Source organism: Mesoplodon bidens, assembly GCF_964165515.1.
Source record: "Mesoplodon bidens genome assembly, chromosome: 4".
Lineage (NCBI taxonomy): Eukaryota > Metazoa > Chordata > Mammalia > Artiodactyla > Ziphiidae > Mesoplodon > Mesoplodon bidens.
Window position 1 is genome coordinate 39,453,136 of NC_138160.1, and position 247,247 is coordinate 39,700,382.

The window sequence follows — 247,247 nt, forward strand, 5'->3', positions numbered from 1 at the left end:
TCACGTTAAGGAGTAACATCTTGTTAAAGTGTTCAACACAATTCCTGGCACATAGAAAGCAACAATAAACATTGGCTGGTATTACAAGGATGCTTACCTCCTTCTAATACACTCTCTAGGATCTTGAGTGAAACGTGGATGCAGAGCAAGAGTAGAATGTCACCTTGGTGATCTCAGTGTATTCACATTTCAAAAATTTTAAAATATTTTGCTGGCAAAACAAAAGACACCTTCTGTCTTTATTGGTCACTGACCCTGTCTTTAAACTCTAGAGGCAAACAGTATAAAGTGAGAACATCAGCAACCCCCTCCAAAAAAAAACCCCAAAATAAAGCAAAACAAAGTGAAGCAAAACAAACAGAAAAACACATAAATGCAAATCTTAATAGTGAGTTCATGGCATTCTTACTGGTGAGATGGTAGTGTTTTGAAGATTGAAATTTCTTCATAAATGAATAGGTCTCCCCTGTGAAACCATATCATCAACTCATGCATCCACTCACTGTTCCTCTTTCCAGTATTTTACATCTTTGCTATTTGTCTCTGTAAATTCACTCATTCTTACCAATCTTCTATTCTTATACTTTGAATTGTTTTATCAGCTTATAGTAACCTTTATCGAATGGTGGTTTGCATTTGCTTACCCTTGGCTAATTCAAAGCACTTGGTATAATTTCCTGTAAATCATGTTCCTCCATCTCAAAACACTGCATTATTTTCAATTAATTTCCAATGAACTTTTAGTTGTCCATGCTCTGTTAGAGCTAACAGAGTGAATCCCTGTTTAAGCTAATGGGTTCAACTTCTTCAACAAATAAATCTTTCATGAAAGCTGCTGACAAGCCAGAGATTAACTGAATCTAGTTTCATTACTTCTCACTTTCCTTGATCTTTCTCTTACTCTCTGAGAAATAGTCCTAACATCCTGGTGCTGATAATAATATGAAAAGCAGAGAATACAGTCCAAGGATCCAGAATATTTTTCTTAAATCTGGTATGATACTTCTTGAGCACCAACATTCAGCAACAAAAAATGTTAAATTCGTATACTCTACAGCAATTTCACTGACAGGAATTTATCACATAGATAATCTTGCAAAGGTACATAAACCAAGATTGGTTATTAATGTTGTTGGTAGCAGAGGGTTTAAATGAAGTGTTCATACAATGCAATTGTTAAAAGTAAGAATATCTTGAAGATAAATTATTAAATAAAAACACAAAGCCTAGGTAATCATTTTCCAATGTATACGTATATCAAATCATCTTACTGTACATCTTAAACTTACATAATGTCAATTCTATCTCAGTAAAGCTGGGGAAAAAGCACAAAGCCTAGGTTCTGAGCATCTTTTTGTGTAATTCTGAAAGATAGTTATATTTTCTATAACTTATTTAAGATATATATTCTATACTGGGGGATATGTGTTAAAATCATTTTTAGAAAGGCAAGAAATTGTCAACAATTATCTTCAGGGAAAGTTCTAGATGTATGGTGGTGGAAGACTAGAGAAGAAGAATTTTATATTTTATTTTTACCTTTAATTCTTGGATTTTCTTATCTGGTGCATGAATTATATTTTTATGTCAGCATGAGTTATCAGGTACATGAAATTATGGCCATTTTTCTGTTTTCTCCCATTTATTTTTGTGTATAAATAAAGAAAAATGTCTTTTTAAAATTTGATAATTTTTAAACCATGATTTTTAGGAAAGTACGCTGCTATCTTCCTAACTTTCCTTTCACAAAGTCTGTTTATGTTGTGCGATAATTATTTTTTCAGGACGAAGGTCTTATAAAGTAGATACAAAAAGTGGCATATATCTCTTGGGTCAAACTAATTTCATGTTATGCGCAAAATTGTGTAATGTCATTTTTAAAGACCTTTCTCTGATCTATCAATCTACAAAGTTAAATAGCTGAAATCACTTCCCAAACAAATTCTTTTGCAGTCAGCAAAATGAAGCAATTACATGAATAAGTTTTTCCACTTGGCCTATTTTTCTGCCCATGGTTATTAATCAGTCTCACTGACTACATTTTCCGTTTTACATCCACTTTCAGGCACTGCTCCAGGTGGCCAAACATTTCACATTACGTAAATAAAATAAAACAGAATGTTTGCCCATTTAACAAATGGATGTACTTCATATCTATCTAACACTTCCAGCCTCTTTCAAAGCACTCAAAAAAGCACAATATTGTTTCTATAAAAGGACACTCAATATTTTCATTCTATTTGGCGAACTGGAATTTAAGTGAAATTTTACTCCAGCAATCTTAACCAAATAACTGAATTAATTTAAATTGACACCCTATTATCTATTAGCTTTTCGAGACCTTTGGCTTGATTGTTTTATTGCTTGCCTTGTCTCCTCTGAATTCAAGGTCTGGAAAGTAGCTCTTCTGAAACAGGTGTTTCACATAATGATTGTTTTGAATGCTGGTTCTTAACCCTGGCTGTGCATCAGAATCACTATTTCTTTATACTAATACTCTGGACACAATCAGGTAGAGATTTGGATTTAATTGGGACAGTGTGAGGCCAGGGCCCTTTTTTAAAGCTCTAAGCATGATTCTATTATGCCCACACATATGCCTTAGGCCTCAAACAGGACCAAACACCACTCTTACATTAATGATACTTCTCTCAAATTTGACTCAAGTCCTTACCACTGATAGATTCCTATAGACTGATCTGGCCTAGTGATAACACGGTTGTAACAAATCTACGTACAATATCTGTGTTCTTCCTAGGAATTGCACTGTTATAAGATTAATGGTTCTTAGGTCTGAAAGCTTTAAAAAATAATGATGCTTATCCTACTCCCAAAGTCTAAAGTGTGACTGGGCATTGGGATATTTAAAAATTTTCCCAAATGATACTAATGTGCAGCCAAGGTTGAGAACCACCCTATAGGACGGAGATACTTAAGAAAATCCAAGTCCTATCTTGTCAAATATAATGTCCCTTTTTCCCAAAGAGATCCCAAGTATATACCTAACCACAGGATAATGACAGACAAAGGGAAGTAAGCAACTATATGGACACATATTCTGCTTTTTGAAACTTGGTTTGAAAATTTCTGTTAGAGTTCATTACTAGAAGTCTACCTCTAGAAAACATATTTTCACTCTGCAACATAGGGTCTAGGAAAATTAGTGAGATTAGAAAAATTTTTCCATGGCCTCCTCTCAATTTCTTTTATCAACTTCCCCTTTTTCTCTATCTAGGAACCATTCTTATGTCACAATCTCCAAGAGCTTTGCTCTCAGCCAATTAACTAAGACATTATCTTTCAAGGTATAAGATATTTTCTCACAAGGATACAGAGTATCAATATTTAATAGGGCAGGTAATGGGAAGATTTCAATTGTCTTTCCAGAGATATTACATCTTCTTACTCTATTCATCAGAACAGTCAGGTCTCTAGACCAAGATAAAAAAATTCACAGTTGAAAAGTGAATTCCTGTGTCCAGTACTGTCTTGATTTTAGCATTTTTAGCAACAGAGGTTCCATATCCAGAAAACACCTCATTCCAGAGCAAATTGGGAGATTTATTGCCCCCCTTTCTACCTGTGTCTCTCCCTTTCATGATTGGCTTATAAACATTGCTGCTATGGTCTGAATGTTTGTATCTTCCAAAACTTACGTGTTGAAATCGTAACCCCCAAGGTGATGGTATAGGGAGATGGGGCTTTGGGAGATGATTAGGGAATGAAGACAGAGCCCTCAGGAATGGGATCAGTGCCCTTATGAAAGAGACCCCAGGGAGATCCCTCCCCCTTTCTGCCATGTAAGGATATGTGAAAAGACAGCTGGCCGTAAACCAGCAAGTGGACTCTCATCAGATACCAAATATACCGGTGCCTTGATCTTGTATTTCTAGAGCTGTGAGAACTGTGAGAAACAAATTTCTGTGTTTATAAACCACCCAGTCTGTGGTAATTTGTTATAGCAGCCCAGCAGACTAAGACAATGACAAAGGTCATAATTTTTTTTAATTATTGTAGTGCATTACTCATTGCTTTTTTTGTATTTTTAAAATACTATATACTCATTAAGAAACATTAGAAATATATAGAAAATAGTAAAGAGTAAAACAAAAACCACTGACAGAAATAGTCACTATTAAAATCTTAGCACACTCCCTTTCAGTATTTTTTTCTCTGATTTATATTATACCTATTAATGTCAAAAGAAAACAAATCAGAGATTCACTCCTGTCAACCAACTGTCCTTTGCCTCTAGATAATTTTGGACAAATACATAACTTAATTCTATCCAAGCTTCCCTTTTACAGACTCCATGCAGATTAACCCTCTTCTGTTAAGACATCATTTCCTGTGGCAGAATAAATATGGTTACTAAATATATAAGCTTTCTGAGTTAAGCCATAGTTCAGTTATGCTTCCCTAAGTTTGTAGCAGTTGGCCACAGAACATTTCTTGGACAGCTTCTAAGAATGAGTGATATTTTCTTTTGCAAGTTGCTTCTTTTTTTTTTTTTTTTTGCGGTACGCGGGCCTCTCACTGTTGTGGCCTCTCCCGTTGCAGAGCACAGGCTCCGGACGCGCAGGCCCAGCGGCCATGGCTCACGGGTGCAGCCGCTCCGCGGCATGCGGGATCTTCCCAGACCAGGGCACGAACCCGTGTCCCCCACATCAGCAGGCGGACTCTCAACCACTGCGCCCCCAGGGAAGCCCCTTCTTCTTTCTTTTTAAATTCAATTCTCGTAACATAACTATAACGTGGGGTACATTTTTGTCTCATGTTCATATTCTCACTTTCAAAGTTCATGTATATTTCCATATTTATGTATTTAAATACTATTATGTAAAAGTATGTGCAACAATAATGGGATTATACTGTACATCCAAATTTGTATACTGCTGTTTTGAAAAGTAATTAAATACTGAACATATATAAAATAATATTTATAAAATAGGTATAAGATATTCACATACATAGTAAAACAATAATGTATCCACCTCTGAGTTTCAAAACTAGGACATTGAAATACCATTGAAACCACCTGCTTTGACTAGTCCCTCTCTTCCCTGCACTACTCAACCATTTATTAGGTCCCAAACTAGTTTGTTCTCAGATTGCTTCCTATCTACTCTCCTACTCTGTTTTGTATTTCAGGAAATTACATTTCCAGGCATCTGTGAGAGGCAGTTGAAGAAGCCAGGGTATCAGCTCTCTGTCTCCTATGGTATCTCCTGCAAAACTCGTCTCTTTCCTGGGGGCCCAACTCCTGACAGATGGCCCCTACTTTCATGGAGCCAACTACAGTAGACAGTGCTGATCTCAGCTCTAGCACCTGCCTGAGATTCTGGTCTCCCCTCTCTGATAATGATACCTCCTGAGGCAGGAGACAGATGGGCCCCCAGGGCAAACGGTTTGAGTTCGTTCCTTGTGGACCACTACTCAGAGATGGGAATAACAGGACAATTGAGAGAGGAGGCTGGGCCCTTCCCAGATAGAAGGTAAGAGACCATATATTCCTCATTCTCGAAGTCAGGAGACCTCCCCGACTACACATGTGCAGAAGGGCTCCTTAGAGGTCAAAAGGGGAGTGATGCCAACTAACGCTCACTTACCCATAGGCTTCTTCAGTAGAATCCATCTTGGCTAAGAGATGTGCACAAACACATGGGAAAATCTTGAGAGATACCAAATACGGACTTTGAACCAGGCAAATCAAAATGATTGGTCAAAGGAAACCCAGAAGAAATGCCCCATAAAAGTGATTCAAACTGCCACGAGGGCACGACTCTCTCTCTGAGCCCGCCTGTGTGTCTATCCACATGTACTGTACTTATTTTTTCTCCTAAATACTTTACTTGTTTCACTACTTTCCGTCTTTGTGAGAATTCCTTTTCTGCAAAGCCATAGGGCCAGGACCTTGTCACTGACCACTGGTCTACTGGCTACGATTCGGTGCTCTCACTGCCGTGACCTGACCTCAGTCACTGGCCGGGAACCAAAACAATGCTACAAGCCGCTGCAGGCTGAGGCCACCAGAGATCACTCTTACCATTATCCTTCTACCCCTAGGGGAACTGCTGGTTTCCTGCTCTTAAGTAGCTAACTCACCATGCCTGGTTTGGCTTCCATCATCTGCGTAATTAATTATCTCCATTAACTCACCTCTACTTGAAAGACCAAGATGAGTTTCTGATTTATAAGTGGACACTAAAAGCTCTTCTAGTTCTAGTGTGCTAGAAAGATTCATCAAACGTAATTATTTAATTTTATTGAATTTACTTTCTGCATCTCCTGAAATGATGATTTGCTTTTCCTCATTTCACTTGTTAATGTGATGAATTACATTTATAGATTTTTTCTATTGTTAAAAGTCCTTGCATTCATAGAATAAACCCAGTTTTCACACTATGTTATCTTTCTTCATAGATTGCTAGACTTCATTTGCTAATTTCTAATTTACAATTTTTGCCTTTAGTTTCATGAGGGAAATTGATTATAATATTCCTTTATAGTACATTTCTTGTATAATGTTGGTATCAAGATTGTAGTGGCCTCATTAAATGAAGTGTTCCTTCTTTTTCCATTCTGGAATACTTTTTGCTTTTTGTATGATAAAAATAATACATTTCTTGAAAACATTTGTTAGAACTCACCAGTAAAAATGTCTGGACATGTTGGTTCTCTTTTTGTGGGAAGAATTTTTAGCTTCTAATTAAATATGTTTAATAGGCTAGGGAATTTTTCAAGTGTTTTATTTCATCTTGAACACTGACAAATTTGAATTATGAAAAGTCCTCAGATATTATTTCCATGAATATAATCTTTCCCTAATTCTATTTTTCTTTTGTTGATCATATTAGATATTGACCCTATTTCTCTCTGTTTCAGTTCAATCTCTGTTTCACATACATTTTCCTTTCCTCCCTTTGCTATATCCAGTATAATTTTTTCATATCTAACTTCTAATTCACTTATTTTATCTTTGGCTGTTTCTAATCTAGTATTTAATCTGTCCTTTAAGTTTTTGATTTCTATGATATTTTTTATGTCTAAAGGTTCTCTTAAATTTAGTTCCCAATCTGCTTGATATAATATATATTTTTTCTAATTTATATTCCTAGAACACTTCTTTGATTTCTTTAAACATCTTAAATATAGCTTTTATGGTTATATAATAGTTCTAATATCTGAAATCCTTATCATTCTATTCTATGTTTCTGCTCATGATGCCTATTTCCTCATGAGTTTTGTGATAGTCTTGTTTTTAATCTCATATTTAATGGAATTTTGTCAGTGGTAATTCTTTGAGACCTGCGATTCAAATGGATTTCTCCAAAGTTGCTTTGTTTTTGTTTTGGCTAGGTTCTTGGAGATAACACCAACAAGGGACAGCTATAAAATAAATTTTCAATTGAGTTTTTAAAAATTATATAGGTAGTAAGATTTTAAAGTACAAATTCATGTGAAGATGGACTTGTGATTTTTCCTTCTCAACCTAGCATTAAGTTTGGGGCAGAAAATTTTTCTAGTTGGCCCCCACTGAGAGGCAGGTTTTTTCCTAATTTTCCCTTTCACTGAAATTATCGTCCTTTGGAGTTCTGGCTTTAAGCAGAAGTCTCTGGTTGTGGTGGTTGCATATCTCTCTGGATTCATATATTCTCCTCATGTTTAGCCTATCAGATTTACCTTAATTCCTTTACAGGTTAGCAGTACTCATTTTAAAACGACATGTACATTTTATCTGGTATGAGTACATGTTATATAGCAGATTGGGGGTTCAGCAAATCCAGTCTACCATATTCTTGGTAGAAAAATATCTCCTGCTTTTTGAAAACATTATATCAACCATTTTTATTGCCATTAATATTTTTTATAAATGTGCTTCCAAATAACTTTACAGCCTTTTTTAATATCTGTTTGTTATCCTATATTTAATCTGCCCCCTCCTCTCTGTTTTTTGGAAGTGAAGGTTGTACTCAACTCTGTTTTAAGTTAAATTATTCTCATATTTATATCCTGTGAAATTTGTTGGCATTATATATTAATTATGAATAATTGATCATACATAATGTCTTTAATAGAATATTTTTTCTATAAATATAAATTTCATAAATCTTCCTTTAAATAGCTTTATAGAATTTCCTCTTGTTTAAATAATTGAAGATAAACCTCTTTCTTCCATTTCCTATTGCTTCTGGTCAGTTGCTCTCTCTTTTTTCTTCCATAAGATAAATAAAAAAGTTTTAGTACCAGACTCTATGATGTAGTATTTCTTACTCCAAGCCTCCCACAGCATTTTAAGGATTCAAATTGACCTTTTCTTCTATTCTTCTTATTTCAAGTTGCCAGTGTGCCAATACCTGGGAAATCTCATCAAGGGTTTAACAGTCCATACCCTACTGACTCATTCTTTACTTCAATTTGATCTTCCTTATTCTCATTCAATTCTATTTTTTTTTAGTAATATAAGTTCTTCAAGCTCTTTATTCTCTAATGCATTTTTCCAGGTTAGCAGCTGTAACCCTTACTTGCCCTCATTCAGCAAAAAATAAATGCACTAAGCTTCTTGATAGCAGATTATTATAGCAATTTGAGAACAAGAAAATTGATGCACTAATAAACAAATGAGAACCTTAAGGTCATGTTCCTCACAAATGGAACAGAGCTGGGAATCCCTGGGACCCTCCTTGGTTTTATTCTGAACAGGCTAAACATATCACTACTTAAAATTAAGTTTTTCTACAGTTCTCTGATACTTGTTTACATTTGTTCATGTTTACACTTGTCCAGTGTCTAATTCTCTAGACCTTGCTGCTCACAAAGGGGTCCTGGGATAAGCTTCACTTGGGGCTTGTTAAGAAGGCAGCATTTCAGGCCCCTCCCAGAACCGTTAAATCAAAATCAGCAATTTATCAGGACCTCCAGGTAACCTGTATGTGCAATTCAGTTCAGAAGCACTGATCTGGCAGACTGGAAGATACTTCTACCTGCCTCATAAGTTTTAAGTGACATAATTAGTTAATCAAGCAAAAAGATCACATTTCTTAATGAGAAGGAATAGTCACTGGCTATACTTTGAGGGGCAAAATGATACAAAACAATATGGTACTAACAAAAAAACAGAACTATAGATCAATGGAACAGGATGGAACACCCAAAAATAAATCCACACACCTATGGTCAATTAATCTATGACAAAGCAGGCAAGGCTATACAATGGAGAAAAGACAGTCTCTTCAATAAATGGTGCTGGGAAAACTGGACTGCTACATGTAAAAAAGATGAAACTAGAACATTCTTTAAAACCATACACAAAAATAAACTCAAAATGGATTAAAGACCTAAATATAAGACTGGATACTATAAAACTCTTAGAGGAAAACGTAGGCAGAACACTCTTTGACATAAATTGCAATATCTTTTTTTGATCCATCTCCCAGAGTAATGGAAATAAAAACAAAAATAAACAAATGGGACCTAATTAAACTCAAAAGCTTTTGCACAGCAAAGGAAATCACAAATAAAATGAAAAGACAACCCACAGAATGGGAGAAAATATTCACAAATGATGCAGCTGACAAGGGATTAGTCTCCAAAATTTACAAACAACTTGTGTGCTCAATATCCAGAAAACAAACCCAATCAAAAAATAGGCAGAAGACCTAAACAGACATTTCTCCAAAGAAGATATACAAATGACCAAAGGCACATGACGAATTGCTCAACATCACTAATTATTCAAGAAATGCAAATCAAACCTGCCATGAGGTATCACCTCACACTAGTCAGAATGACTATTATCAAAAAATATACAAACAATAAGTGCTGGAGAGGATGTGGAGAAAAGGGAACCCTTCTACACTGTTGGTGGGAATGTAAATTGGTACGGCCACTATGGAGAACAGTATTGAGTTTCCTTAAAAAAACTAAAGCTAGAGCTACCATATGACCCAGCAATCCCACTCTTAGGCATATATCTGGAGAAAAACATGGTTCAAAAGTATACATGCACCCCAATGTTCATTGTAGCACTGTTTACAATAGCCAAGACTTGGAAGCAACCTAAATGTCCATCGACAGATAAATGGATAAAGAAGATGTGGTACATATATATTGTGTTGTGGTACAATACAATGCAATATTACTCAGCCATTAAAAAGAATGAAATAATGCCATTTGCAGCAACATGGATGGACCTGGAGATTATACTAAGTGAAGTAAGTCAGACAGAGAAAGACAGATATCATATGATATCACTTATATGTGGAATCTAAAAAAAAAAAAAAGATACAAATGAACTTATTTACAAAACAGAAACAGACTCACAGACATAGAGAATGAACTTGATAAATAGAATATTTATAAATGGAATATTTCCTGCCATATCAATACACAAAGGATGTCACAGTCATCAACGATTGCAACCCTCCAACATGAGCGGGTGAGCCCTGAGGAAACTCAGGGCTGAAAAGAATATCTGCCATCTAGCAGCCATCAGACTGCAGCCACTCCCTGCAGTGAGCCCTGAGGAAACCCAGGATGTGAAAATACAGGATACTGGCCCCAAGTGGCTGAGGTGCATATCAAAGGAACTATTTCAGTGAGCCCAGACTCTTGCATCCTCCCATACATAGAAAAGCGCTGAATTCCTTAAGTTGAGATGTCTGGTTTTCTTTAATTAACAATAATCTTTTGATGTTCCCAACTACCTGCCCTTTATCGCAAAACCCCTGCATATCCTGGCTCCCCCCAACCCTCGCCTCCTCGGAGCAGTTTCTCAGAGTTATCTGAAACACTGTCTTCCAGGCTGCAGTCCTCATTTTCCCCAAATAAAACTTAACTTGCAACTCTCACATTGTGCATTTTTTTAAGTCAACAAACTTAGGTTTACCAGGGGGGAAAGGTGGTGGGGAGGGATAGATTGGGAGTTTGGGATTGACATGTACACACTGCTATATTTAAAATAGATAACCAACAGGGACCTACTGTAAAAAAATAAAACAGTAAACTTACCAACAACAAAAAAAGAAAAATGAATAGAATCTTAAGAATCTGTGGAACAATATCAAAAGTTCTCATCTATGTGCACTTGGATACCCAGCCAGAGAAAGAGATAGGGGGATAGATTAAAAGTGGACATGAGAAAAATTTTGGAAATTTTTCATTAACTTGATTGTGCTAATGACTTACACAAATGTGGAAACTCATTCAATTATACACCTTAAATTTAAATATAAAAATTTAATGTCAATTGTACTTCAATGAAATTGTTTTAAAATTTTTAAATTACATATGCACACAAAAAAAGAAGAAAAATAAATGTCCTTACACCCCCCAAAAAAAACCCCAGAGATGATAGAGACCCAGACGAAGATTTTTGACTTAAGACATGCCTATGATGCAAACTGCTTAAACAATTCGATCCACACTTCATCTTTCTTTGAGACAAAGGGAGGAAACAATAGGCTTACAGAACTCTAGGAACTAGAAGTCAGCTAGCAAAAACATACTATCCAACCTACTCCATCTCATCATATTGCTTTCTTGAAAACATTGTACAGAGCCAGTTAGCATTCAAAAAGCCAACTCTTCTAATTCTAAAAAAATTAAAAGACACACTGTAATTTTATTTCAAACGTCTTATAGAATACTACTTAAAATTATTTTCTTCTTGCTTCATTAAAATCTGATTAGCAATATGTAAAAACTTCCACTTTATTAGCAATCAGTAACCTCTCTTCTTCTGATCAGCATTATTTTTTTTCTATTAAGTATAGAAAATGAGATTCTGGGAAGTATATCTAAACTTTGGGATCCTGAGATTTTGTATTTTCAAATTGAAGTTACTATCCTCTTGTTTCACAAAAAAAAGTACTTAAGATGGTTTAGATTATATTTAAATATTGTTGGATGAAATGTACTTAGTGGCTAAAACCAATTATATTACAAACCATGTGTTTTTCAGTACCAAATTAAATGAAATGGAAAAAAAGATGACAGTTCTATCTATTATCCCTGCTTCAATATTGCACAAATCAGGATCATACATATTCTGTTATATATATATAAGTTCTGGGACTTCTCTTTTACTTAGAAATAAAATAATTGATAAGTAAAGAAATTGTGTGTTTATGTGTATAATAACAAAATAATGGATAGATCTAGAGACCCAAATTGCCTGAATAGCCAGCTGAGTACTTTAAGCAGTATGTATTTTTACTCCAACAATTTTTGTATTAAACTTCAGTGATAAGTAAGCAGTGTATACTGAACATCATGAATACTTTCCTTGGTGAGTCAGGGTTATCTCAACACAATACCAATATATAGATTAGAGTTAAAAAGTGACTGCTCTTGGGACCTTGAGGTATTTGAGTGATGTTGATAGCATATGAAGAGAAAAACATGCCAGTAGAATTTAGCCTGCCACCTGCATGAACATGCTCTTGCTATTTCTGAATGTTAAGGATCCCCTTAGCTTTTGAACCACTTCCACTCATGTATGGATTTACCTGTAATCATGGGGCTTGACAGGCTCTACCTTTCTGGTCCACATTGCACAATGAATACCTATTTTCTGTTTCTTCCTAATCTGACCCATTTTGATTTCTTCACCTCTAAATCTTATTTGTATTTTACAGTAAACGTACATAACACATATGCCAATAAGTAGAGTGGAGGATGGAAAAATTGCCAGACAACTTTGTTTAATATTGTTCTTTTTATAAACTAGACACCATAACACAGAAAAAAATTTAAGAATGTGTGCATGTTCAGTAGCCTTCAGTGCTTACACTGGTTATTAAAAAATTTGCAGGAATCAAAATTTGTTGAAGATTCACTAGGTCTGTGCTGATTAATTTTGTCTGTCAACTTGATGGAAATCACAGGGTGCCTAAATATTTGGTCAAACATTGCCTTGGGTGTTTCTGTGAGGGTGTTTTTGGATGCGATGGATACTTAAACCAGTGGACTAAGTGAAGCAGATTACCCTCCCTAATGTGAGTGGGTCTCATCTAATCAGTTGAAGGTCTGAATGGAATAAAAAAGCTGACCCCCCCCCTTGATTAAGGGATTCCCTGCTTGACTGCTTTTGAATTGGGCCATCAGCTTTTTTCTGCCTTCACATTTGAACTGAAGCATCAGCTCTTCCTGGTTCTTGAGCCTGCCCATCTTTGAACTGAAACTATACCATTGGTTCTCCTGGGTGTCCAGCTTGTGGACTCACCCTGCAAATCTTGGACTTGCCAGCCTTCATAATCATGTGAACCATTTCCTTATAATGTATATATTATATAATATACAATATCCTTTTAGTTCTAGTTCTTCGGAGAACCCTAATACAAGGTCCCTCACATAATTTCAGAATTTTGACTGAGAAATAATAATGAAAATGCATTTCTTACAGTGTTCTTTAACCTACTATTTCCTCTACATGTGATGTTCTTATTTGTGTGCATGGTTATTGTTATAAGATCAGAGGCTAGTGGAGGTATTTGTCATGACCTGTTAACTTTTTCTTCTATACTCCATTTCCTGACCAATTCATGCTTTCCTTTTGCCCACCTCTGCCAGATGTGGGGACAAGTAATAGATTAGCTCATGGTGGCTATATTAAAGATGAATTTACCTTCAATCAGTCCGATTTTTAGAAAAGAGACTAGTGAAATTATTTCAGATTATAACTTCAAAATCATTAAGTGGGTTATAGAGCTAGAGAACAGGGTTGACCCTCTCCATTCTCAGATGGTTATAAGGAAAACTGTATCCACAAAAAATATAATGGAAGCAGAATCTCTTGTTGCATATTCAACAGCTATTTCCCATTCCTCCTTTTTTTAAATTTTTGGTAGCCTTTCAGAAACGTGAGTAGGCCAATGTCAAAGTGTGTGTTAGTACTCAGAAGCAGGCTATTTATTAGTTACCAAGCAAATGTATGTTTACTGGAATCATCTGTTCTTTTTATTTTATTTATTATTTATTTATTTTTGGCTGAGTTGGGTCTTCATTGCTGCACGTGGGCTTTCTCTAGTTGTGGCGAACGGGGGCTACTCTTCATTGCAGTGCATGGGCTTCTCATTGCCATGGCTTCTCTTGTTGTGGAGCATGGGTTCAGGGTGTGTGGGCTTCAGTAGTTGTGGCACGCAGCTTCAGTAGTTGTGGCTTGCGGACTTTAGAGCGCAGGCTCAGTAGTTGTGGCGCACAGGCTTAGTTGCTCCAAGGCACATGGGATCTTCCTGGACCAGGGCTCGAACCCGTGTCCCCTGCATTGGCAGGCGGATTCTTAAACTGCACCACCAGGGAAGACCCCCATTCCTCCTTGATAACAGATCCCTATTATCATTTAGGACCCTGGTCTCAGTTGATGAACCATGAAGGAGTCTGAGTCAACAAGGCAATATTTTCTCTTTGCTTGTGATTGTTTTAGAGGCAGGTCTGTGATCTATTTCTGACCTCTGAGATATAAGAAGAAATACGTTGAAGACTTCTGGGAAAGATTTCACCTCTAATAAAAAAAAAAAAGAGGGCCTTTTTTGCCCCTTTCTCTATTTTCCTACTTTGGAAACTTCCAAATAAGTAGAGCTGCAAAGCTATTTACAACTTTGAGGTGATGAGCCTGCTGGTGACATTCGATACCCTGAGGAAGGCAGAGTGAAAGGATAGAAAGAAACTAGTTTTTTAAGATACCACTGAGCCACCAAACCAACCCTGGGACCAAATACCTTAAGACTTCTTGTTAAGTAAAAATCAAATGTTGCTGTGTTAATTAAGTTTTCTATTGCTTTAAACCAAACACAACCTAACTGGGATAATCTAACATGATTAATTATGTATTACAGTGCATGAATTTGTCTTTATTTTTCAATGGTTCTTTCTGGTTATGTTGGCTCCATACTAAGTAGCCTATCTTTTCTTGCATTATACGTAATTGCATTATGTTAATTTCTGTTATGATGTTTTCTGTTGACATTCTCATTAGTGTAATACCATATGGTTGTTTTTGCTTGCACAATGTAATCCGCAAACATACATTATTAGAAATACAAATAAAGTATTTTCTTTATACTAATGGTCTAAGGTACCCCTCAGAAGTTCACAGAGTTTAGAGCAAAATGCTTTTTTTTGGCAAAATAACATTTTTGTTCTTTAAAGAAACAACTCTTGATTTGATTCCAGGCCATTGTAGAGACTGAAGTCCTATCAATGGAACAAATATGACAACATGAACTGCTTATCCTGAAATGAGTGCTACCCAATTAACTAGTCTTCTCCATTAGCAGGTGGGAACAATATATGTGGACTTGAGCCAAAACAGATTCCAAAGACACAGTAAGTTGCATGAGCTTACTGTCTGCACTGCTGCCCCTCCTTAATGCTCACCTATGTCTTCATGGGAAGTTCCCTCTGGCCAGTTGACCAATGAGGGAAAAACTGAGCCTAATTTACAGAAGTCACTGCACAATATATCAGCACCAGAGAAAAGTAGATTGCTTAGGCATTATGGTCCACTTGAGTGTAATCTTAAGAGAACTTCAGGCTATATATTTGCTTGTTCACTATTCCTGTAAAGAGAGATAGTATTGATTTATATGTGGTGGCTAATGATTGGCTAAGTGTGTAGGGACTTGGAAGGAGCAAGACTGGAGGTTGGTAACAGTGAGTTTGGGGGAAGAGATATGGGGATGAATCACTGAGAATGAACCAGAGTATAAGAACATTTGTGCTTAATGTGAATGCTCACCAAACTACTGTCAAGAAGATTATCAATCAGATATTCACTTCAGGTGTGATACAACCTCTTTCACCAGGCACTACATTACTTGTCAGAAGGCTAGTGACCAAAGCAACCTTGGTGGAGGCAGTAGAGAATATGCATAGGCTCAGCAACATGCCCCATTCCTCTCCAAAGCCACTTTATCTGCAGTACTATTAGGTGTCCAACATGCAAGTGACAGGAATCAAGGCTAAGCACCCAATAATATGTCATTGGTGAAAAAACCACTCGCTTTTTAGCAGGCTCATTGATAATCCTGGCAATCTTCTGTCACAGTGGCAACAGGGAATTTTATAACTGGATTAGATGTTCATTCTAGGATTACATTGTCTCCATTACTGCACACCGTGCTTCTCTGATTACCACTCTCCATGAGCATATCAAATACCTTATATGCTGCTGCAGTATCCAATTCTACATTGCTCCTATGCATGGAACCTGCTTTATGACAAGAGAGCATTCATTAGACTTGCCTGTCTCACCATTTACCCTATCATCCCCAAATAACTGTTATTACAGAATGGTGAATATTCTATTAAAGACTCAATTGCAATGCCACGTGAGAGACAATGGCTTGTAAGTGTGGGCTGATACTAGAGGATGAGGTGTGTGTTCTGAACTAGTAACCAAGCATGAGCTTGTATGGTGTCTCCCACAGAGCAAATACAAGAATCTTTGATCTGGGTTATGGATGTCAGAATGACACCGTTCACTGTTACAACTACTGATCCTTTCCAACTTTTTGTCTCCTATCCCTGAGATTCTAGGCTTTGCTGAATTAGTACCCAAGGGGAAGATCCACAGCAATATTCCATTGAATTTGAGGATGAGACAGCTATGTGGCCTTTAGGGGTCCTCATGCCTCTGGGCAAACAGTAAAAAATTTAAGAGTGGATCCATTGTTGGCTGGGTTAATAAACCTTGACCCTAGAGAGGAACTAAAATTGCAATTTCTGAGAAAAGTAGAAAGGACCCAGGGGATACCCTTGGATAGCTCCTAATTCTGCCAAGTCCTGTGGTAAAAATTAATGAAGACTAATTGCCAAAACCTGGAAGCAACCAAGATAGCCTTCAATAGGTGGATGGATAAATAAGCAGTGGTACATCCACACAATGGAATACTATTCAGTGATTTTTTAGAATGAGCTATCAAGCCATGAAAAGACATGGAGAAAATAGATGTATTTTGCTAACTGACAGAGGCTAGTCTAAAAAGGCTGGATACTGTAGTATTCCAACTATATGACATTCTGGAAGCCACATAAAGACAGTAAAAATATCAGTGGTTGCCAGGAGTTGGTGGGGAGGGGGATGAGTACATGGAGCATGGGATTTTAGGGCACTGAAACTATTCTGAATGACACTATAATGGTCAATACATGATATTATACATTTGGCAAAATCCATAGATCTGTGCAACACGAAGACTGAACCCTAATGTAAACTATGGGTTTTAGTTAATAATAATAATGTATCAATCTTGATTCCTCAGTTTTAACAAAAGTACCACACCAATACAAGATTCTAAACTTTCTTGGAACTCTGTACTTTCTAACTCAATTTTTCTGTAAACCTATAACCACTCTAAAAAGTGAAGTCTATTAAGTTTTAAAAATAAACTAAGAATGACTACAGCAAGCTCATACAAATAAATTACGAAGGACATTTCTGTCAGGAATGAAGATTTGGTCACTTTACAATGTAAAACCTCAACTAGCAGAGATGTTAGCTGGGGGCACATGGTCATGGATACCTGGTCACCAGTAATGACCTGGTGACCATCCACAGAAACAAGGACCTTAACTTCCACCCACATTTTCTTTCCTGGATTGTCTTGTATATATTTATATATCTTAACAGTTTTTCCATCTTCTTTCTTTTCCATTTCTCCTTCTTTTTTTTATGTAGGGTATGTTGAAGGTTAATTTTGAAGCCGTACTTGACAAAATATCAAGATAGTATAGTGATGGACTTAGAAGAGGAATGGACATCACCCAGAACTCTTGGACTTAAAGTAGATGCTGTGACTGGTGAGATTTTCGGCTTATTCCCTTGTTGTAGAGATGTAGGTTAAGTGTTCACTTGTGGAAGAAATCGTTGTATTATGTTAGGAGGAAGCATGGGTCTTTTGTGATTAATTGAAAAAAATAAAAGTTTACGTTAATATTGAGCAAACCAAAAGATGGGTAATTATTATAATTTGAAGTTTGTTCCTATTTTTGAGGAATTCCCTAGCCTATCAGTCTTGATGGGAGCAAGAAACTATCTCTTGCTTTAGAAGCTAATATGCCAAATGCATGCTTTCTCCACCTCCTTTGCAGCTAGGGTACCAGCATATGATTTCGGTTCTGCCAACCTGTTTGCCGGTGCTGAATTTTGACTTAGGAATTCATAGAAAAGAAACAGATTCAGTTAAACTTTCTCTGTTTCTAGTGGAGGCAATGCAGCAGCTGCTAAAGTGTCTGCTGTGTGGTGCACGGTGGGTGTGATAATACTGGTTTAACAGTTGGCCTTGGATTGTGCAACAGGCACGGTTGCTGCCTTCTGCGAGCTGCAGCATTAGTTCTTAGCAATGGTGGCAGTGGTTTCCTCTCTGGACCAGTTCTACAACATGGTTTGGGGCACGTTTCCTGGCAATTTAACTTTAAATCTGGTTTTCCAGCCTTTCAACAGTTCCACAAGCTCCCCAATATTTCTGTGATAAGCTTATTTACTGTTAAAATCAGGCATATTAGGTGCCTGTAATTTATATTTTAAAAAATCCAAGATATACAGTTATAAGAGAGGCACAGCAAATCTATATAATCTATGTCACTTCAGGTAAAATGAACAAAATTCAGCAAGTTGAATTGAGGTAAAGACCAAAGATATCTTAAGCCCGGCTGGTCTTAGAAATGTAACTGGATAGGCCTTAGGTTTTTGACTAAGTAGAAAAAAGGTTACATATATGTATATAAATATATATATACATATATATGTATATATATATTTATATATGTATATATATGTATACATATACATATTTATAAACTAACATTTTAAAAGGCTTGGAGTGTTTGGGTCCAAATGTTCTGGCTAAAAATGTTGATTCTAATCTTGTGGGAAAAGTGGAATGTGAAAATATACTGATAATCTGAAATCAGTATTTTTCAATTCTAGGAAACAACTTTTTTATAGATTTTCAATGGGTATTACATGGGAAAGGAAATATTTGGTTAATTAATATGAAAACTGTAGGTGTAATCATAATTAGAATTTTTAATTTTTTACTTCTTGAAATGTTTAATATGTCTTGTGCTTTGTGAATCTCTAAAAGTGTGAAAAATACAGCTTGATATTTTCTAAATGTATTTGAACATGGACTATTTTACTTATTAAGTTAGCAAGCAAATACTCCCCTAAACACTCTGGCAAATCTGGTATAGATCAATTGTGAGCTAACATTTTATCACGAATCTATTTGAATGGTTTTGGCTGCAAGTAACAAAAAGCATAATTCAAACTGGCTTTTATAATAAAGAGAATTAGGATAACAAAGAATTAAGGGTAGTTTAATGCAAAGGTTTAGCAATGACACAAAATAAACGCTTCTTGCCTCTCTGTATCTCCTTTCTACATTATTAGGTGTCCGTTTTATGTCATCACAAGATAACTCCCTCATGCTTCCTCTGCTGCCATCAGAGAGAGGCTATTTTCCCCTCAATCATTGAATTAAAAAGCTGTGCTCCCTTCTGATTTGATTAGCTGAAAGCATATGCTCCTTCCCACACCAGTGATCATGACCAAGAGTGCTTGGCATGGGGGTAATCCCACTCAGATGTTGTCATGGCTGGGAAATTCACTGTCTGGTCAGGACTATGTGTGGGCAGGGAATACTGAATGCTTAGGAGGCCACTGCATGTATTTCCATTTCAGTAGACTTTGCCGTTAAGATACTGCTACAACAACAATCGGAAGAGCAGAGCCTGGAGTGCCCAACTTTGTTGATCTGACAAAATGAGGTTGTTTTCAACTGGATAGTTTTAAATCTCACCTATGCCCATATGTCCTAGTCCAAATTTATTTTAAACAATTTTCAGACCCATATGTTTAGGATATTCCATTTGTTTGTTTATGCATGAGTGCATTGTGTATTATACATATGTATGTTATATGTATAAATATTTACAATATATGTGCATACACACTCCTACATACATTAAACTGTTTTCCCTAAAGAGTGAAGAAAAAAGATGGGTGCCAGAGTTGAAAAGAAAACTTTTACTTTATTTACATTTGTAGAATATGCATCTAAATATTTTACGTTGTGGATGTATTAATATTTTCACAGTTTTATTTATTATTTATTTATTTTGACTTAAAATGACAGAAATTTATTTTCTCACAGTTCTGGAGGATAGGAGCCTGAAATCAAGGTGTCAGCAGGGCCACACTTCCTCTGACACCTGTAGGGAAGACTCCTTCATGCTTCTTCTAGCTTCTGGTGTCTGCTAGTGATCCTTTAAATTTCTTGACTTATAGATGCGCCATTTCAATCTCTGGCTCCATCATCACATAGACTTCTTCTCCCTTTGTCCTTGTCTTCACTTGGTTATCTCCCGTAATTTTAAACACTACTTTAAAACCAGCAGATGAGTTCCCTTAAACAAATTTGGCTCTCACCTAAAAGATATCAAAGTATATGGTAGAGGCACTTTGCTTCAGTCTCCTCTATAGAAATTTAGAAGGCCCCTACATTTCAGAAGGGTCTAACATATGTAATTACACACAGGCACCAAGGTCTACAATTGTCAACCAAATACTGACAGAAAGCTACAGGATGTGACATAGAGGTGGCAGCTCCAGGGTTTGCATTAGCTTCTACTAGTTCTTTGCACTGTGTCTGCCATGTTTCATGTTACTGTTATTTAGATACTGAGCTAATGTGCTTATATTTATAAAGGGTCTCATGTGAACCTGTAAATAATTAAAGACACATTAGCTCCCTGAAGGGCCAACATGAATTCCCGAACAAGCCAAAACACCTAGGGACCTAATCATGCAATTTCCCTAAAAAGCCTAGCTTTGAGGAAGAAGTCACATCACTCAGCAATGAGTAATATAATTAGTCACAGCAGTTTGCCTGGTGCTCTATAACATTCAATTTTCAGAATTAAAGGTAATGCAATTCAAAAGAAAAATAGCTGCTTTTAACGAATGGATGGCCACATCAACTATTGAAAGTGTCTTTGGGTTAGAGCCTCCATATTAGGGTTTCGCAAGGTTTATACTTTTAATTAACATCCTATTTAGCTTGCTGGAACTTCCATTAAGCATCTCCAGGACAAAACAAATCAGAAATTGATTTTTGATTATAAGCCAAAAAGCAAAAAGCAAAAGAACTGAGAAAAATTTTGAAGAAAGAGGTTAATCAGGACTAACCTTTCCAAAAGGATAAAGACAAATCAGATAAAAAAAGAAGTAGGGCTTCCCTGGTGGCGCAGTGGTTGAGCGTCCGCCTGCCGATGCAGGAGACACGGGTTCGTGCCCTGGTCCGTGAAGATCCCACATGCCATGGAGCGGCTGGGCCCGTGAGCCGTGGCTGCTGGGCCTGCGCATCCGGAGCCTGTGCTCCTCAACGGGAGAGGCCACAACAGTGAGAGGCCTGCATACCGCCAAAAAAAAAAAAAGAAGAAGAAGCAGATATAATACAAAAACCCTATGAAATGCGCCTAGAAAAAAATAATTTATTTTTTTAAGAAAAAAGGTTTAACCTGCCAGAGGGAAGAGTTAGCATTTTGGACAGGAAAACAGCCAAATACCAAAGAATTACTTGAAGTCTAGAAGATGAAGCTTTAAATTTTCTCAGAAAGAATTGGGTTGCTAAAGGATGTAGTTTAGTTAAAAGTTGTGACATAAGTTTCTTATAGTCTAATCTCAACTCAATGATTTCTAACTTTTTAGAATTGTATTATGTTTAATTTATTCATAAAAATTGTGTTTCATTGTTTATTCATTTTATCATAAACATAACAAATGCAATGACATTAGATTTAAATAACTCATTGGATTTAAAATGAGAAATAAATGTGCCCCTCTTCCCTACCTACACTATTGCACAGAGGAAGGTGCTGTTAATAATTTCTTTGTCCTTGTATGTTACATTTCCTTTTCCAAAAATGTAGTGTACAGGGAGACCTTCAAGATGGAGGAGTGAGACGCGATCACCTTCCTCCCCACAAATACATCAGAAATACATCTACACATGGAACAACTCCTACAGAACATCTACTGAACGCTGGCAGAAGACCTCAGACCTCCCAAAGGCAAGAAACTCCACACGTACCTGGGTAGGGCAAAAGAAAAAAGAATAAAGAGAGACAAAAGGATAGGGACGGGACCTGCACCAGTGGGAGGGAGCTGTGAAGAAGGGAAGGTTTCCACACACTAGAAGCCCCTTCGCGGGCGGAGACTGCGGGTGGCGGAGGGGGAAGCTTCAGAGCCACAGAGGAGAGCACAGCAGCAGGGGTGCGGAGGGCAAAGCGGAGAGATTCCCGCAAAGAGGATCAGTGTCGACCAGCACTCACCAGCCCGAGAGGCTTGTCTGCTCACCCACCAGAGCGGATGGGGGCTGGGAACTGAGGCTCGGGCTTCGGTTGGATCGCAGGGAGAGGACTGGCAGAAGGGGGCTAGTGCACCACAGCTAGCCGGGAGGGAGTCCGGGAAAAAGTCTGGAGCTGCCTAAGAGGCAAGAGACCATTGTTACGGGGTGCACGAGGAGAGGGAATTCAGAGCACCGCCTAAACGAGCTCCAGAGATGGGCATGAGACGCTAAGGCTGCTGCTGTATTAGTGGAATACCTGAATAGACAACGAATCATCCCAAAACTGAGACAGTGGACGTTAGGAGCAACTTTAGACTTACGGTTTGCTGTATGAGACTGACTGGTTTCTGATTTTATGTTTATCTTAGTTTACAGTTTATTTACATTGGTAGATTTGTTTATTAATTTGGTTGCTCTCTTCCTTTTTTTTATATATTTAGATTTTTTTCCTTTTTCTCTCTTTTTGAGTGTGTATGTTTATGCTTCTTTGTGTGATTTTGTCTGTATAGCTTTGCTTTTACCATTTATCCTAGGGTTCAGTCTGTCTGTTTTCCGGTTTTGTTTTGTTTTTTAAGTATAGTTTTTAGAGCTTGTTAGCATTCATGGATTTGCTTTTTGGTTTGGTGGCTCTCTTCTCTCTTTCCTTCTTTTTTCTTTTTTTTTAAATACTTTTTAATTTTTGAATTTTTAATAATTTTTAAAATTTTTATTTTAATAACTTTATTTCTTTTTATTCTATTTTTTTTCTTTCTTTCTTTTTTCTCCATTTTCTTCTGGACCATGTAGGTGACAGGGTCTTGGTGCTCCGACCAGGTGTCAGGCCTGTGCCTCTGAGGTGGGAGAGCTGAGTTCAGGACACTGGTCCACCAGAGACCTCCCAACTCCATATAATATCAAATGGTGAAAGTTCTCCCAGAGATCTCCATCTCAACACTAAGACCCAGCTCCACTCAACGACCAGCAAGCTACAATGCTGGACACCCAATGCCAAACAACTAGCAAAACAGGAACACAACCCCACGCATTAGCAGAGAGGCTGCCTAAAATCATCATAATCATAATCATAATAAAATCATAACACCCCAAAACACACCACTGGGCCTGGTCCTGCCCACCAGAAAGACAAGATCCAGCCTCATCCACCAGAACACAGGCAATAGTACCCTCCCAGGAAGCCTACACAACCCACTGAACCAACCTTACCCACTGGGGGCAGACACCAAAATCAACAGAAATTACAAACCTGCAGCCTGTGAAAAGGAGACCCCAAACACAGTAAGATAAGCAAAATGAGAAAACAGAGAAACACAAAGCAGATGAAGGATCAAGGTAAAAACCTACCAGACCAAACAAATAAAGAGGAAATAGGCAGTGTACCTGAAAAAGAATTCAAAGTAATGATAGTAAAGATGATACCAAATCTTGGAAATAGAATGGAGAAAATACAAGAAACGTTTAACAAGGACCTAGAAGAACTAGAGAGCAAACAATGATGAACAGCACAGTAAATGAAATTTTAAATTCTCTAGAAGAAATCAGTAGCAGAATAACTGAGGCAGAAGAATGGAGAAGTTACCTGGAAGATAACATAGTGGAAATAACTACTGCAGAGCAGAATAAAGAAAAAAGAATGAAAAGAACTAGGACAGTCTCAGAGACCTCTGGGACAATATTAAACACACCAACATTCAAATTATAGGGGTCCCAGAAGAAGAAGAGAAAAAGAAGGGGACTGACAAAATATTTGAAGAGATTATAGTTGAAAACATCCCTAATAGGAGAAAGGAAATAGTCAATCAAGTCCAGGAAGCATAGAGAGTCCCATACAGCATAAATCCAAGGAGAAACACGCCAGGACACATATTAATCAAACTATCAAAAATTAAATACAAAGAAAAAATATTAAAAGCAGCAAGGGAAAAACAACAAATAACATACAAGGGAATCCCCATAAGGTCAACAGCTGATCTTTCAGCAGAACTCTGCAAGCCAAAAGTGAGGGGCAAGACATATTTAAAGTGATGAAAGGGAGAAACCTGCAACCAAGATTACTCTACCCAGCAAGGATCTCATTCAGATTCGATGGAGAAATTAAAACCTTTACAGACAAGCAAAAGCTGAGAGAATTCGGCACCACCAAACCAGCTTTACAACAAATGCTAAAGAAACTTCTCTAGGCAGAAAACACAAGACAAGAAAAAGTCCTACAATAACAAACCCCAAACAATTAAGAAAATGGTAATAGGAACACACATATTGATAACTACCTTAACTGCAAATGGATTAAGTACTCCAACCAAAATATATAGACTGGCTGAATGGATACAAAAAGAAGACCTGGGGCTTCCCTGGTGGCGCAGTGATTGAGAGTACGCCTGCCGATGCAGGGGACAGGGGTTCATGCCCCGGTCTGGGAGGATCCCACATGCTGCAGAGCAGCTGGGCCCGTGAGCCATGACTGCTGAGCCTGCACATCCGGAGCCTGTGCTCCGCAACGGGAGAGGCCACAACAGTGAGAGGCCCATGTACCACAAAAAAAAAAAACAACAACAACAAGACCTGTATATATGCTGTCTACAAGAGACCCACTTCATACCTAGGGACACATACAGACTGAAAGTGAGAGCATGGAAAAAGATATTCCATGCAAATGGAAATCAAAAGAAAGCTGGAGTAGCAATTCTCATATCAGACAAAATAGACTTCTTTAAAATAAAGACTATTACAAGAGACAAAGAAGGACACTATATAATGATCAAGGGATCAATCCAAGAGAAAGATATAACAATTGTAAATATTTATGCACCCAACATAGGAGCACCTCAATACATAAGGCAAATGCTAACAGTCATAAAGGGGAAATTGACAGTAACACAGTCATAGTGGGGAATTTATCACCCCACTTTCACCAATGGACAGATCATCCAAAATGAAAATAAATAAGGAAACACAAGCTTTAAATGACACATTAAACAAATGGACTTTATTGATATTTATAGGACATTCCATCCAAAAACAACAGAATACACTTTCTTCTCAAGTGTTCATGGAACATTCTCCAGGATAGATCATATCTTGGTTCACAAATCAAGCCGTGGTAAATTTAAGAAAATTGAAATGGTATCTAGTATCTTTTCCAACCACAATGCTATGAGACTAGATATCAATTACAGGAAGAAGTCTGTAAAAAATAAAAAACACATGGAGGTTAAACAATATGCTACTAAATAACCAAGAGATCACTGAAGAAATCAAAGAGGAAATCAAAAAATACCTAGAAACAAACGACAATGAAAACATGACAACCCAAAACCTATGGGATGCAACAAAAGAAGTTCTAAGAGGGAAGTTTATAGCAGTACAATCCTACCTCAGGAAACAGGAAACATCTCAAATAAACAACCTAACCTTACACCTAAAGCAATTAGAGAAAGAACAACAAAAAAAACCCAAAGTTAGCAGAAGGAAAGAAATCATAAAGATCAGATCAGAAATAAATTAAAAAGAAATGAAGGAAATGATAGCAAAGATCAATGAAATTAAAAGCTGGTTCTTTGAGAAGATAAACAAAATTGATAAACCACTAGCCATACTCATCAAGAAAAAAGGGAGAAGACTCAAATCAATAGAATTAGAAATGAAAAAGGAGAAGTTACAACTGACACTGCAGAAATACAAAGGATCATGAGAGATTACCACAAGCAACAATATGCCAATAAGATGGACAACCTGGAAGAAACAGACAAATTCTTAGAAAAGCACAACCTTTTTAGACTGAACCAGGGAGAAACCGAAAATATAAACAGACTGATCACAAGTACTGAAATTGAGACTGTGATTAAAAATCTTCCAACAAACAAAAGCCCAGGACCAGATGGCTTCACAGGCAAATTGTATCAAACATTTAGAGAAGAGCTAACACCTATCCTTCTCAAACTCTTCCGAAATATAGCAGAGAGGAATACTCCCAAACTCATTCTATGAGGCCACCATCACCCTGATACCAAAACCAGACAAAGATGTCACAAAGAAAGAAAACTACAGGCCAGTATCACTGATGAATGTAGATGCAAAAATCCTCAACAGAATACTAGCAAGCAGAGTCTAACAGAGTATTAAAAGGATCATACACCATGATCAAATGGGATTTATCCCAGGAATGCAAGGATTATTCAATATACGCATATCAATCAATGTGATACACCATATTAACAAATTGAAGGAGAAAAACCATATGATAATCTCAATAGATGCAGAAAAAGCTTTTGACAAAATTCAACACCCATTCATGATAAAAACCCTCCAGAAAGTAGGCATAGAGGGAACTTGCCTCAACATAACAAAGGCCATATATGACAAACCCAAAGCCAACATTGTTCTCAATGGTGAAAAACTGAAACCATTTCCTCTAAGATCAGGAGCAAAACAAAGTTGTCCACTCTCACCACTATTATTCAACATAGTTTTGGAAGTTTTAGCCAGAGCAATCAGAGAAGTAAAAGAAATAAAATGTATCCAAATTGGAAAAGAAGAAGTAAAGCTGTTATTATTTCAACATATTTTTCAAAATAGTTTATTATTCAACATAGTTTTGGAAGTTTTAGCCAGAGCAATCAGAGAAGTAAAAGAAATAAAAGGTATCCAAATTGGAAAAGAAGAAGTAAAGCTGTCACTGTTTGCACATGACATGATACTATACATAGAGAATCCTAAAGATGCTACCAGAAAACTACTAGAGCTAATCAATGAATCTGGTAAAGTATTAGGATACAAAATTAATGCACAGAAATCTCTCACATTCCTATGCACTAATGATGAGAAATCTGAGAGGCAAATTAAGGAAACACTCCCATTTACCATTGCAACAAAAAGAATAAAATACCTAGGAGTAAACCTACCTAAGGAGACAAAAGACCTGTATGCAGAAAACTATAAGACACTGATGAAAGAAATTAAAGATGATACAAACAGATGGAGAGATATACCATGTCCTCGGATTGGAAGAATCAACATTGTGAAAATGACTATACTACCCAAAGCAATCTACAGATTCAATGCAATCCCTATCAAACTACCAATGGCATTTTTCACAGAACTACAATGAAAAATTTCACAATGTGTATGGAAACACAAAAGACCCCGAACAGCCAAAGCAATCTTGAGCTGGAGGACTCAGGCTCTCAGACTACAGACTATACTACAAAGCTACAGTAATCAAGACAGTATGGTACGGGCACAAAAACAGAAATATAGATCAATGGAACAGGATAGAAAGCCCAGAGATAAACACACACACATATGGTCACCTTATCTTTGATAAAGGAGGCAAGAATATACAGTGGAGAAAAGACAGCCTCTTCAATAAGTGGTGCTGGGAAAGCTGGACAGCTACATGTAAAAGTATGAAATTAGAACACTCCCTAACACCATACACATAAATAAACTCAAAATGAATTAAAGACCTAAAGGTAAGGCCAGACATTATAAAACTATTAGACAAAAACATAGGTAGAACATTCTATGACATAAATCACAGGAAGATCCTTTAACACCCACCTCCTAGGGAAATGGGAATAAAAACAAAAATACAAAAATGGGACCTAATGAAACTTCAAAGCTTTTGCACAGCAAAGGAAACCATAAACAAGATGAAAAGACAACCCTCAGAATGGGAGAAAATATTTGCAAATGAAGCAACTGACAAAGGATTAATCTCCAAAATTTACAAGCAGCTCATGTAGCTCAATATCAAAAAAACAAACAATCCAATCTAAAAATGAGCAGAAGACCTAAATAGACATTTCGCCAAAGAAGATATACAGATTGCCAACAAACACATTTAAATGATGCTCAACATCACTAATCTTTAGAGAAGTGCAAATCAAAGCTACAATGAGGTATCACCTCACACCAGTTAGAATGGGCATCATCAGAAAATCTAGAAACAACAAATGCTGGAGAGGGTGTGGAGAAAAGGGAACCCTCTTGCACTGCTGGTGGGAATGTAAATTGCTACAGCCACTATGGAGAACAGTATGGAGGTTCCTTAAAAAACTAAAAATAAAACTACCATACGACCGAGCAATCCCACTACCAGGCATATACCCTGAGAAAACCATAATTCAAAAGGAGTCATGTACCAAAATGTTCATTGCAGCTCTATTTACAGTACCCAGGACATGCAAGCAACCTAACCTGTCCATTGACAGATGAATGGATAAAGAAGATGTGGCACATATGTACAATGTAGTATTTCTCAGCCATAAAAGGAATGAAATTGAGTTATTTGTAGTGAGGTGGATGGACCTAGAGTGTGTCATGCAGAGTGAACTAAGTCAGAAAGAGAAAAGCAAATTCCGTATGCTAGCACATATATATGGAATCTAAAAAAAAAAAATGGTTCTGAAGAACCTAGGGGCAGGACAGGAATAAAGATGCAGACGTAGAGAATGGACTTGAGGACACGGGGAGGGGGAAGGGTAAGCTGGGACGAAGTGATAGAGTGGCATGGACATATATACACTACGAAATGTAAAATAGATAGCTAGTGGGAAGCAGCCACATAGCACAGGGAGATCTGCTTGGTGCTTTGTGACCCCCTAGCGGGGTGGGATAGGGAGGGTGTGAGGGAGACACGAGGGAGGGGATATGGGGATATATGTATATGTATAGCTGATTCACTTTGTTATAAAGCAGAAACTAACACACCGTTGTAAAGCAATTATACTCCAATAAAGATGTTAAAAAAAAAAGTAGTGTACTATACTAGTATATGTACTGTCTATTCATGAACTTTGATTTTATCATTTAATATGTCTTAGATCCCTTTTCATAACAGCATATATCTCTACCCATGATTTTAGTTATTGCATAATGCATCATTCAGATGTACAATTATTTATTTACCCAATCTCTTATCAGTGGTTATTTAGATTATTTCCAGTTTGTCCTTGCAAAAAACACTGCAATGAACAATCCTTACACATATATTATTGTACGTATATCACAGGGTTTGCTCTACCAAAGAGAATATACATTGCTAATTTTGGTTGATGCCACTAAATTGCACACCAAAAAGATTTAATCAGTATACACACTCTCTAAGATTATGTGTGAGCATAGCCCTGGTTCCCAACCAGGTAGTTGACAACCTAGATATTACCAGATATAAGCTTTGCCAATTTATTAGTTGATAACTGGCAGTCAAATGCTATTTGGATTTGAATACCTTGAGTTATCAATGAGGCTGAGCATCTTTTCACACATTCATTGGTAATTTGCTTCTCTTTCTCTGTTGTCTCTCTTTTTCTATGTTATACGGGTTTCCCAAGCTTTCCAAAAATAAAATGAAACCTTTCCTAAGCCAAAATGGCATAAAGCAATGCAATTACCTTAAGACAGATCTTGCTAATGGACACACAAAGTAAATCGAGGTAAAGCACAGATGCTCACTGACAAAGTTTGAAGCTATTGGCGGCTTGATGCTGAGATGTTGAGTATGGAAGGAGCTTAATGATACCAGTCTCGCTGATGGGCTGCGCTATGCCTCTATAACGGCTCCCAGCAAAACCAACGCTGAAGCCTATTTTTTCTTTTTGCCTTTTTTTTTTTTTTTTACAAAAGTGAAAATCCTCTTTAGATTTCTTCCAGTTAGTGAAAAAGCAGGTAGTACTGTAAATCTTTTGTAAAAGAGAAGTGGCAAGAAGTGAACTTTAGAAAAGTGGGGGATATGTGTGCTTATTCATACCATCTACCCTTCTGCATATTGGCCTCTTCACTGTTTTCTTAATCATTTGTAAGTTTAAAAAGTGACCTATTTATCGGCTGCATATTAGTCTAATAATTTTTTTCAATTGTTTATCTTTTATCAATGATTATGGAATTTCTTGCTATTTAGAAAAATTGTTTAAAATATTTTATTTAAACTAATTTTATTCTTTGCCATTAATATTGCTGGGTTTGAAATCTTCCAGACCTCCCTGCAAACCACCTACAGGAAATTTTCCTCAGAGATAAATCGCCTTTTTCCCATTTTATTGTTGAGAAAGAATAACATTGGCAATGTGAGGCAGTGAGGAAATTTAATCTGTGCATAATTGCTTTTAACCCTCATAATAATCCTATGAGATAAGTATTATTTATTATCCCTGTCTTAAGGATGAGGAAACTGGTTTAAAGAATTTAAGAACTTTGCTTAAACTCATAAAAGAAGTAAGTGGTGAGACCAGAATTCAAATCTAGGCAACGTGAATCTGAGCTTGAGCACTTTGCCTCTACATTAACTATTTCCTTTTGAGATTTCTATTAGTGTCTGCAACATTTACAAAACTTATTTTTTACATCTCTTTCCAAGAAATCCTTTTTAGGGTAGGGAATGCATTAATCTCTGCATTCCCCAGAGTATACCACAGGGCCTGGAAATCAGAAAATGATGGAAAATATTTACTGAAAGAATTATTAATCTGTGATAGTTGTTATAAACATTCAATTAGTTGTGCATGCTTACCAATTGCTATAAGGGAGTCAAAAGAAAGAAATTACAGACCTTTTCTCAGAGAATTTATAGTTTACTACTGGAAAGTTAAACTATATATACTTGTGAAAGACTGAAGGATATTTACAAAAGAATATTTACTTAATCCCCAAGAGGCTGTATTAATAATGAAGCAAACAAGTTTGTTCACAAACAACTGAATAAATGAATGAATGAATGGTTTTGCTTTGCCTTGCCAGTTATTTTTTCCCCCAAGATCTCTACTCTTATCTTATTATTTTAAAAAAAGTATCGAGTTGACCTTCTAAAAAGAAAAAGAATGAGTGTGTGGCTCAGTTTGCAAACAATGTATTACAGAGTAGAAATTCAGGATTAAGGTCAGATTCTATGCAACCCTGCTGAAACAGAAAAGCCTGATTTTTAGCTCAGTTCTCCAACTGAGTGCTAGGTGAGTGCTGGAGGTATGAGAAGGTGAGCCAGTATAATTGGCTTTGAAATACACCTTTGAAAAATTCTGTCTCATTATGGCATGCCACATATGCTAACATTTGACCCCTGAAAAAAAGGATGGTATCACACCGAAATCTTGACTTTGAATTTTTTCATATTGCTGCCTAAATGGATTTCTCTCTATTTCATTCGTATGTTAAGGGCAGACAGAATTCTTACTCGTACAAAAGGGATAGTCACCTGAAGCTTTTCCTTCAATTATCACTAGAGTGAGAAAGTTAATCAAGGGATTATGTATATTTATGTATATCAGATAAATAATATGGATAGGTTGTAGGATATACAGGGTATGTTACAGGCTGGATTATGCCCCTCCTCCCCAATTCATGTGTTGAAATGCTAACCCCCAGAACCCCAGAATGTGACTGTATTTGGAGATAGGGACTTTAAAGATGTAATTAAAGATGTAATTAAGGAAAATGAGCTCATATGGGTGGTACCTAAACTAATAGAACCGATGTTCCTATTTGAAGAGGAAAGTTGGACACAGCTATGCCTGCACCCAGAGAAAAGACCCCATGAGGACAAAGGGAGAAGATGGTCATCTACAAGTCAAGGAGAGAGGCCTCAGAATGAAATCAATCCTGCTGATGCATTGATCTCGGACTTCTAGCCTCCAGAACTGTGAGAAAATAAATTCTGTTGTTTAAGCTGGCCAGTCTGTGGTATTTGTTTTAGTAAACTTAAAGAACTAATACGGGGTATAGATAGATAGATAGATAGATAGATTTTTATATTTATATATATATAAACATTCTTTCCTGGTATGTAGAGAACAAGAGGGAAAAGAATCTTACATCTCTCATCCTTTCTGCTCTTTTTGGATTGCAGACTCTCCTCATAAACACAAAAAGTAATAATGCTAACAAAGTAAACAGAAAGGAAAATAATACTATTTTTGACCCTGTCCAATCTTTTCTAAAATTACTGCAATTTTTAAAATTTACATTGAGAAGTTGATGTTTAAAGTTTTATTAATGTGGAAGAACCCACTACTATTCCAAACATACAGAAATAATAGATAAAGTATGATAGAGGATTCTTTTAAAATACACAGCTGAATTAGAATAATAGAAAGTAATTCCCTGCCCCCACCAAGCACAGAGCCAAGCATCACATTGCAGGTTGCTATAAGACCTAGGTCTAAGGACTGAAAGTTAGGATATATATTGATAGAAAGAAAAAATGATAATGCAAATTTCGTAAAATAATAACAATATTAACAATCAGGGTAAAGGGTGTGTGGGTATTATGGGTGCTACTGTTTTTTTCATTTGCTCAATTTCAAACTTAAGTTTGAATTGTTTCCATAAAAAATCTTTAAGTTAAGAAACAGAAAGGTATTTTGGGGTAACATTTTCACACCTAGGCTTTTCAGATACAGGAAGTACTCCAAGCACTGAGCAAACTCCATAAGAATAAACGCATACCTACGTACACCACAGTGAAATTGCAAGATACTAAAGACACAAAGAATATCTTGGAATCCACCAGAGAGGAAAAGCACATAACCTGCAATGAAAGGCAACTAGATTATTGCAGACTTTTCTTCATCTGCCGTGAGAACAGGCAGTAGAGAAATAACATCTTCCAAGCTGACAACCCTCAAACTAGAATTCTACAGCCTAATAAACCATCATTCAATGGACAGGGATTAAAAATATTACCAGGACTTCCTTGGTGGTGCAGTGATTAAGAGTGTGCCTGCCAATGCAGGGGAAACGGGTTCGATCCCTGGTCGGGGAAGATCCCACATGCAGCAGAGCAACTAAGCCTGTGCACCACAACTACTGAGTCTGCGCTCCACAACTACTGAAGCCCATGTGCCTAGAGCCCGTGCTCCACAACAAGAGAAGCCACCGCAGTGAGAAGCCCGCACACTGCAACAAAGAGTAGCCCACGCTCAACGCAACTAGAGAAAGCCCGTGTGCAGCAACGAAGACCCGACGCAGCCAAAAATTAATTAATTAATTAATTTTTTTAAAAAGATATTACCAGATGTATATAGAGAAATTTAACTCACAGATGTTACTGTAAGTTTGCTTGCTGAGATGGCGGTAAATGGGCATGTGATAAGCTTACTGATGATGAACGAAGAGCTCTTCAAAGCTTAGGTCATGTGTACACACTGAACACATGGAGCTTTGCCCTTGCTGTGGAAGGTCCTCCTGCTTCCACTCCAAAGAAATTGCTGCAATTTCACCACCCCAAATGTAAGAACTTCTCTTTCAGTTTGATTCTTGGTCTTTATTCCCTGCTTACGTATACACATACTTGTATGACACAAGTATTTCTCTTTTAGTTGTTTAATTCCAGAGACCATCTCTTTCAAAATTCATTATATTCACCCCAAGCATATAGAGTTATGCTAAGTGACCTTGGTTAACTGTATTGACTACATGGCCAGTATTTTGTTGGCACATTTCTTTATAAAATATTTTATGCTAGATGGAGAACTCTAGATGAATTCAACTAGGAAAATATTTTCTTTGGCAGTTATTGGACACTTAGAGATGTACTGTTAATTCCTCCTTCAGCAAACAAGCCCAAATAAAAGTATTCATAAATGTAACTATTTTGATCATGCTTTCAAATGGTATATGATGAAGCCCACAAAAGACAAACAATATTCCAGGGAAAAATGATTACTTCTTAAAAATTGGTGCTGAGAAAAAGAGATGTGTGAAGTGTGAGGAAGTATGTAACAAAAGCTTGAACATAGGTACATCTTTTTTTTTTTTTTTTTGGTAATTATATGACCATTTCTCTTTTTCTTTTGCTTTTTTTTAAAACTTATTTATTTATTTTTGCTGTGTTGGGTCTTCGTTTCTGTGCGAGGGCTTTCTCTAGCTGTGGCAAGCGGGGGCCACTCTTCATCGCGGTACGCGGGCCTCTCACTATCGTGGCCTCTCCTGTTGCAGAGCACAGGCTCCAGACGCGCAGGCTCACTAGTCGTGGCCCACGGGCCCAGTCGCTCCGCGGCATGTGGGATACTCCCAGACCAGGGCTCGAACCCATGTCCCCTGCATTAGCAGGCAGACCCTCAACCACTGCACTAGGGAAGCCCCCATAGGTACATCTTATATTCAAATCTGTTTGTTAAGAATTTCTGACTGGGGTCTTGCCTGGTGGCGCAGTGGTTGAGAATCCACCTGCCAATATAGGGGACACGGTTTTGAGCCCTGGTCCGGGAAGATCCCACATGCCGCAGAGCAACAAAGCCCATGCACCACAACTACTGAGCCTGTGCTCTAGAGCCCGCGAGCCACAACTGCTGAAGCCCGTGCGTCTAGAGCCTGTGCTCTGCAACGAGAAACCACCGCAATGAGAAACCCACGCACCGCAATGAAGAGTAGCCCCCGCTCACCACCACCAGAGAAAAAGCCCGCCTGCAGCAACGAAGACCCAACGCAGCCATAAATAAATAAATAAATAAGGAAGGAAGGAAGGAAGGAAGGAAATTTATTTATTTTATTTTTTTTAATTAATTAATTTATTTATTTATTTTTATTTTTTATTTTTTGCTTTATAACAAATTTAATCAGTTATACATATACATATGTTCCCATATCCCCTCCCTTTTGCGTCTCCCTCCCACCCTCCCTATCCCGCCCCTCCAGGCGGTCACAAAGCACCGAGCTGATCTCCCTGTGCTATGCGGCTGCTTCCCACTAGCTATCTGCCTTACGTTTGGTAGTGTATATATGTCCATGCCGCTCTTTCACTTTGTCACAGCTTACCCTTCCCCCTCCCCATATCCTCAAGTCCATTCTCTAGTAGGTCTGTGTCTTTATTGGAAGGAAATCTATTAAAAAAAAAAAGACTGGGTAATGGGTAGGACATCATAAGGTTTTCTTTTCCTTAGAGTGTCTGACACAGTTGCAATAATTTATTAAATAAAAGTAAAAGTCACATTATATGAAGAGACAGAACAAGTCAAAGAAACTGGGCTTTCTAGATGAGTGTTAATCAATGTGGATCTAAAAGCAACAGGAAAAGCAAAAGGATTTGGGCTTGGAGTGTGAGGAGATTTTTAGGTGCTGCAGAAAGGCTGTGGTGTCTTTCCAGGAAAGCTGGAATTGGGTTAAAATAAGATAAGATAATATCAGTGAAGAGATAAGTCCTTTTCCACTGAAGGTCTCTTTCAGTGAAAAAATTAAAGTAAAAGGGGATTTCTTTATCAGAGAAAGGGGAGAGGGAGGCCACTGTTACAGAGGGAGGAGAGTTGTAAGAGGAGGGATCTGGAAAGAAAACCTGTGAATCATGAAGAAAGGATAGTACACAAGAAGGTGGATGCTTTGATCAGTTAAGGCTGCAGTAAAAGCTAAGGGTGTGAGGCTTGATGGAATGTGTTGGCTGCATGTTTTCTAAAATAGTTAATTCCAGCAGTCCCTTGACCCTTCCTGGCTGAGGAAATAGCAGCCTAGTGGATGAAGTTTAGACCTTTCTAGAAGAAGAAAGCAAAACACTGTCTTTTAAAAACTAGTCCAGAAAAATAATAATTATGAGGGGATAATATGCCCATTAATTTATTAAATGTAGAGAGATAGCACTATCTGCTTCTCTACCTATAGCACCATTAATTTATTTTACTTTTTTCCTCTCTCTTTCCCACCCAACATTTTCAAGTATTTTTTAGACCACTGAGTGTGCATTGTCTCTGGGGAGGGATGTGAAAAGATAAAGCAGAGGAAAATGTTTTTCTGGCTTTGGTTTCTAAGGTTCTAAGCCTTAGGGAACTAGAGAGGATTCTAGACTTACCAAGGTATTTCAAGCCAGAGCAGAATTTTCCCCCACCTTCTCATTAAACCAGAACCAAAAGCAAAATGAGACAAAATCCAAAATACTTTGGGTTCAGAGTAGAAGAGAGAGAAGAGAGGATGATGAACTTGGGAAGAAGTAAGACCTGGAGAGAGAGCCACCCTTAGAGTCACCCTGAAAGGAAGGAGGAAGGTTGCAACAGCAAAGACCTGCAGCCACAGGTGTAATTGGGGGTCCAAGGAGCTGGACCTGAGTGAGCTGACAAGCTTGCACTTGTATAAGCAGAATGTGCTGCCTCATCACAGGGGTAATGCTAACTGAACTTCCCCTCTGTAACCTTGGGTAGATTCCTTCTCCATAGCATTGTGCCTGAGGATCACAAGTGACCCCTGTCAGTGCCCACAGGGGTAGATAACAACAGCCCTAAAATACCATTGGATGAAAGGGGGTGGGGAGTTTTATATGGATGAGAAAGTCCTTGTTCCTGAACCCTGGTAATGTTACCGAACCAAACTTATGTCCCTTCACGTGACTCACAGCAGAAACAATTTATTGACACCAGGTTGTGGTGAAGGAAAGTATAGTGTTTATTGTAGGGCCAAGCAAGGATAATAGGCAGCTCATGCTCAAAAGATCTGAACTCCCTGATGGATTTCAGGGAAGGGTTTTTAAAGGTAAGATGAGGGAGAGGGTGGCAGGGTGCCTGATCAGCTTGTGAACACTCTTCAGATTGGTTGGTGGTGAGGTAATCGGGAGTCAACATCATCAACTTTCTGGTTCCAACCAGTCTGGGGTCTACATGCTGGTGGTCAGTAGTTAACTTCTTCCACCTGATGGGGGCTTTCATATCTGCAAAACAACTGAAAGATATGGCTCTGGATATTATCTATAGCCCTTGAGGAGGAACTAAATGTCTTTTGACTTTGTTTTATGGATAAACTATTATTATTTTATGTTACTTGACTGCTTTCCTTTGTTTCTTCATTTTCTCACTTTTTAAATTAAATTTGCTCTTTGGAACTCGGGAAAGGCCTAGGAGGCTACAACTTTTCTATAAATAAGATGTGGGGGGGGGCTTCCCTGGTGGCGCAGTGGTTGAGAGTCTGCCTGCTGATGCAGGGGACACGGGTTCATGCCCCGGTCTGGGAAGATCCCACATGCCATGGAACGGCTGGGCCCGTGAGCCATGGCCGCTGAGCCTGCGTGTCCGGAGCCTGTGCTCCGCAACGGGAGAGGCCACAACAGTGAGAGGACCGCGTACCACAAAAAAAAAAAAAAAAAGAAAGAGGTGGGGGATTTTGTGTGGGGGGGTGGGCTGTCCCTGGGAAGGCCCCAAAGGGTCCTGCTCAGTTTTAGTAAGGTATACCCCTACTACAGAGCCTTCCACCAATGTCAGATAAGCGGTATCTAAATGGCCCCTAGAAGTAGGGTTTACTGAAGAAGTTCATTTTAAAAAGAAATCTTTTCTTTTAGAGTTGAGAAAAGTAGAGTAAAAGTAAAATAAACACCTCATTTATGGAAGTGTAACAATGTTTGCTTTCCATCTTTTTGTTGTTGTTAGTTCTGGACTTTCCACGGGAAAACAAATGATCACTTCAAAATCTGTAATTTGAACATCAGGCTAAATTTGTTTAAAATAAACTAAAATGTTTTAAAATGCCAATAATCCTCATAATGATTGAAAATTTAAAAATAAGGAGAAAAAACTTAAAACATTCATAATACCAACATTCAGAGATAAATACTTTTAACATTTTGGTATAATTTCCAAGACACTATGAGACGTAACCATTCAGATGTAAAGAATCTTACTTTGTAAAAGTTTGATTTCACACTGTTTTTTCATCTTACAAGGCATATGTTGAGCGTGACAAAATGGGAGCTACCATGAGGGCATGAAGGCATCTTTGTAGGTATAAAGTTTGTGACTTTTGTAGTAAGTTTTCTTTTCAAGAAACTCACAGTTTTCTAGTGTATACCAGCAATGGTCTGGTGGACTGTTTGCATTGTCTTTATTGATTTATTTTTCCTTTACTGTTTGTGTCGGTCAACAATTACCACAACAATGTTGAGTAACAAATCCATTCCAAACTCTGTGGCTTAAAGCAGCAATCATTTATTCTTATTAATGTGTCTGTGCCTGATCTAAGCTGGAGTAGACTGGGCTTGGCCCCAAGTTGCAAACTGAATCCAGATCTGCCTTACATGTCTGTCATCCTTCTGGGAACCAACAGATTACCTAAGTTATGCTCTTCTCATGGTGATGGCAGAGGTGCAAGAGAGCAAGTCTAACCACACTCACACATTTCAAGCTTCTACTTGTTTCACACCTGTGAACAACCTATGGGCCAGAACAAGTCGATGGACCAGCCCAAAGGCAAGGGCAGCAATGTACACTATACCTGGCAGGAGACAGAAGAGAGTCACACGTCCAGCAACAACTAGTAGACTTTGCTCATGCAGAATAGAGGGAAGGAAAATTATTGAGTAATAATGGAATCTATTCCATTAAATTTCAATACAAACATTGAGTATCATAAGTTTGCTTTATCAATTCTTGAAGTGATTGTATACCGTTAAGGTCAATGGTACTTACATTTTTGTTTTCTTTTGTTTTCTTTTGTTTTTGCAGTACATGGGCCTCTCACTGTTGTGGACTCTCCCGTTGCGGAGCACAAGCTCCGGACGCACAGGCTCAGTGGCCATGACGCACAGGCCCAGCCGCTCCGCGGCATGTGGGATCTTCCCAGACCGGGGCACGAACCCGTGTCCCCTGCATTGGCAGGCGGACTCTCAACCACTGTGCCACCAGGGAAGCCCGGTACTTACATTTTGATTTACAAAAATTTCCCTTATGACAACTTTCCATGGATGACTCACTTTAATAAGATAGAAGAAGAAACATACATTTTTATTGACTTTATCATTACTAGGTTGTTTTGTAACCACTTTTCCATGACAGTAACCAGTAATAGCAATATTAATTCTAATTCCTGATTCTATTTTAAATTTCTCTTGTTAAACTAGAAGTTTAAACAGGTCGAACAATTTTTTTTTTTTTTTTTTTTTTTTTTTTTGGCGATACGCGGGCCTCTCACTGTTGTGGCCTCTTCCGTTGCAGAGCACAGGCTCCGGATGCGCAGGCTCAGTGGCCATGGCTCACGGGCCCAGCCGCTCTGCGGCACGTGGGATCTTCCCGGACCGGGGCATGAACTCGTGTCCCCTGCATCGGCAGGCGGACTCTCAACTACTGCGCCACCAGGGAAGCCCAGAACAATCATTTTAAACACAAAGTATTCCCTACACAGGGCAGTTAGAAAGGCTAAAGACCCCAAGAGAAGAGAGGGTCAGATTTAGGAACTAAGACCCTATAAACTGCTTTTAGGGATCAGAAAGTAGGGGAAAGGGAAGAAGGCTCTTTGACTGCCGTGAAATCAAGTAAGTTTTTGAGAGCCTGTCCACTGATGACATCTCATGCTTTCATAAAAGCAAAACCCTAAATGAAAACCAACAAAGTGACTCTGAAAAGAATGCTCCAAGGTAGCTCCTCCTTTCATCCAAATCCCACGTGCAGCTGCTGCTTTCACTATAAGTTTCCATCTCAACAGCCCTGGAAAGAACACGACTCTATTCCTTTTTCTTCCTCCCTCCCTCCTTGCCTTCCTTCCTTCCTTTCTTCCTCTCTCTCTCCCCCCAGCCCCCGCTCTCAGTCTCTTTCTCTCTTAAATAAACTTTTTTCTATACATATTCATAAAGTTGAAAGCAACGTGAAAACCCATTTAGTGTATACCTCTACTATTAGACTGGACCACACCTAAAATAATCTGGACAGAAAAGAAAAACTTGGTGAGAGTTGGCAACCTTTTAGTTGGAAGTTTGCTAATGTCAACATTTCAGGAGGCTGGTGTGCCAGGTGGCAGGAGGAAATAGACTTGTATTATATGGGAGATATGAGCTACTGGCACTGACAAAGTAGTGCTGCTATTGTGGCTTGGTCTTGATGGAATCAAGCTTAGGTTGGGCCTGACGTAGCTCTAGGCTAAACTGTTGGCTAAGATGGATTTGCTAGGACAGGCAGTAACTTCCCTAGAACTGCAAGCATTTATATAGGGCGACTGTTTATGTTACCTTCTGCCCAGTTGGCCATACAACGCTATTGTTGAAGAACTCTAGCCAGCAGATACTGAGCAAGTCATGTCATATGTTTTCCCTTTCAAAATCTTTCAGTGGCTAAGAAATTCAGATGTCTGCGCTTCACACATAAGTTCCTTCATGATTTGATTTTTGAGTAGCTTTCTAGCTTCATCTGTAGTAATATTCTGTCCTCATGCTTCATGCAGTGGCATGGTAAATGTTTAACAGTCAGCTCTCTGGAGAAGAAAGTTGAGGCTCTGCTTTGCAGTGATTCTGATTTCTGTGGTAAATATTCCCATTTTAGCTGATCTCAAGCTACCAGTGTGAAATCAGTGAAGGGGGAGTGGGGAAGAGCTGTGTACAGTTGGTCTTGCAACCTTATGGGAGCCAGCCTGGGCACACCACTGACTCCAGACCTTCCCACAGCTGAGAATGTTCTTCACTATCTTTACTCCTACTCTGCCTTCAATACTCAGCATCACTGATACCCGCTTCCCCCCCAGCTCATCTGAGTTATGTGCCCAATGTGCCCAATGAGTGTTTCACACTCTCCTTCCTTCTTTAAACAAGCATTTATTGTTTTCTGTGTTTCACATGTTAGCTTAAGTATAAGAGAAATACTGTTGAACAGAGCAAATTACTCAGGCTCTGGGCACATTTGCTCAGCCTTGTAAGAGAGGGGGACAAACAATATGTGTGGTACGTGCTGTTACTGGGGTAAGCGCAGAGGAGGGGCACCAATATGGAGCATAGCATGCAAGTATTCTCACTACTTCACTGTAAGAATAAAATGAGAAGAAATCCAAACTGAGAGGAATAAAATAATACATTTTTTGAGATATTTCAACCCCCCAAATATTAGTGAACACCCCAGACCCAGTCCAGAGAAATGCAATAAACTGGTGATGTAGTAAATGATTTTTTATCAGACCAGTAAGAGACCAGTAAGAGGTATTGCCTTCATTCTTTCTCACATGCTGCCCCTAAACGTGGAATGAGTAAGTGACTTGGGCCTAACAAATCAGAATACTTCATGCACTTGGCCACAGTGATTATCCAGAGATAGACCCTTGACTGGAGGTGGGTGGCTAATCTTATTATTTTTATCCTGGGATTCATATAGAGTTCCTGGGGAAAAGAAGCTATCTTTTCCCCCCTGCCTGGGCTTAATAAGCTGGAATGTTATAGGGGATTACCAGAGGGCCATTTTCTCTGGTATTTGAAAGTATGAAAATGCCACGCAGAAATGGAAATGGGAAGAGAGAGACAATGGGTTGAGTTGAGTCCTCAGTTCAATTGCCTGAGCTGCTAGGTCTACCGGCTCTTGCTTTGGTCTGCTACGCCACCCAAACATCCTTTCCAGTTGTCAGAGCCAACAAATCAAGTGTTGCTTTTGTTGGTTTGAGTTAGAGTTCTGTGATACAACAAAACATTTCCTGACAAATATAGTGACCGTGGATGTGACCTCAAGGGGGCAAGACTGGGTTATAAAAACTGCACCTCCAGGGAGGCACTTGTTCCACGTTCCTCGAGCTCCTTCCTCTACCTAGAATCTGTATGGGCTCCCAGATGGCACCAAGTACGTGGGCAGGGCCTACAAATATGAATAAGAGGAAGTCCCTGTGCAGGGACTTACCACTTATAACAAATGCATCCAGGCAATATGACAGAAACCTACCAAACTGAGGAAGCCAAGAAGGAATTAGTCAATTGTAGATAGGGGTGAGGGAGAGAATTTTTTAAAAGCGGTTCCTTAATAACAATTAATTCTTACTAAGCAACGCCTATATTTCTCTTTACATGGGCTTATCTCATTTAAACCTCTTCAACTGTTAATGGCTAAGGGCCATTGTTCTTCCCATTTTTCAGATAAGAAAACTGAGATTTTATGTAATGACAAATTGATATTAGATACCTTGCCCAAGTTTCCAATTCTAGTAAGTTGGAGAGTCAGAATTTGATCCTGGCTCTTTTACTCCAAAGCCCAGTGGGATGAGGGTTAAAGTTGTTCCACAGTTAATATCATAAAGAAGAAAAAGAACATATAATGGAAGTTTTTACCTGAATTAAGAAAATATTGAAATTACATGGAACACAATTCATTGCCAACAAACAAACGCAAACCCCAAGTGTTCAGTCATCTAAAGCTGTTTAAATATGCCACATATCCCTCTTAACTAGGTGTATTACAGGCTCAACGTTAATTAGAGAGAAGCTTATTTAACTTTACTTAATCCACTTTCCCTCAAACTTACTTGAATCTGGAACCACTTTGGGGGGAAATCTCATTATATAATATAAAATTAATATCCCATGGGATGCTCTTGGGGAAATGCTTCTCTTTTTCAGAAGAAAGCATGAAATGTCGAAGGTCATAACAAAGTGAAATCAATTAATCAATACATATGTACTGAGTACCTCCAATATACTCAGCAATGTGCCAGGAGCTATTTATGGTCAGTGGAAACAGTAAGTAACCAGGAAATCTAAATTTCAAGGAATTTAAAGCAAAGCAATAAAAGACAATAATTAAGGCTTCAAGTCAATCCAACAATTATCTATTAAACTACTGTGCATTATGTTAAAACAGGCTCTTTTGTAAGTTCTGCGGTGGTTACTGAAGTGAGTAAAACTAGTTCCCTCCTTCAGGGAACTTACAGTCTAGAAATGGGGAGTTTGGAGAAGAGGAGATATTAGTGAGTTGGAAAAACCAGGACAGATTTTTTTGAAGAAAATAGTATGTGGTCTAAAGGAGTTAGTTTAAATTTTTTAATTATTATTTTTAATAAAGACAAAACTTCTATCTGACTAGAGTATCTATGAAAGAAAAGGTATTGCTATCCAGAAGATATAAAACCTCCTAGGAAAAAATAATAAAAATCCAGAAGAACCAATAGGAAAACAGAGAAAGCCTATGACAGGCTGTCATACTCAATTATACTTGTATACTCAAAAGACTACAAATTGCCAATAAACACTTGAAAAAATGCCCAACCCCACTAACAATCAGGGAAGTACAAATAAAAACAAGGCAAATATTTTTCATCCAACCAATTAGAAAAAGATTTAAAGATTGATAGTGCCTATTGTTGGAAATGTTGCAGAGAATTAAGTATTCGCAAAAAACACTTGGCAGAGTATAAAATAATTTTGAGAGCAATTTGCTTGTACCTATCAAATTTTTAAATTGCCAGTTCCCTGTAATTCAGACAATCCACTTCTAACAATCTACCCAAAGAAACAGCTGAAACTTTGCATAAAGTGTGCATTTATTGTAAATTGTTTTAATCACAAAACATTTTGAAAAGCCCATCATGACTGCAGAGGCATGGTTAAAATATATTCAATAAAATATATTTTATTTCATTCAATAAAATTCTCTGCAGTAGCTAAAAGAAATGCGCTAGATCTCTTTGTACTGACTGAGAAAGTTCTCCAAGACAGTGGAAAAATCAAATTGCAAAACAATGTGTAGTACGTGGTTCCTTTTAAATTAGAATGTATATGTATAAACCTATGAATATATGTACATTTGTGTGTGGGTAGATGAGTGCAAGAACCAAGAACGGGAGGATTCTCTTATAATTATTAATATCAGTTACCTTTGGAAGTAGGAGTGGAATTAGCGGTTCTGATAGAAGGGAATTTTCACATTTTACTCTCTGTACAAATACATGTCTTAAATGGTTTGCACTGAGAATATATTCATGCAGTATTTATGCACTTTAAAAAATAAACAAAGGAGAGGTATTTAAAAGAAAGTAGAATTAATATGATTGAGTGCAAGCTGAGAAATTTAATGAGTTTGTTTGCATGGGATGGTGACCCATCTCATCTAACTAGGGCCGAGGATGCATCTATGGTAAAAACGAGAATTAAAGTTTAATGAGAGACAAATGGGACTAAATTAAAGAGAAACTTGGAACTAGAAAGAGCAGTTGAGGTTTCACACTATAGCTCTGATATTAGTTAAGTTCATTAAGATTGCTAGAAAGTGCCATAAAACCTCCACACGACCACTGGGCTGCCCCATCTGACCTTAGGTTAGGGGTGTGGTAAGGATCAAATTCAGATGAATTTCATATCAAACCACCTAAAATTCTCCATTTTCAAGGTTGACTTTGGTTTGCCCCTACTTTGATTGCTAGGCCAATCAGATGAGGTCAAGATAGCAGGATTATTATCTCTCAAAGCAAAACTACTAGCTGCTTTATGACAAACTGCCCAAATCCACTTGTTTTAGAAGAGGCCAGCTGGGGCTAGCAGAGATTTTGAATTGTGTGGATTCCTTTCCATTATAGAACAACTGCAAGAAGAAGTTATATAAATCTAATAATTGACAAGAGCTTTGAGATTGCCTTCCTTCCAGTGGCTTCCCATTTCTCTCAAATTAAATTTCACTTCCCCACTCTGGCTTAAAGGCCCTTGGTGACCCCTTCCCATAGCGACCCCTCCGACACAACCTCTCCCTTTTTCACTCTGATTCTACCACAAATTATCACAGCGCTGTTTCCAAGTTCGGCCAAGCCTTCTGGGCATTCCCATGGCATTTGCTACTGATAACATTGTCATGTATTTGGGAAAGAGGGCTGCTCTCTTTGCTAATCCTGTCTCCCACCCTCTTTTCTTAATCCCCATGGAATTTTTACTGAGGGCTGGGATTCATTTGGGAAAGGAAGTTCAATGCAGGAAAGAGAAATATAACTGCAACTAGAAGAGGCTATTTTGAGAGCCCATAGGCTCCAGGCGTCCCTCAGAATCCATTATGGGGCTTCTTGTTGGCTTGGGTCCTGGGCTGCTGCCATTAGTGGGGCCAGTTTACTCAGCAGTGAGACTTCCGAACATTTATCTTCCTTAAAGTTCAGTTCAACTGCTGAAAGGTTTGAAGAGAGGAAAAGGTTCATTGCCATCTAGTCCCACCTTAGACAAGCTAATTAACCCTTTTGTGCCTCAGTCTCCTCTTTTGTAAAATGTGAAGAATAATAGGACAGCTTCCATATAGGGTTATTGTGAATTAAATGAGTTAATATATGTAAAGCATTTAGAGCAGTGTCAGGCTGCACTACTAAGTTCTGGATAAGTGTGAGTTATTAATACCCACATCACACTGTTGAACTTAAGGCCACATTTCCATTACCTTACACTTCTGCAGTTGAGTCTTTTAGCATAGGTGAGGAATTTACATTTTTTTTTCTAGTAAATCCTCTCTGTTGGCTTGGGATCATTTTTCTAAACCAGTGGGACTTTTTTTGGCTAGACTCTATCATCCAACACATAGAGTATTATTTCCAATTACTACGGCATACCACAGAGGTTCTCTCTCATCAAGAATAATGATTTTTTTTTTTTTTTTTTTTACTGTATGTGGGCCTCTCACTGTTGTGGCCTCTCCCGTTGCAGAGCACAGGCTCCGGACGCGCAGGCTCAGTGGCCATGGCTCACGGGTCCAGCCGCTCCGCGGCATGTGGGATCTTCCCGGACCGGGGCTTGAACCCATGTCCGCTGTATCGGCAGGAGGACTCTCAACCACTGCGCCACCAGGGAAGCCCTGATTTTTTTGTTTTTAACAAAGTGATTAAGGGCCTGGTATGCACTATGTTCCTGAATGCATGCGAGTGTGTGTGTTTGCACAGAAGTGTTTAAGGCAGTGATATAACCTCCTCCTCATCTCAAAGGTACATATAGTTTTTAATAAGACCACGAATAATCTAAATGTTTAAATAAGAGTCTGAGATGAGTCAGGGTAAATGGGATGCTGGCTATGAGCAGAGTTTGAAAGCATCATGCCATAAAGATCTAGCATAGGAACATTGATGCCTTGGTAGTTTTTATGAGAGAAACTTACCTTGTAGAAATGCATACTAGAAAGAAAAGTTAGTTTTTAATTTTTTTCTTATCCCTTAAAATTTAAAAATATTTAAATATATCACACCTTAAGGGCATGAACAGAGTGAGGTTAGCTTTATTTAACCAAAACAGGGGAGCCTGTGAAGCTTGAAGAAAAAAATCAAATGTAGGACAAATCACAAGGCCTATTTTACGGAGTGAGTGGTAAACCAGGAGGTGAGCCAGACCAAAAACATTTGGTACCTTTAAAACTATTTCAAATTTACTTTGGGAATGCAAGCTTGATGGATAGACAACTATAAAATAAATTCTTGTGAGTTAACAGATTTTAAGTTTTAGAGACATTAGGGCACAGAATGGAAGGAGGAAGTACGCATGATACCCAGTGTTATGTGGAAGAGAAGAAATGTTTTTGGTAGCCAGGGGGCCTACACAGAGTAGCATATTCAGGAAGGACTTGAACCCGTCCTGCCCTAGTCAGGAAGCATTTCAGGAAGGATGTGAGCAGATGTACCGTGACTGTGCCTCTACTACATCAAAGACTGCAGTGGTCCAGGTAATGCAGAGGAATATTTCCTCCTACAATGCACAAGGAATGTGATGTATTCCAGGGCGTACCACAAATCATTTCGTGTTTTCTTTCTGCAAGATAGAGGAGTTAGAGCATATGATTACTCATTGCTTTTGTCTCTCTAGAATCTTAAGAACCCATCAGGGATCACAGTCATTCCTAATTCTCCTAAAGACATCGTCACTGTCAGTATTAGAACTGCACAGATTAAGGGTCTGAGCCAGTTTGACAACTCTTGGGTACTTATACTGATAAGGAAGCAGGCTGAAGCTGGAGTATCCATAAAGAGGTTGAAGGGACGACCATTCATGCATTCAGCCAGCATTTCAACCTCACTCCTATATTCCAGGCACTGCACTAGGCACTGGGGATGCAGAACCAAGTGAGACGTGGTCTGCTCAGGGAAGCAGTCTCAGTGGAGAAAAGATCAACAAGCAAAGCGCTGTTAGAGGCCTGTCCTAGGGCATATGGCAATATACAGGCAGGGCAGCTACATCAGCCCAAGGTGTCCTTAGGCAGAACAGAAAGTGAGGCTCAGAGCAGTATCTCATTTCTAAACAAAACAACAGGATTGTAGAAGCTTTCCCTTGATTGGCGAAAAAGTGGCTTTTTAAAACAAGCCCAACAGATATCCATCCTTTAGGGAGACCCTGGCATGTGCCAGATGATTCTGCCAATTTTTCATGGATGGAAACACCGAGGAGGGAAGAACTGGTGAGTCTCTGCAAGTAGAAGAAGTCCCTCAAAAGGGGCTGTGTTTCCTAAACGGCGCTCCAAAGGGGCTGAACTACTTCCATCCGGGAGAAAAGACTCTGGCAGTCAGGGCACGGGAGGGTGTACGTCTGGAGGCATTTCAAGGCTTTTTCCATCTTGCCTGATGTGGCAACAAGGAAAGATTTGTTCGTTTTATTTATTTATTTTCCATTTTGAACGCTTTTGCTTTCCCCTTCTTCCCCCCTCCCAGCCACTCGGGTTTGGGTTTTCCATATGACTCATAATTCCTTACGAAAGTGGATTCGAATTCATAAAAGTGGTGGTGCGCGGGGCGGGGGGGGGGGTGGGACGGGCTGGGAGCCCCAGGGAGTCTTCACTACCGACATTCCCAGCCCCCGGCGCGAGCGGCGGCCAGGCTGGGGAATCCAGCCAGCGCTCGGATGGCGGATACTATCAGAGCCCCGGCGGCCGGGACCGGGTGACTGCGCGGCGGGCGCGGCGGGCGCGGGAGGGTCTGCGGCGGGCGGCGCTGCAGCAGCCTCGGCACGGTCGCCGCGCCCCCGGGCGCGAGTGTGCGCGGGTGTGGAAGGCCGGCGTGCGGGCCGCGAGGGGTGTGCGCGCGTGAGGCGGAGCGGGGCTCGCCCCTCGCCGGCGCCCGCCGCCCCGCGGGCGATCGCTCTCCGGCCGTCTCCGGGAACCCCGGACCCCCACGGCCTTTGGTCCGGGCGGGGGAGGGAGAAAGTGAGACTCGGTGTCATCAGCATCCATTGTCAGGAGGGGAAGAAATTGGAATCCAGCAGCGGCGAGCAGCAGCTGGGCGGTCACATCTGGGAATGCAAAGCCGACCTCCCCCCCGCCCCTCCTCCTCCACCACCTCCTCCTCTCTCACCCAGGATCACTTCCGAAACCACTTCGCCTTCAGCCCCTGCCTCGGCCAGAGGTTTCATTTTTAACTGAATATTTACGAAAGCTGGAAGCGTGCGAGAGGGTGGGGTGGGGTGGAAATAGCGGCTGCTTCTTTTCCAGGGATTTATTTAATGGGGATGTGTTCAAGGCAAGAGCGAATTCAGAAGGATATCGACGTCGTGATCCAGAAGTCCAGAGCTGAGAAGGACTGCCTGTTTGCAGGTGAGTTCTCGCCTTTCCAGAGCCTCGGACCCAGCGCCAGCTTCCTCTGCCTGCCCGTCACCCCCTTTCCCAGTTTTCTGGCCGCGACGTGTGTGGCTGGGGATAGGGGGTGGGTTGCACGTCCCCATTCCCGGGTTCATTTGGCAACAGCTGCTGCAGCGGGAGCGGGAGCCAAAAGGGGGAGGGGGTGCCAGCCTCTCCCTTTCTCCCCTCCCCCCGTCTGGGGCGGCCACTAGCTTTGGGGGCAGAACCCTGATGGCCCGAGCGGGGGGTCTAGGCGGGGGAGCCTTGCATTGTATTTTTAGTTCCCGGTGAACGACCGGAGCGTCTGAGCCCGCCTCCAGGGTTTCAGCAGCAGCGACCGAGGCGGCGGGTTGGACCCGCCGGGTTTGCGCAATGGGCAGAGCAGCGGCGGCGGCGGCCGAGAATGGAGCCCGCTGCGCTGCGCGGCGCTGGCCGGCTGCGCCCGGCACCGAGGCCCCCCGGGGGGCAGCGCTGGGCCGATCTCCCGCCCCTTCTGCTCCCTCTAGTACCTTCGACTGGCAATGCGATGCCCCGGAAAGAGTAAGGGATTCCCGAGGTTCCGAGGCGCGCGCCGCCCCTACCTGGGGGTCGCTTTTCGTCCATTTTGCTACCCCGGGAGAGGGACTGGATTTTGCTTTCGCAGCCGCGACCTCGGCTGGGGCTGCTAACGGCTGCCCGGACCGGGTAATTCCCGCCGTTGCCATGGCACCCAGCACTTGTTGCGGGGGGCGGCCTCCCGCGGCACCCGGCACGGGGTGCACGGCATCCCCTCCCGCACCGCTCGGAGAGCGGACCTCGGGGCTCTCCAGCCCTGGCCTCCCGTCCCGCCCCGCCCCGCCCCGCCCCGCCAGGCTTCCCTTCGGCTCCATCAAATAGGGGGCCCGAGCCATGACCAGGGTTAAAAATTCACTCCAGGGGTAGCTTTTAACAAGACTTTTCGTTTCAGATTTCAGATACTCAGACTCCACCTTTACTTTCACCTACGTTGGCGGCCCCAAAAGGTACTATATGTGTATAGAGTTGCTTCATTTCCTGTTCACAGGCTTGTGTTTCCTTTGTTCTTAGCGTGTTCCGGTATTTTTTTTTTCTTCTTCTTCTTCTTCTTTCGTTGTTGTCTTTTAGCCACGTCCCAAGCCTGAGGCCCCTCGATTTTAAATAGCAGAGGGGAACGAAATATGTTTGATTCAAGTGTTTCTAAGATCACGCCACGGGCCATGAACAGAGCTCTCACACTCTTCGTGTTAAAGCTGTTCTACAGTAGTAGCTAGCTCTTGAGGCTTTAGGGGTTGACATAGGTGAGTGCAAAATCTGAATACTGGGCATAAGACATAACGTCACAGAATAGTTTGATTACATGTGGTGATTCTTCTGGTGAGCTGGGGCTGCATGTTTCCATGTTTTCTGAAGGTTGACATAAACATGCAGTGTGCTAATTCTCCATGCTTTTTTTTTTTTTTTTTTTTTTTAAGGAGTCCTATTTTGGTGTTCATAGTTGGAAAGAATTTGGGAGTTATATGTAGCTGGAGTGTATAACTTCGTTCTTGAAGAGGAAGAATGAGAGGCACATGTATTAATACTAAGTTGTTAACAGTATGAAAGGAGTCCAAATCCAATTTTGTGTTTAAAGAGTTAGAGATGAAATGAAAAGTAATCATTAAAATATGCTTCGCTGTCTTCACTTGTTGAGGTAGAATTTTCTCCCTGTTAGCCCTCTGGGGACACAGTGGTTTAAAAGGGCAGTGGCCACATATGAGAACTGTCAGAGTTTTAGCCTTGCTGTTCGGACTTGACATTCACTACCATTTGATCATATTCCAAAATATGTCTTAGCTAATGGAAACATTTATGAACATATAAATTGCAAAAGAAGCTTTCTTCTGTAAATACATTTTTTACAAGCTTGGAATTGTTACGAATCTTAAAAATGCTTAGGATCTGTGTTGCAATGTACATCTCAAAAAAGCTTTCATTGAAATAGTTATTCAGGTTTCCCATATGCACAGTATACCTAAGTGTCAGGATTGGTATATTGATTAGATTTACTGGTTGAAAATATAACATATGTAATATGGACTTATTGGGGGAGAATCAAATTACAGTATTTCTCAATTCCCTATAATACCATCATTTTTGAATAAAAAGAATCAATTAGAAGAGATTCAACTAAATTAACGCTGCTCCTACACTTGCTATCCAGAGAATGTTGGTGTATGACTAATAACATCTAGAGTTGTTTTAATAGTTAAAATATGCTGTGTGGCCCACTGAAAACATTCCCCATGCAGTCAGGTTGATACCTGCTTGAGTTGTCTGTTTCACAATTGTGGTTCATCTCATGAGAGGTGCGGACTGGGAAGGCCCTGGGTAGGCTTTTTAACTAACTAGCTTTACTATTTCCAATAAGATAGTGGAGTTGTTTTGGCCTCAGTTTACTTATCTGTACAAGGGAAAGCCCTGGGTAGGCTTTTTAACTAACTAGCTTTACTATTTCCAATAAGATAGTAGAGTTGTTTTGGCCACAGTTTACTTATCTGTACAAGGAGGGGGTGAACCTTACACTTAATCTCTAAGATCTGTTAGATACTGCACTAAGATTGTTATCAGCAAATTACTGAACTAGTGTCAACACAGCAAGAGGTGAAGGTATGAACGCCTCCAGGACCAAGGCCTGGAGGTTGGGATGAATAATTAACAATTGAGATAACGTCAGTTTTCACTGTAGGAACAAACACCATGGCTGCTCTTAAAGTAAGAGGAGTTTCCTCTTCTATGTTATCCTACTAAGAGATAGGTTTTTCCTTCGGCTCCTGATTTAAATAATGGGGAACTTGCATATCTAATGTGGAACAGCCTGCTTTTTAAAGATGCGTTGTGAATTGTTGATGTGATTGCTTTGTCTTCCCAAAAGCTTGTTCTATAAACCAATATATAAATTGTTTTAGTACAGTAATAATAGTACCCTTAATGATTATCCCTTTATGGGTTTGTAGCTAATGGCAGAAAATAAATTTTCTGAAAGAAAAAATATTGTTTTCATGAACTACATTATCTACATTAGAATCTGATATTTATTATGTATTTCTCATTGCTGTGTGTCAGTCGGGCATTTAAAAATAAAATAATCTTCCTCTGTTTTGATTTAATATGCTTATCAACTTGTAATATTCAATTAATAGTGTCATGTCGGGAAAACTAGACTTATTTCCTGATTAAAGGAAGGTGGGGATCTTATGGAGAGATAGTACATGTTTATCTTGAATTATATTGTACTATCATTTCATCTAAACCATTGAAAAAATTTGTTTTCGAGAAATGATTTCAAGAATAATTTTCAATTCAAGTTGTAGATAAAACAATCTGCTAGTTTGTCTCTGACATTCTCCAAAAACAACTACACTTTGTTCTAGGACAAAAGTTGATCTTACATGTTACCCTTCAAAAAAAGAAATAATATTGAGAATTTTTTTTACATGTAAATTTTTTTGTGTTTCTGTGGATAAGAGGAAATGCCAAGAGGCCACTGTGTCAGGACTGGCTGCTGTCCTAGTAATTGGCCTGTCATTCAGAGGTCGTGAGAGGGACAGAGTTCCCTTTACCATTTGCTCTCCTGCCTGGGTGGACTTCAGGTGAGGATTGGGGGGGAGCAGACGGTCAGCTGGAAGACTGGGTTCACTGAGTTCTCCCTCATGGGAAGGTTCATGGAATTATTATTATCCTCAACTTTGGACTGGATTTGCAAACTGAAGCTCAGAGAGTTCAGAAAACATGCTCAAATTTACTCAGTTACTGATGAAGCTGCCATATGAACCCTGTTATGTCACACTTCTGAGACCTGTGCTCCTTCCTCTACACTAGTGTTCCCAACCTCTTTGAGACTTCTTTGAGACACTCAAACATCAAAAAAATTATGCAGATGTTTACTTGAGAGTTGTAGTGTTAGTGTCATTTGATTGAGAAATAATGAGAAAAGTGTTGATGGGCTTCCCTGGTGGCGCAGTGGTTGAGAGTCCGCCTGCCGATGCAGGGGACACGGGTTCGTGCCCCGGTCCGGGAGGATCCCACATGCTGCGGAGCGGCTGGGCCCGTGAGCCATGGCCGCTGAGCCTGCGCGTCCGGAGCCTGTGCTCCACAACAGGAGAGGCCACAACAGTGAGAGGCCCACGTACCGAAAAAAAAAAAAAAAGAATTGATAATACCATCTACATATGCTTGAAAACTTGTGTTATATATAGGGCAAGATTGACTCATTGTAGCAATGGCCCTTATAATGCTTCTGACTCCTGGGCTTCTTGGAAGAACTCCACAGTCATCAGTGATCCAGGGCCTGCTGTAGGCTCCTACCGAATTCTGCCCCCCATTTCAGGGGTGTGCTAAGAACTATAAAACTGGAAGCCTCAACTGTATACAATTTGTAAGTTTATGCAAATGTCATTCCTTCCTTGTACTTTGTCATGCTGTGATCTCCTGCCTCTTTCTTTCTCCTTTTTTGGTTGGCAGTAAACTCCTTTAAGACCACTAGGGTTTGGGGTTATGGTCCTTCATCTCACTTGCAGTCAGTTGTGCAGTTAGTGGTAGAAGAAACAGAAGGGATAAAGTGGGTGGTGACAGCTACTGAGAAGCTGGGGAAGCAGGCTGAGTGTCTGGAGCCAGAAGTTAAAGACAAAGAGAGAGCAGGGAGGGAGCCCCATATGAGCCTCGCCATGGACCCCTGTGGAATTCCCTGATTGTGAGCTTTTAGCAAGAAAAGTATTGTGAAGATATAATCGAAGTTTTAAGTGTTGATTGTTAAAAAAAAAAAAAGGAAAAAAAGATAAGCCAAAAAGAAGAAAATAAAAAAAAACATGATTTCTCCATCTTCTATTAACATATTAGAATTTATTCTTTCAGAATTTTTATGTCTATATGCATATAAAATGTATGCATCCAAAGACTGTATTATACTCTTGAGACCTCAAGAGTTTTTCACCGAAGAATATGACATTAGTGTCTTTCCTTTAGAAAGAATATGAAAATAAAGAAATGTTTATTGAATTAGGAGTTTTCCAGTCAAGGAGTGTGCATGGTAAGATATCTAAAATTTATATTAGAAATTATTAATAAATTAGAAATTTAATATTTAGTGGAATATTCTGAGTTGCCTGTAAATGTACAACCTGTATTGTATGAATAGACACTTTTTCATGTGGTTATGGGTAGACTGACATCTTTGAAGTGCACTCTTCTCTTTTAGGAGTTTCTGTCCACATAACTGTTTTGGAGCATTCTGTGTGACACTAACAGTAGTACTCCACAATCTCTCAAATCATGTGCTACCTCCTCTTTCTCCCATCCACATCCTACCCTCCCACCTCTCCCACCTCTCAACCCTAAACAGCTTTCCTTGTCGAGATCTTTGCTAACCCAAATTCCCCTCTGAGAAGCCTTTCGTGGCATCCTCTACCCTGTTTGATTTTGTGAGGTGTTTCTAAAATCACGTCACATTGTATTGTTAGCTCCTGTTTACTTGATCATCTGTCTGGCCATAAGCCTCTCTGAGGCAGGGTCTGTCTTATTCATTGCAATTTGCCCAGCCCCTCGTGCACTGCCTAGTACTATATATTTTCTCAGTAAGTAGATGTTGAATGAATCACTAAATGAATGCTAAAAGGGCTTCTGGCAGGTGAAAAACAATTTCCTAACCCAAATGACCAGGTGTAGAGATACTCAAATAGTTCAAAAAGCCCCCAATCTGGTGACGTCACTTGGAATGGAATTTCTTATGAACCCAGAAGTTGCTTACCCAAGTTATAAGCCCCGTTCTCTGCCCTGTTCAAATGCTTTCAGGAGACAGATAATGCAATTGCTTAGGATAATAGAGAGTTATAAGGACTGTGGTACACTAGAGAGTTTGGTTTCTAAAAGTATTTAATTCAGTTAAAAAAATCAACACCACTCTGGTGATCAAGCACATCTTCTGGGGACCCTAACCCACCTGGACTTCCAGTGTATAATTCCTTACTCATGGGATGCTATGGAAAGAGACAATCTACTTGATTGCCAAAGTGCATTTGTTTTCTTTTGATTTTCTTAGGAGGCATGTATGTGCATGCAGGAGTTGGGGAACTGGGAGGGTGGAGAAGTAATTCCATCATCTCCAAAAGATTCATCAGTTTTCATTATGAAAGAAGTACATGCTCATTCTAAAATCTTGAAATATGTAATTATTTTGAAACCATCAAGTGCCCCTGAAGGTGTCAGAAGGAAAAGAATGATCTTTTTTTTTAAAAAAAAAAATAATAATTAGAATGCTCCTGTTAGAAATGGGGACTTGTTTTCCATAGTTTTTGGTTATACCAATTATTATCCAAAATGATTATTTTTTTTTTTTAAGTGTGTGCCCTGGAGCCCTGGGAACCTGCCTTAGAAGTTTGGGGTGACCGGTGGAAGGGAGTGTGAAGGAAGCTGAATGTGTGAGAGCCAGGCTTTCACATCCCTTTGTAAATCACAGCTGCTCTAGCTCTTTTCTGTTCCGTATAACATTTTCTTTGAAAAACGTTTCATTGGTAAATGAGTTTTAAAATCATTGACCTAAAATAACCACCAATTTAATACAAGTTTAACGTTATTGAAGCTTATATATTAAAAACATATTTAAACTCCATTTATTTCATGGATTAAAATAATACTACTAATCATATTTATGGGCATAGCCTCTGCTATGCTTTTTGCCTACCCTACATCCTGTATTTGCAACAAAGAAGACCAGTAGGTATTTTGTCAGCTGTTTTACATTTTATAGCTAAAGAAACTGAGGCTTGGGTAGTTTGAATAACAGAGTTAGTAAGAAGCAGAGTAGGGATATATTGCAGAGTAAGTCAGTGTTTTTGTGAGGTTTTAAGGGGCATTGATTGAACTGGCAGCAAGACTAGAATGGTAGGGAATGTTTGAGCCTGGGAAGGGGTTGCTATTGCTAGTGGAATGTCTGCCAGGGGCAGTACTGAAAATCTACTGTTTGGCAGGGGAAGTGCTCAAGCTCAGTGCTGAGCATTAGTAGTAGGAAACATGTACATTGGCTGTGGAATCCTTATGCAGATATCTGGCCGACCCATTTAAATTCCCCATCATTTCTTTCTGCAGCATTGGGTGAAAAAAATGAATAAAAGTGAAATTTCATCAGCCTTAAAGATATTTTGTAATTCTCTGCACACGTTGGCTTTTGGATGGATATTGTGCTATAGTAGATAAGTATTGCTTTAAGACAGCTGCCACTGACTTTGTATGGAATTTTAATCAAGTTATTGATATATAATCTTTCTTTTTTTCATTCTCTAAATTTCTGCAATCCTGTCTTCCATGTACCCCCAGGAAAGACTAATCAGGAATATGTTTTTATTAATAAGCCTTGTCATTCCTATTTTATTGTGTCATACTTTAGGTTTTCTGTTCAGTCATCTCACTTAAATGCTGGGTACTTCAACCCAACACATGAAACAAATCATCATTTCCTCCTTAAAAGAAGCTTCTCTTCCCAGCCCTTCCCTGGGCGGTATCACATCAGTTGAGCCTGGCGTGGGGAACCACAGTCTCAGGTTTCATGTATCCCACCGTCCTCTTTGCCTCCTAAGCTCCACCAGCTCTTCCTTTGCAATCATGGTTGGCACCTTCATCCTCCCCATGTTTACACTTGGTCTGGGCCCTGATCACCTTGACTTAGGTCAATCACTTTAACCAAGTGCTTTAAAATACTTGATTAACAGCTACTCACCAATCCAGTTCATTTATACTTGAATTCTTTAAGCATGAATTTAATCATAGCATTTACATGCTCAGAAGCTTTCAAATGCAACCAAAGTTTATTCCGTATCAAATTTCATCCGCCTTCTTGGCTTTCAAGAGCCAGCTTCCCCATCCATTCATATGTTCCTCAGCCTTCTAAACACTGACTCACTACTATTTGTTTATTGACCTCATCTCTCCACTCAACAGCAGTTTGTATTAACTTAGTGCATTAAGCATATACAGCAGCTGTTCAAGGTTTATCGATTGTAACGTGTCGCCTAATATTCTTGGTTTGGCTATCAAGATCATGTTTTTTATTATCACGAAGACTGGCTCATTTAATCTTTCTTTGACCCCAAGTAGCAACTCCGTGAAAATGTATAATGTATTCACGTACAAGAGAATAGAGTGAGGCCCTGAGTGGAACAAGGTGAGACTGAAAAGACAAAATGAAATCTGAGGAGGGTGGGATGAGACTATAAACAGATTAGTCCCAATCCCTTACATAATAACAATAACAGCAGGTCTCAAGTGTAGTTTATTTGCATATCGGTGACACCCTGTTTGTGGCTGACACCTTCTTAGTATTAAATGGAGGATGCAAATTTTCCAGTGTTAAATTTAAAAGGGAGACAACCACTTAAGTCTTTGTGCAGTCAGATCAATTTTCCTTATACCGAAATTAGCAACCAAGATGGTTTCTTTCTGAACATTTTGAAATGTAGGTTGGAAAGACCTTCCCAATGGCCTGAAAATGTTCTTGGGATTTGTCAACCAACTCTGAAGTGCTGTAGTTATTTGGATTTTCATCCTTGTTTTGTTTAAAAAGCAAATACAGGTTGTTATTATCCAAGAATCGTTTGTAGAATATTTACTGTATTTGAAGTATAGAATTGAGCCAGAGACTGATAGAATTACTTTACGTTTGTTAGGCTTTCACATCTGTGCAGAAAAAAGTTCAGGCAAAATTGGAAAACAACAAACCAAAAATACTATTAAGGATAGAGCTGTGGAAAAGAAACAATGCTAAGTCAAATAAAATGTCACACACAAAAAATCAATACTCTGTTTAAAGACTACAACTATTTTAGCAGAGTGCCCGGAATATAGTATTTCCCAATATTTCTTAAATGATAGTAATATTGTTCCTATGTGATAGCATTTCCCAGACTGTTTAATTAGATGTTAGATATGTGGCCAAATAATGCCTGGGAAATGCTTAGTTAAATAATATTAAACAATTTTAATGGCTGTCTTTTTAGAGACTTTTATATGTTTAGTGTGCATTATGCATACCCAAGAGGTGAATGAAGTATTCAGGGTTTTTCAGACTTATTTGATTACAGATCTGGAACATCTTGAGAGAGTCATTTTGTGGAAAACACTTTGGTAAACTCTGTCTTATTCATTAAAAATAGTTTTTGAGTAAACAACAGTATAATATAAATGGAAATTGCCGATGCACACTGAGCCCCGAATAATTTATTTTCAGTAATTTTTACAGACCTTGCTTTATGACAGTTAAAGGCACTTGGCATTTCACGCCACCATTTCTACATGAGGATTTATCTTTCTGGGTCTCTCACTCCTCAGTTGTATTGAAGTCACTTATGATGAGGGTTCTCAACTATTCTTCTTTATCAAAGCACTCAAGTTAGCAGGACCCTGTTTGGCACATGATTAGAAGTCAGCTTCATACGGAAGTATTAGAGAGAATGATTCTGTGTAGCAGAAGGATTCATTATGTCCTCTTAAATTCTGCCACTGTAACTGCAGTAGAGCTTCTTAGTGAGCCATCTTTGTTGGAGTATATACTTCGGGAGAAGTTGGTGGCGAGAGAAATCTAGAATTTATCTAAATGTTTCATTTCTTTGACAAATTACATTTAAAAAATCAATGAGGTTATCTATTTTGTAAACTCATTTTCCCCCCAGTGACCACATGAGAAAATTACTTGAAGGAGTTTTACAGCATTTCTCAGAATGTTTTCAACATCAGTCAGGAAGCAAACTCCCTCTTTAGACAGTGTCAGTCGTTAAACTTTTAGGCAGCCACACGTTTCTTTTTGTAACACATGAATAGAGGATGAATCATCTGCTTTACAGCACACTCCTGGGGGCACAGGGCCAGGTCTGTATTTAAAAGGATTCACGTTAACAGTTGATGTTTTTGTCTATACGAACATTTTTGTGATTCAGGGGAACCAGTGGAACCTCACACATACCGAGATCTGCTTAGTTCTAGGTTTCTCATTTGGAAGTCAGTGTGCAAAATCTTAACAGTGAATTTGTGATTGTGAGAATACATTTGTCCATCTACATGTATTCGTGTCATTGATCTTCTTCAGAACAAAGTCTTCGATATTGGCATGCGGGAGACCTAAGCAGAAGGCTAAAATCTGCTTCATGGATAAAAGCTGATGCAGTCATCTTTTCTCATTAAAATGCACCACAGCTAGATAGGCAGCAGCAAAAATAAAGGCCCTCCAGCTGAAAAGCAGTCATTGCTTTATTACTACTACAGAATTTGATATGATTTCTCTAGTGATTGGTCATATTCATTTTTAGCTAACTAAGAAAGAAGTTTGAATAATTCACTGCAAGCCACATTCTTTCTTGATTCTTTTTGGATCAGTCCATCCTTATGGGAAAACCAGCCTAGAATGGTGATTTCAGTGAATTTCGAATAAGCGATTTCAATCAGAGTTGCATATTCTTGGCTGAATTTGACCCCCCATTGATGAAACTTTGGTCAAGAAAGATTTTAAACTTAATTTTTTGAAATTATACTAGTTTGATTTCATATGAGCTTTCTGTGTTGACTTCCTATGTCATTAATTTAAAATTTCCAGTATTCTCAATTCTTTTTTTTTTATTTTTATAAATTTATCTCTTTATTTTTGGCCGCGTTGGGTCTTCGTTGCTGCGTGCGGGCTTTCTCGAGTTGCGGCGAGAGGGGGCTACTCTTCCTTGCGGTGCTCGGGCTTCTCACTGCAGTGGCTTCTCGTTGCGGAGCACGGGGCTCTAGGCGTGCGGGCTTCAGTAGTCATGGCAGGCAGGGTCAGTAGCTGTGGCTCGCAGGCTCTAGAGCTCAGGCTCAGTAGTTGTGGCACATGGGCTTAGTTGCTCCGCGGCATGTGGGATCTTCCCGGACCAGGGCTCGAACCCATGTCCCCTGCATTGGCAGGCGGATTCTTAACCACTGCGCCACCAGGGAAGTCCAGTATTCTCAATTCTTGATGTCCAATATGTACAAAATTCTTTCTAGCCAAAAGTAATTGGTGGGGAAAAATCTACTTAGGGCAATAGTTTCCTAAAGGGTTTTTTTTTTTTTTCAAAACAGCGAAATGTTGACATTTGCAGCCTTTGAGTTATATTCTGGGAAATGTTACATTTCAAAGGTACTTTGAAATCAGAATTCAGGTGCTTAACACCACACAGCTATTAGAATGGCCAGATTCCAGAACACAGGAAGCACCAGATGCTGGCGGGGATGTGGAGCAACAGGAGTTCCTGGCGGGAAGGCAAGGTGTAGGTCCGGTCACTTTGGAAGACAGTTTGGACCCTTTCCGATAAAACTAAACCTACTCTTACCTGTGATCCAGCAGTCACACTCCTTGGTAGTTACACAAAAGAGTTGAAAACTGAATGTCCACACAGAAACCTGCACATGATGTTTATAGCAGTTTTACTCAAAATTGCCCAAACCTGGATGCCACCAACATGTCCTTCAGGTTGGTGGATGGATAAATCAACTGTGGTACAACCAGACAATAGTGGAATATTTTTCAGCGCTAAAAAGGAACTAGCTATCAGGCCATGAAAAGACATGGAGGAACCTTAAATACATGTTACTAAGTAAAAGAAGCCAATCTGAAAGGCTACACACTCTATGGTTCCAACTATATGAATTCTGGAAATGGCACAACTTCGGAGACTGTGAAAAGATCAGTGGTTGCCAGGGGTTAACAGGGGAGGAAGGGTAAATAGGCAGAACAGAGAATTTTTGGGGTATTGAAACTGTTCTGTGTGATACTATAATGGTAGATACATGTCATTTTACATTTGTGTAAATCCATAAAATGTACAACACCAAGAGTGAACCTTACAGTAAACTACAGACTCTGGGTGATAATGATGTGTTGGTGTAGGTTCATCATTAGTAATAAATGTACCACTCTGGTGGAGAAAGTTGGTGATAGGGGAGCCTATGCTTGTGGTGAGGGTAGAGGGAACAAACAGGAAATCTCTATATTCTGCTCGATTTTGCTGTGAGCCTAAAATCACTCTAAAAGATAAAGTCCATTTAAAAATTTAGCCAGAAAAAAAAGGCAGGTGCTTGCCAAGGCTTTTCCAACTTAAGATTCATATCTATAGAAAGTTTCAGGATTTCTTTTCACAGGCATATAAATTTAAATCAGGAAAGTATAACATTAGCTATTTTGTTTCATTAAATAAAAGTGTCTTGGCACAAAACTAAAATGGGTAATCTGTATTATGGTTTTAGCATTTAGCTAATTATGTAAAAGAAAAATCACAATTTTAAATTAGAAATTTATAAATTTTATTCAAATACAGATCATAAAACTGTACTAAACAATAAGTATTTCATATTCCAAGAAACATCAGTAACTATACAAAAATTCTATGCCTCCAGAATTTTAGTCACCACGGAAACACAATATTTAGTAATGCCAGTGCACTTCTCAAATAAAACCAAGTAGGACTTCGTGCTATCAGATATTTCTGTGGCTGAATACTGAACTTAAACATAAAATATATTTGAAATATTTCTCTCTTGTACACACACATACACGCATATGCACAAACCTGCAAAACATTGAAATGACAGTGCATTTTAAGCTTTCCCCCCTCAACATACAAAGATAACGTTCTAAAGTACATTTGTACATGTTAAGAAAATAATGTATCTATTTCTTTCCCTCACACATACACATCCCCATATGGTTTTCAAAGACGGGAAGCACTGAGAATTACCCTGAAAAAATTTTTTTAGGGTGGAGGGATAGGTAGGCAAGGAACATCATATAATTTTTTAAAGTGCTGGTACCATATTACTGCTTTTAGAACTACCACAGACATACATAAAATTCTTAGTGAATGTAAGTTGGACAGTGTTTACAAATTAATTATAGTCTAAATATTTTTCAAGGATTATGAAATTGTATTTTATATTTTCCAAAGAAAATATTGCAAATGTAGGTTAACTTATAAGATTATTTTAAGTTCTTTATACCCCGTAACATTACAGCATGGTATAGCAGAATTGATTCAGATTCTTTTCACCAACCAGTCAAATGACTTAACCTCTCTGAGTCTGGATTCTGTCGTCTGTGAAATGGCAGTAGTTATATTGCAGGGTTTTCAGGATTGAACTAGATAGCATGTTTGGAAGGGGTCTTGAAGACTGAAGGAATCACAGGACTCAGAAAGATGTTAAACTCACTGTTATATTTTATCATAACAAAAAATACAGATTAAAATCAGCAAAGGGCAGAGGCTCATTGGGCAAAGTCCAGGAGACACTAGCACAAGTTTCCGAGTGTCTGGTCAGTAGAGTCACATGGACACACTTCATTTTCCCTTCAGTGATTGGTGATAACACATGCAGAGTGTTGCCAACCTGGGAAGCTCCCCAGAGCCTTGGTGTCCAGGGCTTTCATTAGGTGTCAGTCACAGCCATACTGCACCTTTATGGCTGACCTCAGCTACTCAGACTCCAGCCACAGAACAGAAAAACAGGTGTTTACCATAAATCACAGTTGTTAGCACAACTATCTGAGCAAATCCAAGACCATAGGCCTAAAAAAACACCCTTATCAGGCAGAATATTCCAAGGGCTCAGAGCTCATTTCCTAGGAACTGGCCAAGGGCCTGTCTTAAAGACAGACCTTTCTTGGGAATGTGCAGGGTTTGAACATCCAAGGCCTGAGTTAATCCTTTTCTGCAGTGTCCTGCACAGGACAATACTTGTGCTGGCAATAGAGAAGACAATACTTGATATAATTATTCATAGCACTAGCCTGACTAATTCCTGGAGTCTGGGCCCCAGGAGCAAGCAGAATAAGGGCAGAAAATGCCCTTTTTTGGGTAGGACACTTGCTCTGATTGATTTGGAAATGCTAAGTGTTCTCGATTTAAAAAGGCATTAATTTGCAAGATGCACTGTCATTGAATAACAACTTCTAATAAAAACTATAGTAAGAGTACACAAACGTTAAAAAGATAGCAATAGCATATGTTCATTTGTATAATTGCACGCTATTCTTTTCTTTTTCTCAGTGTCACGAAGTCCAGGTCTAAACCTTCGTCATTTTTAGAGTCTAAAGATCCTTCAGACTCACTTTTGGCCACTATCAGGTCACCACAACATTCCACTGATACTAATTTTCCTTCCCCACGTTCTGGGTTCCTGATCTTCACCTATAACTTTAGAATAGTTAGGCTTCCTTTTTTAAAAAAAATTTTTGAACAATTATAGGTTTTTGTCTACATTTCTTATTTGCTTAACCTTGTAGTTTTTCCCTTTCTTTCACTGAATTATGTATTAGTGAAAATTAAGTAGTTTCTCTGGAAAATCAGTTAAAATGTGTTTTAAGGTCACCATAAGAGCCCTTCTCTTGGCAGGTCCCTCCTATTGTACCAGCCTCCCCCCATCCTTAGAAAGTCTTCATATTATTCTGGCACATTTGGCAGTTTCTCCTGACATTTCTTGCGTTGTCTGACATGTAACGACCCTCTCCGTAGGAAAAAGAAATCTTTTATTTCAGGGTTGTATCATAGCTTTATGCAACAGACAAGTGGTGATTCCAATGCAGATGATAATCAAATGAGATGAAATACTCTGTTGAGGTTAAGCTATCACTTTTGCTAACACTGGTAGGTAAATGTCACAACTTTTAAGAAGTTTCTTTTGATATATATTTTAGAGATAACAAGTTAAAAACATGAGTTTTATAATCAAGAAAATTCAATAACCAAGCAAAGGCTTACTGAGCAAGTGATATGAGATAGGCAAATAATTCCTAATTTCTGCTTCTAAATTACCCCTCACATTTTGGTCCCAAGCAGATTTCTCATTTATTCCATGTCCTTTACATGCTAGAGAATCTGTTGGAACAAGTGACTGGAATAACTTTATACATTCTGATAGCCTGGATTGCCTCAACATTTACATGTTTAATTAAAGTATCTGATAATTTAAATTAATTTGAAACAATATAATGAAGGGAAAGCTCTTTAGATTTTGTGAGGGAGGCTATTTTTGGACCAGATATTTATCGCTAGGCTTACTACTTCTGCCTCGTCCATTACCGTGGATCAGTGCCCCTCGTTCTTATTTTTCACAGTGCCCTCCCTCCTGCTTCTCATACCCTATGCGTTTTCTTTTTTGACAGTGACTCTCAAGGCTATTGGAGCTGCTACACCAGGCAAGGTGGGAAGCAGGAAGGGTGAATGAACATAGAGGTCACTTGCAAACCATCTGTGTTCTTACTGCTCCTCCATTCACTCTGTCTCTCTGCCTCTGTCTGTGTGCATGTCTATTACAATATGTATTTTTCATGCACACATCTACAGTTTTTAAAGAGCAACTATTATCACAGTTAAAACCAGGGGAAATTAATTTTTTTAAAGGAAATACCAATAGGCAAATAAATCAATTGATTTTTTCCCCCTGAAACTTGCTTAAGTGTATTGATGAAACACACTCAGTAAAGAAAAGCATCACTGTCTCATAAAGTATGTTTCATTTTCATATGCCTTCCATATTCCAGTAACTCAGACTTCCCCTTTCTAAGGGTTAGTTTCTAAGTGATGTTGGAAGCCATGTATGTGGTAAGAAGACAGAATTACAAAATCATATTTAAATAAAAAAGTAAAATCTTGATATATTTGGCACAAATCCATCAGTCCCATGTCCTTTGTTAGGACCTGAGGGCATGCCTGATTTTCATAAAAGCCATGCATTGCCATTCAAATAAACAAGCAAAAATTATTTTTGATACCCTACTGAAAAGCACATGAATAACTTAAGTGTATTAGAAATTTTGCAAATGGTTGAAATTTTATAAAATGCTGAGTTTTATCTTTTTTCATGAATCCAAAAGGTAGACCCTAGTTTTCTGAAAAAAAAATTAATTCACATAGATAATATCTATGTAATTATAGATAGTAATTAATTAATTAGCATAGGTAATTTCCCTACTAATAGGGCATGAGTGAGTTTTAGTTCCAACTTAAAAGAATATATATTACCGGAGATATAAGAACAGAAGACTCAAATATATCCGATCCCATTAGAAAATATTACTTTTTCTTGAAATTTTAAATTACAGGAATTTAATGACATACATGAGTCACCTCTTGTTTCATTTTAAAAAAATGGTTTCAGTAAAATACAGTTGAGCAATTGAGATTTGTTTTCCCAATACCTGTGATATTTTTTGGCTAAAAATTAAGTGAGTTTGGCTTTGAATCCAGTTCATTTATTCTTTAAGGGCTGTTGGATCACTGACCTATGAGGCAAAAGTCATTTAATCATCCTGGATGTGGGTAGTCACTTATAAGCACTTTTTAGATCCTGTTTACTTAAAATGAGAGGGATTAGCATTGGGCGCCTGAAAAGGAGGGTGAATATTCTTCTTTGATACCTAGAGCAGCAAGTTTACAGATTCATTATTCTCACAGGTCAGATTGAGAGCTTCATATAAAATTTAATTCCAGTTTCAGCTACTTGTGAAGCAGTTTATTTAAAGTAAAATTAAAGTCCTTGTTTTGAAGTTATGGAGGAGACACAAGAATCAGAACAGAGTTTCTTTCAACCTGAAGTTGGAAGTCTGTGAGCTCAAGGACTAATAAGTAAAAAAGCAAACTATGTAGTGTGATTATTAAGGGGGAGCTATTCCTGTAGTTACTGTGACCCGGTTGAGGAACATTCCAGTCTTGAATCTCCCACTTTCTGTCCTCTGTCTCCCCACACCCCATTCTTTTTCAATTTACTTGTAATATAATGTGATTGGAAACCAAATAACCATGCTTGTTAGAATTGTGTCAAAAATGGCACAGACTTTGTGCAGGGACCAGAGGGAACATAAGGACACAGCCTTGTGACATATTTTTTGATGGTTTAAAACCATTTTGTATGTTTTGTTTTCTTCTGTGCTTAATTTCATGGCTATTATTGTTTCATATCCTCTGACTTAGAGCTTTGGCTACAAAGCAGTGTAAACGTTGCACATATTACCTTTTGTCACATTGGCAGATGGCAGTGTATAGATAGGTGGTTGGAATTTTGCTGTTTGAGCAAGGCTGTGCCATTAAAAACTTGTTTTCCCAAGTATCAGTACATTCTCTACTTCTCTGAGTGGAGAAACCCAGATCTGAACTAAGCGTAATTGAATACATACCAAGCAAGAGCAGGGAATAACATTCGATGCCACTTCCTTTGCTTATATATTGTTCATTGCATTTGAATATGAATGGAAAGGTTTTCTACCAAGAATATGAAAGTAACATTTTGCTAAGCTTAATTTTAATGAAATCATTTGGGCTTATTTATAGTCACTTAACATTTTCAGTTCATGTGTTCATATTAATTCTACTTGCTGGAGAGAAAGTACAGAAATGGTACTCAGTGTGATGACCACCTCGTTACTGCAGACGTCTAGAAATTTGGCATTTTTAATATCAGATGTTTTAAGGTAAAGAAAACTCGCCAGTGTCCCACAGCATAATCTATGCTTGCTTATGTCCCTTTAATCTTTCCGTTCTAAAATTAAGCCTAGAGGCCTTATACGATTTAAAATTTTCAAAATTAGGTCACGTAAATGTTGTGTCAGACTTCTAATTCATAAGTAATATCCTCATGAATAGTGAAGATAGGATATATTTATATCCTACTACTTGCTTAGCTGTGGATCAGCAGAGGTGAATAGAGAACACTAATGGTACTTTCAAATGTTGGTAAACTGTTTTTCTTGATCTCTTATATACAAGTGTGATGACTTTTTTTTTTCGTTCCTGAACACTGGAACATATGGTCTGGTAAGTGTGAGTACATTTGGGGAAGGCAAGAGAGAATGCTTCAAATTAGGGCTGACCTGGAAATTTGTGGATTAGGAGGGGGAGGTAGTGAAAAGGAACTTTAAAAGTAACTGAATGAATGGTAAAGAGAATGGATTAGCAGCATTCTCGGGGATCCCAAGGATTTATCCTGAAGACACTGAGGAGAGTTCCTGTGACTAATGCAGCAGGGGAACAAGTTGAAAGCCTTCCACCTAGGAAATGATTTAAATACCCTGGTCCTATCCAGAGTGAGAATACTTTATTTACTTTGAGGAAGATGTTTTGACCCTTCTTATAGATTCCATCAATTTCAGATGTAATGCAAATACATTTTCCCTTTGGCTGTTTTACAAGGATGTTGAGGATTAATTAAATTTAAAAGAAAGTAGTGCCTTGAACTCCCAGGAGACAGAGGAGCTATTTATTATCTTCCCATCATTCATTTTACAAATATTTGTTGAATATCAATTAAAATGAAGACACTATACCAGGTGCTCTAACTCGGAATACAAAGATGAATAATTAGGGTGACTTCTGCCCTCATTATGTATTGTGTTCATATTTTATTTTAAATTTTTCCATTATAATATGAGTAATTGTGCAGGGATATAACGTTGCCAGTGTCAGCAGTAGTTGATCTTTGACTAACATCACTGACACATATTTTTACTTTGTAAATTCATTTTTTTCTGTAAGTTCATTTTTCTCTTCTAAATTTAGAACTGCTCTACCTTCTACTGTAAGAGAGGCACAACATAACTTCATTTTGTTTTATATTATAATCAGCGCTATATGAACTATTTTTTCTTACTAAAAAAATAAACACAAATTATAATAGGAAACCAAAATAAACCCCTTACACATTACTTCTTCCATTAAAGTACATAGGTATTATTTTAGATGCCACACTGAAAATGATTTTAATCTTGCGTTCTTATTTGTGAAAATATTAAGTAGAATTAAAAAAAAGGTCTCTAATATTCATATTCTTTAATTAGCATTAAAGAAGCATAAATTAATCCACAGTTTGAGTTAAAATATATGTTAATTATTGAAGACATAAACTTAGACATTTCCAATAAGCATTTGTAATCTATTGTAGTAGAAAAATGCACACTATTTTCCAAAGAGGCTGGCGAAGGTTTCCTAGCTTAGATGACTTTTATAGCTCGTTGGTTCTTGAAGTTCATTGAATAATGAGTGAACAGTTTTGACTACCAGCCTGAAAATGTTAATCGTTCATTTCAGTCTGAGCAAGTGAAAGTAGATACATTTGTAATGTGTGCCTGGTTCTCTCCTTTGCATTTGAGAAGAAATAAAGACTCTCCTTCCTAAATTAGTATAGAAAAGAGGAGAATTTCTCTCCTTGATTATTCCTCAGTTTAGGTTTATGTTTTTGGGGAAGGAAAATAGTGCTGGAATCAGTAGCCTTTGTCACTGCCAAATAACAGAGATGTGTCGCTGTCCTGGACCGGGCTGAAAAAATACTGGATTAAGAATAATGATAAGTGACAGCTAAAGTTTTATATATATTCATATACTCTATCTCTCTTCATCTTATGTAGTGTTATAAAAATGATAAAATGCCTAAATGTAGTCCTGATAGAGCACCAACATCCAACTTCTGCTTAAATTACATGAACCTATCAGAAACCTTATGATGATATTTTGGGGCTAACCTAATGTTATTTGGAACCAGTGTCAGGAGTGATTTCCAGGACTCATTTGACTTCCGTATTTATAACATGGATTTTTAAAAACGATCTTTTCAGTTTGGCAACTTTGAAAGCAGGGAGTTTAGTAAGTGTCACAAATGGCATATTTTCCCATTCCTGCCTCCTGTTCCTTTCCCAGAAGCGGGATATGGGTGAAGTCTCTTTGTAGGTGGTGTGCTTGCAGGGCAATCAGGGGACCTGTGGTTCTACTGCAGTTCCATTCCCATGAAGATCAAATCATTCAACATCTCTGTGGCTTCAGCTGTCCGACTTATAACAATTGCTCTCGACTGTAAGCTCCTTTTATAGAAGTGCAGATTTTACAGTATTTCTAATTTTTTTTTGCATTTAGTTTAAAGTGTTATTTGTAGTTGATTAGAGAATGCGGAGAAGCAGTCAGGATTTCTGGAATGTGCAGATCATTCTCAGAGCATGGAACACACACAAGCTGTGTGTCCTGACATTTGTGTATGTCAGGATGACTTCATTTGAGAATGACGGAATACCCAACTCAATTGGCTGGAATAAAAGAGGGTTTTCTTAGTTATCTAATTCTGGATTCGGTGATAAATTGAGTTTCTGGGTTGATGAGTTCAGAGTTTAACAATGTCTTCAACTACTTGGTTTCTTTCCAAAAGTAGGCTCTTGCCTTCCATGTCAGCGAGCATGTATCACTTTCTCCAGGGACTGCAAGATAGCTACAGACAGTTCCAGTGGTTTTTCCTTTGCCATATCCAAACAGGGGAGATGCTTTCAGAAGCTGATTATTTTAGGCCTACATTCCATGTCCCATTGCTAGAGTCGGGGGTAAAATTAGATGTCCTCAAATTAGCTACCCTGTGGAAGATATGATATAGTCATGGACAGTAGGAACATTTCTAAGAAAAAGGGAATAGATGATGTTGGCGTGACAACCACAAAGTCCACCAGAGAGAGAGTTTTTCCATTTCCATTACATAGTGTATTTTTCTGTTTGGCCTTGGAAAAGCTACAGAACAATTGGATTTATCTTAAGCAAATAACTGTACTGTGCCATGTGAGAGTAGTTCACTCTGACACACAGCTCTAACAAACATAATACACTCCTTGGTTTGAGTGTGCTCGGGTCATGACTTCTATAACCATTATCATAATTTTTGCCACGAACCTCAGAGATCCCTGGTGAGTAGGCATTGCAGAAGAAGAGACTTCACAGGAAATAGAGATTCATCAGGAAATAGGTCAGAATATGTCATCATGAACCATGCCCTTCCAGTGCAGATGGTGGAGATAATGATTGGTAAATATTTTATTGTTTGGGATAATATTCTACAGTTCGTTTGAATTGATATTATTGATGTAGTTTCAAACTCACATGTGTGACATAAATTATGTATTAATACTTTAATAACGATGGGACATAAAAATCAGATAATTCTCATTTCTGTATAAAATCTCATTATGAAAGTTCTAAGTTAATATTTATATAGTGCCTAGAAGTTAATTCTAGCTTGACTCTTCAAGTGTTCTTCAAGTAGCATTTAAATTCTTTACTGAAAAAAAATATGAGATGAGTCATTATGTTATTTTACTCCTTTTATTATATAGCTTTGTCAATTCAGAAAATTAAGAACATCTTGATATATTATGGGTTGAGCTGTGGCTCAAGGCACTCAAACAGGAAAATGATCGCTTTGGTGATTTTGGACAGATATCATCATTCACAACGACTTCCTTGTTTGTGCCAAAGGAATGGGGTAGGGTGGGGGAAGGTGTTTAAATATGAATAATTTTTCTTGCTGAGTTCTCCAGGGGATGCTACATTGTTCCTGGGGGCTCTTAAACTGCCACTTGACCCTCTGGCCTTCCGAGGAAGAGACACTTTAGTCCACCAATTATCGGAGATGTGATTTTCCAGGAGGCTGGGCTGCCTGAACCTTTAAACCAACTTCTCTGTAATTTTTTCCACACCATCCACTCTTGTCAGCGATCACAGCTTTTGATTTTCTTGGCCAGTATGGACGTTTTCTATGTTTAGTGAGTATAGCCTAGTTATGCTGCAGTAACCAAGTAACTCTGAAATCCAAGCCACTTCATTCTACTGATACTAAGGCTTAGTTCTCTCTTACTGTCTGCATCCATCTTTGGCTGGTGGGGGGCTCCATATAATCACTCAAGGAGTATGATTGAAGAGCCTCTACCTTGTATGCTCATTATCTGGAAACACACCCTGCTCAGTCTCTATTTCAGGGAAAGAAAGAAGCTAGAGAATTCTACATGGGCCTTTCATTACTTCAGTCCAGACGTGACACACAGCACTTCCTCTCCCGTATCACAGGCTCACATCAGTCATGTAGACCAGGGGTCCCCAACCCCAGGCCGCGGACCGGTACCGGGCCACGGCCTGTTAGGAACCGGGCTGCACAGCAGAAGGTGAGCGGCGAGCGCACGGAGCTTCGTCTGCCGCTCCCCCATCGCTGGCATTACCGCCTGAACTGTCCCCCCAACCACCAGTCCGTGGAAAAATTGTCTTCCACGAAACCAGTCCCTGGTGCCAAAAAGGTTGGGGACCGCTGATGTAGACCTGCCCAACTATGAGGGTTACAGTGAAACGGGACAAAAGGAATGTCGGTGAACAGTGTTACACCTGCTATACTTCTCTGTCCTGGAAAAGGTTGCAATTTCTGAACACTTGGGGAGGTCCCAGGGGACTAACTCATTCCCTCACCTACCTTACTTGGTAGAATGATCTCTTGGAATTCATAGATCTAGACAGTTCCTAAATGAGGCATATGTCTCACCTCATACCTGGATTATTGCAGGCACTTTCTATTGGAAGATTATTTTGGAAACATTATTTATCCTTCTAGCTGCTATCACACTGAGGCTTGTCGGTTTCTAGCCTTAGGTGGAGATTGGGCCTTCCCTGAGGTCATCTTCCTGCAACTCTCTTAAGAAAGCTGCTCTTAGGTAAGATGGCAAGTAGACAAAAGGATTCCCATTTGATGGCTTTCATTTCTTTCTTAAGGAAGGTAGACTAATAGATTAAGAAGGTTGGAATAGCCACTGTGAAGAGATGTAGAGTAGGGAGGAGAGATCCCCAGTACTTTCTTTTCCATCCTATGCAAAATCCTCTGCTGTTGTAAAGCTCAGACTATTTTACTGTACCTCCTGCCCTTCCCTCTTGCTGTCTGTATCAAACTCCTGGTCATTCTCCCTCACTGACTGAGGACTTTGACACCCGGTTTGTGGTTTTCCAATCAACCCTGCATCCAGCCGCATCGATGACTTGCTTGTTATGCGAAGGCCTTTAATTCTTTGGCTAAATGTCTTTAGCATTTTCCCAGTCTAGCCATTTTAACCACTCATCTCATAGTCACACTCTGGAACTTACCGTCTCCTGGAACTGCTTAAACTCTGGCATATTAAGCCCATATAACCTCACTCTCTGACACTGTCAATGTGCCATCTTTCCAGTTCTCACATTATTATTACCACCTCATTGAGACCTTTGATCTCATGGCCCATTTACTTTCTTTGTTAACTTCTTCCTAATTTTTCTCCTTCCCCTTTTAGCCTGTTCTATCGTCTCAGAGACCCATTTGGTATTATCCTCCAAACTTGTCCTTTTAGATTTCTGTTGGACCCATTTAGCTAAACTACATTTTAGACTTATCTACCTACCTACTCCACTCCTAGGCTGATTCACATTTCTGCAGGTAGAAACTCAGAAGTGACAATTAATGTTCCTAAGTGTATGATCTCCAGCCTCAACTGGGCCCTCACATACCAGGTACTACATCAGCTGTTGAAAGAATACTGAATAGTGAGACACCAGTACAGTCTGCTTCCCTGTTCAGCTCTCTCTCCTGCTTTCCACAGTAGTTGCTCTTTCTCTACCTCCCTTCTCCACCCTCCTCAAACCTCTTATTCCTCCACCTTCTTCCAGATGACATTCCATCAAATTCTCATTAAATAAAATCAGTAACCAAAAGGTAGCAACTCTTCACTTTTTGCCAGGTACCCACAACTCTGTTTTTTTTTTTTTTGCTTTTTTGCGGTACGCCGGCCTCTTTTGTGGCCTCCCCCGTTGCGGAGCACAGGCTCCGGACGCGCAGGCCCAGCAGGCACGGCTCACGGGCCCAGCCGCTCCGCAGCATGTGGGATCTTCCCGGACCGGGGCACAGACCTGCGTCCCCTGCATCGGCAGGCGGACCCTCAACCACTGCGCCACCAGGGAAGCCCCTGTTTTTGATGATCCTTTCTTCCGTCATTCAATCTCGTTGGAAAGGAGCCCGTGGCTAATGTGTTAACATCCCGCTCTGTGCTCTGGAACACAACTATTCCATGATTTATTCCCCTTTCACACACCTTCTTCTCACTAGTCCCTTTGTCTTAAAAAAAAAAAAAAAAAAAGCAAACAAGCTTACAAATAAAAACTCCCTTGTTTCCTCATTCTTTTGTTCCTGCTTTACTCCCCTCCAAATCCAAATTCTGTGACAGAAGTATTTGTGTTCTTTTCTTTACATCCTCAAGCTTTTCTCTTCAGCTGAACAGCAATCCTGTCCAGTAGTTGCCCCCTGTGCTCCATTGACACAGCTCTTATCTTGCTTGACTTGCTTGATTGTAGCCTTTGACAGGATTAATCAGGCTTTCTTTTGGAAATGCTCTTCTCCCTTGGCCTCTGTGATGGACTCCTGGTTCTGCCCACATCTCTGACTGTTACATCCTTTTTATGGACTCCACTCCCTTTTCCAGTCTTGGAAATGTCAGTGTAACTTAACATTTTCTTCTGTTCCCTCATTTTTACCTACTCCAAACATCCGGGGAAATCTCCGTCAACTCCCTTGTGTTGAGTTAATTTCCTTATTGTCATGTCCCAGATCTCCCCACTTCCTGACCCCCTTGTTTTCTTCAGCCCCGATCGATGTTCTGTATGTCTGCCCATCTACTAGGCATCCCAACTTGGACATTTAAAGAATCTTCAAACTAAATAACGTCAAAAATGAAACTCAGCTTTTGTGCCCTCCCAAGTTCCTGTGCCATTGAATGACTCCACTGCTTACCCATATTTACCCATGTGAAAAACTTGGGTGGCATCCAAGATGCCTTTGTCTCCCACACTCCCTATTTATAATTAACCACCGCATTCTTCTTGATTGTTTAACTCCTTAATATCAGTCAAATGACTGATATTGAATGGTGGCCAGTTTCCATCCCAACTCCCTTTACCTTAGTTCTGACCACCACCACCATTTCTTTCTTTGATTATTCTAATTTTCCAAATTGGTCTTTCTTCTTCCCGTCTTGCTTCATTCCATTCCATTCCACCATAGCAAAATAATCTTAAGTATAAATCTGATCATACTACTTCCTCCTCTTAAAGCCCATTCTAGTTTACCCACTGACTAAAGAGTGAATCTAAAAATCTTCATTGTGTTATTCAAAAGCTGCCTTGTGATCAGGCATCTCTTGATCTTCCTAGCTAATCATTAATCCTCACCACTTTATTTACTTTTGATATTTTATTTTTATTTTGCATTTTATTTTATTACTGTTTGTTTGATTTCAGTTTAGATGTCATTTCCTCTAAGTTTTCCCTGAAACCCTCAAGGTTAGAGTATATGTCTCTCTCAGGTGCTACTGTGGCCCCTAATACTTAGCTATATGTATAGTAACCTCATAATTAAAATTCCCTATTTATGACTCTGTCTTTTACACTCCTTAAAAGCAAAAAAAGTTTCTTTTTCACTTAGCATGGTGCCTGTGTGAAAGTAGATAATCAGAACTTTTGAATGAAGGAGTGAATGCTATTGGGACCTAATTAGACAGGCCTATTGATGAGAAGTTCTCTTTGTCCCCAGGACTGTGTTTTCTTACATCCATAGGATGGTAAAAATTAATACCCTTTACCTCTCTAATCCATTTGACTAGATCTTACTATCAACATCTAAGATTCAGCTTAAGTAGTCACACTTGGTCAGTCATTACCTTGTCTTAGAGGCACTTAATTTGCACTCCCATGACACCTCATGCTTGTTTGTTGTTATAGCACTTAAAGCAATGATTTATAATTATTGGCTTTCCTGCTTGTGTTTACTTCTTGACTTCAAATTCTTCAAAGCAAGAATGTATATTGTTCTTATCTGTATCTCTAGATGACTGACCCAGGAAAAGAGGGGCTCTTAAAATTTTTATTATAAGGATGTTGGAGACTGCCCTTAGGAATTCTTTATATACCTTAAACACAGGAGTTCTCCAGATGATTACCAAACTCAAATGCCATTGGTAGATTTCAAGCAAAATTATCAGTTGACAGTAAATGAAAGGGATATTTTAAATGCTGTTTTCCCTTACTTTTCAGTATTTATTATAACTGACCATAGGTTTCCCCCACTGATTTTTAAATGGCCTGTCTCAAATAAAATTTGAATAAGCATGGGAAGTAGCTATCTTGGCCTGGTGTTTTCTTACCCTTTATTCATTCATTTAACACTACAGTTGAAAGCATCCCCGGGCATAGGATGGATTACATTTAGCCAGCATTTTGAATCTGAACCATGTTCTGCAGCCATTAGGAAATTAAGCCTGTCCAGGTGTTGCTGATTGTGTTGATTTTCTTAGGAGGTCAGAACCTACCTCAGGATAGAACATAACTACTTTATAGAAGAACATGTTCAGAGTCTAGGGTAGCATTATAGAATTCTAAGCTTTTTTGGTTTGTTATATTCACATCTACACTGCCCATGACTTTAGAGTTATGCATACTTGTTGTTATAATCCTGACAATGCAGAAGGGTATGAAGAAGAAAGAAAGCTGCTTATATTTCAGCACCCAAAGATAATGGATTAACTGTTTGATATCTTCAGTGTATTTTTCTATACACACACACATTTGTACTCTATCTCTTGCTCTTTCATATTTTTTTATTATGTGTAAAGTAAGATAATCCTAAATTCCTAAATGGTGTTTTGTAAGTAGCCTTTTTTTCACATAACAATAGCAATAAATAATTGTCTACAGTACCATACTTTATGCTTGAAGCAACTATTTGTGAATATTTTTGTTGCTTTCAATATCCTGCAGTGAACAAGGATCCTTGCACTTATATTTTATTGCACTTGTCTATTAACTCATAATATATTCCTAGAGTGAAAATTCTGAGTCTTTTGACACACGTTGTGAAATTGCCCTTATGAAAGTGACACCGATTTACTTACACTCCTGCCAGCACTCTCATGACCTAGCTCATGCAGGATGTTAGAATTCTTCTAAATTTTTGCCAGTTCCATGCACACAAAGTTGAATCTCATTATAGTTTTAATTTGCATTTATTTAATTGGTAGTCAGTTTGAATATGCTTTCATGTTTATTTTATTCTCCTAGATTCGGTCAAAATCCTCTTGGAGGGTTTTGGTACCACATTTCCTGCAGAGCGGGTTTCATCTCTGCTTACATAAATTTGGTGTCCTTGAGGCACTTTTTTACGGTGGCTTCAGGAACCTTGATTTTAAGTATCAGCCTGACAGTACAGCTTCTAGAAACTGGGGCCATGTGTACCTGGCTTTATATTCTCTATGGAATAATCTGCTCCCAAGTATAGAAATGGAGTGCCTTGACAATCATGCTGAATTGTCAGTGCTCAGGTAGCACTGAGCTTTAGGTGGGACCATGACCTGATGCAGCACCCAGGATGCTTAGAAAATGAAAAAAGTAACAGCCTAATCCAGGTTCCTGCTTAGTCACCCAGACTTCCTAAAGCAGTGAGCTAGGTTGTTAATGATTGTTGGAGTCTGAGCAGTTTAGTTAATTGAATATTTATTAGACACACTTCATAAAAGCAGATGGGTAGTTTCTGTAATCTGCACTAATAATGTGTACCAATTAATTAATTATTATTATTGTCAATAAAAGATCAAAATATTTTTATGTCTTTCTTTTATGGCTCTTTTTAAAAATAAATGTGATTCATTTTTTTCTTTTGGTTAGTGTTCAGTTTTCTTCTTTTTAATATCTATATCCTTGCTTCATTATATAATACAGTAATGGATTATTTCTAAACTTTTCCCCCAATAATACATTATTTTGATTTAAAAATAACTCAGTAGATAAGGAATTATTACTTCCAGAGGCACTACAAGTTGATTTACTTTTGAATATGCAAAATATAAGCTTTAGTGTACTTGAGCAATGTTTTTGTGATTTAGAGTTGCTGTGGGATTTATAAATTTCAAAATTTTTCACCTGGGTGGTGAATTCAGAATCATTCTCCACTATGGTATCTTGATATATTTCAGTTGAATTTACTGTTTATTTTTGAACAAAGGCATGATTTAGTTGAAAGAAATACTTGTTCTTCATTATCAGGGATTATGTAAATCTTATAAATTAAACCTGTACATCAGCACTTAGAGGACATAATTTAATGCTTATACAGGAGAGATAAAAGATTTTGTTTTAAATGAGGAAAAGAAAAACAATTACTTCAAATTAGTTTCAAATAGACAATGTAGCAAAAGATTGAGGAGAATCAAACTATGACTTAGCTGCTTCTGTGGGTTAATCTATAGTCACTTTTTAGAGTGTTTGGGCTGCCTCACAGAAATAATTATTTTTTAAAATTTATTTATTTATTTATTATTTTTGGCTGCGTTGGGTCTTTGTTGCTGCGTGCAGGCTTTCTCTAGTTGTGGCAAACAGGGGCTGCTCTTTGTTGTGGTGTATGGGCTTCTCATTGCAGTGGCTTCTCTTGTTGCAGCGCATGGGCTCTAGGCACGCAGGCTTCAGTAGTTGTGGCACGTGGGCTCAGTAGTTGTGGCTCCCTGGCTCTACAGCACAGGCTCAGTAGTTGTGGTGCACGGGCTTAATTCCTCTGTGGCATGTGGGATCTTCTTCCTGGACCAAGGCTCGAACCCATGTCCCCTGCACTGGCAGGAGGATTCTTAACCACTGCGCCACCAGGGAAGTCCTGATTTTTTTAAAAAGTAGAATTTTTTTAAACTTTCTGGGTGAAAGCTAGAAGTTTTAAGATTAGCTTAAACTTGGGTAACTGAAAAATTGTCCCAAATTTTAAATTAAATTTGGGCATCCAAGGTACCATATTTTCATGTATGTGGAAAACATCCATTAAATTTCTTGAATAATTAGCCCATAATCTTCAATATGAAAGGATGAAAACTGTAAGGCAGCCAGGATTATATTATCTAAAAACAAAGTAGCAGTCCTGTTTTACTCATCAGCTACTTCCCTTTCTCTTTCTCCCTTCAACAATGTTCTACGCTCTTTATTTTCCATTTACTGATTACCTGCTATGTGCCCTCTGCCCTCGCTGTTCTGATTGATCACCTTCTACTTGGTGTCTTCTTTCTGTGAAGTCTTTTTCCCTTTGACTTTACTAACATCACTCCTAGTTTTGTTTGTTTGTTTTGTTTTGTTTCTCTTTTCCTTTCTCTCATCGCTTCTCAGGCTTTGACATTTCCACATTTCTACTTTTTTATCTGCCTGCTTGCCCCTTAATCTCCTTGACCCTTTCTTAATTGACTCTGTAGCTTTTGGAATTTCTTATGCTTTTGCATACTTAGCTCTGGCTGTCAGACCCTGAGGAATCACCTGTCTTCTCTCTCTCTGTGCCCTTGGACTTATTGCACTTGCCTTGGGTGTTCTTATTCTCACTGAGGATAGTGAGACCCAGGCTTGCTGCCACATCTGTCACTCAGGACATTAAAAGAAATGGGTCTGGGGCTTCCCTGGTGGCGCAGTGGTTGAGAGTCCGCCTGCCAATGCAGGGGACACGGGTTCGTGCCCCAGTCCGGGAAGATCCCACACGCCGCAGAGCGGCTGGGCCCGTGAGCCATGGCCGCTGAGCCTGCGCGTCCGGAGCCTGTGCTCCGCAATGGGAGAGGCCACAACAGTGAGAGGCCCATGTACCGCAAAAAAAAAAAAAAAAAAGGGTCTGAAAACATGCTCATACCCTTCTGAGTCAAAAACTCTAGGGTTTCAGAAAATTATTGAACAGGCTGCCAGAATCTTATCTGGAAATCCTGTCTCTTTTATTTGAAATCCTGGCCAACAGTGTTTGAAAGAAGAAAATTGGTACTTAAATCAAGACGTAAATTAAAAATACATTGATTCTATAAAAAATAATAAGACAATTATTTGTATCATCTTCTTGATAAATGTGTTGGTGGTAACGGATAGATGTTGGCAAAGCTGTATCTTTTAAGTAAATAATATTCTCATGTGTCATCCATAATGTAATTTAGCACGTGGCTTATAAACTATTTGTTTACTATAACTAATTTCACTAATAATGACAATAATCATTGTGTTGGATCAGTAACACTACTTCCCTTTTGTACCTCCTTTGTAGCTTTCACCGCTGAAGTGTCACAGGAAAGCCTCTCTTTCATTAGGTTAAATCCTCCCATTAGATATCTCTCCTAGCATTGCAACTGAAATGTTACACATTCATATATGATTACTTGATCAAAGTTTAATTTCTCTCTGGACTATGAACTCCACGAGGGCTTTTGGTGTTATGTTGTCCAGGGCCTAGCACAATGCCTGGTACACAATAGGTGCTCAGTGACTATTTCTCAGTTGAGTGCATAAGTAAGTAAATGAATGAGCTGGTGCTTCGTGATTAAATTAAAGGTATAGATAAGAAAACCACTGAGAACAAAATTTGTAAAATATTTACTAATTGGTTTACTCACCTATCATTCCAGCAGACTTAGGCATCAGGGAAACAAAGATGAATTCGATGTGACCCCTCGCACTGCAGGTGTCCATATTAATCCAAAACTTCCCCTATTCCCAGGGCTTCCTGAGAATCCTAGAACATCTATGAGTGTTGTAATTGAAATATTCTCAAATGATACCTTCTAGCAGGTTCTTCATATGCCCCTCTTATTCCTTAGCATCTTTTCACTTCTTATCACTTTGTCAAATGCCTTATATGAAGCCAGAAATTATACCTGAGTTTGATAGGCAGCAGAATCTCAATGGAAATGAGAACCCCACCCCTACCCCTGCCCCCAGCACATTGAAGAGCAGGAAAAAGGCCGGAGACCATTCTCAGTCAAAGAATAATCAATCTCTTATCCTGATGAGATTTTTGCTTTACCCCGTCTCAGAATGGAAGGAAAAACCATTGAAGGAAATAAATGGGAAACCAAAAAAAAATCTGAAAAGAGGCTCTGGTGCCAGGGGTTCCTTGAAAAAGTTTCAGGGAAGGAAAATGATTAGAAGATTAGGTGTTATATAAGATGTGCTGGCCAAGATGATCTGTAGCTTCTAACCGGTAAGTTAAAAATGTACCAAGTAAATCTATTCAAGACATGTCATTCCCCCACTGGGAAGACTTAGAACAGGATTTTGCTTAGTTTCATAGGAAAAAAATTCTTTGGAAAAAGTTCAACTTTGCCTCCTTGGAACTATAGTGGAAAGATACTTTTCCACATGCCTGTGTTCAGGAAATGAGGGCACTGTGGTGTCATTGGATCTTGGGTGTCTGGTTGGAAGAGGATGATACCTAGAACCGTGATATTGTCGTTCCCATACGGACAGAGTTGTGTCTGTTTTACTCTCCACTGACTGTAATTCTTATCCTTAACATGGCAGGACACAGGTAATGTTGTGTGAGTAAGTGCTAAATGACAGACCAAGTGAGTGAAAGATTGTGAAGGGCCTCCCACCCTGGAACATGGAAAGGATTGCTGGGTTTGTTGACCCTTTAAATTCCTCCCTTGCCAAGTCCATGATCTAAAGAACATGGATCTTTGGCAGAATTGGGATCTTCAGAAAAAGATCACAGGACCAACGGTTATTTAAGACCTTACCGGTTACAAAGTGTTTTGTACATACATTTCCATGTAATCATATTTCCATGTAATCTTATTTCCAGAGCTGCCTCAGTTTCTCAGTCATCTTGAGAGCACATCTTTGTGTAGAGGTAGTTGGATCAGAGGAAATGTACGTTTACTCAGCCATCTTCAGTAAGCCATCATCACCTGCTTAGGATTCCCACCAAAATGCTCCTAGAAAGACTCTTGTGAATCAGCCAAATTATTTATAGCGCCCTCTCTATTATTCAATATGATGAAAAAAACAAGCATGCTGAATGTCAGCCTTGAATGTAATGGGGATCACTTGAGCATCTGTTGAAATGTAGATTCAGATTCAGTGGGTCTGAGATGGGCCAAGTTGTACTATTTCTAATAAGCTCCTAGATAAGCTGATGCTGCTGGACTGTGGACCATATTCTGAGTAGTAGCAAGTTGCTAGGAATTAGAGGTCTTTGGGTATAGCTAAGGTCTCCCATTGTTTTTCTCTGGCTGATACATTGTTGATAGGATAACATCACCCATTGGTTAGATAAAAGTCCCATTAACAGGCAAAAGGACAGGCAGCATGACTCATGGAACCTGTCTTCACTGAAAATTAGTGAATTAAGCCAGACTAAATACATATCCATTTTTAAAAGGCCAACTGGAGGCATTCTGGTGAGAAAAATGAGGCTTTCAGGTGGTGTTACTGGTTTAAGGTCAAGAAAATATTGGACTTAAGTCTTAAATCATCAACATTTGTCCTTCTCCTACTATACCAAGGGCCAGATGTGCCAGAATCAGCTTCTAGAAAAAAGAACTGCACTGGTTTAGGGGTGAAAGGAGCTGGTATTTTTAACCTGTTGCCACTTTGCCGAAAAAAGAACTTATCTTTGTATGGTTTTCCTCTTTAAAGTTCTCTGAGAGGATAAAGCTCTGCAGAGAAAACTAAGTTCCAACTAACTTGATTATTCTGTAGATAACTGCATTCACAGTTGGGAGAAAAAATAATAAGTTTGCACATAAAAACTTCTTAAGTAGCCTGTGGTTTCCATCATAAATTTTTGTTTTGCTTTTCTGTAATGAACTGAAATGGAGACTTAATTTGATCAACTACAAGGAAATAAACATAATATGACCTAAATTTACCAAACAATGCTTTAAGGCAAGTATTTAAATTCTTGGAATATATGTTTGGTTTTCTCTTAACTATTTTATTTTAGTCTCTTTAGACTTATTTTAGTCTCTTGACTATTGCTTATACTTAATAACTGAATGTTTGTGTCTGGCATCATTTCTCAAAATTATGTTTTCCCCCTGTGGATGCAATGTTAAATTATTGTGGTCATGTGGTAATGCTAATTCAGCTACTGTTCCATAAACTTCCATGTCTTTTTTTTTTTAATCTGGCAAAAGCTTTCTCTCAAGATAATCATTATACTTAGTAATCTTCACTCTCACACTTGATGTAGTTACTAGATAGATAATCTTCCAAGTAGTACTCCTGATCTATCTGCATACTCATTAAAATATTTATTGTTGGTATCGGAGTTTCTGAATTTCTGTATCTCTGAGACAATAGCAATTCCCCAGGTTAGGCTATGGAGAATTTTTTATATTAGAATTTATATTTAAGTCTCACATTGTTTGAATACTCAACTTCTAATTTTAAACGTGATTTATTTTTAATGACTGACATGAATTCAATCAATTAAATCAATGAATTAAATCAATACAGATTTTAATTTTTGGAGTTTAGTTAACTTAACACAGATTAAAGATTTGACAGCCTAAGTCATTGTCCCCCTTCTCACTCATTTTTTCTTAGTAGAGTGATAAAATGAAAGTGTTGTATATAATTATCTTTAATAAGAGGAGACTTATAGTATGGCTATAAGGATGGGGTAAGTGGATAAATTGATATTAAAGGGCAGAATTTGGTGTTGATTGGATGTGTAGGCTGGGGTGTGTTGATTGCAGATGTAGGGTATGAATTGGGGGGGGGGAATTCATTAAAACGAAGTTCAAATTTCAAAGCATAGTGAATTTGTTTACCTGGGGATAAAGCCTTTATTTAATTCTTCTAATGAAAAGAATATGCTTTTTACCTGAATCCTTTTTATAAATATCAGTTTGCTCTCCGCATAATTTTCAAAAGTAGCATATAATATATGACACTCAAATTAAGTAATTACCTTTCCATTTTGAATAGTCATGTTTGAGGTGACTTTGGTTAACAAGATTGGCTCTTTTGAAATCTGTATAAGTGGTTAAAGAGATAAAGTTTGCTTGAAAAGACCATTTAAAGCATGTGTTGATTAATGATTCCAAAATAAATTGTTACTCTTCTGCTTAGATAATAACCACACACATCCAAGGAAGATCTTGCCTTGCTCAAGGGGCTACAGAGAGGGTACACTTTGATAATTTTTTTTGTTTTTGTTCAGCAACACAGTGATACACAGCATTTAGAACTTCTTCCTTTATTATTTAGAAACTTGGAACCTTTTATGTCATAATTTTATTTTTAAAAAATTCAAGAATTTGACCTCATTCTTCCAGCTCTGACTCATGAAAATAATGGGTGTAATTGTGGTGTTGTGACTGTTTTAGCTTGTAAACATAAATGAATACTTTTTTCTTGTTTTTATAGCTGACCTTTTAAATAAAACAGCATTCAGTTTTCCTGCTTTTGTGGACTAATTTGCAGAACATATAATTTAAAACCTGATGAAAATGTATTCATCTTTAGTTGTACAATTTATGTAAGTGTTCTTAAATTTGGTTCTTTTAGAAACAAAACGAGCATCTTCCCTTAACTTCTAATTAGATCTTATTTAATTTCCCTAAGCAAGAATATTGTTTTTTTTTAAAGGTAGATATTATACTACCCTTAATCATACAGTTGCCATAATTAGACCTAGTCTTGTGTGATCATAAATAACTTGATCTTGGTCACTGATAAAGTATGAAAGTAAAATTATCTTTTAAGGAGATAAATAAATTCCAACTTTATTGGTGGCCTCTAGAACAATACCAACTTTAAAATTCACACCTTCCTATCGAAGTGAAAGTATTCTGAAATGACAGTTTTCAAGTCTTGTCACTTTGTTATATGATTTTCTAACACATTTTTATTGTCTATGAAGTATTTAAAATTCATTCTAAGTCAAAAAACCCTAGTTCATTCCAAACTAAGAATCTAGTAGATGACACCCTTGCTTTTGACTTCTCACTCTTACCTCTATTTTAAAAATGCATAAAATTCCAAATCCCATTGCTACGGCACTGTTCTTTTTCTCCACCCAGTTTTCCTCTCCACTGTATTCAACAACAGTAGTGGGAATTGTTTCTTTTATTAATGTATGTCTTTAATCCTCCTGTAGAAGTAATTGAGGCACCCAGTAATGTTAAGTGCAAAAACAAGGATTAGGTGAATCCATCAATTACACAGAAGAGGAAACAATAAGGAAAATATAGGCCTTTCCTCCATGTCATTGTTCCATGAGTGCTTCCTCTCTCTGTGCCAGGCACAGCAGATATAGTAGTGACAGCACTGACCTACTGACTGGGACCCTGACCTCCTGGGCAGACAGACAAATGTACATATAAATAAACCAGATAATTACAGATGATAGGATGTTTTTCAAAAGCAAATTAACAGGATGATGTGATAATCCCTGGGAAATGCTATTTCTGATTAAGGAAAAAATTTCTTTTTAAAATTATTTCCTCTATGTAGAGACGAGGTAAGATACTCGAACTGTCCAACGAAGTTAGTTCATTTCTCCAGAGGTTTACTTGGGGGTTTGATTTGGCCCTTGAAGGAGTCATGATATTATCACCACCACTGCTTATGCGTCAAGCCACCAATGTTGATTGAGTGCCTGTTGTATTTCAGGCCCTGGTCTGGCCTTTGGGAACAAAACTGTCAAATTCCCTGATCTCAATGAGCTTGCCATTTGTTCTCTGCTTTGATATAACCCACCTTGGGAACAACTGGAAGTCTCTTTCCTCTCCGAAGAAAGCTTCAAGGGGAAGCTTTGGCCACCAGGGAACTTGCTTTTCCATTTGTACCCTCCATTAAGCTCAGGAAAGTGAAACAGATGTACTCAGTTGGAATTAGTCATGCTTGTCTTACCTCTTTCCTTTTAGTGGTAGTTGTTGTCATAGCACCTGACATACTGCTCTTCACAGGTGAGATGCTGGTGAATATTAATGACTGACTTCCTGTGTGTTCACACCACTGATCTAGTAGTGTATGTGGATGTGTATGTGTTCCAGACTTCTGAGGGCCTTTATCTATGTGCCGGACACTAGGGTTTGAACAATAGAGCCTTCTTCAACAAGTCCCTCTTCATTAAAGAGAGACTCATCTGGAGACCTTATGGAATTTTCTTTTGAAGATTTTATGTCAAATATGGAAGGCCATTAATAAATTTCTGTTTTTACATTTGCCTAATTAATTTATATTTGCCTTGAGACTTTTTCATGCTTTAAAAAAGTGCTTTTATTTATTTTTAGTCTTAAGAGCTTGTACTTTCAAAATATTCTTAAAATGTAGGGATGGAGGTTTGTTTTAAATTTACTTTTTAGGTAAGAAAAATGTCATTTGGGGGAGCTTACTAGAAAAGAATAATGGACTACAAAGTGTATTGACTCTATAAGTTTTTATTAGGACCCACTATATGGCAGGCACTTTGCTGGCTGCTGGGAATATGATGACGAGCACAGTGAATGTGCTTGATTTCATTATGCAATCAGGCAAAAATACTCAATGAAATATTTTCAGTACTGTTGTACAAAATGTGATGTGATAATCATTTAGCAAGATCCCTGTTTTCAAGAAAACTGTAATGGGGCAGAGTTCATAAAATTTAATTTGGTGAAGAAATTTTATTAAAGTAAGGTGAGTGTCATATGATACTGACTACACACCTTTATATGGTTGTAGTTCAAAGGAAGGAGAAACTGCATTGCTTTGAGTGAGGCACTGGGTTCTTAAAGATAAGTATAATTCAAAAGAGTATCAAGAAAGATAACAGTGACATTAAAACTGGTTTACATTTATTGGGCACTCACATCATACATACAGTTTTACACACACACACGAACACACAATCTCTCATATACTTTGAATTGACATTTTCAGTTTTGGGGGTTTAACTTCTTTAAATAAATTGTTATTGTTTAAGTACTGAAAACTTTGTAGGGAATATTTTCTTCCTTTATTTTATCACCTCAGTTATATCAGAAATGTAATGAAAATGAGAGAGGAAAATATATGACATAAATATGACAAAACCTTGATGTAGGAAATTTTTGTGTAATTAGTGTAATACAAGGACATTCCAATTTAATAGCGGTTAGTAAAGAGAAAATGACTTTAGAAGAATGAACTTTTTTTTTTTTTTTTTTTTTTTTTGCGGTACGCGGGCCTCTCACTGTTGTGGCCTCTCCCGTTGCGGAGCACAGGCTCCGGACGTGCAGGCTCAGTGGCCATGGCTCACGGGCCCAGCCGCTCCACGGCACGTGGGATCCTCCCGGAACGGGGCACGAACCCGTGTCCCCTGCATCGGCAGGCGGACTCCCAACCACTGTGCCACCAGGGAAGCCCTAGAAGAATGAACTTTTAAAAAAACTTTTGGTAGATTTTTCTTCTTTTTTTGGCTGTGTTGGGTCTTTGTTGCCATGCGTGGGCATTCTCAAGATGTGGCGAGCGGGGGCTACTCTTCTTGCGGTGCGCAGGCTTCTCATTGCAGTGGCTTCTGTTGCGGAGCAAGGGCTCTAGGCGCACAGGCTTTAGTAGTTGGGGTTCGCAGGCTCTAGAGCACAGGCTCAGTAGTTGTGGTGCACGAGCTTAGTTGCTCCGAGGCATGTGGGATCTTCCCGGACGAGAGCTCGAACCCATGTCCCCTGCATTGGCAGGCGGATTCTTAACCACTGTGCCACCAGGGAAGTACCCCTAGTAGATATTTCAAGATCGTTGACTTTTCATGTTAGATAACGCTAAATTATTAATTCTTCCAAGTGTTGCTTTGACTTTTCATTTCTCCTTGAAAGTTTGCAGTGCTAAGGAAGTGAGGCATTTATTGCCTTTTTCATTTCAGTTTTTATTCTTAAGGAGAAGGCAGAAATCTCCTAGATTCAGCATTTGACCTGGAACAGTCCTCTGTGTTAGACGGTGAGGAACCTGAGATTGAGCAAGAGAATGACTACTTCCAGGTCACACAGCCATCCCAGCATGGCCTGCAAAGACACACTTTCTTACTTCAGGAATTTTTCCACAACACGTGACTTTTCTTGGAGAAAACAAACAAATCTAAAAATCGAGCCCTCCTCTCCCCTCTTTTAAGTTTTAGAAACCAAGCTGTTTGCTTATTGTAAGAAAACAACTCTGAATACATGAATACAACTCTGAATACATGAACTTAGGTTCCATAATTAATCTTTCATCTTGGAGACCATTAAAAGGTGGGAGTCAACTAAAATTGTAGTCTGCTTTCTCATATTGGTGAACTTGGTGAAGGTAGAACTCACACTGTGGCAAGATTGCGCAGAGGGCTTAGGCTTTGCTTAAGGGACCACTTGACAAGTAAAATAAGGAAGAGCTTGTATTTGGTTTTTTATTTCAGCTCAGAATATTTCTTCCCAGTTAATATTGTACTTGGTTTCAGGTTCCCCAGATTTCATCTTGAAGTTCAAAGCCTATGAACTGCCCTAACCTTATATTTATAGCTTCTCTTCCATGGCTCTCCCAGTTGCACATACTGTTGCCTTTGACATCGTCTTTGGAATTCTGTGTTTTTCAGCACCATTTGTCTATTTAGAGAGTCTGACCTTGTCCATGGCATTGTCTTGATTCTGCCTGCACACATACTCCCCAGTTTTTTTAAAAAAATGAGTAGTTTTATTATGATTCTTATTTTTTCTCTCCATATCTTACTCAGACCTATTAAAATACTAACATTTGAGAAAAATCTAGGTCAAGCCATTTGAATTAGTTTAGTTTTTGAGTAAAATGAGAGTACTGAAGAAGAGGAAAGAAGGTATCATATCCACAGATAAAAAGGGTCACATTTGCAATGCTCTCCAGCAGTGGGTATGTTAACTTTTAGGTACTTAGCCTGTTTGGTTGGGTGGATGTTGCCATGTACGTTACAGTGCTCACTATAATGATGTATACCTGAAGGTGGGCATGGTGACAGCACTCAAGCTTTTCAGACCCTGCCTCAGTGCCAGGGATGTAGCTCTGTGAGAAACAAGAATCCAGTCACGATAGGAGTAAATTTGCAGTACATTTGCAATGAATTTGCAACAAATAACAGCTTTGCAGTACGTCTGTTGATGTCCATGGGTTAATGCCTCAATATCTCACAACTTATGCTTTTCTTATATGAAAGTTTCTGTATTAGATACTTAAGGGTCCTCCAGGCCCCTCAGTTTTATAACAGTCTGAACATTCATTCTTTGAACATTAATTTTCCATATTTAGACATGAATTATAGGGGAAAGTATCTGCTGTATAAAGCAAAATTTAAGATTTAATTGATAACATTGAAATGATTGACTTTGCTGTTGTTGCTGTTATTTTTGAGCTGTATTTAACATTTGTTTAGCTTGCCCTCTTATTAAATCTTTTCCTGTAGTTAGAAGTTGTCTTCTCTGTGCGTTCTATAGGGAATCTGGTGCCAAATCTGCCTCAGGCTGGAGAATCTGGCCTCCTTTTCCTACTTTTAGCCTTTGAGACTCGCGGTGCCTCAAAGTCCTTATCATTCTGGGTATCCTGATAATTCTCCTTGGCGTGTGTAGATCCTGATCACCAACTGACCATCAAAAGGCCATTTATCTGTCTTCTTTTCAAGTCATAATTGGAAAATGTTGCTTATTTTTCTACCATCTTTGAAAAACTACCCTGACCAATGTGTAATTACCTGGGTAAGTACATGGTCATTTATTTAATTTGAGGCTTTACTCCCTAAATGCTCACCTCTAAAGACTTGCAGTAGTTATTCCTTTAAATCTCTCCTCTCCTGTATAGCAGCCACTAGCTGAAAGTGGCTATTGAGTACTAGAGATGTAGCTGAATTGAGATGTGCTGCAAGCTACACACTGGATTTCAAAGATTTAGTATAATAAAAAGAATGTAAAGTATCTCAATAATTTTTACATTGGTCACATATTGGAATGATACTATTTTGGATATATTGGGTTAAATAAAATATATTTAAAAATGATTTCATCTATTTCTTTTTACCTTTTCAGTATAACAATTTAAAATTACATCTGTGGCTTGTGGTATATTTCATTTGGACAGTGCTGCTTTAAAATAGGAATGCATGAAGAATGTTTCAAAATGGTTTTGGAAAGCTGTATTCGTTAATCTATTTGCAGAGATGCAAAATCAGTCTAGAGCAGTGTAATTTTTAAATTTAGAATCACTTCATGGTCAATAATTTGCTTCCTTGTAAAGCTAGTGAGAGCTTTAATGTTGCATATGGGATGGATGTGACATTTACAAACGGACAGACTACAAACTGCCACAGCAGTGTCTTCGTTGCCATCTTGACTCTCTTCTCAATATAGATTGAGACTCATGTACACAAGGAAAAATGTTTTGGTGGAAATTGTTGTTTCAGATTTTTAAAGTGTATTATTTTAAAATTGAGATTATTGACCTGAGGAGTACTATAGGCAGTACTAGTCAGAGTTTGGCTTTGGGTTTGTGTTATGCTTTGTTGAGTTTCCAGACACCAAGGTAAATCAAGGTGTTTTCTTCATGTGAGTTTTATGTGCATCACTTGATTATAGGAGAACAACCACAGTAGCTAATTAGCTTGCTTCTTTTTTAATTGCCACTTCCTAATGTGTCACAGAGGTGAGGAAAGAAAAATACTAATTTGATAAAGATGTCTGACTTATTTTTAGTTAACTGGGCTCATTTTCTTTTTAAAATCAGAAGGCTGCAATATAGGATATAAAAATTGGAAATGTAATTACTTGTATGAGATAAATTATTGAAAACGAAGTTTTTAAAGCCAGTTACTTTTATTACTTTCAAAAATAGTTCACTGATTCAGACAGTTACTCTATCTGAGGCATCATGGCTCAGGAGAATGTGTGATTTCAGAAGTAAAAGATGAAAAGAACATTGGTGATGCCTTTTGGTCACATATCTAGGAACTATTTTCTATAATATCTGCTTAACTCTGAAGGGTAGAGAATGGAATAATAAGGCTTATTATGGAATAATAAGGTATATTATTTCAAAGCAGCAAGGTCCAACTGAAAAACTAAAAATAATAGCAGAGTTCAATGTAGATACAATGTAAACATTGTAAAGGAGGTAAAATAAGTTATAAGTAACATGGAGATAACCAGTCTAGGAATTAAAAATTCATATGTTTAAAAGGACTTGGTGGGATGGGGCTAGGACGTGATTTTCATCATAAGCTCGCTGCATGTACCATTTAATTTGTTGCCATTTGTCTGCATTTCTTTAATATATATTTTTAATTTGGTCTTGGGCAGTATTTCTTGAAATGTGGTTCAGAATTCTGCATCAGAATTATTGGAGTGCATGTAAAATACAGATTCCTAAGTCCCAGAATAATTATATCAGTTTTTCTGGGTGTGATGCCTGGAAATCTGTGTTTTAACTTGAATCTCAGTGGAATCTTTTAAATTGAAGTTTAATTGGTTTACAAAATTATGTTAGTATCAGGTGTACAACATAGTGATTCAGTATTTTTGCAGATTATTCTCCATTGTAGGTTATTACAAGTTAATGGGTATAATTAATTCCCTGTGCTCTACAGTATATCCTTGTTGCTTATCTAGCAGTTTGTATCTGTTAATCCCATACCCCTAGTTTGTCCCTCCTCCCTTTCTACTCTCATTTGGTAAAGATAACTTTGTTTTCTATATCTGTTGGTCTGTTTTTGTTTTGCATATACATTCATTTGTATTGTTTTGTAGAATCCACATATAAGTGATATTGTTCAGTATTTGTCTTTTCCTGCCTGACTTATTTCACCAAGCATAATATTTTCTAGTTCAATCCAGGTTGCTGCAAATAGTGGCATTTTATTCTTTATGGCTGAGTAATATTTCATTGTATATATATACCCCCAGTGGAATCTTGAGCACATTAAAGTGTGAGAATCTCTTTGAGATGTCAGAGTATATGTGGTGAAAATTTTCATGTCTTGAAGTATCTCAGCAGTAACTAAAACAAATGTGCACTATAAATTCATTGGTATTGATATGATATACAATTCTAGCCAGCCCTGAACAGCATAATATTGGGCTTTACAAAGTGCTTTTTGATAGTGGTGGTTGGGGACCAGCCATTTCTGTATTAGTAGTAAGATGTCAGTGATCTTATTTTGCAATTCTTGGGGGGCGGGGGGAAGCAAGTCCTTTGTTGGCATTTTATAATTGCAACATTGTGGACAGCACATAGGGGATTAACCGTAAACAAAGTGTGCTTTTTAGTGGGGGGCAGTGTTGTTCTGCTGTGATTACATCAGGGATGGTATCCTTGTCTCAGCCAAGCACCTATGTTATAAACACCATAAACACTACTTCTACTTTGGTTATGGTATTTTGACAGCAAATAACAAAATGCCTAGACTCAAATTGGCTTAAATATGAAGGAAATTTATTATCTCAAATGACTGAAAGACCAGAGCTATAGAAAGATGAAGTCAGGGCATACATCAGGGACTAAGTTATGTCATTAAGGAACTGGTTATTTAGGCTTCATCCTAAGGCTGGTTTTCCTCCTGTTTCCAAGATGGCTGCCATTAATAATCAGCACTTTGCTTACTTCCTTGTTCAGATTCAACAGAAAGAGTGAGGGGATTACCTTATATCAATTTCATTGTAGTGGAATTATCATACTACACTATGTGGTGGTTTCAAGGTAGTGTAGGTACTAATTTTACTGAGCATCTTTGTATATCTCTTTATTTACTTGAACTAGATTCTCTCCTGGATATATTTTAAAAGTGGAATTGTTGGATTAAGATAGGCTCATGCTCAGAAATTACTTTCTGAATTGGTTGTATCAATTTATACTGCAGGCAGAAATGCATGAAAGTCACCATTTCCCCCCATTCTTGGCTGTAATTGATGTTACATTTTAAAATTTGTATCAATATTAGGGTGTTAAATCATATCCCATCATTATTTTAATTTGCATCTACTGATTTAGCGAGTTGGAGTATTTTTTGAGTTTCTTGAAAGTTTGGAACTTTATTTCTGTGAGGTTTTATATTCTTTTGCATATATTTTATTGGGTCTTAAATACTTTTCTTAGTTACTTTTAGACATTCTTTATATATTCTGAATAGTTGGTTTATGGGAGGCAAAACTTTTAATGTGTTATCAATTTTCTTTTATCTGAAAAATCATGTAATCCTCTTCTTGTCCCATTTGACTGTATCTGGCACCTTTTGATTGTAAACTTCCTGTGACGGTTAATTTCAGAAGCAAGCCTACTTAACAGTAATTTTAGTAGTTAAGATCAGGGTTTTGAATCCAGAAGCTTCAGTTTGAATCCAGGCTCTTCATGATCTTGGGTAGTTACTTCATCTCTCTAATTTCTACATAGGAATAATAACTTGCTATAATAAACACACACAAACACAAATGTTTAACTCAGAGCTCAAAACTATACCCACAATAAATAGAAGGAATGATACTATTGTTATTATTATTAATAAGGAAAAGAATAGCACTGACCATTTTCATTTCACCAAATAGCTTATGCTTTCAGAGTGCTTTTACTTAAATAAAACTTGGTTATCTGAGCATTTCCTAATTCATATTTTAATAGTCCATTGTGATGCTGGTAGCATCAAGTGATTGATTTCTGCAATTTTCATATACTGAGACACATATATCTTGCTTATGAAATCACCACTCAAGGGCTTCATAATTTACACAAAAATCTATATAGCTACTTTTTTATTGGACAGTCTTGTCTAAGTAAGTGTCAGATTTGCATATAAGTATGTAGTTCATTAAATCAATATGTTCTTTGTAAACTGACGTAAAATCTTTTTATACAGTTAAAGAGCATGTATTGATTTAATAAATCAGACACTTGTCAACCATGCATCAGTGTAAATTGTTGTTTGTATATAGTGTGAGCATAGTTCTTTAGACAGAGTACATAATTCATCATTCAATTAACATAAATATATGATCAGTCAGTATTTACCTCCCATGGCCCAAATCCTGCAGGAAGGGAACTTTCTTAGATACATAGAAGTTATAATTGTTTCTCATTTGATGATTCTACTAGGGTGCTTTTGTGTTTTGCAGATATTTTAAATTTAGATTTTTTTTTGAAAACTCATTTCACAACAAAAATTAAATAGACTTGACAGGTATAGAATGAATAATCTTTTTCTCAAAAACAATATGGTAAATTCTAAAGGTTTGATTAAAATCCTTAGGCCATTAAGACTAACCTCTTAATATTTGAATATAATGTTTGATTTTGAGGCAAAATAAAAAATCTAAAGAGATACTCCAGAGAGTATCTGAGAGAGATTCACTCATTCATTCATTAGGGGACATGTTCTGCTACTTTTCAGGGAACAGTAGCCAGGTGTAGAGACCATACTACTTGCCAACATTGTCTTTTAAAAGTTGATGATATTGACTGCTTCTTTTGGATTTGAATGCCTGCTGGTATTTTCCTGCTTCTACTTGCTGTGATCTCCTCTTGTTATCAATGGAGAGTTAAAAAAAATTATATATTCATGACATAAACATATATATAAGTGCAAAATCAGACAGTATGGGCTTATATCAACTGTATTTACTGTAATTTAGAATAATATGCTTTAACTGCTCTTTATTGATTTGTCAATTTTAGACAGCTTCTACTGAATGCCTGTTATAGTAGTATTTATCCCCTCTTGCATCTCCTTATCCCATAATATCTCCATATAGACATTTCAATGCATTGATGCATTTTTGGTTGCATCAGTAAATCAGCATTACATTTACATTATATCATTGTATTTTAACTATATATTTTTTCTTATATAATTTTCCTAGGATTAAAGATTGTCTATGAATTTTTTTCATTAGCTTTTATTTGACTATATATCTATTTATTTCAATTATTTCAGAACATTTGCCATGGCTCTCAATAATTTTCCCAAATGGTCAAACACATCAAAATAAATTATCAGTGACCCATCTCTCTCCACTCCTTACCCATCCTGGTGACCTTCCCTGAGTTCATTTTTTTTTCCTTGAGTCGGACCCATTTTCTGTGTACGTCTGATACACATGTGTTATCCTTCAATATAGCCTTATGTTGTATCCTCTGTTTACTAGATGCCATGCTTTCCCTTTTTTGTTGAAAAATGTACTCTTTTAGCTGTGAAAGAAAAGTTGTGTCGGAAGTCATTTTTTTGAGTCTGGGTATGTCTAAAATATTTTGATTTAACCCTCATTTTAATTGACAAATTGAGAAGGTATGGAAATCTGGGTTAGCACTCATTGTCCCTCATAATTTTGAAGACATTGCTTGACAGTCTTCTACTATCCGGAGCTATTGAGTATACAGTACCTTGCTGATTCTGATTCCTATATACTTAACCTGTCTTTGTATCTCTCTGGAAGCTTGATTTTAGAGCTTTCTTTATCCTTGAAGTTTTGACATTTCACAATGAAATGTCAAAGTAGATTTAGAGTAGATTTTTAGGTTTAGAGTAGATTTTTTTTAGAAGTCTACTAGACTTGACATTCACAGGAAGGCCTTCTGATATAGAGGCTTCTGTCCTTCTAAGAAATTTTCTTGTACTATATCTTTGGTAATATTTCTTCACCTCCTTCAACTCCTTCTTTTTTAATTTTTTTGAGTCTATCGTTGAACTTCCTAAAATGATCCTCTATGTTTCTTATGTTTATTTTCATATTTTCTGTGTCTTTATCTTTATCCTGCTTTTTCAAGATTTCTTCAATTTTATCTTCCAATCCTTTCTGTTGAATTTTTAATTGTCAGTGTGTGTATATATATATATATACTTTATTTCCAGGGCTCTTTCTTCATTCTTTTATTTTTTTTCCTAATTTTTTTCCTTTTGAAAATAGTTTCTTAAAACGTTTTGTTTTATTTTATGTACTTAATATCTTCTGGCTATCTGTGTCTCTGTATCAACTTAAGTTCCTTCTACTTTTTTCATTATTTCTGTTTTCTCCAAGTTTCCTTTTCTGTTTATTTTGGTCTCTCACATTCATGTTGGAGGCTTTTCTCAAATGTCTAGTGATCGTTCACTGCCTATTTATGTTCAAGAGTAAGGCAGTGGGTAAAATTTAGTAATAATACGTGTAAGCATTATAGTAGGAGGCAGTAATCAATGAAACTCTAGAGTGCAGTAGCCATGTGGTTTAGAGGACTGTTTCATTTCAGGATTCATCCAGAAATTTACTCCTCCCACAAAAAGTACCCAGTGTCATTAAAACCTACTACTGTTGCAAAGCATAAAAGAAAGGGGAAAATGAGAACAATGGAAAGACCCAGAGCCCCAGAGAAAGAAAGACAGACAGAGAGACAGAGTTGTAGACGGACTAAGAGTCAGAGATGGGTAGATGGATTGATAAGGGTGAATGCAGGAGGAAGGGAGAAGGGAGAAAGAAGAGAGAATAAATGATAGTGAGAATATATATTCAGAGATGTTTGTGAAGTGAACTTAATGACCCTTCAATAGAGAGAAACCTTGTGTTAATTTTGGACAGAAAAAAAAGACAAGAGAAAATTCACATTAATAATTTTCTGGGGTTAATCATTATGTTTTTATTTTATTACACGATTACTCCTGAAATAGTCCTTTCTCAGTTAACTAAAGGTGATAAAGTGAGCACCTTCCATCAGCTTATTATTTATTCAGATCTATTTGCATGTCCGATTCAACCTGAAGTATAAATTGAGTTTTTTTTTAATTTCATGGGTCTTTACTTAGGTGCTGTCTTCTAATGATTTTTATCTTTATTTTGGGATGATTTATGAGGCAGTGATTGCTGTTGCCTTAGAACTTTATCAGCAATAGTAATAGAGAAGTACTCACATGCTTCTTATCTATATCCTTTTCAAAAGGAAATCTTTCTATTTAGAAGAATCAGAGACTAGAATGGCTTGAACACCCAGTGGTACCCAATCTCACTGAATCCTGCTAATTCTCATTTCTGTACCACTCCTTTGTTCTGGTAGGAACCTTTTAGAGAAAGATAAAGAACAGTGTGTGTGTGTGTGTGTGTGTGTGTTTCCACCTTCATAGTGCAGATTTTCTTGAATTTCATTCTTTTTTAAAATATAAATATGTAAGTGTGACAGATTAGCAGTGTAACTCTACTACTGACTTTTGAAAAAGAACATAATTTTGTTTCCATGTCTGCAACCTACATATATGATGAAAAATTATTACATCTAAGAGGTTCTGGTTTGAATGACTTAACCTAGCCTCAGTGTATCTATCTCTGTCTCTATCTCTATTTCTATCTATATATTATATATTCATACACACAGATGGGCATGTCTCAAATATCTTGATATGATCCTCATTTTAATTGACAGATTGAGAAGGTATAGAAGGTGGGTATGTGTACCTACATACATGTGTATGTATATGCACTCAAATATATATATATTTGAATGCTTTCCTAGCCTTAGCATATAGTAGTATGTTTAAGTACTTTTTAGAAAGTGAATGGTTTCTTGTTACTGGCCATCTGTAAAATGGCATCTTGATTCCTCCTCTGGTAAACGGAACCTCCCTCCCTCATCCTGCATCCTCGGAACTTGGCAGTTTGGCCTGTTGTAGAGCTAACTCTTACGACACCATTCATTTCCCAAGTTTCAAACATTATCATATATCAGACATCAGTTCCTACCTTTTTCTCTGCAAGGGGAAAACCTGCTTCATTCAGGAAATCACCCATAGTGAAAATGAGTGACCTTCTCTCCAGTCAGGGGTAAAAGGGAGGTAGTTTAATCCAGTCATGTGCCTGGCCTCTCTTGCCCACCTTCCCACCCTGATTGATTCAAGGCTGTGGCTATAGGACTCACATCTGGCCTCTCAGATATGAGGAGTTCCCTACTGTGAAGCTTCTGGACCTGACTCCTGTTAGAGTTGCTCTTAAGAAGGAAATACACACAGGAAGCCTCTTCTGCTCTGGACATGCTCATGTCTGGGTGTGATGTTGGGACTGTAGCAACCATCTTTTTGGCCACATAGGAAGTTAACCCAAAGGTGAAATGATAAACTGAGACAGAAAGAAAAGATGGAAGAAACTTGAGTCCTTGATGGCATTGTTGAACTGCTGAGTTAAACAATTAAACAACCATGGAGTACCCCCTGCCCCTCCCACACACATACTCCAACATACATTTCTTTGCTTTTTCTTATATGAGATAATCGAGGTCTTTTTGAAAGTCAAGTCAGCTTGAGCCAAAAACATCATGAGTGAAACATATCACTGCTTTACCTTTTACTTCCATTTTCCATGATGATTATTAATACACCTGTTGACCCTCTTTTTGTTTTTAAGCCAGTAGAGTAAATGATAGGACAGGTTATTTGTCTGGTATTATTGCAATAATGATAAGCCTTCAGAGAAACAAAAATCTAAAGGATTTTCCTGCAAGATTGATTTACCTGTTTCCCAAAGGATCTTATTACTTCTTCCATCTCTGAGAAATATTTATGGTACAATGTGGTTTTCTTCTTTATCAATTTAAAGTTTTATTAATCTTCACTTTATTCAAGATGGTTTGAAATAGATTACAAAGTGGAATGACACTTATTATGTCCAAAATAATAACAAACAGTGTATGCTGACCTTTGGCTATTGATTACCATTTTTTATATTTCTCCCAGGGCTATATGTTTAGAAATAGGTATTTAGCATTTTATTAAAAAAAAAAAAAAAAGAAACTTCTGGAAAAGGTTTTCTGTTTCTCCACAGTGAATATATACTGTTTTGTGAAGCATCTATAAAGCTACAGAATGTTCATGGTTTTTATGTTTGAATCACTGTATTGTTGATTGCAGAAACAAAAGAAACAGGAACATTTTAGAATCTATTCAGTTTCATATTGATTTTATGTTAATATAAGGAGATGTTTTATTCTAAGAAAGATAAAAAATGGTAGCAATTGGTAAAGATTCTTGGCAAAACAACCTACCAGGTTTTTAAATTACTGTAGTTTATTACTTCTGCACTCATTCATTCAGTAAGCACAGAGGACCAGCCTCTACAGGCCACCCTGAGTATAGAAAAGTCCCTGTCCTCATGACACTCACAGGTCAGGGGACAGACATAAAGTCAGACATTACAGTACATTCTAATATTGTAAGTGACAGTACAGACAAGTGCAGTGAGCTATGGGAGCATAATAGGATGGGAACCAAATACAGATCTGTAGGGAGGAGAAGAGAGGTGGTTTGGTATAAGGAGTATTTAATGTAGGGAAGTGGGAGGCACTTAAAATGTTTTTAATTTTAAAAAGTTCTAAATGCTAATACTGGACTTGATCTTTATCATGTTTTTATGTTTGTGGCATTAGATTTATATAATAAACTCAATGCAGAGATATAATAATAACTAAATATAATATAACAGCTAAATATAATAATAATAACTAAAATTTACTCAGTGTTTACCCCGGTGGTTAAGGAGTGGAGAGGAGATTTTTAATCCCCCTTCTGTCAAGTACTTGCTGTGTGACTTCAGGCATAGTTATTGAGCTATATTTTCCTCATCTGTAAAATGGGGATGATAGTGGTCTGTATATCACAGGGCTACTGTGAGGTTTCAGTGAGTTAAATCTCCAAGGGATTTAGAAGAGTGCTTGGCATATATAGTGATCAATAAGCTTCAGCTGTTATTGTTCTTCTTTTGATAATATCACATCATCTTTTTCATAGTCTGACAAGGTAAGGTGGGAGACAATAAGGGCACCGCAGTGTCCACATTCTAATCCCAGAGCCTGTGAATATGTTCCCTTGAACGACACAGGAGTTTTCAGATGGGGTTAAGTTAGCATTTTACGATGGGGAGATTATCCTAGATTATCATAGTGAGCCCAGTGTAATGACAGGGATCCTTAGAGCAGTAGAGTCAGAGTGGGAGACGTAATGAAGGCAGCAGAGGGTTGGAATCAGGGATTTGCAGATACTGTGCTGTTGGCTATGAAGATGGAGAGAAGAAAGCGCCAGGGGCCAAGGAATGTCGTAGGCAGACTCTAGAAGCTGGAAATGCCCCAAAGAGATTTTCCCCTCAGGCTTTGGGGTAGGGGTTGGTGGGGCGAACGGGACAGGGTCCTGCTGACAACTTGATTTTGACCTGGTCAAGTCTATTTTGGAATTGTGACTTCCAGAATTGTAAGATAATCCATTTGTGTAAATTTAAGCCACTGAGTTTGTGGCAGTTGGTTAGAGCAGCAATAGAAAACAAACACAGATAGGCATTATTCCCCTTTCTCAAATGAGGAAATGAGCTCTGGGAAGTTAAATCACTAGTAAGGTTACTGGAAGCTCTGAGATGTGAGCAGGGCTTGTAGGCCATGTGAGGGGATAGTCACCGGGTGGACCCGGGGCCTACAACCCTGTGCAAGGCCTGCAGTTAAGCCTTCCTGTAGGTCCTGAGCCTCTCCAGCTCTTAAGGTAGCAAAGTGCCTCTCTTCTCCCTGAGATACATTCTTGAAGGTAGCCCACCACTGGCTTTTCCACTCTGTTAAATCACTTACCACTTTTCTAGCCCCTTCTCTTTTTCCAAAAGTGTTAGACATCTCTTTTCCATGGTTGGCTCTCTCATCCTTCCTGTCCTTGTGAATTTATGCCCCTTCCGCCCCTTTTCCCTGCTTTTAGTCTCATTTTAGTAAGAGTTCATCAGGAAACAGAAATCCGTGGTCAGCCAGCCACGCTCGCCCCAAGCAGCATATTAATTTCTGACCTGTAGTAGTGCCTCCTGTCACTTCAGTACTCTCAAAAGACTGCAAACAGTAGCATATATTCAGCCAGATGACCACAGTGAAAAAATGTCTCACATGGTCATCATGAAAGCACCCGAGGTTTTTGCACTCTTTAGTAATCTTTCCATACAATCTTAGTGGTAGACCAGTAGGTGGTAGGCAGTGCTTTTTCACAGCCTGCCAAAATACTCACAATGGATACATTTCATATTTGGGGACAGATTTATATGAATTCACTTATATTTTTTACAGATATTCTGGGCGTTTACTCATGCTTTCATGAACTCCTTCCCCATATTGGGGGAGGAAAGAGACTTGCAATGCATACTTTTTAGATGTGTGTGGGTCAGAGTGTCCTGGTATTCATAAAGACCTTTAGTAAAAATGAAGTACTGCCAAAGAGATGACCAAAATTGGTCATTTAATAAGGAAAAGGCAATATGATTAATCAGAATTTTAAAATGTTCATTTTTAAACAATTATTCAGACCACCATATCATAGGCAGTAGTAACAAGGGGAGTAAGTAAATATTAATTAAAAGAATATTTTTTTAAAACCCTAGTGTTTACATTGTAATACATGGTATGTTTACCTTATAACTTAGGCTAGCAAATTTTTGTGTCTCTATATAATTGGAAGTTATAAGTCTTAGGTCTTTACAGAACAGATATGTAGAGCTGCTTTTTCATTCTTGTGTAGTGTACAAGAATAATTCAAAGTTTTTCATTTGTTCTTTAAAGATGAACATTGTTTTAGAGCTTTATTTTCAGTTTTCAGTTCCCAAATTTCTAATTGTAATTCCATTTCTCTTCCACTCTCACATCCAACTGGATGAAACTGACTTTGTAACAAGAATCTCAAATTTATTATGCCTTGTTGAAATGAGTAATTCTTTCCAAAATTTTGCTGTGCTTCAAAATGGTCATCTGAGACTCTTGTGCTCTCACATGGAGGCCAAGAATTGCTAACTTGGAGCCTCCTGTAAAGAAAGGAAGATGCTGTTATTCCTTACACTAGAATTCTGTTAAATTACAAAGGAAGATGACTTGATGATGTGGCACAGAGCTTTATAAATGAGGCAATAACTATATGATACAGGATAGTTCTGATTTAATAGTTGTGTCAATATAGTGAATATCATTTTTTTTTTTTACTTGCTCATCAAAGGGTTTGATGCTTAAATGAGCCTAATGCCTGGATAACATTGAGATTCTCAGATTAAAGGAATTTGGTAAAATTTTCTTGCTACTAGTGAATGTAAATTGTGTTTGAACAAACGTACTGTAAGTTTACTATGTTTTTAATATTTATTCCATTCATTCATTCATTCAACAAATAGCAAATACACACCTACTATGTATCAGCAACTGTTCTTAGAGCCGTGTTAACAGTGAACAAAGTGGAGTAGGCAGAGGAAGATCATGTAGGTAGGGCATTTTAAGAAATTGGATTTTTATTTTAACTACAAGGGGGGCCATTGGATGATTTTGTGGAAAGTTACATAATTTTCAAATATGTAAGTTATATAATTTATAAATATTGGGTTAGCCAAAAAGTTCTTTCAGATTTCTCTGTAACGCGATAGATCACCGTGGCTTCTCTGCACAAAGTGGATTATTTGGAGAAACAAAGAGGGAGTTGGAAGACTGGGTGCATGCATTAAAGTAGTTCAGGGGAAGGATGATGGTGGCTTGCCTTGGGGTTAAAGAAGAGGAGATGCAGAGCAGCGGATAGCTTCAGAAGGTGGTGTCAGTAAGACTTTTGATGCAGTAGACAGATGTGAAGGGGTGGGTGAGGGAAGGAAAGGAATTAATCATGATGCCATAGTTTTGGGCCTGAGCAGGTATTTAGATAGTCAAGATAGAGAAGTTTGGGGAAGAGCAGGTAGAGGAGAGGAGAGAGAAGGAGTTGTAAGACTGAGTCCTGGAACATTCCATAATTTAGTGGTCAAGCAAGAAGATGGGTTCAGCAGTTGAAACTAAGGAGGGACCATAGACAAGAAACTCAGAGAGAGGATGGTGTCATGGAAGCTAAGAAAAAGAAGTGTTGCAAGAAAGAGAACACGTTTAATTGTCCAGTGCTAATGAGAGTTCAGCTCTCGTAGGGAGAGAAAACTGACCATCGGATTGGGGAACAAAGGAGTTGCTGATTATATTAACAAGACAAGCCCAAAATTTGATTGGGTTAAAGGAAAAACAAGAGCTAGGAAAATAGCAAAAATAGTGCGTATTGGCAACTATTTCAAGAAATGTTCGTATGAAGTGGAACAGAGAAATAGGGTGGTAGCCTGGAAAAATTATACTAGATTATACTAGAGTATGTTTGGATGCTGATGGAAAGAGGTAAAAAGAGGTAAGGAGAATCTGACGATGACAAACAGGCTAATTTTATGCGTGAGGTTGTTGAGAAGTTGAGAGTATAAGCATCAAGGAATTGTACAGTTGTGACCAATTGAAATTCACATTAAATTTTGGGAATCTGACCATTGGTAAGAACTTTGATAAAACTTAATGAATCTTTGTACACCAAATTTTGAAAGTGATACCCAGGTAAATTGATCTTAAAAACTCCTTTCTCTCGAAGAAGGAATCTTGTATGTCTTCTTGATAAAAATTGTAAACATACTATTGAATAAATAGGAAGCGCTTTTAAAACCATGGAGAAAGCATATGTATATCTTATCTCTGAAGGTGTGCTAACAGGGATTTGGCCAGAGAATATTATCAGTATTTTGGTCCTTTATTGTAGGTTTTAAGAAGAATCATATTAAAATTTGTGTCTTTCTGCCCTCTCAGAAGTTAAGTGGTTTAAATAATAAAGAGGGAAATTATAAAAAATATTTTCACAGAGTCCCCAGAGAAAGAACACCCCTTGGAAACAAAACATACAGTACATTTTCAGAAATCATTTTCATCATGGAAAGTCAAAGTCTACTCTAGATCAGTTTCATGCCAATAATTGAAACCTAAGAGGCTTAACAGAACCTGTAGTGTCTTGTTAGGTATAGCTGTTATAAGCCATACAATCCTCAGGCAAATTATTTGAAAATATTTGACCTAGTTCTGTCCTTGTTATGGATCCCATCAGCAGTCATATATTATCATTAATGGAGAACCTTTCAAAAATAGTGTTTTATAAATCTTCCTATTATTGCTCCAAAAGTGTACTTTGCATTGCTTACATTGTAAGAGACGTTGACTCCTCCACTGTCAAGGTCCGGCTCAGGCAGCAGTTTACATTCAGTAGGGATCTAGACTATATGTCAAGGGAAGGTGTGTGTTTCAGACCCCTCTTCTCCCCTCTTGTCCCTCTTGTGTGTTCTCAGCTCCAGCGTCTTCCCATAGCACTTTGGCTGCAGTTAACAAAAAACCATAATAACTATGGCTTAAATGAGAAGTTTTTTTCCTTCTCATGTTGGTCTTTCGAGGCGGGTCTGGTCTCTGTGCTCAGGGACCCAGGCCCTTCCAGCTCGTCCCTTCCTTGTGGGCCAGGATGGTATGTGTGTCCTAGCAAGAAGGAAGAATGGAGGAGGAAGAAGGCAAAGGGACATTTACCAGCTGCCTCTTAGAGGAGGCTCCCAGAAGCTGCCGCAGGATAGCTCTGTGTGAACCATATTGGCCAGGATGTGATCCTATCCTAATTCCTGGGCGCAGTGGAGGTTGGGGAATATAGTCTTGATTCGGGGCAGCAATGTTCCAGGGTCAACATCCGGTTTCCATAGCAAAAGGCGTGACTACATATTGGGGTCAAGGAGCTGTGTCACTGCATCCAGCCCCTGACATCACAGAGGTCTGCATTTCCTTGAAATATATGTGCTCTTGATCATCTTTCTTCTTCCCTTCCATGGGTCTTTGACGATGAGAAAATGGCATCCCTTCCTCCCAGGCATGCTGCCCTAGGGTTCAAGTCTTACTGAGCAGAGTGAAGGCTGGATAGCATTCTCTTGAGAGCTCTCAGCCTGGAGCCCTTGCGTGGTGCACACTTTGCACAGCTGTACATGGCAGCGCTGTTTCCCTGCTCTAAGATCTTTTTCTCCTGTGTCCTCTCCTACTTTGGGGGAGAAGAGCAATCTAATTATCTAATTAAAGTGATTCACAGAAGGTAAAAATAATTTTTTTTACCTTCCAACAGGGGTTATTATGAAATATTTTTGAGTTGGGATAAAACCCTTTCAGCCTTTTAATATCCCTCTGTGCAAAACTTTCCAATAGCAGTCTCCCTGTTCTGAAGAGAAGTCTGTCTCACTTAGTATAGGAGTTAAGAGGTTGCAGCAGTGGCTGCCCCCTGTGTTTCAGAAAGCACGCAATTTAAACAACAGTGCGTACAGGAGACTCTAAGTTGTTTGTTTTCTAGAGGTAGCATTAGCTTTTGTAATGCAGTCCTACCCATGTAGATGACTTACTGGAAGATGAAAATTGGCCAGTTGTTTAAGAAACATGAAACTAATTCTGCTTGTGTTTTAGTCCACCAATTCAGTAATTTATCTCAGAATACAGAGCTGACATTCTTGAGACAGAATATTCAATTCACTGGATCTCTCCTCCCATCTTCTCTGAATTCCAAGTACTTGCGACTTAAATAACCAGTTGTATTGTTCCGTGCTTACCACTGACTGTGGTTGATTAGTTCACATGGGTGGATTATAGCTGAAATAGTCAGTACTAATTTGGGAATGAGTTTAATAAATATTGTGTGGCTGAAACTATCTTCTTCTCCTGTAAATTTTAGATGGTTTTTTGAACACAAGGGTGTCTTATTTAGCACGAAAGTGTGAGTTCATAGAAATGTTTTCTCCTTAGTGAAAAACAAAAAGTTCTTCTTGGTTGGTAAGAAATCATGTCTTTGTATGCAACATGAAATGAGTTAAAAAAACTACTAGAACTGTATTCTGATTTTTTTTCATATAGTTTTTATAATATAGTCTTTTCTTTTTTAGGTATTTTGTTTTCTGTGTATCTATACATGCTCTAAAAATGTAGCTTTGTAAGAGTATTAAGAACGTGACTGAGTAGATGAATCAGATTTTATTTTTCATGCCCAAGCTGTTTTTCAATGTGTCCTTTTTCAATGTGTCTAATTAAAATATGTTACAGTTTTCATAGTGAATGTTTCAGTGTAATATTTGAAGGATGAGGGACAGCTGGACTGAAACAGTTGTTTTTTTTTGTGAAAGTTTTGGGGGACTACTAAAATCTGCTTTAAAATTACCTATATTTGTTTTTCCCTGCTGTTAATTTCTAACTAAGGGCACTGGAAAACTGAAGTTCTTTAGTTAATGAAAGAGTTTCAAATTTATTAAATTTTACAGTAAGCCAAATGTATTAATAATGGTAAAAGATGCTGTGGTACAAACTTCTGTGTATTCACCAGCTCCCTTTCTTCCTGAGCACACAACCAGACTACATTTTCCAGCCTCCCTGGCAGTTCATCATGATCATGCATTTGAGTTCCAGGGAATGGAGTATGGATGGAAATGATGGAAATGATGTATATCATTTCAAGTCTTTGCCCGTGAAACTCTTTTCCATGGCTTCCGTGTTTTGTTTCCTGAGCATGTGATTTAATGCTGAGGTGGATGAAGCCTTAGCAGATGGTTGGACATGACAGACAATAAGCCTGGAGCCTTCAATGACTGTGTGGGGCAGAATTACCCCCTCTTATCCACATACTGTGATATGGATGAGAAGTCAACGTTTGCAGTGTTAAACTGCTGAAAACACAAGTAAAATTTGATACCAAAAAGTATATGCTTCTCACTCCTCTTGGGAGCATGGAATCGAGCTGTGTACTCTGGAGGAAATAGGATTTAGTGAAGACAAGACATTGTCTCTGCCACAGATAACTTGCCAAAATTTTCAGGCATGGATGTTTTATGTGCTTAAAGATTCTATGCATCTTACATTATCTCAGATGTTCCCTAACCTTGCAAAGTGATATGAGTTGTATACTCACTAGGAATGTTTGGGATAGTCTAGCATCAAGAAGGCATTTCAGTTCAGTCTAAATCATGAATATTTCTGCAGCAAATAATTAACATTGGTAATTGCACCTTTTCATAGCCAGCTTACAAGAATGATCTGTAATGCAACTTGGCAACTGTCAACAGCTATCAGAAGCCATTTGAAATAATTTACTGATTAGAGATAAGTTCTTAATTCGTGCCCAGCTTTTCTACTCGATGAATGCTAAGGCAGATTTTTGCCTCTTAAATACTGTAATAGTTTTTCCTTGACATGCAAATAATTGTTATAAACTAAAAATTCCTTTCCCTTGAGAATCAACTTTCAGATGCTTTTAATGGTTGATACTTTTTCAAAAATGTTATCATTTGGTTCACAGATGTTTGTTTTAGAGTCAGATTTGTTTTAAAAACTCACTCACGAACCCTGTCCTGTCTGAGTGAAGAACAGACGCCCTCCGGGGACCTACACGGATCGGTGGGGCCAAATGCAAAGCTGAGACCCGGGAGCTGTGAGAACAAAGAAGAGAAAGGGAAATCTCTCCCAGCAGCCTCAGAAGCAGCAGATTAAAGCTCCACAATCAACTTGATGTACTCTGCATCTGTGGAATACATGAATAGACAACGAATCATCCCAAATTGAGGAGCCGTGTGGATGAAAGGTTCTTGGCACTGCAGCCAGGAGTCAGTGCTGTGCTTCTCAGGTGGGAGAGCCAACTTCAGGACACTGGTCCACAAGAGACCTCCCAGCTCCACATAATACCAAACGGCGAAAATCTTCCAGAGATCTCCATCTCAACACCAGCACCCAGCTTCACTCAACGACCAGCAAGCTACAGACACCCTATGCCAAACAACTAGCAAGACAGGAACACAATGCCACCCACTAGCAGAGAGGCTGCCTAAAATCATAAAAATCATAAAATCATAAAAAGTCCACAGACACCCCAAAACACACCACCAGACGTGGACCTGCCCACCAGAAAGACAAGATCCAGCCTCATCCACCAGAACACAGGCACTAGTCCCCTCCACCAGGAAGCCTACACAACCCACTGAAACAACCTTAGCCACTGGGGACAGACACCAAAAACAACGGGAACTACGAACCTGCAGCCTGCAAAAAGGAGACCCCAAACACAGTAAGATAAGCAAAATGAGAAGATAGAAAGACACACAGCAGGTGAAGGAGCAGATAAAAACCCACCAGACCCAACAAATGAAGAGGACATAGGTAGTCTACCTGAAAAAGAATTCAGAATAATGATAGTAAAGATGATCCAAAATCTTGGAAATAGAATAGACAAAATGCAAGAAACAGTTAACAAGGACCTAGAAGAACTAAAGATGAATCAAGCAATGATTAAAAACACAATAAATGAAAGGAAAAATACTCTAGATGGGATCAATAGCAGAATAACTGAGGCAGAAGAACGGATAAATGACGTGGAAGATAAAATAGTGTAAATAACTACTGCAGAGCAGAAGAAAGAAAAAGGAATGAAAAGAACTGAGGACAGTCTCAGAGACCTCTGGGACAACATTAAACGCACCAACATTCGAATTATAGGGGTTCCAGAAGAAGAATAGAAAAAGAAAGGGACTGAGAAAATATTTGAAGAGATTATAGTTGAAAACTTCCCTAATATGGGAAAGGAAATAGTCAGTCAATACAGGAGGCACAGAGAGTCCCATACAGAATAAATCCAAGGAGAAATACGCCAAGACACATATTAATCAAACTGTCAAAAATTAAACACAAAGAAAACATATTAAAAGCAGCAAGGGAAAAACAACAAATAACACACAAGGGAATCCCCATAAGGTTAACAGCTGATCTCTCAGCAGAAACTATGCAAGCCAGAAGGGACTGGCAGGACATATTTAAAGTGATGAAGGAGAGAAACCTGCAACCAAGATTACTCTACCCAGCAAGGATCTCATTCAGATTTGATGGAGAAATTAAAACGTTTACAGACAAGCAAAAGCTGAGAGAGTTCAGCACCACCAAACCAGCTTTACAACAAATGCTAAAGGAACTTCTCTAGGCAAGAAACACAACAGAAGGAAAAGACCTACAATAACAAACCCAAAACAATTAAGAAAATGGGAATAGGAACATACATATCAATAATTACCTTAAATGTAAATGGACTAAATGCTCCCACCAAAAGGCACAGATTGGCTAAATGGATACAAAAACAAGACCCACATATATGCTGTCTACAAGAGGCCCACTTCAGACCTAGAGACACATACAGACTGAAAGTAGGGGGATGGAAAAAGATATTCCATGCAAATGGAAACCAAAAGAAAACTGGAGTAGCAATTCTCATATCAGACAAAATAGACTTTAAAATAAGGACTGCTAGAAGAGACAAAGAAGGACACTACATAATGATCAAGGGATCGATCCAAGAAGAAGATATAACAATTGTAAATATTTATGCACCCAACATAGGAGCACCTCAATACATAAGGCAAATACTAACAGCCATAAAAGGGGAAATCGACAGTAACACACTCATAGTAGGGGACTTTAACACCCCACTTTCACCAATGGACAGATCATCCAAAATGAAAATAAATAAGGAAACACAAGCTTTAAATGATACATTAAACAAGATGGACTTAATTGATATTTATAGGACATTCCATCCAAAAAGAACAGAATACACATTTTTCTCAAGTGCTCATGGAACATTCTCCAGGATAGATCATATCTGCGGTCACAAATCAAGGCTCACAAATTCTTAAATTTCTTGGTAAATTTAAGAAAATTGAAATTGTATCAAGTATCTTTTCCAACCACAATGCTATGAGACTAGATATCAATTACAGGAAAAGAGCTGTAAAAAATACAAACACATGGAGGCTAAACAATACACTACTTAATAATGAAGTGATCACTGAAGAAATCAAAGAGGAAATTAAAAAATACCTAGAAACAAATGACAATGGAGACACGATGACCCAAAACCTATGGGACGCAGCAAAAGCAGTTCTAAGAGGGAAGTTTATAGCAATACAATCCCACCTTAAGAAACAGGAAGCATTTCGAATAAACAACCTAACCTTGCACCTAAAGCAATTAGAGAAAGAAGAACAAAAACATCCCAAAGTTAGCAGAAGGAAAGAAATCATAAAAATCAGATCAGAAATAAATGAAAAAGAAATGAAGGAAACGATAGCAAAGATCAATAATACTAAAAGCTGGTTCTTTGAGAAGATAAACAAAATTGATAAACCATTAGCCAGACTCATCAGGAAAAAAAGGGAGAAGACTCAAATCAATAGAGTTAGAAATGAAAACGGAGAAGTAACAACTGACACTGCAGAAATACAAAAGATCATGAGAGATTACTACAAGCAACTCTATGCCAACAAAATGGACAATGTGGAAGAAATGGACAAATTCTTAGAAATGCACAACCTGCCAAGACCGAATCAGGAAGAAATAGAAAATATGAACAGACCAATCACAAGCACTGAAATTGAAACTGTGATTAAAAATCTTCCAACAAACAAAAACCCAGGACCAGATGGCTTCACAGGCGAATTCTATCAAACATTTAGAGAAGAGCTAACACCTATCCTTCTCAAACTCTTCCAAAATATAGCAGAGGGAGGAACACTCCCAAACTCATTCTATGAGACCACCATCACCTTGATACCAAAACCAGACAAGGATGTCACAAAGAAAGAAAACTACAGGCCAATATCACTGATGAACACAGATGCAAAAATCCTCAACAAAGTACTAGCAAACAGAATCCAACAGCACATTAAAAGGATCATACACCATGATCAAGTGGGATTTATTCCAGGAATGCAAGGATTCTTCAATATATGCAAATCAATCAACGTGATACACCATATTAACAAATTGAAGGAGAAAAACCATATGATCATCTCAATAGATGCAGAGAAAGCTTTTGACAAAATTCAACACCCATTTATGATAAAAACCCTGCAGAAAGTAGGCATAGAGGGAACTTTCCTCAACATAATAAAGGCCATATATGACAAACCCACAGCCAACATCATCCTCAATGGTGAAAAACTGAAACCATTTCCACTAAGATCACAAACAAGACAAGGCTGCCCACTTTCACCACTCTTATTCAACATAGTTTTGGAAGTATTAGCCACAGTAATCAGAGAAGAAAAGGAAATAGAAGGAATCCAAATCGGAAAAGAAGAAGTAAAGCTGTCACTGTTTGCAGATGACATGATACTATACACAGAGAATCCTAAAGATGCTACCAGAAAACTACTAGAGCTAATCAATGAATTTGGTAAAGTAGTAGGATACAAAATTAATGCACAGAAATCTCTGGCATCCCTATATACTAAGGATGAAAAATCTGAAAGTGAAATCAAGAAAACACTCCCATTTACCATTGCAACAAAAAGAATAAAAAAAAAAAAAAAAAAAAACACAAAAACTCACTCACTTCCCCTGGAGTGAAGTTCTGTCTTTGCGGTCTCAGGAAGCAATGGAAGGACATGACATTTCTCCTTCTTATACTCTTGACCAAGTGTTTAACTAGTACATTTTCTACTGGAATAGATCATTCTTTTTCAGTTCCTAGATGAAACAGTTGCCTTCTTAGGACTTTGGTGAAGATGATGATAATATGATTACGTGTTTGGATATCAAAGGCCAGTGGCCTATCTTTTTTTTTTTTTTTTTAAATGCTGGGCGTAGGAGTTTATTAATTAATTTATTTATTTTTGCTGTGTTGGGTCTTCGCTTCTGTGCGAGGGCCCTCTCTAGCTGTGGCAAGTGGGGGCCACTCCTCATCGCGGTGCGCGGGCCTCTCACCATCGCGGCCTTCCTTGTTGCGTAGCACAGGCTCCAGACGCGCAGGCTCAGTAGTTGTGGCTCACGGGCCTAGCTGCTCCGCGGTATGTGGGATCCTCCCAGACCAGGGCTCGAACCCGTGTCCCCCACACCAGCAGGCGGACTCTCAACCACTGCACCACCAGGGAAGCCCGCCTATCTTTTCTGAAAGAATTGGTTTTTTGGTTTTGGCTGGTTTACATTTAGTTTCATTTAGGTGGTTTGGGTTTGCTTGAATACCAGATTCTGGGCCTAATTCTATAACTTTCTTGCTATACATTATCAATGCTTTCTCATTCATTCATTTGTTCGTACCTATAACAGGAATAGTTAGGAAGCCCTTTAAAGCTCTGTGATAGTGTGATCCATTGAATTTATGAGTTACATATGGCAGGTAGTAAAATTATCCTTGGTGAATGTAATCCTAGAGGTAAGAATAAGTTCTTGAAGAAGGATAATAACAAAAGAGAAAACTGAATGAGAAAAATAAAAAATATAGGTACATCAGTGAGGAATATTTTCAGATTTCCCCAAAGAGGTTCATTTCTATTCCTTATTAGATTGAAAAAAAAAATCTTTCAGGAAATGTGGAGGGAGATTTTTAAAAAGTTCTTCTCAAAGTGTTATGTCCTAGAAACATTGCAACTTTTCTAACATTTATTTATGAGAAATTTAGTTTTGTTTTACAGTTTAAGTACAGAATTTGAAATCCTCCAGGAGAAATTATTCTGTTTGGGTCCACGTACATCTGTGCAGTGACATTTATATAAATATTCTTCGGGATCAGCTGTAGAAATTCTTAAAAATATGATTGTCTATTCAGATTACATGCCTTTCCTTTCTGCTTTTGGAATGGACAGGCAAATATATAGCTCGGTGAAATTATATTATGCGTGGAAATTGATTATTTACTCTTACCTACCTTATTAAGCATGCAAATTGCTGACGTTTCAGTAGATGCATTTAAAATACATCATAGCTAATCAAATGTGTCGCTTTGTTTCCTTCTAAATGACACAGTGTATGTGCCAGCACAGCAAAGGAAAGAAATCAGCTTGGTTATCCTTAACTGGAGACAGAAGTTGATTGGTTTAGAAATGAATTTGCAGCTCCATGAATTGATATTTATGAATTGCTGTGTAGATGAGTAGGAATCAGTTTTTCAAAAACAAATGATTGCTCATGAATATATGGTGAAATGTTAGATAATTCTTCCCTCTTCTACCCATCTGTGTGTAGTTTATTAGTGGAAAATAATGTAATTATGTTATTTGTTTTAAAAATTTTTTGTGAAAGCAATACATAATACAATTTTGGCTGTATATGATACTCTTTTACTTTATATTTTTATTTGTATAATTGGAGTTAAAATGTCTGAACTTTTTAAATTGGAGTAGTAGTCTAATACCAGTTAAATGAATTTAGTTGTTTTCCTAAAGCGTTTTACTTAATGCCTGTGTACATGTCTATTACCTAGAAGTGAATGTTGACTAACGTCTAAAGTAAGAAAAACAATTAGTAAATTATTTACCTGTTTATACTTTTAATAAAACATTTATACATAGGTTCAAATAAAAATCTTGTATTTGGGGACTTCTCTGGTGGCACAGTGGTTAAGAATCCGCCTGCCAATGCAGGGAACATGGGTTCGATCCCTGGTCCGGGAAGATCCCACATGCCGCGAAACAACTAAGACTGTGTGCCACAACTACTGAGCCTGCACTCTAGACCCGTGAGCCACAACTACTGAGCCTGCATGCCCTAGAGCCCACGTGCCACAACTACTCAAGCCCACGTGCCACAACTACTCAAGCCCACGTGCCTAGAGCCCATGCTCTGCAACAAGAGAAGCCACTGCAATGAGAAGCCCATGCACCACAACGAAGAGTAGCCCCTGCTCGCCACAACTAGAGAAAGCCCGTGTGCAGCACTGAAGACCCAACACAGCCAAAAAAAAAAAAAAAACACAACTTACATTTGATTTCACTGTTAATCATTACAGTAAATCCGAGAAAGTATTGACTAACTATTGCTTCCTAACAAGTACATGTTCAATCAGGGCGTGTCTGTGAAATTCAAACATAATTTCCTGAGTTTACTGCTAGTAATGGCTGTTAACTAAAGCAAAATGAGTGGGCTAAATAACATAAATTAAAGGGTAATGCATCAATTTAGTAGTTGTTTTTTCCATGGCAGACATTTTCAATTGTTTATGAAGTACACCACACTGGTGCTAAAAGAAGTATTTACAGTTTAGTTATGTTGCCATAGCAGTAGAAGATCTGTTAGGTCCTAAGCCAGTCTTTCTAAAATATGATCAGTATGTTCTTTTCTATTGGTGTTTGTATTTCACTATGGCAGTGCTAATGTTGGCCTTATCAGTTTGTAAGCAATTCTGCTTAGTTTTTCTAATTCTGTTCATGTAAGTGAGATTTCCTTCAAATCATGACTGTAGAAGCCTCCCTTAGAGCCTGAGCTGTTTATGGCTGTGACACCTACTCCTCTGGTATTTCCATGCCTCTTTTAAGAAAGCTGACTATTTGTTTGCTTTATATGTGGTTATTCCACAGTTATACCATGTTGATTCAAGTTGTCCTCTTCCCAACTTAAAAAAAAAAATTCCGTTACTTAGCTGTGTGTTAGACAGATCTGGGTTTGAAGCTTCACTTTCTCCCTTAATAGGATGTGACTTTGGAAGTTTGTGTGTGTGTATACACACACACATACACACACACACACACACATATATTTATTTATTTGGTTGCACTGGGTCTTAGTTGTGGCACGCAGGATTTGCGTTGCAGCATGCGGGCTCTTTGAGTTGCTGCATGCGGACTCTTAGTTGTGGCATGCAGGATCTAGTTCCCTGACCAGGGATCGAACCCAGGCCCCTGCATTGGGGACGTGGAGTCTTAGCCATTGGACCACCAGGGAAGTCCCTGGTAATGTTTTTATGTTTTTTTAAAAAATTTATTTATTTTTGGCTGCGTTGGGTCTTCGTTGCTGCACGTGGGCTTTATCTAGTTGTGGTGAGCGGGGGCTACTTTTTGTTGTGGTGCACAGGCTTCTCATTGTGGTGGCTTCTCTTGTTGTGGAGCACAGGCCCTAGGCATGCGGGCTTCATTAGTTGCGGCACGCAAGCTCAATAGTTGTGGCTTGTGGGCTCTAGAGCACAGGCTCAGTAGCTGTGGCTCACGGGCTTAGTTGCTCCGCGGCATGTGGGATCTTCCCAGACCAGGGCATGAACCCATGTCCCCTGCATTAGCAGACAGATTCTTAACTACTGCACCACCAGCAAAGCCCCCTTGGGAATGTTTTTAAACTTGGGAGTCTAAACTGTACAATAACACTGAATTTAGGGTGTTTTATTAAATGACATATTTAAGTGCTTGGCATATAAAACATATTCAGTGAAAATACATTGAATGAAAGAAGTATGTGTAAACTGTTTCATTAGCTGTCTTCCAAGCTTTCTTTCTTTCTTTTTTTTTTTCTAACATCTTTATTGGAGTATAATTGCTTTACAATGGTGTGTTAGTTTCTGCTTCCTAACAAAGGGAATCAGCTATACATATACATATATCCCCATATCTCCTCCCTGTTGCATCTCCCACCAACCCTCCCTCTCCCACCCCTCTAGGTGGTCACAAAGCACCAAGCTGAGCTGATCTCCCTGTGCTATGCGGCTGCTTCCCACTAGCTGTCTGTTTTACATTTGGTACTGTATATAATTCCATGCCACTCTCTCACTTCGTCCCAGCTTACCCTTCCCCCTCCCCGTGTCCTCAATCCATTCTCTACGTCTGCATCTTTATTCCTGTAATGCCGCTAGGTTCTTCAGAAACTATTTTTTTTCTTAGATTCCATATATGTGTGTTAGCATACGGTATTTGTTTTTCTCTTTCTGGCTTGCTTCACTCTCTATAACAGACTCTAGGTCCCTCCACCTCACTACAAAAAACTCAATTTCATTTCTTTTTATGGCTGAGTAATATTCCATTGTATATATGTGCCACATCTTCTTTATCCATTCATCTGTCGATGGACACTTAAGTTGCTTCCATGTCCTGGCTATTGTAAATAGACCTGCAATGAACATTGTGGTTCATGACTCTTTTTGAATTATGGTTTTCTCAGGGTACATACCAAGTAGTGGGATTGATGGGTCATATGGTAGTTCTATTTTTAGTTTTTTTTTTTTTTAAGAACTTTTTCCTTTTATTTATTTATTTATTTATTTATATTTATTTTTTTGCGGTATGCGGGCCTCTCGCTGTTGTGGCCTCTCCCGTTGCGGAGCACAGGCTCCGGACGCGCAGGCTCAGTGGCCATGGCTCACGGGCCCAGCCGCTCCGCGGCATGTGGGATCATCCCAGACCAGGGCACGAACCCGTGTCCCCTGCATAGGCAGGCGGACTCTCAACCACTGCGCCACCAGGGAAGCCCCTATTTTTAGTTTTTTTAGGAACCTCCATACTGTTCTCCATAGTGGCTGTATCAACTTACATTCCCACCAACAGTACAAGAGGGTTCCCTTTTCTCCACTCCCTCTCCAGCATTTATTGTTTATAGATTTTTTGATGATGGCCATTCTGACTGGTGTTAGATGATATCTCATTGTAGTTTTGACTTGCATTTCTCTAATGATTAGTGATGTTGAGCATCCTTTCATGTGATTGTTTGCCATCTGTACATCTTCTTTGGAGAAATGTCTATTTAGGTCTTCTGCCCATTTTTGGATTGGGTATTTGTTTTTTTGATATTGAGCTGCATGAGCTGCTTGTAAATTTTGGAGATTAATCCTTCGTCAGTTGCTTCATTTGCAAATATTTTCTCCCATTCTGAGGGTTGTCTGTTTGTCTTGTTTATGGTTTCCTTTGCTGTGCAAAAGTTTTTAAGTTTCATTAAGACCCATTTGTTTATTTCTTTTTTATTTCCATTTCTCTAGGAGGTGGGTCAAACAGGATCTTGCTGTGATTGCTGTCATAGAGTGTTCTGCCTATGTTTTCCTCTAAGCATTTGGTAGTGTCTGGCCTTACATTTAGGTCTTTAATCCATTTTGAGTTTATTTTTGTGTATGGAGTAAGGGAGTGTTCTAATTTCATTCCTTTCCTTGTAGCTGTCCAGTATTCCCAGCACCACTTATTGAAGAGGCTGTCTTTTCTCCATTGTATATTCCTGCCTCCTTTATAAAAAATAAGGTGACCATATGTGCATTGGTTTATCTCTGGGCTTTCTATCCTGTTCCATTGATCTATATTTCTGTTTTTGTGCCAGGACCATACTGTTTTGATTACTTTAGCTTTATAGTATAGTCTGAAGTCTAGGAGCCTGATTCCTCCAGCTCCGTTTTTCTTTCTCAAGATTGCTTTGGCTATACGGGATCTTTTGTGTTTCACAATACAAATTGTGAAATTTTTCATTCTAGTTCTGTGAAAAATGACATTGATAGTTTGATATGGATTGCATTGAATCTGTAGATTACTTTGTGTAATAGAGTCATTTTCACAATGTTGATTCTTCCAATCCAAGAACATGGTATATCTCTCCATCTGTTTGTATCATCTTTAATTTCTTTCATCAGTGTCTTATAGTTTTCTGCATACAGGTGTTTTGTCTCCTTAGGTAGGTTTATTCCTAGGTATTTTATTGCAATCGTAAATGTTTCCATTATGGAGTGTTTCCTTAATTTGTCTCTCAGATTTTTCATCATTAGTATATAGGAATGCTAGAGATTTCTGTGCATTAATTTTGTATCCTGCTACCTTACCCAATTTGTTGATTAGCTCTAGTAGTTTTCTGGTAGCATCTTTAGGATTCTCTGTGTACAGTATCATGTCATCTGCAAACAGTGACAGCTGTACTTCTTCCTTTATGATTTGGATTCCTTTTATTTATTTTTCTTCTCTGATTGCTGTGGCTAAAACTTCCAATACTGTGTTGAATAACAGTGTTGCGAGTGGGCAACCTTGTCCTGTTCCTGATCTTAGTGGACATGGTTTCATGGTTTCTGATTTTCACCGTTGAGAACGATGTTGGCTGTGGGTTTGTCATATACGACCTTTATTATGTTGAGGTTAGTTCCCTCTATGCCTACTTTCTGGAGGGTTTTTATCATAAATGGGCGTTGAATTTTGTCAAAAGCTTTTTCTGCATCTATTGAGGTGATCATATGGTTTTTCTCATTCAGTTTGTTAATATGGTGTATCACATTGATTGATTTGTGTATATTGAAGAATCCTTGCATTCCTGGGATAAACTCCACTTGATCAGGGTGTATGATCCTTTTAATGTGCTGTTGGATTCTGTTTGCTAGTATTTTGTTGAGGATTTTTGCATCTATGTTCATCAGTGACATTGGCCTGTAGTTTTCTTTTTTGGTGACATCTTCATCTGGTTTTGGTATCAGGGTGATGGTGGCCTCGTAGAATGAGTTGTGGAGTATTCCTCCCTCTGCTATATTTTGGAAGAGTTTGAGAAGGATAGGTGTTATCTCTTCTGTAAATGTTTGATAGAATTTGCCTGTGAAGCCATCTGGTCATGGGCTTTTGTTTGTTGGAAGATCTTTAATCACAGTCTCAATTTCAGTGCTTGTGATCTGTCTGTTTAAATTTTCTATTTCTTCCTGGTTCAGTCTTGGAAGGTTGTGCTTTTCTAAGAATTTGTCCATTTCTTCCCAGTTGTCCATTTTATTGGCATATAGTTGCTTCTGGTAATCTCTCTTAATCCTTTGTATTTCTGCAGTGTCAGTTGTTCTTCTCCTTTTTCATTTGTAATTCTGTTGATTTGTTTTCTCCCTTTTTTCTTGATGAGTCTGGCTAATGGTTTATCAATTTTTTTTATCTTCTCAAAGAACCAGCTTTTAGTTTTATTACTCTTTGCTATTGTTTCCTTCACTTCGTTTTCATTTTTTTCTGATGTGATCTTTATGATTCCTTTCCTTCTGCTACCTTGGTTTTTTTTTTGTTGTTCTTTCTCTAATTGCTTTAAGTGTTAGGTTAGGTTGTTTATTTGAGATGTTTCTTGTTTCTTGAGGTAGGATTGTATTGCTATACACTTCCCTCTTAGAACTGCTTTTGGGTCTTTTTTGTCTTTCTAGTGGGAAGGACTGCATCCCGTGTTGTGTTTTTGGGTGTCTATGACCTTATTATGATTTTAGGCAGCCTCTCTGTTAATGGGTGGGTTTGTGTTCCTGTCTTGCTAGTTGTTTGGCATAGGGTGTTCAGCGCTGTAGCTTGCTGATCGTTGAGTGGGGCTGGGTCTTAACATAGAGATGGTGTTATCTGGGAGAGTTTTTCCTGTTTGACATTTTGTGGAGCTGGGAGGTCTCTGGTGGACCAATGTCCAGAAGTTGGCTCTCCCACCTCAGAGGCCTGACACCTGGCCAGAGCCACAAGACCCTGTCAGCCACACAGCTCAGAAGAAAAGGGAGAAAAAAAAAAAAGAAAGAAAAATAAAATAAAGTTATTAAAATAAAGTTTTTTAATTATTAAAAATAAAAAAAAATTAAAAATAGTAAAAAAAAGAAAGAAGAGAGCAACCAAACCAAAAAACAAATCCACCAATGATGACACACATTAAAAACTATACTAAAAAAAAAAATAATGGACAGAACCCTAGGACAAATGGTCAAAGCAAAGCTATACAGACAAAATCACACAAAGAAGCATACACATACACACTCACAAAAAGAGAAAATGGAAAAAATATATATATTTCTATATTTAATAAAAAGGAAGAGAGCAACCAAATCAATAAACAAATCTACCATTGATAATAAACTCTAAATACTAAACTAGGATAAACATAAAACCAGAAACAAATTAGATGCAGAAAGGAAACCCCAAGTCTACAGTTGCTCCCAAAGTCCACCGCCTCAATTTGGGATGATTCGTTTGTCTATTCAGGTATTCCACTGATGCAGGGTACATCAAGTTGATTGTGCAGATTTTTTCCGCTGCCCCTGAGGCTGCTGGGAGAGATTTCCCTTTCTCTTTTTTGTTCTAACAGCTCCTGGGGTTCAGCTTTGGATTGGCCCTGCCTCTGCATGTAGGTCACCTGAGGGAGTCTGTTCTTCGCTCAGATAGGACTGGGTTAAAGGAGCAGCTGACTGGGGGGCTCTGGCTCACTCAGGCCGGGGGGAGGGAGGGGTACAGATGCGGGGCAAGCCTGCGGCGGCAGAGGCCGGCGTGACGTTGCAACAGCCCGAGGCGCTTCGTGCGTCCTCCTGGGGAAGTTGTCCCTGGATCTCGGGACCCTGGCAGTGGCGGGCTGCACAGGCTCCCGGGAGGGGAGGTGTGGATAGTGACCTGTGCTCGCACACAGGCTTCTTGGTGGCGGCAGCAGCAGCCTTAGCATCTCATGCCCGTCTCTGGTGTCCGCGCTGATAGCCGCAGCTCACGCCTGTCTCTGGAGCTCGTTTAGGTGGTGCTCTGAATCCCCTCTCCTCACGCACCCTGAAACAATGGTCTCTTGCCTCTTTGGCAGCTCCACACCTTTTCCCGGACTCCTTCCCGACCAGCCGTGGTGCACTAACCCCTTCAGGCTGTGTTCACGCAGCCAACCCCAGTCCTCTCCCTGGGATCCGACCAAAGCCCGAGCCTCAGCTCCCAGCCCCCGCCCGCCCCGACGGGTGAGCAGACAAGCCTCTCGGGCTGCTGAGTGCTGGTAGGCACAGATCCTCTGTGCGGAAATCTCTCCGCTTTGCCCTCCGCACCCCTGTTGCTGCGCTCTCCTCCGCGGCTCCGAAGCTTCCCCACTCTGCCCCCTGCAGTCTCCACCCGCGAAGGGGCTTTCTAGTGTGTCGAAACCTTTCCTCCTTCACAGCTCCCTTGCAGAGGTGCAGGTCCCGTCCCTATTCTTTTGTCTCTGTTTTTTCTTTTTCCTTTTACCCTACGCAGGTACGTGGGGAGTTTCTTGCCTTTTGGGGGTCTGAGGTCTTCTGCCAGCGTTCAGTAGGTGTTCTGTAGGAGTTGTTCCACGTGTAGATGTATTTCTGATGTATTTGTGGGGAGGAAGGTGATCTCCACGTCTTACTCCTCTGCCATCTTGAAGGTCTCTCCCCAAGCTTTATTTCTTTTCCCATTTAATAAATAAGTTTTTCCTGATATGAGTACCTCAGATTTGATGTCAAAGTCTGAGAGGGCAGGCTGCTTTTTCTCATTTAAGCACATTAATTAGCATCACTGACCACTATAGAGCACATTTTATATTGCCAATGATGTCCCAATTAAAAAATCCCCTGGGAACAAAGCTCCATTTAATAAAGTTGGCTTGGGCACAGCGATGGTTGAGAAAGTTCCCTTTGCCCCGGGTAGGACAACCCACAGGGGAGCTGTTTGCATGCTGGTCTCTTGGAGACTTGCTGGCTCCTGCATGTTCTCCGAGAAGGGCAGTTCAGGCCGGTCACAGGCAAATGCAAGAGGCACTGATCCGCACTTGGATCATCTCTGTCCCCATGCTGTAGACCTGTCCCAAAGGGCAGAAGCCAAGCCACTCTACTTGCCCAAAGGGCAAGACTCCTTTATTTAGAGGGAAAGGGTGGAGGTGCACTGGGGAGGGAATTCACATCTTAGAATAAATACATTCCTGTTTCCTTTATTATTTCTTCTTGTGGAAGCAAACAGAAGAGTGTGCCATTGGAAACTACTTTCCTATGGGTAGTTTAAGGACAAGGTAATCCCCAAAGGGGAAAAGTTGTTGGGGGGGGGGATAAATTCGGAATTTGGGACTAACGTATACACAGTACTCATGTAAAATAGATAACCAACAAGGACCTACTCTATAGCACAGGGAGCTCTACTCAATATTCTGTAATAACCTATATTGGAAAATAATCTGGAAAAGAATGTGGACATATGTTCATGTGGAAAAAAAAAAAGGACGGGGTAATCCCATGCTATGGTGATGTTTATAGTCATAAATCAAAACCATCTCAGATTTCTCAGGGCCTTTGATGTTTGTAAGAGAAACACAGGCACTTCCTTTGTGGTAGTGTTTTGTGAGTGACAGGGCATTGCCCTGTTAATGGTTTTGGTAATCCTTTTATCCTTAGCTCCCTATCAGCAGGGCTCTAGTATTTCTATGACCACTTCCCCCTTTTGTAATGAATGTTTGAGCTACTTCCTTGCACAAAGAGCTGTAGGCCCATTTGGACACGATGTGAGCCAGCCCTGGCTCTCACGTGCCAAATACCCGCTTCTGCTGAAGTCTGCCCAGTTCCTGCGCCTACTGCTTCTGTTTCTCCCCGGGCTTGGCTTCCTCGGGAAAAGGTGGACACTGATCCACTCAAGCTGTGTCTCTCTTTTTGTGTTGTTTTTTTTTTTTTGTGTGTGTAGATACTGTGTCAAGTGCTTTGATCAAATGTATTGCAGTGGTAGATGTGGACAATATTTTTAAAAAGTAAAATATATCAGGTAATCTACATTACTTGTAGGCTTGCGTGCAGTTCTTTTCAACAAAATGTTTTAAGGTTGATTATGATTTGCACCTTCTGCTGTGCTGCGGGCTATAGGTACTACAGGTACACAGAGGAATAAAATGCAGTGTCTGCCCATGAAGAGGTCTGGGTTCTACACTTAGTTTGGAAGATAAAGGCTAGAAAATGAAAAATTTGAAGAATGAAGATGGTGCATTTAAACTCCTCCAGTCTTTTTCCTTTGCTCATCTGCAAATTTCTGCCCAATTATCACTTTATCTGGGAAACTTTCCTTCCCCCGCACCGTGGGAAAGTCACATGCCCTTGTTTTATGCTCCAGTTTATGGTGTATTCTTTCCTTCAGAGCATTTGTCGTAACTGTAATTTTCATTTATTTGGGTGATATTTTCATTGTGTTTTCCTTCGATGGACTAGAAAGTTCCTGAGTTCAGGGGTCCTATCTATTTTAATTCAACTCTTGGCACAGAGTAGGTCTTCAACAATCATTTACTCCATACTTGGTTGAATGAATACTGAGTTCTGACTATTAAGGACTGGTGAGAACTGATTGTTGGATTCAGTTTCTTGTTACATTCTTTTCACTCTGAATGTGAATGTCATTTCTCTCAAGGGCTTAATATTTGTAGTGTGTTGGTAAAGATTCTCATATGTGCTTTTAAAAGTTCTCTTTTGTTTTGTAGTATTTTTAGTCATAATGGGATAATCAGTTTGAATTGCTTCCTCAGAGTCATGTTTGCGATTGGTGGAGTGTGTTAAGATATTTGAGTGCATTATATTTAAGTGGGTGCATATTTGAGAAGGAAAGTTTTGGGACTGGAGCTGGGTAGACATGATCATCGCCTGCATTCATTAGTTCTGTGCCATTTTTCTACGTGGAAGGAAGTTAAGGCTTAAGTATTTTCCTTTAAATTCTAATGAGTATTTCTAAGCCATTATTTTGTTTCCTTTGTTAAATGACAACATCCAGTGAAGACACTTCATTGATACTTGCAATTTTAGAAAACAGAGTGGGTGTAGGTGATGAGTGGATGCTGTTGAATTAGGCTGACATAAAAGAGTGATCAGAATGTTGAATTATCTGGGAACCAACTCATTTAAAATGGTAAAAGTGATTTTATTGATCTTAACATTTTGAGTTCTGATCAACTTTTGTCATTTTGATATTTTTTTCATACAATCTTTAAATTGACCTTATTCTTGTATTCTTTTTCCTCTCTGTTATTCTGAGTGAAATTTAATTGGTGGTTATCTCAGCTTCGCTTTTGTTATTTGTCAAACTATCTGTTTTTATGTTAGGCCCTTGTTTTCTTAGGAATCACACTTTCAGAGTTAAGGTCCTATGGTTTCCTCAGTTTTTAAAGAACTACACAGATTGATTTGTTTTTTATTTTTCTTTCTTTTATTTTTTTTGGCACCCATATGGGACTTTTGGTTACACCCCTTCCATTATTGGTTGCCTTTTCTTTCCTGAGAATGCCTGATATAGAAATAGTTCTAAAAAAGAAGTAAAACTAATATTTTAATATTTTTAATAATTTAATATCAAGGAATTGAAATATTTTTGAATTGATAACTTCTCCAGCAAAGTTTAAAATGTGTTAATTTATAAGATACGATTTTGATATCAGTCAAAATGAAATTTTGCATGAAGTATTTTAGAGTTTTTCCATATCCTTTCATATCAGAGACACCTATATGTTAACTTTGAAAAATATTTAATGTGATGAGACAAATCAAAGTTCTTCACTGATGTAGAAAAAAGTAACCAATAGCTCATTTTCTATTCAAACTGACTGAAGACTTAAACTTTTTTTTTCTCGTAAGTGTACTTAGCTGTGTGGTAATTTTATGGTTTAATCTTGTGGTACACATATAAATGTGCAGTTGTTGAAAATTACCCCTCTTCTAAAGTGAAAATCTCATTCATTAAAAAAAATAGACAAACTTTTGCTCTCATTGCTTTGGCAACTATGAACTAAGTAAAAGTTTTCAGCAGTCACCTCATCATCTTAGGAACTTTCCTTTGATAACTACTATACAAAGATTTGGAAAATTGATGCCAAATAGCATTGTACATATCTTCATTCACAAAGATTGCTTTGCTAAGGAAACCATATACAGAGGAACGGTAACCTTCTCTTCACATTTGGCTGTTAAATACATTTTATGATTGATTTAAAATGAATGACTTCTGACTTGGAGCAAGAGCTGGTGTCTGGTACATATAAATGTTAATAAATATGCTATACAGATTAAATTAAATAATTGTGAAAAATGATACAATTTAATGAAAGGCATCAGTATCAAAGAAGACCTAAGTTTTGGATCAAGTGCTGTGTAACTAAGGGCACATTGATAGACCTCTCTGGGCCTTAATTCCCTGACCTGTCAAATGAGAGGCCCAGAGAGATGGTCTGTTTTTATGACTATAATTCTGTGAGTGTTATGAGAGTAATTTTATTTCTCTTTGCAGTTCAGAAAGTTTACTCTTTTTGAATTATTTATTTTCAGTTAGATATGCATATCTCCTGCAGGCATCTTCCATCCATCTCTTCCAGATTAGCTGTCTCAAATGTTTTTCCTTCCTTTTCTTACCAATAAATTTGGACTCTATCTTGACACTGATGACAACGTCAGTATCCTTCTTGTCACCTGACAGACTTTAAACATAAAAATCCTCATTTTAATAGTATGCATTAGGACTATGAAGCCTGGCCTTGAAAATTTCCTGCCTTTTAAAAAAATATTCATTACCTGAACAGAATTTATTTTAGAATGTAAAATGTGAGAAGAAAGGAGCTAGATGCATTTGAGAATGCACTTATAGTAAAATAAACATTTCAAATACTTTCGTAAAACGAACACATATGGAAATGTATTAACTAAGGTATGAAGAAGTGTTTTAGCTTGTCTCCTCCTAATTAGGGCAAGCACCTGGCTATATTTCCTCTTTTAAGATTGGAATAGGTTTTTTTTTTTTTTTTGCGGTACGTGGGCCTCTCACTGCTGTGGCCTCTCCCGTTGCAGAGCACAGGCTCCGGACGCGCAGGCTCAGCGGCCATGGCTCACAGGCCCAGCCGCTCCGCGGCATGTGGAATCTTCCCGGACCGGGGCACAAACCCGTGTTCCCTGCATCGGCAGGCGAACTCCCAACCACTGCGCCACCAGGGAAGCCTTGGAATAGGTTTTTAAAAAACATAAGAGTCATCAGCATAGATTGTAGATGGATTTTAGCTGGATTTTGTTTAGTCTTAGTTTTATCAATTTTTTCTTTGTTAGTCTCTGTCATTTTATAAATGTCAAACCTACTTTTATGTCTTGAAAAAGCTGATATGACAGAACTGAGTTATGTGTGGATTATTAACCAGTACATTAGCTGTTGAAATATTTATTCATTGCCAAAAATCATTGAGATTTTTTTGTTATATTTTAAGTGATTTCCTTTGGAAATAATTTATACTTCTAGAATATGAATAAGTTCTTTTGTTATGATGATCAAAGGTGAAATATAACAGATGAAGAAATAACTGCATAAACTTAGGCATGTTGATTAGAAGCCAAGGTGTAACCTGTGAGGGAAAGGGTACCTGGTGGGGTTGGGCTTACTTTGAGACAGAAACTTTATTCTTTTGACTCTATGTTCAGAAATACTTTGAGGAAGAAGAAGATTAGGTCTTGTCACAAAATAATCAGAAGTTTCTTGCCATAACAAAGCTCAGTGTGCAAAATTCACAAGAGGCCAAAAGACTTAGAGGAAAATGTCAGAAAACCTAGCTCTGCTTCTGGTTCCACATGGAATTGAATGAATCCCTTTAAATTTATGTTTCTTCATCTGTAAAATGAGGGTGTGCATGAGGTGATTACTGACTTCTGTTGTAGTTGAACACACTGTGAAATCCAGATCATATTGTGAACACTTTTTTTTCCATTTCCAAAACCTTTTTTATCCTTTGGTTGGCCTTCAGAGAGTGAAATCAATACAACCTCTCTCCATTTTGAATTTCTTTGTTCAATTGATTTCTCTTTCGCTCTTCTGTCCAAAAGAATGAGCATGTTCGTCTGTTGGACTTGAGTCAAATGAAAATGTAAAATAGGAAATTCATAGCATTGTGCATTTGCTTGTACAGGTCTGGCTCATGTAAATCTGGTAAGTCTGGTAGATATCTTAAATTTATCTATATGCTAAAGAAGAAAGATGTACTTGTTGAACTTTGAATAAAGGACTGCTAGACAGCTTTTTGTCCTTTCCATTGTGAAGATATATTCATCTTGATCTTACTGTGAAGGGAAATGTTCATTATCTCTTTCAGATATTTTTCTTTTTTTTTTTTTGATACAGTTATTGGGAAAGCATAAGGTATAGGACTCAGTGCTTAGGTGTTTATGTGTAGATTTCTTATTATAATCAGTTATGTATTTGCTTAATTATAGAATGTGGCCTACGAATCATCCTTTTAAATATTAAAAGTTGAAATATTTCAATTACCCAAATTCATTATCCAGAATTTCTAAATCTAAAATGCTCTGAGAATTGAAGCAGAATTATTTTGTAAATTTGGCCCATGTTTAGTGGCAAACTGACCTGAACTGACATGAGATTATTTATAGTAGCAACATTCATGCACCTCCCTCCATATATATTATTGTTTTTGATGGTAAGGTGTAAAATATGCACTCTGTTACCTTTCTAAAATATGAAAAACTCTGAATTTCAAAACACATTTGGCCACTGGGGATTCAGATAAGAGGCTGATATCTTTATCAGTATTAATTTTCCCAAAAGATTAGCATGTGAGCATAAGAATATTGGTTTCTTACTCATTATTTCTGGTAGTGGAAATACAATTCAATAATTTAGTGCTTGCGCCTAAGAAAGGTTGGAATTAGAATCTGGAAAAATAAAATACATACAATATGCGGGAGAATCTTAAAGAACACAGAACATATGATAGTACTTATGTATAAAAATTGTGATTTTTAAAACCAGTGTTGTTTGCTATAAATGTAAATAGTGTTTTGTACAGATTTGCTAAATGGTTAAAAGAAATTCTGAATAGAAATAGTTGATATGCAGACTGATATTTGCATAAAAGCTAATTAATGGACTGCTTTGGAAACATTCAATATTTTGTTGAGTAATTTGGCTTTGAAAACAAAATAGTAAATTTTTTTTTCTTAAATGACAAATGCAAATGACACACAATAGTTTTGACTCAGCAGATTGTATTTTTTTCAGTAACTATAGGAATGAACTTGTGAATAATTTTCACATAACAATGCTTTTAAATTTCTGATCTGTGCTCATAGACAACATTCAAAATTGATAAAAAACTTGCTCCTGACATAACAGATGGTGTCTGTTGGGCTGTCTGATAGGCAACTTGACTTTAAAAAAAAAATTGAAAATTCAATTGCTAGTACCAACATTTTTTTTAAATTGAAGTATAGTTGATGTATAATGTTACATAACTTACAGGTGTACAGTATAGTGATTCACAATTTTTAAGGGTTATACTCCATTTAAAGTTATTATAAAATATTGGCTGCCATATTGTACAATACATCCTTGTAGATTGTTTTATACCTAATAGTTTATACCTTTTAATCCCCTACCTCTTTGTTGCCCCTCCCACCTCACTTTCCCTCCTGGTAACCACTAGTTTTTTCTCTACATCTGTGAGTCTGCTTCTTTTTCGTTATGTTCACCAGTTTGTTGTGGTACCAATACTTTTTGAAAATTTTGCTTAAAAAGCTTTATATTTTAAAATTCTTTATGAAATAGTGTTTAAAAAGCTTTAAAATGTTTCCCTGATTGATTGACTTTAACTTAATATTCTTATTTTATGACTTTTTGGAAAAATTATATTAAGCTGTAATAGCTACATATATATATGTTTAGATTTCAATTAAACTATACTCAGGGTCAGAAAAGGTAGTTGTAAAATAATTTAGGAAATGGCTTATCAATTATTGACTCACTACCTCACAATTTGTTATACATAAAAAGGGGCTTTTTGTCAATACAGTAGAATCTAATGCCTTTATTATCTTTTTCAATCTCTTATCATGTGAGGCTTCATTTTAATTTCAGTGTGATTACTTATTTTCCTACTAAGTCAGATTCTCTACAATTCCCTACATATCTAGTTCTCACACTTGTTCATCTTTTCCTTAAATATGTAGGACTCATCAATTTCCGGTGTATTCTCAGGTATTATACTTACCTCCAAAAGTCTTCCATAAGTGGCCTTGTGCCATATAGAGCATGTCCTTACTTTGCTCACACTCTGTACAGTAACTGGTAACTTTTCTAATGAGGAAGGGGAACTTAAGTGACATACTTTTTATGAAAAATAATGTTGGAAAACCTTGTGGGAGTCTATGATCTAATGATGTTAAATGAAAAAATATGGATAAGAGTGGTACAGAAATTTTTAACATTGAACTTTATCTTTCTCTTTTATGGAAGCTTTATTTCAGATCCCATATGGACATTTATCTTTTTTTCTATTATGTGAACTTTGTAATAATTTATGAAGGATCTCTTGAGGGTAGAGTTGGGGCTTGGGAAATCTCATAGAGGAAATTTCATCATTTTCCTTTTTTCTGGCCCTATTAAGAAAAGGAAAGGAAAGAAAGAGAAGAAAAGACCTTTGTGATGGTGCAGAAGTAGAGCATGCAGTTCTTCATTTGCTTTGGGCTGTCACTGGATGAGTAAAGTAATCATAATAATCATAATTATACATAGTCAGTTCTACGTGATAACAGAGGGAGGCATATAGGTGAACTGTTTGCAGAAATAATCACAATCATTTCAAACAAGTCAATTTGTCACTAATGTATTTACTGTTATATAACATTGATTCTCCTTTCTTATTTCATGTCCTTAGAACTATATGTTTCCCAACCAAATCGCAAATGTCCCCAGGATGGCTAGTGTACATTTTCTATCTCAAATTGACTGAACAAAGACAGTTAATGTGCTTTCTCTTATTCTCTCTCCCTCTCTGCTTTGCTTTTCTCTGCATTCTTTGCCCTGAGAAATTTCTTCATTGGCTTATCTGGGGTTAAGAGGTTTATCAGCTTTTATAAATAGAGAAGTGACTTTCCATGGGTGCTGGAGTTTTCCCAGTTTCTTCAGTGAATTCACAGTGCTAAAATCAAGGATGCCAAGACACGGATTTATTCTGTAACCATGCATTGCCTAGAAAGGGAAGTTAAGAGATTGGGGTCTTTTTGCCCACCCTAAATTCAAACCCTAAGAAGGTTAGGTATGCAGAACCACATATTAGACAAACTATATTCTAGAGTCTCAATATCATTACTATTACTATAATAGAAATCCATCATGAGCAGAAGGGTTTGTAGTGATTGGAAGAACATTTTTATAAGTCAGATTGATGGTTGCTTCTCTCATCTGGTAGTGCTATAATAGGATTCCAGTGTACATTTGTATGGCTCCTGGGGAGCTAGCCGAACAGAATAGTTTCTATAATTTATTTAAACATATTTGCATGGCTTGCAGATACTGAAATTTCAAGACCTTCAAGTGCCTTTTGCTGTTTGTTCAGATTTTATCATCAATATTGCAAATATCAGGTTTAATGTTTTCATGATTTTGAGCATGTTGAATTATAGATGAATGTACTTGAACCCTCTGCACATAATATATAAACACAGGCAATGTGACTCCTGTCTTCTCTCATTCAGAACATTATACAGTACAATAAAATTCCATCACAATGATTTGTTTCATGCAGACACATTATAGGCCAAATTATATCCCTTAAAATATTTCATATGTAAAAAAAAATCTGTTCCATGAGTGAAAGACAGCGTTATTCATCTCTCCTAAAATTAGACTTATTAACAGACTTAATTTAATTGGATTTAGGTTGTTTATCTTTGATAAGACATAAAATACTTATTCTACCATATTTTAAGAGTCATTCAGTGTACATGGGCAGAGAGCTATACGTATATTTTGAGTGCCTCTTAGGATACAATATGCATAATATTGAGCTTCTGGGACACAACAGTGAATGAGCTACATAGACATCTAGTACAATAAGATACATTAGATCTAGTGTGGGAAAGAAGCATTGATCTGATTTTCACCCAAATTATAGCTGTGAAAGTTTTAGGAGGTGTTAGGATAGGACCCTATGAAAGTGTTTATTAAAGGGACAATCCGGTCTGGGTCAGGTTGGACAGATTGGGGTGGAGCCCGAGAGGGAGGACCTGAGAAAGTAAAAATGTAAACTAATTCCTAAAGGATGCATAGGATCTAACCAGGAGATATAGAGGAGTTTGCCCCATTTTATTAATGAATATATCTCACAAGTATTTGATTTGTGAAATATAATTTTTAAATGAATTCTAGTAGTTTTTCCCTATAAATATACTTGATTACTATTATAAAGTTTATTCCAGCCGGGCGCGGTGGCGTGCACTTGTAGTCCCAGCTACTCGGGAGGCTGAGGCAGGAGGATCGCTTGAGCCCAGGAGTTCTGGGCTGTAGTGCGCTATGCCGATCGGGTGTCCGCACTAAGTTCGACATCAATATGGTGACCTCCCAGGAGCGGGGGACCACCAGGTTGCCTAAGGAGGGGTGAACCGGCCCAGGTCGGAAACGGAGCAGGTCAAAACTCCCGTGCTGATCAGTAGTGGGATCGCGCCTGTGAATAGACACTGCACTCCAGCCTGGGCAACATAGCGAGACCCCGTCTCTAAAAAAAAAAAAAAAAAAAAAAAAAAGTTTATTCCAGAAAAGTTAGGAAGAAGAGAAAAGCAGACATCATCAGCAATAACAACAATCAATGATTCAGAAAACCTTCTCCCAAAAAGGATACCTTAGATCCTTCTTCCCCACCAAAATGCCCTATACAACTATAAATTGATATTTTAATAAGTATATATATAAAATTGAAATTTTTAACAAAAATGGAGTCACAGCATCACTAGATTACAGTTTTACATCCTTTTATTGTCTGCACCATCCTTGTAATAGATGCACCATTATTTATTTAACCATTCCCTATTTGTGAACTTTTTAGTTACTTCTAACTTTTCAACAACCCAAAAGTATTTTAGACAAAGTGTTCAGTATTTATGAAGTTGACTTTATCATTTTAGCACCTAAATTAATCTGAAATAAAGAAGCATTCATTTATAAATTCCAAAGCTTCTTTATTTATGTTTGCATGATTCAAATGAGAATTGGAATACAGATATTTAACTTACTGAGATACACATTCTTTATCAGAAAAAACTCATTTGTAATGCCATGAACAGAAATCATTTGCATTATGATCAGTTTTTTTTTTACAACTTAGCTTTTATCCTTATAGAGTATAAAAATAGCTGAGGTGATCAGAAATCCCTTTAGAATCAGATACTCATTTGCGGGGGCCCATTGTTCCCATGGAAAACCCTCAGAATCCTTTTTGCCCATTTTCATGTTTTTGACAGTTTTTCCTTGTAGTCTTCCTCCTGTGATCATAAGTAATTTCCAAAGGTAATTCTTCATCACAAAAAGCTTCAGCAAGAGTGTTAATTGGCTATAGAGGCCTCCTTGAGTTTGCAAGTCTAGAATCATGACCTATTGAGGTGATAGAGTTTAACTTCTCTCCAGAATTTTTCATTAGAAATCTCAGATTGGAGTTTTAAAAGCCTCTATTATTTGCTTCTCTGAGGCTAGGAAAACAAAGCCAAGACACACTCTACAACTGATTTCACCTTGAGTACCTAAGTGATTGGATGAATAGCTGTTTGGTTGAGTCCTGCCAGAATGCAACCTTTCTCACCTGCTGTAACTCTGGGAACCTATCAGCCCAACAATTTTCCTGGCAGAGATTTGTAGGCATTAGTTGCACATAAAAGTCAATTCTTGTTTCCTAATAGTTGCTCGTCATTTCTTTCTTTCTTTCTTTCTTTCTTTTTTTTTTTGCTGTATACGGGCCTCTCACTGCTGTGTCCCTTCCCGTTGCGGAGCACAGGCTCCGGACGCGCAGGCTCAGCGGCCATGGCTTATGGGCCCAGCCGCTCTGCGGCATGTGGGATCCTCCCGGACCGGGGCACGAACCCGTATCCCCTGCATCAGCAGGCGGACTCTCAACCACTGTGCCACCAGGGAAGCCCTCATCATTTCTGATTAAATGAAAATCATTTTGAAATATATTCTAAGGATAGCTTTGGTTACACAATTGATTTGTCCAATAATATACTGGTAAATAAGAGAGGGCAGATTCTTACTGAACCTGTGAAAATAACGATAGGGCCATAAAACATAAGGAGTCTCATTAGGAGTTTCTGAATTCTGGAGGGATCAGTGAGAATTTGATGCTCTTTCTAAATGTTTCATTTTAGTTTATAAAAGCAGTGTCTACAAAATTGAAGTTAGTTACAGCTCAAAAATAAAGAAAAAGATGAAAGTCTTCCTTGTCTGTCTGTTAGAAAATAGAATATTAAAACAGGAACAATAATATCTCAACAAATAGCTGATCTGTTAACTCAATTATATGTAATTCTTTTTTTTTTTTTAAACATCTGTTTTGGAGTATAATTGCTTTACAGTGATGTGTTAGTCTCTGCTTTTATAACAAAGTGAATCAACTATACATATACATATATCCCCATATCTCCTCTCTGTTGCATCTCCCTCCCACCCTCCCTATGCCACCCCTCTAGGTGATCACAAAGCGCAGAGCTGATCTCCCTGTGCTATGCGGCTGCTTCCCACTAGCTATCTGTTTTACATTTGGTAGTGTATATATGTCCATGCCACTCTCTCACTTCGTTCCAGCTTCCCCTTCCCCCTCCCCGTGTCCTCAAGTACATTCTCTATGTCTGCGTCTTTATTTCTGTCCTGCCCCTAGGTTCTTCAGAACCTTTTTTTTTTCTTTTTTTAGATTCCATATATATGTGTTAGCATACCATTAAACTTCCACCTTTCCTTGGTTAAACCATCCACATGGCTCTCTTTGTGTTAAATATTTGTTACTTTGAGGCTGTCTTTTAGTTACATATTCACCGGCTTAAGAATGAATTGCATTTGCTAATTGAATATCTAGTAATCAATTAACTTTGTGGTCAAAATATGTCAGATTTAAGTACATTACCCTTGTTTTCAAATAATTATACTTTCCACATTAATCTTGTGAGAACAAATCAGTTTTCAAAAGCTTAATGAAGAGTGAAAGGCTAATTGATTTTAGTAAGCACTAGGAAATATTATCCTACAGTCTGAAAGTCTCCTGTTTCATTGCAGACCTCCCAAAAGGCTGTAGTCCAGAAAGAAAGAATCAAGAAAATCAGCAGATAGGACTACAGCTTTCCAAATCCAATTTTACATACATACAGTATTGAAATAAAATGGTAAATCGAATGCCCATGAAGGACTAACAAAAATCATTTCACCACAAGGAAAAAATGTTATACCCTAAAGAAAATGACCTTATCTTACAAACAGAAAAATAATAAATAACTTGCCACTTTTATTGTATAATATCTAATGTATCACAATTGCTTTTAGGTAATAAGTTCTGTAAAAGTTATGAATAGTACTTAAAACCCCAAATCACTAGTGTATTCTCTACTTTCAAATAATTAGGCAAAAATCATGAAATTAAACAATGGGTAAATGTCTATTAATTTTTTGTTTGTTTTTTTAACATCTTTATTGGAGTATAATTGCTTTACAATGGTGCATTAGTTTCTGCTTTATAACAAAGTGAATCAGCTATACATATACATATATCCCCATATCTCCTCCCTCTTGCGTCTCCCTCCCACTCTCCCTATCCCACCCCTCTAGGTGGTCACAAAGCACCAAGCTGATCTCCCTATGCTATGCGGCTGCTTCCCACTAGCTGTCTATTTTACATTTGGTAGCGTATATATGTCCATGCCACTCTCTCACTTCATCCCAGCTTACCCTTCCCATGCCCCGTGTCCTCAAGTCCATTCTCTACGTCTGCATCTTTATTCCTGTCCTGCTCCTAGGCTCTTCAAAACCATTTTCTTTTTTAGATTCCATATATATGTGTTAGCATGTGATATTTGTTCTTCTCTTTCTCCCTTCACACTCTGTATGACAGACTCTAGGTCCATCCACCTCACTACAAATAACTCAATTTATTTTCTTTTTATGGCTGAGAAATATTCCATTGTATATATGTGCCACGTCTTCTTTATCCATTCATCTGTCAATGGACAGGTTAGGTTGCTTCCATGTCCTGGCTATTGTAAATAGAGCTGCAATGAACATTGTGGTACATGACTCTTTTTGAATTATGGTTTTCTCAGGGTATATGCCCAGTAGTGGGATTGCTGAGTCATATGGTAGTCCTAGTTTTATTTTTTTAAGGAACCTCCATACTGTTCTCCATAGTGGCTGTATCAATTTACATTCCCACCAACAGTGCAAGAGGGTTCCCTTTTCTCCACACCCTCTCCAGCATTTATTGTTTGTTGTCTATTAGTTTTTAATTTAAATAGCTTGTAGATGTTTATGTTAAAATAACTCAAGCAGTTTAATAGGTCCGTGTCCAAATTAGGATGATTTTGGTTCTAAGAAACAAAAATATTTTATGCTGACCTAAACTGTAAAAGCAAAGTTATTTATTCCTGACATGAAAACTTCATTGATAAAGAGATGTAGGTTTATTTTGGTCAGGGCTCTGCCTCTGTCTCTTTGTCTGAAATTGTCTGAGTTCCGCCTTTCTCTGCTCACCATGGGTCTTAGAAGGCTACCAGCAGAAACTGTGGCTGTATACTTTCTCATCCACACACAGAAGGAGCAAGTGTCATTTCCCAAAACCATTAAATAAAAGTTCCAAGCTTTACTCTGAACGAACTACTCTGAACCAACTACCGATGCCGAGGTATAGGCTAGGTGACTTCTCTTTCCTACTTTAGGAGAGGCAATTCTGATTGGCTTATGTCTCCACCTGAGAGAAGGGATTCTCCTCCCACAAATTCAAGGGCTTCTTCCTGCTGCAGGGAGGGGAAGGAGGGGAATGGAGAGTGAAGAGGGCTTGTGAATGTCCATTACAGAATTATTTTACACCTTCTCATGCTTGAATATTTGGGGAGGGGAGAAAGTTGAGAAATCATTTTCATTGATCATTGCCTCCCATTCCACAAGCTGCTTTCTTCCACATGACATCTTACATGTAATACTCTCTACAAGAGGAGGAAGTAGATGTTATCTCACCTAACAAATAAGCAGGAGAAAGTTAGCCAATTTAATGTTCTCAGGTTCACGTGGTTCATAAAAGCATATCCTAAAGTCCATGCTCTTTCTTCTGCACTCTTCAGGTTGTAGGCTAAATCATATTTGATAAGTAATTTTGTGAGGAAGGTTATTCCAAGTTGGAAGGTCAAAGGATGTATACATTTTAAATAAACATTCATTCTGCAAATAACGACAATGTTCCTACCATGTGCTGAGTATATGGTAGGTGCTGGCATACTGTGGTGAAGAAAATAGGTGGCTTCTAACCTCACAGATTTCGTGGGAGAAGCAAATGTGAATGTCATGCAGTTAAGTTTAAAATTACAAACTGTGTGACTACTCTGTCATAAGATCTGTCCAAGCCTGGGAAGGTTGATCGGAAAGCTTTTTCCTGGAAGGTGACATTTGAGTTGAGATCTGAAGGATGAGAATGATTCACAAGACAAAAAGGAGAGGGCTTCCCTGGTGGCGCAGTGGTTGAGAGTCCACCTGCCAATGCAGGGGACACGGGTTCGAGCCCTGGTCTGGGAGGATCCCGCATGCCGCGGAGCAACTGGGCCTGTGAGCCACAACTACTAAGCCTGCACGTCTGGAGACTGTGCTCTGCAACAAGAGAGGCCGCGACAGTGAGAGGCCCACACACCGCGATGAAGAGTGGCCCCTGCTTGCCACAACTAGAGAAAGCCCTCGCACAGAAACAAAGACCCAACACAGCCAAATTAATTAATTAATTAATTAATTAATTTAAAAAATAATAAAAAAATAAATACAATATATCATTAAAAGAAAAAAAAGGAGGAGGAGCAGAGTGTTCCAGGCAGCGGGAATAAGGCATGGCGAAGAACTGAAAGCGTGCTTTTTGTCCGAGCATAGAGAGTGAAGCAAGAGGATGAGCCGAGGCGATAGGCTGGATTCTGCAGAGTCTTCGGGTAGTATTAATTGTGCTTCGTATTCCACAAGAAATTGTACCTTAACTCTTGGAGAAAGTTGGTGAGATAATATCTTAGTATTTATTGCAGTTATCTCTCTGAATATTTATAATGTTTTCTTAATACATGTTTTCTTGCCTCTACAAAGCCTTACTTCAGTTACAGAATTATTCCATCATGTCTGGCATTTCAGCCTTGACATGCTGTGCAAATCATTTGTAGTAGCTTTAGACTTTTTAAAACCACTTACAGCTTGAACTTAGATGTAAAATGGTGAAGGCAAAGGCCTCTACATTTTAGTGAATATTTACCAAAAGAGTACTGAATTAGATATAGTTGCAAACTGTGCAGAAAACTCCAGACATTAAACTTAGAGGGAAGAAATATGGAAATTATATATATATTATACATATTTATATATCTATAAATTTAATGTAGGTTTCAGGTAATATTTATATATAATTAACTTAATGGTGGTGACTTGGCCTGTTGTCCACTGTTCATGCCTTGTTGGGGTTGCGCTTGTGACCTCCTCTTATTTCTGGCTATGATTAAAGAAAGAGAGAGAAGCAGAACTTTATTTAAATATACTGTTGGCTTTTGCATTTGACTAAGTCAGTATAAAAGAATGATTTTGCTCATACCATATGGTATATTAATACCATAAATAAAGCATGCATCTAGGTTACTAATTAAAGTTGGGCTGAGGTTTTTAGAGTTCATCCTTGTTGAGAGGATGGTTTACTTAGAAGTCTAAACATTCGACCTATGGTGTAATATTTAAGCATAGAAAGTTGCTGACTCAGCCACTTCCCTAAAATCAAACAAAAGAACACCATGGCTTTTGATTCCATTACTTCACACGCTGCAAGTATAACTTTAAAAATTATCAAAATAAGCTTTGAAAATGGGAACATGTATATTATTGAGAAACGTGTTTATTGGGCAAGTGTCTTCACCCTTTACCTTTGTCAAGGGTGGTATAAATTGCCTTGTGTCAACAATTTATTTCCTTGGTGGAAAAGATGAGCCTTCTGTTCTGGAGTGAGAGCTTCCTGCTCTTGTCTTCATGTTGAGAGGAGCAGAGGAAGGGAGGCAGATACATGCGCAGGCTTTTCACTGGAGGCCTTGAGTAAAACATGCTTATTCCTTGCATGGAATATATGACGTTGCAACAAATTCCTGCTCAAACATTTTGCATACCACTGCCTCTTCTGTCTAGGAGAACTGACATTCTTTCTTCTATACTTTCAGGATAGGAGTAGATTAAATAAAGACTTCCATGTGTACTGCTCTCCTGACAAGTAAATTAATTAAACTACTGATCAGTTTGAAACGCTAACATGTCTATTTTTTTGTGAAAATAACTGGTGCTTCCATTTTTTAGAGCATCTCAGAGATCTTCCTCTATATCGTGTCGTTGAATTTCAGCTCATGCTATCAGGTCTTGTAGTAATTCAAGTATCATCCTCATTATGTTGATTTAAAATGAAAAAGAGAACACACATGACCTGGGTGTTCAGAACCAATTCTACTTCTGTATATCACAGAAAGCCTGTGAAGAGAATGTGATGAAAGGGAATGTGATGACACTCACGTGAACAGTGGTGTGTACCCACAGGGAGAACTGCTGGGTACCTGCATTTGCTGACTTTTATCCAATGTTTGAGCACTTGCCTACTACTTGGTAGTTATTCTGTCCAGGACTGTCATGGTATATCTTCAGGTAATTTAGGAAAAACATATGATCTGTTCATTTATTCAGAAGTTATTTTATTGATAAGTTACTCTGTTAGAGCCCTGGGAATTTGAAGATGAAAATGTTTGGTCTAAGGACAGTTAAGGTCAAGGTGAAGTGGGACATGAAGGAAAAAACACCCGAGTCTGCCTGGGTTATTGAAGTTTCCTAGGAAGTTGTTCTTCAGACTGAATCTTGAGGGTGGAGGGGCATGTGTTCTAGGAAAGTAAGTCTACGTGCAGAAGTAATAGTCAATTAGTAATATTATTAATGAAGCAGCTAATGTTTATTGACTACTTCGGTGTCATTTTTTTCTTCTCAGTGCTTTACCTGTATTAACTTGTTTACTCCTCACAACAACCCCAAAAGATAGGTACTACAGATGAGGAAACTGAGGCAGAGAACAGTTAGTTATCTAGCCCTCGGTCGCACAGTTAATAATGGCAGAGCCAACTTCAAAGCCCAACAGTCTGATGCCGCCACGTTCCTTTGTGTAAAAAAGCTGACCTGTTTCGGGAATGGTAGAACCTGAAATGATTGGAAGTTAAGGTCTGTGGGTATTTATCAGGGTTTTGGCTGGTCAGGTACTTAAGGGTCAGATCGTGAAGAGCCTTGGGAGACATGCTAAAGAGTTAGAATTTTATTCTACAGGATCAGTATTTATATGTTTTTGAAAACAAGATCCAGAGCTTACCTTCATCGGTATCACTTGGGGTGCTTTTTAGAGATGCACACTCTCCCAGGTTCCGCTTCAGATCTACTATATCAGAATTTCCCTGCTCCAGAAAGTGGCCAAGGGGCTTGTGCCCTTACTGGTCAAGTGGTAAGTTGATCCCTAGCTCCTAAGAGCAGCCGCTGCTTTTATTTTTACCAAGTTTCTTGGTATTTAATTTTCTGAGTTGAAAATTAACGTAAAGAAGGCTATAAGTTCTGTTTTGTATGTGTTGGGTTTAATATGCTTTCAGAATATCCTATGGGAAATGTGAGGAAAAAAAGAAGCTGCCTGCTTGATTTAGAGATAGGGAATTTTTGAGTCTTCTGCTTATAGCTGGTTGGAGACACTTATGGATGTAGTTGAGATTACTCATGTGAAAAAATAGAGCAGTCAGCATGGCTGGAAAGCACTGAAATATGAAAACAACATGAAACGTGAAATATTGAAAGAGATTAAGAAGACATCAAAAGCAAGCGGGACCCAGGGAGAGGTGGAGTTCAGGAACCAAGGAAGGAGGGTTTCATGACATCTTCGTTTTTATTAAATGCATTTGAGAACTTGTGTAAGAAAGGAACTAGAAAAATTAAAAAGGTCAGTGGTGACCTGAAGAAGCAGAATTTTGGGGGAGTAATAGTACTAGGAGTGGAAACCGGATTGTAATGTGCATGTAAAGTGGGTGGCTAGTGAGAACAGGTGAGATTATTCTTTGTAAAAACTGAACTTTAAGAAGAAAAGTATGGTGACAAAAAAGGCTGCAAGGTAAAGGGAGGGCTTAAACATTACTAGCTTTTTTACTTTTTACACAGTTCACATTTATTATAAGGATTGAAACAATACAGATATAAACAAAGAATAGAGTTCCCTTTCATCCAATAACCAAAAGATAGCAACTGTTGAAGTTTGTCATTATTTTTCAAGCCATGTTTCTATCTGTATATGTTTGTAGTAGATATGCATTTACACATTTTAAATGAAAATATGTTACAGCAGTCTACATTTTTGTATGTACCTTATTGTATTAGAAACACTTATCTCTTTCTTTTTTTAAAAAATAAATTTATTTAATTAGTTAATTTATTTTTGGCTGTGTTGAGTCTTTGTTGCTGCCCGCGGGCTTTCTCTAGTTGCGGCGAGCGGGGGCTACTCTTCGTTCCGGTGCACAGGCTTCTCCATGCGGTGGCTTCTCTTGTTGTAGAGCACAAGCTCTAGGTGCGCGGACTTCAGTAGTTGTGGCACATGGGCTCAGTAGTTGTGGCTCGCGGGCTCTAGAGTGCAGGCTCCGTAGTTGTGGCACACGGACTTAGTTGCTCCGAGGCATGTGGGAACTTCCCGGACCAGGGCTCAAACCCGTGTCCCCTGCATTGGCAGGAGGATTCTTAACCACTGCGCCAGCAGGGAAGCCCAGTTATCTCTTTCATTACGTATTATTTTACACCATTACTTTTTCACAGTTGCCTAATCACATTGTGTGTATATAATAGTTTGTATAATCCTATTATTGGCACTTTTGGTTTTGGGGGGAGTACTTTTTCATTTTAAATAGTGCTACCATTAATATCTTTGTGGGCAAATCTTTCTCATTTGCATAATAGCACATTTTTTCATTAATTTCAAATGGTGACATTGTTAGATTAAATTAATAGAAAAAGGTACCAAATGGAGTGTGGGTTTATGGGATCTATTAATCGAGATGATATTAGTCTTAGATAAAAAGATAGACATTTCCTTCTTTCTGGATGCAAGGAGGGTGGAGGACTGCTTGCCATTACCTGCAATTTTGTGTTAGTTTCTGCATTTTGCTTTCTCTCATGTAAATTCTAAAAGTGATCTAACTGGGAGAGAAAAGATAGGAAAAGATTTGGTTTATCGAAGAAATTGCTTTAGATTTTAGAGAATAAGGTAAAAGGTATTACTCAATAAAATTCTGGATTTTGCTTGCTCTGTCAAAACCCCTGGGTGAAGTATGAGTTCAGGATCTGGGAGTTTTGAGTTAGAGATGGCAGAAAGCCACAGCATTTGGGGGCCCACTTGTAGAATACAGATATTGAATTCAGTACCACTGACAGGTGTTCTTGGTCTAAAACTCTTTCAAGTCTGAGTTCCCGTCTCTGTTGTGTTAAAACTGCCATCTTCCTTTAGCTCCTTCCTGTTCTTAAAGAATTTTCTTAGATCTGTGAGCTTGAGAACTAGATCTAAACTTGATCTACTTTCAGCTCTCTGCAGACATTTCAAAAGGAAGAGGATGGTAATGGGGCAAATGGTGAATTGATACAAGAATGACCTTATGAATGATTTTAATGACCTTATGAAATATTTTTTAAAAATATATAAACAAAATACAAGATTAGGCAGATACTGAACATCTAAGGACTCTCCCAGGAACTTCTCCAGAGGCTCTTGGCTATCGGGAGGTACCTTTAACTGGGATAGATGCTTTCAGAGGAATAAGAGGTGGAAGCGACCATTTTATCTAAAAAATTATTGAGGTTATGAAATAACTTACAGATTCTAGTTTTAAACTTGTGATATTAAGAACCTAGTACAGTGCAGTGCTTACAGTATATGCCAAACACACATAGACGGACCTTAATTTCTCTGGCAAAGCACCTCAATGTAATTGTAATTTAGCAGATGCCAAATATCTGAAGGCATTTTTTTTATCAGAATTTTAGAGTTTGCTCCAGGTTTTTCGTCCTTCTCATGTTCACCCTCTTTCACTTTCACTTCTCAGTATTTTTGCCTGCTTTAGTATTTATCATGTACAGCATATGCTGCCCTTACTCTCATATCTATTTAAGCTTGTTCCTTTGCTCTTTTTTTGGTCCTACCTTTTAGGTCCTTTAGCTTAATCATGCATGTCTGCTTCTATTGATACTAGATTGTTTCCCTAAGGACTCTGTTAGTGAAACTGATTTGGATTTTACAGCTCTGATGATTTTCCTTCTGGTGTACACCAAGAAGATGCTATATATCACAGGGGCTGATGAATTCTTTTGTAGGGCTCTTGTTTTCTATTTTGTATTTGAAAAATTAGGTGTGATCATGAGCATGGGAATGTCTCTTAATATCATGAGGATAATAAAATCATAAAATAAAATCATCCATGTTAGCTTTGGTCTCTGAAAAATGTAATATATTGTGATTTTGAGCAAATCGAGTTCCCCAGAGAACATTCATTCATGTAAAATTTCACCTCTGTAAATTTTCATTGCTTGTACTGGAAGCTGACTAAAATTACTTGGCACCTGCTGCTATGTGTCTGGCGTTGTCCTGGGGACTTTACAGCTGTTAAGCCATTAAATCATCACAGCACACTTGTAAGGTAGGTCTGGATTCCCCCATTTTACTGAAAAGGGATGGAAGCTGAGTGTATAGAAATGACTTTTCTTATGCCACCCAGCTCAAAGCTGGAATTTGATCCTATTTCTTTGGCCCTAATCACAGCAATCTTCCTAATTGGAGTTAGACATGGGAATGTATTAAGGCTTCACTTTGGATTTAAACATTGATTCGGATGAAAAATGAAACCACATGCTGTTGGTTGAGATGGTTAAGCTATTGAGAATTAACCCAATTTAGTGCTGAGTATAATCTCTGGCAAGGTCCCAGGTTTGTCACATAGTACTGCCAGATAAAGGGTTGCCTTGATCATCAGTGATTTCATTTCTGCATAGTACAGTTCCATTGTAGAAGGGAATGAATTGTGGGAAAATAAATTCACATGGGATCATGGTGTATATTTCCCCCATCTTGTTTGAGGCTCCACTGGCATGGTTATTTTATCTTCTAAGTTTTTGGCATTTGATTCAGGGCCCAAAGCTGGGCTCTTGGCTGGGGTTCAACATCTGCCATTTGTTCCTCCTTCTCCTTTCCAACAGGCACCTCCTCACTGATATTTGCTCATATTTTATTACTTAATTCAATGTCTCTCCTTTTCAGTCTATCCTAAATGTTTCCAATCACAGTAATTTTTTCAAGACACTTATTTTGTCTTAAAATTCTATTATGCTTCACAGTCTGATTTCACTTATATGATACTCTTGAAATGACAGAATTACAGAGGTGGAGAATTGATGAGTGGCTGCCTGGGTTTAGGAATGCTGGGGTGAAGGGAGACAGCCTTGACCCTGAAGAGGGCAGCATGAGGGAACTCTCTGAGTGATCAGATAGTTCTGTATCTGGATTTGTGATAGTGGACACAGGAAACAAATGTGAACAAATGACATAGATAGAACTGTACCCAGATTTTATACCAATGTTGACTTCCTGCTTTTTTTCTTTTTAGATGTTGGGGGTAGGAGTTAATTAATTAATTAATTAATTAATTAATTTTTTGTTGTGTTGGGTCTTCATTTCTGTACGAGGGCCCTCTCTAGTTGTGGCAAGCGGGGGCTGCTCTTCATCGTGGTGTGCGGGTCTCTCACTATTGTGGCCTCTCCTGTTGCAGAGCACAGGCTCCAGACGCGCAGGCTCAGTAGTTGTGGCTCACGGGCCCAGCCGCTCCGTGGCATGTGGGATCCTCCCAGACCAGGGCTCGAACCCACGTCCCCTGCACTAGCAGGCAGATTCTCAACCACTGAGCCACCAGGGAAGCCCTGATTTCCTGCTTTTGCTGTTGTGCTGTAGGAACAGAAGATATAATCAGTGGGGGAAACGTGGTGAAGATCCATGAGACCTCTCTGCACTATCCGTGTAGCTTCGTGTGAATCTATAATTATTAAGAAAAAAAAGGACTGTTGTGATTTAAAATATTCAAGTTCCTTTGTCTAGCATATTCATTATGTTTCATATTCTTTGCTTCCCTCTGAATTAATCATTCAGTTATCTCCTGATTTTTTTCTTACCTAAATCTTATTTGGCATTAACACAGTGTTTGGCTTCTACCAGGTTACCAAAAAATGCCTCTTGAATTAATTGAACAGTTAAATATGCTTTATGAAAGAACAGTGTATCAGTACTTGGTCTTATTACTAACCATCTTTCTTCCCTACTCTTTTCTTTATTTAGTCTTTCTTGTCTCTGCCTACTCTCTTTCCAAGGACTAAGCAACATGCCAGGGATTTGGCTGGTGGAGTCTGGAGATGTGGGATTGCCTGGGAGGGTTGCATCGCCTGTGGCCACAGTCACAAAGCCCAGTCACAAATTCTAAAAGGCAGTGGCTTCTTGAGGGCTTATGACTTAGTGTCGTAGGACAAGATGAGCCAGGAAACCCAGGATATAAACTACTGAACCCTGATCATCCATCCATTCAAATTTATTAAGACTAGTTTTACAGACCAGTATATGAGTTATCTTGGTGAATATTGTATCCATGTGTACCTGAAAAGAAAAAGATATTCTTTTGAATATCTTTTGTGGTTGTAGTTTTCAGTGAAAATCTAGTTTAGATCATCTGTGTCTTTAATGAGTTTTTTTGGGGGAGGGGGGTTGGTTCTGTCAGTTTCTCGTATCATGACTGTGGAGTTGTCTGTTATTCCCTTTAATTCTGTCAGGTTTTGTCTCATAGTTTTTGAAGCTGTGTTATTAGGTACATGCACATTCATGATTATTGTGCCTTCATCCTGATGAATTGACCCTTTTATATTATGAATGATCTCTTTGTAACTTTGTCTTGAGGTCTTTGTTAAACACTTCAGTCTTCTTATGCTTACCTTTGCATGATATATCTTTTCCATTTAAAAATTTTCAAACTACCTGTGTCTTTTTATTTAATGTGGATCTCTTAAAGACAGCATAGAATTGGATCTAGCTTTTTTTTAATCCATCTGTCCACCTTTGCCTTTTGTTCAATGTGTTTAGTCCATTAGCATTTAAGGCAATTCTTGCTATGGTAGGATTCAGGCACCATTTATTATTTTGTTCTCTATGTGTCCCTTGTTTTTTGTTCCTCTGTTCCTGCTTTCTTTTGGATTAAAGGTTCCAAAATGCTTTTAGAATTCCATTTAATTTATTATTGTTTTTAATCTTATTTTATGCTTGCTCTAGGAATTACAATATATATTCTAAGTTTTCTTAGAGTTATTATTTAGGGTAAATATTATACCATTTCCCATAAGATTAAGGACCTTGAAACAGTATGTGACCGTTTAACCCCTCCCTGGCATTATGCTGTAACTGTCATGTGTACTACATTTACATATGTTATAAATCACACAATGAAGTGTTAGAATTTTTACTTTAAACAGCTATATATATTTTAAAAACACTAAGAGATAAATAGTCTTTTATGTTTACAATTTTTGGTGCTCATCATTCCTTCTGGGTATTTGAATTTCTGATATCATTCAGCTTGAAGAACTTCGTTTGGGATTTCTTGTACTTTAGGTCTGCTGGGACATGTTTCCACAATTTCCTCATATCTGAAATCTTCTTTATTTGCCTTCATTCTTGACATATATATAGTTTGGATAAAGAATTCTGGTTTCATAGTTGTTTGTTTACCCTCCTGTTCCCCTCCCACCCCAGGTCTTTACTGTTCAGCTGTCCTGTGTCCTCCAGAGTTTCTTATGAAAACTTAACACTGATTCTTGTTTCCCTATATGTACTGTGCCATTTTTTTCTCTTCTTTAATTTTTTTTCTTTATATTTGGTTTTCAGCAGTTTGACTATGTGTACCTAGAATTAATTTTCTTTGCACTTATCCTGTGTGGGATTTTCTGAGCTTCTTCAATCTATACATCTATGTCATTCACCCAAAGTAGGAGATTTTCAGCTTTTATCCCCCTGCATTATTCTCTCTCTTTTCACCTTCTAAAACTCTAATTATATAAAATATTTGCTGTTTTGCTAGTGTCCCACAAGACCCTGATGATGTCTTTGTGTTTGTTTGTTTCTTCTTGAGATTGGATTTTCCTTTACATCCTTAACCATACTTATTAACTGTTTTAACATCATTGAGGGCTAATCCCAACACTTGGGTCAAATTTTCTCTTGAATGTTGGTTCAAGGTTCCTGTTTGTTCATGTCAAGTAATTTGGACTGTTCTCACTTTGTGAATGATATGTTACATAGACTCTGTATTCCGTACGTTTCTTCAAAGAGAATTGATATTTCTTTGGTCTTAACAGGCAGTTATTTTGGCTGAACTCGAACTCAATTTTGACTTTTCTGTGACAGGTGGCAGCTCCACTGATCCATCCAAAAAGCTAATATTGAATATGTGCTGTGTGTCATGCTTATGTGTTTACCATAGGTAATTGTGCTGAAAATACAAATAGACGTGGACCTTAACCTCAGGAGACTTGCAATCTACTTGACACAGAGAGGAGAGTAAACAAAGTATGACAAATCCCCATATGTCATATGAGATAGGTACACAGAGACAGTGGAGTTACTGAAAAAGGAGTTGTTAAAAATGATTTTTCAAAGAACTCAATCCTTCTGAGAACAGGAGGTAGTTTATTTATTATATATAGTAATGATGAAAGATTGGCTGATGAATAGCTATTAGTTACACTGTCATAATTTTGTTAATTCTTTGAAGAAAAGGAAGTGTTTCAAAAGCACAGCATATTGTGAGGAAGCAATATTAAAAATAAATGTTTAAATTTATAAATGTTTAAATTCTTGAGTGCCATACTAAACAGGAGAAATACTTCTCTTTTGGTAAGAAAAGATTATTTGATAAAACCTGAGTAAACAATGCACATGATCATAAATTACTGAATGTTAGACGTTGCTGAGATAAAAGACCCAGCTATACTAAAAAAAGTATCACAAAAGATATATATTACTATGTCATATATCTTAAAAATCTGTAAGTTTCCTGTGTCAAATATCAAAGATGTTTTCTAATCCATTTTAGTGTCTATACTTATATCTATATAAAGTAATGGGTAACACGGGGTTGGTTTTCATTGTGTAAAAGCATGTTTGCCTGAGCAGTAACTTGAGCCTTTCTTTTCTCTCTCTCTCTCTTTTTTTTTTCCTTTTTTAACAGTGTATCCTATTCAGTACATGTATCTGAAGATTACCCAGGTATGTTTTTCTTTTTCTTTTTATTACAAATATTCATGCCATGATTCTTTGAATAGTTTTTTCTTCTGGAGATGTAAAATGTATATATATATATCTAGGGGTGGGTGAAGGGTTGGCAGGGGAAGACTTAATATAAAAGAATTCTGTTGATTGCCTGTGAGTTACAAATCTCACCCTGAGACACAGTACAGAATCAAAATAGTTCTCCCATGAAACTATTTTCCTTGAGTCCATATGATAGCTTCATCCTGTATATTCATCTCATTACAATTAAAATGAAGATTCTCTAAACTGGTTTAGTTGTTGGCTTTGGAACATTATTTAGCTTTTCATACTCTAAAAATGATGGGTAGGAGTAACAGCTAAAATAATAGCTAAAAATAATAGTAATATTTGAAAATAATAGGCCTTTCTTAATTTCTCTAAATTTATATACAATTGAACACATCTCACAACAACTCTCTCAGGTTACTATAATATCCTCATTTTACAGATGAATGATGACACTACTAGTAAGAGGAAGAACTGCAATTTGAACCCAATAGTCCAGCGCCCGTGGACCATACCGCTAGACTGTACTAGGCTTCTAGCATATGCACAGCTGTCCTCACTGTGTGTCCTGAAATAGATTACTAGATCCACACACATTTGTCCATAGAAAACTGAATGTAAGGTCACTACAGATCTATTTTTCTATAGATCAAACCAATATCTTTCTTCTAGGCCATGTTCAGTCTTACTTTCTAGACTCACTGTAATCTCACCAGAGCCCAGGATGTGTATGCCAATATTTAAGTCATGATAATTTGGACTTTATCTTTATTATTTTTCTCACTAATGAGTCTGTAATTTTATCTTGAGTAAGAGCATGAGCACTGTAGACTTAGTGTAGATCAAATATGACTTGAGGGCTTCCCTGGTGGCACAGTAGTTGACAGTCCGCCTGCCGATGCAGGGAACACAGGTTCATGCCCCGGTCCGGGAAGATCCCACATGCCGCGGAGAGGCTGGTCCCGTGAGCCATGGCCGCTGAGCCTGCACGTCCGGAGCCTGTGCTCCGCAAAGGGAGAGGCCACAACAGTGAAAGGCCCATGTACTGCCAAAAAAAAAAAGACTTGATTAGTTTACCCCAAAGAAAAAAGTATAATGCAAGAATCTATGTTTTATCATATTCTGTGGCAAAGATTAGCAAATTTTAACTGCCTATGTTTCATATATATATTTTTTACTCCAACATTCTTATTAATAAAATCTGATGGTTACCAAACTAACTGTCCTGATCTGTCAGGGTCATAAATTGAAATCATAATTCCAATTCCTATTCAAATCTAGCCATTTTATTCACTTACTATACATAATTGGGATCATAATTTTTGTATAAAATGAGTAGATTGCTATAAGTAACTTTGATTACGTATACTTTGAGTATTTTTTAAAAAATAATTAGTTAATAATGTGGTATGAGGATATCGTAAAATATTTTTTTAGCCTTTAAGCTAAGTATTTCCAGTGGCAATTTGCATTATGCATTTAACCTTTTTGTAAGATCAAGTGTTACATTTTAAAATAATTTTCACATATCATAAGTTCCCTTACAGTTGTTTTGCTATGATTTCCATATGTTTTAAGCATAGCATTCTATAAAACTGTTGTGCAATTTTATAAGGAGAGTTATTCATTATTAAAAATATGCCTATTTTTAATAGTAGTACAAAAAGTATTCTAGGCAGATATTATTGGAAGAACCAAGACGTGAAATGTATAAAGCAAACAAATTTCTTAGCTTGTTTTGCAATCAGCCTTCTCCCTTATTATGATATAGTATGTTTTTGATGCTGAATGTTTGCTTAAGTATGTTAGGAAAATAAAAGCCCTACTATTTTTTGTAAATATTATGATTATTATGCTTCTCATCTGAGGCAGCTCCTAGAGATGTCAGCCAAGAGAGATGCAGGACGTTTAAGTCAGGGTGATAGAAATAATGCCACAAATGAAAGCCTCCTGAAGACAGTAAGTGAATTATTCTGTAGTGCAAGAAATATGGTAGATGCCTTTAATAAACCAAGTGAACCAAATATTTAGCTCCCTCTTGTGGCCAAGAAGTATTACTCTGGTTTTTCTCACCATACGGGAGCCCCACTGGAACTACAGTATACAAAAATTGAAATTAAAACATAAAGTATTGGTTATCATTGGTGCTTTTTAAAATTGAGTTTATATCATGAAGCAAGCTCGTAGTGAATTGCCAATATAATTTAATTTATAAAGAAGAAGTGTAAATAAAACACAAAGATGGAGAGAGAGATTAGTGCATTTGGGGATAGAGTTTTGAATTGGTTGATGCCAAGTATTTTCTTATACATGATTGAATTGATTCTAAATACCAGTCTGTGTCTAGACAGAACAAGTGCTATCATGACATTTTATACTTGAAGAAATGTGCTGAGGGAAGTTAAATATTCCCCAAGGATGTGTAGTTTGGTGGTAACCAAGTCTATAATTGAGTTCTGATTCCTATCACTTCTGTGGAAGAAGCAGTAGTAGTATTTTTATGGAGCTTTCTTCAAGGTGAATATTACTATGATAATATTGTCCCCATTATTAAATTTTAATCCACAGTTATTTGTACTAGGAGTTCAGTTAATACGCTTGATTTCTCATATAGATAATATTATATAAAAATTATATGTTTGCTCTTCCTTTCCAGTATCATACCTGTACTTTTTTTTTTCCTCTTGTACTGGCTAGAACTTCCAGAATGATTTTTAATAATAGATATGAAAATTGGCAGCTTTGTTCCTTTTCTCAAAATTAGTGAGCTTGCTTCTAGTCACTTTCAGAAAAGCAAGTATCATTCCTTTTCTCATTTACTAAGCTTTTTTTTTTTTTTAAAGAATGAGTATTAAGTCTTTATCGAATTCTTGTTTGGCATCTAATGAGGTATCGTATATGTTTTCTCCTTTGAATAGAAGGTGACAAGTTATATTAGCAGATATCTTAAGGCTGCTCTATAAGAACTACATGTATTTTGTCATGTACTCTGTTATTAAATAATTCAAATTGATGATGGAATTAAACTGTTCTTTGGCATTTGATAGAACTTGCTAGCAAATCTATCTGAGCCTGGTATCTTTTTAGGGATGGTTCTAGAGCAGTTGTCATGTTTTTCTGCCATGATTGATGAATCTGTTCTTTGTTTCTATTTCTTAGTCATTTTTTAACATGTGTTCTTCTTGAAAGCCCACTATGTTGCAGGAATGTCCAAATTTTTCAGCAAAAATTGTTTTTAATAGTATTCAGTCTGTAAGTCTAAAAATCTTCTGCATCGCTGTGGTTATTTCTCCTTTCTCATTTCTGTTATTTTATATTTATTCTTGTCTTTTTCTCCCCTTGATTTTCCTTCCAAAAAGTTTGCCTATTTTAAAAATTATTTCAAACAAATGCTCTCTTTTATGTTGCTTTTAATTTCTAAATGCAGTAATCTTGACAATACTTTTATTAATTCCTTCTGCTAATGTTCCTCAGGATTTTTCTCCTACTTTTTGTGGATAATACGGTTCAGTACTTATCTCATCATCTAAGTTTGAAAATACAGTATGGAATTTTTTTTGCCCTATGAACATGTATTAGCATAATCCTCCAAATTCAGGATTATGCCATCCTATTTATTCCTTAGCAGATTTGCCATTTTATAGTTTTAATCTATTAAGTTACCTGTGCCATCTATTGGAACTCACTTCATAGTTTGTTTTGTGAAAATGAAAATTGAGAGGGTCTTCAGTTTTAGATATACATAATAACATGTATATAAATGAAATACTAAAGATATATTGGCTCTTCAAATAAAATGAAGAAATAAAACAGCCTTCTAGTTTACCTGTGGAGTTTCTACTGTAGACAGTTTTCTGTTTTTTAAAGGTAAGTATATTACAAATCACAGATAATTGACTCTGTTGTGACAGGCCAGCAAAACTCTCATCAGTTACCACCTTTAATTGGGAGGCTTACCTACTGGAGGGTATGAATTCTCTCATTTCTCTTACATGTTTTACAAGATACTGCAATTGTGGAGTGACAATATTTTGATATTAAAAAACATGCAAAGCATTGCTGTTTGGATTCAGACAGTTTTACCACTTACTATGCTATGTGTAATTACTTTAGTTACTTAAATAATTTGGGTGAATTAATTTTTCTGAGGCTTGGTTTCCTCATCTTTAAAATAGGGATAATAATTGGTTGGCTTGGTGGTTGACATCAATAGCATATGTAGGGGAAATATGCAGATTGTATTATAAAACCAGTATAGTTATTATTTATAATTATTTCTATTAAGTTACATAGTAATGAATAATGGAATGATGGCTTAAATTAGAAATAGAATAAAAGCAGTAATTTAAGAGATGCGTTTCCGTAGCTCTCTACTCATCTCTCCCTTGTTCACAGAAGTTCCAATAATGCTTGCATAGTCTGGTAGGGAAGGGAAGAGAAAATATTCATACTGTTAACAGCCTTTAACAAAAATCTACAAGTTCTCTACAAAACATACATATTAAAGAACCTAATTGTCCCCGGAAGCTTTCAGAAAAAAATCTTGTCAGCCTTAGACTCTAGTGGGAGACTTCCCGTGAAGGAATTTGAGTTTGAAAGCATTCTGTTCTGTCACTGACTCATTCTGTTACCTTAAATGCATTCTTTATCCTTTTTGTGTCCTACTTTCCTATGTCTAAACAAAGACAATGTATTATTACAGATATCAAAATAGGTTGAGGAAGATTTAGAAATAATTAGTTAAACAACAACAAAAGAAAACATAGAATCAATTCAGACAACTGGGATGCTCCTCAAAGATCATCAGCAAACGTCTACATTTTATAACTAAGCAGACAGTGGCTTAGATTTAAAGGGATCAACAGCTAATTGGTAGCAGAGTCTAGATTTGAAGTGCTTTGTCTACTCTTACATTTCTGTTCTTGACTTGAATACACCTCTGTGATCTGGCCTATTGTATCGTAATGGTTTTTTAATGGATACTGTCCTGCAAACTGAAAACATTTTGGTTTGGGTAAGTTAAGCCAAAAGCAGAAATTAAAAGTGTTCTAATGCTTAAATACTAATCAAAATACAGACTGGTAGAAAATCTCTTAGAAAATGATATGTCGAATGCCTAATCCTGTCTTTCGGTGTTATGCAACAATTATTTACTAAATTATATATTGTCTTGAATCACACCTCACTGCCTTCCAGTGTCAACACTTTGTGTAAGCCATTTGATCCTTTAAATTGTTATTCATTTCCCTGTTTTCTTAAACAGAAAGTTCTAATTTACTTGCCTCTTGATGCTTTAGTAGAATCCTCCTCATTCCATGACACTGAGATAGTCCATGATATGGAGTCCACTGTACAGATTTTTCTGAATCTTCCCTTCTAGTTGGTGGTCAGCTATTGCTTCCATTGCTCTTTTTCTTCTCAAGTTTGTGTCAAGGAATCCATTGTACATAGGGAAAACCTAACTATGCACAATGAATCAGTAAGGCTCTGAATGAGGGTTTAAGAAGTTTAAAAGTGGACTGAACCCTCTGAATGAGGGTTAAGAAATTTAAAAACTCTGTTTCAACAGAGCAGCTGTTGATCCTCACCTGAAGGTATGAGTTTACTGACAGAAGAGACCCCAGATAAGCAGTCAAAGGCTCACCTAATATGATGAGACAGTAATTAAAAAGTTATATTAAATCTGTTTCTTAATCTGGGGTCTCACTTGATAAACACAAAAATCCTCACACCCTCCTAGATGCTACTTGAAAAGGAAATAAGGCAAAATTTGTAATTAGAAAAAATCAAAGTAATGGGGCAAACCTGTTTTGTTTCAAGTCTAATCCACCTCCATCTCCTCTCAGATTCCTGAATAACTTAAAGCCTTGTGACTTTGAGAGTCTTTTGTGGCTACGTTGTGAATACATATCACTGTCACTACTCAAGGTCTAAAAACAGTACAGATGTTTCTTTGGAAATAAAGTAATGACTTAGCTATCTATCAGTTAAAAATCATGTTCTCATTGTACTGACACAATATTATGAAAACTGGGCTCAAGATCTTTTATCATGTGTTCAGTAAGTCATCTGAACACTCATTTCTCCTAGCAGAAATTGATACAGGCTTCTATTGTTGGTTAGGTATTTTTTATATATATTTTTACATTTTTTATACATCATTGATGAGTGTATTATAGGACCATTATTTAAAAATTGGTTAAATATTTGTTGAATAGCTGTGTCACAGATGCCCTGTAATCATCAATGAACAAAAAAAAATAACAGTCATGTGTCATATTACCATATACTTGATACCAATATTGGGAAGGATGCTCTTCAGTGAGTTGAGGCAACCAGTTGCATCCAAATGATCCATTACTGCATGGGATGTTAGAGATGTGTTTGGATAGTCTCTATCCAAAGTCCATATTTCTCTAGGAGATGCAAACATCTTTAAAGAAGCCATTTACAATTAATTCGCACATAAACCTGCAATTTACTTCATTTTTTTTCTGAGATTAATCAGAACAGTAGTGTGTGCCTTATGAGTGTTGGAAGTGATGTGGCTATACCTTATTTTTTTTTAATAAAGGTTGTACTTTTTCAAGTTACTATGCCTTTAGTTGTCTATATTTCTTTTGCAGATAATACATATGTGTCAAGTTCAGAAAATGATGAAGATGTATTAGTTACTACAGAGCCAATTCCAGTAATTTTTCATCGAATAGCAACAGGTAATAGGAATACACTGTTTTCTTAAATTCCAGGTTAATATTTTCTTGATTGTAGGTAGCTTTGTTTTTTGGTTTCTTTTAACCCATATAGTATTTATCTTTGGCATCTATAAATCTGGTTTTCCATACAGATTTTCTATTTAAAGTCATTAATTTGTTTTTCAACAGTTTTTAAAATGCATAACTTAGTACTTTTAAAAAGTCACATTTAAATGCCTTATGCAGATATTTGCTTTTGTGAAAATATTTTCATTCATAATGATACTGCCAGACAAACTGAATATTTAAAAAACATACTGAAGGCAATGTAGATCCCATGAAATATATAGTGAGAACTGAAGGAATTTGTACGGTGGCCACTTCAGCTTGAGCACATTTTTATGGGCAATGAAAAATCAGAATAGTTTGTATGTAATATAATTCTCCAACATAATATAATTTCAAAATATCCCTTAATTTCTCTTGCAAAGGAAAGAATCATCTATGGGGTGTTTTTATACTGAAACTTATAAATATTTGGTAAATAGTATACTGAAAACTAAAATGATTCTTTAATTATAACTTTCAGAATTAAGAAAGACAAATGACATTAACTGTTGCTTATCCATAAAATCCAAATTACAGAAGGAAAATGGGGAGGTATGTAAATTACATTTTATGTTTTATTATATTTCTTCAAACAGTATAGATATATTTGAAATTTACTGTGTATTTGTAGTTAATATCATCATTATTTAGGTTAAAATTGCATATAGTGAATGAAGTACATGCTCCTGGCTTAGGGACTTATGTATGGGAAAGATGGTGGCCTAAAATTAGCTACCTTTAAAACAACAGAAAGAACATCTGGTTTAAATCTAAATAAAGTGCATACAAAACCTAACTTCTTCTCTGTGTTTTCATCAAATAATGTAGTTGATTGAAGAGCACTTATGTAACATATTTAGAATAACCGTATGTTATTCTAAACTGTATGTTTAGATTAACTGTATGTAGTATACATAGTTTTGATCAGACCCTTAAAATTTCATCTGTAAAAGATGATCTTTCTAGCTAAAGGAACACAGAGCTTGGGTATAGTCTTATTATTTTTGGCCAATGTTAAAACAACAAACTTATCCCCTTTCCTCACCTTCAAGAAATTTACTTCCATCTCTAAGTAAATACTGGGACATTAAACAAACAAAATGAATTTGGTGGGACCCGACAATTCTTTGGTTTTAAAACTATGCACTGAATGCAACCCTGCCTTCCTCTCAGTGCTGTACCACTCATCCTGCTCTTCAGTAGCCAAACTGAGAATCACTGATTTAGCATCATTGCTGCTAAAACCAAAAACTGTTTGTATTTTATAAAACCCAAATTCCCTTTTCTAGGTTTTTTGTTTGCCTTAGTAATTTGAAATTTGATCTAGAAATTTAGGGATAATTACAAAACATTGAATTAATAGATTCCTGTGTCTAAAAGCAGCTACCTTTCTCTTAATTATTTTAAAAGGGTCAGGAATAGGAATAGTTACTTCAGATGAATTTTTGTTGTTTGTACTTTAGACACATAACAAATACGGTTCAGTTAATTAGAAACTCAAACTTCAAGTTCAAGCATATTTAATTAAATATCCTTTTGAAATCTGAAATCTAAAATAATTTTTACAAAGTTCTCTTCATAATGTGATTTGTATTTATTTTCATAATTTGAGTTGTATATTATTAGATTCAAAGTGCCTTTTCTTTCATACCGTTATGTGGAGTTGGCAGTGGGAGTGAGAACAGTCTGGGATAAATAACGCTGAGGAATTTTTTTTTTTTTTTTCTTTTTTTTTTTTTGCGGTACGCGGGCCTCTCACTGCTGCGGCCTCTCCCGTCGCGGAGCACAGGCTCCGGACGCGCAGGCCCAGCGGCCATGGCTCACGGGCCCAGCCGCTCCGCGGCATATGGGATCCTCCCAGACCGGGGCACGAACCCGCATCCCCTGCATCGGCAGGCGGACTCTCAACCACTGCGCCACCAGGGAGGCCCAACGCTGAGGAATTTTTTAATAAAGAATTGAATCAGTGTGAGCTGAGCTGCTCAGATGTTTTATCAGAACAAACCCCAAATTGTAATTGATTAACGTAGCTTTTTATATGCATCAAATATTAAATTGTACAACTCAAGACCAGTGAAACGTACTTAGAGCTTAATGCACCCACAAAATTGTCTCTTACTACCTTTTTGGTTTTGGTTTGTACTGCACCAACAATTCTTTTATTTAAAATCCATGTGGTATGCATAAGACCTACCTATTATGGCCATTTGTTACTTTTGTTTCAGAAGGAGGAAAACTAGTTTGACCATTCAAATTGCCTTCTTACTCTTATTTTAAGGAGTCAAGACAAAATAGTACGGTGGAAGAAGATTCTGAAGGAGATAACGATTCTGAAGAATTTTATTATGGGGGACAGGTAAGCACACCAGCTCCTCCAAATAGCCACTCTCAAAGGTAGCAGTAGCCATACACGTTCTAGTGGAAATCTGTGCTTGTCATCTACAAGACCTGTGTGTTGTTCAGGGTTCTGTAACTAACAAGGAAATTCCTATAATTTGTCTGTCTCTCATTTTCTATATATTTTCAGAAATTAAGCTTACTTTTGCAATTACTTGGCTGTAATCATTTATTTACACTGAAGTTGTCTTAACTTCATTACAGATGTTTTGCAGACAGCATCTTATTAGGCTTTTAACTTTTACATTTATTAAGCATATTGTGCTCAGTCAATATTTTGAAATGTTGACACTAATAAAAGCATGAATTGTTAGTTTTAAATAGAAGGTGATGAACCTTTATAAAAACTGATGGGCCCTAATTATCGAGCATCCTCATTATTTGTATTCATTGTCTTCCTTTTCCTTTTATACTAAAGTGTTTGTTGAAACATTGTTAAGAAGAAGCATCGTAATATATATATATATATATATATATATATATATATATATATATATATGAAAATAGCATAGCCACATATGCATATATACGAAAGAATTCATTATATTTTTCCAGAATAATGTTAAAATTTTAAACTGAGCATTTGATTTTAGGATATGGCTATGTAAGTTGTCTTGTTCTGTTTCTGTAAACTTCTTGATCCAATATGCTTTGTGTAAGGTCGGATCTTAACAAACGGAATCGCGAAACAGAGGAAAGCTTCAAGTGAGCTTTATTAGGGGGGGCTCCCGGGCGAGGTTCACTGGTCCGAGAGAAAGGGGCCAGAGAAGTCGCACCCGGGCGAGGGTTGGGCAAGATTTTATAGGGGAAGAAGGGAAAGTGGTGTGGTGAATCTGGGAGGGCGAAGGGTATTCCTTATTTGGTGGTCTCTTCGGGTGTCGAGGCAATATCTGGTGCCGGTTACATCAGTCTTGGGACCACTAGTCCCGCCCCTGGAAAGGCGGGAAGGCTGGGCCAGGTGGAAGGTCCCCAGGTCAGTTCCTGGAACTGGGTGGTCCAGAATGTCTCCAGGTCAGTTTCTGGAAGTGGGTGGTCCGGAGAGTTTCGGTCTGATGCAACCCGTGAATCTGATTGCGTTCCCCTGCCTCGGGCCAGTTGGCCTTACACTTTGTAACTTGGATAGTTTAAGGGAAAGGTAATATGTTAAAGAGATGCTTTAAAGCCAGTTATTATTATGTAAAGAATGCAAGTCAATTTATTCATTCAGAATCAGAAATTAGTAATTTGTCAATCAAGTATATGCAAGGCAGTAGAGGTATGGACGGACATAAATAAAACTAGGTTTCCTCTCTCCAGAATGCTTTACTAGGAATGGGGTACTTTTCCTAATGATTCTTTTTTTTTTTTTTTTTTTGCGGTATGCGGGCCTCTCACTGTTGTGGCCTCTCCCGTTGCGGAGCACAGGCTCCAGATGCGCAGGCTCAGCGGCCATGGCTCACGGGCCCAGCCGCTCCGCGGCATATGGGATCCTCCCGGACCGGGGCACGAACCCGTATCCCCTGCATCGGGGGGCGGACTCTCAACCACTGCGCCACCAGGGAGGCCCTCCTAATGATTCTTTAAACAATATAAGACTCTAACATTCTGCAAAATAATTCTTCCAGTTTCGAGTTTTGTTTACACTGCTAATTCTTACAGGGGAAGTAAATGTTTTTTTTCAGTCTAGAAGTTTTTCAGATTATCTGCCACTTCACTCCTTTTAACATTGGCATTGTCTTCGTATCAAAGTAGTCAAATATTACTTTTTAAGCATAATAAATTATACTAGATGTATGTGAACCTAAGAACTTTAGTGAATATATTGCTGAACTGTCTATACTTTTTTCATGAAGGCGACAGAGAAAATGCCCATGGCAGAACTACAGGGTCACCTGTCCAAGAGATTGTTTGTATTTTGATTTTTTTGATTCTCTTTACCCTAAGTCATTTCTAAATTATCCCTTTTCATCAGGTGAACTATGACGGGGAGCTGCACAAGCACCCCCAACTCGAAGCTGATTTGTCGGCAGTGAGAGAGATATATGGGCCACATGCAGTTTCTCTCAGGTAAATAAATACCTTTGGTGAATACAACTTAAAATTATTTGGAAAGTCATTGGAATTTTCTGTTGGAGTTAAGTGGAAATTTTCTTGGGCTTAATTATATTTGAAAGTATGTGAGAGAGTCTATTATGTTTCTACTTATACAAAATGGCATATTTATGGCTATGATTTTTTTGTGTGTACACATGGTTTAAGATTACATTGATTTCATTAAATAGTTATTTTTGGAGAGTTAGTCTGATAAAATATCAGTCTTAAGTGGCATCATAATCAATTCCTATAACAGATTTGGCCAGCTGAGCCCATGTTATTATCATAAATTCAGGACATATTTGTGTGAACAATAAAAGTAAATAATGCATAACCGCTGGTATCCAAATCACATTGAGATGTGTAATCTGGCCCCTAAAAAAAGAAAGGCAAAAAAGACATAAGTTTGTGCAATGTGTGTTTGAATGATAATTATTTTTTTTTTTGTTGCAGTTACTTAATATATTATTTGGTGATAAATTTCCAGGCCATTTTCTATTACTTTAATCATTCAGAAGACACCCACCATCCTTATTTAGACTTTCTTTTCTCTCCTTATTTTAAGAAAACCCCTTTTCTGCCATCATACTTGTTTCCTTCCATGAGTCAGATCTGATTTTTCAGATTTTTTTATCTTCCTAAAGTGTGGTCTCCAAGTCTCCAGACTCCTCTCACAGCCTGACCTCAGTTCCAGCCTCATCCACCCAAACCAGGATTGTTTCTGTTCTCGAAACATGCTATATTTCCCCTTGACTTTGTCCATTTGCCCAAGAAGTACTTCCCTCTCAAACCCGGTTGCTCTCTTTATTCAAGCCCTAGTCTAAGGGTCAACTTTTCTTTGAGCCTTCCTTGAATCTCTGGTGCAGATTGCTTATTCTGCCGTCTGCACTCCCATGACATTTGGCTCTTAATCTCATTTATTAGTCTCTTCATGTCTTGTCATTATGGGTTTACTTCTCCCCCTCTAGACTCTGAATTCTGTGAGTGCTGGGGCAGCACACTTTTTTGTTATTTGCCTTTATTTTGTGTTGGTTTGGTTTTCAATCCTGCTTGTACTCCAGTACTTAGCCTAGCACAGGGCATATATGAAATATAAGCTGGGGGCTTCTTGACTGTTTTCAGTGGAACTTCTGTGAAAAATGTTCATATTATCTGGTTATATTCTTTTCAGTGAACATATGCAGATTTTGAGAGAGCGAATGAATACTTAAGGGAGTATAACACAGCTGTAACTTATAATTGCTAACTGTTTCATTTTACGTGCAGAAACTCACAACCACCAGTGGCCTCAATAAGCTGGGATCGTACACCCGGACCCTCTCCCTCCTGCTCATGGAGGGATATTAGGCTACAACTGAGTAAGAGTGATTGGGATTATACTTGGAAAAATAAATCTTTGCAATTTCCAAAGTTTTAGCCATTTAGCTGTGATCATTTCACAATTGATCTATGCTCTGGCTCCAGGATAAGGAGTATGGAGATTCCATAAGTATTATTGAATGAATAAATGAAGAAGGCAACAGGGACTATCAATAAATTGTCCAGGGATTCCCTGGAGGTCCAGTGGTTAAGACTCCATGCCCTCACTGCCGAGAACCTGGGTTCGATCCCTGGTAGGGGAACTAAGATCCCACAAGCTGTGTGGCTTGGCCTAAATAAATAAATTGTCCAAAACAATGACAATTTTTTTAACTTTAGTCTAACTTTGGTTGAAAGCTTAAAACTTTAATCGTAGTAGTTTAACCCTCTCCCCCATGAAAGAAAAGCGTCTGTATATGATTAATTCAACACAACATAGAATTTAGCTGCTATTCATTTGAAATATGTATTTTTGTTTAGAGAATCACTTTACCACACATTGATTGCTTTTATAAAGTTTTTTTACATATATTTCCATGCTATCTAGGCCTCAATCATATCATATATATATATATATGAATATTTTTGTTTCTTCAGCAAGCATTTGATAATTTCTTATATTACTATCATAAGGTAAATACTTATAATTTCTACTAGTATCTTCCATTATTAATAAAATATTGATAATTTATGGACTGTTGAAATTAGATAAATATCTGGAATTTCATTCAAGTGAAGTATCTAAAGTCATAAATGGTTTTGATTATTTTCCCCTTGCCTCTTTCACTTACAAGTTTTGGTCCAATTTAACTCTCAATGAACGCAAGCCATTTTCTTGCCTGCTCTAGATTTTCTCTAACTACAGAGGATGTTTCCAGAATAAATAACCTCCCAGAGGCCTCATGATATAAAGGGAAATCACAGCAGGACTAGTGTGATTTACTTAAAATAAATAAGAATGAATTTACTGTCTGGTCTCAAATACTGTGGCTTGGACATATGGGAGAAAGGAGTAGTTAGGCCTAAGATCTTGGAGTCACCTTCTTTGCAAAGTTTTAAGTCTATTGAAAACAGACTGTTCTAATTAGCTGTTCTTTTACTTAATTGAGTTTTATAAGAACTTAATGGAGTTTGAAGAGCAAAAGTACCTCAATATGCATAATATGCTATCTGCTGTCATTTTTTTTTATGTGACATCTAATGAGAAAGGCAGCTAACCACATCTAAATTCTCTTTAAGAGATGAAAATAACAGAGATTGCCTCAATTGAGGCAAAACTCTCTTTTAGTAGGTTGAGGGAGGCTATAGAAAAAGTGACTGATAATAAATGTATTACTTAAGTAGGTAATTTTAGCTCTACCTGGCCAGATCATTCAAAAGCAGCATTCTGGCTGGGTTGAACCATACTTGGAAACATTGATGACAATTCTGATTCACAGGCTCTTGTGCAGGAAGTGAGTTAGGTCTCTGGGGGAGCATGGTTAACCCCCTGATCAGTCTGCCTGTGTCTCATCTTGAATCATGCAACAAAATGAGGTTATTTTATGTTTTTACTATAAATTTACTCCTATAGTCATGTATTCATTTAGAAAATGATCAGTGCTATTGAAAACAATTTGAGATTAATATTTTTAGAAAGCAGGGAATTACAGATCACAAAATTCTCATTTGGTTGGGAATGAAATGATTCTGATAATTTGCTGATGATGCTTCAAACTTTTACCCCAAATAAATTATCCTTTGCTTTATGATCATCCATCATCCATTTAAAGAACTGAAGACATCTGAGTAATATTCTAATCTTTTTATTGTGGCTAATGTTAAAGTAGGTTGGAAGATTGCGAGATTTTGACTATTCATTTTGATCACTTTTTGTGGTTGATGATTGTAATTTTGGAGTTGATGTTTTGGAGGATGGGGCATGCAGAGGATTTTTTTAAGGTTTGAGGAAGCTATACCACTATATTCAGGTTCACCACCCAAACATATATCTCATGGAAAAGAGAGAGAGAGAGGTTAAGAGAGAGAGAGAGGTTGAGAGAGAGAGAGAGAAAAGGAAAGAAAAAGCCACGTAAATCAGGGTGGACCACTTTAATTTCTCTGGATTTCCATTAGTAGTGGGCCAGTAGGACTACTTAACAAATCTCTGGTTCTCCTCTTATGGCAGATGGCAGGATTGTATTTCCCTACCTCTTTTTTTTTTTTAAATTAATTAATTAATTTTTTCGCTGCGTTGGGTCTTCATTGATGTGCGTGGGCTTTTGCGACGAGTGGGGGCTACTCTTCATTGCGGTGCGTGGGCTTCTCCTTGCGGTGGCTTCTTTTGTTGTGGAGCACGGGCTCTAGGTGCGCAGGCTTCGGTAGTTGTGGCATGCAGGCTCAGTAGTTGTGGCTCACAGGCTCTAGAGAGCAAGCTCAGCAGCTGTGGCTTCGCACAGGCTTAGTTGCTCCGTAGCATGTGGGATCTTTCTGGACCAGGGCTCAAACCCATGTCCCCTGCATTGGCAGGCAGATTCTTAACCACTGCACCACCAGGGAAGTCCCGTCCCTACCTCTTATAATATCAGCAGTGGACACACAACTAGTGTTGGCCAGTGAAATGTGAGCCAAAGTGCTAGTGTGGGAGTTCCCACATCTTCAGTACTCCAGCACTCTGGGCCCCTTGGCGACTACAATGAATAGCATTCTTTCTAGTCCTCTGATTCCATAGTAAGCAGGTAGTGTGAGTGAGATATAAATCCTTTTTTTGTGTGTTAAACCAGTGAGATTTTCAGGATGTTTGTTACTACAGCATAACTTAACCTACACCGAAGTATGTCATTCATCAAAAGATCTTGGGTTGGATGTTTGTAATGTCCTTTGCAGCATACTGATTCTCCCGCTTCTGCCTCTGGAGCCTACAGAAAAGCAGTATGAACTGAAAACCAGGGGAAAGTGATGGCAGGAGACACACAGAAGAAAGAAACAAACAGGAGACTATTTTTCAAAAACACTGGCATAAAATCTAGATGCAAGCTTCAGAATGTGAGATCCCAGACAGTCACCTCTACTTCCAATGCCTGTGCTTTCCCCAAGCAAAACCAAGGACTTTTAAATGGAGGGCAGAGTTGTAGCAAGTGTTTACACTGTACCTCTTATACACTGTTATTTTATATGGTTTCCTTCTTATCTGGCTCTAATTTTTAAATTCTTCTTAGCCCTGTTGTCCTTTAGAGAGATTTATAGCTACCATGAATACAGTCTTGCAAATGCTTTAATCTGCCAAGACTTCTTCCCAACTACTGAGTTTGCATATTTCTTGGCCCATTCATAAACATCTCTCCCACACTGAGCATGAAACACACACTGAGTAGGCATGCAGAGATAGACACACAAGCTGTTGAGTTTCAGATGTCATAGGAAGGTGTATGTTTCTTCACAAAATATATTTCTTCTCAAAATATAACTGACTAATTGTTGAAAGCAGAAATAACTAAATAGCAATAGAGGTTTATTTCCCAAGAACTTGTGATAGAGTTTCATGTATGTGTGTATGAATATAATTTCCTTGACAGTTGATAAGGGAAGGCTATCTATCTAAAATATATTTTTATAACCAGCACAGTCCTGCTAATTTTCATCAGATAGTATTATAAAACATCACAACAGTATAATAAATAAGCTGTGGTTTTATAGAGAAAGGAGGACCAACACAGATGGTCTAACATTTAATATATTGTAAGTAAGTATGTGGTGTCATTAATGAGGATGTTGTCTTGATTAGTTCCACTAAAAAACAGGAGAATGAATTGCTAAGAATTCTAACACATAGTGCCCTCAACAATGCATGTTCATAGAAAAATATATTTCATACATATGTTCTTAAATGAACTAGGTCACATGTAAGTAGTCCAAATCAGATGGCTGGATTTCAAGATATGTCAGTTCAAAGACTAATAATAACTCAGATGCTGGAAAGAAATTTGTGGAGCAGTTCTTCTCAAACCCTCAGTCCCAGAGTGAAACAACTGCATCAGATCATTTCTGTGTAGTGTCCCTTCTCTTCTTAAAAAAGTATTCAGGTTCAATTTGATGTGATCTTTTCATAGTGAATAAATATAAGCAGTGCACGGAATTGTTTTGAATTATTATAAACCCGATATATCATTCAGTACACAATCAGATATCAAGATTCACAGTTCAAGTTGCATTGGTATTTCAAACATTCCCCTTGATTGTACATTTGCTATTCATGAGATCTAGGGCCACTGAAAGATACTCAGATACAGAAGCAATCCTGATGACTGCGCCGCTGCATCTGGACAGACTGTAATCACGCTTTGTAATCTCACAGTGCGAAATGTGAAATTACTGGCATTACATAAAAAGGGCATCACAAGGGAAATTGGTTTGCATATACACAGTGTTGTTGTGAGTTCTTTGAAGTGTGGCATAAAAACAAAAGTGTAACTATTTACAGATCTACACCTGCAGTATCCAGTTAATTGCAAACCTTTAATGCCTCTGCCTCCTTAAAATTCTGTATTTATGCTCTGCTACGGTGAAGAAGAACACTTGTAACCTGTTAGTTACTTTTTTTTGGAAAGAAATTGATAGTATTGGGAACTGGGAAAATACTAACTTTTAACCAAAAAAGTGTTGAAGAAATCATATAAGGAATACTTCAGAATTCACATATTAAAGGTTTTATAAGGAATGTATATCACATTCTGGTCATAACATTATGATAAATTCTGTTGAAATGATCTGGAAATCTATTTTTAAAGAAAGCAGCTGTGAGTAAGGTTTGTGCTGACTTTTGTTTTCTCTGATTCCTTTTTCTCTGCCTCTAAACATACCCAAGTCTTGCCATCATAAATAAATCCAAAATTATTCTCCCCTCTGAAATTGGCAAAGATGGGAGAAAAAAATGCCTGGTGATGATGAGGATGTGGAAAATGGTCACTGGGGGATCCTTGCTGGTGCAATTATAAGTTGTTTTAACCTTTTAAAATAGTAACTAAACAGTATATATTAAGACTCCCAAATATAGTTATACTATTTATTTTACTCTGTAATTCTAGAAATTATTCTCTGGGAAGACAGCTGCACATCGATTTTTATCCAGAGAGCTATGTATCAATATTTATAGCATAAAAAAATTGAAAGCAACCTAATGTTGTATTACATAATTTTATTCATATAAATACAGACATTTAAATTTATGGTTTTGAAGAATATTCCACAATATAAAAATCCTCATTATAGAAAAAGTGAAAGAGCAGGACAAAGATCTTTACATATCTTATTATCCTTAATAATCATCATGTGTATTACATGATATATTAATATATGAAAGAGACTGGAGTGAGATATAAGCAAAAAGAATTGTCTCTGAGTGACTGTGTTACAAGTTGTCTATTGTCCGTTTTTCTCTTTCTCACATTTTATATAATGAGTCTATATTACCACTGTAATCAGAAAAGGTAGATATTTTTTAGAAAATACATAACATTTTTAATAAAATAAATTTTATCCACAACCTATAGTTAATATGTAAGTACTCTTTATACTTTTTTGGTTTTCCAATTTCTATTTTATCTAAATAAAGTGTTTTAGTTTCCATAGTGTTTTGGTAATCTGCTTGCTCAGTGAACAGTATATTTGGAACATTTCCCTCAGGATACTAAATGTTTTTATATCAATAGTCTTAATAATGGGTAATTTAAAAAAATTATATCAACGTGCCATCGTTTAATTCCTTATTATTCAATTTTTTTTTTTCTAATTTCTACTCTTACATACATTCTTCTAGGTAAAAGTTAGCACGTATTTGTTATAATTTTCTTGGGAATGTTGTTGTCAAGGTCTCTTTGCCTCACCAAAATGTCTTTTGCACATCGTTAGTGATCTATCCTTATCATTGTATTTAATGGCTCTCTTTTAACATGTCTGGCTGTAGGTATTTGACTTCTTATATTATGAATAATTTGCTGGTGTTCAGGGTCAGCAAATTATGACCACTGGGCCGTAGGGCCTGTTTTGAACAGCTCATGGTGTTTGCTTTTTTAAAGGGTTGTTAAAAAAAAAAAAACCCAAAGAAAGAGAAATATGCAACAGAGACTCTATGTGGCCTGAAAAACCTAAAATATTTACTCTTTTGACCTCTTTAGGAAAAGTTTTCTGAACCCTGAAGTAGAGGCATAAAATAAATGGTTCTTGTGCTTGGTCCTTCTTGTCTTAGTTTCTGTATAATTTCATAACTAAGTTGGCATACTTTTGTATCTAAATTTGCATATATGCCTATATTTGTAAAGGGTTATAAAGGTTTTTATGAATAGCACAGATGTTTTGACGCAGACAATTAAAGAATTCCTATGCGAATCATTTTATCCCTTTTCTTCTTTATGTAACCTTTAAAAATATGACCATGAAAAAACAAAAATAATTTCATAAATAGTGAAAATGTGCTCAGTGTTTTGATATATTTTTAAGGAGAAGATGGAGAAAGCATAGAGGCTGAGTTATTATTTTCTAACATGCTGCATTTTTTTGGTCATTGATATCAAAAAGCAAAAGGACCCTCTAGATTCCTTTATTCATCAAATTACATAAAGCCATTTAATCATTAAAAATGCCTTCTCTAAACCCTATAAAAGTGCCATAGTTTTGTACTCTGTTAGCATTATTTGCATCTATCATACACAGAAATTTTCATTGAGTACTTACTATGTGCCAGATACTATACTGTACAATTTTGAAGTTGAACGTGAGTTCAATGCCTGGCTTCCCACTGACTTCTTATCTGCCCTTTGAGAACTTGTTTCACTTTCCTAAACCTCAGTTTCCTCATTTGCAAATGAGGATAATTATAGTATCCCTGTCAGAAGGCTATAATGAGGACCTAATGAGATCATCCATTAATGTTTGACCTGGTTTCCAACACAAAGTGATAGTTTATTGAATATTGAATCGGCTAAGCACTTGCATAAGTAAATAGGATATGTGTATTCACATCCCAGCTCTGCTACGAAGTGATGACAGGTGAGTTACTTTATTACTCTGAGCCTCAGTTAGTGGACATATAAATTGCAAATGGTAATAGTACCTGTAGTGCACTATGATCACAGGTATGCAAAATCCTTAGAACAATTTCTGGCATGAAAGTGCTCAATAAATATTGGCCATTAACTTTTGTAACTTCTGTTATCTCTATAGTTTTCTCCCTCACTATGATTTGTATTTGTAACTTAAGAAATTTATTAAAATATCAGAAATAGGGATGTGTGTATGGAGAATATAAAAATTGCTGGTTTTATGATCTTTGTTAACTATATGCTAGTTTGTGGCACTATGTTGGCTGGAGAAAAGTTGGTCTCCATAATGTCTTTATGAGGAATATACTGTTGTTACTTGTTTTAATTGTGATACGTCGGACATTTAGAGCTGCCTGTCAAAACATAGTGACATTTAAGTGGCAGAGCACCTGGACCAGTTTCAGAACCACCGTCTAATGTGACAGGAAAACTTATGGGCACATTATTGTGGCAGTCACTTATCCCTCCATCCCTTCCTCGTGTCAGAAACTCCTTTCTTGTCCTTAGAAGCAGCTCTTCATCTTCAGAGAGTACAGTGAAAAGTGAGTGGTCACATAAGAAGATTGTTTAGTTTGTCACAGAGAACTGGGAATGTTTGAAACTATGAACCAAATAACTCTTGAATTTATGTATGCATTTGCTTGAACATGAAGATGGAAAGAAATCTATATCTATATGGTATAAAGAGGTCACATAAGACCACAATCCAACTAAATTGAGTTAGTTAATTCATGTCCACAGTCATTTCTGAGCTATCTGTGGAAACGAGAGATGAAAATTCATGATTAAATTTTAATTTAAAATAAGCTAGGACACACTATCTTTTAAGCAAAATGAAAAAAATAATGTTAATCTTTGCTTTCAGGGAATATGGAGCCATTGATGATGTAGATATTGATCTGCATATTGATGTTAGCTTTCTTGATGTAAGTATCACTTGAAGCAATATGATTGGTACATTTAAAAAACACACTTTTATTCTTGGAAGAAATTTAATTTTAGTTTCTCTTGTACATAATACTATAAGTAACATAATGACTTTTTCAAAGTGATTTATGAAGAAATGCTATGACTTGTCAAAAAAGCAGAGATTTTATATACATATATATTTTTTCCATCAGTTCTTGTAATATATTCTGAAACTTATGGGTTTGTAGTATATCATTATTTCTTAAGTTTTCACTTTAATTTTTAGATTTAGAAGGCAAAAATTAAGAGTACTTTGGCTTTCTTTTCACAAGCGAATAGGTTTTGAAATAATTTATAGGCCTTAATGATTTAAAATAAGTTAAAAATTTTTATCTGGAAAAAAAATCAAGAACTCTAAAAGATGACTAATTCATCTTTCAAATATTTGCACAGGAGGAGATTGCTGTGGCATGGGAAGTGATTCGAACAGAACCTATAATTGTCCGACTACACTGTTCACTTACACAGTATTTAAATGGCCCAGGTCAGTTTTATTTCTCTATTATTTTGAATGTTCATTAGTTGTGCATTGTGCATTAAGTAAAATGACTGTTCATTTGGTAATTCTGAACATAAATGCAGCTAACTTCATAATGATACTTAAATATATTTGCTTCCTAGCAGAGGTGCTTTATGACCAATATAACTATTGGAAGCAGAAACATATAACATTTAGTTTTATAGTTTTCAGAAGTTGACAAGTTGCTGTGAAACAAACATAATAAAACCTAAAAGAGAATTTTGCATTTAATAGATTCTCAGTAAGTATACTTAGGGTTGCCCTTAAGTTTAATTATTTGTGTCTCTGAACCTGAGATTTAATTTTAATGTTTACTTATCTCACCTTTGATTAGTGATGAATTTAGCCTAAGTGTAACATATTTCTGTTTTTGAAAATGGAGATCATAATAATATTTTTGTTTTCCAATACCTGAAGGGATGATTTTGCTTTATCTCAAGGAATAGTTGTTTATAACACAGGACCCTATTATAAATCTTGCCAAGACTTACTGGATTTAAATGTTTTCTCTGCCTACTAATACTCTCTCTCTCTCTCTCTCTCTCTCTCTCACCCAGACACACACACACACATACACACACACACACCTGCATCTACTCATATTATTTCAGTTACCTACTGCTGCAGAACAAACCACTTTAAAACGAAATGGCTTAAAACAACTTCTCTCTCACCATTCTCTGGGGCTCAACTGGGCAGCTTCTGCTTGGGGTCTCCCGTGCCTTTACAGTCAGATGGTGGGCGGGGTTTATGTCATTAATGGCTCCACTAGGTTGGATGCTCAAGATGGTTGGATTTCAGATAGCTAGCAATTGATACAGGTGTCATTTTGGGACCATGCAGGGCTCAGCTGGGGCTATTAACTAGAGTGTCTCCTTACACAAGGCTTCTTCGTGTGGTTTGGGCTTCTTGTAGTATGGTGACAGGGATCCGAAAGCAAGTGTTCCAAGAGACAGGGTGTGCTAAAAGGCTCAACGGCTCTTTCACTGTATTCTGTTGATCAAAATTGTCAATGAAGCCACCCAGAATCAAGGGATCAGGACATAGACAGCACCTCTCGAAATTGTGGCCATTTTTAATCTGCTCTGCACACATTACCGTGGTCTCTGCACATTTCTCTTTAGGCATATCAGGGAACTTATATCTACTATTAGTTTTCACATAAAAATATTTGCCCTTTGAAGTTTATGAAATATATAGGGAAGTCTCTCATTTTGAAAATGTCTCTGTTGTCACCATTTTTTAATTTTTGGATAATGTATTCTACTTAAATAATCAACATACAGTAACACACAGTAACTGATGCGATTTAATGCTAGGCAAAGACAAATAGATGTGACATATCTTTATTTTGATTACTTCAAATATATAGAAATGTAATAAAGAAGAAAAATAATTCCTCATAATCCCTCTATACTGAGAAACCTGTAAATCGGTTGGTATTGTTTCTGTTTTCTGTGCACATGTGGTTTATTTTCATAAAGTTGATATCAAATTGTATGGATACCTGTGTGCCTTAATGTTATGTCAGGAGCCTGTCCTCCAGTCGTTAAATATTCTAAAATGGAATGATTTGTAATATCTGCACAATATTCCAGCCTATAGGTGTATGTGTTTTTGCTGTTTTCCCACGTATTCTGCTGTATCGCTAATATTTTTCTTTCTTTAGTGATTTGATGTGTACTTATTCTATTTTATTCTGATGGTGGTTAAAAGCAAAAGAAGCCCTCATGTCTGAACTTTTTTTTTAATTAATGGGGTTAGGAAGAAAATTGGGTAATTTAATCTCTACTCACCCCAATTCCATCTGTGTGAGATGACGATGTGGCATGCTTTTATGTAATCTTACCACTGTTATTCATGTGTTTATGTAATCTTGAATTTTAGGCAGAGATTTTCCATTCACAGTATCTCTTTAAAGATTTGTCACATTTGCATGGTTTTATATTTCAACAGTTATATTTTAATTCACGTTTAGATCATTTTATTGCTCAATACTATTTATTTAGTATCACAATTCATCTGTAATTTCTTATTTTTTCATCTTTGTTAGTTGATTTACATGTTTAATAGTTTGTAAACCAAAGAAACGTGAGGGTTATGCTTCATTTTTCATAACTAAGAATGACTCTTTGTTTTGTGAACGAGACAAACTTGACAAACTGTAAATTTATGGGCCCATAACAGTCCCCCCCAAAAAGGCAAAAGTGCTTTAAAAACTTCTGCTAGTCTGTGTCTGAAGTGTTTAACTTTGTTCATTTGTAAGAAATCTATCTTGGTTTTGTTTATGTTTTGTTATATGTACTTATTGAGGTATTTTTTTCTCTTTCTCCTTGATACTACTCTTTATATATTTATTTTTGATTGGTATGCTTACCTTCTTTATCTGCTCGCCCCAATATATGTAGATTGGATCTAATTCCCGTATCCTCCATGCTGTTTATCATTTCTCATAGTCTTTCATCCATCACCTCTGATTTTCTAAGTTTTTTTTATTTGTCTTCTACTCCATTGAGTGAATTTTTTTCATAATTTAGTCTTTGATATAATGTTCCACTTCTATTTTTAATTTTACTACAATCTGCTGATACCATATTTTCCCCTCTTTATTATCAATTGCTTTCATTTTATTTACACATCATTTTGAATTTTGTTCACAAAATCAATAATCGTCCAAGAATTATAATTTTGTTCCTATAGATGTGAGTTTTGTTTTCCTCAGAATTCAAGCAGTGTCGAAATGCACTTCTTTCAGAAATTAGTGTGATTTGTGTATAATTTCTTCCAATAAGAAGAGTAAAGTCTCTTAATAATGAAAACAGGAAATACAGAGACAGTGTGGGGAAAAAAAGGGGATAGTAAAGAAAGAGAATTCCAGGGACTTCCCTGGCGGTCCAGTGGTTAAGACTCCACGCTTCCAGTGCAGGGAGTGCGGGTTCGATCCCTGGTCAGGGAACGAAGATCCCACATGGTATGCGGCCAAAAAATAAAAATAAATAAAATATTAAAACTTCTTTAAAACAAAAAGAGAATTCCACATTTACTCATTTACTGTACTCTAGAGTTAGTTCTGATAAGAATTGAAGAAATACACCTCATTATCCAATTTGAAATTAAAAATAAAGATTATTTTTATTGTACATGGGGAAATATACTTTAAAAAGACAAGGTTGTTATGATTCTTATGGTACTATATATATTTTCCAGAATTGCTGGTATATAAGTCTATTTTATGATCTCAAGGACAGGGCTGCTTTTAGTTTAAAGTGATAAATAACTGATGTTATTAAAAATGTTTCCCTGTGCAGATCCTCTCATTATTGATACCTCTACATTTACACGATCACAGTGTGAGACTAATTTCCACATATCTTGAGCGACCCTCAGTTATTGCCTTCCCAACCTAAATTATGAGACAAGGAAAAATTGAACAACTTTTACCTTTTGTAAAACAGAAAATATTTTACTAGTATCTTTCTCATTCTATTGCCCCCAAAACTGAATGCTGTGGGGAGTTTGGTTGAGGTAAACTTTTTTTTTGAGGTGAACTTTTAAGAATAGACATTTCTATAATAGTTATTACTTTTCCTATAAAGGAGCATTTGTTTGTAGATTCTACTTTTAAATGTTGAACTGTTCTGTGTTTTTGGTTTTTGGTTTTGGTTTTGCCTTAAAGGACTGATTTTAGCTAAATTTATTCCTGAATATTTGTGTACTACTTGATTGCTTAATGGCACTTTTATATTACAGTTTATTTTCTAACTGATTGTTTGGCTATCAAAAATATATTACCTTCCTTTTTAAAATTGTGGTAAACATAATATAAAATGTACCATTTTTAAGTGCACAGTTCAGTGGTATTAAATGCTTTCACGTTGTTGTGCAGCCATCACCAGCATCCATCCCCATAACACCATGTTTTCTTTTTTTTTTTTAACATCTTTATTGGGGTATAATTGCTTTACAGTGTTGTGTTAGTTTCTTCTGTATAACAAAGTGCATCAGCTATACATATACATATATCCCCATATCCCCTCCCTCTTGTGTCTCCCTCCCACCCTCCCTATCCCACCCCTCTAGGTGGTCACAAAGCACTGAGCTGATCTCCCTATGCTATGCGGCTGCTTCCCACTAGCTATCTATTTTGCATTTGGTAGTATATATATATATATGTCCATGCCACTCTCTCACTTTGAAGGAAGGAAAGAATATATAGTAGACCTAGGTTTTATATTTCTTGTGAACCCAGTTAGGAACTAGAATATAGTCCTATACATATAATATATCCTAAGAAAATACTTAGTAGTAATTTGATAATTATTAGCATCATGATTTAAATTAGTAGATATAGTACAGGAAAAAATTTTATGCTGTATGTGACTTGCTTTTCATATGATGGCATACAATTACTTTTGTTTACTTCTCACCAATCATATTGTACGTTGCAATTTGGAGTTTTAGTCCTCAGCATTGAAATATTTTTGGTATTTCTTCCTGTTCCAGGACAAAAATCAGAAAAATAAAAGGTATTTGTTTAATAAATTGCTGTACTTAAAAAAAAATCTATTACCTTTACAAACATTAAAAAAAAATAATCTAAAACATTTTTAGGTTTACAGAAAAACTGCAAAGGTAGTACAGAGTCCTCATACACTCTACATCCAATTTCACTGATTACTAACATCTTATATGAATACATTAAATACAATAAATACAATTAAATTAAATACAATAATTAATTGCATTAATTTGAATAGTAATAAGAATTTTGTCACTTGAATTTTGGACTATTTTTAGAAGTAACATCTTGTTAGCTCTTTCAGTGTATTCCAAAATTTGGGGTCATTAAGATTTTATACTACTAATTGAGTCAATGTTGGTGACATTTATTTTCTAGTCATTCATAGTATGAATAAGTTTTGGCCTTTGTATTATTAATTTATAGGATAATTAATATATTCTGGATAAACAGTTGCGTCTATTATATCTCTTCTTTCTCTATATATATGTCTTATACAATTTTCTTCAGTGAAGATTTCATTTCTAGTGTGTTTTGGATTTTTCTGCATTTTTAAAAACCAGATCCCTTTTGCTTCTTTGCCTCCATCTTCCCAGTTGCTTTTTCCATCTACCTGAGAAGAGACTGTGTCTTCTTAAATCGTAGAGAGAACACACTGTGTTCTAGTTTTGTCATCTTTTTCCTTAAAAAATAATTCCCCTGAGTTTTCAAGTTAGGATTTTTTATTCACTTTTCTATAGCCTTGGGTTTGGGAAACTTGGGATTGGAATGATGTACTCGCTATGTTAAGGATTAGAATGTTTTCAGGAAAGAAACTGATGGGTGATATAACACCCATTTTATTTGATCAGTGGAGTGTTTGTATCTCAGACTAATGACCAAGATGGTGAGGCAATTGGGGATACCAGCCTGGTTTACTATGTTGAGCATGTGTGATCTGAGACTGTCCTATTTAAGACAGTCTTTGCTCTGTCTTATTAATAACTGTTATCCCAACTGTTAGTATGAATGGTGCTACCCATGCTCCTGTGCAATATCATCCTTGCATTTGCATGCTAGCTTCCATCTCCTTTCACCTAATTAAGATACCCTTCCAGCAGTTCTCTCTCTCCTTCTTGTACTGTTCATATCTCTTTCTTCTAAAAGATTTCCTTCAGAAAAAAAAAAATTCCTCTCATCTTTAAAACAAACACCTTTAGACCTCAAATCACTCTTAAGTTAGTCCCTAACACTCTGCTTCCCATGACTGTTAAATATCTTCATTAGAGTTTTCTCTATTAGCTTACTTCAGGGTTTTTTTGAAATTCTATTTATTTTTTCTACAGCAGGTTCCTATTAGTTATCTCTTTTATACATATTAGTGTATATATGTCAATCCCAATCTCCCAATTCATCCCACCACCACCACCTCGCCACTGCTTTCTCCCACTTGGTGTCCATACACTACTTGTTCCCTACATCTGTGTCTCTATTTCTGCCTTGCAAACCAGTTCATCTGTACCATTTTTCTAGATTCCACAATATATGCATTAAATATGATATTGTTTTTCTCTTTCTGACTTACTTCACTCTGTATGACAGTGTCTAGGTCCATCCACATCTCTACAAATTCGTTCCTTCTTATGGCTGAGTAATATATTCCATTTTATATATGTACCACGTCTTCTTTATCCATTTGTCTGTTGATGGGCATTTAGGTTGCTTCCATGACCTGGCTACTGTAAATAGTGCTGCAGTGAACATTGGGGTGCATGTGTCTTTTTGAATTATGGTTCTCTCTGGGTATATGCCCAGTAGAGGGATTGCTGGGTCATATGGTAATTCTATTTTTAGTTTTTTAAGGAACCTCCATACTGTTCTCAGTAGTGGCTATATCAATTTACATTCCCACCAACAGTGCAAGAGGGTTCCCTTTTCTCCACACCCTCTCCAGCATTTGTTGTTTGTAGATTTTCTGATGATGCCCATTCTAACCAGTGTGAGGTGATACCTCATTGTAGTTTTGATTTCCATTACTCTAATCATTAGTGATGTTGAGCAGCTTTTCACGTGCCTCTTGGCCATCTGTATGTCTTCCTTGGAGAAATGTCTATTTAGGTCTTCTGCTCATTTTTTAATTGGGTTGTTTGTTTTTTTAATATTGAGCTGTATGAGCTGTTTATATATTTTGGAGATTAATCCTTTGTCTTTTGATTCATTTGCAAATATTTTCTCCCATTGTGAGTGTTGTCTTTTTGTCTTATTTATAGTTTGCTTTGCTGTGCAAAAGCTTTTAAGTTTCATTAGGTCCCATTTGTTTATTTTTGTTTTTATTGCCATTACTCTAGGAGATGGGTCAAAAAAGATCTTGCTGTGATTTATGAGTGTTCTTCCTATGTTTTCCTCTATGAGTTTTATAGTGTCTGGTCTTACGTTTAGGTCTTTAATCCATTTTGAGTTAATTTTTGTGTATGGTGTTAGGGAGTGTTCTAATTTCACTCTTTTACATGTAGCTGTCCAGTTTTCCCAGCACCACTTATTGAAGAGGCTGTCTTTTCTCCATTGTATATCCTTGCCTCCTTTGTCATAGATTAGTTGACCATAGGTGCATGGGTTTAACTCTAGGCTTTCTGTCCTGTTCCATTGATCTATATTTCTGTTTTTGTGCCAGTACCATATTGTCTTGATTACCGTAGCTTTGTGGTATAGTCTGAAGTCAGGAAGTCTGATTTCTCCAGCTCCTTTTTTTCCCGTCAAGATTGCTTTGGCTATTTGGGGTCTTTATGTCTCCATACAAATTTTAAGATTTTTGTTCTAGTTCTGTAAAGAATTCCATTGGTAATTTAATAGGGATTGCACTGAATCTGTAGATTGCTTTGGGTAGTTTAGTCATTTTCACAATATTGATTCTTCCAACCCAAGAACATGGTATACCTCTTCATCTGGTTGTGTCATCTTTGGTTTCTTTCATCAGTGTCTTATAGTTTTCTCAGTAGAGGTCTTTTACCTCCTAAGATAGGTTTATTCCTAGGTATTTTACTCTTTTTGTTGCGATGGTGAATAGGAGTGTTTCCTTAATTTCTCTTCCTGATCTTTCGTTGTTAGTGTATAGGAATGCAAGAGATTTCTATGCATTAATTTTGTATCATGCATATTTACTAAATTCACTGATTAGTGCTAGCAGTTTTCTGGTAACATGTTTAGGATTATCTGTATATACTGTCATGTCATCTGCAAACAGGGACAATTTTACTTCTTCTTTTCCAATTTGTATTCCTTTTGTTTCTTTTTCTTCTCTGATTGCCATGGCTAGGCCTTCCAAAACTATGTTGAATAATAGTGGCAAGAGTGGGCAACCTTGTCTTGTTCCTGATCTTAGAGGAAATGCTTTCAGATTTTCACCATTGAGAATGATGTTTGCTGTGAGTTTGTCATATATGGCCTTTATTATGTTGAGGTAGGTTCCCTCTGTGCCCACTTTCTGGAGAATTTTTTCATAAATGGTGTTGAGTTTTGTCAAAAGCTTTTTCTGCATCTATTCAGACGATCATATGGTTTTTTTTTTTTTTTTTTTTTTTTTGCGGTATGCGGGCCTCTCACTGTTGTGGCCTCTCCCGTTGCGGAGCACAGGCTCCGGATGCGCAGGCCCAGCGGCCATGGCTCACGGGCCCAGCCGCTCCGCGGCATATGGGATCCTCCCAGACCGGGGCACGAACCCGTATCCCCTGCATCGGCAGGCGGACTTTCAACCACTGCGCCACCAGGGAGGCCCGATCATATGGTTTTTATTCTTCAGTTTGTTAGCATAATGTATCACATTGATTGATTTGTGTATATTGAAGAATCTTTGCATCCCTAGGATAAATCCCACTTGATCATGGTGTATGGTCCTTTTAATGTGTTGTTGGATTCTGTTTGCTTGTATTTTGTTGAGGATTTTTGCATCTATATTCATCAGTGATACTGGTCTGTAATTTCCTTTTATTGTAGTATCTTTGTCTGGTTTTGCTATCAGGGTGATGGTAACCTCATAGAATGAGTTTGGGAGTGTTCCTTCCTTCCTCTGCAATTTTTTGGAAGAGTTTGAGAAGGATGGGTGTTAGCTCTTCTCTAAATGTTTGATAGAATTCACCTGTGAAGCCATCTGGTCCTGGACTTTTGTTTGCTGGAAGATTTTTAATCACAGTTTCAATTTCATTACTTGTGATTGGTCTGTTCATATTTTCTATTTCTTCCTGGTTCAGTCTTGGAAGGTTATACCTTCTGAAGAATTTGTCTGTTTCTTCCAGGTTGTACATTTTATTGGCATAGAGTTTCTTGTAATAGTCTTTTATGAGCTTTGTATTTCTCCAGTGTCTGTTGTAACTTCTCCTTTTTCATTTCAAATTTTATTGATTTGAGTCCTCTCCCTCCTTTTCTCGATGAATCTGGCTAAAGGTTTATCAATTTTGTTTATCTTCTCAAAGAACCAGCTTTTAGTCTTATTGATCTTTGCTATTATTTTGTTTCTATTTCATTTATTTCTGCTCTGAAATGTATGATTTCTTTCCTTCTACTAACTTTGGGTTTTGTTTCTTCTTCTTTCTCTAGTTCCTTTAGGTGTAAGGTTAGATTGTTTATTTGAGATTTTTCTTGTTTTTTGAGGTAGGCTTGTATAGCTATAAACTTCCGTCTTACAACTGCTTTGCTGCATCCCATAGATTTTGGATCATCGTGTTTTTTTGTCATTTTTCTCTAGTTTTTTTTTTGATTTCCTCTTTGATTTCTTCAGTGATGTTTTGGTTAGTTAGTAACGTATGGTTTAGCCTTCATGTGTTTGTGGTTTTTGCGTTTCTGTCCCTGTAATTTATTTCTAATCTCATAGCGTTGTGGTCGGAAAAGATTCTTGATATGATTTCAGTTTTCTTAAGTTTACCAAGGCTTGATTTGTGACCCAAGATGTGATCTATCCTGGAGAATGTTCCATGTGCACTTGAGAAGAAAGTGTAATCTGCTGGTTTTGGATGGAATGTCCTATAAATATCAATGAAATCTATCTGGTCTATTGTGTCATTTAAAGCTTGTGTTTCCTTCTTAATTTTCTTTCTGGATGGTCTGTCCATTGGTTTAAGTGAGGTGTTAAAGTCCCCCACTATTATTGTGTTACTGTCGATTTCCTCTTTTATAGCTTTTTGCATTTGCCTTATGTATTGAGGTGCTCCTATATTGGGTGCATATATATTTATAACTGCTGTATCTTCTTCTTGGATTGATCACTTGATTATTATGTAGTGTCCTTCTTTGTATCTTGTAATAGTCTTTATTTTAAAGCCTGTTTTGTCTGATATGAGAATTGCTACCCCAGCTTTCTTTTGATTTCCATTTGCATGGAATATCTTTTTCCATCCCCTCACTTTCAGTCTGTATGTGTCCCTAGGTCTGAAGTGGGTCTCTTGAAGACAGTATATATATTTAGTTGTTTTTCTGGGGTTTTATATTGTTCCTTCTTCTGGTACATAGTCCTCTGCCTTTTCATTTGGTCTATCTTTCTGTGAATGTCATTTTCATTCCACAGGCTGCAGAATTGTAGTTCTTCTTGCTTCTGCTGTCTGCCCTCTAGCTTCCTTCATTTTCTTTCCTCTTTTTTTCTCCTTGAATATGCTGTAGATGTGCTTTGGATGCATCATTTCACAAACGCTGCTCTTGTCAATGTCACCAGTGACTAGAATATTGCTTAATGACCCCATGACCAATTTTGAATCTCCATCTTAATTAACTTAGCAGCATTTGATAACAGTTGTTTACCCCCTCCTTGGAAATTTTTTTTTTGAATATATGTCCAGATTAACAGCATTCTGGAATCTTCCATCCTCCCAGCCATTCCTCTTCAGCCTTGTTTGCTGAGCCTCTACATACTGAATGGTTCAGGCTGAATCCTTAGACTTCTTTCTGCCATCTACACTCACTCGTAGTTTCTCATCCAGCCTCATGCCTTGAAGTACATATGTATTTTTGCTCTTCCACATATAAGTCTTTTTTTTTTTTTTTTGTCTGTGCCGTGGGACTGGTGGGATCTTAGTTCCCCTACCAGGGGTTGAACCCGGACCCTCAGCACTGAGAGCTCGGAGTCCTAACCACTGGACCGCCAGGGAATTCCCCACATTTATGTCTTTAGCACATTCCTCTCATCCGAATGCATAAACACTGGATTTCTTTATCCAGTTGCCTACTTAACTTTTCCACTTGAGTGACAAATAAGCATCTCAAATTTACAATAGCCAGAGTCAAGTTGGCAGTCTTCCCCACTGCTCCAAAACTGATTCTCTTGCAGTCTGTCACGTACCAGGAATTGGTAATTTTCATCCTTCTGGTTGCTCAGGCCAAAAATCCTTTGATTCATCCCTGACTCCTTTCTTTTGCCGACACTTTAAATTCAGTCCATCAGCAAAATCTGTCAGCTCTCCCAGAGAGTGTGAATCCAAAATGTTCAACACCTCTGCTAATCCAAGCCACTATACTCTTCCCTTAATTACTGTAATGAGATCCAGACTGATTTTCCTATTTCTATCCTTGCTCTTTACAGGGAACCTACACTGTTTGTGGTCCTTCTCTCATCTCATCTCCTAATGAAATACCTTGTTTACTCCTCTCCAGCTATCCCTGCTGGTCCTAGAATATTGAAGCATATTTCTTCCTCAGGGAAACTGCCCTGTGTTTCCTCTGGCTGGGACCCTTTTCTTCATGCCATATTATCTAATGTTGAAGTCTGTTTATGCCCACATAACCTTCAGCCCCCCACCCTTTTCCATCTTTATTTTTATCCAGAGCCTTTATCACCACGTGACATTTTCTCTATTTTCTTATCTATTTTTTGTCTGTCTCCTTCTCTTTACTAAGGCTCATGAGAGCAGGGATATTTGTGTGTGTTTTTTGCTACTCTATCTATAGTGGCTGGCACAGTGAGAAAACAATAAATACCCTTTAAAACAGTGAATAATGAATGGTGGGTGACTCTTTTGGAGGTTATCAATTTCATAAGCAACATAGTTATTAACTTATAGAAGTATATATATCTGATAAAAATATGAAGCACACAAGAGGGTGTGCAGTGAAAAGTGAGTATCCTATGCCTTACTGTCACCCTCCATTGTTTTATTCTTTTTTTTTTTTTTAATTTTCTTTATTTATTTTTGCTGTGTTGGGTCTTCGTTTCTGTGCGAGGGCTTTCCCTAGTTGTGGCAAGCGGGGGCCACTCTTCATCGCGGTGCGCGGGCCCCTCACCATCGCGGCCCCTCTTGTTGCGGAGCACAGGCTCCAGACGCGCAGGCTCAGCAGTTGTGGCTCACGGGCCTAGTTGCTCCGTGGCATGTGGGATCCTCCCACACCAGGGCTCGAACCCGTGTCCCCTGCATTAGCAGGCAGACTCTCAACCACTGCGCCACCAGGGAAGCCCCCATTGTTTTATTCTTAAAAAAAGGTCTATGTGTATACAAACGTGTCTCTCTTCTACCTAAGGAATAGTGTGCAAACTATCCTACACATTGCTATTTACACTTAATATATATTTTTGGAGATCATTCTTCATTATTATATATATTGTGCATTTGCATATGCATATATTATACATTAGTATATATACTAACCTAGAATGATCTCTAGAATCTCTCTATAAAGCATAAATAGCCATGTGTAGGATTGTGTGTAGACTATTTTAAAACGTGTATGTATGTATATACATATATATTACATATACATAGTAATATATATATATTACTTTTCAGACTTTTTCCTGGCTGATGGTTGAGTTTCAACTCAACATTTAGGCTGATATTTTTTTCTTTTGCAGTGCCCACTGTTGATGTCTTTCAGATTTCCACAAAAGAGAGATTTGGACTGGGACATCAGCTGAAAAAGTAAGTTTTCCAATGAATAAAAAACAAATTTCTATTAAAGAGAACTGAGTTCTCATTTTGCTTACCACTCCCCGCCCCATTTTTATTCAACAAAGCTTTTTGAAGTAAGTGCCTCAGGAGCGGAAGTCATCGTGATGCTAAGAGCTGCATCAGTAATTTAGTTGGCAGAGCTCACTTTAGAACTGAGCCAGATTCCTTCCATCTGCCCCTCTGGATTCACTCTCCTCCCTCTAACATCCTGCATTCCACCTGAGGAGGTGGGCATATACAAATTAGAAAATAAACCCTTAATGTTTAGAATTCCACATCTTTGAAACTAAATTCAATTTGCAACATATATTTAACACATTATATTATGCAGTGTTTTCTTTTTAAGGACTCAATATAGATTCATCAGTTGTAACAAATGCACGGCTCTGGCAAGAGATGTTGGTAATAGGGAAGCTATGGGCAGGGGGGCATATGCAAAATCTCAGTACCTTCCTCTCAATTTTGCTGTGCACCTAAAACCGCTCTAAAAAAATAAAGTCATTAAATTAAAAATAATTTTTAAAATGAGGGAGAAAATTGGGTGAGGGAAAAAAATCACAGGGGAAATTTTCTCAGTTTCCTGTACTGGATTAGGTATCCTTTTCCAGTGCAATTGCCTTTGTTTTTTCAATTGGATTTTGTTTTTCAAGCCAGTATCTTACAGGTCTTGGAACTAAGCATGGAGCCTGCCTTCTATGTTAAGCCGTTCAAGTTGGCCACCACCTCATCTTAGCACATGTTTTTTCCCCCCTATGATTTTTTTCCCTCATCCAGTTTTCTCCCTCATTTTAAAAATTATTTTTAATGTAATGACTTTATTTTTTTAGAGCAGTTTTAGGTTCACAACAAAACTGAGAGGAAGGTACTGAGATTTTGCATATGCCCCCTGCCCATAGCTTCCCTATTATCGACATCTCCTGCCAGAGTGGTGCATTTGTTACAACTGAAGAATCTATATTGACTATGATTATCACTCAATTTCCAGAGTTCTACTTTATGGACTTTTGTAAGCCACTTAAGAACTTTTTTTGGGGGAAGGGGATGAAATGCCATTGGTCCAAATGAGACAAGAATTATAAAAGCACAGAAGTCTAGGAATAGATAGCTTCCTACCCTTAATGACGTTTGAGCTCAGAAAAAGAAATTATGTGTGTAATCCCAACCCTGAGAAATTAAGGAAAGCTATACTTTGTATTCACTGTTGAATCACCTTGTAGAAATGTAACATTTTATTAATAGTTCCACCCAAATGTTTAATATTTTAAAAAAGTTAAATATTTTTATGCACATATTTTAATTATATGTAAAGTTTGGTCTATGAACTAGAACTTTATTTAACGACCCTTGATAAATTTTAGACTAATTTAGTTTCTTTCCTTAATTATAAATAACTGGGTTTGTCTGTGATCTTCTAGTCTAAAATTATATATAATAAAATTTCAAAATCTGATCTCATCCTCACAATGTCATAAGAGGAAATTGAAATATAAAGAGGTTATTTTCCAGAAACATACAGCAAGTTAGGAAGGCAGATTTAGAATCTAGGCCCTTTGTTTTTGCTCAGGAAATAAGAAACACTCATTAAACTTTTTCTGTGATTCTTTATCTTGTGTGTTCCTGGCAGTAAGAGTCTAAACAACAGCAACAGCAAATGCTTATGCAGTGCTGCTTATATGTCAAGCACTTAGAACAGTGACATATATTAGCTCCCTTGATCTTCATAACAACCCTATCAAGCAGGTACTGTTACTATCCACATTTCCTAGATGATGAAGCCCAGGCCCTGAGAGCTTAAGCAACTTGGTTAAGCTCACACACTGAGAAAGTGGTACAGCCAGAATTTAACTCCATATCAATACTTTTGATCCATCCACTAATCTGCCTCTCATATAATCATAGATACTCCTTTGTCTTAATAAGGCTTGGAATATATTTTCATCATTGAATGGATATTGGGAAACTGTGAGATCATTAAAAGAGCCTGAAAGAGGCTGACCCCAAACAGATGTAATATAGTGATCAGCCTTGAATAGGGTATCTGTCGATCAAAGGCTAAGCATATCACTGACTATGGAAATAATCTTAAACTGTGTGTGACTTGATGTTGATCAAACTTAAGTTGTTTTTAAAAGGGAAAAAAATACATTGCAAATCTCCAACATTGCCTGAAGTACGTACAAACATAAAGTATGGTGTAAATTCTTCATATGTTGAGTTCACATTTATAACACAAAATTCAATTTATAACTGATGTGCAAATCAAAATAAAACACTCAAATTTCAGATTAATATACTAATTTAATTTGATGGATGGTGTCATTTCGCTGAAGCTATTTCACCACCACAGTTTGAACATAGTACTGACTACTGTAGTGCCCATTTCAGCATGTAGAAGATCATCATGTTACCCACATGTACTCCCTTTCTCTTTCTGAACTACCCTGGAAACTTTGTTCACATAGCTGGCTGTGACATCATCTGGTCTTCGGTTGATGTGAATGTATAATTTACCTTGAAGTCTTTTCCCCTTCTTTTATCGTCAGCCAATGGCAATTATAGTAGTTCTTCTTAGTGAAGCACAGACTCAGACACCAGGGTGAGCCCTGAAATCTCTCGGTGGCTCTCTATTATAAGGGGGCAGTCGTTATACCAAATGTGCTCATGTGTATATTTCAGATCACAATTGAAATGAAACACTATATTGAATTTCTTATAGGAGGTAGTTAACTCCTCCCTTTCGAATCCAAGAACAGGTAGGGATTTGGGTATGCAAGTTTCAGAATTACTAGTTTTAGATGTTGAAGTCACACTTTAGAATGCTAATGTAATATGAAAGTGGGACCAATTTTAGCTCTTTTACTTGTTATTTTTTGTTCCAGTTAGTCAAGAATCAGAGAAGCACTTGCTTGGTTTCTTAGGGAATGGTACACAGGAATGGCAATTTTTCATAGGAGGAAAAGAATCTGAATCTGCTTGGTACAAAGGGTGGTGTCACTGGAGATTTCAGGTTAAGTACAAGGGAAAATGATGACCTTAATAGTACCGTTACATTGAAATCTTGATGAAATCTTGGGAGAAAAAAACCTTCAAAAATTAAGTGGAAAATAAGAACTTTCCCTTGTCCTGAGCTCTAGGGAGAATTTACTGCAAATTTGGAATCATGCATCACTGACTGCAACTTTACCCCCTTCTTCCTCACTACCTCTACAGCTAAAATGACTGCAAATAATTCCACGTTTCCTCTGAATTCATCTAAGCTAGCTCACTGAAGTTTGGGGTAGTTAGTCTGAGTGATGTAGTTTCTGGCGATCTGAGTTAATGTGGTGAGACCTGAAGGATCTCAAGAAAATAATAACTGGCCTAGTGCTAAGAGTCACAGCTGCCCCTTTTGAATAACGTATGTTAACATAGGTCTCTCCGTGTTGGATAACATAGGTGTTACAGCTCTGCTGCTTACTATCCTGGCTAACTTGGACAGATTTCATTTCCTTACCTTACTTGTGAAATGTGTGGAAGGAGAAAAACAATCTGTATATAAAGTTCCTCTTTCACACCCTGCTGTATTGTAAATAGTAGATATTGGTACCATCTTCCTGGTCCAAAAGCAATCTGTGTTAGAAACAACTGAAAAGAGCAGGAAAGCAGGACCTGCTGAGTTGACTTGGGAAAGAAAATCAAAATGTTTAATTTACTGCGCATGATGTTTAGTTGTAAAATTTTGCCTCTACTTAAATATCAGCCTTAAGGGACTCTCCTCCGTTGTCACTGGAGGGATGGGATCCAGAGAAGCTGTCACAGCCTGAGACCCTTCTCAGAAAACAAGGCTGTGTCTTTCTTAAATCCACAGTTGACGTTCTAGATATTCTTTATCACAAAACAGTGATGCCATGGTCTTGACTTAGAAACTATTGAGATCAAAAGTTACCAAATTCCTGCCTTAGGATAGGAACTAAAAATTCTTAGAGGCTCACCATCTTTTAAAAAACCAGCACATTTTAAAGTGAATGGCAAATAAATAAATAAATAAAAATAAAGTGAATGGCGGCTGTGCTGAACGTAAAACTTGCTGACCTCCTAATTCTCCATAGAGTCTATTTTGCATGGCTTATTTTTGTTTACGATTTTATAGTTTCATTTTGTTTTCCTTTTCATGAAGAAAAATACATAAGCAAATCACAGAGAAGGAAAAGAACTTTACTTGTATCTTAATAAATCATAATTACTAACAAAACATTTTTTAAAACCTGTGTTGCTGGCACCAATAAAATAATTCAGACTTTTCTTTTGCCACCTCAGCTAAAGGTGTTGATCCTAAAGGCCATCCTTATAAATCTCTTTATATCCTTATTCTTTTATCAACTTCTTAATTGTATTTTTAATTATGTCACTGTAATTAATTAATTATTAATTGTAACACAGTAAAATCACAGAAATTTTCTATAGGATGCTTTCCTACACAAGAAGACATCTTGTATGGTTCAAAATTAAACTCCGCCTAATTACCATGCATTTATTTTCCTTTGATAAATACATTCTCTACATAATCCATACAGAAATATGATATTACCTTGGAACTGTGATGACAAACTTACCTTTGGTTTGACAGAATCATGCAGACATTTGTTACACAGCAGTGGAAACAGAGCAAAGAAAAATCCAGTTGCCTGCACAATAAGAAGCTGTCAGAGAAGAAAGTGAAGTCTCCCCTGCATCTATTTTCTACCTTGCGCAGGTGGGTAACAGACGTCTTTCCATCGTCTTCCTAAACGCTGCACCTGTGATATTCCATGGTTATTTAATTCAAGCATTCTTGCTACAGTCTTGGCATCTGTTTATTTTCTTTATGACTTTAAAGAACAGACCAAGTTACATCCATTCCATCAAAAAACACAGATACTCATTTCTATGTTTTGAGTTTGTGTTTCCTTTGCATGGGTTAAATTTACTAAAATTACATTTTTTGGTTTCTAATCACATAGAGTTTTCCCTACCAGAATTAGTCCTTTATAGGGCTCTGGGATAAGTAGGAGGAAAAACAAACAAACAAACAAACTGGACAAACCTTTTCTGCTTTCCAGGAAACATAGAATTCAGTCCCTGTGATCTTTCCATACATATTTGGTTTCAATTTTGGCTGGATAAACTGGATTAAAAAGACATGGTGTTTGTAACAGAGTTGAGTTGATTGAGCCCGACAAGTGTTCTCCATGGTCTGTTGCACTCATGATTCGCCCTGTTAATTGTTGCATTTTGAAGGTCGCCAAGTTATCCTCCCCCTGGTTGTGGAAAAAGCAAATCCAAACTGAAATCGGAGCAAGACGGGATCTCCAAGACGCATAAGCTGCTGCGGAGGACTTGTTCCAGCACAGTCAAGACGGAGGACGTGTGCGCCCCGAAGCCACACAGGACCTTCGGTCGCTCGCTGTCCAGCGACCCCCGGGCTGAGCAGGCGGTGACGACCATTAAGTCACACAAACTCTTGAACCGTCCCTGCCCTGCAGCCGCCAAGCAGGAGGACTGCCTCGCTCTCAAGTCGCACAAACTCTTGACTCGCTCTTGTTCTGGAGACCCGCGCTGTGAGCACAATGCCAGCCTGAAGCCTCACAAACTGCTAAGCAGGTCTTATTCCAGTAACCTCAGAATGGAAGAATTATATGGACTCAAGAATCACAAGTTGCTCAGCAAGTCTTACTCCAGTGCCCCCAAGTCATCCAAAACGGAGCTTTTCAAGGAACCCAACGCAGAGGGCCGGAGGCTCTCTCTTACCTCAGGGCTCATTGGTATCTTAACTCCATCATCATCTTCATCTTCCCAGCCTGCTGTGCGTACATATTTTCATCTTGAGTTCTTAAATGTCAGCTAAGGGGCAGTAGAGGGTTTTGTTAGTTTGTTTGTTTTGTAAGATCTGGTAAAGGAAAGAAGCACAATTTTGTTTTTGTTTTTTAAAATTTACAATTTTTTTTTCTTTTGGATGTTATTTTGCATACCAGACATTTGCAACTGGTACTGGAATGTTCATTTTGATTCTGAAAAAATAAATGTGGCTGTCAATTTGAGGTCCAGGCCAGAGTCCTGTCATGGGAATGAATGCTACTAAAAATGGAAGGAAGTCCATTGGATTCACAAAGCCTGTCCTTTTAAGCAAGCATAGCATTTCTAATGTTTTATTAAGTAGGTTTATCTAATCTCTGGTTTTCTCACAAAAGTAGTGGAGCTCAAATTTTGTCTAATAATTTTTTTAGAATAAAAATGGTTGATGTTTTATTTTATTTATTTATTTGTAATAATTAATAGGGGTGTCCTTCCTATTGTATATAAGAGGACAACTTTGCCCATGAACTTGTGGAGAGAAGTAACAGTTACGGCTGTATCCCTGAGCCTGACTTAAAGCCGCTCTCAGTGTCTACTTTATGAAACTGAAGTCACTTTGTCCTGAAGCTGTTTTGCATGGGGAGACGGGCCTGGGAGGTGACTGTATTAAAGCTTAAGTACTTTGGGTGGTATTTATTGGGAGTCAGTCTTACACAAAGTTTACCTCTAGAGTAATCAGCATTATAGCCAGTTGCAGATAAAGAAACAGACCTATCTTATGTATATTAATTACATAAAATAATTGACCAAAAGTTTTGTTTGCTTTTAGTAAATTTGTGTTTGTGTGTGTTAGGGAGGAACATATTTAACTCTTTAACTATTAATACAGATATACCAAGCAACAGATGAAACTGAAAAGAAATAAGAGGATACATTTTCCGAAAGTTGTGGTGCTCTTATATAGATTTATTTCGAAAATTACATTGTAAATTATACCATGAAATTTTATTTGTGTTAAGAAAATGTATGTGAGTATGTTGGTAATTTTAGGTGGATATCCCCAAAGCCCATTTCTTCTCAAAACTAAGTATTAAAGACATACAGAAAAGTAATTATGTCAGAGTTACATAGTAGAAAGTTTCCCATGGTTAGTTTCACCTAAGAAAGATAATTTTGGATATTCTGTAAAAGAAAATGTCTTAATGTCCTCCTGTATGATTAAGCCTAATATAGTAGTTTAGTATTGTACCCCTTACAGCAGCTGTCTAGTACGTCCTTGGAGAAATAATTCTATCTGATTGTGAAATGAGATTGAAATAATCTAAATGAGGAAGTGGGAGCAATCAGTGATAAGTAATAGAGGCAACGAGTTTTTGTGATCATTTAAAGATGCCACTCATTTTTATTAGGAGATCAGAAATTAAGAATGCTGCTCATTTAGTTTAAACAAAGATTGCAATAGTAATGGAGGAAAGGGCATTATAATAAATTCTAAAATCTCGATGTCATAATCAGTGATTTAATTCACATTACAGGTGATCTTAGATCACATCTGTATTCACTGCTGCAAAAGTAAAAGGCTATAATTTATATATTTTCCTAATTAAAAAATTATTTTCTTCTACTTTGCTTTTTATAGCCAAATGGTGCCAAATGTATTCCAATACGAGACCGTGGCTTCCTAGTGCAGGTATGAGCCAAGCCTCCATCCGTTGTAGAAATAGTTTGGCCTTTAGTGGGTTTTCAAATCCTTCATGAACTTGACTTAATTCTTTCTCTTTATTGTCTTATTCAGACAATTGAGTTTGCTGAACAGCGGATCCCTGTGTTGAATGAATACTGTGTGGTTTGTGATGAACCACATGTGTTTCAAAATGGCCCCATGCTTAGGGTAAGTTCTCACTGGTGGAATGTCAGTTTAGAATATAAATGAAGAGGGTTAAGATATAAAAATAAATAAGTAAATAACTGCATTTGCAGTAAGCACTCTCTATTGAGCCAATTACGTAATACACAAAGTCATATAATTTTGACAAATGAGTCACTATTTCTAAAGGAGTCTGTGAAAGATCAAGCTGTTTCATATTAGCAAAATGTTTCTTATTTCTCACATGTGCTTATTTATCACTTCAGTGTTTATTCATCTATATCTATATCCATCTATATCAATATGTATATATATGTAAACTTGTAAACACTGTTTTTTTCAAAACAGCACAATTTAAAGATAGTTAATACAGAGAGTAGAGGGTAGTCCTTGTTCCAGTTAGAAGAGGTATATAGTAGAATCTGGAGAATTAGAGTAAAGATTTCAAAAAAAATGCCAAATCACTGACACATTTATGGAATTATTAAGGGAGTATGGAAATAAGAATCAAAGTATAAGTGGTATTTTTTGGGGAGAATTACCTAATTCAAAAGTTTTTTTTGCAATTTTTTTATTGAGATAAAATTTGTATAAATATGCAATTCACTATTTGAATGTGTACAATTCAGTGGTTTTTATTGCATTCACAATGTTGTGCAACCGTTACTACTAATTCCAGAACATTTCTATTACCCCAAAAAAGAAACCCTATGAAAGTTAGTAATCACTCCCAATTTTCCCCTCACCTCACCCTCTGGCAACCACTAATATATTTTCTGTCTCTATGAATTTGCCTGTTTTAGACATCTCATATAGGACATTAAATATAAGTTATACATTATGTGGCCATTTGGTTTTGGCTTCTTACATTAAATATAAGTTATACATTATGTGGCCATTTGGTTTTGGCTTCTTTCACTTAGTAAAATGTTTTCGAGGTTCATCTGTGTAGCATGTCTCAGAACTTTATTCCTTTTTATGGTGGAATAAGACTACATTATATGGATATGTGACTTTTGTTCATCCATTCTTCAGTTAATGGAATTGCTGGGACATATGTTAATGCTACTTAACAGTTTCAGGAACTACCAAACTATTTTTGACAGCGACTGTACCACTATATTCCTACCAGCAGTGTATGATGGTTCCAGTTTGTCCACATCTTCACCAGCGCTTGTTATTTACCTCTTTTTTTCCCCAATTATAGCCATCCTAGCATTCATGAAGTGGTAACTCATTGTGATTTTGATTTGCCCTTCCCTAATGACTAATGATTTGAGCATCTCTTCATGTGCTTATTGGCTATTTGTATATCTTCTTTGGAGAAATATCTGTTTAAATCCTTTGCCCATTTTTTATTTGGGTTATTTGTCTTTAGTGAGTTGTAAGAGTTCTTTATGTATTGTGAATACTAGATCATTGTTAGAGGTATGATTTGCAAATATTTTCTCCTATTTTCTTTTTCTTGATAGTGTCCTGTGACACACAAGTTTTTAATTTTAATGGAATCCAAATTTCAGTTGAACCATTGCCTAATCCAAGGTCACAAAGATTTGTACCTATATTTCCTTCAAAGAGTTTATAGTTTATATCTTACATTTAAGACATTGATCCTTTTTGAGTTAATTTTTGCTTATGGTATGAGGTTGCTGTCCAGATTCATTCTCTTGCATGTAGATATCTAGTTGTCTAAGTACCATTTGTTGAAAAGACTCTTCTTCCCCAATTAAATGATCTTGTCTCTCTTGTTGAAAATGATTTGACCATAGATGTTTTGATTTACTGGTCAACTCTTAATTTTACTCCACTGATTTGTATGTCAGTCCTTATACCTGTACTATACTGTCTTGATTAACTGTAGCTTTGTAGTGAGTTTGAAATGAAGAAGTGTGAGTCCTCCAACTTTTTTTTTTTATAATATTGGATCCCTTGCATTTCCATATGAATTCTAGGGTCAGCTTATCTGCCAAAAAGGCAAATGGAATTTTGATAGGGTTTGATTTGGGTCTGTAGGTCAATTTGGGAAGTATTGCTATCTTAATATTAATCCTTCCAATCCACGAATGCAGGGTATCCTTCCATTTATCTAGATCTTTTAAAATTTCTTTTTATACTGTTTTTTAGTTTCAGTGTTCAAGTCTTGCACATCCTTGGATAAATTTATCTTTAAGTAGTTTATTCTTTTTGATGCTGTTGCCACTTCTAATCAACATTGTACTAGAGGTTCTAGCCAGGCAATTAAGAAGAGAAGAATAATAGAATGTATCCATATTGGACATGAAAAACTAAAGCAATCTGTTTGCAGATGACTTGAGCACTGTGTGCCAGGCACCCTGTGTAGACATTTTGCATACTGCTTCCTTATTTGATTTTCACAAAACTCTGTGGTTTAGATATTTTTGTGCCCATGGTGCAAATAAGGGGGTTAAGATTCAAAGAGGTTAGAAGATTTATTTAGCTTCACCCAGCTATATGAGTGGAAGCTGAACTTTGAACCTGATTTTGTCTGACTTCAAAACTGCATCACAAACATTTATTGAAGGCTTTATGAGTATAACACACCATACTAGATTCTGTTGCACTTTTTAAGAGAGATTTGTCCTGTCCTTAGGAATATATGTTTGAAAAGATGAATTGCAAAGCCTAGAAATAGGTAATTTTATTAGAATTTTTTTGTATTTCAAGATTTATACTTTAAAAAACATATATAATATCCATTTATGACCATAACCACTGTCGGGCTTTATGATATATTGGTTTCATTTTATTTGTTTATGGGAAACATATAAAAGAGTTTTTTCTTGCCACCCAAATGCTATTTTTTGACAGTCAGTTATTCCTCTCAAAGAGATATATTGTTATTCTGAAACCCAACTTAACTAAATCAGAATTTATTAAATATTTGTGCAAGATTGTTATTTTTAGTCAATACACGGAAATGTATAGTTAGGATGAGAGGAGAGAGGATCCTTTAACCATTGTCAGTTTATCCCAGTAAGGAGGCCTATTTTTACTTTGTCATTGTGCATCTGTGGATCTTGATTTATTTCTTGATCCATGGCAATGACATTTTCCTTGCCATAGATAATAGTAATGTTATTAATGGCATAAGCTTTTTGAGTGCTTTTTATGTAATCATGTTTTTGAAGTGCCTTATATGGATTATCTTATTTAATCTTATTTAACCCTATTAGGCAGGTATTAGTACTGTCCCTGCACTATAGATGAGGAAAACAGTAATTTTTTAAATGTCACACTGTTAGTAAGTAATAGGGACAGGATTCAAACCCTGGCAGAATGGCACCAAGGCCATGGTTCTTAATCATGATGCTACTCTTTTTTTTTTTTTTTTTTTTTGCGGTACACGGGCCTCTCACTGTGTGGCCTCTCCCGTTGCGGAGCGCAGGCTCAGCGGCCATGGCTCACGGGCCCAGCCGCTCCGCGGCATGTGGGATCTTCCCAGACCGGGGCACGAACCCGCGTCTCCTGCATCGGCAGGCGTACTCTCAAATGCTGTGCCACCAGGGAAGCCCTCATGATGCTACTCTTGACTTATATGCCTGAATTAACTACTTTTATGTCCTGGAAATTCACCACACATATTGTTGGGAGTTTGCTCTTTACAGTTTAATTGCTGTCAGTTCATTCCTATAATAGGTGATAGAAATATCATAGTTGATGTTAGTATTCTCTTTGCCTTGCTTCAAGTTCTGTTTTACTTTATCTTTCTGCACCAATGAAGTTTGCTGTCTCTTTCTAGAAATGGAAATGCTTTTGTAAACAAGAGAGAAAACGTTTTCTAAATAAATATAGCTAGTTATCAGGAGGTTTTATGTTGCTTCAATTCAGACTGATATCTAAGGAAATCAGAAAACTTACCGTGGTTTCTTAAATAGTAAGATAAGTGACATATGAAATCAGATCAGGAAATGAAAATAGAGAAACATCTCATATTCAAAGGAAGAAAAGTAAACAAAACTACCTCCCTGTTCTGTTAAACAGATATTTCACCTAAATCAGGTATATATTCATTTTTTCTCTCTCTCTCTTATATTTACATCGCAATATGTTTTACTATAATTTCAATAATGTACATAGTGTATAATTTCAATAAGGTATAACAATTATTACAAATATAATGTTCAGCCCATATAACACATTAAAAACTGTAGTAAATCCTAGAGCTATAAAGAGGATAAGTCATAGCTCCATAGGGTGATTAAATAGGTTCGATAAAACTTGATTTCTTGTTATAAAGCAGAAACTAATTTAAAAAAAAAACCTCGATTTCCATAGATTTCTCTGCCTAATGTTTATTACATTTGTTAGATCTTTCTCTGTCAAAATTCAAATTGTTTCTTATATTTTGTATCTTTTCTTCAAGGCTGATTGTTTTTCAAATGACATAAGTCCCCTTTTACCCCTGTTTCCCAAAAGTCCTAAAATTTTACTCCTTTCCTATTCTGCCACTTTACTCAGAGGTCTAGGTAAGCATGTCACACTTTTGCAACATCAAGAACTACTTATTTAGAAATACCACAATGCTCTGATTTTCTCTTTTGCTTATAAAGGTTATAAATATCACTCTCAGGTGTGAGTCCTGACATGCAGTACTGTGGATCTGCATAAAATTCACCTTCTCAGGAGGGTTGTTCAGAGTCCCAGAATTTCAGTTCGGCAGTACAGTCTGCATTGTGATCAGAAAACCAAACCACTGGTTCTCCATGTTTTGGAATCAGCTAGAGCGTTAATGCACTAGACTGTCTTTGAGATGCTTTAAAATGTTGATTTTGGTCTTCAAGTGTGTTGGCAAAACAAGAAAACAAGGATTTACTGCCAAAATCACCACTGCTTTTATCAGCCTATAAATTCCTAGTGCCCTTGTCTTTTTGTTAGGGTCACCTTAAACACCCAATTCTTGGATCAATGCAGGTGTTTGTCTTCTTCTTTGAACCCTGTGCGTGAGCTGCTGAATCCTGTTGGAAAAAACCACTCATGTGGTTGTGTGGCTTAGTATCCCTACAAAGTTAGAACTTTGTCAGTGATACTGGAGGCTCATTCTCTGTGTCTCTGGTTAACAGACTTTTCCTGTTTCTCACTTCAGTATGTGATGTGGGAATTATGATTTCATTTTCTTCTCCTGCTGTGTGAAAATGTCCCACATTACTTGCTGTGGATTACCAGGCCTGAGATTCTACATCACCTCTAGAGAATAATGCTCTTTCCTACTAAAGCAAGGTCAGAGAAACCTGCGAGTCTAATAATTTTGTGGTCCAGTCTTGCTGTGGACCATAGACAAATGTTGGTAACTAAGGTTCTTATTTTCAGAGTGAAAATTAACAATACCCAGCTATAATTTGGTCATAGTATAAGACACTCCCATGACCATTTTTTTGGAAACTAACTGTGTGGGTCAACCTGGGTATGTCCCATTTTACCTTGAGGAAAACAGGTAGGTCTTCTTGTATTTAGGTCTGATGTTAAAGAATGGATGAAAAAGCATAGCCTATTTTCTCCCTGCTCCCCCTCAATGCATTTTGTAGAAGTTAACATTTCAAGTCCTGAAATAAAGGCTAAACTAAATAATCATGCCAAAAAACTTTCAGTTCAAAACTATAATTATTTTTACATCCAAATTGAGCAGAAATTGGTTTTAATGTTCAAACAACTTTAGTTTTATCAGACAATGGGGATCACCATGTATATTGGGGACTAACCAGGCCTGATCCTATTTTATTGTGGATCTGTCTTGATCTCTGTGGGATTCCTGTCTTTCTTAATGGACAGTAAATCTTTCCCTACCCCAAATGTGTCTGTCTTCCAAACCATGAAAAGCACCCAAAGTACTGACTATAAAACTGGAAACACAGAGAATTAAATGCATGTAGGTTTTGTGTTTCCAGTAGATATTCTTAATTATTCTCATATGTTTTCAACACTTGTTTTTAAATTATGAAGTTGTATTTACATGGTTCATTTCTTTTTTATCAAGACCTAGTGTAACAACAAATTAAGAATTTTGATAAACTGCGGGTATGAAAGTAAAAATACCACTTCATGATATGCTTCAATGAAAATTCTTATTAAACACTAATTTTGTATATACATTGGGTTAAAACAAGTAGAAGAAGCTTATCCAGGTTACCTAATACTATTAATACTTAAACAGCTCTGTATACCTCAAGGAGATTTTATAAACCATATCTCACTTGGTTCTCTTTCTCACTTAGTCCTTTTATCAACCTGGTGAACTAGATCTGATTTTATCCCTGTTTTATAGCTAGGAGAACTGAACTGTGCACATATGCTCCAACTGGAACAGTATCCACTTTTATCTGTTTTATATATTGGGCTTACATGAAATATTGTGTTTGAAAAAAAAGACCATGGCAAAAAAAGGTTTGAAAACCACTCACCTACACTGTGCTATATATAAATACATAGCTAGATTCTCTTGAGTTGTGTCATTTCTATTTTCGGTAGGAAGTAATTTAAATTCATTGAAAACACAAAGTTTCTAAAGTGCAGTTAGTTTCTAAAATATTCTTTAGGGCTTAAAGCCATTATTTTTAAACATGTTTTTACTGCTCACATTTAAATAGCTTTGATTCAAATAAAATTAAAAACGTATTCATCTTAGCTTAAAAATTTCTAAAATGAATCTTAACTTAGGGACATATAAAGTTCCCCATGTTTTTAAATGGTGCACAATGAATATTATATTGCAGATATATTATGTATGTTATGTGTAATGGCAGGAGGGAATTGAAATGGTTTTGCAGCTTACGTTATAGGGACTGATTTTTTGGAAGGCAATATAATAGTATAACATTAAGAATAGATAATATTTTATAAATTGAAACTAATAGATTTATTGTAAACTTGAATTAGTAAATAATGTACATTTTGGGTGATGTTTAGGCATACATACTTTGTATTAAAGTATGTTTAATAAAACACACAATTTCACTTATCTAGCGATAGCTATTCAATAACTACATTTTATTTTGAATTGATGCTGGAGTTTTCTGTGCAAATGATACAGTTATAGCCGAATTTGTTGGGAGCACGGTATTGGCTGTCAGTTGGCTCAAGGTGGGAGAATGCTAATTACAGTATAACTGCATATTTTATTAAGGAAAAATGAATCAGTTTCTTTCCTTGAATAGGATGTGCTTTCTGTGAGACATCTAATCTTGATTACTTACAATTTGAGAACTTTCTTTTAGTACGCCATCTTGTGTTGACATTTTGAACTCCTCAAATAAAATGGATAAACATGGGAGAGGATCAGTGATCTACAAAAACTAGTTGGCAAATTGTTATATCAAAATTAAACTCATTTATAGCTTGAATACTCTATAGAATGTTCTAGTAAAAAATGATTGATAGATATAACATTGTTGCTTTAAAAATTCACTGGCATTTACTTAGTATGGTGTTATATAGTACATAAATTATTCACAATATTACTACCTCTATAGTTGCTATTTTAAAAAGAAAGGAAGAAACATAGGCAGAACACTCTATGACATAAATCACAGCAAGATCCTTTTTGACGCACCTCCTAGAGAAATGGAAATAAAAACAAAAGTAAACAAATGGGACCTAATGAAAAGGAAAACATAAAAAAGATGAAAAGACAACCCTCAGAATGGGAGAAAATATTTGCAAATGAAGCAACTGACAAAGAATTAATCTCCAAAATTTACAAGCAGCTCATGCAGCTCAATATCAAAAAAACAAACAACCCAATCCAGAAATGGGCAGAAGACCTAAATAGACATTTCTCCAAAGAAGGTATACAGATTGCCAACAAACACATGAAAGGATGCTCAACATCATTAATCTTTAGAGAAATGCAAATCAAAACTACAGTGAGGTATCACCTCATACCAGTCAGAATGGCCATCATCAAAAAAAAATCTACAAACAATATATGCTGGAGAGGGTGTGGAGAAGAGGGAACCCTCTTGCACTGTTGGTGGGAATGTAAATTGATACAGCCACTATGGAAAACAGTATGGAGGTTCCTTAAAAAACTAAAAATAGAACTACCATACGACCCAGCAATCCCACTACTGGGCATATACCCTGAGAAAACCATAATTCAAAAAGAGTCATGTACCACAATGTTCATTGCAGCACTATTTACAATATCCAGGACATGGAAGCAACCTAAGTGTCCATTGACAGACGAATGGATGAAGAAGATGTGGCACTTATATACAATGGAATATTACTCAGCCATTAAAAGAAATGAAATTGAGTTATTTGTAGTGAGGTGGATGGACCTAGAGTCTGTCAAACAGAGTGAAATAAGTCAGAAAGAGGAAAACAAATACTGTATGCTAACATATATATATATGGAATCTAAAAAAAAAAAAATGGTTCTAAAGAACCTAGGGGCAAGACAGGAATAAAGACACAGAAGTAGAGAATGGACTTGAGGACACAGGGAGGGGGAAGGGTAAGCTGGGACGAAGTGAGAGAGTGGCATGGACATATATACACTTACCAAGTGTAAAATAGATAGCTAGTGGGAAGCAGCTGCATAGCACAGGGAGATCAGCTCCATGCTTTATGACCACCTAGAGGGGTGGGATAGGGAGAGTGGGAAGGAGATGCAAGAGGGAAGAGATATGGGCATATATGTATATGTATAGCTGATTCACTTTGTTATAAAGCAGAAACTAACACACCTTTGTAAAGCAGTTATACTCCAATAAAGATGTTAAAAAAAGAACCATTATAAGAGGAAATTCCAAATGCTAATGAACATATCTAAAAGGGTTATTCCACGAATAATCAAAGAAATTCATAATAAAGCACTTTCCTTACCAAATAAAAAAAAGGAAGATAAAATTATTTTTATAAGAATGTAATATGTAGTTCTACTTCAAATTTTTCAGTATGATAGCAAACTTTCTTTTCTCCCCCCCAAAAGCAAGTTTTCTATCGTACCTGATTTCCTTCTTCAAACAGTTGCAGTAACAGGATATTCCTAGAAATCAGCCTTACAAATTTGAGTATGGGAAGAAAGGCCACTTTTCAGTGAAAAAAAATGCGGGAAAGAAAAGGAGTGTCTATAAAGTAATCCATAGCTTTACATTAGGAACATATGTTTATTATTTAAAATAATGGGTCAGCTGGTAAGTCCATGTAATTTGGAGATTTAGAGGTTTGAGTATAAACAGATGTGGGAGGGGGATGAAATAGTAATTCAGGAGAAAACATTGAACTGCTGTTATTCATTTGTTACCCAAGATAAAGACCAGGAGGTTTGGGTGAAATTGGTAAAAAATCATTTGAGACAAAGTCAGGGTGGCACATGAATACCTAGGATTAGCTACAAAGTGTGGTGATAGAATATTCAAATTTCAAAAAATAATCTTCCAAAAAAATTATCTTCCAATCTAGTTTAGCAGAATATTTTATTTCATTTTCATTTATATTGCTTAAGGGAACAATTTGGTACCAAAATGGTAGTTTCTACTTATATTCCCTGAATATGTGTGTGAACACACACACATACATACATACATTTTAGGATGATCACAAAGTAAGTATAATTAATTATCCAGGGTTGAAATAAAAAAATAAAAACCAATCATTACTCATATATACTAAATGAGCCTTATCCTGATATTCAGCTTTGGGATTGATGGATTTTTGTCATAAAAAAGTGTATGGTTATTTGGCAGTAGTATTATCAAAAACAAAGTACCTTCTGTGTCTCTGTTTACTTCCTCAGTGAACTTTGGGTGTCTGGTAGAGTACACATATTAATTCCTATGGCCCTTTATGATTTCCAAGGTTTATGTGCCCCGGGGTTTTGTTTGTGTATAGTTTCACCATCCTCAGACACCAATACACGATAGTAAATATGCAATAAAATGGTTGATGTTATTATTTCAGACCATACCATGCTCCCCTAAAGTAAACAAAAGAAACAACCCAATGTCAGCGGGGGAGGTTGAGGAGGAAACATACATGCACATACACATGAAAAAATAGATTAAGAATAGGTTAAATGGTAAAGTAAAAGAAAAAGTAGAAGTTGAACAGTCTGCTCTAAGTATATCCAAATATATGCAGCAGTATGTATCACTTGAGGCTGGATGAAGAATTGTTTCCAATTAGTTTCCTATCATAGGTAGTTTTTCCTGATGTTTCTGAAATAGAATCAAACTGTCCTTTTAAGGCTGACAAAGGAAATATATCAATTTATTTGTTTTGAAAATTCTCTTTGGGGAATGTCAATCAGAAATCTTTGTGTGATTGGTCATGCTTTTTGTCTGCAAAGCTACCATGTGGGCCTATTCTGAACATAAAGGATGCTCAGAATGGGGCCATCCTTCCCCACTAGTTAAGTAGTAGATGAAACTGTCCTCTGAAATGAGTGAACATAGGAGCAATGGCACTAACAAATGCGTCTGTCTGCTGTGCCGGGCACCACAGGCTGCATCGTGTTAGGCCTCATCAGCTACCTAATGCAATGTAACTTGGGAGATAAGATAAATCAGACAGATGACACTGTATCAGATTTGAAAGATGAGAGCTCTTCCAAAGCAATTGCAGAGTGTATATTTCAGAGCTGTTGACTCTAGGACGTTATTGAAGTCAAAAGTCTTTCAGCTATTTCTTCCAGAGAAAATTACCTAGGAAGAAATGGAATTCTCCTTTTTATATTTGTTTTACACAGCTTTGTGGTTTAATTAGTATATCACCAGCTTAGGTATCTGCTTTTTTTTAGTGCATCTCATGTGCAAATGTGTATTAAGCAGGCGAGAAGATGGATTTTCCAATTAAAGTATATTTTCATCTATTGCTAAATCATTCCAAGTGCAAGTGCCTAAAACTAACTAAAATGAATTTTTTAATCATATTTGTGACTGTATCAATAAATGATTATTTACTAATTGTTACCTAAATTTAGACATTTAATTCTTTAAAGTGATATTTCTTCCCTTTTCCCCCATCCAGTTTTATTGAGCTATAAGTGACATACAGCACTGTATAAGTTTAAGGTGTACAGCACAATGATTTGTCTTACATGCATCATGAAATGATTACTACAATAAGTTAGTGAATATGCATCATTTCATATTAATGGAAAATAAAATAACAAGAGAAAAGTATTTTTTCCTTGTGATGAGAACTCTTACGATTTACTCCCTTAACTTTCACATACACCAGTGTTAATTATATTAATTATGTTGTACATTATATTTCTAGTAGTTATTTATCTTATAATTGGAAGTTTGTACCTTTTGACCACCTTCCTCCAATTCCCCTTCCCCCCACCCCTCCACCTCTGGTAACGGCAAATCTGATTTCTTTTACTACGAATTTGTTTGTTTTTGAAGTATAATTGACCTACATACAACACTTCTTTAGTTCCTTGTGCACAACATAGTGATTTGAAATTTCTATACATTACAAAATGATCACCATGGTAAGTCTAGTTACCATCTGTCACCATACAAAGATACTGCATTATTATTGACTACCTTCCCCACACTCTACATTTCATCCCTGTGACTCATTTATTTGGTAACTGGAAGTTTGTACCTCCTAATCTCTCTCACCTATTTCTCTCATCCTACCACCTACCTCCCTTCTGGCAACCACCTGTTTGTTCTCTGTATCTATGACTCTGTTTATATTTTGTTATATTTGTTCATTTGTTTCTTTTTTTAGATGCATGTAAGTGAAATCATACAGCATTTGTCTTTCTCTGTTTGATTTATTTCAGTTAGCATAATGCCCTCGAGGTCCATCCATGTTCTCACAAATGGCAATATTTCATTCTTTTTTATGGCTGAGTGATATTCCATTGTATTTATACATATACCACATCTTTATCCATTCATCTGTCAATGGGCACTTAGGTAGCTTCTACATCTAGGCTATTGTAAATAATATTTCTTTTTAATATTCTAAAATTTTGCATTTTCTATTTATTATAAAGAATGTCATACATTTAATTTAGGAATTGGAGGATGAGGAAAAATGTTGAATTGATTACCCTTTCTTTTGTAGCCTACTGTGTGTGAACGAGAGCTGTGTGTATTTGCTTTTCAAACCCTGGGAGTAATGAATGAAGCTGCTGATGAAATAGCAACTGGAGCTCAGGTAGTAACACGTGATACTAACTATTCTATATTTTTATTTGAAAAGTTTATTCTGATCCACTAGCTAACTTTACCCTTCTTTGGGATGAATTTTTGATAGTTTCTTGATAGATTAAGAAAGCAAACCAGCATTTGATATTTCTAGATAGAAACTAAATTTTGCCAGCTTTATCTAATGTGTGTTTTTTGTCCTTCTGTAATTGCCAAGAGGAGAAGTTAAACCAACTTTAATTGTTTGAAAAATAATTACGTTTCTTTCTTATATGGTGAAATTAAGATACTGAAACCCTTGCATTTGCATTATGTAATGTTTATTTGTAAAGTTATAGTGCCATAAAATGGAAGCCAATTTATTTTTAAAACTTAGGTGAAAAGATAATGGACGGAACATGTAATAAAAAGAGAGCATTCAGTTTTACAATAGCAATGTTTATGACATAGGAAGAAAAATATAAAAACAAAGAGAAACAACTTGAAAGCAGAGAAGCATCCCATGTTTCTGGAAAGGAAAAAAATCAGTTGTAAAGATGCCAAAATTTATTACTTCATGCAATGTCATTAAAATTTCAACTAGTTTTTGTTCATTTATGGAACCTGACTGAAATACTAATAAATAGATGAGAAAAAAATTACAGAAAACAAAAAATAATGAGTGTTAATTAAGTGAGGCTAGACCAACCAAATACAAAACCATATTATGTAATCCTATGATATTTTGAAAAAATATAGTACTGGCAAAGAATAGAATGTCAGATTATCCCCAAAATAGGTCAAGTTATAAATACATCTAATACATATTAAAGGAGGTATCACATCATGTTGTAAAATAAAAATGGTTTAGTGAAGGTGGGAACAAATGATTTGCAACATGTGGGGGGAAACAGGTTATCTCTTTATGCTGTGTGCAAAAACAAATTCCAAATGGCTTAAAGAATAGTTTTGTTTAAAAGTATTATACCCACACTAGAGGAGGGTCGAATTAAGCATGCACAGCCTAGGTAGGGCCTCAGGTTCATGCATTTATGCAGATACAAAAAATCATAAAGAAAATTATCAACAGTACTGAGTCCATACATACTTCACATTTTCTACTTGAAAAAATAGTGAACACTAAGAGCTAACACACTTATGAAAAAGTGTGTTTTGCTACAAACTTAATTACAGAGAAGCCTATAAAAATTGAGACAAAAACATGAAGATCATCACAAATTAATAGAGGAAATGAATGCACAATTCACAAATATGGACCTATAGTTAGTAAAGAAACATGAGAAAATACTTAGTCTCACTAAAAGTCAAAGGAAGCTAAATGTAAAAGAATTGTATAAAATTCACAAAGATGGGTGGAAAGAATGATCATGCAACAGACATCTGGTCATTCTTATAGTAAGTATCAAATGCCTGCTATGTAACAGGCAGTACACTAGACTAAGGTACAACAGTTAACACAGACAGCCCATGCCTCCTGGATTTAGACTCCCTTAACCTCGTTATTTCACTGATTAACTAGACTGAGATGCATCCACTTGATGAAATTTTAAGGACCATATTTGTGATGTAATGAGTTATAAATGAAAATAACACAAACAGAGCATTGCTCATATGCGATGTGAAAAATGATTAAAATAAATTTCAAAAATGCTGCTTAATATTACCCCTATACCCAATGTGCACAAATTTGCATACTAAAAGCTCTGAGAATCCCTAAAACTGAAGAAAATGACCAGCCTATAATTAGAGGGTTTCTCAAATGTATCTATCCATGGTGAGTCTTTATCTCTTTTTAAAAATGGTAACATTTTTCTCATCCCTTGAAACTAATATTGCTCAAAAAAAAGGTACTTTAATATATACTATTTATAGCTATATAAAAATAAACTTTACACAGGTGTGTGCATGAGTGTACATATGCACATATATGTATATTTACATGGGTATGTGTGTGTGTATATATATGTATAATTTTTCAAGTAGTATAGTTAATATTTATGCATTTTACTGGAAGTAAAGTATCCCGCATACAATTTGAAAAGGGAAGGAAGTAAAGCCTAGGAATAAGGAATAATTGATTAGAAGGAAAACTAACATATTAACAGTAGGCTAGGTTGAAAGAATAATAGGTGCTTTTTTCCCTCTTACTATAGATATATCTCTAAAAATAATGGTTCTTAAAGTGAAATTACTTTTGGATTATATAATGATAGTAACAAGGCACAAATACTCGATCATATCAATTCAGTGATTCAACTCTAAAGATCAGTATCCAAAAAACTCAGAGAATTTAGTGATTCTACTCCAAAGTCAATGCGGAATATTCTTTTCACCACTTTAAAGGAGATACCCCAATATTCTGGTTATAATCATAGAGATTACATGGAAATGGATTCCTTTTCTAAATAAAAACTATATCTCTGTAGCCTTGCTGCATCAGTTGACTCCTGCATTTTTAGTGGTGCTCTGAGGAGCTCTGGAGGTTGCAGGAACATTCTTTAGAGGAGTCTGCAGGAGGCTGGGCTGCGATGAGAGCGTCTCAGCAGCTGAGATCCCAGGCCTCTGAGTACTGCTTTAACCAGAACAGCAGCTCCATTTTATTCTTTTATGTTTTGGGGCTCTCATATACAATTTTCTTTTTTAAAAAAGAAAAGATAAAAGGAATTACTCTTGAAATGTTGGAAGGCCATTAGTCTACAATTTTAAATTCACTTCTTTTCCAGAATACATTGTACATCATTTTACTCTGTGGAAAAATCAGCATATGTAAATAGAGTACAAATCCAAACAGTGGAACATAAACATTTCTTTGTTCAAAGATTCTGAATGCTAACTCCTATAACAGATAAACCATAAAATTAAAGTGACTTAAGATGGTAGGCTTTTATGTCTAACTCACACAGCTGTTCAGTTAGAATGTTTGTTGGGCAACTGTGTGATCACTGAGGGAACCGGATTCCGTCCACCACATGAGTCTGCTGTCTTCAATACTGGCATACAGTAGAGGGGAAGGAAGAAAAGGGGGGAAAGGGCGCCTGATTCTTCATCACCTCAGCCCCTTTCCACTTTCTGTCCATTGGCTAAAACTAGTCTTATGGTCTGACTTAAACAAAAGGGGTAGAAATTGTCACTTGCAGTGCAGTTGCTTCCAGGCAGTAGTAGCCCTATACCTTGAAAGCAAGGAGTATGAAACTTCGGGGGACAGCAAGGAATTTTGCCAGGGTAGTTACACTGTTTCTTTTCAGTTAGGTTAAGACATATATTAACAAAAATATTCTGTTAATTAACTTCTTTACCCCTACATCCATTATTTTCATTATAATTTACTTAAGTCCACTAGTGAAATTATTGGCAAAACAATGCATTTGCTTTTTTTGGTAGTTTTGATTGTTTTGAAGCTTTGGGCACAAGGTTTTTAATTAAAGTATTTGATTGAAAGGGGAACATTGTTCAGGTTATTCTGTATCCATTTGTGCCTTTCTTGTTGTAGTAAAAAACACATAATGTAAAATTTAATATATTAATCATTTTTAAGTGCACAGTTCAGTAGTGTTGAGTATATTCACATTGTTGTGAAACAGATTTCCATAACTTTTTCATTTGCAGAAGTGAAACTCTATACCTGTTGAAAAACTCCCATTTTCTCCTTACCGCCATCCCTGGCAACCACCATTCTACTTTCTGTTTCTGTGAATTCTATTACTTTAGATTCTTCACAAGTGTAGGCATATAGTATTTGACTTTTTGTGACCGGCTTATTTCACTTAGCATAATATGTCCTCATAGTTCATCCATTTTGTAACAGGTGACAGACTTTTCCTTCTTTAGGGTGAATAGTATTTCATTATATGTGAATACCACATTTTGTTTATCCATTCACCCATCAATGGATATTTTGGTTGCTTTCACCTCTTGGCTGTTGTGGATAATACTGCTGTGAACATGGGTGTGCAAACATCTCTTCAAGATCCCTCTTTCAATTCTTTTGGACATATACCCAGAAGTGGGATTGTCACTTACAGCAGGAGCATATGGAATTTCTACTTTTAGGTTTTTAGAGGAACCTCCATACTGTTTTCCATAGTGGTTACACCATTTTACAATTCCATCAACAATGCACAAGGGCACAAATTTCTCCAGGTGCTCACCAACACTTTATTTTCTGTTTTTTTGATAGTAGCCATCCTAATGGTTGTGAGGTGATAACTCATTGTGGTTTTTATTTGCATTTCTCTGATGACTAGTGATGTTGAGTATCTTTTCATATGCTTTTTGGCCATTTGTATGTATGGCTTCTTAAAAGAAATGTCTATTCAGTTCTTTTGCCCATTTAAAAATTGTTATATGATTTTTTATTGTCGAGTTATAGGAGTTCTTTATGTATTCTGGATATTAACCTCTTATCAGATAAATTATTTGCAAATATTTTCTCCCATTCCATGTTGTTTTTTCACTCTCTTGATTTTGTTCTTTGATGCATAAAAGTTTGATATAGTCCTATTGTCAATTTTTGTTTTTCTTGCCTATGGCTTTGGTGTTATATCTAAAAAATCACTGCCAGATCCAATATCATAAAGCTTCCCCCTGTTTTCTTGTAGGAATTTTACAGTTTAAGGTTTTATGTTTACATTTTTATTCTATTTTGATTTAATTTTTGTGTGTGGTGTAAGATAAGGGTCCAGCTTCATTCTGCTGCATGCGTATATCCAGTTTTCCCACCCTCATTTGTAGAAAAGACTGTCTTTTCCCCATTGAGTGGTCTTGGCACCCTTGTCAAAGATCATTTGATCATACATACATGAAGGGTACGTATTTTTACAAAGCTTCAGATGCATACTATGACATATAATTTTTTAAGGTATTTATAAGATCGTACCAATTCATGGCCCCAAAAGTTTCAAAAAAGGCTCTTTTATGTTACTGATGATTCTTTCTCAGGATTCTTGCTTGGGTTTTACTATATTAGGAGACCAGATAATGCTGAAAACAATTTGTATCTCGGTTACGGTGCATCTTTTTGGGTAGAAGGAGTATGAGTATGGGAGAGGAAAACAAAAAGGAGGTTTTTAATTTGTCTTTATTATTATTATCTGTTGCTTGGAATCCAATTTATTGCAAACACCCACACACGTAAATGGAATAGTGTGGTAGAAACATATTAGCTGTTTCAGTTCTACTGTTTTCTGAGTAAGTCCTGTGGGTATCTATGTCTGTGTACTTTGGAATGTGTTACTTATAGATCCTATACCTGATGGCTTGAGTGTTGCTAATTATTTTAGGTCACTGGAAATTCTGGATGCTGTGATTGGGTGGATGTGTTTTGTGAGTATACACACAACAGAGTGAGCCCTACTGTCATTAGGTCACAATACCCCCTCGTTAACCATAAGAATCAAAAATTGTCCTACTCTTACTGTGCATTTTTTATTTTTATTTTTTGCGGTACGCGGACCTCTCACTGTTGTGGCCTCTCCCGTTGCGGAGCACAGGCTCCGGACGCACAGGCTCAGTGGCCATGGCTCACGGGCCCAGCCGCTCCGCGGCATGTGGGATCTTCCCGGACCGGTGCACGAACCCGTGTCCCCTGCATCGGCAGGCGGACTCTCAACGACTGCGCCACCAGGGAAGCCCTACTGTGCATTTTTTAAATGCCTGTTTCAAAACTTTCTGGAAATATCTTTCCCTATAAGGATTAAGTCAGCTGCTTCCTATGAAGTCTCTTGTCTTTACCCTATAGGTATGTCCGTTCTGATGAGCTCTCTCCGTTTAGACGGTATCGGCTTTCTTGATTCAGTTGCTAGAGCGTGTTGTTTTGGGGAACTAGGGAGGAACTAGGGAGGGGTTAACTGCTCTTAACTGCTCTGTCGCTCTGCCTCTTAGAGAATTGTGCGAAGGAGTCAGAGACACACATAGGAATAAAGCCATATTATTTAACGAATCAGAGGACATTAATAGCCTTTGTCAGAGGAGAGTAGGAAGAAGATGGGGTCAGGAGATTTACTGTCCTTGAGGCATGTCAGATTCATTTTCTGCAGTTTCCTTTCCCCGGAATGCTTTCTCCCCAGATAGGCACGTCTCCATCTCCCACTTCGTTCAGGTCTCTGTTGAAACGTCACCACATTTCCTGGCCACGCTAAAATAGTACCCCCTACTGCCTAAGTCTCTAATGCCAGCTTTATTTTTATAGCATTTAACACTGCCAGACACTATATGTCTTTAAGCATATATTTAACTGATTTTTCAGCACATCTTCTCCATTGAAAGGAAAATTTCATGAGACCTTTTCAAGGACCTGCCTTGTTCATTGTCCTTCCACAGAACCTACAACAATGTTAGCACGTAGTATGTGTTAATGACAAAGACATGTTAAAGACAGATATGAAGACGTGAGTAGTTGGAAGCAACACATATTAGTTACTTTAATATGTGTTACTTTAAATAACACATATTAAAGTAACTTTAAATATTAGTTACTTTAAGTTAATAGTCAGGTTTGGTCAAATTTGATCTAAAGCCACAAATTACAGATTTCAGAGATTGCTAGCCATCCTGAATCTTTCCTAATTAACTACCATGAGAGGGAGAAACAATGGCAAAGCATTTGATAAAACCTGAAGGATAGTAACTATCTTATGTATGTATTTCAAGGTGGTAGATCTACTAGTATCCATGTGTAGGTCCGCATTGGAATCTCCTAGAAAAGTTGTCATTTTCGAGCCATATCCTTCTGTGGTAGATCCTAACAATCCTCAGATGCTGGCCTTCAACCCAAGGGTAAGTAGTTATTCTAGCACATCAATCACAAGTTTCCTTTAACAATAATTGAGATTTTAGACTCATTAGTTTTCTTCTTTCTTAGCTAAATTACTGTCTCATCATATCCATGACCTGTCACGAACTCTGTATCCATTTAGCAAATATGATTCTTTTTCCACAAATTTGATTTACTTCCACCTTGTCTTTCATGTATCCTGTTACTTCTCCTCTCCTTTTCTCCTTTAAAATCATTTTCCTAACTTCACCCTCATGAAACTAGACCCATTTAATCCCCTCAAATTCTGATCTTTACACATCCCATCTGCATGGAAGGTAGGTAAATAACTATAATAAATTGGTTTATAATGGTCAACATGATTATTTTAATTTCATCATATATTTTTTGAGATTCTAACTTATGTGATCTCATTTTAATTTTAAGGATCATGGGTAAAGGGACAAATTTTCCCTTTTCTTTTGTATTTTTATTTCATCCTTTCTTGCCCTCCCCTCTCTCCCTCCCCACTTATCTGAAGGTTAGTGAAAGTTTATTTCATATTGTTGATCAACTGACATTTCTTGGGAAAACAATCTTATAAATATTCAGGGAAGTTTGGCAGAATTCTTCTGAAATAACATGATTTTCAAATTACATGAGAGCCAAAATTGCCTTAGTTTCTATTACTATTCATCTTGAAATCATTTTATGGAAACAAGGACTCTATAAAATTCTCTTGGAAAAACTTTCCTTCCTTCATAAGTGGCAACAGTGCACATATTTTCAGTGTGCTTAAAAATGAATTATCAGTTGAGTGTATGGTGTCATTTACACACTTACTAATCATACTTGTCTGGTAACAATCTTCCAATCAAAAGGAACTAAAAGCAAAATGAAACTGTAAGATTTAAAGTGGATTTTTGTGTTTGAGAAGGATTCTGTGCTTACTTTATTCATCATGGCTTAATTTTTTAAGAATCAGAAGCCTGATATCTTTTTTGTATTTATAGCTTTTCCCCTGTAAGCTGAACATCATTTTATGTATTTACACTAAAACTGGCATTATTTTCTTTTTTCTTCCCTCTGACTCAGTTATAAATCCTATGTCCTTGAGCCATCTTACTAAAGTCTCCCCTTTTGTGTACACAATACAGTCATTACTTTCAAATTGACCCTGATGGAAAATTCAGGTACAGAAATAATATGTCTCTCCAGTAATGTGCAGACTTGCAAAGGCTTATGGTGAATACTATTTTTCCCCCATTCAAACAGAAGAAGAACTATGATCGAGTAATGAAAGCATTGGACAGCATAACTTCTATTAGAGAAATGACACAAGTAAGTTTATCATCTTGTGGTCTTGTAAAGTTCAGTTCTGCTTGAGTGAAATGATATTTTTAAAATATCTGAGAGTACTGGCCATGTGGTGAAATATAGACTTTTCTATTATATGAGAGTATAATTAAAATCATAAAAAAATGAAAATTGTTTTGTACTAGGATGTTTTAATTAAATTACATCAGCGTTTTGGCATGCTACCACTGTGACTTTGGAGGGTAATTGCATAATCATAATCTGAATGCTTGGCTCTCAAACTCAGACAAGAATTTGTTGGAATATCTTAAGGCAAAAGTTAAATCTGGTACCATCTTCCTCGACTGCCCATTTTAATTAATGGTAGTAATTTCAAAACATTTTAATGTTAAAATCAAAACTAATAGTCTATCAAATGTAAATTACACATAAATAGTTTAGATGTAACACAGAATCTCAAAAGAACTTTGAAAGACACCAGACTCCTTGAGAGCATGAGTTTATATTTTTGGCCATTAGGGAGGTTTTTTGGTGGAAGAGTTTGATGAGCAAGGATCAGGGTTTATTATGGAAGTCCAATATATCCCTGGGCTGGAGTCCAGCACTTGGAAAAGCACATCTTATTGAATTATTGAGGCCTTTCCACTGCCAAACACTTGGAGAAATGTTTAAAGCTCATCATTATAAGTAGAAATTAACAATCTAATTGACAATACCACACATTATGGGTTGAGATTGCATATGGTGGTTTCAAGGCTTGCACTGCCCCTAGAGGCCTTTGCAAGTTTATGGTAAGTATTACTCTGAGTCATTGCCTTTCTCTGGTGAGGGAGGGAATAGTGATTTCTCCAGTCTTGGGGCCCACAAAGCTTCTGTGCCACTCCTCCTCCCCCACTACCCCATCTACTCCATTTGCAGATATGCATCTAAAGTACATTTTTTTAAAAGATTTATTCTTTCTTAAAATTTATTTATTTTATTTTATTTTTGGCTGCATTGGGTCTTCATTGCTGTGCGCGGGCTTTTCTCTAGTTGTGGCGAGCAGGGGCTACTCTTCGTTGCGGTGCACAAGCTTCTCATTGTGGTGGCTTCTCTTGTTGTGGAACACGGGTTCTAGGTGCACGGGCTTCAGTAGTTGTGACTCGCAGGCTCAGTAGTTGTGGCGCACGGGCTTAGTTGCTCCACGGCATGTGGGATCTTCCCGGACCAGGGCTCAAACCCATGTTTCCTGCATTGGCAGGCAGATTCTTAACCACTGCACCACCAGGGAAGCCCAAAGTACATTTTTACATTCCCAAATTTGATTCTTGGTTCTTTTGATAGTTATTTATTTATGAAGTCAAATACTCATTCATCCATTCAACAAATGGTGTGTGTCAGACAGTGGTAAACAAGAGATCCTTTAATTCACAAGTTACATTATTTGCTTAAAAGCTGTCATTCTTTCCACCTGTTTTTCTATGCCCTTTCTACATTATCGGAATTCCTTTTCAAGCAAACATTTATTATTTGTATAAGGAAAAGAAAACAATAAATGCATTTCCACTTAGGGGGGAAAAAGAACCTATTGCAGTACCTTACATACAATTAAACATTTTTGGTCACCAAAGACTTTGGTATAGGATATTTATACTATACCGTAGATCCAGACCATTCTTGCATCTAAAAATAGCTACAAACTCTGACTCTGGGATCAGCTCTGTGCCAAGAATTGCTTCCTTGATTCTGGGTCATGTGTAAGCTATTTTAATAGGAGGCAATGGAGATGATTGCGTGTCAGCTTGGGAAGTTGGAGGCCCATGTGGTAAAATTTGCTCATCAGTGACGTGGCCTGCAACCTTGAGCAAGTTGCTTAATTGCTTGATGCCTCAGTTTCTTCATTGCCAGGATGGTGAATAGTAATGTTGCCTTCTCCCTCAGTGTACACTTCATAGGGATGCTGTCAGGTTTTATCCTGTCAAATTCTTTAAACCTCTCCAAATAAATATAACATTATACTGGCCTAAATTGTCACAGACAGATTGCCTTTCTTTCTAGGAAAATGTTAATTGTCTGGGTGAATTCCATCAATACTTTTAAAAGAAGGGGTCGTCATCTTACATAAATTTTGTCCAATTTTCTCATGTAAAGATCTACCCGAAGTCAGTACCCTCAGATATGAGCATGAGTAGTAGCTATTACAAGTTTCGCTTTAATGTTAGTTAAATGTTAAAAATGTCAAAGAGAAACCAGACACTTGATAAAGGTGACAAGACAGATTTATTCAAGTACTGCAGTAGGGGAGAGAAACTTGCAATGTGAGCTGAGATCACCTCCGAGTAAGGCAAGTAAGGTGACCAAGGTTTTTAAAGTGAAAACAGTGAGGGAACAAAAAGGGGCTACAGAGAAGTGAAAATAGGGGGGGCTCTGGGGAAATGGAAATTTCAGGGGGGATAAGAGAATTACTGAAAGGTTAACTGTATGGGTTGGTACCTTTTGTGTTTTAGCAACATTGGGTTTTCTTGAGCAAAGACTCAGCAGCGGTCCAGGGACTTCCAGCCTAGTGCATGGAAGCCAGGCTAAAATTTGATTGAGCCTCTTATCAAAATGTTTCGGCAAGTCCTTTGTCCTGCATGGAAGGTCAGAGTTCATATCATCTTGGGGAGAAGCAACCAGGGTAATGGCTGCCATTATCATGTCATAACCACAGGTCTTCACGTTTAACTGGATTAGACATACCTGTTCAATCTGATTTTCCTTTTGCAAAAAAAGAAAAAGAAAAAAGAAAAAAATGAATTTTTAAGAAAAATCAAAACGTATAATGACTTTTTTTTTCAGGCACCGTATCTGGAAATCAAGAAGCAGATGGATAAACAAGACCCCCTTGCTCATCCCTTACTGCAATGGTATAAAATTTAGTTTTCCTCTTAATGAAAACAGCATAACTTCCTACTGCCTGCTTTAAGGGGGGAAAAAAAAAGCCTATTTTGCAAGACCTGCAATGCTACTGTTCTACAAGCCTATGAGGCCTGGTGATTTTACAGTCCAAGAGTCCTTAAGGGCTCTCACTTTAATTAAAATTTGGACATCACAAGGGGAAGAAAGTGCTATCATATGCACTGCAGGGATATACAGTGCAGTCGACAGCAGTTTGTTATCTATCATTTTTAAAAATTTGATTGGTTCGATTACATGGTGAAGCCATTTTGGCTCATTTAATTTTCTCGTTAACTGTGTGATAAAGCTGTTTCAAACACTTACTGAAAATCTCTCTATAATGTGTGTTTTGTATAATTTACTCCCTTAACAAAGATAGTGTAAATTTGATAAACTCTGTGTTTGATGACTGCAGATGAGGCACTGTTTCAGAGAAAGTCTTGTAAGGCACACAGCGTTAGTCCAGCCTAACCCTAGAAAAGAAGGGTTAGGCTATAGTTGAGGGGTGGGTTGAGAGCTCCCCTTGCTCTACAACACTTACTTCAAATAATCTGCCCTCTGGTTTCTCATCTGCAAAAAGAAAACAGTAGTATCTACTCACCTACTCACCATACCTATGGGGGGTTTAGGTACGTCTCTTTGAAATCACTGACAACTCAAAGACTATGGAATTTACCGTGATTATCAGGCAGTAATACAAATGTAAAGATTATAAGAGATTGGTCTGAATGAGTACTTGTTCCATGCTACAGCCAGGAAGTTTTTTAAAAAATATGTAAAGATGGGCAAAGGAGGAAGAGGCCACCTCATGACTCTTAATTACTTAACTTTCACTTAGGCAGAACCTTACAAAACACATTTAATTTAGTCTAGTAAAACCACGACAAAAGTTAGGTTTTAGAAGTCTTTCTTCTTTGTATCTTTTATAATCTATTTTTAAAATTCTGACGAATTGAGTAAAATAACACATAGTTTTTATTTTAACTTTTAAAATTCTCATATTGTCATATTCAAAATGAAGGTAAAAATTTCAAATATCTAATCTCTTTCTTTTTTTCCCTGAAGTTAGCCTAATTATTCACTTTTAATTATTTGTGATCATTTCCTTCAGCTTTTAGTCACTATTCCTTCAAGGAGGAGAAAATTTACCAACATGTTTTACAATTTTTTCAGTTATTATTTTCTCTACTGAAAAGCATAAAACAATTAGTCCTTTCAGATACCTGAGGTTTTGATTTTTTTTCAACTTCATTGTCTACATATGGTGAACAACAGTTTGTATATAAACCATTGTATGTATTAGCACAAATATCCTCAAATATTTAAAGAAAGTAAAAAAAATCTTCATAAAAACTCATTCTTAGATAGTGTAGGGAGAAGCAGAGGAAGCAGATGTATGAGTCAGCTTCTAAATTTTGTATTTAGATTACCATTATTTGAAAGCATATTCATAAATGTTCACTTTGCTGATATCTAAGGTTGTGGTTATTAAAAATTATATCTCTTAAGTTTTAAAGAGATACTTCTGTGTTTTCAGATTAAAGTATCTTGTTTATTATATCAGCTCTTTAAATTGTTTCAGGAAGCAAAGCAAAATGATGTAATTAAGTAAACTTATTACTCAATTTAGTTTATGTCACAGCAAAAATAAGTTAATCACTTGCCAACTGAGGGGAAAAACACTTTAAATATATGTGGCATATATTTGTGACTGATGGCTTATTTTAATTAATTTCAGGGTTATTTCAAGTAATAGATCACATATTGTGAAACTGCCAGTTAACAGGGTAAGTTGTTTTTTCACATATACATACAGAAATGTGAGGAATACTGACTAGTTGGGAGAACTGACCCCTGTGATTTTTAGGCAGCCTCTCCAGGAAATTGAAGTTAACTCAGGCCAAGCCTAATTCTTCAGTTAGAAATCACCATATGTCCCCCAGCTCTAATTTTCTCCAAGATATCAATTTCAGGCTGCTGCCCTGAACTTTTAAGTAAACGAGTCAATGTGAAATCATTTAGTTATTCCACATGTGATAGAGAGAACATTACCTAGAGACTGACCAGAAAAAGGTAATGTGCTTTTTTATCATTGTCCGTTTAATGTTGGCACAGTTTTACTTTTCTATATTGGAGAAGATATTGTCTCCAGATATCTTACTTATGGGCCTAATATGCTTACAAAATAAAGAAAAAGCTAATGGACTCTGATTTCAGTTCTGATCGTCACCTAGGAGCAGTATCTAAAATCTCAGCTCTCCCATCTATGAATTTCTAAACTATGAGATTCCTATATATTGGATTCCCGCATAAGTACATATATTCTTAGGTGAAAGGGCAGCAGTTAGACAATTTTGTTAAGTGACTGATTCAAAAGATTTTGTTTCAATTTTTTCCATGAGCAAAGTGGGAAACTATAATTTGAATGTAGGCAATTTCTAATTTTACAAATATATGTAAATAAAGCATGATGATGATAATTTTTGCAGTTTTAAAATCTTTCACTAACTTTTCTGCTTAGCAAATTCAGATATTTCCCCAGTTGAATAGCTGGTGGATACTTAGGGAATTCAATAATAAAAATCTCAAAAAGAACTGTAATTAGGAAGGCAGATCTGCTTGAATGTGATTACATAACATATTCCAAAGCTAAATATAAATGACTTTGGATTGTCTGTCTCCTATTCCTCTTCCATTAGCCTAAAGAATTATCCTTCATATCAGCAATTCCATGCGATTTATCATTTAGGCAGGGTTTCTGTCAAATGAATGACCCTGTTAATATAAATTATTATGGTTTGAAACTAGATAATTCTTAAACCAGTAAAGTTTGAAATTGTCATCAGCCTGATTGTATGTTAAATTTGACATGTTTTTCTGCATCCTTATTTTAAATGGCAGCAACTGAAGTTCATGCACACTCCCCATCAATTCCTTCTTCTCAGCAGTCCACCAGCCAAAGAATCCAATTTTAGAGCTGCTAAAAAACTCTTCGGAAGCACCTTTGCATTTCAGTGAGTATGGCTTAATGTTTAGGAGGGTGTGTCCCCCACTTAGTCTTCCAGAAATGTGTGGGGAGGAAGGCATCCTCTTTTAGTAGTTGGCTGTTAGCACTGGACAGTTCACTACACGATACTTGACTAGCAAACCCAGAACTCTAAGAAGGCACCATGACTTGTTATATTGAGACCCCATAAAAAGGTCATTGATTTTTGATTTTGCTTTTTCCTTCCCCTCCCCTGTGTTTTAGTGGCTCGCACATTGAAAACTGGCACTCCATCCTGAGAAATGGTCTGGTTGTTGCTTCTAATACACGACTGCAGGTAAATTTTCTGCATGCTTTAATGAGACTCGTTATTCTTCAGCATTGGAGTTCAGTAAGCAGTCCGTCCTGGTGTTGTTTTCACTTGCAAAACGGGATGCGTGTGTGCTTTAAAAAATTACGCAGACTTTTCTAATAGGCACACCTAATTTTCCCAAAATAAGTCAAGCAGAATTGATCTATACACAACATAGGGATGAAAAGAAAAAGAAAACTGAGTTCCCCTATGAGAAAATAGTGAAACCACTTTAAACTTAATAGAAAAAAATGATCACAAAAGAGGTAAAACCTTACACAAATTCTCTGCTATTCCAACTTAAGTTTTTTGAGCACTACCTCAGTGTGAATACTTTAACAGAAGAAAAGGTAGGGCTAAGAATAAGCAAAATGGAGATTGGACACCAAAGAGCCATCGGCTACCTGCTTTTCAGCCCGCGGGGCAGCACATGGGCAGGATACTGTGGGTGTGGTCCCATCTTTATTTATACCCTTCATCTCCAGCATCCCACCTCACTCTCATTCAGCTGATTTTCATCTGATGATGTAAGGAGGTCAGGAGATGAAATCCCCAACCCAGTCACCTGTGCGAGATCTCATATTCTGATGACAATAGGATGACACAACTAAATATAAATGTTCATAAATACACATTTAATATAAATATAAATGTCCATAAATATAAAATGTCCATAAATACATATTTATTGAATTAATATTTGGTGCATACTAAATACGGTATGAGGGCCCTAGAACATGGAGATAATAAGAGAGAATTTTAATTGTTCTGAGTAGCAGACTAGTCGAAGAGTTTCAGTTAATGAAACTCTCCATAACTTGAAAAATTTAGAGGAAGTAAGGAATGGCATGACAGTGCCGAATAATGAAAATCTAAGATATTTTGTTGATATACTAGCAGATGAGTTCTGATCAACCTTCTGTCACATGTGTTTCAGCCACGTTTATTTTCAGTATTTTAGAGTCATTAACATAAAAGCCTACTCCAGGGCTTCCCTGGTGGCACAGTGGTTAAGAAAACGCCTGCCAGTGCAGGAGACAGGTTCCATCACTGGTCCAGGAAAGATCCCACATGCTGCAGAGCAACCAAGCCCATGAGCCACAACTACTGAGCCCGTGCTCTAGAGCTGACACACCACAACTACTGAGCCCACACGCCTAGAGCCTGTGCTCTGCAACAAGAGAAGCCACCGCAATGAGAAGCCCACGCACCGCAACGAGGAGTAGCCCCTGCTTGCCACAACTAGAGAAAGCCGCGCACAGCAACAAAGACCCAATGCAGCCAAAAATAAATTAATTAATTTAAAAAAAAGCCTACTCCAGTACTTGATACTAAGTGACTCTTTGTCATCAGCCGGGTGGAAAATCTTTACTAAGGATTTTTTCTGGCTGTCATTTTCCATATATCAATTCACTCTGAATTTTAAGAACAAGGATATTAGTACTCTTTTCAAATTAGACCTTGAAATCAGAGCTTTATCATTTTATTAAGAGCTAATGTTCCAGCATAAGACCAATGGTCTTCTTTTGTGAAATATTAACATTTGAAACCATAAACTGACCGTTTCCTTTCCCACCTCCTCTCATTCTAGCTCCACGGTGCAATGTATGGAAGTGGAATCTATCTTAGTCCAATGTCAAGCATATCATTTGGTTACTCAGGTAAGCTTGTATTTCATTTCAACCTCAAATATATTAAATTTTTGTTGGTGTATATTCTAGGCACAATTTTTTATCGAGTGAATGAAGCTTATTTGATGTATTTGTATTAAATTCATCTGATAAATGTCAGAAGTAAAAACAAAGCTCACGTGTCAAGATGAATTTATAATACTTCCCCTAGCATATAAGATGGAGCATATGTTTTGTCAGTTTCAAAATTAATTTTAATTTTGTTTCAATAGTTTCTACATTTCTTCCATCTACAGTAAACATTGAAAATATAGCATGTACAAAATATTATGTAAAGCCCTGAAAAAAGTTTATGTACATATTATATTAAAGAAGTTTTAAGCAGTATGGAAAACTTAGGATTAGAAAAACACCCTCAGAACCATCCTACTTATTGACAACTTCTTGTTAATATTTTAGTGAGATTGTTTGAGAAAAATATATTGGAATAAACTGAAACCATGTGCCAAGGAAGAGCCTCATAAATTCAAAATATGAAAAGGCCGATTACCACATTGTTAGCATTCGTAATCCTGAGGTAGTAAAATTAAGGGTGATTTTTTTCTTTACACTTTAAAAGTTTTTGGGGTATTTCACAATGATCTGTATGATTTTCTTCTTAGAACAGAAACTTATTCTGTTTAAATATAAAATAATTATGCCCATTGTAAAGGAATTGAAACGACACAGAACTGTATAAAATAACAAACGAACAATTTTCCTCCTTTCCTAAGAAACTCAGGGTTTGGTGAGTTCCCCTTTAGACTTAAAGGCTTTTACATTCGTATACCTGCATATATAGTTGGTTTTGCTTATATGCTTGTGTTGTGTGGGGTTACATGATTCCATTAAACAACTTCAGAAGATGTTGTTCACGTGGTGCCTGGATGGTAAGTCTTAAGATCCATATATTATAGAAAAGGAGACTTAGAGAGATCTAATAACTAGGACAACACTGAGCAGGCTTACCTGTCTGATTCTTTTGCCCAAGTTCATGCTCTTTCAGCCACGGCAAATGGTTTCTCAGTGTTCCACCTCGACCTTTCCCAGAGCACATGTCCTAAGAGGACCAGGTGGGCTCTGTATGCCTCTTCTGACCCAGCCTCAAAACTCACGTGGTGCCACTTCCCATGTACAGTATTGGTCAAAGCAGTCACAAGCCCCTCCGTATCCAGGGGCTGGGGAATTAGACTCCATCTCCTGATGAAAGAGTGGCACAGTCACATTGTAGAAAAACATACTGTTGAGAAATACTGTTGCAGTGATCTTTGAAAATACAATATGCCAAAATTAAAGCTAGGAAAATAAATATCAGAAAAATAAGATAGTATAGGAAATAAAATCATGTAGTTCAGTGGGAAAGATGATCAGAATCAGCTTAAATGAGACTCTAAATCTTATTAAAACAGAACACAGTAAAAAAGTAATATCAAACCATTTTTAATAAATAAATACACTCTCAGCATAGATAAGGACAACACAACACATCATCAAGTCCTGTGATTTTCTGCTTCTTATACTGTTTCTTATACGGGTACTTATATGGGTGTACTGACTCCTTAGATGAGTTCATGGAAAGGTTTTTGAGGGATTCAGATGAATGTGAAATTTGTGTGAATGTTTGTCTGGAAAGAGGGCTGATAGCTTTCATCCAATTCTTTCAGTGTCCTTGATCTGAAAAAAAAATGTAAAAACCTCTACAGTACGTTGAAGTAGCTTCATACTTGGTTTGGCGGGCTTCAGGTCTAGGAGTTTGAGAGCAGAACAGTCTTTCTGCATGAAACAGCCTTCGCCTGTTCCTCAGCTTGACCACACCCACTTCTACCCCTTTGAGGGAATGTCCGCCTTGGAAAGTGCCTGCATCCACACCATTTGCAGTTTGGTCCATAGGCTTTGCCCCATTTTCATTAAGCCTTTTATTGAAACAGCAACAAACACACAGGCTTCTCAACTTCAGGATAGTAGGTGAGCATTTTTAAATACACTATAGCTACAAATCTACCTATTCTAAAACAGACAGGAATTTTAGTTCTGTTTTGTCTGAGATATTTCACAGTAAAAAGCCATGGCATTAACAGGGTAAGGTAAGACTTGTGAGTATCATAGACAAAAGGACTTAAATAGTTTTCCTTTATTAGGAGGAATAGTAAATTCTACAGGAATTGAGCATGAAGTTAAGTTGCAGTATAAATATATTTTTCTGAAATTGTTCATATTTTCCACCCCTTATCTTCTAGTCACCAGATGGTAAGAATGAAATTTAGGTCCTAAACGCCTTTTAAAATCAAGTTTTAAGAATTTTCTGATTATATCAATTTTATGCAAGGGAAGGTCCTAGCCTTCTTTACAACGCAAAGAAAAACAAAGTGTATTTTCTACTTTGTAACTTGACCAGGACTTCCAGAACCCACCAACTTTCCACCCTGCTGGCTCAGGGCACAGCAGCTGCTCCTTCAGCAGCCCTTTGTGGTGGTCTGTGGCCTGATGCTGTCAAGCCTTTGCCTAAAGTGGAACTTTGCAGTGTAGATGGATTGTACTTTGAGCTGCATCATACGGCTTTGTCCCTAAATTATTATTTTGCTGATGTTTTTAGGGATGAACAAGAAGCAGAAGGTGTCAGCCAAGGATGAGCCAGCTTCAAGCAGTAAAAACAGCAGCGCATCACAGGTGTTGTAGTGAATCGGGCGACCGCCTCTGATGAATGAACTCTAGCTCCCTTAGCTGGCAGGACTTTGATAAATACTCAGGCTTTTTAAATCTGCAGAATTATTTTAAGTGGTTGTTACTCCTACAGGAACGAAACTCACCCTAAAATGCCTTTATTCATTAAATATTCAATAAGTATGTATTGAGCTTCTGCTAGAGTGCTGGACATCTAGGTATTGGGCTACAGTGATCATCAGCGATAGACAAATCCGCTTGGTGCCTGCATTCTACTGAGTGGATATAAATAAATTAAATATATATTTAGATAGAAAGAATCCTAGATGATGGTAAATCTTACAGAGAAAAATCAGGGGAAAGGGATGTTGAATGCTGTGGGATGCAAGATGGAACTCGAATGAATTTTAAATGGCGTGATCAGGAAAGGATGCTCTGAGAAGGTTCTATTTGAGTAAAGACCTATAGGTGGTGGGTGCACAAGCCATATGGCTCTCTGGGAGAAAGAACACTCCAGGCATAGAGAAGGGCAAGCACAAATCCCTTGTTGTTTCAGAGAAAACAAGCATTCCAGACAAATTAAAATCCATCTGATGAATAATGTGACTTTAGATTTTTTTAAAAAGAGTATAGCTAGTCTAGTGTCTGAAAACAAAAACAAAACCCCAGATTTTCTACATGAAATGTTTCTGAAACCTCTGTGGCTTAATGATGCTATAAATATGGGTTTGTTTTGGGTAGTTAGATGATCTAGAATAATTCATTTTAATGTTTGAAAAGATTATGCAACTTTAATTTTGTTTCCCTCTAAATAGAGATGCTAGGCTTCTGGTAAAAATAAATTTGAGTTCTAATTCTATATTGTGAGGCTACTGAACTTTAATTTAGTATTTTTTAATTTGCTTATTTTTGAGAGTAATTTAATTATGATTATGTACAGAAATTAAGTGATATAACAAATACAGATTGACATTAAGAGAGAATTCCAGGATATTGCTGCTGGTCGAGATAGGCCTTTTTTAAACCTCTGGAGCTATCTTAGTGACTATTACTTTTTAATGATGATTCTTTTTTTTCACTTGAGTGACTGTCCCATTTTTACTCTAATTTTTAAATTCTTTTGGACTTTAGTCACAGAAAAAAGGACAGCAATCCCAGTTCCTGCAAAGCCGTAACTTAAAATGCATAGCCTTATGTGAAGGTAAGTTGAAAGTTTTACAATTCTCATAGCGTTAATTCTCTCTCTTATCTGTATTTAAAAGTTTAAGTATGTTTACAAAATGCTTATGATGGACTAGTGAAAGCTTTATTCCTTATGACCATCTCTAAGGGCACAAATGGAAAATACTTAACAACAGAGATCATAAAGGTTAAAACCAAAAAGCAGAATTGGCAAGAATTGAAATAGTGCTATATTTTATTCTTGGCAGATATTTCAGAATGGTAATTATCTCTTTCTGATCAAGTATTGCTTATCTCTTTTGTTAATATACCCCTTCCTCTTTATGTTGGTTTCTGAATGTATAATACCATAAAAAATCTGAAAGATGAACCACGTGCTGAGTGTAAATAACCCAGTAGGTCTTTCTTGTTCCTACACTGAAATTATTCTTTGATTCTGAACTTAGGACAGAAAATTGATAGTCGATTTGCAATATCATATACTTTCCTTTGTTCTTGCTTTAAAATCTGACTTTGGCTAAAAGTTCATTTTTTTCTTCTTGTGTGGGAGTTTCAGTAGCCACTCTTTACTGTCTTTCAAGTTTTCAACGTTTGATGGTTATAGAGGACGCTAAGTTGCTTTCTACATAGTTCCCAAGTCAGGACCTATTTGCCACCGTAACACAAAAGTGATTTCCTTCCTATTGATATGCTAATTGTGTTCCAGCCGTAAAATTGTTACTTGGCATTTCACTGTTTTTATTTACATTTCTTGATAGCTTAATATGGTGAAAGAAACATTTTTCATATGTTAATTTGTGCATGCATTTTTGCTTTTAGATTTCTAAGAGAAGGGATATAGTAACTTAGAATAAATAGTTCTTTAATTTTCTCTTCCATTTACAGTGATCACCTCACCTGACCTGCACAAACATGGAGAGATATGGGTCGTCCCAAATACTGATCATGTCTGCACACGATTCTTTTTTGTGTAAGTGTAAAAACTTAAAATCCTATGTTACTGTCTTCTCCATAAGTGAGGTAGTAGTGACTACATTGTTTACTCACTTTAGCTGCCAAAATATAGCAGACAAGTATTTTCTCATCAACTCAATGTTTTTGTTTTATTTTAATAAGCTGTGAAAAAGGGGGGTGTTTAAATGCTATTAACTTAGAAGAATTGAAGAAAAACATGGTCTCTTTAACCACTATCTGTGTGTATGTATGTATACATGTGTATATATACATACATAAAGATATTATATGTATCTAGATAGATATATACACACACATAAATATACACATATATTATTTATAGATTTAAAAAATATTAGAACTGGGAATGAGGAAAACAATAATGAGAAATTCTTCTTCCTATAAAAAGTTGATCTGCATTCCATGATATAGGCTGGCAATGCAGGGCATGTTAATGTGGATTTTTTGACACAGCTATAGCATAAGAGCTGCATCAAAATACAAGAGTGGTATTTTTCTTCCCTAAGTAAATGAGTGCAGTAGATCTGTCTGTTTTTTACCCACCTTGCTTAACTCTCAACTTTTTCCCATGCCTGAGCCTTCCTTATCCACGGTCCTGTCACAGAAAGGACCTCAAGGAAGAGTTGAGTATATCTGTTTTGTACGTTTGTGTAGCTTTCTAAAAAGAAGCTGGAAAAATGCACTGACTTGTTTTATAAGCCATGTCAAAATGACTGTATCATGATTACTTCAATATATAGCATAGCTGGAGCACACTACATCTGCAACATTTGATCTATTAGCTTACTGACTGATGGTTCACAATGAAAATTTTATGAACTGCCTGGTTTTCTTTTGCTTGGTCTGAAAAGTGTGACTTTCTGATGATCCAGATTTATATATTATGTATTTATCTATCTTTTGTGTTTAGCTCACATATTAATATACAGATTACATAGTATGAGACATATACATACCTATAGATTTCATTCTTGGTGGCAAGACAGCAATGAGTGTAGTAAAAAGAACCCTGCTGCTTTTGATCAGACAGTTTGTGTCTAGACTCACCAGCTATTAGTGAGGTAACATTAGCCAAGCTGCATAACCTCTCTAAGCTTCCTCAGTAGATGCAATATAACATCATCAATAGATACAGTAGAACAATATACCGGTATCAGTTAGAATCCCAACAGGAAACCACTGGCCCTTAAGAAACGAGATAATTTCTATCATTCACAGTTAGATCACTTACAAAAGTGTGATTATAGGGAAATCATAGGTCTAGTACAGTAACTTGGATCTAGTAGCACCAGAGCTATTATACATCCTCAGGTCCAAAAAGATAAGAATAGGAAGCAGTTATCAGAACCTGGTAGGAGAGCCATTTCTAGTTCATCAGCTTTGACAGGAGTCATGGCCTTCAGTTCAGGGACGTAGGCAGCCCAAGGTGACCTTGTGGGGCTGGAACCAAGCAAAACCTTGACCTCACCCTCCTCATTGGCCAAACTCTAACAGAAACTAGAGGGCAAGGGAGCATATTGACCAAGTCCATAGAAGTCACCCTCCTGGGGCAGAAGGCAAGGTAGAGAAGTGTACAACCATGGCTCTGGAGGCTCCCAGGATAGCTGTCTGCTTTTTAAGGTTATGATTCAGATTAAGGTATAGCACAGTGCAGGTCTCCACTGAAAGGCACTCATTGATTATTTTTTCCCTTCTTCTTTCTTGCTCATCTTGACTCTTATCCATTGTTAGAAGGTCGGCCTTCCAAAAGACACCTCCAATCACAAAGTTATTTCATTGTGTGAGCTGGAGATTTTCATGGAAAAGTAACTCCAGAGGCCTTTCCTTAGCTTGTCGTTAATCAGTTAATCTGCTCCTTTTAGCGTCTTGCTAAAATTCATAGTTGTTGAGCTAAATAACATTAGATATGGAAGTAGGCAGTAAACATTTCTCGTATTATTTCTTTACAGTTTTACATAAATTATATGTAAACTAAATCAGTGGAGGTATATGTGTGGGTGTGTGTATGTGTGTGTTGACTGGAGAGAAGGATTTCTATATTTCATAAGAAAAAAGTGAGGAAAGACCATCTGAAGAAAAGAGAAGAAAAAGCCTTCAGTACACTCAGATACTTTCCAAATAATGCAAAGGAAAAAATTCCATTAAGGTAATGATTTTCATTCCTTTATAAACACAAATGAGACTTCATCCTTTTTTCCTGCTCCCTCAGGAGAGAAGGAACTAATTAAGGAAAATTAATAAGATTCAAAACACATGAAAAAGAGAATCCATTCACTAATGTACATTCTAATTACAACCATCAGTTTTCCTTCTTTATAAAAGATATAATCACAGAGTTCTGCTAGTGATGTGCCTCCCTGGTGAATGGCACTATCTAGGAAAAGAATAAATTGAGGAGAAAGAAGTGAGTTATCAGAAATATACCATAACCAGACAGAAACTCAATTTCTATTCTTATTTCATCCTTTCTTTTTTTTTATCACATTATGTGATCTCTAAAGTTAGATGCTTTGCCTGATGACTAGGATATAAATTGGTGAGGCCTCCTTTTTATCTGTACTAACTGAAAATATTAAAAATTATATAAATTCAATGCTAATCTGATTTCCAGAGTGGAGCTAATAAAATGTATAAAATTAAATAAATAAATAAAACAGTCATATAATATCCTAATCATTTTTCCCAATAAGTAAACAATAACAGAGAATGAGAGAAAAATGGGGGAAACTTTAGAACAGGGTATCAGAGAAAATTAAAAGTAAAATTTAAAGGAAGATATCTGTTTGGAAAAAATAAAAGAATAAGAAGTTTGAAAAAAATTTGTTGGAAAACTCCAAAAATGAATAAACTTAATCAAATATAAGTGCTTCAGCAAAAGGTAATAATTCAGATGTTAAGAACAGATTCCAGACGGTTCTGAGGGTCTAGGAATTGTTGCTAGAGCTTGATTTCGTTACTGACCTTGAGACACATGTGTACAAAGACATTAAGGTCAATATGTAGAAATAAGGCAGCTATTTTAAAAAGGGCCAGAAGTTTCACAGGGGGTGTGAAAACCACATAGACGTATGGTGCTCTAGTCATATACAACAAAAATGTTATGAAATGGGGATTTTTAAGCTAGAGAGGAAAACCTATTATTGGTGTTTTCCATAAATAGGAATAAATAATAAAATCCAAGAGAAGGTAATTGATGATCTGGCAGGTTAACAAGTTAGGTGTATTTAGTGCCATGGGCACCCCATGCTACACTGCCCCCACCACTGCCATAGTGAAAACTCATAGAGATAGGAGTGTGTCTTCTCCCTCAACTGTTTGGGACCAAGGAAAGGTTAAGAACCACCAGGTTTCTGTATCTTGCTTATCTGGTGTTACAACCTACATGTTTAATGCTTTAGTGGTTCTCTGATTTAGAGCAGGCAGATCTGCAAATGAATCGTTTCCATAGTTTCTCTATTACGTCGACTTAAGGTATAATTTCTCAAAATATTTTAAGAAGTTCAGAAATTTAGGAGCAGGAAGGACCAAATAAAACAAGACTATCTGCAGAAAAGTGATGCGGGGTATTTTCAGGTTCTTGAGTCAAGCAGATGCCAGTGCTAAATAAATTTCGGGAATTCCTATCTAAAGTCTATTCTATCTTTTAAGGTTTAGCTCAAATACCACCTCTTCTATGAAGCTCCTAATCAAAATTAATCTCTCTTCCTGGTATTCCTACAACTCAGTGCAGAACTTCAATTTAAAATTCAGTTTATTCATTGTATCTGACTCTTCCACAAGACTGTGAACTCCTAAAAGGCAGACTCCTACTCTTGTGTTTTTACTGTCCTGTGTGCCCTGCATCACTTTGCACGGTACCTGATGTACAGCTGCTTGTCAGCCAATTTTTAATGAATGAACAGAAGAAGGCAAAAAGGAAAATATTTTGGAATATGTATTGTTTTAATTTTAGGTCAAAGTTTGAAATATATCTAAAAAGGTAGCTACAAGAAAAATTTATAAAATAATTGTATCATGGCTGTTACATGAAATAATAGGTACTTTGCATCATGATTTTGCAAAAGATACACAGTGTTTGAATGGGAACATAGCAAGGAGACAGCTTGTTTATGAAGTTAAAAGATAGGACATTCAGTCATGGCTCAGTGACATAAATTGTGGGACATCAAGCTTATATGATTTGGGAGTTTTGCTTTATCCCAAGTCTATAATAAATCCAGTTTCTCTGTCTCTAACCCAGATCTCTTTCCAAGATGGAAACTGCCACATCACTCCCCTGCTTAAAAGTCTTTGATAGCTGCTTACTACTTATAAGATGAAGCCCAGTGTCCTTTACAAAGGGAACCAACTGATTCCTTGGTGCTTTGTTCTTCCCTCAATACCACTGTGTTGCAGGTGGAGGAGATCCAATCTCCAGCTGTATGGCCCACCATTTTTCATTGCCCGCTGTTTCTCACCCCAGGACGTTATGCTGCACAAGCTGAACTGTATGCTGGGATTTCCACACTTCATGCTCTTGCTCTTTCCTTTCTCCATTAATCTTGGATTCTCTCTTCCATTTTCTTCCCTCATATTGTTTATCTAATTCCCACTCCTCTTTTAAATCCTAATGTATGTCTTCCCTCCTCCCAGAAACTTCCCTGGATGCCTTTGTGCTGCTCCTTTTGTGTGTGTGTGTGTGTGGTACGCGGGCCTCTCACCGTTGTGGCCTCTCCCGTTGTGGAGCACAGGCTCCGGACGCACAGGCTCAGCGGCCATGGCTTACGGGCCCAGCCGCTCTGTGGCATGTGGGATCTTCCTGGACCGGGGCATGAACCCGTGTCCCCTGCATCGGCAGGTGGACTCTCAACCACTGAGCCACCAGGGAAGCCCTGTGCTGCTCCCTTTTGTAACTGTGTAAGACCCTGGGCATGTGTTTATTACTGGATTGTTCTTTTTTATGCATTGTCTTCTCCATTAACTCTGTATACCTCTTGAGGTCAGGGACTATACAGCTCATCTGTGTTTGCGTACCTAGCATAGTGCTTGGCAGATACATAGGAATGAATGAAATGCCCATTTTATAACTGCTTGCTGGATATTTTGTCCCCCAAAGTCCACTAATACCTTAAAATCATTATGTACAAAAGTGGAACCCATTATTGCTGTAGTTTTCAATTCCTTTTTCCTTGCTCACTAGTCATCAGTTCCCAATTACATCTTTTCACAATTACATCTTTTCAGTTTTCTTCTATAAACACCTTTGTTTCAGTGGGTCTCCTTCTCTCCCCTAGAGTACACCAAAAGGTTACTGGTTATTTTCCATGCTTCTGATTTCTTCATTGCTCCTAATCTGTTTTTTAAAATGCCAGATTTTTTAAACATTGCCATCATTATACCAGTGATACCTGTTCAATGTACAGAAACTGAAATCAAAGGTAAGCAGAAAGAGAGACAATCACCCATTATATTCCCACTTAGAGTTAACTATGGTTAATAAGATCATACAATTTATACCACATTATTTTTCCAAAAGGAGAGTTTGATTATTCCTTGCTCATACAGGCTGATAGTTATTAACAAATAAAAACATGGCATTCTGCAATATAGTGCCCATCTGACTTGACTTCAGTTACCCATACAAACCACTGATTGAATAAAATTATTATCCAAGCTGTTTCTTGAAAAAAACTTGGAATTCTTTTCCCCACTAATGTGCCTTTGCTCAGTCAGTAGGAATGGTTGGCTTTCTCACCAGCTCAGCCTTTAGCCAATCTTTCCAGGCTTAACTGTATGATCTTTTCCATGGGGCCTCTCCTGGCATCCCACTCAGACAGGATCTGTCTTTACTGTCAGTTCTGCTTGCCCTTTCTTTGTATCACCCAGGCTGCCTTGTCCTCCAGTTATTTGCATAACTCTATTATCTCCCCTAGTAAAATGCAAATTCTGTCCGTGTTTGGGAATCTTACATCTTGTGCAGAAACACGTAATACATATTGAATGAAAGCAATGACAAAAGACTGAATGTTCTAACTTAATAAACAGATTTATACACAGGCTATGAAGCAGACAGTACACTACAGCATCAGATTTCTTACAAGAACTTTGGAGAAGTGCTGGATATCATTCAGTTCACAGTGAATTTCTCCTCTCTGTGACTAATGAAAAACAGTGCTATCATTTCTGGCTTCCAGATTTAGGGAGTCAGAAAACAAGTGTAGGGCTTCCCTGGTGGCGCAGTGGTTGAGAGTCCGCCTGCCCATTCAGGGGACACGGGTTCGTGCCCCAGTCTGGGAAGATCCCACATTCCACGGAGCGGCTGGGCCCGTGAGCCATGGCCACTGAGCCTGTGCGTCCGGAGCCTGTGCTCCGCAACGGGAGAGGCCAGAACAGTGAGAGACCCGCGTACCAGAAAACAAACAAACGACAACAACAACAACCAAAAATGTATGTGAACCAATCTTAAAACTGTCACAGAGCTGCTATAATCAGTTTGAAAATAAAGGTTGTCAATACATTTAAGTTTTTGTCCATGAAATTTCCTAACATACCCAAGAGAGTTCCAGGTAGCCAAATTCCATCTATTGTCTCATAGCTTTTAAAGCAAATTGGTTTATTATTAATAAAATTTCAGTTATCTTTTTATACTCCTAGGAACATAAGTAAGTTTTGTCTTCTTTTAGATGATTTCATTTTTCCTTCTGTAGAAAACCCCAGTCAAGTGTATCATTTCCCTATTGATATCTTTCTTGCTGTATTTCTTTTTTTTAATTTTGTTGCTGCCTGGACGTAAGTGAACTTCAGTGTTATATTAACAACTTAGTGTTTGTCTGCAATACTAATAAATAGCTGCAAAATAGTCTGTGTGCTATATTGTAATAAATGTTTTAATGCCACTAGTAATTCATTTATCTAAGCCCTGCTGGTGAACCAATTCAAATGGTAGTTGGTTTTTCCTTTATTATTTTATATGCTTCATAATTTAAGACATGTGAATGCCTTTGACTGATTTTATCCTTCAGGCGGCAGCTGTTGTGTTTCCTTATGGGCTTCATAGACAATGGAAAAATAAGCATTTTTCTTAATCCTTTCAATCTCAATCTCTCACCCTTGCTCTCTATTCTCTCCTTCTCCTGTGTTCTTTCTATAAATTATTATAGTTTATTTAAAGAATGTGAGTCTCATCTCCTCTCCATTAACTTCAAATGCTTTTTAAGTGTCAATGAATGTGTAATACTTGGATATAGCAAACCCTTCCATTTGACTGGGAAATAGAGTGAGGGAGGAGTGATGGGTCATGACTAGAGAAGAAGTTTAGGTTTGGATTATGAAGGACCCAGGTGTGCCATGCCAGTGACACTGGATCTTGTTCTGCAAGTAAAGCGAAGGCCATTTGCATCACTCTAGCAGGGCAGAGAATAGTCTTGTAGGAGGGATGGGGGGATAAGTGTAGAGATAGAAAGATCAGTTATAACGTTATTACAATAGTCTAGGTCAGCGTTTCTCACTACAGAAAGAAATGAACTTGACATTGTGACTTGGGAAAGGACAATCTTACTTTGTGTGGTGCAGTCAATACTCTCTGTCCTACTTTATTCTAATTTCATTGGAAAATGCTAACCTGGACAACCTAATTTCAAAACCTGCTAACTGTACACAACCTGCCCCTTGAAAATCACCCGTTTAGACGAATGATAATGAATGCCTAAACGAAGGTGATGGCATTAGATGGAGAGAAGATGCAAGTGAGAATAACTAGGGAAATGGAAGCAACGTAACTTGATGATGTATTGGATTTGGGCATGTGGAATAACCAAGAATGACTGAAGTTTCCTTGTTGGTAGGGTGGGTAGATGATGGTAGTTCAAATTGAGATAGTGACAGAGTAGAAAAGAGCAGTCAGTTTTGAATTAAGAAGTTAAGTTCGGCTTTGAATAAACCACCTCTGTGATTTCTGTAGGAAATTTATAGTTAGGGAAAGATGTAAGGACTGGAGATACAGTTTTAGGAATCAGCATGTGGGTGATAGTTACAACAATGGGACAGACTAAAGTAAAGTGAGTTTGCATATCATAAAAAGAGGGAACACTGAGGAGGGAATTGTGAATAAAACCAGCATTGAAATGGGAGGCCAGGGAAGAGAATGCAATGAAAGAGACTGAGAATTAATAATCAAAGGGCCAACTAGGGAGGGAAGAGATGATATAGCTTTAAGAAAAAGAGCAGTCAGCTGTATCACATGCTGCAGACATAGCAGATACAATCTCCTGAATTTATCAGCTAGGAGGCCATGGGCAACCATTGTCAGTACTTTTCAGTAGAGTAGTAGGATCTGAAGAATGATTGTAGTGGGTTGAGGAAAAAATGAGAAGTTTTAATGTATTACAGGCAAACCTTAATCAAGGTCAACTTTAAATTGAAAAGAATAGAGATGGTAATAGTAGGCTGGTATCTGTTAAGCTGAACATATCTTAATATAAACACCTATTAGGAAACTTAGGATGGAGATACATGGTGGACTGGTATCAGAAATTGGGAAGCCATCAAGAACCAAAGCAGTTCTAAGACCTGCCACTCTTCCCACTTCTCTCAAAGCACTGTGGTTTCCTTTGTGTCTGGTTCATTCTCTTTTTGTCAGTCTCTTTTGTTTTCCATAATCTGTATCCTAGAGGAGCTAGGCCAGTTGGTTTGATAAAACACCGTTATCTCATTTGGGCCAAGCCTGCAAGCCAGGTTGCTTCCCCAGCCTTGGCTCAGAATTATGGATGGCTTAGCTTACCCTTGGTCCAGTGAGTAGCCTGGATTTATACAAAAACCAGGCTAACATATTTTACTTGCCCAATAAAATATATCTTTACACAGTTTGCTACAAAACACCCAATTAGATCTAGGTCTAAAGCATTTCACTTTACACATTCTCTAGTTTGTAACAGAGCACTTATTGTTTGAACTCCTGAGAAAATAATTACAACTGGGCTTTGTACCACATATCCCATTCTTTTTTTACAATAATGTCTCACCATTGGGTGCCTTATGTATACGTATGTGTGTGTGTATTTGCACGGTAAAAATTATCCAAGTAGGCAAACTTGGGCCACTTCTTAGGAGTTTAAACTCGATATAGATGCAACTATCACTAGGTTTTTAAGTAGTTGATTATGTAAAGACTTAAGCTCTCATTGTTATATGTCATCTATTTTATTTTTCTGTATTGTGCTATTTCAGGAGAATTTAAGCATGGTGAGGAAAAGACAGTGGCACACATTAATCTTTGAGACACTATGCTTACACCCCTGGTTATCTATTTTGAAGTAATTACCACTTCTCTAAAGCTTCTGTCTTGAAGTCATTTTTATGAAGTAAAATTAATTCATCACCTATTCTACTCTGAATATTATCATGGAAGTTTAAAAATTCATTCTTGGGAAATTCTTATTGCCCAAGTAAGTTTATTTGAGGAAATGAATTATCATCTAAAATGTAATTACTTCTTTCTAAAGGACTTAGTAATTGCTGTCCTTTAATGTTATATTTTCACATCTATTGCTTAGCTAAACTTAGCAGACTGGCATTCTTGTGTGTAGTACCAGCATAAATAAGAATATTGTTGTAGTCAGACTAAATAGAGCAACCAGTGATAAAAAAAAATGCAGCACTGATTACAACAGAATAATAATTAGAAGGCAGGAATGGCAAAGGAGCAATGGTGGAAAGTGAAGTGATTTTTCTGAGAGTGTCATTGATCAGAAAATAAAGAAATGATTGAAGTAGGAGTGGAGTTAAGAAGTCCAGAACCCAAGGAACATAAAACTGAAGTCAGTATGTTCTTTCTCAGCAGGCTTCATATAACAACTGCTGTGAAAAATGTTTGCAGATCCAAAGACACTGGGGTGCTTCCCGCATCTCAGGCAATGCTTTATGTGGGGTTAAAAAGTTAAAATTAAAAAGGAAGGGTCAAATCAGGGCATGACGTAGAATAATCATGTGTTCAGTAATGTAAGCACATTACTAAACACAACTGAGAAGGAACTGTCTCTTGCTCTTGATTCCCTTGGGCTGTACTTTAGGTACCAGACAGCAGTTCTAAGCTGTCTTAAATGCTTTGGGGATGTTTTTGAATGTTTCTCCTTTTCAAATGTTTTATGTTTCTGTGTCTTGTGTTTTAGCTACGAAGATGGCCAAGTGGGAGACACAAATATTAACACACAAGAAGGAGGCATTCACAAAGAGATCCTTCGAGTAATTGGTAATCAAACTGCTACTGGTTAAAGGACCACCATTTAATTAACATGATTTGAAAGCCTTCCTCGGGTTCAAAGCTGGATTTTGAACTGAAGAAGATGATAACATAATTTATTGTTATTATAAACAAGATTAACCCTTTGAATACTGATTTTTTTCTTAGTATTTCTAAGTTTCTCATTAAATACCTAAAATGGTATAAAATTTATCAGTTGTAGGGTTATGGAATCTAGTAATAAAATTACAACAGCACTTAAACTGAAGTTTGGGTTCCTCACACAATAAACAGATTGAAAAAACAGTTTTGTGCTGATATTTTTATATTAAACTCTTTAATTGGAAGTTTGGTATTATATACCGACATCTTAGGGTACAAAAATAGAACTGAAAGCATTTTATAATGGCGTCTAAATCTATAAGATACTTTGCAATAAGTGTAATGTTTGCACATTCTGATGTGCTATATAATTAGCAGTATGAACATTCGAATGTTTTGGGGAAGGATGTTTCCTAATCTGTTACTTTTCCATATACAAAAACAATTAGGTCTTAGATACAGTGCTTTGCCCAAAAGTATGTAATATACATATCTATAGATTCATGCATCAAAATGTATGATCGTGCATATATGTGTGTATGTACACATACATGTATTTTAACAACAGAGATGGCACAGCTCCACAATTCTGTTCTCATTCAATGGAAAGAAAATAATGTTCTCTCTGGACATAAACCAAGATATGAGCCAAATTCACCACTGCTCATTCACTGAAAATGTTTGCAAACAAGTTTTCTATTTGTTTAAAGAATTTTCCCTTCAGTTAAAATGTAACTCTTTATAATATTATAATTTGGGGAACATCTTTATTCAAATGATAATATGTTTAAAAGAAAGGCCTCAGAATTTAAAACAACAGTATATATATTTTTATTTCCTACTGTGGAACGTTTTTTACATTTATTTGTACCACACCAGCATTTTTATATTTTTCATCTAATACCTCTGCTTATTTTTTTTTTCATATTGAGAAAGAAGACAAACTTTGAAGTTTCTTTTATATTAAAAGAACATGAATAAGTTTATATAGAGAACAATAACACCAGCTCTCAGCATTCTCTTTTCAAGAGTCATGTGTGCATCAAAATCATTACTATTTCTTTGGGACCTAAGTTCTTATTCATTACAATTTTTAATTGACAGTGTTTCTTTTCCTACATGATGTTTTTTGAATAAGGCCATTCATGAGAGCAGTTTAATTAGCAAGTTTGCCACTCTATTCAAACCCTGAATCAAGGCTCATATCTGACTCTAATTTATTTAGAAAGAAAAAATAAAAATGTATACTCATTTGCAAGTGTAATATAAATTCTGTGCTTGTTCCTTTGGTATAAAAGGTGAAAACAAAGGTCATACACATTGTTAAGGATTGCTATCTAGGAAGCATTTACTAATTGTTTGTTTTCTTATATTGTAAATAATTGATATGCCACTTATTTCTGCAAAAATAGACTTGAAGGGATATTAATCATTGTGATAGGATCCACCTAAAACATTGATCTGTTTTGACTTGTGCCTCTGAACTCAAGGCCAGGCTGAGGGATAATATTGGTGTGGTAGGTCCAAGATACAGTATCTTATTCAGTTCTGTGACCAAATATTTGAAGACTTTACATGGGACAAGAGGACTCCTTGCTTCTTTCTGCCAAGACTCCCAAGTCTCCCAAATCCCTTTACTGTGTTTTAAAAATATTTTAAAGCAACAAAATTACATTTTCAAATTAATTTTGTGGGACATTCATGTATATATGACATAAATATGAGGATGTAATAGTAGGATTTGGAAATTGAAATCTTGAAACCCCATGTGTTTGGCCACTAGGACCACTGAGGCACCTCCAAATACTCTTTAAAGTGCCTCCAAGCATAATTTAAAAATGATTAATCCACTAAGCATTTACTCAACAGTTGAGCAACCTGTAAGGGGTATAGTATTAGAATCTGAACTGGAAGGGTAGCTTGGAGGACTCAAGCGAGACTATTTAGGGGAGACAAAACATTGTAATACAAACTTCTACTGTCAACTTAAGAATAAAAGTAGATTCATCTATCAGAGCAAGGAAAGTAATTGATAGTTTTAATGTCCACTAAATATAACAGATAATAGACATCTTTTATGATAGTAAGATGTCTTCTCGTGATAATTGAATGCTTTTGCAATGCAGAATGACAGATTTTAGTTTGTTTTGAAAAACTGTCAAAAATTTTTAAACCTGTATTCTAAAAATAAAGCCAGTCTTCTCATTGGACTTTTGATATTGGGAATACTATAGTAAACTGATGTTTATTTCTAAAGAATCTAATTTCAATACCCATTAGTAGATGAATATCATGCTTTCAGAATCCAAGCGGGTCCTTAAAATTTAGAAGTTTAAACATTATAATCATGCCTTGATTCAGTTACCTCGTTAAGATATCTTTTGACTTATTTGATAATTCCAAATATGTGATATTGTATTGTACTTCTATAATCATTTGAAGTCTGTTCACTGATTCTTTGTAATAGTTATACTAATTATGTAGTCATTACTACTTAATATTAACCCACTGAGCAAAGGTAATCATTTATTTCATGTTTCAAGTGGGAGAAGAAGAGCCTTAATTTATTAGTTCTACTTTTTTCCTGCATTACTGATTTTGTAAACATTTCACTATGAATAATTTGTCCTCTTTCATTGTCCACTGTATTTAAAAAGAGAAGAAAATGATTGAACATTCGAGAAGAGAAAAAGTAATAATATACATATAACCTAGTGCTGTAGAATACATTATGGTAAGGTACTTTGGTGCCTTACATTGCGTTATGTTAAAATGATTTTTATTTTGTTGCTCAGCAAATCTCAGTCAAATGTTGGATTTGAAGGTGGTTTCTCAATTTAAAATTTAAATATAAGAGTGCCACATCCTTAAATTCACTCTCAAATACTGTGTGATATAAGAAACCTACTCAAGCTGTTGTTAATGCTATGAATATTTCTCATTGAAAAATTTAAGAGTTTAGAGAAGAAATCCCTCAATTATTCTCCCCTTAGCTAAAAGAAAGGAAACTTTTAATATGTAAGTCTATGAATCGTTATTATCACTGAAAGAATTTTATCAGTATTTTGTACCATAATACCATAACTTGCCTTAGGGCATGGGGTTTCAGAAAGTTCTAAGGAAGACCTCATCATCCTTGTTAAAGTCTGGATGACTTCATCAGATAGTGATTTAATACGTCATGAAGGTCCATTCAACCTTGGACTGTCTACCATCTAAATATATGGATTTCATGGTGGCACTTGAAGCACATTTTAAAAATATTATGATGTTATTCTATTGTCCTGCTGAATTCTTCATTATTACACTACCTCAAGACAAATGATAGACTGTTTGTCAAGATAAGTTTGGGTTTCCAGTGTAAGGATCAAATAAAATTTTACAAATAGAAGTCATCAAATAATATGACCGTCAAGACCATGCTAGATCTATGTTGTCAGTTACCTCTTGACAATATACAGTAATATGGATATTTCAACCACCAGTGATGAATAACGTAGTTATCAGCCAATGAGTAAGTGAAGAGGTTTCAAGTTGCAAAATTTGAAAATAATTAGTTCCCTTTAGGATTGGTTTTCTACGTGGGCCAATTTTATGTCCTTTCACCTGAAGCCACAAAGAATTGCCCACCCTAAACAGTTAAAGGATTAAAATACCCAACTGCTGTGCCAGAATGGCAGACTGAATATTCAAGTATTCTTGAATGCCTGCTAAATTTTTGTCAGATTATATATAAATTTGATGTATATTATTACCCAGTAAATTTTTCTTGGGAATTTTGTAGACAGTCTGATATATTAGGATAAGTTTTTGTAGTTCAAAGGAATTTCAAGTAGTTTTTAGACAAAACATATCATATCCATGAGTGTGAAAAAGCTGTGTTGAAGAATAGATTACATTATACATTTACCAGCAAGTCAGTAAAAAATAGTGCTTATTTACATAGTCAACATAATTTAATGTTCTAAAAATAATTTCTTCAATCTGCCCGATATTTAATGTGTCATTTGAGATTTAAAAAATGCAGCCACTCCTTTATGTAAACATTAAGATATGCCTATGTTTCTTTAATTCTACGGCCTTCTTTACAATAAATTTCTTGACTTTTGTGCACAAAATAGTATTGCAACCTGCTCTTTAGCCTTTGGTGCCTTAGAGTTATTATAAATATTTAACAATATGTACATAATGTAAATACTGCCAAAAGATCACTAAGGCCAAATATTTTCTCTATTCACTTTTTACTGCACTTGCTTTCTATTGCTACTTAAGCCTCTTTTATCCAGCTTTGTAATAGTTCTAACATTGTAGCCAATGTAAATGTTTACTTTCAATAAATCTGAATTTGTTCAACAAGTACGGTATATGTGGGCACTATTTTGAAAACTTGGTTAGGCCTTAGATACTCCTCATGATGAATCTTGCTTCTGGGGACTAGATATTTGAAGTTCTCAATAAACTCTAAAAATGATGCTGCCCTTTTCACTTAAAAATACTTTTAAAATAAGAGGGAATAAAAGAAAAAACTCTTCTTGCCAGTATTCCCCAAGTAGTTGCAGTAGATTTAATTGGTCATGTGAGTACCATTTTAATTTCAAGTTCCGTCAAGAAACACAGGATTGAAACAAAAGATTTTTGTACATTTTATATATATGCTTTATTTATAAACACTTTGGCATAATATCAACTGGAGCATTTCAAATGAACTGTCTTGAATTTTCTTAGCATTTCTGACTTGGTTAGTAATTGGAAAATAATTGTTAGAGCACCACTTTATAAAATACATTTCATTAACTGAATAAGATATTAGTCCATAAATAGATATGGTTCTCTAAACACTTTAATAGTAAATATTTATGAGGAGCTAAATTTACATTCTTGTAATAAATAAAATATTTTACTCATGTTACATTTATAGCTGCAAAGCCATAGATAACACACTTCTGGTTTTTAGACTTGATTTCAATTACTCTAGAAATACTTGTTAGAGTCTAATATGCATCTTGACATTCAGTATAAGGAATAGAGAGTATTAGATTTTGTGTTGACCTCAAGGAGACTTCAGTCTATTTGGGAAAGGAAAACATACACGTTTGCAAATAATTCATGAATAGCACAAGGCCAGTGATGCTGAATGGGAAAGACCAACAATACAGGCAACACTTAAGGAAGGAACAGATCATCTACATCATAGCAATGGGGGAAATACCGTGTGAGATCCTTGGGCATTAGCAGAACACTTAATAGACTGTCCCCAGTCTGAGGACAAGTAAAACAAAGATAGGATGGAAAGTAGGCTTACAGATGAAAGAATCTTGAGTGAACCTACAAAAACTCATACTTTTATATTTGTTGAAACAAAAACTGCAATCCAAATGAAAACTTTGATCCTTTAATCCTTTATTAAAAAGACATTTAATCCTTAAATTAGTGTTAATGAGTAGTGTCTTACTAGTATTTCCATTTACTTATTCAGCACTTTTCATAATCTTTTTGCAGCAAAGTTACAATGATTTGCTTGTATATCTGCTTTTGCTTTGCTGTAGATAATACGTATATTAGAAGGCACTTAACTTTTTTGAGTTTTTAGTTTTTGATTCCTCAACCAAATTTTTGATAATTATCTTTTTGACTTCATGGCTCAATCTTACAGACTTGTGGAGCTGTCATTCCCTCATGGGGAATGATATTTCTCCTCATAGGAATATAACTGGCAAGAGTATAGTTCTACATTCCAGGTTAACTTAAAAGTTACACAGCCTGCTTTTTTGGAAAGCCAATGTTGAGAATTTGCTGAGTATTTGGCCCTTATTTCTGCTCCTAACTTCCGGGTCCCTTTTTTAAATTATTTCAAATAGTAGTGTTTTGTAACTTGTATCTAAGAAGACTGAAATTTTCAAAGATACCAAATATATATACATATCAATAGTTTAAAAACCAGGTATTCTTGAGTTTCAGATAAGAGAATTTTTTAATTAGATAGGATTTGCTTTATGAGCTCTTGATAATTTAGAAAACAATTTCACACAGATTGTCTCATTTTTCCCATCCACATAACTGGAATGTGTTAGCAGATATCTTTATCTCTTGTAGAGGAGTTAAACACCTTGCCAAAGGGATCATCACTAGGCTCCAAACCTAGGGTCAGTGTTTCTGAATCTCATCTTTGTGCTCTTTCTAAACCGTGTTTATCACTGTTGAGATCCTAGCTTGGCAAAATGGATAACAAGTGTAAGAATTACAGCAGACTGATGGGAAGAGTCAGTGAAGAGTTAGATCTGATTGCCTTGAGGAGTTCTATCAAGGAGTCATTAAATACCATTGCACACACTGGGTGTGGTTTTATTCTGGAGAATCTGGAAGGAAAGAAGTCTACACTTGACTGCAGTGGAAAAATCATTGTCAGCCCTTAGGTGAGTGACATCATGAAAGTGGAGCTCTGGAAGCTTGCTGACAGCTGTATTCAGAAGGATTTCAGAGGAGGCAGAAAGCAAGAAACGTTAGAAATTGGTTTTAGTAATTCTGACGGGTACAAAGGCCTGGAGAAGGAGGAACTGAGAAAAAGACTGGATAGAAGAGATGGAGAGGATTTAGGAAAAAGCAGTAAATTAGGAAACAAGAGATCCAATTTGTGTGTTAGAGATAACTTGATATAAATTGAGAATTTCCCCCTGGATTTTGTATTTCTCCTTGACTGAATCCGGGACCCTCTCCCCAGAACAGACATTCAGCTAGAACATATGAGTACAGCCTTATGACTGTTAAGATTCTGAATATTAGTTCTGTATGTTAGTGAAGAGACACTGCCTCAGTCCCACATGCCCAGATGCAGCAACTAAAGGGTTAACCCAGCACACAGCAGACCCTCCTACATTTTGGTCCCCACTAAATAAGCTACTAGATTTTTTTTTAATTTTATTGAAGTATAGTTGATTTACAATGTATTAATTTCTGCTGTACATCAAGTGATTCAGTTAATAATATATATTCTTTTTCATAATCTTTTCCATGATGGTTTATTACAGGATAGTGAATATAGTTCCCTGTGCTATACAGTAAGACCTTGTTGTTTATCCATTAATATCACAACTGTCTTGACCCCCTTACATAATACTGAAGCTAATGCGATCATCCTAAAATGCAAATCTCATTTTATAAACCCCTTACTTAAAATCCTTCAATGTCTTCCAATTTATTACTCAATAAAATAAAAACTTCAGGCCCCTGTTTCCCTCCTCCGTCTCCAGCCTCATTGTTCACCACCACCACAAAGATCCTTACACTCAGCTTTGGAACCACCCTGAATGATTTGCAGTCCAGAGGACAGCTGGTCGCTACTCATCTCCTTTCACAGGCTTTTTCTCTGCCTAAGACAGCCCCACTCCCAGTCTCCAATTTTTACTCCTCTTGGCCTTCAACCTGTTTTCACTTCTTTCAAAACCTCCTCTTGTACTCCCAGTCTGGACCAGATGTTTCTTCTAAGTCTTCTCAGAGCATCTGACCATCACTCATCTGTCTCACTTAGCACACAGTGAAAAGGTGTATTGATTTGCCTGCTTCTTTCTCCTGGTCACCCTCCTCCATGCCACCAGGCACAGATTGTTTCCAGTATTTAGTAAGTGTTTGACACTAAGTAGGCACACACAAAAAGTAAATTTTAAAAGTCCATCTGATGAAAATGGTCTTCAAATAAAGTGACATTAAAGCCAAAAATATGTCTTATAATTGGCACAAAATATATTCATAAATCTAAACAACTACCCAGCAGGGGGAATATAACAAGCCAAAGCTAACATCATCATCATCACCCTGGGCTCCAGCCCTATTACCTGCAGAAAATGGAGGAATCCCTCGATGTGGGTAACATTTTCTCTGTCACCCTTGAATTATGTATTTTCATCCTCCCATTATTTAACTTTGGAACAAGCAATACCTGGATTGTTAGGTCATTTTGAGAGCCCAGAATGAACCATAAAACTGGAAACTTACAAACTTATAACTTAATGTCAGTAATTTGCATAACCAAAGGATCATTACTTTGCTAAATAATTACTTTAAATAATGAGCTTCCTTAGAATATTTAAGAGTTAATTTACAGGTCATTAACTACTTGACATACAAGGAAGAGAGATATTTTAGGCTCAGGTACTAATATTCATTACCAATAAAAATAAATCAGTGATGGAATTAAGTACATCTATAATTATGTCAGTGAGGAAATAAGGTTCTTTCCAAAGGAACTACATTCTTCTAACTTGGTATAAATTGCAAGGAACCTGAATTTTATTATATATACTTACTACTCTGTGACATCTAACAATTTTTGCAGCTGTGTAATTGGGAACATTACGTTCTTTATGTGTTTCCTGGTTAACTTCTGGGATACTTTTTTTTTAACTTTTTATTTTATATTGGAGTATAGCCAATTAATAATGTTGTGATAGTTTCAGGTGCACAGCAAAGTGACTCAGCCATACATATACATGAGGGATACATATTTCTTAATAGTTATAGGCTTGGAGCATAACCAGTTTTCTAGTTCTAATCTGCAACAGCTGTGGAACAGCATAGCTTTCTGCAATTTATTATTTGGAATCTTTTTCCTTGCATTCCTGCCTATTGTAAATCTATCTATAACTCAAGGCCATAATTCTCATACCCTCAAGTACATGAATACTTTCTGGATCACTCAGCCATAATGATGTCTCCCTGCTCCAAATTCCTGCAATACTTTGTGGTTTGGGGGAACTGACTTATAGTTACCACTACTTCTGGGTTTTTTTGTATAAAAAAATGCATTCCTCAAAATTACACTCTACCTACCACCACCAATAATCTTTCTTTGCTAATGTTGTGCTTAATTTCATAAATTTAACCTGTTAAACATTTAAGTGTTTAATTGTTTAAAACCATGCAATTAAATAATATTTAAATTTTTATTAGTATTACTGAAAAAAGTGACGAAGAGTAAGTCCAACCACTTTGGGCTGAAGGTGACCACAGTCTCTCTCCACCTCTTTCATACCTTCTCCACTTCTGCTACCCCACCAGGATGATTTGGGGGACATAACAGGGCAGAGTCATCATTTATTACCATAAATAGTATAACAATTATTGCCATATGTAATATAACAATTCAATGAATAAGAGATCCACCACTTTCCATCCTCTTTAAGTTTCCTTAATTTGTTCAGAGTGAAAGAGACTGTTCATACATTGGACCTAAGGCAAAATATTAAGCTGCATATAGACATTCAAAAAGCATCAACAAATGCATGATTCATTTTTTAGTATACAAAAGTTCTAAAAAATATGTGTAAGCAAACATGAACTTTCATATACATACTGATTTTCTTTTGTAATGTCTGACTGACATCTGTTTTCAGGGATTGGGAATGCTATTTCAGCTTGCATAATTCTAAGGATGAGGGTTTGGAAGTGTGCACCAGCACATTTCCCATTGAAATAGCAGTGCTGAGGGCTCACTGACAGCCTTATTTCTGTTCAAGACTACCTTCATTCTCAAACTCACTGGGTTGAAAACCATCTCTCTTCCCCATTGCATCCACTCAGTCTCCAAGAACTGTCAAGTCTCCAACCAAAAAATCTCTGCTTTCCCTGGACTACTACAGTATTTGTCAGCCCTAATATTTTCATTTATCTCTTCAAAACACTTTTCTCTCTCTCTTTTTTTTTTTTAGCCCATAGTATGTACCAGACTCTGTGACAGGTGTTCTCCAGATGCCCATCTTTCACTTTCAAGAAGTAGTTCCTGCCTTAAAAGTGTCCACAGTCTTTAAGAGAGTACATACAGAGGTAGTTACAATCCAGGATGCTGCATGACGTGATAGGCGGGTACATGGAAGGAAACCTCTCACTGAGCCTTGAAGACCTCTTCCTCAGGGTACTATCTTGCTCAGCGATCCTGTGGTTTCTCTTTACTGTATAAACCACACATCCTAGCACAGCATTCAAGCCCTCTATGAAGAAACCAAACAGTTTCCGTCTTTATTTATCACAAAATCACTACACATGATTCATTTTCTGTCAAACCAGTTTCCCCATTAATCCCCGAATCCACTAAACCTTGGACATTGTTAATTCTATGTTCTTCCTCACACTGTTTCTCTTTGATCCATATCATTCTACCCATTCCCACTGTCAGATCAGTTGACCTTAATCCTCTCTTCTTAAAAATCTCAGAAGAAATCCTATCTCCTCCCTGAAGTCCAACACCAGATACAATCTCTTTCTTCCGTACAATTTCATAGCCATTAACTTGAACATTCCTCATGGCTTCCATCACATTCTGCTGTAGGTAACAGCACCAGGCTTGCCTCCTTTCTTCCACTAGAATGGAACCGCCTCCAAATAAAAACCTGTTTATATTTGTTTTTTGGTATCCTCCACCACCCCGAGTAAGTGAGCAGCACATATTTTTGGATGAATAAATGAAGAATTATAATGTGAGAATATTGCAGGCAAAGCAGTGTTACTGTATTCTATAGACACTTCCTTCAGTGATTTCTGCTCTTCTACCCCAGTGGTACCAAATTATAAACTGAGGGAAAATAATATATCTAAATCTTGTTTTGCAAATTCACTATAACAAAATGGTGACTGTTCGCAAATAGCAATTAGAAAACCCCTATGGGAAAAGAGAAAATAGTTGAACCTCAACTTGGGATCCTGGTTGTTCTCTATATTTCCTAATTTCCCTTGAAAATATAGCTACCTTGATCACGTTTTCCTCACAACCTGTTCCTCACATCAAATAGTAGAGTGAGGATTTCAGAAGCACCGTCCAGATGACAGGAGGGGGCTGATGAGGGACCACAGAGTATGGAGGACAAGCAGGCAGTGGGGTGACTGGGGAAAGAGGACGGGGTGGGGAAAGGCACCAGCAGGGGAGGTCCTAAGTGCACCAAAGGCATTTCCTGGGCTCATGTCAAAGCCTGGCCAGGCCCCGTCAGGATGAGTGTAGTTGTTGGCTACAGAAAGGAAACGAAAAGCGGAGTAAACCCTGAAGATTCTCTTCCTTAGAGCCGTGTAGCCTCCAGTTTCCACTGGTGCCTCCCCTCCGCCTTAGACATAAACCTCCTGTTTCACCCTTGGTATCAAATTCCCAGGAAACTCACAGGACACACAAAATCTCCTTTGACATATTAGATGAGGTTGCTTCATTCCTTTGAGTATTTATGGGACTGCTTTTTTTTCTGTAGGTCAAACAAACAAACAAAAAAAGAGAGTTGAAAAGAGGGGTTTTAATAAGCTAAAGTCCTTTTACACAATTGGGAAAGGCCTCAGAAAACCTGGAAAGATTGGCCATGTCTTTTGTTTTGTTTTGAATTAATGTGGAGTGAGGAGGTGGGCATGAGACCTTTCGTTCCTTAAGCAGCCAACAAAGGAAAGGAGCCCAGGTGGAAAACGACAGGGAAAGTGGGAAGGCAAGGAGGTGTCTGGCATAACGTGGGAGCCTTCTGAAACCAAGAAGAATTCCAAGAGAAATTTGTTTCTCAGCCCTCTAGCTAGAGAAATCATATTAATCCTGACTCTATCACACACATTTCTCATGTTACTTTTTATAAACAAAATTCAACTTTTGTTTAAATGCTTAGTAACTCACTGGGTTTTTCTCTGCAGCTCTGCTGCTATTATTTCTTTCAGGTTGTCTAGCTACTCAAGTCAAAAAAATGTATGTTTCTATTCATCTGTTATTTTTCATATTTATCCACGTAAATAAGCATTTTCCTCAGCGTGACTGAAACTGCAATTTTACCCACACTCTATCTCCACAATCACACTCCAATTCATATGTGTTGACATATTTTCAAAAGCCTCATTCTAGAAGGTGAGAAGGTGAAACGTTGGCCCATATTGGGTTGTGACATTGTTGACAAGCTGTCATCCTCTTAAGACTTGCAGACAAAAGGGAGCAACGTGAGCACAGTTTAGGAATCCAGGTAACCACGATGCTCTATGCCACCACAAGGAGATCTCACAGCAACAGAGATATCAAAGCGAGCAGGTTTAAAGGCAGCAGTGGGGACTGACATTTCATAAAGATGGCCATGGTAGGAAGTTAAATATGAAGGCCAGGCTACAAGATATCAACTTCTCTTCACAACAGAACTATCTAGTGTGTTCAATTTGCCAAAGAAAACCTGTAATTCATTCATTAACCCTTTGTTTTCCCAGAAAGTGGAGAATGGGGTCCTGGGCAGAGTATGTACTACATACGCTAATTAATTAGAATGGTTTTTTTCCTGGGATTTCTAGGTCCTGCCTAATTTGACCTCTCCCATCAATCCAACCTTATCTCCCACTACCTCCCCTCCCAACACCCTGAATTCAGCCATTAGGTTTTTCCCGTGTCCCTTCAACACACCGTGAGCCTGTCAACTCTCCTGAGGGCCCCAATTTTCTCCCTTTGCTTAGAAGTTTCTCTTCTTCTGACCTCCAGGTACCAACCAATCTCCAATCCACCACCTGTAGGCTCAAGCTAAGCTCCACTTCCTCCATGAACTCCTTCCAGACTGTAATGTATGTTAAGAGGGGCTTCTTGGGCTTCCCTGGTGGAGCAGTGGTTGAGAGTCCGCCTACTGATGCAGGGGACACGGGTTTGTGCCCTGGTCCAGGAAGATCCCACATGCCGCGGAGCGGCTGGGCCTGTGAGCCATGGCCACTGAGCCTGCGTGTCCAGAGACTGTGCTCCGCAATGGGAGAGGCCACAACATTGAGAGGCCCGTGTACCGCAAAAAAAAAAAAAAAAAAAAAAAGAGGGGTTTCTTAAGGTTTTTTTGTCTCCCTATATTTTGTAAAGACCCAGGGAGAAAGAAAATATTATTTATACTTCAAATTTCTGAAACGTTCAGAATATAGCAAGTACTCAATAAAAAATTCTTGAATAGACAAACTGAATTGACCAGTTAACTGAGAATGAAGAGAAGAGAATGAGAAAGTTAGGGTGTGAGGAAGGCACCCATATATAATTTTGTTTAAAGTTCTCTCACTAACATAATTATTCATTTACACTGATGTCTTGCTGTGTCTTCTGACGCTAAAGCCCTAGACTTATATGGCTGTCTTGTGCACCTGAATCCAGTGGCTGCTACAGCGTAAGACGCTCAATATGCTGTAAATGAGCAAGTTACCCAGTGCAGGATGAATTAATAAGTGCAAATAGCAAGATCACATTTGGCCCTCTAAGCAATACCTACTCAAGATTCTCAGGGAATTATGTTCTGTGTTGAAAATTCTCCTATGGGCCCCAGGAGGAGCAGCACATCCTTGGACCAACAGAGATGGTTAGATTTGAGTGCCTGGAGGAAGGAGAAGGCAGGCCCTCTACTAAGCAAGGGGACCTACGTGAGGGCCCCATGAGAGTGGAAACAGAGTGCACAGCGCACAAGCATGAGAAGAGTATAGTTTTCTGTTAATTTTATTCCCCTTGGGGGCCTTGCTCTGTGTCTTGCTTTGGCCACGCTCCATCCACTTTGAATTTCCCTTTCTTATCTGTTTTCTCCTTTATCTTCTCCACTCTTTCTTTTGAGCTCCTGTTATCCTGAAATGCAAACTGAGGGTGGACAGAGAGTGAGAGCTAGGAGACACCCTAGAGGCTGAGATGCTGTATATTGTACAGATTTTCCCCGATTGAATGAATCTGGGTTGAAATTAGGGCATTTTCTAATAGGATAGAGGAAGCAACTTGAGGCATTTCACTGCATTTTAATATCTCTAAAAAAAAGCTACGTAGCTACTGTGCTGCAGGTTCTCCACTGGGCACTAGGTGGATACAAAGGGGAAGATGCCTCAGTCCTGCAGGAATGTATTAATAAGAGTGCTTATTAGTAAGAGTGATGATGATGAAGATGTTTACTAACACTACATACAAGGCATTGTTCTCACTTCACTTAATACTCACGGTAACCTCTGAGGTTGATGCCATTATTATCCGCATTTTACATGTGGGAACACTGAAGCAGAAAGGCACAGGAATTTGGCCAAGGTCACGTTTCAGTGAATGGTGGAATCAAGGCCATCCAACTGGAGCTCAGATGCTTAACTGCTCTGTGATTTTGTCTCTCTCACCCACTGATCAACAAGCACAATTCCAAGCACTGGCTCAACATGCCAAAGTGTTTGATGAACTAAATCTCTTTCTACACAGTGTTTATGAAATCTATGCCCTTTGAACTAATTTTTGCATTTATAATGGCCCAGAAAAAGACCTTCACCACCTTCACCTTCCTTCTTACTCAGAGGATCTTTAGAGAGTAAGAAGAACAGCTGCTAATATAAATGCTTTGCACAACACTTACAGAGTTTTGCCAACAAATTGAGTAGAATCCTGGATATGTCTGCTCCAGAAGCACTTGAGGTCAGTTCCAATGCCCTATCCCCTCCCCACGCTGCTGAAGGTAAATCTAATTGCTCCATTCACAGAATGTTGAGTGTGTTATCTGCCAGAAAAGCTGTCATTACAGGTTATGTCCTACAAACCACAACAGAACAAAACCCAAAAATCATCACAGCAATTCACATCTCCTGGAATACAGTGACCTTGATAATCCTCAGGACTCTAAAGCCTTGGAATGGTACCAGATTTATGAAGTCCAGAGCAAAACACCACAGAAAATACAGTCTATAATAAGAATCACAGGTACCCATGTGGGAAGTAAATCTGGTATCAAGAGATAAAGCTGCCACCCAAAGTATTTTCTCATGAAGTTGTTGGTCAGTTGTGGAGGGAACCACAGGATCATAAAGATGATTTATTCTGAATTATTTTTTCATTCATCAATTAAGGCATTCAAGATGTAAATTGGCCACCTATCACACTAAATTACTATGTGACGATCTAGGAATACAGAGATGAAATCCAATGAAATGCTCATATGTTCATGAGGACAGGGAAATGTCTTTTTATTTGTTTACCTCTGTGCCAATCCTGGGCATCTTGGCCTTCAGATCCATTCTGCACTCTTCCACTGCTCTGTGTTGCAGGGGGAGCTGAGTCTACTTCGTTTCTCATGCTCCTGTGTCAGCCACCTTCCAGGTGGACTTGGACAGTGGGAAGCAAAACAGGAGGTTGGCAAACAGGAGAAGGGAGAAGATGGGGGTATTCCTCTCTCCATTTGTTCCTCTGCTGGCCTCTCCAGCAGAAGTTGTTTCTCCTTCGTGACTCCAGCTAGCTCCTGCAGTGCACGCTAACTGATATTATTAACCTCTGGGCCATTTTCTCATGCCCTGTTTGGATTCTAATCGCCTCCATCACCCGAGTAACCAATATCCTGCATTGAATCCCCTCTGTGGTAAATACTCAAAGTGCTTTCTATTCCAGACCCTGACTACAGATGTGTATTCCCTATGCATAGAACGAGTCTCACACATATTTATTGCTCAATATTTGTTAAATGAACAAATAAATTAATAAAGGGAGACAAACAAACGTATGGATGATTATAACATACACATTAGGGATGATAAAATGGATATATACCACAGGAAGACAAAAGACACAGAAGTTCTTGGTGTATTTGAGAGTTTAGGGAAATTGAATTTTGAAGGAGAAATTTTCAGGTCAACGGTAGGTAACGTGCTTTCCAAGAATCAGAAACCATGTGAGTAAAGACAAGAAGATAAGAGACAGATATGAGTGCTTAGGGACCTACTTAGTATTTCTTCATGGGTTGGACATAAGATTACTGCCTGAGAATTGTGGAAATTGAATTAAAAGATGGTGAGATTTAGACTACAAAGGGCCTCATGTCCAAACTAAGGAATTGGATTTATCCTGCAGAATTAATGAAAAATTACAAGCAAGGAAATTACATAAACACACACACAAATTTGCTACCCATGATATATCTATTCCAAAACCAAAGCAAGCATTTTATGATTACTTAATTTCTACCTTCTTTGTTTGTCTGTTGTTTATTTTTGTTTCAAAAAGCAACTTTGCTGAAATATTTCATCTAGTTAAAAATGATTTTCAGTAACAGTGGGTGCTTCAGTCTGAAGACGCCTTTGTGAATACTGATTAGTTAATCCCCTTGGGGTTTGTGCTGCTCCATTACAATAAACATCAACTACCTTTTGGTTTGTTTTTAATCACTGATGCATCATCTTATAATGTCAAAAGTGTGTTTCTCCACTGCCTGCCAGATGGCCGCAATGTGCCAATTGCCTAAAACTCCACACAAAAAAAGTCATGTACAGACTAGAATTATGTAGAAATTGGAAAAGAAACTGCAGGGTATCAGGAAGCTGTGGTTTTACAACCATGTTAATCTGGAACCTATGCTAAGAATACTAATACTTATAGCCCCAATTGCTGGAAACAACATCTGAGCCATTTTACTTGTGCACCTGGAAGAGTAAAAGCAAATCATGATGACTTGGGTCTGTGAAGCACAAAGATTCTGTGGTCCCACCTGCTTTGAAAGGATTTTTACAAATATCTTATTTTCTCCATAATCCTTGAACTTTTTTTAAAAATTAATTTTATTTATTTATTTATTTATTGGCTGCATTGGGTCTTCGTTGCTGTGTGCGATCTTTCTCTAGTTGTAGCGAGCAGGGGCTACTTTTCATTGTGGTGCGCGGGCTTCTCATCATGGTGGCTTCTCTTATTGTGGAACACGGGCTCTAGGCGTGAGGGCTTCCGTAGTTGTGGCACTCAGTCTCAGTAGTTGTGGCTCGCGAGCCTAGAGTGCAGGCTCAGTAGTTGTGGTGCACAGGCTTAGTTGTTCTGCGGCATGTAGGATCTTCCCAGACCAGATTCGAATTTAGGTAAGTTTTGAAAGACAAACAAGTGTGCACTATGGCTCCTTCAGTTTCCCTCACAAGTGTTAGTCTTTGTTAGGCACTCTAGGGCTGAACCAAGGTCATTTTTTGCTACTCTTTTGGAGGCCAGGAACTCTGTAATCATCTCTGAGAATACAAATGTGTCAGTGTGGTATTGCCATCTTGTAACACCAGGAAAGGATTCTGTGGTAGTAGGCATAGTGCTAAAATAAATCCTTTAGAGCTCTCTGCCATTGCTCCATTGTTGTTTGTTTGTTTTTTGGTCTGTGCTTCTAAGTCTTCATCAAAGCCATAGACTGAATAAAATAACAATTCTTCTTTGCTTAATACATCAGAGAGAGAACTCACAATTGTATATTAACTAGAAAAACAGTTGTGTTACTATTAAACATGACAATTATAAAGACTTCATAGAAACGTGGAAAATATTTTGGGGGTAAATTAAGTGGAAAAAAAAGCAAGACGAGAAATAGTATGCTCACCATATTAGGGAATAAATACAAATTATGGTAGTAGTAGATTCCAGGTGTTTTTTCCCCCCTCAGTCTTAAGTAATGTTGCCTATTTATGAGACAGCCTAAAAATCATATTTTAATTAATTAAGGAAGAGGAATTATGTAAAAACGGGAGTTTGCTCGGTGTACTTTGTTGTTGGTTCCCTAGAGTTACAGACTTCAGAGGAAGGCTCCCATTGGCTAGTTTTATACCAATAAAATGCTGTTTTATTGAATGTTGCCTCATCACTGCCTGTATTTTTATTGCTACACAAGCAATGGTAGATTAAAAATAACTCAAATATTACAGCATTTAATAAATTTCAGCGTTATTTTATAAACCATGCCCAGATAAAAGAGAGTATGAGATAAAAAGAGCAGCTTCTCGAAGTAGCACTATTGCTTCTGTCTCTGAGCTGTGAGAGGGATGTCTGAAACCAATGAAACCAGAAAGTTCCAGCAGAGCAGGTTTGTCTCCTGGAGAGTGTGCTTTACACAGAGGCCCTTTGCCAGGAAGCCCAGATAACAGAATTTCTTTAGGGACAACTAGAGCCTTCAGCTCTGCCAGGAATTACTTGGGAAGAAAACCCCAGAAGCATTC

At 37.2% G+C, this 247,247-nt stretch overlaps 1 protein-coding gene across 2 annotated transcripts; it reads left to right on the forward strand.

Annotated features, from left to right (window-relative positions):
* Positions 1-47,793: 47,793 nt before the first annotated feature.
* On the forward strand, positions 47,794-229,454 carry PARP8 (poly(ADP-ribose) polymerase family member 8). Of its 2 annotated transcripts, XM_081233894.1 has the most exons (27): positions 47,794-47,864; positions 48,413-48,514; positions 49,485-49,539; positions 144,704-144,741; positions 151,419-151,508; positions 152,077-152,147; positions 153,874-153,951; positions 155,944-156,038; positions 165,366-165,426; positions 165,863-165,953; positions 178,313-178,379; positions 183,016-183,141; positions 183,666-184,230; positions 185,860-185,910; positions 186,016-186,111; positions 198,133-198,225; positions 204,864-204,989; positions 206,242-206,307; positions 209,101-209,168; positions 210,938-210,986; positions 212,101-212,213; positions 212,450-212,522; positions 214,129-214,198; positions 216,801-216,874; positions 218,000-218,069; positions 218,936-219,020; positions 229,171-229,454. In XM_081233894.1, the coding sequence occupies exons 2-27, from the start codon at positions 48,424-48,426 to the stop codon at positions 229,271-229,273; spliced, it is 2,565 nt and encodes an 854-aa protein (XP_081090020.1). In that variant the 5' UTR covers positions 47,794-47,864; positions 48,413-48,423; the 3' UTR covers positions 229,274-229,454. The 2 variants fall into 2 exon arrangements, with proteins under 2 accessions (XP_081090020.1, XP_081090021.1); XM_081233895.1 differs by lacking the exon at positions 229,171-229,454 and having other exon boundaries at positions 218,909-218,936.
* The last annotated feature ends 17,793 nt before the right edge of the window (positions 229,455-247,247 follow it).

Bases quoted from the DNA above. Each gene is read 5' to 3' on its own strand.
- PARP8 (XM_081233894.1), top strand. From the start codon at position 48,424: ATGGGGATGTGTTCAAGGCAAGAGCGAATTCAGAAGGATATCGACGTC. The intron at 186,112-198,132 runs GTAAGTTCTCAC...TTTCTTTTGTAG, and splicing joins AAAATGGCCCCATGCTTAGG to CCTACTGTGTGTGAACGAGA. The intron at 209,169-210,937 runs GTATAAAATTTA...AATTAATTTCAG, and splicing joins GCTCATCCCTTACTGCAATG to GGTTATTTCAAGTAATAGAT.